The sequence below is a fragment of the Beta vulgaris genome, chromosome 5, assembly GCF_026745355.1.
Source record: "Beta vulgaris subsp. vulgaris cultivar EL10 chromosome 5, EL10.2, whole genome shotgun sequence".
In the NCBI taxonomy this organism is placed as follows: domain Eukaryota; kingdom Viridiplantae; phylum Streptophyta; class Magnoliopsida; order Caryophyllales; family Amaranthaceae; genus Beta; species Beta vulgaris.
Window position 1 is genome coordinate 63,603,565 of NC_079206.1, and position 267,632 is coordinate 63,871,196.

General features: G+C 35.8%; 22 protein-coding genes across 30 annotated transcripts; 11 read left to right on the forward strand and 11 right to left on the reverse strand.

Moving 5' to 3' along the window:
• The first annotated feature begins 34,376 nt into the window (after positions 1–34,376).
• On the forward strand, positions 34,377–38,479 carry LOC125497973 (uncharacterized). Its single transcript, XM_048645714.2, has 4 exons — positions 34,377–35,593; positions 37,010–37,209; positions 37,481–37,542; positions 37,991–38,479. The coding sequence occupies exons 1-4, from the start codon at positions 34,377–34,379 to the stop codon at positions 38,477–38,479; spliced, it is 1,968 nt and encodes a 655-aa protein (XP_048501671.1).
• Positions 38,480–40,931: 2,452 nt separating this feature from the next.
• Positions 40,932–44,557, forward strand: LOC125497972 (uncharacterized). Its single transcript, XM_048645712.2, has 4 exons — positions 40,932–42,171; positions 42,878–43,326; positions 43,812–43,879; positions 43,972–44,557. Exons 1-4 carry the CDS (start codon positions 41,255–41,257, stop codon positions 44,479–44,481), a joined length of 1,944 nt encoding a protein of 647 aa, XP_048501669.1. The 5' UTR covers positions 40,932–41,254; the 3' UTR covers positions 44,482–44,557.
• Positions 44,558–51,817: 7,260 nt separating this feature from the next.
• LOC104894447 (cysteine-rich receptor-like protein kinase 44) lies at positions 51,818–66,774 on the reverse strand. The gene is made up of 8 exons (XM_010680673.3): positions 66,277–66,774; positions 63,231–63,535; positions 62,466–62,594; positions 62,247–62,377; positions 53,903–54,113; positions 53,562–53,799; positions 52,849–52,999; positions 51,818–52,408 (listed from the first exon to the last, which is right to left on the reverse strand). The coding sequence occupies exons 1-8, from the start codon at positions 66,744–66,746 to the stop codon at positions 52,097–52,099; spliced, it is 1,947 nt and encodes a 648-aa protein (XP_010678975.2). The 5' UTR covers positions 66,747–66,774; the 3' UTR covers positions 51,818–52,096.
• An 11,366-nt stretch (positions 66,775–78,140) lies between these two features.
• LOC104895613 (uncharacterized) lies at positions 78,141–79,037 on the reverse strand. The gene has a single exon (XM_010682173.2). The coding sequence runs from the start codon at positions 79,035–79,037 to the stop codon at positions 78,141–78,143; it is 897 nt and encodes a 298-aa protein (XP_010680475.2).
• Positions 79,038–82,435: 3,398 nt separating this feature from the next.
• Positions 82,436–86,842, forward strand: LOC125497385 (uncharacterized). The gene is made up of 5 exons (XM_048644027.2): positions 82,436–83,467; positions 83,973–85,232; positions 85,383–85,654; positions 86,003–86,070; positions 86,146–86,842. Exons 1-5 carry the CDS (start codon positions 82,506–82,508, stop codon positions 86,656–86,658), a joined length of 3,075 nt encoding a protein of 1,024 aa, XP_048499984.2. The 5' UTR covers positions 82,436–82,505; the 3' UTR covers positions 86,659–86,842.
• A 57-nt stretch (positions 86,843–86,899) lies between these two features.
• LOC104894448 (serine carboxypeptidase-like 20) lies at positions 86,900–91,155 on the reverse strand. Its single transcript, XM_010680674.4, has 14 exons — positions 90,754–91,155; positions 89,668–89,813; positions 89,208–89,284; positions 89,000–89,122; positions 88,787–88,889; positions 88,668–88,705; positions 88,492–88,593; positions 88,323–88,403; positions 87,993–88,235; positions 87,781–87,846; positions 87,576–87,697; positions 87,327–87,440; positions 87,187–87,232; positions 86,900–87,086 (listed from the first exon to the last, which is right to left on the reverse strand). Exons 1-14 carry the CDS (start codon positions 90,915–90,917, stop codon positions 87,003–87,005), a joined length of 1,509 nt encoding a protein of 502 aa, XP_010678976.2. The 5' UTR covers positions 90,918–91,155; the 3' UTR covers positions 86,900–87,002.
• Positions 91,156–106,455: 15,300 nt separating this feature from the next.
• Positions 106,456–111,822, forward strand: LOC104894449 (poly(A)-specific ribonuclease PARN-like). Of its 2 annotated transcripts, none has more exons than XM_010680676.4 (8): positions 106,456–106,919; positions 108,531–108,661; positions 109,022–109,216; positions 109,316–109,422; positions 109,614–109,679; positions 109,759–109,873; positions 109,976–110,191; positions 110,717–111,822. In XM_010680676.4, exons 1-8 carry the CDS (start codon positions 106,585–106,587, stop codon positions 111,367–111,369), a joined length of 1,818 nt encoding a protein of 605 aa, XP_010678978.2. In that variant the 5' UTR covers positions 106,456–106,584; the 3' UTR covers positions 111,370–111,822. The 2 variants fall into 2 exon arrangements, with proteins under 2 accessions (XP_010678978.2, XP_010678977.2); XM_010680675.4 differs by having other exon boundaries at positions 106,457–106,919; positions 109,563–109,679.
• A 602-nt stretch (positions 111,823–112,424) lies between these two features.
• Positions 112,425–117,401, forward strand: LOC104894450 (uncharacterized). Of its 2 annotated transcripts, none has more exons than XM_010680677.4 (9): positions 112,425–112,840; positions 114,114–114,263; positions 115,126–115,340; positions 115,449–115,519; positions 115,605–115,767; positions 116,051–116,213; positions 116,345–116,503; positions 116,623–116,711; positions 116,784–117,401. In XM_010680677.4, exons 1-9 carry the CDS (start codon positions 112,531–112,533, stop codon positions 116,877–116,879), a joined length of 1,416 nt encoding a protein of 471 aa, XP_010678979.2. In that variant the 5' UTR covers positions 112,425–112,530; the 3' UTR covers positions 116,880–117,401. The 2 variants fall into 2 exon arrangements, with proteins under 2 accessions (XP_010678979.2, XP_019105296.2); XM_019249751.3 differs by having other exon boundaries at positions 112,661–112,840; positions 114,119–114,263.
• A 1,519-nt stretch (positions 117,402–118,920) lies between these two features.
• On the forward strand, positions 118,921–119,742 carry LOC104894451 (uncharacterized). Its single transcript, XM_010680678.3, has one exon. It carries the CDS (start codon positions 118,996–118,998, stop codon positions 119,488–119,490), a length of 495 nt encoding a protein of 164 aa, XP_010678980.1. The 5' UTR covers positions 118,921–118,995; the 3' UTR covers positions 119,491–119,742.
• A 15,649-nt stretch (positions 119,743–135,391) lies between these two features.
• On the forward strand, positions 135,392–136,457 carry LOC104894453 (calmodulin-like protein 3). Its single transcript, XM_010680679.4, has one exon. The coding sequence runs from the start codon at positions 135,728–135,730 to the stop codon at positions 136,181–136,183; it is 456 nt and encodes a 151-aa protein (XP_010678981.1). The 5' UTR covers positions 135,392–135,727; the 3' UTR covers positions 136,184–136,457.
• Positions 136,458–149,161: 12,704 nt separating this feature from the next.
• Positions 149,162–153,903, reverse strand: LOC104894454 (DEAD-box ATP-dependent RNA helicase 42). 2 transcript variants are annotated; one of them, XM_048644026.2, is made up of 3 exons: positions 153,618–153,903; positions 149,466–153,479; positions 149,162–149,360 (listed from the first exon to the last, which is right to left on the reverse strand). In XM_048644026.2, the coding sequence occupies exon 2, from the start codon at positions 153,475–153,477 to the stop codon at positions 150,049–150,051; it is 3,429 nt and encodes a 1,142-aa protein (XP_048499983.1). In that variant the 5' UTR covers positions 153,478–153,479; positions 153,618–153,903; the 3' UTR covers positions 149,162–149,360; positions 149,466–150,048. The 2 variants fall into 2 exon arrangements, with proteins under 2 accessions (XP_048499983.1, XP_010678984.2); XM_010680682.4 differs by having other exon boundaries at positions 149,466–153,516.
• A 1,617-nt stretch (positions 153,904–155,520) lies between these two features.
• LOC104894455 (protein FAR1-RELATED SEQUENCE 7) lies at positions 155,521–173,400 on the forward strand. 3 transcript variants are annotated; one of them, XM_048644020.1, is made up of 3 exons: positions 155,521–155,730; positions 165,875–166,921; positions 167,209–167,569. In XM_048644020.1, exons 1-3 carry the CDS (start codon positions 155,634–155,636, stop codon positions 167,250–167,252), a joined length of 1,188 nt encoding a protein of 395 aa, XP_048499977.1. In that variant the 5' UTR covers positions 155,521–155,633; the 3' UTR covers positions 167,253–167,569. The 3 variants fall into 3 exon arrangements, with proteins under 3 accessions (XP_048499977.1, XP_048499978.1, XP_048499979.1); XM_048644021.2 differs by lacking the exons at positions 165,875–166,921; positions 167,209–167,569 and adding exons at positions 172,384–172,835; positions 172,967–173,400 and having other exon boundaries at positions 155,559–155,730; XM_048644022.2 differs by lacking the exons at positions 165,875–166,921; positions 167,209–167,569 and adding exons at positions 172,333–172,835; positions 172,967–173,400 and having other exon boundaries at positions 155,630–155,730.
• A 1,707-nt stretch (positions 173,401–175,107) lies between these two features.
• LOC104894456 (hypothetical protein) lies at positions 175,108–176,006 on the reverse strand. The gene is made up of 2 exons (XM_010680687.3): positions 175,812–176,006; positions 175,108–175,710 (listed from the first exon to the last, which is right to left on the reverse strand). The coding sequence occupies exons 1-2, from the start codon at positions 175,817–175,819 to the stop codon at positions 175,164–175,166; spliced, it is 555 nt and encodes a 184-aa protein (XP_010678989.1). The 5' UTR covers positions 175,820–176,006; the 3' UTR covers positions 175,108–175,163.
• Positions 176,007–177,228: 1,222 nt separating this feature from the next.
• Positions 177,229–183,406, forward strand: LOC104894457 (glutamate--tRNA ligase, cytoplasmic). Its single transcript, XM_010680688.4, has 8 exons — positions 177,229–177,433; positions 177,959–178,198; positions 179,121–179,217; positions 179,322–179,475; positions 180,631–181,745; positions 181,906–182,373; positions 182,713–182,927; positions 183,088–183,406. The coding sequence occupies exons 2-8, from the start codon at positions 178,062–178,064 to the stop codon at positions 183,089–183,091; spliced, it is 2,190 nt and encodes a 729-aa protein (XP_010678990.2). The 5' UTR covers positions 177,229–177,433; positions 177,959–178,061; the 3' UTR covers positions 183,092–183,406.
• A 25,417-nt stretch (positions 183,407–208,823) lies between these two features.
• On the forward strand, positions 208,824–216,188 carry LOC104894459 (hypothetical protein). Its single transcript, XM_010680689.4, has 15 exons — positions 208,824–209,250; positions 211,397–211,516; positions 212,137–212,196; positions 212,307–212,408; positions 212,865–212,939; positions 213,028–213,146; positions 213,226–213,327; positions 213,411–213,527; positions 213,792–213,860; positions 214,274–214,340; positions 214,702–214,755; positions 214,844–214,933; positions 215,302–215,364; positions 215,447–215,485; positions 215,819–216,188. The coding sequence occupies exons 1-15, from the start codon at positions 209,233–209,235 to the stop codon at positions 215,933–215,935; spliced, it is 1,212 nt and encodes a 403-aa protein (XP_010678991.2). The 5' UTR covers positions 208,824–209,232; the 3' UTR covers positions 215,936–216,188.
• A 227-nt stretch (positions 216,189–216,415) lies between these two features.
• On the reverse strand, positions 216,416–220,478 carry LOC104894460 (hypothetical protein). Its single transcript, XM_010680690.4, has 13 exons — positions 220,087–220,478; positions 219,934–219,991; positions 219,562–219,617; positions 218,914–219,014; positions 218,689–218,758; positions 218,349–218,418; positions 218,096–218,152; positions 217,944–218,011; positions 217,771–217,851; positions 217,282–217,359; positions 217,023–217,178; positions 216,729–216,881; positions 216,416–216,640 (listed from the first exon to the last, which is right to left on the reverse strand). Exons 1-13 carry the CDS (start codon positions 220,243–220,245, stop codon positions 216,563–216,565), a joined length of 1,185 nt encoding a protein of 394 aa, XP_010678992.2. The 5' UTR covers positions 220,246–220,478; the 3' UTR covers positions 216,416–216,562.
• Positions 220,479–222,014: 1,536 nt separating this feature from the next.
• LOC104894462 (hypothetical protein) lies at positions 222,015–228,488 on the forward strand. Its single transcript, XM_010680691.4, has 9 exons — positions 222,015–222,201; positions 222,819–222,897; positions 223,813–223,892; positions 224,384–224,486; positions 224,581–224,737; positions 225,036–225,164; positions 225,324–225,410; positions 225,742–225,786; positions 227,833–228,488. Exons 1-9 carry the CDS (start codon positions 222,093–222,095, stop codon positions 227,977–227,979), a joined length of 936 nt encoding a protein of 311 aa, XP_010678993.1. The 5' UTR covers positions 222,015–222,092; the 3' UTR covers positions 227,980–228,488.
• An 89-nt stretch (positions 228,489–228,577) lies between these two features.
• Positions 228,578–235,216, reverse strand: LOC104894463 (ubiquitin-like-conjugating enzyme ATG10). Its single transcript, XM_010680695.3, has 7 exons — positions 235,059–235,216; positions 234,725–234,910; positions 233,534–233,584; positions 233,374–233,457; positions 233,153–233,252; positions 232,841–232,938; positions 228,578–229,213 (listed from the first exon to the last, which is right to left on the reverse strand). The coding sequence occupies exons 2-7, from the start codon at positions 234,899–234,901 to the stop codon at positions 229,013–229,015; spliced, it is 711 nt and encodes a 236-aa protein (XP_010678997.1). The 5' UTR covers positions 234,902–234,910; positions 235,059–235,216; the 3' UTR covers positions 228,578–229,012.
• A 1,826-nt stretch (positions 235,217–237,042) lies between these two features.
• On the reverse strand, positions 237,043–240,774 carry LOC104894464 (rhodanese-like domain-containing protein 4A, chloroplastic). 2 transcript variants are annotated; one of them, XR_002040048.3, is made up of 5 exons: positions 240,057–240,774; positions 238,282–238,384; positions 238,034–238,191; positions 237,504–237,556; positions 237,043–237,347 (listed from the first exon to the last, which is right to left on the reverse strand). XR_002040048.3 is itself a non-coding variant. In XM_010680696.3 (4 exons), exons 1-3 carry the CDS (start codon positions 240,686–240,688, stop codon positions 238,054–238,056), a joined length of 873 nt encoding a protein of 290 aa, XP_010678998.2. In that variant the 5' UTR covers positions 240,689–240,773; the 3' UTR covers positions 237,043–237,347; positions 238,034–238,053. The 2 variants fall into 2 exon arrangements, 1 of the variants encoding a protein (XP_010678998.2); XM_010680696.3 differs by lacking the exon at positions 237,504–237,556 and having other exon boundaries at positions 240,057–240,773.
• A 1,228-nt stretch (positions 240,775–242,002) lies between these two features.
• Positions 242,003–246,455, reverse strand: LOC104894465 (TPR repeat-containing protein ZIP4). The gene is made up of 5 exons (XM_010680699.4): positions 245,004–246,455; positions 243,924–244,113; positions 243,808–243,840; positions 243,082–243,702; positions 242,003–242,993 (listed from the first exon to the last, which is right to left on the reverse strand). Exons 1-5 carry the CDS (start codon positions 246,317–246,319, stop codon positions 242,340–242,342), a joined length of 2,814 nt encoding a protein of 937 aa, XP_010679001.2. The 5' UTR covers positions 246,320–246,455; the 3' UTR covers positions 242,003–242,339.
• A 3,775-nt stretch (positions 246,456–250,230) lies between these two features.
• Positions 250,231–255,641, reverse strand: LOC104894466 (FRIGIDA-like protein 3). Of its 3 annotated transcripts, none has more exons than XM_048644017.2 (5): positions 255,235–255,641; positions 254,669–254,717; positions 252,089–253,175; positions 251,389–251,570; positions 250,231–250,912 (listed from the first exon to the last, which is right to left on the reverse strand). In XM_048644017.2, exons 3-5 carry the CDS (start codon positions 253,161–253,163, stop codon positions 250,478–250,480), a joined length of 1,692 nt encoding a protein of 563 aa, XP_048499974.1. In that variant the 5' UTR covers positions 253,164–253,175; positions 254,669–254,717; positions 255,235–255,641; the 3' UTR covers positions 250,231–250,477. The 3 variants fall into 3 exon arrangements, with proteins under 3 accessions (XP_048499974.1, XP_010679002.2, XP_010679003.2); XM_010680700.4 differs by having other exon boundaries at positions 254,669–254,728; XM_010680701.4 differs by lacking the exon at positions 254,669–254,717.
• Positions 255,642–256,231: 590 nt separating this feature from the next.
• LOC104894676 (uncharacterized) lies at positions 256,232–257,592 on the reverse strand. Its single transcript, XM_048644285.1, has 2 exons — positions 257,241–257,592; positions 256,232–257,139 (listed from the first exon to the last, which is right to left on the reverse strand). The coding sequence occupies exons 1-2, from the start codon at positions 257,590–257,592 to the stop codon at positions 256,232–256,234; spliced, it is 1,260 nt and encodes a 419-aa protein (XP_048500242.1).
• Positions 257,593–267,632: the final 10,040 nt, after the last annotated feature.

The window sequence follows — 267,632 nt, forward strand, 5'->3', positions numbered from 1 at the left end:
ATATTGTAAATGTAGAAGAGAGAAAGAATGTAAGTGAATGTAATGTGAAGACTTGTGTTGTACAGAGTGTTATTCCCTTCTATTTATACTAATACAAATATGTAACGTTACTCCTTATTTGAACGTTGCATAACTAACTTCCCTACGAAAATGCCACAACTCCTAGAATCTAGGGAGACCTCTTCTTCAGCTGGTTAACCACTTCCTCCTATTTCTTTGGTGTAACGCTACTTGTTTTGACTTGGTCTTGATCAGTATCCAATGCTCTTTCAACTGAATTTATTCAACTCCCTTCGTCTCTGCTTGCTGTAGCTGCTACCTGACAATCCCTAGCTGGGACAGATGCATAACCTGCAGGTTCAGCTTAGGAAATTTTTAGGACATAACAATTGCCCCTAACTTGTGATGCCAACCTAGGCGTAGCTGAGTTAAAATCGCAAGTTACCAATCAAAAACAAACTGTTAGCAAAAGAATTTAAGATTTAAACAAACTTGTATTTCTTAAAATTTTATCTCTTAATCTGAGGAATTAAAACGTGTGAAGATAACAACTTTTACTCTAGGAGATAAATTCCTTTAATCCGCTGAAAAGATAATTTTCTTGGGAAGAGAAAAATTCATCAGATTAATGATTACTTATCAACAGCTAAAAGATAATTTTTCACGCATCAATAAATTTTTATCCGTTAGCCCAAACTACCGTTGAGCTACCAGTATTTAAAGGACTCCTCCTCTTTTCCTGAACTTCACTTTATTTTCTAGCGACTTCATCTCCTTCTCAGGTAAAGCTTCTTTCTCTTTCTTTCTTCCTCAAGAACTCTGTAGATTTTTTCTTCTTTCTAATGGGTAGAGCATAGATGACGTTGCTTCGTCTGTTACTGAGAGAGATCTTGAGGTGCTTAAAGTTCTGGGGGGCTTCCCTGAAAATGCTCAGATTATCCTCCCTACTCCCACATGCAGGCCCGAAACTGCCCTGAAGATTACATTTGCTATTACGAGCACCCTTTTTACCTAGGATACAATACACCTTTTCCCCCCTCACTAGATCTTTCATGGAAGTCTTGCACCTTTCTCCTGGCCAGCTGATGCCAGCTTTTTGGAAAACCTGCCTAACCTTAGAAGCCCTAACTAAGACATGGCATAATCCTTTCTCTCTAAACGAACTACTGACTGCCTATAGCGTTAGAAAATCGGGCAAGGGTTTCATCACTTTTAGGGCTAAGGCTCCCTTCCCCCCATTAATAGAAGGTACAATTGCTTCAGACTCTATTTGGAAGACTAGGTATTTCTTTGTAGTGAAAGATTCGCTGGGCGAAGCTGGGGGCCCTCTAGTTGGGGGTTGGTCTACAAAGGTACCTAACTGTCCAATTTGTGCTTTGTTTCTAAAAATGAATTAACTAGGTTCTTACCTTGTTTCTCTGCAGGTCTTGGCCCTATTATCTCCCAGATTCCTGAACAAGCTGAGAGGCTACAGGACTTGCTTAATTTCCCTATCGAGGAACGCACCTTCACGCTCCTGCTGAAGTTTTACCTCTGGATTCTAAGGCTTCTTCTCGTACCAATTCAATGTCGACAGGTAATTTTGATTTTTGGTGAAGGTTTTACTTTGCTCACAATTCTTGGATATTAGGCTAACTAGGTTTTCCTCATCCATGCAGCTCCAGCAAGGTCTAGTAATTTGTCTGATGAAGATGCTATGGATAGGCTGAAGAATAGGAAGAGATCAGCAGCCTCTTCTGGGCAGACTCAAGTTGAGAGGGTTCCTCGAAGCACCTTCGCTCATCTACCATCCCAACCACCATTGACATCACGACGGATTCTCCTAGGAATGAAGTCCTCGTGAGCTTTCCTGCGATTTTCTAGCTGAAGAAGGTCTAGAAGGTGGGATCTGGCCTGCAGCTGACAAGCTCGTATTCCCAGCGCACAAAAGAGGTTAAAGGGACAGGACCCTGAGGTCATCCTGAATCATGCTGTTCAGCTTCCCTGCAGGTTAGTAACGTCTTTTGACCTACTTTAGATTAAGAAAATGACTACTGCCTTTATACTTATGATTTTCATTACCTCGCCAGCTTTCCCAGAGCTGCATAGCTGCCAGGGACACTTGCGGACTGTCGCTACTTTCAGGATAAGGTGGCTCGTCTCAAAAGGACAATTTGAGCCACCAAGCTAAGCTAGAGAGGGAGAAACAGTCTCGGTTGGATGCTGAGAGCAAGTTACTGCTGCTGAGCTAAATTAATGGAGAAAGAAAGGCAAAAAAGATGAAAAGATAGCTGAAGCAAGAAAGAAAATCGCGCCTGAACACAGTTGTCAGAGATGCTGAAAAAGAGTTTTAGATGTTCAGGCTGAGGCAAAAATTATTGAAACTGCGAAGCTGGCTACCTGATAAAATTCAAGAAGCTGGACGACAAGGGTATCAACTTTTATATCGACAGGTTCCTCAAGCTGGACTCGATGGCTGCCTTGGAGGCCCTAGCTACTGGTGGGAAGGCAGATGACTCAGAACAATCTACAGCTGGATCTCCTCCACTGCTTAACCAGCCAGAGGGTGCCGCTCCAGCTAGCAAGACGAAACTGTTGGTGATGATGCCAGCGTAGCTTCCTAGTTTCTTTAGTACTTTATCAGCTTTCTTTCTGGAACATTTTAGTTTTAATTAGCTTTGATACTTTTACCATTGCCTACGGGGGCAATGCGTTTTTGTAAGAACATATTTCCTTTTAGTAATTTAATCGTTTGAACTTATGCTTTGGCCTTTTGATCTTAGCTATTGATACTTTGATAAATACTTAAGTTACATGCATGCTTTTTGATCTTAGATATTAGAACAACTATTTACCTGGGGTAAGTGTTGTTCAACTCAGGTTGGGCCCGTTTTCTTGGTGCTACGACCATTCAGCTAAGTTTGGGTGAACTAACCCTTAGCTGCTTGATGCTGGTGCTACGACCTTGTAGCTGAATCTCGAAATTCCAGCTACCCACCTGGGTGCTGCAACCCCTTGCGTTTACCTGCGTATGAAGTGGACTTTAGATGGCTTGCTGCTACGAGCATAAAATACTTAAGTTGTTAGACAAATTAATTGTTGTTTACCTGGTGGACCAATGCTTTCAAAGCAGTGGTTGCCTTTAAGATTCTGGCGTCTTTGGCCCGGTGGTAACCTGGTTGATGCCCCAGGTCAGAAATGATATAGCTTAAGGTGAGAACGTTCCAGCTTCTAGGTACTGCTTTTCCATCTTCAGTAGTTAAGCGATAAGCTCCCTTTCCAACTACTTGATCGATTAGATAGGGGCCTTCCCAGCTGATTCCTAATTTACCCTCATTGACTTCTTGGGTATTCTGAAAAACTTTCCTTAGAACCCAATCTCCTACCTTGAATACTTTAGCTTTGACATTCTTGTTGAAGCTACGAGCCACTATTTGTGTTGTGCAGCCATTCGTATTAATGCACTATCTCTTAACTCTTCGATGGAATCTAGGTCGTAGCTAAGTTCCTTGTCGTTGGCTTCAGGAGTCATCAATCCTATCTAGCTGTAGGGACAGCTACTTCCGCAGGTAGCACCGCCTCGCATCCATACACAAGTGAAAAAGGAGTTCTTCCTGTGGCGCCTCTTGGTGTTGTTCTGTTTGCCCACAGCACCTTAGGTAGCTCTTCTACCCATCTTCCCTTCTTAGCTTTTAGGCGCCTCTTAATGCCATTGATAATTACTTTATTCTGGACTCAGCTTGTCCGTTAGCTTGCGGATATCTAGGTGTGGAAGTTATCAAGCTGATGTTCCATTCGTGACAGAATTGCCTTGTCTTGTCACTTATGAATTGTGATCCGTTATCACAAATGATTTCGCTAGGTACCCCGAATCTGCAGATAATGTTAGTATGCAAAAAGGATATTACTTCTTTATCTCTCACCTGCTGGAATGCCCCAGCTTCGATCCATTTGGAGAAGTGTCCGTGAGTGCTAGCATGAAAACTTTTTGCCCTGGAGCTACAGGTAATTTCCCCACAATGTCCATGCCCCACCTCATGAAAGGCCAGGGTGTTAAGGTGGGGTGCAATATCTCAGCTGGCTGATGTGTCATGCCTGCGTGTTTCTGGCAGCTTTCGCATTTTTGCACATACTTCTTAGCATCAGCACGCATGGTTGGCCAATAATACCCGTATGCTAGGATTTTGTTTGATAAGCTTCTTCCAGCTGCATGAGACCCGCATTCACCTTCATGGAACTCCTTGAGTGTGGGCTCCCACTGGTCTTTCTCCAAGCATCTTTGTAATAGATCGTAGCTGGCGCAAGCTCTTTTGAATAGAGTGCCAGAAATAACATGATATCTTGTGGCTTTCATTCGCAGCTTCCTAGCTTCCAGCTTATCCTCTGGCAAGATGCCCCTCTCACAGAAAACGATGATTGGCTGGGTCCAGCTAGTGCTTCCTGCCTGGCTGTCATCTGATTGCACCATGTTTACCTCTTTGCTGATAGCTGGCTCAGCTAGGTGGGCTATAGGTATTGATTTGAAATCGCATTTTCTGAGTGCTGATCCGAGGTTAGCTAGGGCGTCGGCCTTGTGTATCTGGTCCCTTGGGATCTGTTTTATGCTGAACTCTTCGAATAACTTGGCTTTGTCTTTGGCTAGCTCCAGGTAAGAGGCCATTTTAGAATCTTTAGCTGCGTACTCTCCATTTACCTGGCTTACTATTAGCAACGAATCACTGAAGACACGCAAACTGTTAGCTTTTAAATCATGTGCTAGTATCATACCTGCGATTAAGGCCTCATATTCAGCTTCATTGTGGTAGCTTTAAAATCGCAGCAGATAGCGCGTACTATCATGTCCCCTTGTGGCGACTTTAGCACTATACCTAGACCAGCCCCTCTGAAGTTTGAAGATCCATCCACATACAGCTGCCATGAGCCTGATTTACCTACTTTGTTAAGTGGCGCACTTCTTCCTCAGCGGTAGCTCTAAGTCAGGGCTAAAGTCTGCCACAAAGTCAGCTAGGGCTTGCGATTTTATAGCTGTCCTGGGTAGATACCTAATGTCATGTGCACTCAGGGATATGGCCCATTTGGCCATTCTCCCTGAATGCTCAGGTTTTCGTAATACTGCTTTGATGGGGTAATTAGTCATAACATGAATGGGGTGAGACTCAAAATAGTGCCTCAACTTACGAGATGCCATATATAAAGCTAATCTAACTTTTCAAGTGATGTGTACCTGGTTTCAGCATAAAGGATTTGCTAACGTAATAAACTGGGAGTTGTTGATTTTCGGCTTCCCTGGCTAGTACCGCACTTACCGCTTTGCTGCTAACAGCTAGATACAGCTGGAGAGTCTCTCCTGTGGATGGCTTTGATAATAGGGGAGGTTGAGCCAGGTAGGCCTTCAGATCCTGCAATGCAGCTTCATGCTCATCTGTCCAGTTGAATCCTTTATTCTTTTTTAGCACGTTGTAAAACAAGTGGCACTTGTCGGATGATCTGGATATGAATCTGTTCAGTGCAGCTACCCTTCCTGTCAGCTTCTGGACCTCTTTCAGGTTTCGCGTGACTGGATGTTGATTAGTGCTTGCACTTGGCTGGGATTGGCTTCTATTCCTCGCTGGGTGACTATGTAGCCCAAAAACTTGCCTGCTGGGACACCAAAGGAACACTTGCTAGGATTGAGCTTCATCCCATACTTCTTTAAGACCTCAAAGGTTTCTTGCAGGTGGTCCACATGATCCTCTGCTTTCTTTGTTTTGACCAGCATGTCATCTATATAGACTTCCATCGTGTCCCCCAGCTGCTTCTCGAACATCTTGTTGACTAGCCGCTGGTAGGTGGCACCCGCATTTTTTAGCCCAAAGGGCATTACCTTGTAGCAATAGATGCCTCTTTCAGTCATGAAGGCGGTCTTTTCTTGGTCTGCAGGATCCATTAGTATCTGATTGTAACCTGAGTACATCTAGGAACGTTAGCCTTTCATGGCCAGCTGTAGCGTCCACAATGCATCAATATGTGGCAGCGGGAATGGATCTTTGGGGCACTTATTGAGATCTGTAAAATCGATGCACACCCGCCATTTGCCATTTTTCTTTCCAACAACCACCACGTTAGCTAGCCAGTCGGGTATTTGACTTCTCGGATTTTGCCAGCTTTGAGTAGCTTGTCCACCTCTCTCGTTGACTATCATATTTCTTTCTGGAGCAAACTTCCTTCTTTTCTGCTTCACGGGCTTTGAGTTGGGATCGACGTTTAGCTTATGGGTGATGATGTCAGGCTCAATGCCTACCATATCTTCATGGCTCCACGCAAAACAGCTTACATTTTCTTTAAGAATTCAATGATCCGCTGCTTCTCCTCAGCTGGCAGGGATGCCCCAATCTGCACGGTCTGCTCTGGCTTTGCTGGGTCCAACGCCACTTCATCTACATCTTGATCTGTTGGCTTGGCTGGCGCTGGACCTTGCTGTAATTGCTAGATAGATTCCTTTTTTGCTTTTAGAGATATGCTATAGCATTCCCTAGCCAGCTTGCGATCGCCCCTGATTTCTTGTACTCCCCACTTGGTAGGGAACTTAATAGTCTGGTGATAGGTGGAAGGTACAGCTCGCATTTTGTGGATCCATGGTGTCCCCATTATGATGTTGTATGCTGAGGGACAATCTACCACATTGAACCTGGTTTGGAGGTTGACTCCTTTTGCATAAGTGGGCAATACGATTTCTCCGAGCGTTGTAGCTGGCTCGCCATTGAACCCGAACAGAACGGTTGCTTTCCTGAGGATATCAGCTTCCTGCAGCCCCATGCTTTCTAGAGCACTTTTGAAAATGATATTAGCTGAGCTGCCATTGTCTATCAAGACTCGCTTCATGAGGCAATTGCTGACGGTGAGAGATACGACGAGGCCGTCATGATTATCGGCTTCCTCATCTCCATCTTCTTCGTCGAAGCTGATGGTCATGCTTCTGAGCTTTTTCTCTTCAGCACTCCTCAGCGGGCTAGGTGCAATTTTGGAACCTTCTCGAGCAAATCTCTTGGCTGCAGAGTATGTTAGTCCACATATTTCTGAACCTCCAGAGATAGAATTGATTACCTTATCGTGCAGGGGCTCAGGTGGCGGATGAGGCTGTTGCTGGCTGGGGCCAGCTTTATCTTCTTGCTGCCCCTTCTTCCCCATCAAGTGCTCGAGATAGCCCTTCTTGAGCAGCCATGCCACCTCCTTTTTGAGAGCATTGCATTCTTCTGTTCGATGGCCATGGTCGCCATGGTAGCTACACCACTTGGTGGTGTCCTTCTCGCTGTCTGGTCTGTCGCTTTTGCGAGGCCACCTAACTGTGGTTCCCAGCTTTTCTAGTGCGTTTACTACGCCTCCTGCATCCACGTTAAAACAGTAGGAAGCAATGGAAGGGTAATCGTTGTTAGATGATTTACCTGTGGCCTTGCTGGCTACGTTATTACTTTCGCGCTTCTGATATGGCTGATGGCGCCAATCAGTCTTCTTCTGGTTCTGGGATTTCCGATCGTAGCTAGGCTCGCTCACGTACCTGGATGCCTCGTCCTCCTACACGTATCTCAGCCATAGCTCTGGCCCTGACCTCTTCGAATGTGCCACATGGGTACCTGGTCAATTCATAATACAATCTAGATTTATAGGTTAGTCCTCTCCTGAATCCTCGATAGCTGTGGGAACATCCAGGTTCTTGACAGAGATCATTTCCTTGTTGAATCGATCCAGGTACTGCCTCACAGCTTCATTGGCTTTCTGGGTGATGCGATACAAGTCGCCGGTGTGCTTCTCTAGGACTCTGCTGCTTGCAAACTGCATATAAAACTTGTTAATTAAAGCAGCAAAATTTTGGATGCTACCTGGCTTAAGACTTATCAGCCATTGTAAAGCGGGCCCAGATAGGGTGGCCCGAAGGACTTGCACATGGTGGCTTCTAGCAGATGCTCAGGAATGGACAGAGTCCACATCTTCTGTTTATATTGAGCCACATGGTCATAGGGATCCGCAGCTCCATCATACAGCTTGTGAGGCTGGGTACGTTGATCTTTTTGGGAATCCTGGCTCTTGCGATTTCTTCCACGAAGGGGGATTGGGCGTAGCCATCAGGAGATTCTTCAGCCACAGGGGTAGGTGCTCCAGGCAGCTTCGTCAGCATGCGAAGTATTTTCCTGTTCTGAGATTCTAGGAGCGCCATTTTCTTAGCTGCGGGATCAGCTTCATCTGCTTCATCGTCGGACCTAGCTGCTCCATCTTCACCTTCATGGCCTCGGAATCTTCGAGATCAAGCACCTTAGGAATTACGTTCCGGATACGCTGTTTAGGGTTTTGTTACTTTTGACAGAATCCAATTCTTTTCTGAGGCTGTCAATGGTCTGCTGGGCCTCAGATTGAGTGCGGTGAAGGTCCTCTTGAGCCTTCAGCAAAGCCGCTTTCATTGCTTCAGCAGAATCGTCAGCCATTTCAAAGTTGGGTTGAAGTGTTTCTTTTTTGGGATTTTGATGAGAGTTTAGCTGTAGAGCCCCACGGTGGGCGCCAAACTGTTTATGCCAAATTCTGATCAGGCAGAACTTAGCTGAGGATCTACAGCTAATGGAGATCAGCTACAAACAACAAAAATACTAGCTACGGAATTGAAAGAGAATGCAAAGCAAAGGCAAAGACACCAAGAAATGGTGACGCGGAAAACCCCAGGAAGAGGGTAAAAACCGCGGGTGGAATTGAGTCCACCAATCCACTATTTGAGAAGATTACAACTTATAGCTAGCAGCTAGCAGCTTAGAGCTTGTACTAAATACACTTGAGAATATTGTAAATGTAGAAGAGAGAAAGAATGAAGTGAATGTAATGTGAAGACTTGTGTTTACAGAGTGTTATTCCCTTCTATTTATACTAATACAATATGTAACGTTACTCCTTATTTGAACGTTGCATAACTAACTTCCCTACGAAAATGCCACAACTCCTAGAATCTAGGGAGACCTCTTCTTCAGCTGGTTAACCACTTCCTCCTATTTCTTTGGTGTAACGCTACTTGTTTTGACTTGGTCTTGATCAGTATCCAATGCTCTTTCAACTGAATTTATTCAACTCCCTTCGTCTCTGCTTGCTGTAGCTGCTACCTGACAATCCCTAGCTGGGACAGATGCATAACCTGCAGGTTCAGCTTAGGAAATTTTTAGGACATAACACTAGCGACAAGAAGATGAGAGATTAGAGTTGAACTCTCTTAACAGATAAATTTTTTGCGAGTTAGTGTTTGTTTAGTACCTTTTTTTTCGGATCTTTCACAATGTATGGTTATTTTCCGGATCTTTTGAATGAGGTTGTTTGGCTTTAAAACTCTAGGCTTGTTCCCGGATAAATGGTTAAATTAAGAAGACCATGTTCTTTTGGACTTATTTTTTCAATTTGGTTCAGTTTAGTTCAGTTACCTTTTGCAATTCAGTTTCTCTCAGTTCAGTTTATGTTCAGTTCTCCGATCAGATGCCAGCCACACCATCTTGGCTCCTCCTCCTGGGTGCACTGCCTTCTATTATAAGGCTATGGAGATGGGTTTGAGGTTCCCCCTGACCCAGTTCGAGAAAGATTTACTGAACGCTTATAACTTATGTTTGGGCCAACTGTCTCCGAACTCCTGGGGCGGAATTTTGGCCGTCCAAGTTATTTGCGAAATTATAGGGGTCAAACCGACCGTCAATCTCTGGCGCCACATGTACAAGCTATGTGAGATAATTCAACATTGACTCAGGACATTCAGATCTGACCCAGTATTTTCTTGACAAGGCAGTTAGCATTCCATAATTTCTAGACAGAAACAATTACCATTAAAAATCCTTCCTTTTACGATCTTTTACCATAATAGTTAATACCCCATTTTAAAAGCGTGAATTTTAATGACATACTATTAAAGAGGAGCATAAGGTTGTAAATTAATTAAAACAGTAACTGATTTTTTGTGGGTCATATACTATGTATAATTGTATATAGTGAAATCTCAACCTCTATTAGGTCCCTTGTTACAAAGACTACCATGCATATGTAAATATGTTAGACTCAATTTCCCACAATATGTCTTTATATTCTACTACTGTCATGCAAAGTGTGAAATAAACCGAAGGAGCAAATAAAAAGGAACAACGTATACAATAAGGCCTAAAGTTTACCAAATAAGTGTTGGCCCAGTGGTGATGGGGACTGTCTTTGGTAGGACGGACCCGTGTTCGAATCCCCGCAACACCCTTGGGAGAGGAATGGAACCTAACCACTCCGAACTTGGCCTCGATCCGGATGTAGCCCGAAAGGTGAACCGGGTGCAAACACCAAAAAAAAAAAAAAATAAGGCCTAAAGTTTGAGAATTCTTAATCTTTTAAAGACCTAAAATTTCAAAACTTATGGTTAAGGACCTCAAGTTAGATATTAGGTGTAAAGGTATTAATAAAATTACCCTAGGTCCATAATGATAAAAAAAATTCATATTTTAAGTTCTTAACTATAAGAAAATATAAGCTTTTTTTATTCCATTTTAGTTTTACTCCATTCTTCAACTTTGAAAAAGTTTATGACGACCTTATAAGCCCAAAAATTAATAATTATTTAAAATTAAAAAAATAGTATATATATATATATATATCACTTCTACAAAATGCTTCATTTACGACCAAATATTACGACCACACGCGTTTCTGGTCGTAAATAATGAGCATTTACGACCAGACATGCTAATTGGTCGTAAATAGAATAAATTATGTATGACGAGATCGATGAATTCTGGTCGTAAATGCTTATTTTCTACAACTAGATCCATTTCATAAATAATGCGCATTTACGACCAGATCTAGTAAACTGGTCGTAAATACTAGGGCCCAAATACCGCGTACAATATTTCACTCAAAATTTGAGTAACTGCGTTCACCACTCTTCATTCCTCGTTATTATTCATTCATTTCCCTAATATCATCCTTCAATTCCTCGCTCTTTCCAGATTCATCTTCTCTCTCTTCCAATTCCTCTCCTTTCTCTTCAAATTCGTCTTCTCTCTCTCTTCACACTACTACAAAAAAGGGCAAAGATAACACCCCTAAATTAACTCTTATTTTATCAACTGTTATGTAAAGTCTAAATTTAACGTTTTAACAAAAGAACTGTTATGTTAGCTTGTATAAAAAATATTTCCCTTAACACTTATCTTAAGGTGTGTTATCTTTGCTATGAAATTAGTTTATTGCGTTTTTATTCTATTCTTTTATGGAAATATGGTGAATTTTTATTAATAATAAAAATTCACTTAAAATAATTATGTTGAAAAAAGAAACGTTTTATTTTCAATTAAAACAAACTCTCTACTTTGTAAATCCTTTTTCTTTTATTTTCAATTTGCTGTAACTGAACCAAGTTATGCGTCTGTTCTCTGCACGCTCAACGCTTCTCTCAACTCCGGTTTTCACCTCCGATCTCCACCTCCACCTCTCGCTCTCGGTGGCGGGGCCAGTAAAAATGAACGCAAAAAACACGCTGCCAGACGCGTGAAGGTGAGGAAGAGAGATGAAAGATTTTGAAATAAACACGCTGAAAGGAAGAGAGAAATTGAAAAACGAAACCCTAAGCTCGACTGCGGAGGAACGACGACAGTCGACAGCGCATTCGCATTCGACGGAGACGACGATGACGAGCAGTGAGGAAGAGGAACGAAGTCACGAACTTCGAACTTCGAACGAAGGAGTTAGGTGCGGTGAGGAAGCCACGAAGCGATGGAGTCAGGAGGCGAAGCGACGCTGCCACCCCACTGCCCACATCCATTCGCCGTCACGGACCTCCCGAGACGCCCAGCACTCACTCACTGTCACTCCAGTCAGTCCGTAAGTTTTCTAAACCCTAAGTTTTAGTTTTAGTTTTAGTTTTAATTTTTTAAAAGGAATATTCACATTGTTTGGTTGTGAATTATGATACTTGTGAAATATGAATTTGTGATTATGGATTTATGGTTGTTGATTTGGAATTGGTCATGAACTCATGATTTTGGAAATTGTTAGTTTACAATTTCGAATTTATAATTAGGATATTGTAAATATGAGTTGATTTGTATTGAACTCATTTAGTTCCCAGTGATAGTATACTTATATCAGGGTATTGATTTGTTAGACTACAGATTTGTTTTCAAGCTCATTGTATGCTGTCTTTTGCCATATGAAAATACCTTTGCCTACTACAGTTGACTGCTTAGGATTGATATTGCACACATTTAGGCATCCTCTGGCCTCGCCAATGCTGAAATTCATCTTTGATTGTCGTTGCCAATGCCTTGGTTGCTGCGTCTTACTCTTACGCTCCTTAAGTAATTGGTTGGTGGTGTAAAATTAAATCATTAATTGTGTATTTCAGGTTCTTCTGCCAAGTTCTTCTATTTTCGGAAGTGCACTTGGCATCAGTAAAATAAACTCTCCAATAGGAAGTTAGTTCAGATAATTCCAATATGTTTAATGACATTCAACAATATTCAAGTGAAGAGATACACAGAAAAGCCATTGTCTTAGATCTGACTTTCATTTCATTTTTGATACACAGAAAAGCTTCTTAAATCCAATTGGTATAGGGTGAACATTTGTCCATTCATGCATATTTCCTACAAGCAAATTGTGTGCTGGACCAAGCATCGAGCATGTTATGCTTGCTTTCTTAAGTGGTTGCCTATTTCCCCGACCACCATTCACTTTGTTGTCTTGTGCATCTGAAAACATAACACAATTAATAATTATATCCTGAAGATTTAACATGTTTAGCTTATACTAATGTAAGCTATACTTTGCAGCCTATATTTCAAAGACATCCTCGACCTGAGAAGGAATACCAGTCATTTTCTCTTATATACAGTGATTGGTCTTTAGATTTGGTGAGTTATCTCCATGTATTCCGTGCTTTGTTACTTTTGCTAGAGATAGAAGCAACGTGTTTGCTGGACTTCTTGGGTGGTCCTGAGTATCTAAAACTTTTTGTTTTGACCTCACTTATCAGTCTACCACTGTATTTGACAAATGAACATTTTGACATGCATGTAGAGGACTCGTGATTTTAAGAGATATAAACTCCAATATATAAGAAGAGTGCTTCCTAGGTATTTTGCATCCACAGTTATCTGTAGAGCATTCTTCACATCAATGGTCATTAAGATCCTTCCAGGGTGAAGTCATGGATTGAATAACTTTTAGCTGCATTGTTAACAACTTCTAGATATGTGGTGCTTATTCACTTGATGCGAGTCTTGTTATCCTGTGTCTCTTAACCCTAGGACAAGAAGATGGTATGACTGTCATTTAGAGGTTGCCTGTTTTAGGAGTTGTTTTTCTTAGATGAGGAGGCAGTTATGAGTTTTGACTAGTTGCAACCAAGTGCCTATAGTATCTCATCAGATTTTATAAGCGGCATTTTGCTTAGATGTGGAGGCAGCTAAGTTCTGACTAATGGCAACCAAGTGTCCATGTCTCCTCAGAATTTTATAAGCGTCGTCTTTGATCTGTCTTTCATAATTTTTTTGGAATCCTGAATTCTCTGCATGTTCTATCTACATAAGATTTTATGATGTATTATGCTCCCTGCTCGGAGAGTTGATATAGTGAAACCAGCTCTGTTTGGCTGTTTCATTCCCCAGGGACCACGCCGCAGATCTCTTGTCATAACCTCCAATGTTGAGGCTGAGTTCGGCCTCCTCTTAATACCTCTATATGAGGGAAGAAAAGAAGAATAACAAAGTTGTTGCCTGTTCATTTGCAGATTTGTAAGGATAAAGACGAAGCTGAAGTCTGGTTCACTGGTCAACCGCCTGGTACTTTAGACTGTGAATATTATGTGTGTCGCTACATGCTTGAGACGGTACAGTTGAGACGACTAGTTATTCCTGATAAGGTACTTGAACATTAGTTATAATTTGGCTTTTAAAAATTTCTATATGATTACCAATCTTTAAGACTGTAGATTTGTATCTATATGATATTAGAGAGATGAACAGTATTTTGGATAAATTGGTTGAAAAATACTTTATTATTATTTTATATCTGAATGATCTTGCTACAACTATGATAAATTGATTTGTGCACGATTAATTGTAAAGTTTAATTACTTTTCAAGTTTTTATATATGAATACTTATTTTGTAATTACTTTTATTGTAGTACTATCAAGGTATTGGTCCAACATATTTTCAGGAGAAAATTGATGAACTCAGAGAGTTGTGGATTACATATGTCGGAGATCAACACGAAGCACAAATGATGAATGAGTTTTAACTTTTCGCCTAATTTTTTTAACCTTATTTCACTTTTGGACATACATTATATTTTTGGATTTGGATATTGATATCATGTGGATGTAGCTATAGGATAGATTTGATCTTGTTATGATTTAGATTAATATTATATGTATATATATAGTAGTTTTTTTAGAAGTTTAGATTTATGAATATTAGTTGAATTATTTTGTAATATAAAGAATTTTGAAAGTTTGGAATATCAATTTAATTTATTGTTGTAAGATCTTATGGGTTGAGTATTAATTATACAACAAATACAGGTATTGTATCGTCAATGTCTGTGTGCTGCCTACCGTCAATAATATATGCGCGTGAAATGATAATTTTAGATAATATCATAGATAACAGTTATAGGTAATATATGTTATATATACTATAGGAAAACATAACAGTTATTCAAGATAAGTGTTAAATTTTCCTTCTTTCAATTTGTCATATAAATAGCAAACATAACACTTATTTACAAAATGTGTTATCTAGTGGCATAACCTACATTATAAATGACTGTTATGTTTTCTCTGGCAAACATAACACTTTCATCAGGTGTTATGTTTACTTTACATTACATTGACTTGGATAACACCTCAAAACTGTTATGTAAAGCCTTATTTAACAGTTATCTTTGCCCTTTTTTGTAGTAATCCTATTTCTTCATTTGTTTCCATAATTTTCAATTTGTTAGGGTGAATTGTTTTTTCCCCAAATCAATTTAGGGTTTCCACTTTCGATTGTCTCCAAAATTTAAACCCACAAGATCGAATCTCAAGTTTTTAAACCCAAAATCCGAATTTATATATATAATATATATATTATAATATTATAATATATATATATATATATATATATATATATATATATTATATATATATATATATATATATATATATATATATATATATATATATATAATGCATACTTACATGAGAAATGATAATGATATTTACGCGCTATAATAACTCTTATGAATAAGTGGAAAAAAAAGTGCATTAGAAAAAAAAATTAAAAATTCACACTTTTTTTTTTTGGCTCTAAATTTTTTTAGGTGGGTATAACTCTAATGAACAAGTGTTATAATTCTAATCTAATAGTGTGGTTGAGATTCATTCTCATTTCTCATGTAAGGAGCATTCTAATATGATCTTTCCCCCATATATATATATATACTTTTTCCGTTTTATAATAAGTGAAGCATAAGGATTATATTAGACACAAGATTTAATAAACATCATTTTCAAAAGTCATAGAATACCCTTTTCACTTTAAAGGAGGAGAGAGAAAAGCAAACCGCACAAATTTGTGATGGGTACTCTTGTCATTTTGTCACTATCTTTTTTCCATTTAACGTATGTTTCCCTTATTTTGAAACGTTCTAAAATAGTAAGTATTTCACTTATTATAGAATGGAAGAAGTTTATTGTATCTTGAGAAGTTAGGACAATGATTTAAACATGATTCAATTTGAAGTGTTAGATATAGGGCTGGCAAAAGTTGATCCAACTCGAGAACATGATCCAAAAACAAGAGGGTTTGGGTTGAATTTTTTGACCCTTTTAACTAAATGGTTTGACCTGAACCCGACCTGAAAACTAAATGGGTAAGATTCGTGTTAAAATTTTCAATCTGAAAATAATCCGCATAACCGGTTTAAATTAATTGTAAAGCCATATTCACGAATAGAGAGGGTGTGAGAGAGGGAAAGTGGAAAGAAGAAACTCATAAATTAGTCTAATTCATACAACATCTGTTTTTTTAGTTGACCCGTTCACTTGGTCACACATGCCAATGCACTATTTTAAACATTATACCAAAAGCCACTTATTTAACATAGTGACTTTTTTTTTTTGCATATATATAATAATATTTTTAAAATCTTAAGTTATACTTCCTCCGTTTCATAATAAGTGAAACATAGAGAAAGTGGGGGAGTTATCAAGGAATCTAGAAAGAGAAAGTTGGGACAATAATAAGGTAGAGTGGTGGAAAAAAAATTGTGGTCCCCTCTTACTTTTTGATGGCATATTTGTAATAAAAGTGAATTTTTTTTTACCATTCAAAGCTTGGTTTCCCTTATTGTGACTATTTCACATAATGGAACTGTTTCACTTAGGCTCCGTTTGGTAGGGCGTAAAACATTTTCAGTGTAAAATGATTTTCATGGAAAACACAATTCCAAAATTAGTTTTCCGTTGTTTGGTTCGATGTAAGAAAAATGATGAAATGAAAGGAAAATGAAAGGGAAAGTAAGGAGGTAGTGAGAGGAGTGTACAAGAGAGATAAGGAAAATAGTTTTCCCTTCATTTTGAAAGGAAAATGGTTTTCCATTATTGGGAGAGTAATTTTACCCCAAGGGAAAATGGTTTTACACTCTTTTGCCAACCAAACAATGTAAAACAGAAAATAGAGGAAAACAGTTTTCCGTGAAAACGTTTTACGCCCTACCAAACGGAGCCTTATTGTGAAACAAAGGAAGTATTATACAATTTGTTATTTGTGACTTGAAATCTTATGAAAATGATATACGGTTGGTTTTGAATGCACATATCTCTCAATTTATAAATGATTTTGATGTGATTCAAATGGGAGGTGATAGCTCATTCAAAGAGCTTTCCAATAACAGGTCATATGCCCAATTCCGTTGAAAAACGATAAAGTTATGGTTGTTTTACGAAGAACTGTCGAACTGGAATTTTGCCTGATGGGGTCAGGAGGCATCTGTCTTATCGGGCACCCTTAGCGAACTAATATCGGGCTTACAAATCCTGATCGGGCCTGAGACACCAGCCAGTTTGAATTTGATGACCGCCCGATCAGGTGACGGGGATTTTGATGCGGGAGGCGCAATTTCTTCTAGGGTTTTGTGTGGAGTACATTATAGGGTTTGTTAGGGTGTCTTGTGTTATAAAAGGACCCCCTTGGTAGTCATTATTTGATACACAACTTTTAACCTCTAGAATTCGTAGGAGTCCTTTTATTATTCCATATGTTTTTTTTTTTCATTAGTTTGATACACAACTTTCTCACATTAGTTTATCATAATGAAATTTTCACTTTGTGACATAGTAACCTCTTTTTTTCCACATAGTCAAACTTCACAATCTGTATCTACTCATATTTTATATCTATTTTTTTATATAGTGATATTTTTTTCATAAATCACATGAATGAACATTAGGTCTACACTAATTTAGTGTAGACCAAGTCCATATAAGTTTTTTTCTTATATTAAACATGTCAATTTTAAAAACTGACAAGAGAAAACTCGAAATTAGAATTTTTAGTTTCTATATATATATATTTGTTTTAATTTTAGTCTTAAAAGCTTAATCTGAAACAAAAAACGATATCAAACCGGTCCTTAGATCCTTGTTTCATGGTTAACTCCCTATAATAACATTAGTTGCATATGAGAAAATCTAAAATTTGATGGTTAGTGTAAATTTGAAGAGCTTGTTCTATTCAACTCATTTTTATTTATTTGAACTTATATGAACTTAGGGTGTGTTCACTTTAACTTATTGGCCATGAACTTATCCGAACTGAACTTATTGAACCTGAACTAAACTTATTGGAACTTATTAAACCTAATTGGACCTGATTCAACTTATTGGACCTGATTGAACCTGATTGAAACTTATTGACCTTATTGAAACTTGTTAGACCTTATTGACCATGATTGAAACTTATTAGACCTTATTGGACCTGATTGAAACTTATTTGACCTTATTAGACAAAAAAATTGACCATTAATAACATAAATATTACCCCTAACGTACATACTACCCCTCAAAATTTTTTATGAAGTACTCCTTCTGTTTTTTTATCATTCTCACTTTCCTGTGCACATCTCCCAATGCACTTCTTTGAACTTATATATCTTTCATTATATATTAGTAAAAAATATAACGTGTGAATATTAATAATGTACTAATTGAGACGAATCAAACAAGACCCCACATAACTATAATTTTTTCTTATAAATTGGAAAAAATTGAGAAGATTCTCTCCAAGTATGAATAGTGCCAAGATTCCAAGTGAGAAAGATAAAAAAAACAAAGGGAGTAATAATTATTAAAATTTGTCCTTTAAAAAAATAATTATTATTAATTATCTCTTACAATAATTAATTTAACAAAAAAAATTTACTATTTATATATTTGCCTATACATAACTTTCACCACTAATATATCTAATAGTCTTGTTTTGATTTCATAAAGCACTAGTAAAAAATCAAAAGTTGATTAACATTTATTGCTAACAAGTTAAAATTGGCACATATGAAAATTTCGCACTCATTTTCATTTACTTGAAGGTAGTAGAATGCATTAACTCCTTATTTAAAGACTAATTGCAAAATATTGTAATTATAATAATAATTATTATTATCCTTAATTATTTGACTATGATTATAATATTATTTAATGATAATATAATCAACTAATAGTAATATGAATAATCAAATAATAAACAATAATACAAGTATAATACTATACATTGCGGTACTTTAATAAAAAATTCTAATAATAACATAATCAGCTAATAGTAGTATGAATAATAAGACAAAAGACAATAATACAAATATTTAATAAGATAATAGACACTAATACAAGTATAATACTATATAATTGTGGTACTTTAATTAAAATTCTAATAATAACATAATCAGCTAATATTGATATGAAATTATGAATAATAAAATAATGGACAATAATACAAATGTTTGTTGAACATTGACTATTTGGACCTTATTGGACCTGATTAGACCTGATTGGAACTTATTGGACCTTATTAGACCTGATTGGAACTTATTGCACCTAATTGGACTTTATTAGACCTGATTGAAACTTATTGCCCTGATTGGACCTTCTTGCAACTTATCTGAACTTATTGGACCTGAAACTTAATTTTTTAAATTGAGGAGAATGCACCCTTAAATGAACTTATTTTTTTATGATAGAACGACGCAAAGGCTATACATACATTCGGTGTATGTGGGCGGGCCACAGATATACTAGTTGTATGTGTTACTACTAAAATGTATATTGTTACTAAATATATTACAAACTTACAATATTTCGACGGATAATTTTGTTATTAGTGATTTGTTCTTTATCTTTATTTAAAAAATATGTTTTATGAAATTTTCTTTATTTAGATTTGTATGAATTATCCTTTATTTAAAACTAAAAAAAAAAGAATTGTAATTTTTTCTTCAAAGTATTCATATATTAGCTTCATCTTATTCATCTTTACCATTTTTCTATTATTGATTTCTACTCAATTTTCATGTCGTTTTCAATTATTTAATTTGTTTGTAGAAAAATAATGTTATATATCATCCCTGCCCTGTAATAAAATTCAATTCAAAATATAGTATTTCAATCGTCTATGTAATATGTAAATTCAAGTATCGTTGAATAACAAAATAGGTTCAAACTTCAAACGATTGTAAGTTTGTAATTTTTTTTAGTAACAATATTCATGTTAGTAGTAACATATATCCCGTGTATATGTGGCCCACATACACCCACGGCATGTTTGGTTAGTGGTAATAAATTGTGGTAATGGTAATGTTTTTAAGTGTAAATTTGTGAAGACATACTAATGCTAATATTCATGGTAATGAAACTTGAGTCAAAACATAGTTTTCCTTCATAAATTTCCATTACCATCCAATACCACCTTCCTAAGTGGTAATGGATGGTAATGAAATTTTAGGAAGGAAATAGGTGTTTTCAATGTTTGGTTTATGCACCCAGGCGCACCATGCTCACCGTGCACCCTAAAGAACATATTATTCCTTTAAAAAGAACATTAACTTATTTAAGCAATTTTTTATGGTAAAAAGAAGATGTAGTTCATAATTAAATAGCATGTAGATTGTAGAATCTCCATTCGTAAAAGAATATGGCTCATATTGAAAAAAATATATAATGAAAGAATGCATGGTTTTAAAAGAATATACCAATTTCGAACATTAAATTATTTCTTGTTAAACAAATTCATGTTCTTTTTCAAATTGAGTTATGTTCTTTTTCATATCGAGTTATGTTCTTTTTAATATTAAGTTATATATATATATATATAGTTATATATATATATATAGTTATATATATATATATAGTTATATATATATATATATATATATATATATAATATTATAATATTATATATATATATATATATATATATATATATATATATATATATATATATATGAAAAAATATATCTTTGAAAATAGAACAACATACCTTTTAAATTAGAAAATACCTTTTGAATTAAAAAGAACACACCTTTTGAATTATATAAAATGGTAGGCGGTTTGCTGCTACACAAACTAAGTTCATAATTATTTTATAAAAAAAACTAAGATAATAATGCATTAAATAATAATTAGATATTTTTTTTTGCACTTTACGTGCTATGTGGCTTAATGTGGGATATGAAGATAATTTTTTTTTAAGCTGTCACATACCACATCTCCACAAATGCCGTGAGAAGATATTTTTGGTTTTTTTAATGTAGAATTTTACAGAAATCTCTCCAACAAATTTATTTAACTTAATGCCCATGCGTTTTGTTTCATTAGTTCTGCGTTTTGAGCAGGGAGCATGATGCTCTTGGTGGTCTCGAGACCACCTACAAAATTACGAGGTGTTTTGGGATAAACTAGCATTACCATGGATATTGACATGGGAATGCTTTTACAAATTTGCACTAAAAACCATTACCATTACCACCATTTAACCCATGTTTGGTTGAAGTAAAGGAAAGGAAATGGAAAGGAATCCATTAAAGTAGGGGAATGGATTCAACTTAACCCATTTCATTCCCTTGTTTGGTTCAAGGTGATTATGTAATATAACAAGGGTAATAGTAGAAGGCTAAAAAATCAGCCATGATAAAACATAATATTACTCCACAGCTATTCTTCTGCATTATGCTAGACATAGAGATAGAGCCCTTGGACCAAATCCGATTATGAAAACTTAGAATCTGTCATGATTAATTGTAGAACATAAAAATTAGATTCTCAAATTTAACATAATAATTCGACATGAAAATTAACATAATATTCAGAATAAAAATGTAAAACAAAATTTAACAAATAATTAAAAAAAAATCGACATGAAAATTAACATAATATTCAGAATAAAAATGTAAAACAAAATTTAACAAATAATTAAAAAAAAATCGACATGAAAATTAACATAATATTCAGAATAAAAATGTAAAACAAAATTTAACAAATAATTCAAAAAAACTAGCTCAAATTTCATCAAAATGAACGATTCTAATGTTTCAACATCAATTAAAATTGAAGATTGTAGATATAAACTTACCCAATTGACACAGAGATAGTGAGAGAGAGCGAAAGTTTGGAGTTGCGAGTGTGGAGAGGAGAGAGAGAGAAGAGCGAAAGTTTGGAGTTGCGAGTGTGGAGAGGAGAGAGAGAAGGTCGGCTTTGAATTTTTTAGATTAGGGTTATGTTTCCTGTTTTGTTACTCCAAATAAATGACTGGTAACAAATGAGGGGAATGAGTTAACAAAAGAAACGGATTGGGTTTCCATTCCGGCCCAACCAAACAATGTGAAACGGATTCATTTAACCCAATCCGTTTCTGGGCCTATTTTTTCACCAACCAAACATGGGCTTAGTACCAATAACCAAACGAGCCGCCAGTGTATGTGTATCTAACTATCTATCTCTCGATAGAACTGACCCTATTAGTAATGATGCTACTTCTGTCTCGTTGAAGAGTAGAGTACCGAGTACGCTGAAAATGCGAATACCGATGAACATTAGTAAATCCAACTCAGGAACAAAGATAATAATGATACAGGATATAGTCTGAAAATACTCTCCATTGCCCATTGGCCAAGTTTATCTTAGTTGGTGAATTACCACCATTGGCCAAGTTTGCCGTTCTCTTTCTCCAATACCCATCAACCCATGAGTCTTGAATTCTCTGCATTTTCAACCTCAAAGTGAAAAAAAGATCCGTTATTGTTTAGCTTGTTAGTAACATTTACAGTGGTTGAGTTAAGTGAGATCAAATCAAATGCAGAGTAGTCGTAGGAAAATTAGCTGGTCAAAACTTCCTTTAGAACTGCTCCGATCAATAGCCAAATTCCTTGACAACAACTCTAATGACTTCACCAATTTCCGAGCAGTTTGCAAATCTTGGCGACATTCAACCTCCATTTCTATTCTATTACCCTTTTGCGACTATTCTACACCCTCTTACAACCTCTTTTCCTCCTTTGTCATCCTCCTTCGCTCCGTCGATACGAGCTCTAGCTCCACTCCTTGGATGGTTAGTCTTGTCGAGATCACTAAAGGGAACATCCAACTATGCCACCCTTTTTTTCGTACTAACCTCCCTAATCTTCCTAGTAATCTCGATGTATCTCAAGTTCACTCATCTCTTCTCACGGTGTCCTATCATATTGGGGTTCTCGATGATCATAACTGTTTATCAGCTCTTTCGAGTGTCGACAAAGTGTTAGTGTTTTCGACACGGCCTCTCCCGTGTATAAATGATTGTTTGTTGCTGGTTTTGCATAATGGTAGGTTAGGAGGGTACCCTTGTTTTAAGGTTCTTGATGATGAGCTACATTGGGTGGATGTATCTTATCATGGAGTTGATGATTTTGATGATATTGTCAACTTTAGAGGAGTGATTTATGCTGTTGATTGGGAAGGAAAGCTATATGAAATGGCAACTGATAAAGTTGCTGTGCAGAAAACTCTTGTTTCTGCACCAATTTCCAGTGCTGGTGCATATAAAGGATGGAGGAAACGATTGGTGGGATCTTCGTCAGATCAAAAACTGTACTTAATTGTGAGAGATCAAAAGGATATGCTGAAAATTTACAAGTTATTGAAGCATGGAAAGATATGGATTTGGGCTAATGTTCAGAGTTTCGACGACAATGATCAAGTCCTGTTTTTGTCAAGAGTTTATGGTTTCTTTACAGCTGCTAGAGAGTTTCCTGGTCGAAAACTTCACAACTGTATTGTCTTCTCAGACGATGCTTTCCCTATCTATTCTTTTCGCGGTTGGGTGTACCATACAGATGCCAAAGCTGAAGAAGATATTCAGATTTTCCGGTTAGGAACACATGATGATTGTAGCAATTTCCGGCCCATTTTGTCCAATCCAAACTTTCCTATCATGCTATGGACACCTGCAGCATGGATGTCGGAAGGTTGTACATCTCGATTTCAATCACATTCGGATCGAAGGTAAATACAATGCGTGGTAGTATATATCATTCAACTTACTGATAAGTAAAATCTTCAATTCATGCTATAAAATGTCACTACTTATTTGAGTAAATGTAATACTAGAGATTTTGAGCCAATGAGCTAGAAGTGCTGTCAATTTTGAAGTTACTTCTGATTTTTTTAAGGGATTCTGAGGACGTTGAGATGCAACTAGATCGAGAACCACCTGCAGTCATGTCTCCTCGTAAATCTGCAGGTATTTCTAAGATCATATTATTTCTAAACTTTGCTTACTCAAAATGTAGAACATTTTTTTTTTGAATAGAAATGTAGAACATTTTTGGTACTAAGAATTTGGGAGTAATCTTTTATTGTTTAGCTTTGAATACAGAGACCCTTGTAGATCCTATAGTTCAGACTAAATCGGTTAACCCTCATGAAGTTGTTCAGGTAATATCTTAATTTTTTTGTAAATTGACATGAAAACATCATGGAATGCATGCACACATATGACAATGATGTTCAAATCCAATTGTTTGTAGCCTATTGTAAACAAAGTTACTACTTTGAAGTTTCAAGGAGTGAAAAATCATGAAGTTGTTCAGGTAATATCTTGAATTTATTTTGCAAAATTGGCATGAAAACATACATATGACAATGATGTTTAAATCCAATTGTTTGTAGCCTGTTGTGAAAGAAGTTACAACCTTGAAGCTTCAAGGTGCGAACATTCATGAAGTTATTCAGGTAACATGTTGAATTTAGTTTGTAAATTGGCATGAAAACATTACAAAATCTATGCATTATTCATATGACAACAATGAAGTTTAAATCCAATTGTTTGTAGCCTGGTTTGAACGAAGTTACAGCCTTGAAGTTTCGGGGTGCGAACATTCATGAAGTTATTCAGGTAACATCTTGAATTTAGTTTGTAGATTGGCATGACAACATAATGGAATGTATGCATACATATGACAAGAATGAAGTTTGAATCCAATTGTTTGTAGCCTGGTTTGAACAAAGTTACAACCTTGAAGATTCAAGGCGCGAATATCCAGTCAGAGCATCTTCCTATCTTGGAGAAGGTTTGGATGAAACATGGAGATATTGTTAACGCAAGTAACATACGTAGTTGTGACATTAAATCCGTGGCATTGGCTTCTTTGGCTAAAATGATACTTATTCTTCAAACAAATTCCGGAAACACCTTGACTGATGACCAAGCTCATTACATGGCTTCAACACTGTCCGACCTACAATCCATGCGAATGAAAGTAGACTGGCTGGTTCCTTCTGTGGAGAAGGCTTTGGCACTGCACAAAAGGAAGCCATTAGAAGCAGCTTTGGCGGAGCTTGAGAAGGCGAAAGCTAAGGTTGAAGAGATCAACCGTAAGTTTCTTAAAGAGATGGCTGAGATGAAACAAGGATTTAATCAAGATAAGACGCAACTTGATTCCGAAAGCATGTCAGGAAGTGTATCCATAAATCCAGATACATGTCTTGGAGAAGGATTGTTTTGAGTACTTTGCTAAACTACAGTTATAAAGATGAGGTTTGTGCTATTTTAATTAGTATTGCTATTGGAAGGTTAAGAAAACTAAAAATGTTTTACAAGTTGCAACCTTTGCCCTGTATTTAAGAGTTGCAAACTTGTTGAAATTTCGTGAAAAAATCAATGTGCGTTTTGTTACATCGAGAAATACTTGTTGCTTTATTGTTTGAGTTCGTCTGGTCGGAAATATAATGACTAAGTTAATTTCTTTCGGTGACTAGTTTAATTCATTTAGTGAAAAGATCTACTTTTATATTAAAATTAGACGGTCTATTTTAATAATTTTTGTAATTGTTTTATTAGGTTTTCAAATTAATCGTTTGTGTTTGTTGATTGTTAATATTTGTTTCATAATCTTCAATAATTTATAGATTAGTTCTTTATTCCATAACAACAATCGGCATTGTAATAATGTAGTACCTATATAGGAGAAACCCCCCAAAGTAAATATAGTCAGGTACATTATTTTCATATGAATTTTGCTAAATTTAACTTATGTTAACTTATTAGTTATTACACTTGATTATTTGGACCTAATCAATTATAAAACTATCTTATGTTTACATCTCATTCAATCTAATTAGTAGTGCGACTAAAGTTATTACATCAAGCAGCATGAAACTTCATTTTGTTTAGGTAAAACGGTGAGCAATATTATTAAGAAAAATCAATTTCTGCCAAGACTGAAACTTCTTAGAATAAAATATAACGTACTTTTACTTGAGTTGATAAACTACTTTCGTTCTTTCCACCTTTTAGAAGGAATTCCAAAGTATCAATATGGCTTCTGATTAAAATAAGTGAAATATTTCTCTCAAAAAGCTCTTACATAAAAAAAGAAATGTTTCACTTATTTTAGAGCGGAGGAAGAATTAGATTTGTACAAATGTCTTATGGTGATGAAACAGAAAATCTAAACACACTTCTTGTAAGAGAAAAATCAAACCAAACCTAAGTCGCTGGACCCTGGCTCATTGATGGGTGGTGACTATTCAAATACTGGAAAGAAATCCCTCGAAAGGGCACAGGCAAATGAGTGCGAAAACGTAGATTGAAAAAACACTATAATTATATCTTTATAGGCACTCATAATATTAGTGCTTGTTTGGTTAGATGTAGGGAATGCAAATTCCTTGACAATTTATAGTCCCAAGCAATTATATTTTTCTTGAAATCGCTACATGTCGTTTGATGATTTATGAAAATGAAAATTCATATGGAAATTTTCACTTACCTAGGTACTTCTAAGTAAGTAATTTCCTCCATTTGGAGGAGAGTGAAACTTCTTAGGAATCTTGAGGAAAGTGGAACTTCCTAGGAATTTCCTCCTATTTTTTAGGTGTTCAAAACAACTTAAATGATAAGTTAAAATTTTTACCTTTTCAAAATCAGGTGAATGAAATTTTGAAAAATGTTTTTAAAATTTTGATAACAACTAGTTTTGCCAAAATATTTTGTCAACTTAAGCAACTAATTTTTGCCAAACAGTTAAGCTATGAGAATTTTTATCATACACCTTAGGCAATTTTTTGCTCATGTTCATTAAAACTCCAAATGAACATATCACATACTATCTCTGTTTTTTTTAGTTGACCCGTTTCTCTTGGTCACACATGCCAATGCACTATTTAAAACCTATCTCTAATTATTAATAAGCAAAAATTACAAAAAGTTGATATTATGAAAATATACAATGAGACGATTCTAACAAGATCCCACATGACTATATTTTTTCTTACGTACAAATCACAAAAGATAGTCAAAATTGCACATGTGAATAGTGTCAAAAGTCAAAACGGGTCATCTGAAAAAAGAGGAAGTAATAGGTAAGCTCCAATGAGTAAATGGGCAAAAAAATACACTTGGATGTATCATGCACAATTGCACATGGTATACCCGGGTATATGATGAATGCGCTCTTTAAGCTAATCAATTACCTTATCAGTTTCACCTTTATTTTGCCAGTTTCAGTTAACTTATCAGTTTCACCTTTATTTGCCAGTTTCAGTTTATTTTCAATTACTGGCAAACATAGCCATTGTAATAAAAATAATAATAAGAGAAGGTATTGTGTCAGACCGTTTGACCATAATCTTTGGTCGGACGACTTTTAGTTGGTTTCAAAAAAAATTCCGTTGGTTTCAATTTTTTTCAGTTGGTTTTAATTTTTTTTCAGTTGGTTTTTAATTTTTTTTTCAGTTGGATGTAAGTTACCTGTATGTAACTTACGTTTAAATGCAAGTAACTTACGTCTAAATGAAAGTAAGTTACCTCTAAATGAAAGTAAGTTACCTCTAAATACTCTTAGTTTTATTATTCTTTCATTTAACAATTAAGTAAAATTTTAAAAAAATAAACACTAACCTCTGCTTTCCTCTCACTTTCTCCTTCTTCTTCATTCACACTAGACCGTGAAACTGAGACCGATTTCTCTCTCCTCTACAACAATGGCTGCCACCAGTCGGATCTTTCTCTCTTGAACGTCCACCGTCGACACAACAAGGTGGCGGAGGAAGAAGATGAAGAAGAAGGAGCAACGGCGCGGCGGCGGCGGCGGAGGAAGAAGAAGATGAAGAAGGAGCGGCGCCGTTCTCGCGGCTTCGTCCGACGAAATATATTGGGTCAGACAGTCTGACCCAATACTTTTACTAATAATAATAATAATGATTAATACTATTATTATAATAATTATTATAATAATAATTAATAGTATTATTATAATAATAATTATAATAATAATAATAATAATTATTATTATTATAATAGTAATAATAATAATAATAGTAATAGTAATAACAGTGATAGTAATAATAATGGTAATAGTAATAACAGTAATAACAGTAATAATAATAATAATAATAATAATAATAATAATAGACTAATAATAATAATAGTAGTAATAATAATAATAATAATAATAATAATAATGATAGATTGATAATGGTAATAAATTTAATTTTCAAAATACTGCTTAAATTCACAGTATCCATATAAATTGGATACAAAATCAAGAAACTTGACCTTCAAATTGGTGCTTAAATTGACGATTCCCGTTTAATTTGCCTTGGGATAAAAAAAGGTAGAGTAGGAAAACAAAGAGACTGCTGAGGTATAAATACCAATGCGAATGTCAATAAATCTTATACTCCCACAAAAGATAAATGCATCTGTATATATCTTGAGATTTGGAGAATGCTTAATTCTACTATTACAGTAGTTTCCCTAAAAAAAATTATAGTTGTTGGAAACAGCAGGATAGATACAGTTGCCCAGAATAATGGAGGAAGATATTTGAGAAGAGAGAAATCAAAATCAAGAAGATGATGAACCAGTGAGCACAACACTCATATATATATATATATGAGTAAAACAGCACGTTGAGAATTAAGGAGAAGTGGTTTCTAGAAATTAGGAGCAATTAAAGGCAACAACCAAATACTAAGTCAAACAGAAAGTACTACAGTACTAGGCTTAGAAATAGGAAAGAAAAGGAGATGCAAAGTATTTAATTTGTAAGATGGTTTTCTGGTTTGATCTCCCTCTAAAATTGCTTCAATCAGCTGCTAAATTCTTTAAAGAGGACAACAATGATGATTTACACCATTGTAAAGAGGAGGTGTGCAACAACTGGTGGAGCACATCAACCATGTCTACACTCTTTCCCCAACTAATGGAAACTAGTGATCCTGCTCATAGCCTTGTGTTTTCGTCCTCAGTATTCGGCTTTCGCTTTCGTGCTTCCGCCTCTACTGATACTCCATGGTTTGTTAGTGTTGTCGAGATCACCAAAGGAAACATCCAACTCCTCCATCCTATCCTCGGAACTCCAATCTCCAATGTACCTGATGATAATATCGACTTATCTCAATTTGAGCCTTGTAGGCTTGCCACAGCTTACCATATGAGTATGGCTGATGATATCAACCATGATGATTGCTTCTCCTCTCTTCATAGCTACACTAAAGTGTTGGTGTTCTCCAAGCGATCACTTCCGTGTTTCGACGACTGTTTACTATTGTTTTTAGACAATTGGGGTCATTTGGGTGGATTTCCTCCAATCCATTCTTGGTACAAGTCCAATGAAGAAGAAGATGAAGGAAAAGAGAATGTACCATGGTTTGACATATCTTATAATTCCATTGATATATTTGACGACTTTGTAACTTTTAAGGATTCTGTTCGTGTGTTAGATACACAAGGGACGTTGTACCAAATGTCTTCAATCATATTTGGAGGACTTAGGAAAATGGCTGATAGTCCGATTTGCGAGGTAACAGAGAAGAACAAAAAATGGAGGAAGCGTTTGGTGGCATCAACATCAGGTGAGAAACTGTATTTGGTTTTGAGGGAGAATGCAATGCTTAAAGTCTATGAATTGTCAGGTGAGTCTGAAATGTCATGGAATTGGATTGAGGTTCAGAGTTTTGGGGATGATCATCAAGTTCTATATGTGTCGAGATTGTATTGTTTCTTTGTTTCAGCTAGAGATTTCCCTGACTGTGAACTAGGCAACTGTATCATCTTCTCCCTCGACGCTTTCCCTTATTACTGTTCTAATGATGGTTGGAAGTATCCTGAGCCAGTTGAATCAGAAAAACAAATTCAGATATATAGTCTTTTAGGAAATGATGGTGATACTTTTAGTCCAATTTCATCTTACCCGGGGTTCCCGGACAATGTTTGGTCACCTCCATCATGGGTTTTGCTGGCTGTTGCTACTCCATTTGGATCCCAATTTCACAGGTATGTTATTAACAATGATAGTTACCAATTGCTTCTTCTATATTTTCTGGATGACATTGAAGATAATCCTTGCAGATTTGATATTGTTACCTCACTTGAAAATTTACAAATGCGTTTTCTAATGCTGTCATGCTGGAATCTATTTACTGTGCGTCATGTTTGATATATTGGCTAGAATATAATCATTTTTACAATGGCATCTTTAATTTGTTGGCTTAAACAGAAGCAATTGCTTCGAAACTGTATCGTGATGCTCTGATGAAAATTGATAGAGAAGTAGATACTGAAGCATTAAAGAAGAATATGAGCCTGATTTTGGGATAGAAGCATCCCCTTGGCTTGAAAACTTTGATATTTATATGTTCTTTCTGAAACATTAATCATCTTTTTAAAGAGTGATGAAGCCTTTTGGTGATGTTCAACGGTTCTTGGAGAAGAGTGCTTAAATGGTTGTGTTTGAACTTATTTGTTGTTTGTTTGTGAAGCGGGACTAGAAAGGACGAAGAGATGCAGACTGATGATACCAGCAGTCAAGATGCGGAATCTTCTGTATTTCATGTACGTTCACTGATTTAATCCGAAATTTGCTGAGGTGTGTGAAAAACAGGAGGGCCTTTTAAGATGTTCGAGATTGTGTTTGATAGAGTATTAAACTATTCCTGAGATTCCAACCATCAGCTTCAGCTGATGGTTGGAGTCCCAGGAATAGTTTAATACTGATGGTTGGAGTCCCAGGAATAGTTTAATACTCTATCAGTGTTTCGCACTATTCATGAACTTCTGAAATTAATTTGCTAAACTAAACTGTGATTAACTTAGCACTTTTGCTATCCTTTTTATACAAGGGCCTTAGTTGAGTATGACTGCTATGTTATTTCTTTTGGCAGGGCAACAGAAGTGATAACTCAATAGTGAAATTTGAAGGATTTGATGTAAGGTCTGGTTTACACCCAACACTGCAAATTCTATGGTCTAAACATGGGAACATAGTTGAAAAGAGCATCCTTTGTAATGGTGATATACTTGCTAGAGCATTAGAATCACTAGCGATTGCGATACTCATACTTGAACAGAACTCAGCGCGATCATTAAGTGATAGGGAAGCCGATTATCTGAGCTCTACATTGTCTGACCTGAGATGTATGCAACTTAAAATAGAATGGCTGATTCCGTGTGTTGAAAAGGCTCTGCATCTACACAAATGTAAGTCGTTGTTGGATTCTCTCAACAAGCTTGGCCAGTGCAAGGCCGAAGTAGCAGAGGAGAGATCGAAGCTCGTTGAACAACTTGCTGAACTTGATAAATTGGAGCTACTATTGGAGGAAGATATAGCGAACAAATCAAAGATGATTCCTTTTTCTGGAGAATGGGATTTGGACCAACCGTTACGAGAGGAATAACCTTGCAAATGCTTGCACGAATGGGGTTGAGTTTTAAGTTTACTTTTTAGGAGTCATGATGTGTAGTTGGATTCATTATCTAGATTTGATTTAGTTAAAGTCAAGTTTGTTGCCCACTTAGGTTATGTTTAGTTCACCTGAAATTTTCTGATCTCTAATCTCTGATCTGATCTGAACTGATCTGATTTACAAGATCTTATCTTTTAGATTTTTCTCAATATATAAGATTAAAAGTCATGTGGGGTCTTGTTTGATTCGGTACTTTATTAATATTCAATTATTATAATTTTTACTAATATGTAATGAAAGATATTTAATAGTAATAATGATTTTTAAATATAAGCATGATTTGGTCTAAACTTATTTTTTCTGATCTGATCTGGTCGGATTAGATCTGAAATAAGCAAAAATAAGGTGAACTGAACATAGCCTTAATAATTTTGCTAGTTATGATGATTACGTTATATATTGATTTGGTTGATGTATGTTTAGTTCACCTTATTTTTACTGATTTGATTTGATATGAACTTATTTTTCCTAATCTAATCTGACTGAACTTATTTGATATGATCCAAATTTAATTGATCTGATCTGAATTTTATTTTTTATAGAACATATTATTATTAATATTTTTATTACTTTGTATTTCATTACTAATATTACTATTACTATTATTTTATTACTATGCACAACTTTTAATAATAATAGTAGTAATAGCAACAACAGTAGCAGTAGTAGTAGTAGCAGTAGCAGTAATAGTATATCATAATTAGTTTTGTTTTGAAAAAGAACATATAATATATGAACATACAATTAAAAATAAAAAGAACACATATTTTAGGTAAAAAAACATACTCGTATTGTTCATATTTAAGTCTGTTTATAATAAGAATTCATGTAGTAATGAAAAGAATATATAATGATAATAAAAAAAGAACATATATTGAAAAAGCATATGATATTGAAAGAGCATACGAAATCTATTTAAAGAACACATCCTAAAAATAAAAAATATATGTTTTTTTTTCATATTGATGACATGTTTGGATTTAACTAAACAACATGTTCTTTGTTATATCAATCAATTGTTTTTTTTTAATTATAAATAAACTTATAAGTTGAAATTCTTTGCAGGGGAAATTTATTTGAAGGTGATGCCAACACCATTAGGTTATCCCATGCTATTCATGTTTTATATAAATTAGTAACATATACTTTATATTGTTTTGCCAAAATTGTTAGAAAAATAAAAAAAAAAAATTCCTATTGTCATGTTCTTTACACGAACAACATGAAAAAGAACATTGCGTATCAAAATTATTAATTAGAACAAATATATAAAAAAAACACGTACAAATGCGAAAAAATCATTGTTCTTCTTGAACACAAATAGCTTGAAATAGTGATATAAATAGGTTTGTGTAATTTCTACTCAAGAGGAACAAAAAATTATTCATATCACGAGAAAAATTCAGTGATTTTTTATACAATAAATCAACATATGTGTGTTTGTATAAATGACCAAAATTTAGGGAATTTCCTACATGGCTTTTGCCAAAAATACACTTATTTTTAATTACATTGCAAATAATCTAGTTTAAATTATGACTTTTTAACTACAATGAACCATTTGTATATACTGTTTGTGTGAGTGTGTTTTGGTAGATAACTGACTAATCGATTTTTTCACCAAATACTCCTGACAAATCACGAAATTCACTATATACCCTCAATGTTTCAGATATTCACCATATACCCCCTGAGTTTTCAAAATTGTACACCATCTATCCTTTTTTCTGACGGACATTAAGTCGTCATTGGCTTTATTTACGATATTGCCATTATTAACCCCTAATCCTAAAATCTAAAACATTAATCCCTATAATCTAATATAATTCTAAAATTTAAACGATAACCCACCCCATCCACCTCCCCTCCACCATCCCCCACCCCTCCACTGGCTCAACACCCCACCCCTCCCCCTCCCCTCCACCGGCGCAACACTCCTCCCCCTCCCCCTGCCAGCCCAGCCCCCCCAACTCACCCCTCACTGGTTTACTTCCAGCCACCACAAGCACACACGAAGCACGAGTTTTCACGACTGAATTCGAGTCCCCACCTTAAGTTAATTGACGAATTTTCGCAGCCCCCCTTCGAATTACCACTCCTTGAATTTCCGCAACTCGGCGAGAGATCTAAAGCTTAAGGTTCAAATTGTTGCAGCGCTGTAAAGAAGAAGATAGACGCGTGCGAAGAAGAGAGAGAGAGACGCGGAGCATGGGAGGGGGTAATTCGAAGGGGGAGGGTGGGGGTTACTTCAGCTCGTTGGAAATTTTCGCAGCCGCCGCTGTTGCTTGTGCGTGGGGCTGGCCTGACAAGGAGGGGGGTGGGGGCTGCGACGGGGGGGGGGGGAGGAGGTTTGGGGGGCTGCGGCGATGGAGGGGATGGGAGGGGCGCTGCGCCGGTGGAGGGGAGGGGAGGGGGTGGGTTAGGGTTTAGATTAGATTTTAGGATTGGGGGTTAATAATGGCAATATCATAAATAAAGTTAACGGCGACTTAACGTCCGTCAGAAAAAGGGTAGAAGGTGCACAGTTTTGAAAACTCAGGAATATCTGAAACATTGAGGATATATGATGAATTTCGTGTTTTGTCGTGGGTATTTGATGAAAAACCGCGTTAACTAATTATTAACCGATTTATATTTTATTAAGTAAATTTCCTAATAAGGATATTGAAATGTAAATAATTTATTGTTGCCACTTTTTGGATAAATGATAACTACACTCGACCAACATTAGGATATACTTCCTCCGTTTCTAAATAAGTGCAACACTCCTTGTTTTCACGCTTGCCAATGTATTATTTTAACCATTAGTATCTTCAATTATCAATAAGTAAAAATTATAAAAAATTGATATTAAAAAAATTCACATTTAGACGAATCTAATAAAATCCCACATGACTATGTTTTTCCTAAAACGTAAATCAACAAAGTTAATTAAATTTAAAAACGGAGGAAGTATTAGTCTTAACAAACTAAATTAATAAACTTCCTTCCAAAAAGCTACTATTTGATATCAAACCTCTCCCAAGTCCCAACCAAACTAGCATTGGACTCGAGAATAAAAAGTGGAGTACTGGAGTAGCTTTTGAATCAGAGTTGAGATAGTAGACATGAAGAGAAACAAGAACACGAAAAGTCAGAGTAGAAAGCGTGGTAGAGTAGTAAGCTGGTCAGATCTTCCCACCGAAGTAGTTCAACTGATTCTCGAACTCCTCAGTTCTAAAGTCGACGATGTCCGAAATTTCCGAGCAGTTTGCAAGAATTGGCATCGCTCAACCCAGATTTCCGCCTTTTTACCCCACCATATCAAATCTTCTGTACCCACAAAACTTATCTCCTCCTCCATATTTATCCTTCGCCATCCCAAAACTCCTCAATTCCTCCAATGGATGGTCCTCGCAGTAGAACCCATCAAAGGCACCATTCAATTATTTAACCCCTTCTCTCGAACCCAGCTCTCAACAAATCTTCCCGACTTAACCCAACTTCGGTCTACCCTTTTAGCGACCGAATACCATGTGGTCGCTGACGAGCAACACGACGATCTATTTTCTTCTAACTCGTGCATATATGGCAAAGTAGTGTTGTTCATGAATAGTTATGTTCCTTCTATCCGCAATTGCGATCTTTTGGCGTTATCCGATGGAGGTCAAGTTTTCAAATCATTGCCATTTAATAAGTATCAATCATTCAGACCGGCACATAAAGGAGAGATTGAAGTAGATGATATTATAAGGTATAGGGGAAAAAACTATGCCTTAGATAAGCAAGGGGAACTTTATTCATATAGTAATCAAGATCAAATTATTTTGGTTTGTCCTTTTTCCGTCAATTCAGGACGAAGGAAGCGTCTGGTTGTAATGGTATCAACTTCAGGTGAGAAACTCTATCTGGTTGTGCCGGTAAATGGGGATGTTAAAGGGCCAATTGGGGTAATAAATCTGTATTTTAGATTTTACAAGCTGAAGACTGGGTGTGGGAGATATTCATGGGTTTGGGAAGAGGTGATGAGCTTCGGAGATGATGATCAGGTGATGTTTGTCACTAGAGATTACTGTTTTTTCGTTGCGGCGGCTGAATTTTCAGGATGTCAGCTTAGGAATTGCATTGTGTTCTCAGAGGACGCGTTCCCTGAGTATAATGTAGGTAAAACTGGTTGGGATTCTGGAAATCAAAGTGGAAATAAGGTTGCAGTTTTTTCATTGGATGGAAGAGTTCATTACAGTTTGCCTATGGAATGTTATCCTTGTTTTCCTATGATGTTGTGTTGTCCCTTGCCTTGGTTTTTGCAGTATGCATCATCTACATTGCAATCTGAACCTCTAAGGTATTGAGTTATTATCTATAGAATAAGTCTTGACATGTGTATGTATTTCCAGGTTACCTCCCTATGTACTCTGCCTTTACATATACTATGAACATCAAAATTATAAAACTAAAATCTTATCTCTGAAACAGGTTCATCATTCCTTAAGACTTGCACTTTTTATGTACTAATGATTTATTATGTACAATTGAAATGTTTGTAGATAAGGCTTTGTTTGGTTGGGTGGAAAATACTTTCAATGTCAATGATTTTCCTTACAAGAAAACATAGTCATAGAATTGTTGTTTTTTGTTTGGTTCCGTACAAGAAAAGTTATGTAAGAGAGGCAAGGAAAAATGAAAATGGAGGGCAGAGGATGCGTCATGCGTGGTAAGAAGCAAGTGAAAGAAGAAAGTAATGAATAGACTGGAAATTGTGGCATTGCTTCTTTTAGAAAGGAAAATTGATTTTCATCTTTAAGAGGACTCTTTTCCACCTTCAGGGAAACTTCTTTCCACCATTTGCAAACCAAACAAAGAAAATCTTTATGTAAATATGATTTTCTCCTAACTATACACTCTCTTAGCCTTACCTGCGTGCCACTTCACTTGTAAGACAGATGCAATTTATAGTGGTTGTGATTTTATATATGCTAGTTTTGATGGTTTGTTAGTGATTCTTGGTCTTGTTAATAGGGAATATGGTCATTGTTTTTCTGTTCATCTATATGGCTGTTTTGGGATTTCAATGATCATATGAATGAAATTGTCAAGCAAATATATTTTGCTCATAACATGGCAAATGCTAGTTCTTGCTACATTCTTTTACCACCCTATCATTTGAGTACTCATGAAGAAAATATAATGTGGATTTTGCTACTTCAATACTGAATTCGGCATGCTTTTATTGTCCATAAACGTGTTCGGCCTTGCTTACCTATTTATTGCTAGAATCTAAGGCTTACTTTGCAAGTGTCTTATATAGTTATATGATGTAAGTAGCTTGTATTTTGTGTGTTAGCATGGCTTGTGATTGATTTTGTTGGTTCCTACGAACATCATTCAATCATGTAAAAATGCACAATGGGAATGTCTAATAGATGCACACAGCACACATGTTTGTTGGTTCCTACGAACATCATTCAATCATGTAAAAATGCACAATGGGAATGTCTAATAGATGCACACAGCACACATGTTTGTTCTATCTCATCAAGTTTTTAAAGGAGTCGAAAAAAATGGGTAAAGGTGGTAGAGGATATTTAAAATGTCGAGTAGCACAAAAATTTGGTGGTTTTTCATTTTTAGATAGGATATTCATTTGGTTGTGCAAGAAATGTCTTTTATACAATGTCTCTTGTCAAGAATTTATTTTTCCTTGTGCTAAACTATATGCTTGGGTAGTACTCAACTCTGGACTTAATGTTTGCTGGTGAAGTGAGCCTGAGGAGAATGGAATGATACAATCTGATTCAGATGGCGAAGGTAGTGTGTCTTTGCAAGAGGAGGTATCTCCTGCCTCACGCGGAACTGAACTTGAGGAACAGACCACTGAGATTCCTTCTATCAATACAGCTCTAGCAGTAACTACACAATCTCCTCCTGTCATGAATGACATGGAGCATGTTGCAGAAGAAGGTAAATATCGGAATTGTTTTGGTCCTTCGGATTCTCAGATTATATCCTTTCCCCTTATGTTGTCCTGATAAACACAAGTAGCTACCCCAAATGCTATGGCATCTATCATAGTGGTGGACATGAAAAAGGTTACTTTGTAGTATATATGATACTTCATGTTGAAAATGGGCCTTTTGTTTTCATTCTTGGCGCATTCATGCTTAAGCTTGTTTCCTGTTGGGTGATTTTACACTTCTGAACTTCCCTAATTCTGGGTTGATTTATTGTATAGTATCGGAGACAGAGAGCTTAAGGAATGTCATTCAGATAGATTCCATGGCGCATTTGGCTCAGGTAATAATGGATGCTGGTGCTTGAATTTTCATTTCCCATTCCACAGTAGTACATTACTTCCTATATTAATGCCTAAAACTTTTGAACAACTCACATTTTTGAAGTTCAAGACCAATTAATTCATTTTCCGACATTGTTATTTGTATCTTCATTGATTTATTTGTTGTTCCATCTCTGTGACCACATGCAAAAAAAATGTAGCTTTGAATTACCTACTTATCAGTATAAGATTTCAATCATTCCAATCAAATAGAAAATTTCATGTTGAGCGGAAGTCACTTGTTATGGCATATAGTGATTTCACTAATTACTTTGCTGGCAATGAATGTAAAGGTTGTAGTTTATATGGTTGTGGAAAGAGAGAACTTCACTGCTTAGTTACATAAGGCTAAATATGGAATATCTCAAAATCATTCCAAATTAATCTTAAATTTTATCCCTTTAGCAGCCATCTGTGAAGAAAGTTGTAACCTTCAAGTTTCGAGGAATAGATGTCGAGTCTGAACACCTCCCTGTTCTACAAAAAATTTGGATGGAGCATGGAGATGTTGTCGAAGGAAGTGCAATACGTAGTTGTGACACTATAGCCATGGCATTGTCTTCTTTGGCAAAGATGGTACTTGTACTCAAAACCAACTCTGGAGATACCTTAACAGATGAGCAAGCTCATTATCTTGGTTCGACTTTATCTGATCTTCAATATATGCGCCTAAAAGTGGACTGGTTGACTCCTTTTGTTGAGAAAGTTCTGATGATGCACAAAAGCAAGCAATTGCAAGCTTCATTGGTGGAGCTTAAAGCTAAGGCAGAAGAGATGGAACAGAAGTTTCTTTCAGATATGGCTGAAATGAAGCAACGACTGGATAAGAATATAAGGCTTGTTTCTGAGAGTATAAAAGTTGATCATAGTAAATGCCTTGGTGAGGGGCTGTTCTGAATTCTCACTTTGCAGATTCTATTAGGGCGGCGAATTGTAGTTGTAGGTCGTTTAGTAGAAGAAACTAAACACAACAGATTTTCGACAACTTCTGAATGGTTTTCGTGAAGTGAAGTATTTAGGATCAATCTTTTGTTAGTTTCGTTGCTGATGCTACTGTGAGTTGATGTTTTGTATATCTTCCCTTGTAGTTGATGGTTTGATTTCGACTGATCAAGTGATAGAATTATACTTGCTTCTAAAATCGACGAATATCTTGATTTGTTGCCTGCTTGTTGAAGGAGCTTGAGAAAGAAAATGATGAAAAGAAGCAACCTGTTCAAAGCTGCCAAGATGGTGCATGTCTGAAAGTGCAGTCACAGTACCTAGTGTGGCTGCTCTCTCATCTTTTCTACAAACTTCTGAAATCTCTTGTGGCTCTGCATGAATTATATTGTTCTTTTTTTGAGGTTAGACTTCTTCCCCTAATTGGACTTTGAACCAAACTCCTTTTCCTGTTGCTTAGAGCCTCATCCAAAGATTTGAGGGAGGATGATCTTACACTTTGTAGCTAGAGCTTATATAACCTATATAAACTTGGGTAATGTGGAAAAAATACCAAGCAAGTCCTCTATCACTAGGGTGTTGGAAATTATTAGGTGCTCCAGGAAGCACGTAGAATTATGTATTATTAAGCACTTTTTTTCCTCATATTTTGTCACAAATTTACTCAAAAATGAGCAAAATATGCAAATTTTACAAATATAAAATGTGCAAAAAAATGTAAGACGGAGCACCTCCTAATACTAGGTGCCTTTGGAAGCACTCAGGGGACTTTGGGTAACTTACAAGTTTATTGGACAATAACTATAACTTACAAGCACTGTGGGTAATTTGTTGTGCCAAGTAGGGCATTTGGTAAGTGTAACTCAATCTAATTTTTGGGGAATGATAGCCTGGATACAAGAAGCAAAAGGTGGAAATGTAGTATTGATTAATGTGTGATTTCGTCATAAATTTATAAATGTATATCCTATAAAAAAGTTATTGATCAAATTTATAAATTGAGGTCGCATTTGCATATATAGGAACTGGTAAATATATTAACTCCATTTAACAACTAACCAAACTAGATTCTTTCACCCAAACACGGAACTTAAATATTGACAAAATAGATTGAAAGGAAAAAGGTTAAATTATTATTAACCCTTTAAAATACTCATAGTACATCAAATAAAATCTAATTAAGTAGTACTAACCCCACTAAGTAACTCTAGTTAGCAACAAACTTCATTTAATGGAAAATAAGCTTTATTAAATAGAAATTAGGCAAGTTAAGTAACATTTACAAACTAAACAATAATTCATGGACATTAGTGATAATATGAAAAGTACAAAGATACCAATGAGAAACTTAAAAACCACAAAGGTACCAATGCGAATTTTTTTTACATGAAATAAAACCTACTAACTTTTTCTTTTCGAGGAAAAACCAACAATAATATTATTAAGAAATATCAATGTCCGCCAAGGTTAACACACCTTGCAGAAAATCACCCACAAACACCTGTTCTAGATCTTCAACAGGAACTAGTCTAGTAACAAAGTGAGCAACACAATTGCTCGCCCACTTAACATGAGACATATTAAAAGAAATAAAACCATCACTTAACACACAAATGTCCTCCATCATAAGATCCATGGGAGATCGACCAAACTTCCTTCTCGCAATCGCCATAGCCAAGTTGAGTGCATCTACTTCCAGCTCAATATTGGTGAAGCCCATGCTTTGCGCCCATTGCAAGCCTAACATCCATAAATAAAACCTACTAACTAAGGGTGCATTCTCTTCAACTTATTGGTCCTGAACTTATCTGAACATAACTTATTGAACCTGAACTGAACTTATTGGAACTTATTAAACCTGATTGGATCTGATTCAACTTATTGGACCTGATTGAACCTGATTGGAACTTATTGGACTTGATTGAAAGCTATTGACCTTATTGGACCCGATTGAAACTTATTAGACCTTATTAACTTTTAGCAATTGGAACTTATTGGATCTTATTAAACCTGATTGTAACTTATTGCACCTGATTGGAACTTATTAGACCTGATTGGAGCTTATTGAGCCTTATTAGACCTGATTGGAACTTATTGCCCTGATTGGACCTGATTGCAACTTATCTAACCTTACTAGACCTAAAACTTAATTTTTTAAGTTGGAGAGAACACACCCTAATTAGGTAGGAGATAGGAATAAGAGAATAAGCAAAACTTCCTTATCTCAATGCAATACTTATCTTCCCTAAGTATTATCCTAATAAATATTCAATGTAAAGTTAAATTACTGTCTAACAGTCTAATCAACATTTACAAAGGCCAGAACTTTCTTCTTATCATAATTTCTCCATTTGACCTTTTTTCACTTAATACAAATCTCGATACACAAAATACTGAGATTGAGAGGAAGAAGCTAAAAAAATGGTAAATTCACGCCGGCAACATGTCTCATGGTCGAATCTTCCCAGAAAAATCATCTAGAAGATATCAAATCACCTCAAAACTCGAAAACAAATCCTGAAATTCAACCATATTTGCAGCAACTGGAGAAAACACTCTCTTCCTATCCCTGTAAACATTTTATCCCCTACTCTACCTCTATTCATTCCCATTTCCTCCAATTCTATTAATCTTCCATTTCACAATTCCACCCTCCCTTTAATTCTTCAAGTTAGCTCTATTTATCTGATCACACCTTCTCAACTTTCTCCTGTTTCTTTGAAACCATGGATGATCATGGCGCAAGAATCGAACCCGGGAAAAATCCGACTTTGTCATCCTTTCACAGCAAAACGGGTCAACAATTTCCCACTTTCTCTCGACTTGAATTTGTTCCGAGTTTCTGAGCTTGTTCATGGGTATAATTTCAAGTACTCAGACGATTGTGTTCACAAAGTTTTACTCTGTTCATCAACTTCTTCTTCTGTAGAAATCATGGTGTTGTACTCTCAAGGATTTTTAGGAAAGCTCACTGTAAAAACACCAAAAACCGAAGCTAATAGCGAGGAGCATGATGATGAGAAGGAGTATTGTTGGGAGAAGTTAAAACGACGCCAAAGGGGTGTATCTTGGTGTTTTTATTTGGATGATGTAGTACATTTTAAGGATATGTTTTGTGCAGTAGACAGAAAAGGAAGGCTCTGTGTGCTTAACGTCGAGACAATGGAAGCAACAAGTGTATTGGTGTCGAAACCGATTTGCTGGGGGTATATATCTAACCAAAGGCGAAAGCGGTTGGTGGTGGACTTGGTGTTAGGGGAGCTTTATCTTGTCGTACGAGACTGTGATTGGGTGAAAGTTAGATTCATGGTGTATAAGTTTAATGAACATTGCAAAAGATGGGATGTAATAGAGCATTTAGGAAGTGAGAGATTTATATTTGTAGGTGTTGATCACTGCTTCTTTGCAAGAGTTAAGGATTTTCCTGAGTGTAAGGGGAACTGTATTGTGTTTGCTGCGAACTGTTTTACTCGGCGTAAGGGGTTTGATAACCGTGATGGAAGGTTGTTTGCGTTGTTTGGTGATGCGGATGTCGAAGTTGGAGTGTATCGATTAGGCATAGGGGATAACTTTAGATTGTTATCTTCTGTATATCCTGAAGTTTCGAAATCGATTTGGCCGCCTCCAACATGGTTTTCCTTCAAAGGGTATGCATCTATGCTTTGATGTTCATCTTGTTGTCTTATTAGATTTTCTTACTTGATTTAAGTATACTGGTATTGGTGAATCATTATACTTCTTCCGATTCAAAATAGATGATACATTTTGACTTTTTCACTATTCATGAATGAGGTTTGACCATGCATTATTTACTATTAGGTAAAATCAAATGTTATAATGTAATATGTTGTTGGATTTGTCTTAATGTATATTTTCAGAAAATCAAAATTTTATACTTTACTCTAATACATAATTAAAGATATTAGTAGTCAAAGTAGTGCATTGATAAGCGTTTTAGTCAAAATGTATCATCTATTTTGAAACGGAGGAAGTACTAAAAAGATATGCAAGTGTCATGAGTAGAAAATGCAGATACAAGTGTAATTGAAAGAACATATGTCTGATGAAGTTTGAGAGCATATTGTTAGTAAATCAAGCAAGAAAAGTACTTAAAAAAACATCCCAAGTGATCATGTTGTCATATGCAAGTGAGCATATTTCCTTTCCATTATATTGCATTCACATTTTTTTTCTCTTGAATTTGTTGCTACTCTGTAGTCGGACTTTGCTGAATTCGAGTTTAGATGTTACACTTGATGCATAAAAAGAAAAATGAGACCTGCTGATTGTTTCTTTTGATCAGCTTTGGGAGGAAGTGATTGCTACAATTCTTTTTTCTTTTGATTTATGAAGTGAATGCAACGATAATGAGGAGACAGAATTAGGATCTTCCAGCAAACAAGCTCCTAATGAAGGGAATTCCAGCAGCATTAGACTTCTTTCATCAGATCATGAAGATCAGGGGGTGCTCACTGATTCATCGAGTGAAAGCCTTTCTGCAGAGGATAAAGATGAAGAGATGCTAGTAGAATCGTCTAGTCAACAGTCTTTGAAAGTGAGTGACAACAGTGGAACAGACGATTGTGAGGAGCACGACGAAGAAGAGGCACAAACAAGTTCACCCAATGATCAACCGTGTGATTTTGAATTAAACTTCTATGACATGGTAGAAGCTGCTGCTTCAGAACCTGTTGCTCCGCCAGCAGTGAAGATTAATTCTAGCCCTCTATTGGCAATCGAATATAAAGAACACGAAGTAGGGACTTCTAAGGTTAACAGTCAGAAGGATGCAGGAAGTTCAGGTAAACTAATTCCCTATATATGATTTTCATTCTCTTGGAAAAATACATTGATGAGGGAAACCTAGTTGATCACAGGGATTAGAGGGTTTTGTTTACAATGTCCAGCCCCTGGTTCTTTTATACACCTATAGCTCTATTCCTCTCAACTTCTTTTTCTATAATTTCGATTATATTTGCTGAACTCAACTTAGTTTCTGTTGAACTTAGCTTATGTTTTGCTTAATCGTAATTTTGCTGAACTTAAAACTTATTTTTGGTGAACTTCACTTAGTTCCGCTGAACTTTACTAAAACATATTTTCACAAGTTGAGCCTACATATACCAAAAGAAAATATTTCCTTGAGACTGGACTGAAGTTAAAAAAATCTGATTTTGGGAGAGTTTCATCATTGCTCTTGTGTTGATCATGTCAGATAAAAGATAGATTTATGACCTTTTTTAAATACTTGGATGAGATAATTTGATTCTTCTTTTTTCATATATAGGTCTACATTCCTCAGGAGAGAAAGTTTGTAATGCAAGTTCCACGCCTGTGACTCCTTCGACAATGCCAGTAAGCATGCGTGCTTAGCTTGTTAGTTTCAGACTTTCAGCACATATGATCATTACTACATAATTTACTACTTCTCTCCAATATATATGCAGGCTTGTAAAACCTGTTCATCAACCTTAAACTTTGAAGGGGTAGAGATCAAGTCTGAGCTTTTGCCAACCTTACAGACTATCTGGGCTAAACATGGTAGTTTAATCAGTGAAGATACTATTTGTAGTACGGACATGAGAGCTTGCGCCTTGGAGTCAGTGGCAAAGCTCATGATTACTCTACAAAATACTACAGGAAAGACTTTAACTGATTCCCGAGCTGCAGACATAAAATCGATTTTGTCAGACCTTCAGCGCGTAGGCTTAAAAGTTGACTGGTTAGTTCCGACTGTTGAGAAGGCATTGGAACTCCAAAAATGCAAACCCATGATAGAATCCATTATGCTTCTAGACAAGAAAAAAGCTCAAGTTGACAAAGAGGAAAAGGAGTTTCTGGCTCGTATTGCTAATGTGAGGCAAGAACTAGAAGATAGTATGGCTTGTTTGTCTGCTCGAATTCCTTTCCCGGAGCTAATTGATCTTGATGAATTTCTCGGAGATGGACTGATTTGATGGGTGTTCGTGACTTGTTTTGCAGTTTTTGGCACTTGTTGGGTATTTTAGGGAAAGATAGCACGGTGTTTTATGCTTTGCAATCTGTGAAATCTGTACTGTGTTCTTGTCAATGCGAATGAATGCATTAGTCTCTTTGATGGAGGATATTGTGAATGCACTATCCAAATTGTATTGGGACTGGGGGTGACTGCCTACTTAACTTAATGCGCTGAATGAATTCAGAGTGCTACTAGATTCAGAAACTTATTGCTGGTTTTAAACTTACAATTATGTTAGACTAATTTTCACAGGTTCTTTCAGAAGCATTATGTAGACTTTGGTTAACTTACAAGTTTATTTGACAATAACTTTAACTTACAACTTTACAAGCTATGGATGATTTGTTATGCCAAGTATGATATGCGATGATTAGTTGCGTTGGGTAATTTTTTATGCTCAATCTAATTTTTTTTGAAAATGATAACAGTATATAAGAAGCACAAAGTGAAAATATTGTACAATAACTGAGCATTGGTGACACTGATCTATGCATAATTTCGTCAGAAATTCATAAACTGAATATCCCATTAAAAAGTATTCCATTGCTAGCTAAGGTTGCATTTGCATATATGAAAACTGTTAAATATATACTCCATTTAATAACCAAGTAAGTCAGTTTCTTATCAATTATCACCCAAACACGTAACTCAGATACTCCCTCGGTTTCAAAATATAAGACATTCACGCTTTACGAAAATTTACTTGACCACAAATATCTCTCATAATATAATAAATAAAAGGAAAATTATGCCATTTGATTCGTATTGAAGAATACTATAATAACATTATTTTCTAAATCTTTCTATCAACATAGGCCTCGTTTGGTTCACATGGGAAGTAATTTCCCATGGGAATTTACATTTCATGGGAAATTCTTTCCCTTGTTAATTTCCTAGGAATTAGACAAAATTGATTGGTTGACATCATAGGAAATTGCATTTCCTAGGAAATTACTCACCATGGAGGTGCTTGGTGAGTGATTTTCCATGTTTCATAGGAAATTCTATTTTCCTTGGAATTTGTATTTCCTATGCTTCCACCCATATAATGCATTTCCTAGGAATTTGTATTTCCAAGGGAAATAACTTCCAACCAAATAATACCATATATTGAGAGAAATTAGCGGTCAAAGTTCGACCTCGAACATCATGCGTGCCTTATATTTTCAAACGGAGGGAGTATTCAAGTAAAGAACTTTGTCTACCTGGCCACCATTAATAAACACTTGTTGAGGGTTGTGGTAATGGAATCCAACTCAACATAATAATTATTTTTTAATACTCTATTAGTAGTGGGTTGTCAATCGGATGAGTAGGTGTAGCAATGTCCAATATTCAATGTTAAGTTTAAATTTTTTTTGCATACTGTCAAATCAATATTTAAAATGGCCAGGACTTTCTTCTTCATAATTACCATCATTTACTCCATTTCACCTATTTAACTTAATAAAAACTTCATGAACTGCAAACTTTCTTCTCTGCAACAACTTAACACACACACACAAAATATTGAGACTGAGAGAAGAAGAAGCTAGAAAATAGAAATGATCAAGTCATACAGGAGGCATGTCTCATGGTCCAATCTTCCTGGAGAAATCATCCACAAAATATCTAATCACCTCAAAACTAGAGAAGAACTCCTCAAATTTAAGCATATTTGCAGGAAATGGAGGAAACACTCTCTTCCTATCCCTGTAAACATTCTATCCCTTACCCTGCCTTTTCCCATACCCATTTCCTCCAATTCTGTTACTCTTCCATTTCATACTTCCACTAGTCCTTTAGTTCTTCAAGTAAGCTCCATTTATCTGATCACCCCTTCTAAACTTTTGCCTGTTTCTTCTGTTTCTTGCAAATCATGGATGATCATGGGGCGAGAATCGAACCCCGGAAAAATCCGACTCCATCATCCCCTCACAGCAAAACGGGTCAAGAACATCTTACCTGCTCTTAACTTGAATCAGTTCCGAGTTTCTGAGCTTGCTCATGGGTACAACTTCAAGTATTCAGATTGTGTTCACAAAGTTTTACTCTGCTCATCAACTTCTGCTTCTTCTCTAGAAATCATGGTGTTGTACCGTGAGGGGAGTTTAGGCAAGCTCACTGTAAAAATAACAGAAAGCCAAGAGAATGATGAAAATGAAGATGAAGATGAGGAAAAGAAGTATTGTTGGAAGGGTTTAAGAGTGCGCCAAAGGCGCATATGTTGGTTCCAGTACTTGGATGATGTAGTACACTTTAAGGAAATGGTTTGTGCAGTAGACAGAAAAGGGAAGCTCTATGTGCTGGACGTCGAGACAATGATAGTGGCAAGTGTATTGGTGTCTGACCCGATATGCAGGGGTGACATACCTACCCAAAGGCGGAAGCGATTGGTTGTGGACTCGGTGTCAGGGGAGCTACACCTTGTTGTAAGAGAGCGCGAATGGGTGAAGGCGAGATTCAAGGTGTACAAGTTTAATGAGCATTGCAAAAGATGGGATGTCTTAGAACGTTTGGGGGATGAGAGATTGTTATTTGTAGGTGTTGATCACTGCTTCTTTGCAAGAGCTAAGGATTTTCCTGGGTGTAAGGGGAACTGTATTGTGTTTGCTGCCAACTGTTTTACTCAGTATAGAGGGCTTGATACCCCTGATGGAAGATTATTTGGTGATGAAAATGTGGAAGTTGGAGTGTATCGACTAGGCAAAGGGGATAACTTTAGATTGTTATCTTCTGCATATCCTGAATTTTCGAAATCGATTTGGCCGCCTCCAACATGGTTTTCCCCCAAACGGTATGCATCTATGCTTTGATGTTCATCTTGTTTTCTTGTTAGATTTTCTCACTTAATATAAGTATACTGGTATTTGAGAGGGTTTTTTCGCAACTGATGGAGTTTATATTTTTTACATGTTCTTGATTTTGAGATGTTTCCCACTGTTCTTTGTTAACGCCTAAGACTGCATATTGTTGTCATATAAGGAAAGAACATACGTTTGATGAAGTTTGAGAGCATATTGTTAGTAAATTAAGCAAGAAAAAGTACTCAAAAGAACATCCCAAGTGATCATGTTTATGCAAGTGAGTTAATTAACATGGATAAACCAAAAGGCAAGGAGAATCTATTAATCACATATTCTAAATCGAGTGAACTGAGTTGAAGAGACTGATATTCTTGTTTGCATGTAAACTAATTTAGAATTTGTAATAACAGAAATATAACTAAATTTTGTGTGGTCATTCTATGTGTATACTGTTTACTGTATAGCATGGATTCTTAAGTGGCAGTAGAAGTGTATATCAGATTGGATTTTAAGCAGACATAAAAACTATCTATCTGATCAAATCTTACTCTTAGGACAGTTATGATGAAATGATAATTCTTTCCATTATTGCATTCAGTTTTTCTCTCATGAATTCAGTGCTACTCATCGAACTTTGCTACATCGAGTTTAGATGTTACACTTGATGCATAAAAGGAAAATGAAACCTGCTGATTGTTTCTTTTGATCAGCTTTAGGAGGAAGTGATTGCTACAATTCTTTTTTTGTTTTTGATTTATGAAGTGAATGCAACGACGATGAGGAGACAGAATCAGGATCTTCCAGGGAACAAGCTTCTAATGAAGGGAATTCTAGCAGCACTATATGTCTTTCATCAGATCATGAAGATCAGGGGGTGCTCACTGATTCATCAAGTGAAAGCTCTTCTCCAGAGAACAAAGATGAAGAAATGCTACTAGAATCGTCTAGTCAAAAGTCTTCCAAAGTGAGTGACAACAATGGAACAGACGATTCTGAGGAGGACGATGAAGAGGAGGCAGAGACAAGTTCACCCAATGATCAAACTTGTGATTTTGAAGCAAACTTCTCTGACAAAGTAAGAACTGCTTCTTCAGAACCTGTTACTCCACCAGCAATGAAGAATAATGCTGGCCCTCCATTGGCAATCGAATATAAACAACACGACATGGGGACTTCTAAGGTTAACAGTCAGAAGGATGCAGGAGGCTTTGGTAACTCATTCCCACTCTCTTGACAAAACATAGTGATGAAGGAAACCTAGTTGATCACAGGGATTGGAGGATTTTGTTTACAAAGTCCACTCCCTAGTCTTTTTTACACCTCTGGCTCTATTCTTCTTAACTTCTGCTGAACTTGACTAATATTTGCTGAACTGAACTTATATTCCTTGAACTTAGCTTATGTTTTACTTCTATGTAATTTTGCTGAACTTGAACTTTTTTTCTGTCAACTTCACTTAGCTAGTCTTGCTGAAGTTAACTGATTTTGCTTTACTTTGCTGAAACATATTAGAAGTTGAGAAGAACTGATTTTGATTTTGCTTTACTTTACTTTGCTGAAACATATATACCCAAAAGAAAAACATTTCCTTGGATTGGATTAATTTTTAAAAAATCTGATTCTGGAAGAGTTTTATTATTGCTCTTGTGTTGATCATGTCAGATAAGAAATAGATTTATGACCCTTTTTAAATACTTGGATGATCAGATAATTTTATTTTATTTCATATGCATAGATTTCTCAGCAGAGAAGGTCTGCAATGCAAGTTCCACTCCTGTGACTCCATCAGCAATAGTGCCAGTAAGCATGTGTGCTTGTTAGTTTCAGAATTTCAATACATCTAATCATAACTACATAATTCAGTGTTTGTTTTCTTCAATATGTATGCAGGCTTGTAAGACCTGTTCACCAACCTTGAACTTTGAAGGGGTAGAGATCAAGTCCGAGCTTTTGCCAACCTTACAAACTATTTGGGCTAGACATGGTAGCTTAATTTGTAAAGATACTGTTTGTAGCAAGGACATGCGAGCTTGCGCCTTGGAATCAGTAGCAAAGGTCATGATTACTCTACAAAATACTACAGGAAAGACGTTGACTGATTCCCAAGCTGCAGACATAAAATCGATTTTGTCTGACCTTCAACGTGTAGGCTTGAAAGTCGACTGGTTAGTTCCGACTGTTGAGAAGGCACTGAAACTCCTAAAAAGCAAGCCTATGATAGAATCCATTATGCTTCTAGACAAGAAAAGAGCTCAGGTTGACAAAGAGGAAAAAGAGTTTCTAGCTCGTACCAAGAAAGTGAAGCAAGAACTAGAAGATAGTATGGCTTGTTTGTCTGCTAGAATTCCTTTCCCAGAGCTAATTGATCTTGATGATTGTCTCGGAGATGGACTGCTTTGATGGGTGTTCGCGACTTGTTTTGCAGTTTCTGGCACTCGTTGGGTATTTTTGGGGAAGATAACACGGTGTTTTATGGGATGCAACCTGTGAAATCTGTACTGTTCTTTTGTCAATGTAAATGAATGCATTAGTCGGGGATGGAACTGGGAGCACTATTTTGCCTACTTAATTAAATGTGCTGAATGAATCTGTAGTACTAATAGATTCAGAAAACTATTGTTGGTTTCAAACTTACAATTATGGTAGATGAATTTTCACAGGTATGTAGATTACTAATTTCACCATATAGTGTTAACTATGGTCTGCAATGTTAAATATGCCAAATATAAGAACTGAATTTTAGTAATTCGTCCTAACACTTGGATGAAGGACATGTTCTTCTTTCCAGAATTTGCTAATAACAAAGAGGAATGCGCCTTGCGCTAGAATCATGAGCTTGTTCATTGTATTGTAATTTTGCAGAACACCCTCATAATTAGCAAATTAGATCCTACACCGAGGTGTAGGATGATGAGCATCCTACACCTGACCATGTGGCTGGCTTTTGGCAGTATTTTTGAAAGTGGCCAGTTCTTTCTCTCTCATCACTCACTCATTCACTCTCTTTCTCTCTCATTTATTTGCTGAAACAATTTTTTTAATGTGCAAATGCATATGGTTTGGTGTACAATAATATACGAGTGTACATTTGGGGATTTTCAGTGATCAAAGTAATGACCATTAATGTACATTGTGATTTATTGAATTTCGGTATGGGATTGTAATTGTACATATTGAATTTCATTAGTGAACAAACATCAACACACCAGTGTACAAAGATTAAAAATTACTCACTTGACATATTTCGGTATGGGACTGTAATTGTATATATTGAATTTCATTAGTGAACAAACATCAACACACCTAGTGTACAAAGATTGGAAATTACTCACTTGACATATTTCGGTATGAGACTGTAATTGTACATATTATATTTCATTAGTGAACAAACATCAATACACCCATTGTACAAAGATTGCAAATTACTCACTTGACATCAGCTTGATCTAATGTTATCGTTGTTCACCAAAAAAAAAAAAAAAAGTGTACAAAGATTAAAAGTTACTCACTTGACATATTTCGGTATGGGACTGTAATTGTACATATTGAATTTCATTAGTGAACAAACATCAACACACCCAGTGTACAAAGATTGGAAATTACTCACTTGACATATTTCGGTATGGGACTGTAATTGTACATATTATATTTCATTAGTGAACAAACATCAATACACCCATTGTACAAAGATTGCAAATTACTCACTTGACATCAGCTTCAGGAATTGGATTACTTTCAGCTGGGGGGTTGTCATTGTACATTTTGATTTTGTTAATGAACAACCACGAAGCCAAGAATGTACAAAGAGGTTGAGTGTGGAAAGAGAGAAGTCGTGAACAGTATATGGGGGGGAAATGATGGCGGTTAACATCAAATCAGTTATTAAATGGTGAACAGTTGCACTCAAATTAGTTACTTTTTGACTTTTCGACATGTACACGAGATGTAATGAGAATGTACATTGACTGTCAAATCAATTACTTTTTGCAGGTTGAATGGTGCGTTTCATTCTTCTCGCCTTGCGTTTTGGAGCTGGTGTAGGATGCTCATCCTACACCTTGGTCCAGGATCTACTAATTGCTCATAATTACAGTATGTTACCTATTACATAGCAGATCACCTAACATCAAAACAAAGAATCTTGCCATAATCCAAAAACTATAGTATTTCAGATAACCAAAAGGTTGAAGATGCAAGATCAAATTACCATCTAATTCATGGCAACTTCCCTCCCAAAAGCTGGTCCAATAAGTTCCAATAAGGTTCATATAGTCAATGATCAATAAATTTGAATTAAAATTTTAATTAAAGTACCACTATGGTTATTATATAATATTGGAAAATTTTCAAAAAACTACCTTTTATAACCAACTTTTTTCAAAAAACTACTTTGTAAATTTTTTTTTCAAAAAACTACCTTGCATAACATATTCCTTTCAATATATATATTATCATGTTACGCTTATATTTAATACTAATCAATAAATGACAATCGCACTATGTGTTGCTGCCAATGGTGTAGCGAGAAAATAAGGGCTTGTTCTCTTCGACATAAAACAACTGAATTGAACTGAGCTCAACCGATTACAGCTGAACTGAACTGAATTGAATTGAGCTAAACTGAACCGACTGCAACTGAACTAAACTATTAACCTCCTCTTATAGTCTTCAATCCTTTCAACAATTTTAAAAGCCATTGTAAGAAAGTGTATAGAATTGTGCTAATTACATTATACAAGGACTATACACATACAAGAAAAACACTAAACACATTAGTAATAACCTAGGTTAGTCACGAGGATACAACTCCGTTATCGTTTTAGCACCTGTAAACACACTCGAAAAATTACGTTCTATGTCATCATCTTCAAAATAATTAGTAGTACCAAAGAAATGGGGTGGCTTTGGTTCAGGGAGACTAATTGCTTGACTATTAAGGGCAGCGATAATTGTGCTCATTCTCGGCCTAACAACGGCATCTTCTTGAATGCATAATAGACCAATATTGATGCATTTAGTTACTTCTTCTTTTGAAAAATTATTGCTCAACGTTGTATCTACCAGATCTAATGTTTTCCCCTCCTTCCACAGCCTCCATGCCTATACAACAACCAAAAAGTTAATGATCTTTTAAGATATGTGATAATTTTATATCACAATTTATTACTCCCTCCGTCTATAATATCGTGCTTGTTTCTTTTTTATACGGTCTCCAAGACGTAACTTTGACCTTTAATATCTTCAATTTCGTATTAATAAAAAAATATAAAAAGTTGATATTATGAAACTATACATTGAGACGAATAAAACAAGATTCCACATGAATATGTTTTTTATATATACAAATGAGAATATTCGATCAAAAACTAACTTTAAAGTTTGACCCACCCACCAAAAATATAATGAAGTAGGCACTATCTTATAGGATGGAGGGAGTATTATCTAGAGAGCATAAGAGCATATGAACTACGTAGGTTTTACTTCAAAAACTTTCACTTTTCTATCCTTGTTCCAAAAAATAAAAAACTTCGAAAACTTACACGATGTAGTAGTGCCTCTTCAAGTTGCATTCGCCCGAAAAATCTATTCATTTGCCCACTCACTATCTCAAGTACAATAACTCCAAAACTATAAACGTCGGATTTTACAGAGTAATGACCGGTAATTGCATATTCTGGAGCCATGTAACCGCTGCATTTCATAATAAGAATAAGGGCCTAGTTAGATCATTATATCTTGAAAAAAAAAAACTAAGGCTATGTTCAGTTCACCTTATTTTTGCTTATTTCAGATCTAATCAGATCAGATCAGATCGGATCAGAAAAAATAAGTTCAGATCAGATCAGTTCAGATCATGCTTATATTTAAAAATCATTATATCTTTCATTACATATTAGTAAGAATTATAATAATTGAATATTAATAAAGTACTCATAACATTGAGACGAATCAAACAAGACCCCACATGACTATATTTTTTCTTATACATTGTGAAAAATCTAAAAGATAAGATCTTGTAATCAGATCCGTTCAGATCAGATCAGATCAGATCAGAAAAAATAAGTTCAGATCAGATCAGATCAGATAAGTTCAGATCAGAAAATTTCAGGTGAACTAAACAGTAGAGCTAATGTTCTATATATTTTTGTATGACTACTTCAAAGGTCTTGAAACCCAACTACAAAAAAGATGCATTAATAGTAAAGATTATGATAAAGGTAATACACATAATTTGTTAGTCTAGAGATCTTACTATGTTCCGACAATTCTTCTAGTGTCACCTTGAGTTTGATCTGCTCCGAAAAGTTTTGCAAGGCCAAAATCTGATATCTTAGGATTCATGTCTTCGTCTAGTAATATATTACTTGATTTTAGATCTCGATGAATAATCTTCAGCGGGGAGTCCTCATGGAGATATAATAGCCCTCTTGCAACACCAACTATAATCTTGAACCTTGTGTGCCAATCTAAATATGCTTGCTTTGATTTATCTACAATACCACCATGTATACTACTAAATAAGGTGTATGTTGATATATAGATGAAGAGCTTTAAATTGTGATGTAGAATAGTAATTTCTGTCGAGATATTTACCAAATAAAATTCTGTCAACACTTGAATTGGGAAGAAACTCATAAACAAGTAATTTTTCTTCCAATGCCACACAATATCCCAAGAGCTTGACCAAGTTCTTGTGTCGAAGTTTTGCCACTAAAACAACTTCGGTTTCAAACTCAGCACCACCTTGCCCTGAGTTTTTTGATAGCCTTTTAACAGCTATTTCATGTCCATTATCCAGTAACCCCTAATCACCAAAAATATATATATTGAAATGAGCAATTCAAAATAAGCTAATATTTTAAGCTTTATTATTACAGTTGGTCTTGTAAGAGACCGTCTACTTTTAATTTAAAAGTAGGCGCGACCCGAGCTCAATAATGTATCATCTTTCTTAATATAGTGACTATTTTAATCTATTTAGTGACCATTTTATTCTATTTAGTTACCAGCTTAATTTATTCAGTAATAACATTCTTTAATTCATTTAGTGATTGATTTAATCTATTTAGTGGTGATATGCCATGTTTATATGGCATTCTTGACACTTTTTCACCACTTACTAATGGGATTTGACACAAGTTTTGTTATGTTATTGATCTTTTTCTCTACTATGTTGTAATTAGCTCTTTTAATCATTTGAGCTCATTTGTGTTGGAGAAAGTTCAAGTTAGAAAGTTAGCATGTCGAAGAAACTCTTTGAAGAGTTATCATAGTGAAGCAAGGAAGTGGAATGCGCGCTTCATGAATAGTTTTGGTTTGAGTAAGTCATCAACAAGAAGGGAGGTGAGAAGCTAAGGCCAGGTCTCCGCGGTCGCTGGAGATTTCATTGCGGCCGCGACGAATATATGGCAGAAAAGAGCCGAGAGCTCCTCCGCGACTTCACCGCGCGGACCCCCTCCGCGGTCGCGGTGCTTTCCTCCGCGGTCGCGGAGCCCTGCAACGAATATTCGGCTTTTCGTCTTCCCCTATTTTTCTGATAAAAACATAGTTCGTCTTTTGGTTTTGAGTTTTTCACTGGTTTTTTAGAAGAACTCAAATAAAACTTGTAATCTTTGATATTATGGAGGGCTAATCTTCCATCTTGGTGTATCAATCGAATCACATTATAATCAACTTGTGAGTTCAATTCTTCTTTTAATTTGCTTGAATGTTGATGATTCTTCATGTTCTTCAGTTGATTGTTTTTGTGCTTAAGTTAACTTGATCAATAACTTCTTGCTTATTGCAATCTCTACTATCTAATAATTTGCTTAGATTATCTAGGGTTGTATTTATGCCCAATTATTGACGCTCGTGGATGATGAGTTATAAGAAGAATCATCATATATTTCGCATTCGACCGCTTGTGTGAATGCTAGATTACCCTATTGAAATCTCCCTATTGTTACTAATAATCTAAACGCTTGGACTAGGTTGTTCATTGATAATAGAGAAGTGCTCGCTTAGTCATACCATTACGTTAGGGGAGATTGAATCCTATGATTCACAATAGGCGTTCAAGTAACTTAGTTGTTGGATTGTTCAATGATCAAGGGTTGAATTGGTTGTGAAGATTGATTGCCAAGATCTCGTTTATTATTTGATTTTCCTTGCTTTTGTTTTGTTTGTTTAAATTTTCATTCCTCAAAACCCCCCCCATTGTTACCATAGCACACGTCTAGTCAAGCCAAACTTACCTTCTCCGTGGATTCGAACCTTACTTCCTTATACTACGTTTGTGTAGGGTAGTATTGATTTATTTGTGCGTTAGCCGATACGACTTAGGCCTCGCCAAATTTGGCGCCGTTGCCGGGGAAGGCAACAAGTTTGGGTTGTTATTTGTGTGTTTGTTTACTTTTATTGTTGGTGTGTGAACCCGTCTTATGGTTCACACCCGTGCTTCTCATATTGGATCTTTGTTGTTTGATTCAGAGATCGAAAGGACACTTTATAGCTTGAGAAAGGAGATTCGGGGTCATTTCCGTGAGTTACCTTTCTACATTGGTATTGAGGAAGAAGAGATGCCACCTAGAGCTGATCCGACATTGAGGGAGCTTTCCGCTCCTAATCTGGACCAAGCACCATTGGCCATTCAATATCCAGAGTTTGGGGAGAATGTTACTTTTGAGCTGAAGTCGGGTCTTGTTCATCTACTGCCAAGCTTCCATGGTTTAAATGGGGAAGATCCAATCAAACATCTTGCTGAATTCCATGCTGTTTGTACTAGTATGCACCAAGGGGTGTTACGGAGGATCAAATCAAACTGCGGGCCTTTCCTTTTTCATTGAAGGATAAGGCTAATGATTGGTTCTATCATTTGAGCCCCAACAGTATCAACACATGGAGGGGGATGAAGCAAGCTTTCTTGGAGAAGTTCTTTCCTTCAAGCAAGTTGAATGAGCTTAAGAGGGCCATTAGCAACATTGAGCAAGGTTATGATGAGATCCTTTATGACTACTTAGAGAGGTTTAAGAGGCTCATTGCTTGTTGTCCCTATCATGGTTTTGCCGAGAAAGATCTTGTGTTATACTTAGTTGGTGGGCTCCTTCCTGATGAGAGAAGGATGGTTAATGCTGCTTGTGGGGGTAACATTGATAATAAGACACCACAACAAGCCATGGAGCTCATAAGTGAGTTTGCTGAAAGTTCCCGCACTTATTCTAAGAGAAATACCACTAGGGGAGTTAAAGCGGCAAGTTCTAAATCATCTTTGGAGTCGGAAGTGTCCGACCTTAAGGGCATGTTCCGGCAATTTTTGGTGAGTGGCAATCAACAACAAGTGAAGGCTTGTGGTATTTGTTCCAACAACAATCATCCAACTGATTCTTGTCCGACTTTGCAAGAGGAAACCCGAGAGGTGAATGCCGTGGGATATCAAGGACAAAGGAAGTATGATCCATTCTCAAATTCTTACAATCCCGGATGGAGAGATCATCCGGCCTTGAGTTACAAGCAAGGGAATCCAACTCTTCAAGGAAATCAGAATTTTCAACAAGGTCATAACCCTCCTCCTTACATAGCACCATATCAAGCTCAAGGGAAATCCTCTAGCTCCAACTCAATGTCCACCGAGGATATGATCAAGGCCTTGGCTCAAAATGTGACTACTATGCAGTCCAACATGGTGCAATTTCAACAGAGACAAGGTCTAGCATTCACAATTGGAAACACAAGTGGGTCAAATGTCTAGTGTCGTGAATAAACTTGAGGCCCAAAGTTCGGGGAAGCTACCATCTCAAACCGAGGTGAATCCAAAGAAGAATGTGAGTGCCATGACTTTGAGGAGTGGCAAAGAGTTGGTGGATCTAGAGCCTAGCAAGAGCAAGGTTATGAAGGAGATTGAAACAAAGGAAGAGGAGGTAGAGGTTCTAATCCCAACAAAAGAAGTTGAGAAATTGGTGAGTCCTAGCTCTCACCAAGAGGTAAAATCGTTTCCAAATTTAAACCGGTACCCCCATTTCCCGAAGCATTAAAGGACAATCGTAAGCTTGAATCTTCTAAGGATATTTATGAAACATTTAGTCAATGTGTCGTAAATATTCCTTTGTTAAAATTGATAAAAGATGTGCCTTTGTATGCTAAGTGGTTGAAGGAAATTTGTTCCATCAAAAAGAAGAAAATTTAAAAGGGAAGCAAAAGGTGAAGGTTAGTGAACATGTTTCCGCCGTTTTTCAAAAGAGAATGCCAAAAAAATGCAATGATCCGGGCATGTTCACTATACCTATCACCCTTGGTGACACAAAGATTGATAAGGCTATGCTAGATTTGGGAGCCTCCATTAATGTGCTTCCTTATTCCTTATATGAGTCCGTAGAACTTGGTGAATTGCTTCCTACTAATGTTGTCATACAATTAGCGGATCGGTCCACTTCATTCCTAGAGGTGTATTGAAAGATGTTCTAGTGGAAGTTGATAAGATGATTTTCCTGCTGATTTTTATGTAATTAACATGGAGCATGATAGGCATTCCGCCCCTATTCTTTTAGGGAGGCCGTTCTTGAAAACGGCTAATGCTAGGATCGATTGTGGCACCGGTTCTTTGACCATGCAGTTTGATGGTCAAAACGTTGAGTTTAAAATGCATGATGCCATGGGATGTAACGAGGATCATTCTATCTATTCTATTGATGTGGTTATCCTAGTGTTCATGATGGTTTCGATGTGAAGTAAAATTTTGGTGATTGCATGATGTCGAGCTTTCGACTTTAAACTAAGCGCTTCTCGGGAGGCAACCCGTGTTTTGTATATGTTTCATTTGAAGATGAGTTGTTATGTTTTGTTTTGTGTGTTTTGGTGTTTTGGTTTTTGTAGGAGAACCTTTGAAGCAAAATAAGAGAGCTGAAAGGGGTGGGTTTCATCACCACTCCCTTCGATTTTTTTAAACAAAAGAAGAGAAATTGCCGAGTGCAATTCCGCGACTTCACCGCGGGCGCGGACCCCTTCCGCGGGCGCGGTCATTTTCTCCGCGGTTGCGGAGCCGCGTCCTTCCGCAAGGTAAGTTCTTTTCTTCGCCCTTTTCTCTTCTTTCCTCCTTCCACAATTTTCAACCCCCTCTTTCTCTATTCTCACACCTACTCATCCCCTTTCATCTCCCTTCAATTCCTTCACTCATATTCCTCTCTTTCACTCATTCAATCCTTTTTCCTCACTCATATCATTTCCCACTCAATCATCTTCCTAAATCTCCATTTTTCTTTTCTATTTACAAAATCCATTGAAAACCCTAAAATTTGGGGGGGTTTTGATTCTTGGAGTTGGTGGTTCATTAAGGAGCAAAGGAGTGCACTTGGGGTGTTGTTCGTTCTTGGTTAGTCAATCAATTGCATTGTTCTTCCTGCTTTGAGGTAAACTTGAACTTTTCATACTCTAATTTGAAAGTTACCTTGATTAAGAGTTGTGGTTGGTTGATTATTATTTCTTGTGGTGAGTTGTTGTGATTGGGAGTTGTGGATAATCACTTGTTGTGGTTGTGGTTACTTATTGTGCGAGAACTTGTTGTGGTAAATTTTAAGTTTGGAGTTGGAGGAGTTTCTTGTGTAGTGTGGAAGGAGTTGTATTGTGTGGTTTGCTCTTGTTGCCTTTTGCTTATGGTGGTTACTAGAGGTTCTCGTCTCCCTATTGCTAATTATTTTCATATTTTACACATTGAGGACAATGTGTCCTTCAAGCATGGGGGAGTGAGATGTGGTTGATGTGTATATTTCTTTTATATATAATCAAAAAAAAAAAAAAAAAAAAAAAAAAAAAAAAAAATGATGAAAAGAAATGAAAAAAAATTGAAAGAAAAACAACAAAGAAAAAAAAAAAAAAAAAAAAAAAAAAAAAACATGAGAGATGAAAAAAAAAAATAATGATGAGTGGCTAGGTGAAAACCCAGGAGGGCGCCTAGGCAAAAGGAGAGGACTCGGATGTCACTTATTTCTCGGAGTGGTGGCATATGAAGGGTGTTTGAAGCGGCGTTTGGGTAGGGCACTCATGGTTGAAATAAGGAGGTTGTGGTTTAGATGGTGTTAGGTTAGAAAACCTCTTGTTTTTCATCTTGGAGCCATAAGGGGAGTTGGAGATTGTTTTAAGAGGTAAGCTCTTGGTTTGATGGTGTTATTCCGAACCAAGGCTTTGTTTTGAGGGAGTAGTGTGTGAGTTGAGCTTGGGGGATCTAGGATATGTTAGCTCCCTTGCTCTTGGGTTTGTGTGCAGTTAGCTTGGGTGTGTTGAGGTCATTTCCACACCAAGTTAACTATCCTTGTGGATTATGGAGCGATAAGATGGCTAGAGTTTTGGTGCGTTGAGATTACTTCCGCCCAAACTTTAGCTAGTTGCGATTCATCATTCATTCGCTTTTGATTGGAGTAGTGGTGTTAGGTTTGGATTTTCTGTGAATTTCTCCATGCTTTTCTTGATAGACCTTGGAGATAGAAAGGAGTTAGGATTTTACTCGAGGACGAGTAAAGGTCTAAGCATGGGGGAATTTGATATGCCATGTTTATATGGCATTCTTGACACTTTTTCACCACTTACTAATGGGATTTGACACAAGTTTTGTTATGTTATTGATCTTTTTCTCTACTATGTTGTAATTAGCTCTTTTTAATCATTTGAGCTCATTTGTGTTGGAGAAAGTTCAAGTTAGAAAGTTAGCATGTCGAAGAAACTCTTTGAAGAGTTATCATAGTGAAGCAAGGAAGTGGAATGCGCGCTTCATGAATAGTTTTGGTTTGAGTAAGTCATCAACAAGAAGGGAGGTGAGAAGCTAAGGCCAGGTCTCCGCGGTCGCTGGAGATTTCATTGCGGCCGCGACGAATTATGGCAGAAAAGAGCCGAGAGCTCCTCCGCGACTTCACCGCGGGCGCGGACCCCCTCCGCGGTCGCGGTGCTTTCCTCCGCGGTCGCGGAGCCCTGCAACGAATATTCGGCTTTTCGTCTTCCCCTATTTTTCTGATAAAAACAATAGTTCGTCTTTTGGTTTTGGATCGTTTTTCACTGGTTTTTTAGAGAGAACTCAAATAAAACTTGTAATCTTTGATATTATGGAGGGCTAATCTTCCATCTTGGTGTATCAATCGAATCAACCATTTTAATCAACTTGTGAGTTCAATTCTTCTTTTAATTTGCTTGAATGTTGATGATTCTTCATGTTCTTCATGTTTGATTGTTTTTGTGCTTAAGTTAACTTGATCAATTAACTTCTTGCTTATTGCAATCTCTACTATCTAGATAATTGTCTGCTTTGAGATTATCTAGGGTTGTAGTTTATGCCCAATTATTGCACGCTCGTGGATGATTGAGTATAAGAAGAATCATCATATAATTTCGCATTCGACCGCTTGTGTGAATGCTAGATTACCCTATTGAAATCTCCCTAGTTGTTATCTAATTGCTAAATTGAATCTAGAACGCTTGGACTAGGTTGTTTTGCCATTAAGGGTAGGACTAGAGTGCTCGCTTAGTCATACCATTACGTTAGGGGAGATTGAATCCTATGATTCACAATAGGGCGTTCAAGTAACTTAGTTGTTGGATTGTTCAATGATCAAGGGTTGAATTGGTTGTGAAGATTGATTGCCAAGATCTCGTTTATTATTTGATTTTCCTTGTTTTGTTTTGTTTGTTTAAATTTTCATTCCTCAAAACCCCCCCCCCCATTGTTACCATAGCACACGTCTAGTCAAGCCAAACTTACCTTCTCCGTGGATTCGAACCTTACTTCCTTATACTACGTTTGTGTAGGGTAGTATTGATTTATTTGTGCGTTAGCCGATACGACTTAGGCCTCGCCAAGTGGCTAGTTTAGTTCATTTCGTAAGACCTGTCAGACTACTTTAAAAAATTGTTTGTTCTGATTCGAGATTCAAAGGGAAACAAAGGAAGGAGAAGAGAATGGACGACTAGGATAGTGCAAGATACCTAGAAATAGTGTTAGATTAGTGAGAAATGGAATGGGCTTGTTAGGAGAATGTAGGCTTGGGTTGTCTAATTCTATATTAAAATTAGACCGTCTATTATAATAATTTGTGTTTTTATTAAAGTCAAAGTGGAGCAACTAAACAAAAACATATACGGTCCGCTTGGTAGTTGATCATAAATGGTGGTAATAGGAATGAATTTCTGGGTAAATTTGTGAAAAATATCATTTTCCATTCCCATGGTAATACTAATTTATCCTAAAGTGTCCACTTTCCTTCTTGAATTTTCATTCCCATCCAATACCACCTTGTAGGTGGTAATGAGTGGTAATGAAAATTGTTTCCCCTTGGAGACAAAAACACAAGTTTAGGGGTGAGATTGCTTGTCCATGGAGAAAAAAATGTCTCCCCATGGAGATTTCAAGGATGCTTCCCTAATAAAATTACACTTAAAATTCATTTTCATTACCGCAATTTATTAACGACTACCGGCCGATGGAGTATATATAACTCAGAGTACTTTCTACTATGTTTTTGGGTAGTTTCTCGAGTGTTTTTAGGATTTATATTTGTCAAAGGACCAACTCAACCAAAAGTTTAAGTTGATGGTTGAAGTCTTGGGAATAGTTATATACTCTATCAGATGCTAAATATTCCACTTAGAAAGAAGGGGTGGATGAGATCTAAACTTGTGATCTTTATGTCACGCTAGCTCTGATACCATATTAAAGCACTAACTCAACCAAAATTTTAAGCTAATGGTTGAAGTCCTAAGAATAATATTTATATACTCTATCAATATTATATTCCTGGTTTTTTTGTGATTTACTTCTCTCCTTTTTTTCGTTTTTTAAGCATTTATGTCAATTAATTGGGAGAGGAAATTGTTCCAAAAAAAATTATTTGTCATATTTCCCTTCGTTTTGGCTTATCTTGGTATAGCAATTTTTGGGACAATTTAGTATCTACGAAGTGCATGATATGAATAATATTACCTTGTAGACTTCACCAAATCCACCTTCTCCAAGTTTATTATTTGCTAAAAAGTTGTTTGTTGCTGCTCGAATCGTTTGTAGGTCGAATTGCAAGGAGTCCAGAACGATTTTTCTAATCTCAGACCCTTCCACTGAATGGTTTTTCGATGAACAAATAAAGCTTTTAGAATTATTCAATTTATGCATGTCCTATTTTGATTGAGATTTTTGTGTACTTACAAGTAGAAGATATTTTGGTGAGTTTCCTCCTGCGCATACGAGTCCATACTCCACATAGTAATAAAATTGATATTGCGGCTAATGTTGGCAAACCAACTAAGAGAAAAATGCGCTTCCTCTTAGATTCACCTACATGATTAATACAATGTCATGTTTGAATGTAATTGTTGAGAATAGATTTCAAAGTGAAGGCAAGTAATAATCACCTAGCTTCTAAATTGTGCATAATTAGCTTTTATACAATCTAGGTTCATTTACATGTGGGCCTATATATAAGCTATAAGGTACAATAAATAGGTTTAGACTACTTACTTTGAGTTTTTCACAAGTATTGTACACGATTTAAGTATAACTTTTCATTTATTATATATAATATGAAAAATAATATAGCTAAAATATATTTCGAGCCTGGTCACGAACTTTTCAAATCGAACTTTGCTATGCTTGCTCTAGAAAATTTCGAGCCGAGCTCGAAAAGTTTGCGAGCGAGGCATGCTCATTAACACCCCTCACCCCAAATCACTAATTATATGATAGAGTTATGCGTTCTATGTGCATTACTTTTGCCTATTTTCAAGTATAAATATCTTCTAATTCATATTTCGAAGAATGGAATTGGTGTGGAAATTTTTGAGAGGACAGTTTTGGCTAGCAAAAACTTTCCTCACCCATATATTACGTTAATAGAAACAGTAAAAATTACCAACGTCACACTAATACTATATATAAATTAATAAATATGACTAGATGAGGATAAGATTATACCTTGAAATGGTGCCAACCATGGCAAAGTAGAGTTAGTAGTGTTAGATAAGTGATAGTTATCAAATGTCACATAGCAGACGGGTGACATAAAAATCGCAAACTTTTGTCCTGAGCTTCTATTTATTCCCGTTTCTATACAGTGCTTGCAATCAAACGGTGACAAATCTATTGTACACTGCACCAACGCATAAATAGTATAGAAAGGAGTCACCTGTTCAGATCCTTTAGCAAACCATCTAGGGGAATTCACCATTGCATCCACCTTTAAACGATTAAGAATTGATCCGAGCTTTTCATTGTATGTGCTGCCAAAGGTACGTAGATACATTAACAAACTTGTACGTTTGTTCCTCTCATTTTTGGCATCAATGTTTAAGACTTCAAAATATGATAGATTGTTTGAGATGCATGCATGAACGTTGAGCTGGCCAAAATGAGTAGAGATTTTTAAGTGAGACGGAAAAGATAGGTGGGAAATTTTTTAATAAAAGCGTAACATGTGTCACTTTTGTTATTTGTTTTATGATAATGTAATACTTCTTCTATTTTTTTTTATCTTTTTCACTTGAAATCTTGACATTATTCATATTTAGATAGAATTTTTTCAATTTATAAGTAAGAAATAGTCATGTGGGGTTTCGTTTTTTTATTCGCTCCAATTAGTACTTTTTAAATATCCAATCGTTATAATTTTTATTGATATATATAATGACCGGTTCCACGGGTAAAGATGAAACTTATTGATCCTGAATTTATCTGAACTGAACTTTTTATCGGTCATTGTCAGGTAAAGATGACCGGTGACCGGTTCGACGGGTAAATTTATTGACCTGATTGAAACTTATTAGACCTTATTGGACCTGATTGAAACTTATATATTGGACCTAATTGGAATTTATTTGACCTTATTAGACAAAAAAAATTGATGAGTTATAACATAAATATTACCCCTAACGTACTACCCCTCAAAATTTATTATGAAATAATAATTATTAAAATTTGCCCTTTTAAAAAATAATTATTACTAGTTATCTCTTATGATAAACAATTTAACAAAAAATATATATTTATATACTTGCCTATATACAACTTTCAACACTAATATATCTAATAGTCTTATTAATAGTAATATAAATAATAAAATAATAATAGACAATAATACAAGTATAATAATATACATTGTGGTACTTTAATTCAAACAAATTAATAATAACATAATCAACTAATAGTAATATGAATAATAAAATAATAGACAATAATACAAATATTTAATAAAATAATAGATAATAATACAAGTATAATACGATATAATTATTGTGGTACTTTAATTAAAATAATTCTGATAATAACATAATCAAATAATAGTGATATGAATAATAAAATAATGGACAATCATACAAATGTTTATTGATCATTGACTATTTGGACCTTATTGAAACTTATTGGACCTGATTAGACCTAATTAGAACTTGTTGGACCTTATTAGAGCTGATTGGACTTTATTGCACCTGATTAACACTTATTGGACCTTATTAGACCTGATTGCAACTTGTTGTCCTAATTGGACCTATTGAAACTTAGCTGAACTGAACTTATCTGATTTGAAGTGAACTTATTGGACATGAAACTTAATTTATTAAGGTATTATGAGCGATTTTTCCCTTTTATAATAGATGAACCACCTCTCTCTTTAGGTGAACTTATGTAGAGTCGCAATTATAATATATAAACACAGCTGCCAAAATTTTAGTCGTTATTTAGGAGAGCTTCATAATCTATAATCGTGGGAGTTTGAATTGGACTATCACAAGGACATCTTTGTCATTTTCCATTAATTTAGTGTTAATAATTAGTAAAAGCAAAAGAAATTTGTCATAGTCCAATTTATACTCTTAGGCCTATTCTTTTCAGCAGAAAACAACTGAATTGAACTAAACTAAACTAAACTGAAATAAATAGTGATATGTGAGAGTAAAAGTATTGTCCAGACCTGAGCTGAACTAGATTGAACTTGAATTGAAAATAAGCTGGAGACAACAAGTCCTCACTGTCAGAAGTTAGATGTTAGGACTTCCTTGTCATTTAGTACCCTCGCATCTTTTTTTTATTTATTTACTCATTTTTCACATTTGACTTTTGACACGTTTCGAAACATAAGTTTTGACTCATAATTAATATTTCTAATTATATAATTGAAACAACTATAAAAAAATTATATATTTGAAAAAAGTATATCGAGATGAATTTAACAAGGTTCCACATGATTATGTTTTTTTCATATATAGAGAAGAATTTAAAAGATTTTTGCCAATTGTGAATAGTGTCAAAATTTCAAGTGAGAAAGATAAAAAAAAAAATACAACACGATTACATTGGAGTATATATATACATGCTAAAATTGTCAACAACTACCTAATATATATCACTTTTCATAAACAACTACTTAATATAAAACTTTTTTAATTCAACTACCTAATACAGCTATTCAGTCAATATAACACTACCAAAACCGTTAACTTTTGAATTTTCCGTTAACTTTTCGAAAATCCCCAATTACATGAACCCTAACTTTAACCATTTCAAACCCCATTTTAATAAATCTTAATTTCATCAATTTTCCCCCAAATCCGATTTTTTTTTTTTTGAGGGGCCCCAAATCCCAATTTATAAACCCGTATTTCATTAATTTCCCAAAAATCTCAATTTCTAAACCCTTATTTGTTAAGTAATTAGGGATTTCATTAATTTTCCTTAAGTAGAAATGCTCCACCAAAATTCATGGATGAAAATCTGGGTTTATAAATTGAAATTTGTGGAAAAATTGATGAAATTAAGTTTTATCAAAATGGGGTTTCTTGAAATGATTGAAATTAGTGTTCATGTAATTGGGGATTTTTGAAAAGTTGACGAAAAATTCAAAAGTTAACGGTTTTGGTAGTGTTATGTTGACGGAATAGCTATATTAGGTAGTTGAATTAAAAAAGTTTTATATTAGGTAGTTGTTTATGAAAAGTGATATTTATATATATAAATAAGCGGGCTATACCTGATGTTTGCATGACCAGTATATGGAGACATCCTATAATAAGAAGGTTCCAATTGTAGTATGCCAGAGATGGAGCGGTTGGAATAGCGAATCATGCATACATAGTGCCACCCGATGGCTTCCTTTTGTTCAGGACAGACTTCCAATATCCTTTTAGTAGCATCAAGTAGGCAAGACTTGCAATCCGAATCGTCTTGATCTCCTCGGCAGTAGGTTATAACATGGACATCGTCATAAGTGCTGAAATCTCCTTTGGCTGCGAGCCGGTAATAGCCGTTAAAGTAGTTGACGAAGGAGGATATATTGGATAGGAGGGTGTTTAGGTTCATGGCGAATTCGCTGTTTTTGCTATATTTGCCATTGGTGGTGTTGCAATAAGTATCGACGAACTTTTGATACTCAGCCGTCGATAGATTAAATGATAAGGAAATGATAATTAGAAATGACATTGTAAGCGAGGGCAACTTCATCTTGATTGTAGTAACTTGTAAGATGAACTCAATATGAAATGGGAAGAGTCGAGGACAGGATAATGAGCTCTCGGTATTTATATTTTCTTACTTTAATTTCATAGTCAAGAATCAAGATATGTTAGCGCAACTTCTGAAATAAAGCTTGGGTTAGAAAAATATGGATGATAAACTTCAACGACGAAGACATTTTCCAAAGAGACTTTGCTGACAAAGTTGTCTTTTCATATTGAAATTAAAGGTGGTAATTTGACTCGGTTGTCAATAATTGCATATCAATGTGGTACTCCCTCAGCCATAATTTATATGACTAATATGAGTCACTAGTTAGGAAAAAACTTTGTCTACCCATCGGGTAGACTACCCACCATTGATAAGGACGGTTGAGGATTGTGGTAATGAAATCCAACTCAACATCATTAATATTTTTTTAATCATATATTAGTAGTGGGTTGTATACCCGGTGGGTATGTGTAGTAATGTCGCACTAGTTATTTACTTTTATCAATTTTTTTTGGAAAATGATATACATAGTCCTACAAGGGTTAATGGGCTATGTATGAGGTACTTAAAATGAAAATAAAATATTGAATCAAGCATTTATTACCTTAGTTGATGTGAAAATGTGTCTTAAAATCTTGAATTGTTTCTATTAAAAGAAATGTATTTAATGCTTATATGTAGTCCTAAAAACTACATCTACATATAAGTATATAACATTACCCATTTTAAAAAAAAGTTAATAAAAAGTTTCTAGAAAATGGAAAAGAGAGAAAGGGAAGAAAAACAGGGGAGTGCCAAGAGAGAAGGAGAGATGGAACTTGGAAGAAAAAAGTAAAGAGTAAAACTAAAAATAAAAAGATAGAAAAAAGGAAAAGAAGAGAAATAATTAGAGCTGATGTTAATAGTCATAAAGCTAGTCAACGAAGCTGTCGAAATACTATTCAAAAGCTTCAACATGGAGCGAGGTTGTTGGATTATGCTTTAAAATTTGTCAAATAGTTTTTCTAATAGTTAGGATTAGTTGCTAATAATTACTCCCTTCGTTCCAAAATATAGTTCTCATTTCCATTTTGGGTGTCCCAAAATATAGTTCCCATTTCCATATTTAGTTCCACATTTTTCCGTAATTTGCCTAGAAAAATCGTGTCCCATCATTTAATTGCTTCTTGAATTTTTTTTTTCTTTGTTTATTCAACCAAAATGTTACAATTAATGCCCTTTCACCAATTATCTCCATTATCTCTCCTAAAATCATCTTTTCCCATACAACATTTATTTAAATAAACAAAAAATCTTTACTATCCCAACTTGCATAAATTACCGTGAAAAAAGGAAAATGGGAACTATATTTTGGGACGGAGGAAGTAGTTAGTAAGCGAACAAGTAATGGTCTACCTAATGGTCTATTTAGTGGAATAAAAGTAGTGGGTTAAGTAATGGACATGTTATTAGTAGTGTTTTGTATGCCTATTTAAAAATTGTTTTGTTTAATTATTTACGTATGAAAAATATAAAAATGTAGTCTTTTTAATTTCTCTCCAAGTTTCTCTTTTTTCTCCTTTAAAAATTCTACAGGGCGGGGTGTGGAAATCTAGTGACTAGTGATTTGGGGAAAATTATTTTCGGCAAAGCTGACAGTTACGACCAATGAGATACGTGAGACATTGTTTTACATGTATTCGAATAAGGTTTTCGGTAGAGGTGGACATGGATCGGGCCGGTACGTGGGCTAGCCCGATCTGGCAAGGTTTTGGCCTGACCCGGCCCCACTCAGAGTATTTTGGCTAATTTGTCACTTATCTAACCTTATTCCAAATCCATAACAAACAAGAATATTTATTTTATCTTATCTTATCCACCAATTTTCTATCCTTATTCTACTCTAGTAACCTCATAATCTATATCTTTCGTACCAAACTTCCCATAAGTGAATAATTATAATTTATTTTGGGAAGTACATGTGATAAGAAGCTGCAGTTTCTAAAGCTTAACAAATTAGAGGTATGGTACACCTAAATCAATCTGTTTTACATGGACCTGGTTCACATTAAAAATATTGTGGACCAGGCCCAGGCACGTGCCTCGCTACAAACTAGTCACTCCCAATTTCCAAAATCCGCGATTTTCTCTCTCTTTAATAAGATTCTCTCGCTCTAAAATTTTAACAAAACCAGTTGCTCGGAACAAACATACACTATATCATGTCAAAATACACTATCATGTCAACACTATAACGATCGATTATGATAACTTTGTGTAATACACAAATAAACTACACTATATCATTTTAGAATATATTATATCATATCAAAGCACATTATGTCATGCAACACTATTATGCCAAAAAAAACTCAACAAAACACTATGCCAAAATACTCTATATCATTTTAAAATACACTATATTATTTCAAAATACACTATATCATTTCAAAATACACTATCAAGAAAGAGAAGTTATCATAGAAGAGATAAGTTATCAGGAGATAGAAAGAGACGTGACAGAAATCGAAAGTTGTAATTATTACAACTCACGTGAAATGTATGGATCGGATGCGCACCAAGTTAGTGTGCACCAAGTTCATATTAGTCTTTTTACACCTAAATCTATATAAACACTATAAGTGGAAAATATTTTTTGGAGAGCTCTAAATGGGATTTTTTTTTTTTTAGAGCTCTATATGGGAATAATTTTTTTTGGAGCGCTCTCAATTGAGAATTTTTTGATTTGAACTTACATTTTCGTATTGGTAGGAAATCGTTCCCATATTTTATCAATCTCTATTCTATATGTCAAGAAAGGTAGGACACCAAAAAAATAGAAAAAAAAAAAAAGTAACTACTTACTTTCATTTAAAAATAGAAAAAGTAAAAATAGAAAAGGAAACTACCTAATGAATTAAAAAAGTAAAAAAAGATATAAAAAAAGGCATTACAAAAAGAAAACGGTCAACAATTTAAAACTTCATAATATATTAGATATAATTAACAATTAATTTAATTTTTTCATTCCTGAAAAATTAATTTTCTACATATTTTCGCACGCACCGCATGTATATAAAACTAGTCTTTCTTAAGAAATTTTGTAATGGTAACTACCACTTTACTTAATGTTGAAGGATCTTTAACCATAAATCTGAAAACTGAATCAAAATTATCGTTTCAATTCAAAGGAAAATTAAAGTTTAATTTCTCCCACACCTAACCCCCACCAATGACAAAAATGAGAGAGCTTACCATATTTAATTTTACTCCTTCTGTAATTCTGTTTCTTTTACTTGTTACATTGTGTTTGCACGATTTTCAAGACGTTGTTTAACTCTTAACTAGTTATTAGACCCAGGTTATGCCCCGTGTAAGAAAAAAAAAATTATTTATTAATATAATACTTTATTATAATAACACTAAATACAATTTAGCTTAGTGGTTAAAACTTTGGTATATGTATTTGAGGTCTTGGGATCAAACCTTATACTATGCAATTTCTTAATTTTTTTATTGTACATGGATTACATGAACTAAAACTCTCTAGGGAGAGCGCCACGTGATACAATCTCTTGTTTTCGCACGCCTTTTAATATATTTGTATAGATATCTCCTATTCATTTGAAGTAAAATTATAATATATAATTTTAACATTATAAATCTATACATCGAGATAAATCTAACAAAATCACAAATAATTATATTTTTGCTTATAAAAAAATCAAAAATAATTAATCAAAATTTAGGGGGTGTTTGGTTGAGCTTATTTGGATGGATTGGAATGGATGTCATACTATTAAAAATCATACAAGTGTTTGGTTGAGGTAATTTGGTATGGAACCTCATACTCCTTGGATTCTAATTCCACCCAAACCCCCTGAATCTCATACCTACCAACCCCCCAAAGTTTCTAACTCCATTCCTACAAGTATCAACCCTAAAGTAGAGGAAGAGAAATTTCAACTATCTATTTCTTCTACTCTAGCATTGTTCATGGATTACATGAACTAAAACTCTCTAGGGAGAGCGCCACGTGATACAATCTCTTGTTTTCGCACGCCTTTTAATATATTTGTATAGATATCTCCTATTCATTTGAAGTAAAATTATAATATATAATTTTAACATTATAAATCTATACATCGAGATAAATCTAACAAAATCACAAATAATTATATTTTTGCTTATAAAAAAATCAAAATAATTAATCAAAATTTAGGGGGTGTTTGGTTGAGCTTATTTGGATGGATTGAAATGGATGTCATACTATTAAAAATCATACAAGTGTTTAGTTGAGGTAATTTGGTATGGAACCTCATACTCCTTGGATTCTAATTCCACCCCAAACCCCCTGAATCTCATACCTACCAACCCCCAAAGTTTCTAACTCCATTCCTACAAGTATCAAACCCTAAAGTAGAGGAAGAAAATTTCAACTATCTATTTCTTCTACTCTAGCATTGTTCATGGATTACATGAACTAAAACTCTCTAGGGAGAGCGCCACGTGATACAATCTCTGTTTTCGCACGCCTTTTAATATATTTGTATAGATATCTCCTATTCATTTGAAGTAAAATTATAATATATAATTTTAACATTATAAATCTATACATCGAGATAAATCTAACAAATCACAAATATTATATTTTTGCTTATAAAAAAATCAAAATAATTAATCAAAATTAGGGGGTGTTTGGTTGAGCTTATTTGGATGGATTGGAATGGATGTCATACTATTAAAAATCATACAAGTGTTTGGTTGAGGTAATTTGGTATGGAACCTCATACTCCTTGGATTCTAATTCCACCCCAAACCCCCTGAATCTCATACCTACCAACCCCCCAAAGTTTCTAACTCCATTCCTACAAGTATCAAACCCTAAAGTAGAGGAAGAGAAATTTCAACTATCTATTTCTTCTACTCTAGCATTGTTCATGGATTACATGAACTAAAACTCTCTAGGGAGAGCGCCACGTGATACAATCTCTTGTTTTCGCACGCCTTTTAATATATTTGTATAGATATCTCCTATTCATTTGAAGTAAAATTATAATATATAATTTTAACATTATAAATCTATACATCGAGATAAATCTAACAAAATCACAAATAATTATATTTTTGCTTATAAAAAAATCAAAATAATTAATCAAAATTAGGCCTTGTTTGGTTGTATATAGGAAGTCATACTTCCTAGGAAGTTATTTATTCCATGTATTCGAAATTCCTAGGAAGTGTAAAATTGTGTTTGGTTGATAATGGGAAGTAGAGCTTCCTATACCTAGGGGGACCTAGGTAAGTAACTTCCTCCATTTTGGAGGAAGTAGAACTTCCTAGGAAATGCAAATTCCCATGATTTTGCCAACCAAACAACTTCATATACTTCTACTTCTTAGGAATTTACACTTCCCATAATTTGTTTTGTCAACCAAACAAGACCTTAGGGGGTGTTTGGTTGAGCTTATTTGGATGGATTGGAATGGATGTCATACTATTAAAAATCATACAAGTGTTTGGTTGAGGTAATTTGGTATGGAACCTCATACTCCTTGGATTCTAATTCCACCCCAAACCCCTGAATCTCATACCTACCAACCCCCCAAAGTTTCTAACTCCATTCCTACAAGTATCAAACCCTAAAGTAGAGGAAGAGAAATTTCAACTATCTATTTCTTCTACTCTAGCATTGTTCATCTCCTTCTATGCCGTTTTCTACTTCGACGTCGTTCTTATTCTGCAACTGCCATTATAATGGGTGTTTTCATTTTTTTTCAACTGTAAATAATAGGATTTTTTATTTGTTTTTGAATTTTTTTTTTGGAAAATTTATCTAATTTTCTAGTTAGTGGCATATTGTTCTCTGATGCTTCCTTCCGTGTTGGTTGAATGATGCTGCTTCGTCAAACCTCTTCTTTGTTTATTGCTTTAACCTGATACTGCTTCGTCTTCTACTTTCTTTTCTTTTTTTCTGGGTATTTTTTTCTTTTTCTTTTCTTCTGGGTATTTTTTTTGTTCATTTTCTTTTCTTCTGGGTCTTTTTTTTTCTGGACATTTTTCTTCTTCTTTTCTGGGTATTAGTTCAAGCATGACTATTTTTTTTTCTTATATATGTATGCAAATTACTGTATATTTTTAGTGCTAAATTCATACTTCATAATATTCTTAGAGTTAAAAATAAAAAAATAAAAATTTAAACTAGACTTAGAAACCATTCCAAGATTAGACCAAACACTTTGAATGGACATATGATCCATTACAAGATTGAACCAAACAATTTAGAATGGGTATGGGTATATGAATCCATACCACCCTAGTATGTATCTCCATACCATTCCATTCTAGTTTTATGAACCAAACAGGCCCTTAGAAGTTTGATTTCCTAAAATAGATATGTAGCAGGTAAATTAAATTAGGGATTAGCTACAATGAGTACCATCTTCCAATTGAAATGAATATTATCAATAGCAGAGTGAAATTGAGTAACTAGTGCAGGTAATTGTACACAAACTACTTCTTTTCTCCCCAAAACCCCCAACATACCACAAAACTCTACTCATAATTCATAAAACTAGGCTAAAATATGCAGCCTTCTCGTCGGAAAACAAGCTGCTGGTCAGAACTCCATATCGAACTCCTTCGATTCATCTCTCAACACCTCCAAAACAACAAAAACCCTAAAAACCTACACAATTTCCGATCAACCTGCAAAAAATGGCATCGAGCAACATCAATCTCTGCTCTTTTACCTTACAACATTGGTTCAGAAACATTGTTTTCTTCCTCCATCTTTCTTCTTCACCCTCCTACCTCTGGCCCACCATGGATTTTTACCGCAGTAAAAACCACAAAAGAAAAAATCCAACTTTACCACCCACTTTCAGACCACCCACTTCAAAACATTCCTCAAAATTTCATCTTTGATAACTTTCACCCTCGACGTCTTACAGTAGAGTATCATATGTCTGATTTAAGCCTTAAAAAAGATTGTTCGAGATTACTTTTTTGGCATGATAAAGTTTTGTTCTTTTTTAAGAATCAATGTGTACCATCGATGGTGGATGATTGTTCTTTGTTAGCTTTATTTAGAGGTGGTCAATTAGGTGGTTCACCTCCTGTTAAACCTGAGTATCAATATGGGACAGAGTTACCTTGGTTTGATATATCATATGGTTGTCTTAATAAGTTTGATGATATTTTGAGTTTAAGGGGTGTTATTTATGCTTTAGATAGGGTTGGAAAGTTGTATCGAATGTTTACTAAACAATTTGCAGTGCTTAAGATTATTGTCGATAAGCCGGTTTTCGAGGCGAATAGTGGAAGTATGGGGTGGAGGAAGAGATTGATTGGATCATCATCAACTGGGGAGTTGTTTTTAGTTAGTAGGAGTGAAGGGTTGTTGAGAGTTTATAAATTGTGTAAGAAGAAATTATGGAGTTGGATTAAGGTTGAGAGTTTTGGGGATGATGATAAGGTGTTGTTTGTTTCTAGAGTTTGTGGTTTCTTTGTTTCAGCTGATGAATTCCCTGGTTGTAAAGTTAGTAATTGTATCATCTTCTCTAATGATGCTTTTGTTCCCTATTGTAAAAAAGCTGCTGAATCTGAGTTTATAGAAGAGGAGCTTCAGATATTTCAGTTAGGAGAAAATGGTGAGGGTGTAGGTAATGGGATTACATCTTTTCGAGGCTCTCCTTTCGACGTTTTTACTCCGCCGCCATGGGTTTTGCAGGGTCATACATGTTCCTCCTCATCACATTTTGGAAGGTAATCAATAGTGGATGCTTTAATGCTTCAAACTTATGATATTGGTGATGATGGTTTTTAGAGGTGTGGTTGATTTGGAAAAATTGATTGTGGCTGAATTTCACTGCTTCTCAATCGAAGTTCCAAATTTAAGGAAAATTTGAAATTTGTTTTGTTAGGAAAGGATTATCCCCCTAGCAAACACAACGTAGGAAGATCAATTCATACTTATCTCCTAAAACAGGGTAATTATGCTAGATTGTTGTGATTATTGTCTGTCCTTATGTGCAAAGTGTACTACTATATTCAATGATTCAATGCTATGTGTCTTATCAATTATCATGCAGTTGCGGTGCTTTTCTTAAGGAATTGCATCTTATTATCATTATTGCTGAAATCTAATTAAGGGCTTCAAATTGCTTATCTATATGTTAAAGTTCAAATCATATTGTTAAATTATCTGCCTAGTCATTTGTAATAGTTGAATGGCTTCAGAAAAGAAATGCTTGAGATTAAAACTTCATCTGCATGTATTAGTGACAGTGATCCTAAGGAAGATGAAAAGATGGAGCCTGGTGCGAGCAGTCAAGTTGGTGCATCTTCACAAGAGCATGTCTCCGCTCCCTCATTTGAGCCTAAATCCAAGGAACAAAGCAATGAAATTCCTTCAACCTCCGCAGCTCAAAGGAGAACTACCTCCTCCCTCGCTCGTTCTGATGAGAAACACGTGGAAGGTAACTTATTTTGAGTCTGTTCTTAGAGATTGTTACTTTGCTAATTGCAGCCTTTTTTTCCCTTGCAAGCTTTCTCACTTAATCTTATTCATCCATAACACCAGATGTCTTAGAAAAGAAAGATTCTGCTGCAGAATCTGCACCCGGGGTTCCTTCAGTACTGGTAAGCTTGCTTGTTTTCTCTTCAGAGTTTTATGCAAGCATCACTGAAATATTCTTACAGATCTGCAGTTTCTCTTTCGTATCCAAGAAATAACGTTCCAGCTGTTTTGTTCCTTTTGGTGCTGTTGTAGGCTTCGAAGATTTGTGAGCAAAAAATCAAGTTTCAAGGTCTAGATATCAGGTCCAATCTATTGCCGACATTGCAAACTATCTGGACCAAGCATGGAACCATAGTTGGAGAGGATACTGTGCGCAGCAGAGACATGTTAGCTTGTGCTTTAGAATCGTTGGCAAAGATGATTATCATTCTTCAAAATACTACTGCAAGGACGTTGACTGATTTGTTAGCCAAGGACCTTGAATCCATTCTGTATGACCTTCAATGTGTAAGCTTGAAGGTAGACTGGTTGGTTCCTTGTGTTAAAAACGCTTTGGCATTGCACAAAAGCAAGCCTCATATTGAGTCTATAATGGATATTGACAAGTCAATAGCTCAAGCTGATGAAGAAGAAAGAGAGTTCCTTGCTCGTAGTGCTGAAGTTAAGCAGGAATTACAGGAGCGCAGAGCATCTTTGTTCGCAAAAATTCCTTTTCCGGAGCCAGTAGATCTTGATCGATGCCTGGGTGAGGGACTATTGTGATTTGTAAATACAACCTGCTGTGTTCTGTATTTTCAGAGTTCAGACACTCCTTAGGTATGTTTCAGGAACATGGTAAGTTGTTAGTCTTTACATATGGGCCTATTGCATATTTGTAGGTAACTTGAGAGTTGAAAATTATAGTCTAATGCTGACAACTACTGATTTCAAAAATGTAAAAGTGGAAAATATGATGGTGATAATTATATAGACAATTATAACTTTGCAAAATGTGAGATCAATTTGTAGTCTAAGAGCCTTTTCGACACAAGAAACAAGCCAATCTACTTCGAAATGTATACTTCTCAGGTCGGTAATGTGAAACTCAGATAATCAGATTGGCAATCATTCAACAGCCTGTCTGAGTGATCCTTGCAAATGAGTATCAGTGTATCACAGGTGCGAATGACTAACACCCCTCGAAACATGACCTTTGATCTGTTTTCTAATATTTGGCAGAGCAACAGAAGTGATATTCACTTCCTTGTATCAATTCCTTTAAATTCGAACGACAAATTATCACTAGGTGCATGCCTTGAAGTGAAAAGGCTTGGAGTCAAGTGCAATGTAGTTTAGTACCTCAGTTAAAGAGGTTATATAAGCCTTAGACAGACTGAGTTCTGTTTTTCCAATCTTAAAGTCTCCGAATAAGATTCTGAACGGAAAAAAACCAGTTAGTGAAACTTAAACTTCAAGAAGTGGAAATTATACTTCACTAAAGATTACTGAGCTTGTTTTACCTTCCTTGACTTGATGCTGCATTTCATTCATGATTAGGAGTTCTTATGATTCTCCCTTGAGCTTCAGATGTGCAGGACATTTCAGTGTTTTGTTCCTCGAATTCGGGTACGGAACAACCTTGCCTCTTGGCATCGAATTGCATCTTTTTCTCCTCAAGCTCCCTTCACAATAAAACACTAAAGATGTTCAAATTTGAAGGTATATGGATTAAAAAACACAATGAAACAGTAAACAAGTTCTAATTTGAAGGGTTGTGGATTAACAAAAGGGGCTTAAACTTGATTTTACTCTAATTTATTGTGTGATGGGAACTCAAGAAGAGATATTTATGTTATTGTCATACTAAAGTTATTAGTGTTTGTTCTATTAGACAACAAAGATCGCATTTGTTCTCAATTCGTTTAAATAAGAGTTATACAATTACAACCTGTTTGTTAGTCGTTAATAAATTGCAGTAATGGTAATGAATTTTAAGAGTAATTTTATTAGGGAAGCACCCTTAAAATCTCCATAGGGAGGCATTTTTTCTCTATGGACAAGCAATGTCACCCATAAACTTGTGTTTTTGTATCCAAAGGGGAACAATTTTCATTACCACTCATTACCACCTACAAGGTGGTATTGGATGGGGATGAAAATTCAAGAATAAAAGTGAACACTTTAGGGTAAATTAGCATTACCATGGAAATAGACAATGATATTCTTCACAAATTTACGCACAAATTCATTCCCATTACCACCATTTATAATCAACTATCAAACGAGCTGTTAAGGGATTCTTCTGTTTTTAGTATGATCTCTATCATCAATCTCCATTCCAATCATTAATTTTTTTAAAGGATAGGGACTTTTTTTTTTTTTTTTTGATAATTTAGTTCATTTCATTAAAACTCAAAATAGAGTAAAGGCATACAATGAAGTGTCAAGATTGGCATTTTCATGTATTTTTCTTTCAAGATGTTGTAATCTTGACACTTCATTGTATGCCTTTACTCTATTTTGAGTTTTAATGAAAGGATAGGGACTTTATTTTTGCTGCTTGCTGAGTTCACGGAAAACTTTCGTCATTACTTCTGTCTATATACTGTAAAATGACCTTCGTCAGTCGTAAGGGCAGTTTAAAAGAGTAGGGATTCAATGCCTATGCATTAAAAATATCAATCATCTCTTTGTCTACCCAGCTGGTAATTCACCTATTAGAGATAGACGTTAATAACTAGTGGAGTACACTCAACAGAGTTAATTAATTTTTACTTGTCTATTTCTAGTGGGTAGATGTATCAATCTCTTCCTTACCAATCAAATTTTGCTAGAATCAATTATGATGGCTCCACTTTCTCTCTTTTTTTTTTTTTGGAAATAAAGATACCATTACTATATATTAATAGTTATTACAAAACAACATCCCCGTGGAGTTCAGACACAAAATGGCCTTCATCCAAGGCTCCCTCCGAAGCTCCCTCCGAAATGCTAGTGATCAAGTTTTGTTTGTCAGCTAAGAAAATTTCATTACACATTAGGGGGGGAGGGGAGCTTAAAGTACAGAAAATATTAAACCCATCCGATAATCCTTTAGCCTGCTTTGCCACGCTATCAGCAAGTTTGTTTGATCCCCTTCCCTCAAAAACCAGTTTGACGCCTCTAAGATCTTGGAGCAACTCCCTGCAAGATGTAATCATTTCCGAGGAGATATCATTTAACACTTTATCCTGCAAGATGGTTAGTACTGCGCGAAGGCAATCCGAAGACAAAATAGTCTCCTTCCAGTTTTTCCTTTTAATCCAATTCAAAGCTAGTAGGATGGCATATATTTCTGCTTCCATGGCATTATTTGTTGCAGTTGACATTTTAAATCCCTCAACCCATTCGGCATTATGGTCACGACAAACTCCGCTTAAGGTGGCTTGTTTTGTATTGGCATAAAACGAGGCATCTGTGTTTACTTTGTGGTGGTTTAAAGGTGGTGGTTTCCATGTAGTGGTTTTGGGTGCTTTTCCCACCTTAGGTTGGTTCTGGGTGAAGAACCATTCAGTGGCGGCCCAAGTTGATTTTTTAATGAGGACATCAGATGTCACGTTTGTTTTAGAGAATACCCAAGCATTACGTCTTAGCCAAATATTCCAAGCTGTAAATATAAAAATTGCATTACAGGGAGTGTGAGACTTTGAAGATTGGTCTGAAATTTTGTTTTTAAACCAGGCTTTGAAAGGGATAGCAGGTTGGATGTCCACTTTAGAAAGACTCCACACTTCCCTTGCACGTGGGCACACTCTAAGTATGTGATCCATATTTTCTACAACCCCTGGGCAGAAGGTACAGTAAGGGCTTATGTTTTTAATCCTCCAGTTCAGGTTTTCGTTCGTTGGCATCCTTCCCCACCAAGTTTGCCAAATGAAGAGGATTTGTTTTGGGTGACCCGGGGCCCTCCAAACCCAGTCCCAGCTCACGGCATCCATAGTATTATATCATTTTAGTTATATCATTTTACACATAATTTTAGGTTTATCTACTCCCTGCGTTCTATAATATAGTACTTATTTCTTTCTTTTCATGAAAATTAAGTAGAATGGAGGGAGTAGTAGGATTTTGAAAAAATATACTCCCTCCATCCCAAAATATAGTTCCCATTTTCCTTTTTTCACGGTAATTTATGCAAGTAGAATCTAAGAAAGATAGTAAAGATTTTTGTTTATTTAAATAAATGTTGTATGGGAAAAGATGATTTTAAGAGAGAGAGTGGAGAATGATTGGTGAAAGAGCATTAATTGTAACATTTTGGTTGAATAAATAAAGGAAAAAACAAATTTCAAGAAGAAAATAAATGATGGGACACAGTTTTTCTAGACAAATTACGGAAAAATGTGGAATTAAATATGAAAATGGGAACTATATTTTGGGACACCCAAAATGGAAATGGGAACTATGTTTTGGGACGGAGGGAGTATTTAATAAAGTACTTTTGTCTTGTAACTACTTTTCTATTTTCTTTTTCCTTAAAAAAATCAAAAAGCAATAAGTTTTTCTTGGTATAGTGCAAAACAATAAATAGGAGAAATACATTTTGAAAGAAAGATGCGAATATTTTGGAAAGTTTGTGTAAAAATTGAGGATAATTTAGTCAAACCAAATTGATAAAAAAATGAAATAGACACAATATTCTTGAACACCTAAAATAAAATGTAAGCACTATATTATGAGACGAAGGGATTATATGTACTAAAATCCCGAAATCACTCTTGGAAGATAAAAAAACATGGGAAGTAACACTTCCCACAAATTTTCATGTTCAACAAAAATGAAGTTACCTAACTAAAATCCCTGAGTGGAACTTCTCATATGAAGTATATTTTCCTATGATTAATCAAACAAGATTTTAAAAAATTCCTATGATTAATCAAACAAGATTTTACAATTTTTAGGAAGGGAAAGTCAAAGTTACTTCCATGTTACTTAGTGGTTGTTTGATATATAGGAAATTACGTAAGTTAAAATAAGGGAAATGAAAGTTTTTTGGGAAATTGAAATTCTCACAAAACTTGGGAATTTATTCGCCCACCCATCTCTTTTGGTCATTTAGAATTCTTGTATCAATTTATGGAAGTTGCAAATTCTTTTATGCCAACCAAACATCAAAACCATTTCCTATGAATTACATATTTATACACTGAATGACTGAATGTGGTAATTGAAATTTCATCGTCGTTACTTGGAATTATAATCGGCTCCTACTCTGCAAGCATGATTTAGCTATCTAAAATCTATTTATTTATACTAATATATTAAAAGGCGTGTATGACAACGTATACATGTCACTTGGCACCTCTCTTAATTACTCCATTAGAGTTGTTCAATGTGTACATATATCATGTTAACTAACAAAAGTAAATTGGTTTCCAATAAGATTTGAAATTGTGACATCTTGCTATTACATAGCACAATTATCATCTCAACCAACTTTTAATCATGTTCTGAATGTCCACGTTATTATATTTGTGCCTTTCAAATGTTGAGTTTTCTTTATGTTTGGTTGAATGCAAATGGAAAAAAAATACACATCAAGTTTGAAAATACTACCCAAGAAAACGCCCTGGCCAAAATACTAGTTACCTTGGTTGAAACTCGAACCAAAATGGAGCAATACTTCAAATACAAATTATTAGAATAGTCGGTCTAATTTTAACATAAAATTAGATGAACCTAAGACTGAATTCTAGCAAGCCCATTCCATTTTCACTCTACGCAACACTATCCTAGTCACCCTTCTCTTCTCCTTCCTTTGTATTCTTGATTCTCGAAATACAACAGACAATTTCAAAAAAGATAACTCGGTAGTCTTACCAAACGGATTAAACTAGTCACTAAATGGATTAAACTAGTCACTGAATGGGTTAAAAAATATCATTACTAAATAGATTAAACTGGTCACGAAATAGATTAAACTAGTCCCTAAATAGATTAAACTGATTCCTAAATTGATTAAACTAGTCGATATATTAAAAATGTGATATACTCTCTTTCTAATATTAGACTTGAACTGTATCTAATTTTAAATTAAAAGTAGACAATTTCTTACAAGAGTATATCAAAATGTTAGTGGGTAGACTTGAGTTATTCAAAAACTCGAAAACTCAAAAAGGCTGATCATCAAAAAGGTGTCATGCTCTCTTTCTAATACTCCCTCCGTCCTAAAATATAGTTCCCATTTCCCTTTTTTCACGGTAATCTATGCAAGTAGAATCTAAGAGGGATAGTAAAGATTTTTTTTGTTTATTTAAATAAATGTTGTATGGGAAAAATGATTTTAGGAGAGAGAATGGAGAATAATTGGTGAAAGAGCATTAATTGTAACACTTGGGTTGATTAAACAAAGCAAAAAACAAAATTCAAGAAGCAAATAAATGATGGGACACGGCTTTTCTAGACAAAATTACAGAAAAATGTGGAACTAAATATGAAAATGGGAACTATATTTTGAGACATTCAAAATGAAAATAGAAACTATATTTTGGGACGGAGGGAGTATTAAACTTGAACCGTGTCTAATTTTAAATTAAAAGTAGACGATTTTTATAAGACCAATCAGTATTTCAAAATATTGGTGAGTAGACTCCGTAGAGTTAAGTTATTGACAAACTTGCAAACTCAAAAAGGCTGATCATCAAGTTTTATCAAAAGCAAAATTCCATTAACACCATATCATCAATCCTAACAGTAACAGGTGCCTTTTTTGCCCTTTCCTTAGAAGGCCTTAATATGTGTGCCTATACTTCCTAACTAGAAATTTTTTTATCCACCTATAGAATAGATTCGCCATTAATAAAGATTTGTTGATAGTTGTGGTAATGAAATCCAACTCAACATAATTAATATATATTTTTTACTATACCATATTTAATACAATGCAAATTTAGATGATTGAGTATATCTAGTGGAGAACTAGTCAATAGTATCATTCATCATCAACTTCATTTCCCTTCTCAAAAAAGCTTTGAAAATAACAGAGGATTGAGAAAATGAGCAATAATCGTCAACGGCATAATTTGTGGTCTAATCTTCCAGGTGAAATCATCCAAAAAATCTTCAAACACCTCAAAACTCGACAGCAAATGCTCCGGTTTAAAAGTGTTTGTATCAAATGGAGGAAACACTCTCTTCCTTTCCCTTCAAACATTTTATCCCTTACACTCCCTCTTCCCATTCCCATTCCCTTTCACAATTCCACCAACCCTTTAATTCTCCAAGTAAGTTCCATTTATATGATCACTCCTTATCATTCCTCTGTTTCACCTGTTTCTCTACATCCATGGATGATCATGGCACAGGAATCGAACCCGGGTAAAATCCAACTATGTCATTCCCTCACTGGAATACGAGTCAAGAACTTCCCACTGAGTCTCAACTTGACTCAGTTCCGAGTTTCCAAACTCACTCAAGGGTATAACTTTAAGTTATCTGATAATATCCACAAAATCATTCTGTGTTCATCAACTTCACCTTCTTTTATAGAAGTCATAGTGTTGTATGGTAAGGGAACTTTAGTAAAACTCACTGCACGAATACTCGAAAGCCGAGCTCATGAAGAGGAGGAAGAGGAAGAAGAGGAAGAAGGGTGTAGTTGGAAGAAGTTAAAAGTAAGAAAAAGCAGACAGTTTTGGTTCCACTGCTTAGATGATGTCGTAGAGTATAAGAAAATGGTTTGTGCTATTGATAGAAATGGAAAGTTGTATGTATTAGACACTAAGGCAATGTACGTGGAGCGCGTGCTGGTTAGTGATCCCGTTTGTAAGGGATTGCCTAACTTCAGGCGAAAGCGGCTAGTGGTGGACTGCACATCAGAGGAGTTGTACATGGTGGTGCGTGAGCATATGATGGTTGAAGTAGGATTTACAATCTACAAGTTTAACGTGGAAAGCAAAAGATGGGATGTGGTTAAGTGTTTAGGAAGTGAAAGAGTGTTGTTTGTAGGTGTTGATCATTGTTTCTTTGCGAAAGCTAATGATTTTCCTGGTTGTAAAGGAAATTGTATTGTGTTTGGTGCTAATTGTTTTACTCAGTATCGTGGAAATGATGGCCCTGATAATAGATTGTTTGGTGATGAAGATGTTGAAGTTGGAGTGTACCAATTAGGTCAAGGAAACAACTTCAGCTTATTATCTTTGGTTTCCCCTGAATTTTCTAGAGTGATTTGGCCTCCTCCAAGTTGGTTTTCACCTAAAACGTACGTATGTGTTTATGGTTGCGATGTTTTATTAGACAATGTTTTAAATTTTGTATGAGGCGGACTTACAGTAATTTATCGAGAAGTTGGTGACTTTTCCAAATGTACGTGTTGTTGATTTGTGTAGGGATAAAGTTGATTGCTTTCTGTCTCTAACTAATGCTAAAAACATGCTTTCCTTAAGTGTAATTTTGAGTGAAGATTGTTCATATTTGCTCGTAATGAAGAAATTACAAAAACACGAAGTTGAATGGTTGATAACTTTCATGTTGATAATCCATCTAAATGCTTTGTTGCATATGATTTGGTTGATAAATTTTTAGTGATATGCTTGCACTATCTTTGTGTTGATGAAGATTTAGCGGAGTTACTTACATTTGCTCCCTATTATTGTTTCATAGGGATCAATCTCATATTTGAGCTTAATTAACAGGAAAAAGAAAGGAGACTTTTTCATGAAATGGTTGCTAGAAATCTGAACTTATTTTTCTTTATGTTTATGAAGCAAATGCAATATATCCGAGAAGATCACAGAATCAGGATTCTTCAGCCAACAAGCTTCAGATGAAGAGATCAGTTCCAGCAGCGAAAAAGGTCTTTCTGATGATCATGCAGAAAAGATGGTTACAGACTCATCAGATGAAAGCTCTTCTGATGACAATAAGGATCAAAACAAGATTTCAAGTTCATCAAGTGAGCAGACTTCCGAAGCTCTTCTGATGACGAAAAGGCCTTGCACGAACTCAGCCATCTTACCTTTCGACTTTGGTTCCGAGACTGTCTTCTCTTCCTCAGTTGTTCTAAACCACCCTCCTGTGCCAGGCTGCAGCCCACCCTGGATAGTCAGCTCAGTTGAGAACAGAGGAAAAACCCAACTTTTCCATCCTTTCTTCGGAGAAACTCTCCCAAATGTTCCTGAAAATGTCTTCTTACATCAGTTTCACCCTTGTTACCTTGGTGTTCACTATCATATGACTGCTAAAGTGAATGACAACAACTGCTCAATGTCTCTTTTCTCGCATGACAAAGTGTTGCTATTCGACCTCTCTGAAGACCAATCTTTTTCGTGCATGGTTAAGAAATGCTCGGTGTTGGTTTTGTCTAGAGGAGGTCAATTAACTGGTTATAAATGTGGAGCTAAAGTACCCTATTTTCACTTATCATATGGTCCTGTTGACAAGTTTGATGATATTATCTGTTTCAAAGGGGTCATTTACGCCTTAGATAGTCTCGGAAAGCTCTACCAAATATCTACCAACAATTTTCCAGTACTTCAAATGCTAGTCAATACACCCGTTGTTAAGGCCAACAGTGCAATCAATGGATGGAGGAAGCGCTTGGTTGCATCACCCTGGGATGAACAACTGTACTTGGTTGTTAGGGATGATCTCAAGGATGTGTTAAAGGTTTACAAGTTTTCTAAGTATCGCGAGACATGGAATTGGATCCTAGTTCAAAGTTTTGTGAATGATGATCAGGTGTTGTTTTTGTCTAGAGTTTACGGCTTTTTTGCTCCGGCTAATGAGTTCCGTGATTATTGTCAACTCAGCAACTGCATCTTCTTCTATGATGCTTTCCCTTCATGTTACAATGTAACTAAGCAAGTCAGTGTTCAAGAAGAGATACAGGTTTTCTGGTTAGGAAGAGACAGTCATAACATAAAACCGATTTCATCTTACCCTGGCTTCCCAGCTTTTGATTTCTTTTCTCCCCCAAATTGGATTTGGCAGGATCATACTTCTTCGGACCAGTCGAATCTTCAAAGGTAATCAATAATGGTTGTAACTTGTAAGTTAGTAATCTAATACCCAAGAATCTTAATTTTAGAGATAACTGTAGTTACATGTCTGAGTATGCTGAATGTCCTAAAAGAGCAATGCTTGAACTTGGAATTCATCTGTGTATGTTTGTGTAGGGACACTGAGGAAGATGAAGATATCGAACTTGTTACAAGAAGTGGTGCATCTTCACAAGAGCATGTATCTGCTCTTGCATTTGGACTTAAATCTGAGGAACAAACGAGTGAGGTTCGTTGTACCTCTGCAGCAAAAGTCTCTGCAACTTTAGAAACTGTTGCTCTGCAACATACCATGAAGAATAATTCTGATCCTCCTTCGGCATTTGAACATAAGCAACACAGTTTAGGGACTTCTGAAATGAATAATCACAAGAATGGAGGACGTTTAGGTAACTCACTCCCCAACTTCCTGTGCATGATTCTCATTTTAAATGTTAGAGCTTAGAAATGTTATACTCCCTCCCTTATCTTATAGTGGTTGTTTCTGTTTTCCAACGCGCACAACTTTAACATTTATTATCTTAAAAACTACAAGAAGTTGATATCTTGAAAGTTGAAACATTAACGTTGTATAGTAGTAATATGATGAAGTATGATCGAGATGGCGTGTATGAATAGTGCAAAAGTCAAACTCGAATCTCTATTGGAGGAGAACAGGGGGAGTACATGATAATGTATTTATAACCCTTTTCCAATACTTAGATGACCTATGTAACTTGATTTTTGTGCATATGTAGGTCCAGATTTCTCAGAAGAGAAAGAATGTGGTGCAAGTTATACACCTGTGACTCCAACTATACTGCAGGTAAATATGCTGGTTATTTTCTGTAAATTTGATCATTGCAGCATGTTTCACTTTCTCTTATTAACCTATCTACAGGCTTGTAGAAGTTGCACTTCAGCTGTCGAATTTAACGGGATTGTCATCAAGTCCGAGTTTTTGCCAACTTTACAGGTCATTTGGGATAAACACGGTAGCCTATTTGACGAAGATACTGTCCGTAGCAAGGACATACGAGCTTGCGCTTTGGAGTCACTGGCAAAGCTCAACATCACTCTTCAAAATACTACTGGAAGGACTTTAACTGATTCCCGAGTTGATGAAATCCGATCCATTGTATCAGACCTTCAACGCTTAGGCTTGAGAGTAGATTGGTTGATTCCGGTTGTTAAGAAGGCCGCGACACTCCAAAAAAGCAAGCCATTCATTAAGTCTATAATGGCCTTGGACAAGGAAAAAGCTGAAATTCATAAAAAGGAAAAGGAATTTCTGGCCCTGAGCGCTAAGATAAAGCAAGAACTAGAGGATGAAAGAGACCATTTGTCTGCTATGATTCCTTTTCCAGAAGTAATAGATCTTGATGATTGCTTGGGAAGTGGAATGTACTGCTAGATTGGTGAATTAAGGTCACTTTTGTTACTTTCAGACACTCTTGTAAGTGCAAGTAGTGGAACATTCACTCTCTTTTGTCAATGTATGTATGAATGTTTAGTTTGTTATTATGTAAGAGATTAGTAGAATCAACTTATATCGGAAGACATGTTTCCCAATCTCATTCAATGTTCTGAAGAGTGTAGACGTGGAGGAATGACATACACAATCGAAAATTGATCCGAGTCTAATCTGGCATATATGTACTCAACGAGATCAAATCATATGTATTTCTTTTCAAATGTATCCTACAGAAGTTTATTAGTCAAACGAATAAATTTCCACCCTCATTAAAATCTAATATTTCATATCTTCTGCCCTGCAAGAAACTGGCTGTAAAAGTACAGTGCTTCTCGCGGCTTGTATTCTGGTACCGTGTGTCCTGCCCCCTGTACCAGCAATTCATGTCACAGTGTCAGACTTGTGTTCTAAAGAAATTCATGTTTTAAAGTTCTTGCATACGAATGATATAGAACTTCATGGACCAACCTTTATAGTAAGATAAGTCAAATTCTTCTCATACCCCTGTATAAACCTGCAATTCAGTAAACAGCAGTTATTTTCATGACCATACTATAAAAACGTGCTTAATGTATAGAATATGCCTTCGTTAGTTTAGAACTACAAACCCGGAAACTTGTTCATTGCAAACCCATGGCCGCCACTCATCCAATACTTTGTACCCAATAGATTTTGTCCATGCCTCACTCCCGGTGTATGGAACACACATATCATGGTCTCCGCTGTCATAAGTTACAATGATTCAGAAAATTTTGTAAGAGAACTATATTCACATTATCAGTGAAATCATGCTGTCAGTTTCTTTCTCATTGTTATATAATATCGCGTGAACAAAGATATGAGCTAAGATATATTACCTATATATGAGGGCTTGATAGCCCCTAGAAGTGAGGTTCTTATGGTACTTAATCATGCTTCCAGCGTCATGATTGTATGAAATTCTGCTTGTGCATAATTCCCAGCTACCCACCACACTTTCCTGGGAGCATTATCAGAACCATGAAACTGACAGTTGAAACTTGAGAAACTTTTACACTGAAATGGTAAATAATGTTATATTACCTCTTCAGCATGAATTGCTTTTCTCACTGCCTTCTCATTCAGCCATGCAGTTGCAACTTCATCGTTCTATATTTTTCAAAATTTGCAAATATGCACATTGTAATTATTCTCTAAATAATAGTAGCAAAACGATGGACCAAAGAGATTATCAAATTCAAGTACTACCCAAATATTTCTACTGTAAAAGAAGTATTTGGCATCGAGTGACTTACAATGCAAGGAACACCAACACTATTGGAGATCTCCGGCCAAGTAGGAACAATCCCGTCTCTGACAGGAGCTCTGAGAGGCCAAGCGCGTCCAAATATTCTTTTCCTGACAGGAAGAGGCCGTTCAGTTCCTCCTAAAGTCCTGAAGCTTGATGGTAATTTTAGATTAACAGTGCTCTGCTTGCTTGAGTCAGGGGAATGATAGCATGGCTCTAGAATGTCATATATATTCAGTCCATCAACATCCTGCAGTTGATCAGATTGCACAATGTAAACAAAAAATCCATAATAGAATATTGTAGTATTAATATTTAGATATATGCAGTGAATAACCTCATTAACTTTTGTAAGCAAGCGGTCACAACCATCAGAGGTCGGATTGTAATAGTTTCCTTCACATTCAGTGATTATATCCTGCACAATTACACTTGAATGTGTCATATATATTAATTGCAAAGACGAGAAGTCTCCCATTCCACATAAAGGAAATTTTTTGGTGTACCTGGTATAGTTCATTTGAGATCAAACCCATCCCATGAGCAAAAGGAACGAGTGCGTTTCCATCATAAGTTTCATCTGTAACTCCATTTCCTACCATGTAGCCCTGCATATCAAGACAATAAGATATACTATATGGTTGACAAATCATCTTCTAGAAACAAAATAACAATACTGTACCTTCAAATTGATGACAGGTTTCAAACCAGCATCAAGTCCTGCAAACCTCAAGAATATTACTCTTTGGATGAGATCGTATTTCACAATAATTTTTCTAACAAATCATAGAAAAGAAGTACCTTTCACAACTTCTGAAGCAAGGGTTGGCACATAAATCCCAGCATATGATTCACCCGCAATGAAAAAAGGGTTCGCGACAAACTCTTTATATATATCGAACCACTGCATGTATCATATTGGTAACATCAGGATTTAGTCGGAAACCAGAATCATTGCAATGTCATAAAGGTAAAATAACTTACAATCTTAAATCTAAATATATGATAATGTACCTTAAGCAGGAATGTATGAGCATCAGTAGCAGTCTTGATATCACCAGTACTATAGTCACTTGTGTCCCGTGAGTAAGAATATCCAACTCCTGCTGGAGAATCCAAGTAGATTACGTTGGAAACCTGAACATTTATACAAAGAACATCAAACTAAGTTCATAATAACGATTAAGCGACTAAATCATGGAAACTTGAGGTTGGTTGTGACCTTGGACCAACTGTAAGGATTAATATGCAACTTTGGCAAGCCTCCTTCTGTCTTTGCTGCCTCAAAATTAAAAGGACCTGAGATATACAGTAAACTACTAGTTCAAATAGACATCATTGAACATGAAGTTAACTAAATTCATGAGAGCACAAAGTACTCTATCACATTGAACTGAAAGCATGATACTTTTTATAAATTTAGTCCATCTTTTTTCTAGAGGATCATAGATATTTTGAACACAAAAGTAAACTGGTGATAGATGGCATGGCAGATTGGCAGCAGCTCAAATTGTTAGGGCAACATTTTAGTAGCAATATTTATAACCTTCCTCCGTTCTGAAATAGGTAAAACACTTCTCTCAAAAAGCTCTCGCATAAAAGAGACATGTAACCAAAACCCAAGAGACAGGGATCATCCAGTACACTTTGTAAGGACATATTGATTAGCTTGAAAGACATACCATGCTCATAGACGAAGCCATCGAAACTCGAGCACCCGGGTCCTCCATTAAGCCAAAGAACAACAGGATCCTGAGATGGGTTTCTCTCTGACTCAACAAAGTAATAGAACAACTTCTTCCCATGACTCTCATCAATTGTCACATACCTTCACAATTTTAATAACATGATGATCATGTCAAAAAATCAAATGAATGAATCCCCACAGTAAAAATTACTCCCTCCGTCTTTTTTTATTTGCTACAAGCACTTTTTCACAAAGACCAAGGAGGGAGTGGGGACCATTGACATAAATGGAATTAACAAAAAAGCAAATAGGTAAATTATGGGACCTATGTATTATATATGGAAACATTTACAAAATCAAGAAGGGAGTGATGGCAAATTTGTACTCCCTCTGTTTCAAAATATAAGACATTTACGCTTTACGAAAATTTACTTTGACCACAAATATCTCTCAAATACAATAAGTAAAAATTATAAAAATTATACCGTTGGATTCGTCTTGAAAAATACTATAATAATATTATTTTTTAAAATTTTATATCAACATAAATTGAGAGTAATTAACGGTCAAAGTTCGACCTCAAACATCGTGCGTGCCTTATATTGTGAAACGGAGGGAGTAAATAAAGTAGGGGACCTATGTACTATATATGGAAATATTTGCAAATGTAGCAAATAAATTGAGACACCCCTAAATGACAAAATGTAGCAAATAAAAAAAGACAGAGGGAGTACCATTCACACTCAATGTCAGTAAACTAAATTGATTTGTACAAGTTCAATATGAGATTCTCCAAATTAAAAGAGTACTAATTGAGAATATTCAAACTACCATTCAATTCATAGCCAATATAAACAAACTATAAATACTTTTAAGAAGGCATATTCAAAGTTAACAACTTTGATTTTATATTAAATGACATTTTGTCAAACCTTGATTGATTAATCCTAACATACCAAAAACAGAGCAATTAGCCAAATAAATCATTTCCCACGAAAAGAAGGAAAAATTCCTTCAAAGCAAAAATAAAATGAACAAAGAACACATTAATTATGTTAAGAAAAATAGATTAGAGAAATACCCAGAATAATGCTTAGAAGGAAAAGTGCCAGTAAATCCAGGAAGTTGTGTAACAAGAGAACTTTGAGGGGCAGATTCAGTAAATATAAAACAGAACAAAAACACCACCATTAACATTAATGGTGCTTTGATTAAATTAAGATTAAGTTTGTAAGTCTCATCCATGACTGTTCAGAATCTCTCTAAGCAGAAGAAAGATGGAAAAAAAGGGAGAAAAGTAAGAGTTTTGACCAACTTTTGAAGATGAAATTTTGATGATCATCACATTTATAAGCAAGGGTTGTTCCAAAACGTGTGCATCTTAGTTATGTTTGTTGTTCCTTAGAAGTGAGGGTTGAGGTGAAATCAACGTTTTTTAAATGGATATTTTTGGTTGAGAGTAGTAAAAGATGGAGTAAAAATACATTTAGGAAAGAATGAAGGTGAAAGGTTAGTAGAAAGAATGAAGGAAATTGTGGAATTTGAATTGCCAAGCGTATCTAATTTTACTATATTTGCCGATCCCGATGTTAAAGCTCCATTTCCATCAAGGATATCCGTTTTTTTTTTCTAGGTTTTATAATAAAGATGAGTAGATATTGTTGATTCAACTTATTTTTACTTATATTTCGAAATATTCATAATAACTTTTGAAAAGTTTAATAAAATTCACTAAGTGATGATAAGGACTATTCTTAATAATCCTAAAATAATAAATAGTAGGTTTTAAAATTTCTAACTTTCTACCTTTTTTAACATATAAACTTTTTTTTTACTAAAATAATAGAAATTCCGGTCCGTACCGAACATTTTCGGGTTTGGATCGGAATGGATCGGAAACCCGGAATCGGGAATTTTTGTGGACTGAGGACCGAAATATCCGGTCCGAATCGATTTGTGCACACCCCTAACCACAAGGCATAGGTTAATAGTATCAAAATTGTTACTTCCTCCGCACTTTTCCTACTACAATAATAGGATCTTTAATAGTTGAAGTTGTGTATTGACAAGCGTGACAACTCAATTGGCAATAGAAAAACAAACGGAGGAAGTATCTATATAAGAGGTGTATATATCATTATACAAAAAGTTTTCATTTCAAAATCTAATCACACTAAAAATCTTATAGGATTCCCTTAGCTTTATCTTCAATATATATCCTTATTTATATTTTATCTACAAATAGAATCATGTTGGATTATATTTTATTTTAATGAAATCTTAAAATTGTTAACTTATGCCTTGCGACATACTCCCTCTGTTTTTTTTATCTTTCTCACTTAGAATCTTGACACTATTCATGCATAGAGAGAATCTTCTCAAATGTTCTCAATTTATAAGAAAAAACATAGTCATGTGGGGTCTTGTTTGATTCGTCTCAATTAGTACTTTATTAATATTCAATCGTTATAATTTTTACTAATATATAATAAAAGATATTTAAGTTTTAAAACGTGCATTGGCAAACGTGCAAAGTCAAAGTAGGAATGATAAAAAAAAAACAGAGGGAGTAGGTCATAAAAGTCCTATTTTTAATTGTTACATTTTTATTTTGAGAAATCAAACTAACAACGCCGCCGGTTATTTTGATTTTTTTAATAAGTAAAAATATAGTTATGTGTGGTCTTTCAACCACCTAAAAATTGTGAGTGTGAATATAGCATGATTTGCATTTTAGTCTTTTACGATACTTGATTTCTTTTTAGGTACAAAGGTTTCCTTACGAGGATAATTGATATGACAAACAGTCAAATAATTAAGTATAAAAAACAATAAAAGTTACCAGAAATAGATAAAAAAAGACATTAGTTATACAAGAACATTATAAAACTGAAAATTTAAAAAGAAAAAAAAATGATATATGCAATTCTTAGATGATTAAGTGAACTTCTACATTTTGCGAAAACTAGCCAAAAAAAACAGCCCAAGAAAAAAAAAGTGAACAAGGTAAAAAGTTAAGTGGTTGAGTGAATTTCTCCAATTTGTGGAAATAGAACTTAATTTCTTCCCATAAAGTGTCACTTTCTATATTTGTGTTACCAAATAACTCTACATTTTTCAACAACTTCCCTAAATATTGACCTTTTTATTTCAACTAACTAACCCTCTCTATACCTTGGTGAGGTCAAGGGTGCAAGGATTAGTAAGGTTGACTTTCTGTGTTTTCTTATGACTTCCCGTGAGTTTTCTTATTTGCTTTGATTTTTTTTATTTTCTCCTAACTTTCTAAAACTACTCTCTACTTGTCAACTTTTACTGGTTGAACATTTGTTCTTTTTTTAACTTTTATAATTTTTTGTAAATTTATTGAGAATAATAAGTTAAAATAATGCAAATAATCTCTATTAATATAAGATAAGAGGATATGACTTGGGGTCTACCCTAAAATACAAGTATACCTTCAAATAAGAAATAATGAAACTCATCTTTACCAAAAAATAATGTTAACTTATACGACAAATTATCAAATTTTAAGGCAATTTCTATTTGTTTTCGCTTACTACACATACATATAAGACTAATATACCCTAAATGCATTTATATAAAGCTACAATTTTTCTTGACACTTGATACTCGTGTATTAAATGCATATATGATATATAAATAGTAATCTTAATACAATTACGGTTTAAGACCAAATGCATCAATAGCTTAAGGTAGTGTTTGAAAATTTGTATTTCATTTCAAATAATGGAATTGAAATATGGAATTTAAAGTTTGTATTTCAATTCCTAATCATTGTTTTGTAAAGGGGGTTTGATAGAGGAGAGAGAAATAGAGGTTTAATGAAGTGGAGAGAGAAAAAATATGGGTTTACTAAAGGAGATAGAAATAAATATTAGAAAGAGAATGAGTGAAGTTGGGATATAGATACTCATGGAGTTGAGATATATATGAGGATAGAATTTCAAATGACAAGGTAATAGCTTGAATTTGAAATTCTACTAATATAGGCTTTTGATAAGAATTTGCACAAATTTCATAATTTTAAATTTCATGCCATCCAAACAATAGATTTCATCAAAATCCAAGATTTGAAATGAAATCTTGCTATCCAAACATAACATAATCTGATTTAATAATAGCTAACATTTTAGAATTTCTCTACGCTTTTTTCTTTAGAAAATCGCATCAGAAAGTTTTTTTTGTCCTACTACGAGGAGCTTCCCGCCGCTTTCAGCGAGTGGGCTAATCTTTCGTGGGAGTTTGCATGGTGTACCTCAAAGGGCGTCATCCACCCGAGTTGGATTTTTTTCCGTACCCAAGGTTCAAACCCGAGACCTTGGTTAAAGAATGGGAGACCCTTAACCACTTACTCCAACTTTAATTGGTAAATGCAATTAGAAAGTGGATGTATTGGTTTGATAATGATTGAAGCAAAAGAGAAGGAAAAGTTTTTTTTTGAGGTTGGAAAATATAATTTCATCCTGAATCTATTTGGCTTTGGACTAAAATTAATATTCCCCGAAAATTTTGTGGAAAAGCCAATCATCATAGATTCATAGGGGTTTAAACCGGCGTAAACGTATGAAGCATGGAATATGCACTCGTCCTATAATACGGTCGAACAAGGGATTGATGACGTAAAGTGGTGTGACACTTGTGCATTTAAGGATTTCGTAAAGCATGAAAACTCTCTCATTAGCGGTTAGCCATTAGATTGCACAATTGCACTGCATAAATTGAGAGAGGCACTAGATCATCTTCCCTAGTTTAATTTCCTCCATACAAGGAAATGTGTTGAATTGGTGATGCCAAAAATATTGCATATTTGATTCCGTCATTCACATCACAATATTATTCCAAATTTTAGGTAGCAGCTCCCTTTTTTTTTTTTTGATAATTTCTTTTCCATTTTATTATCATAATCAAGATAAAATGGATGAGGCCTCTACTCAAAATAATGTATTCCCCCACTAGGTGGGCGACATTTTTATAGTGCATTCACACACCCTATAGAGAGGAGTCCCCATCCATATTGAGTTACATACAGATACATCTTCACCTATGCTATGAAGTACTTCTTACACATTGAAACAAACATGGGAACTAGATATCTGGACCAAAGTCTAAAACTTGAGAGGCTACAGACTAGATGTGAACTGAGACGTGCTGCTGAAACACCATTCTACCAATCAGACTAGACAGCCACAAGGCTTGGATTCTCCCTCTGCGAGCTATTGATATATCTTAGACCATTTTTGCAAGCATTCCACTGCCCACCATCTTCCATATTGCTCCATCAGACAGCATCCTCGCTACCACATGACTTTTTGTTGCTCCCATATAATGACTAATTCCAATTTCCAGGTCAATGATAACTCCATTATTCCAAACCATCTGGAGCTACAGCCACGCTATAAATTCCTCCATCCTTGAAAGTCCCTGCTTGGCAAGGGAATCTGCAACATAATTTGCACTTCGACCTTCATGAACAATTTTGATGTTTAATGACTTTTTTCGAGCGTTTCGAATGAAGTTTAGCAACTCCCTTTTACTTTTGTTTTCTTCGGCATAAAATAATTTAACTGAACAGAATTGAACTAAACTGAATTGAGCTGAATTGAACTGAATTAAAATGAATAGGAGGATTGTTAAACATCACCCCACAATTACTTAAAATCGCCACGAAACTATTTTATTGGACTGTTTTACCCTCTCCTTTTTACACGCCCACCACCTCCCACCACCACCACCTCCACCTCCACCACCACCACCTCCACCACCACCTCCCACTACCCGCCATCACCTACTTCCTCCTGCCACCCGCCACCGCCCATCAACACCAACCTAATCTCGAATTTTTTTTGAATCATGGGGAAAACGTCTCGCCTGGACGTTCGCCCCATGGCGAGACGTTTGCCCCATGGTTCAAAAAAAATTCGAGATTTACCTGGCCATGGTTGGCGATGATATGGATTATTATGTTTCTGGAAAATTAATTACGTTTCTGGAAATTTTGATCGAAGAAAGCATCGAAATCGAGGAGGTCAAGATCGTCGATTTGATCGACATCATGGAAGCAATCTTGAAGCCAGTAGTCTCAGAAGAAGGGAGAGGAATGAACAAGGTCCCACCACTGATCGGAGAAATTTTCGATCGTCTGATAGGATTTCATCGGGACGAAGATCGGCGAACTGAATCTGAAATTTGAGGTGAGAGAAAGGCTGCTGGTGGGGGGATGGCAGGAGGTGAGCGGTGGTGGTTCTGGATCTGAAATTTGAGGTGAAAAGGTTACAAATGTAATTGTAATTGTTTTTGTGGCGATTTTAAGTAATTGTGGGGCGAGGATTAGAAGTTCAGAATGAATAGTGATATGTGAGAGTAAAATTATTGTCCAAAGCTGAACTGAACTGAACTAAATTGCACCGGACTGAACTGAATTGAACTGAACTAAATTGAACTGAACTAAATTGAACTGAACTGAAAATAAGTTGGAGATAACAGACCCTTAGTCCATGACTTCATTCAAGTTATTGAATACTACCTCTAGTCTTTATTAGTTTACCTGTATTTCTTTTTAGGACGTTCCTTATAAGTTTACCCATTTTTTCATTTCTATTTTTGAAATGGGACTACTAACTTTCCATCACACATACATTCAACTTTAACCTAAAATAATAGTTTCTCTTTCCTTCTGTGTTCCACAATATTGTTTTTCCTAAAACTTTGTGTAAAAGAAACGGATAAACTAAAAAAAATCAGAGGGAGTATATTCGTGTTATTTCTAAATAATTGTCTATTTGTCTTATTCTTATCTAAAAGTGAAAAATGGAATCTAATATTCATTAACTTTCTCCTTCTGCTTAGAGCCCGATGTATGTAACAAAGTGTTGTGAAAATTTTTGAATAACAGAAGAAGTATTGGTCATTCCAACTTATCTTCTACTTCATAATTTAATCCTTCCATAGTTGTGTAATGATTTATGAATTTTTTCCTTGAATAATGCAAAAGTGGGTTTTAATTCCCAAAATATGCCCAAAAAATTTAAATTCCCTGCGTACCGTCCACGTAGGACGGCACGCGAGAAAATTGTTTTTTTTTTGTTTTAACCCACGGAAACCGCTACTCAAAGTAGCGGTTTAATTTTAAAATAAACCGCTACTCTGAGTAGCGGTTTATAAATATAAACCGCTACTCTGAGTAGCGGTTCATAGATATAAACCGCTACTCTGAGTAGCGGTTCATAGATATAAACCGCTACTCTGAGTAGCGGTTCATAAATATAAACCGCTACTCTGAGTAGCGGTTTACCTGCGGAAAATATGGTAAGCAGATATCAGTTTGCATAGTAAACCGCTACTCGGAGTAGCGGTTTACAAAAAAAAAAAAAAAAAAAAAAAAAATTTTTTTTTTTTTTTATTTTATTTTATAAACCGCTACTCCGAGTAGCGGTTTTACCTAAGTTGAAAAAAAAAAAATTTCTGGGCACTTGCAAACCGCTACTCCGAGTAGCGGTTTTACTAAAAAAAATAAGTCTCGCGTGCCGTCCTACGTGGACGGTACGCAGGGAATTTTAATTTTTTTGGACACATTTTGGGAATTAAAACCCACTTTTGCATTATCCAAGGAAAAAATTCAATGATTTATATATAAAATATCGTCATAAGCTATAAAGAAGAAAAAAATTTATATAATGCCATTAAATTATTTATCTTAAACAAAAGTAATTGAAATTGGTAATGAATTAATGAGTAGCCTGTGTAGTTGATTTAAATGTTAGAACATAAAATGTATTGAACTTTGTGTTACAATGAATTGTAATTGTTTTCACTAATGCTTTTTCCTTGTATTTCCTCCGTTTAGAAATAGTTGCACCATTTTTATTTTGTGCACTATTCACATCTTACACTTAGATTGTCTTTAGTGATTTATCTTTTAGGAAAAACATAGTCATGTGGGGTCTTGTTAGATTAATCTCTATGTAATTTTTTTTTAAAATGAATTTTTTATAATTTTTACTTATTGATATTTAAAGATATTAATGGTTGAAATCATACATCGGCATGCGCGAAAGTTAAAAATTGTGCAACTATTTCTAAACGGATGAAGTATATATATATTTTTGCAATTGAGGAAATATTTAGTAAAACAATAACAAAAACACACAAAACAAAATAAATACTCCTTCCGGTCTTTATTAGTTCACCCCTTTCTTTTACACAGAGTTTTAGGAGAAATAATGTTGTGGGTCATAGAAAGAAAAAGAAAAACTATTATTTTATATTAAAATTAAATGTATCTGTGATGAAAAGTTAGTGGTCTCATTCTAAAAATAGAAACAAAAGAAAGGGTTAAACTAATAAGTGACATCCCAAAAAAGAATACGGGTAAACTAATAAAGACCGGAGGGAGTAAGTTAGAACTAGGCAAAGCGTAATCACAGTTATCACACCCCTAGCATTCTCATCTATAATTCCACGAAAACCTAATGGAATATGTTCTATAAGATGAAGCCTGGTGTGTTGCACCACACCGTATTTTGCCAACCAATTTATTGCTTCGTTGCCTCTCTAAAAATACATGTCAATTGAGTTTATAGCACGTTAACTAAGTTGAGCTTCTCTTTTGAAAAATAAGAGGCCTAAAATACCCACTTAATAGGATATTGAGTCACTAGGAAAGGTGACTCTTCCAAGAATCTCGATCCAAAAATCATATGTGATAAAAGGTCGCGGATAGGGATGGAAATGGATCTGATTCGGGGCGGGTGGAACATCACCCGCATCCACCACCCGCAATTGTTTACTCCACCCGCATCCATCCATCCGTCATCTATCGGGTGAAACGGGTGGGTCAGTGCTAAACAGGTGATGATATTTAGTATATTTTTAAAAGAAATTAGTGACATAATATAAAATAATTATATCAAACACATACAATATAAGTAATTTACACGGGTGATGGATCAGGTGACGGATGAAAAAATTCTCACCCACCACCCACTTTCTATCTATTTAAATTCGGGTTTTCATCCATTTAAAATACCGAGTTAAGCGGGTGATGGATCATCCATCACCCATTTCCATCCTTAGTCACGAAAATTGGTTATGTTGGGAGTTCCAACTCTCGCTTACTCTTTGTTCCTCCGATTATGAAACCAATCCACTCCTTGGACAAACAAGCACTTGCGGAAATATTATTTTTTTGGTGCCAAGCACTTGCCAAATTATCAATTATGGGTATTGCGGGTGCAACTTGTAATAATAATGGATCGAAAATGTGCGGATAAAGTAACAGAGGAGGATGGAGCATGTAGGAACACACAACACAAGAGAAAAACAAGTGGGCAAAGGGAAAAAGCCAATAGTGGACGTTCTAACAAACATGTACACTGGCCATTTGGAAATTTGGATGAACCTGTATGCTAAAGCAACATTGCTCATTGGTAATGGTTTTGTGTCCATTATAAACAAAACTCCAAAGTGATGAACTTCTTTTTTATATAAGGAAAGATAATGTGAATGCAAATTACATTATAATACTAATCTCCATTTATAAATAAATGTAGCAGACTAGCAGTTTGATTTTTCACGCTTGTCAATGCATAAAAACTTTGACAATAAATATCTTTAATTATGTATTTGTAAATGTTATAAAAAAAACTTAATATTATAAAAATATTTATTAAAACGAATCCAACAATATTTTATATGATCATTTTTATTTTTATATATTAGTAAAAAAAATACGGTAAAGAGAGGTGTGTGAATAGGGCTTTAAAGTGTTGTACTAAAAAGAAACTAACACGTGAAAACCATTCTTTATGCTGAAAACTGAAAACTGCAACATAAAATGAGCAAAAAACTTCTTAAATGAGCAAAAATATAAATAAGCAAAAAACATAAGATGAGCAAAAATTTGTAAAATAAGCAAAAGTTTCTTTAAATGAGCAAAACCTAAAATGAGCAAAGAACATAAAATGAAAATAAAATGTAAAATAGGCAGAAGGTTCTTAAAATGAGCAAAAGTTTTCTAAAATGAGCAAAGTTTGTAAAATGAGCAAAAGATTCTCAACTTAAGCCTAGTTTTCAATGAATCCTACCTATTTAATTATTATATGAGAAGATTTCTCGAGTAAGTTTGATACAAATTGTTTTCATTTAGGTCTAGCTAGCTCACTTCATCTTAGCTAGACTGATGAGGAAATTTTAGAATCTAAATTATTTGATTCTCGAAGAAATTTTCATATGTACTTCACTGATCTCTATTATATAAGCCAAGGGAGGAGGTGTGGTGTCCTCTTTTGAAGTGACTAAAATACCCTTAATGATCTAATTAATGGAATGAAAAAATTACAAAAGCAAATCATTTAAAAATTCTCATTCCAACTTGCCATTTAAAACAAGTTTAAAATGGTATATGCATCAAATACTTCAATCAAAAATTAAATGGACAAAATATTTATACCTTATAAAAAAATATGGCATACATAACGTGCATATGAAAAGTCTGAACATTCACTATCTTTGATACCAGTTGGTCTTGTAAGAGACCGTCTACTTTTAATTTAAAAGTAGGCGCGGCCCAAGCCCAATATTAAGAAGAGAATAGATCATATTTCTTAATATAGTGACTACTTTAATCTATTTAGTGACCATTTTAATCTATGTAGTGATCAGTTTAATCTATTCATTAATAACATTCTTTAATTCATTTAGTGACTGATTTAATCCATTTAGTGACTAGCTTAATCCATTTTGTAAGACTGACGAACTATTTTTAAAAAATGTTTGTTCTAATTCGAAATTCAAAGGGAAATAAAAGAGGAGAAGAGAATGGACGACTAGGATGTGCAAGATACCTAAAAATAGTGTTAGGTTAGAGAGAAATTGAATGGGCTTCTTAAGAGAACGTAGGTTTGCATTGTCTAATTTTATATTAAAATTAGACCGTCTATTATAATAATTTGTGCTTTGATACTCTTTAATTCAGTTAAACCAACTCATTATTTTTGTTCTTTCTGTTCAATATTCATTCACAAAAAATTAATGTTAACAATCACTCACAACCTTTTTTATTTTTTTACATTAGCGAATTAATATATCTAAATTCATCTAACTGTTCAAATTTTCATATTTAAGTTTAATCATAAATAAAGTACGAATGGCGTATCTAATAGAATAACAAATTTTGAAATTAACGCACGCATCGCGTGCATATGAAGGCTAGTTTATACATATGAGAAGGGTTTCCAAAGTAAAGTTTAGTACAAAATTATTTTCATTTAGGCCTTGCTAGCTCACTTCGTTTTATCTAAGATTGATGAGGAAATTTTTGTGGGGTGTTGTGAAATCAAAGTTTATGATGATGAGAAAAATATTTATGACAAAAAAGAACTTAATTCTATCGCATTTGTTAGCTAAATGGTTACACAATTAATGATGCGACAATGCGCCTGCTTCACCTTATCATGTGAATTTATCTAATTTTTTTAAAAAAATAAATCTATTTTATAAGTTATTATAACTTATTGAAATTTGTCTTAATGTACTTGAAGCAACAATTAGTTAATAGTCGTATGGCCATTCTCCTTGAAAAATGAGTCATATCAATTGTTACATTAAAATTCCTTTTACAAAAAGGGAAAAGCTATATGCAGCCCTAAGGGTTGTATATAAGAAACTAAAAATGGAAATAAGTTGCATTAATTGATCATTTATTACATTGGTTGATGCAAAATTTTTCCATAAAGTCATAACTTATTTCCATTTTAAGTAGTGTATTTATGTCTTATATGCAACCCTAAGGGCTGCATATAGCATAACCCTTACAAAAAAGACTTTCTATTCTAAAATTGAGAATTAGCTAATACGTAATTTCTTAACATTTCCTTTTCTCTTAAACTTAAATCTTGGAGATCAAGAAATATTATTTAAAATTAAGGAACTTTAGAAGCAAAGATAGACAATAGCAAGATGTAAGACAGTAAGAGGGGATTAGTGTGTTTGTGGTCCATGACTCCACGCTGAGGGCTTGAGAACGCACTTGAATATGAAGTCCATTATCATAGTATAAGCTTTAGTCAGATAGGGGAGTTACCAATCTGTAATGAAGGTATATAACTTTTTGCATTCACATAATAGTGCAAATGTAGCCGGAAGATTATGCAAATTAGATCCTACACTGAGATGTAGGATGAACATTCTACACATTGCCCATTTGGCGGGCTTTTGGTAGTATTTTTGAAAGTGGGTCAGTTCTTTCTCTCTCATCACTTATTCATTCACTCTCTTTCTCTCTCGTTTATTTGTTGAAACAATTTTTTCAATGTACAAATGCATATGGTTTGGTGTACAATAGTAATGACCATCGGTGTACATTGTGATTTATTACATTTCGGTATGGGACTGTAATTGTACATATTGAATTTCATTAGTGAACAAACATCAACACACCAGTGTACAAACATTGGAAATTACTCACTTGACGTACATCAGCTTCAGGTTTTGGGTTACTTTTAACTGAGGGGTTGTCATTGTACATTTTGATTTTGTTAATGAACAACCACGAAGCCAAGAATGTACAAGGAGGTTGAGCGTGGAAAAGAGAGAAGTGATGAACAGTATATGGGGGAAAATGATGGCGGTTGACATCAAATAAGTTATTAAATGGTGAACAGTAACTGTCAAATCAGTTACTTTTTGAATTTTCGACATGTACACTGGATGTAATGGAAATGTACATTGACTGTCAAATCAATTACTTTTTGCATGTTGAATGGTGCGTTTCATTCTTCTTGCCTTGTATTTTGGAGCTGGTGTAGGATGCTCATCCTACACCTCATACCACCATCTACTAATTGGGAAGATTAAGCATTGTGATCCACAATAACCGCGGATATTCTAGCTAAGCATGTTCGACTTAGGCTATGTTTAGTTCACCTGAAATTTTCTGATCTGAACTTATCTGAACTGATCTGATCTGATCTGAACTGATCTGATCTGTTCTGTTCTGATCTGATCTGATTTACAATATCTTATCTTTTAGATTTTTCTCAATATATAAGAAAAAATATAGTCATGTGGGGTCTTGTTTGATTCGTCTCAATGAGTACTTTATTAATATTCAATTATTATAATTTTTACTAATATGTAATGAAATATATTTAATAGTAATAATGAATTTAAATATAAGCATGATCTGATCTGAACTTATTTTTTCTGATCTGATCTGATTAGATCTGAAATAAGCAAAAATAAGATGAACTGAACATAGCCTTAATGATGACAATGCAAATGTAATTAGGTCTTTCCCCTTCCCTCAACAAAAAATGTTCACTTATTATAATAAGGAATAAAAGTTTTTTTTAGGTGAATCAAGTATAGTGAGTTGGGATGGCAATGGGGCGGGTCTGGGTCGGGTCCACCTGGACCCAGACCCATTTATTTTTTACAGACCCAGACCCGCCCCAGACCCGTTGGGTCTAGATTTTTCAGACCCATACCCAGATCCGCTGGGTCCATGGGTCCTTACTGGTTCTTAAATGGGTCCTTCTTAGTTTTAGGTTTTCATAACATTTTTGAATATATGTAATCAAAAAATTTCGCCGTAATATATATAGGTTCTTGTATCCATAGTTGAAGCATTCTCCAAATTTTTTTTAAAGAATTAACTCGTAAAATCACAAAATCACTCAAAAGATTTTAGAATTTAGGTAAAAAAAAAAAAATCTAATATGTAAATGAGTCCATGGGGCGGGTCTGGGTCTAGCATATGTGGACCCGGACCCGACCCATGCTCTTCGGGACCCAGACCCGACACGGACCCATTGGGTCTAAAATTTTTGGACCCAGACCCTTATAAATGGGTCGGGTCCTAGCGGGTCTGGGTCGGGTCTAGGACCCATTGCCATCCCTAATAGTGAGTGCATTCATCATACACCCGAGTGTAGGATAAAAATAATGAGAGCTACAATTGAACAAATGAGCAAAAGATAACATTGAGTGTATCATGCTCATGATACACATGCTCGTAATACACCCAAGTGTATGATAAAAATTGTAAAGTATAATAGTTTGTAATTTACATCAAACATATTAAGCATTTTTCTAAAAGGTACTTTAAATTGCTCCAGTCAACCAACTGATAAACAAAAGAATTACTACTAAGCTTGTTTGGTGTAGTTGGTTGGGAATTTATCTTATAATTTTAAGATCACAAGGTCGAATCCTCCCAACAACTTCGATACTTGACATAGAGATTTCCCTTACCTTCCCCCTATTCTCAAGTGTCTAGCCCGCAAAGCTAGATCAAGAAACTGTGCGGGTTGAGTTCTAGACAAGATCCTTCTCCTTACTATTTAGAAAAAAAAGAGTTACTATTATATTTGTCTATTTATACGCATATAAACAACGTCTCCTTACATAAACAAATAGAAAAAAATAGATTAGTGATGCTTTAATTTTATCTCCTCTAAAGTCAAGGGATGCTTTTTTTCTTTTCTTTTGTGCGCTACTATTTTTTTTGACAACAGGGAATTAAAACTTGCATTAATTAAAATCGAAAATACAACTTAATTCTAATACAACTAAACAGAAGACAAAGCAAAATGAAACTAAAAGAGCTTCATCTGCTCTTACATGCTCTATGATATAAAAACAAACTATTGCATATTCAGACCAACTTAAATTAATTTATTCTTTTTTAACTTACTCAAAACGATTGAGTATGACAGCACATGAATAAACAAAAGGAGATATAATGTTGATCTTAGATTTATTAGTTATCACGTAGGTGACAAAAGATGACCCAATATAACAATCCAACTTGAACCAAACCTACAATAAGCGCATCATGATAACATAAAATAAACATCCCCTTCCATATAAAACAAAATAATGACACTTTTATACGATAAACCCATTCAGTTAAATGGTCTAGGTTAAAATCCAAATTGTCAACATGATAATGATTTGATTTGACCTGATTAATTCCCTTACATAATAAGTTATCTACATATCACAATGATAAATCTAAAATTTGGTTAAAGAAACATTGAATAATCTCTAAGATGGTCTAAGAAACACGAAACATTCATACTTTTTTGTAGTGAATTTGCTCACTTATTATTGTAACAAAAAAATTACTAAAGTAATAATTAAATGGATTATAGGGGCAACCTGCGGGTTATGGTTGAGTTTTGAGACCCGTTTATTAGATGGGTTAATTAGATTTGAAATCAAGAATTTTGTCATGTTCATTATCGACCCGAACACAAACCTCACTCAACCCAATCGGTTCGTCAAACCCTATATGAGACCATTGTTGTAGATCTTTGTACTACCTTCATTTCCATACATGCAACACTGAAAAATTTGCACTATGACATACGAATCTAATCGCATTTCAAAAAATATATATATAATAACAAATGCTATCTATAATATGTTATTGGATTACTCTCAATATCTAATTCCAAAATTTTAATGTTTCATAAGTTTATATGTTTATTTTTTTTATTTTTTTTGAATAGATAAGTTTATATGTTTATTGATCAATAATTAGAGATATTCACAAACTAAAGTAGTGCATTAATTTATGTTCAATATATATGTTGCACATATATTAAGAATATAGCTAGTATTCAGTAACTGCAATAAAGTTGTAGCCTTGTAGAGCTTTCAATTAAGAAATTTTACATGTTATAATTTATAGAGTGTGAGACTGATGTAGAGAAAAGTTGAATTAAGTCTTGGATACCACCCCATAAGATTTTACCAACTAAACTAATTGTTATTCATTGAGACAACCTCCTAGCCCATATAACATTCAGTCTAAATTGGGCCCAAAAGTTGTACCAAATCAAACCGAAACAATATATTGTCAGAAACTGAACTAGTTTGGGTTAAATCCAACTAATCCTAACTAAATGTGAACTTTTTAATTTGAATTCGTACCAATTTTTACCGAATATTATTCATGTTCTTATGATGCATGTATGGATGAAAATAGATCGGGTTTGATGTGAGTGGAGCTTCGCCCGCATCCAACTATCACCCGCATAAGCCATCACCTGCATCCATCCATCCATCATCCAGCATGTGAATGGGTGGGTCGGGCGGTCAGCGAGTGAGGAGATATGTAACAATTTTTACAAAAAAAATGCCATAAGATTCATATTTATCAAAATTTTCAACTAAATTTTTTAATAAAGTAAGTAAATAAACATGTGTAATAATTGATAGTATGGATGATGGGTGGGTGTTAAGCAGGTGATGGATTGGGTGACGGATGAAAAAATCTCACCCGCATCCATCACCCGTTTCACCTACCATCCGCTTTTCATTCGTTTATTTCATGTTTTCATCCACTTAATATATCTGGACTAAGCGGATTATGAATGATCCATCATCCATTTCCAACCCTAGATGAAAGTACTTTCGTACCTCATATTGATATTTTAAAATGCTAATTTCATATCATCGTCAAGTGTTAGTATCGATAATCAATATTTTGAAATGCTTATTTGATATCTTCAATAAGTGTTAGTACTTAGTATCCAAATCGGTCCTAGATTTACCAAGGATATCTTGGCCTAATAGTTATGATTGATGTGTTATGAACGATAAGTCATAAGTTCGAATCCTCGTCCCTTCTTTATACGGTAGCTCATATGGATTAAAAAAAATCCTCGATTTCCCATATGATATTAGTTTTAGCTTATTAGGTTATTAGCCAGAAGACTCATATATGGCTAATGGCCCAAGATCTGATGCCTCATGGTAAGCTAGTCATGACCGACCCATTTCAACCATACAGTTAACCAAGCAGCTTCAATTCAACCCACATGAAAACCAAAAACCAGACAAAGAAGCCATTGTTGTAACACGAGCTTCTCAAAAAACAACGATGCAGAAGCGCTTGCTCTGCACTCAAACTTCAACACATATAGAAAACACCATTAAAAACAGTAATCTCACTAAGAAATGGAGAATCAAACAAGTTAAAAAATCCAATTTCAACCAAAATCTCGAGGAAATAAAGTCCCGCATTTCAAATTCCGATTTTATTGCAATCTCTCTCCAAAAAACTGGGTCCTACTCTTCGCCATGGCAGAAAGTTCTTCCTTTTGATACCCCAGAAATTGCTTATTTGAAATCCAAGCGTTCAGCTGAGAAATTTCAGCTTCTTCAGTTAGCTGTTTGTCCTTTCACTCTTAGGGCTTCTAAGCTTACTGCTTACCCGTAAGTTTTCACCTTTCTTTTTCTTCATTTCTTGCTTGGTTTGATTGAAATTAATGTGGGTTGTTTTTGTTTTTGTGTTTTCAGTTTGTATATGGTTTTTATGGGTTGGATATTTTAATGCTGTTTACTAGTTATTTAGTTTAGTTTGTCAATTTGTTGTTTTTTTGGTGGAATTTTGGCAAGATATTATTGGTCGAATTGGTGTATCGTTGGTTTAGTTTTGGTGTTTTAGTTGTGTTTTGGGAGATGGGTGTTTTTCAATTAGATAAAGGAGAATGATCATGATTGATATATATTGTAATCTTGATGTATAGTATTGACATGTGACATGAATTTTTGAGCAAATTGTTTCAGCAACTTGAAGATGCCATCTTTTACTCTTAAGAAAATTGTATTTTTTTATTTGTATGGACCTAGTGTTATTCATGGGTGTTTGGTAATGCACTTAGGCTTTGTTTGGTTTGACAGATTTTCAATGGAAAATGGTTTCCCAGGAAATTTTGTTTCCTTTGTTTGCTCAAAAGAAAAGTTAGAGAGGAAGGGAAAATCAATAGTGGAGGGAAGAGGGTGGATGTGATAAGAGAAAATGGAAGGTGAATAATAGGAAGCAAAATGTTGCAATTCTTCCTTTAGAAAGAAAAATTAATTCTATCCTCAGAAAACTATCTTTCATCTTTGGGAAAACAATTTTCTACCCTTTGCAATCCGAACAATGGAAAATGGGAAGAACTTCAGTTTCAGGAAAGTGCTTTCTTCCCACAGCTAAACACTCTCTTAAGTGTGGTTTGCCTGCTTTAGCGAGGAGCTTTGGCATGAGAAAATCCTATCAGGCCGTGGTCTTAGCCTCTTAGGGATCGAGCTGTATTGTACTTATGCTGTGTCCTTCACATTGGGGGGACTGGAGAGGAGGTGTATAGTTTACCTCCTGTAGTTTGTACTTGAGCAAAGATTGTTTCTTCCAATGGGCATAGCTTTCCATAAGAGGTGAACTACTTGTCTGTTTAAGGAGCTATTTTATATCATTCACCATGATAGAACTGGAGATTTAGAGTCTGCACGCTGGAGCTTGAGTTGCATACTGTCCAGCCATAGAGAGTAAAAAAATATATCCAGTGCTTGTATGGTAACGGTACGGTGAGAGTGTTGAACATTCCTATGGATGGCGATAGGAGGTTTCAACAGGACAAACCATGGCCGCAAGCTGCAAGTGACTTAGTTGTAATCTTAAGTTATCATTGTTAAGTAAATGGAAAAGTTAAAAAGATGTCATGTCACGCTTTAATGACATTTCTTTCCGAATCGATAATTGTTTTTTCTAGAAGTTTTTCATTTGTGAAAGCTGTTTTCAGATCTCTTGCATTTTTTATTCCATTTACTTTGTGTTTTGAAAATGAATCCTGTGTACACCTTTATTCTTCTAGTTAACAACTCATAGCTCATAAGCTACTGCAGAGATATCAAGTAGCATAGCAATTCTTTGGAGACTGTGTCTTTGAGTAGGAATAGCCATGACAATGAATCATAATTATAGTATACATTATGTGAGTTTGTCTAGTTTTAGTAATAGATTTTCTAAGGTGGTGATTCTCTTTTTACTCTTTTGATATGCAGATATAATTTCCACCTATTTCCGAGGGATGAACTGAAAATTGGGATGCCTTCTTACAGTTTTGCATGTCAAACATCATATTTGACATCCATGGCTCGACTCGGTTTTGATTTTAATTCCTGCATATATGATGGTAATTTCTGGTTAAAGTATGAAGTCATGTGGGAAATGCTTTTCTTTCACTTTTCAGTTGATTACCCTTATCTACCTTTATTTATCTTTTCGCGTCAGAATGGAGGGGAGAAAGATTGTTTCTTTAGGGTTATAACTTATAGGGATCAGATCTTCCATTGAAAATGCTTTGCTTCTCATAAGGTGTTTTGAAAATGGTGTTTATTACTTTATGTGATGACTTGTCCATCATAGCAGAGCCGTTCTGGAACTGCACTCTCATCATTTTCTTTTTCTATCTTCATAGACTGCCCACCTTCCTGAATTTATTGTCTTTTCACAGGAGATTCTTCTCATTATTACATTTTTACTTTTATTGCAGGGATCTCATATATATCCAGAGCTCAAGAATCAAGTATGAAACATCTTACAGGTACAGGTAATTTAGCAGTGCGGGCACGTTCTGTAAAATCTTCATCTACCATATCCGTTGCTGATTCTGTATTTATTGAGAGGATTAAATCACGAGTTAAAACCTGGAGAACTGCTTGCAAAGACTCAAAAGGATCAAATGAAGGTTTGACTAATCTACTTTATGAGGAATTTTTCAGTTGTCTTTATTTATTTATTTCCTCCTTTTCTCCCTTTCTTAGCCGATAACGTGTTTATACTGTAGATGCATTGGTCAGAGCTCTGAGAAAAGTTGTTCTAGGCGAGCATGGATCCAGACCTTGTCTTGATGTGGATGTTTGTAGTGAGCGCCAAGTGCAACTCATCCTTGAGGTTACACATATTCTTTGAACTTTTTAAGTTCTATCTACAAATTTGCTGGCTGTTTGGCTGTTTTGTGCCCGATGTTACTTTGCTGCAATAGCTTTTCTTGAACATTTCCGTTATGTCCTCAAATCATCAGTTTGCTGCAGGTTTTGAAAGAATTTTCTGATGACACTGTCCCTTTATTGATCCCTACAAAGCGTGGGGGCACACAAGGAGTTCGTGCTGTTATGACAAGTTCGAAAGAGGACAAAATTCTTTTTGAGGTAATCCTCCAGATTTTTTTTTTTCTCATTATGGAGACAAGATTTTCATGGAGTTGTAAGTTGTAATTTATATTCGTAGAAAGAACTTCAAGATCTTGAGGAGGAGCAAAGCAAGAATGTTCGCGGATTCCGGGAGGTGATTGATCTCATTTCTGCTTCCCAGAAACCTGTTGTTGCCCACAACACACTTGATGGTGTGTATCTATATGGACTGTTTTGCTTAATGTGCCTCCATTTATAAAGTTTGGTTGTTCACTAAGCTAAGTTAGCTAACCTTTAGCATGCTGCTGATGTAGATTTTACATTCCTTCACTCAAAATTTCTGAGTCCTCTACCTCCACGTATTGACGAGTTCAAGTGCTCTTTGAGCTCATACTTCCCCTATGTCATTGACATGGGCCATCTTATGAAGCACTTCAACCCTAGTGGGAAAATGAACAATATACATGCAGCTTCATCTTTCTTGAGAAGTCGATTCTTTGCACCTGTTGAAATCGATATTCCTCTCAAAGGCAAGGTTCTTTTAATTAGTTCTGTATTTAAATTCAGTATGCATATACCACAACATGCCATGTCATTACCCCCCACTTCCTTAACAAGGATCCATATCAGGGGCTAGAGCCCCCGAGGTTGATAGCCTTTTCCCTACATTTCTATGGAACTGCATCTTAAAGTACCGCCACCTGCCATTCTGACAACACCGCTTGCAGTTTATAAATTAATAACATATACAGAGCACTATAAACCCTATGCCTATGTTACTAAGACTCTTCATTTAACCTCGAGTACCCTTGTCGGATTCTTTGACTCTTCGACTTCAACATGGATACAGACACTTCGACACTTGATTTTGGGATAAAATCATGGAAATTTTTCATATAATAACTTAGTCAACTACTTGGACAAATACCCATGTTCTTAGTACCTCAGTCTGTGTAACATTGCCTTAAACTTGTATGTTCGGTGCCTTGTGATTTATGATTCATCACCTGAAATTAAGGAACAAGTGCTAAGTGTACTTGTTATTGCGAACACAGGTACACCAGAGGAGATGAGTGAAGGGAAGATTCACGGTCAAAACGTTTTACAGATAAGTCAGATTTTTGCGAAACTCTACTCTATAATGAAGCCCGGTCAGCACCACATTAGTGAGGGAAAAGATTTAGCGCTCGACAACTATGCAAACATCTTTGACCCTTGCAGTAGTGTTTCCCTTGAGAACTCTGATGATGATGTCAGGATTTCATCAGGCAACACGAGAAGACTGAGCTGCAATGATATGGTCTTCCTCTGGGGATTCAGGAGTGGCTTGTCAGTTGGAGAGCTCAAAAGTCTCCTCAGTAGATCACATGAAGCTTTCTCTTCAGAGTTTGATGTCCGAGTAGTGGATAAGAGCTGTGTAGTGGTTGCCTTTCAGCAGCCTGAACTTGCCGGAGATTTTGTGAAAGCTATGGGATCTGGGGGAACTTGCCATGAGGGCTTGACAGAATTGACATCCCTGGGTTTGCGAGCAGCAAATTATGAAACTTACAAGTGTGCGTGTAATCTGAGCAGGTGGGACTCTGATTTGGCTGATTCCTTGGACCAAGTTGTAACATCAGCTGATCAGTTTTCTGCTGATAGTCACGGAAAGAGCCCATATGAAATCTGGTGGGATGACGATACCGTCCTCAACCTTGATGACTTCTGACTTCTGACTTCTGACTTCTGAGCATTGGGTGTATAACTAACTGTATATACTTCTCCGTTAACGTTGTGGATCCTACACCAGACAGAGGACCGAGCAACTCATGGAATATTAGCAATCGTCTAGTTGAGGTGGATAGCCCGCGAAGTTCTGCCTTGTAGTAGTCCAACCAGATTAAGGAATCAGTATAGGTTGTAATATCTGTAAGCTACATAGATTCTTCCTGCTTGATACCCCCAAAATATGTTGAAGCTTCTGATTGTAAGTTTTCCAGTCTATTTGCCAAAATTTTGTAGCAACATGTCAAACTCATCTCTTGATCTTGAGAACCAACTTATTTAGGAAGATCTACTGTGCTCCAGATAAGATAATGCTGCTATTAATTCCTGTACAACATCATTGATGAATTCTAGTTTTGAATAATACAATTTTCTAATTTGGTGACTAGTGACACTATCCACTATCTATATACACTTTAAGGTCTGTTTTCCCTAGCTTATTTTCATTTTAGTTCGGTTTAGTTCAGTTTTGGACAATATTTTTACTCTCACATATCACTACTCATTTCATTTCAGTTAAGTTGTTCATTTCAGTTAAGTTGTTTTATGTTGAAGAGAACAAACCTTTAGTCTTTTTTTTCTTTTGAAAAATAAGGCTAGGATCCACCTACATTCAAATATTAGTATCATATATTCCTCTTCATTTGGACACTAGAACTAGTAAAAATATAACATCTCCAAACTTTTCTATTTCTCCTCTTTATACATACCTAATCCTCATTGATCATAAAGAGGATATAAAAATGTGTGTTTCAAGATTATGCTAAATGCACTAACCAACTATGCTACAATACTCATGTTGGTTTTTGTAAGGGAAAAAATCATTTAAAGACAAAATACTACTTCTATTCTTAAAACTTCAAATACACATTGGTAAATAATTCGAGTGTATCGCCCGGTACAAGAAATAGTTTTCCATAAAAATATGATACTTGTGGCTCCACCATACCTTTTCTACTATGTTCAGTAACTGCACACGTGCATATTGGACTATCGGTTTTGGTCAACACTAACACACATAGCCAAGAGTTTCATCTTCTACTCCATTACCAAAACAAACACAAGCTTCAGCACCTCCTCCATAGAAACGAGAGAGAAAGCGAAAATGGCAGGGATTTCAATAGCTCGCATAAACAATAACCCCAATCTTAATTCCAAACACCAACTAATCAGCTCATTCAATCAAAAAAACCAGCTATTCTCGAATTCTCCGTCAATAGTAAAACTCAGAAGCAGAAAAGGCGGTAATTTGGGGTTGAGTGCAGTGTGCGCAACACATACTTGCGACGTAGTAGTCGTCGGAGCTGGTATTATCGGGTTAAGCATTGCCAGAGATCTCCTTCTTCGTTCTAATCTCTCTGTTGCAGTCGTCGATGCCGCTGTTCCTTGCGCCGGTGCTACTGCCACTGGTGCTGGTAATATCTCTTTTCGCTACTAAATATTAATGATACTAGCGAATGTCATCTAGTTTAGTTGGTAAAGATTTCGTAAGAGTTAGGAATTAGGATTGAATCTCGTCTACATCACTGCGCTTAGTTGCTCCAAGAAATATTATATGATCAGATTGTCTGATTTATTTTAGAGCACTTGAAACTTTGATATGATGGCTTGTTTGGCAGATTGTAGTTTATCTTTGAGAAATTATCGAATTGATGCATAAATTGGAGTGATAAAGTTTGAGTTGATCATGCCACAATTAAATCAATCTTTATATCTCGAACGATGTAACTGTATCTTGTTCAACTCTTCTATTTTTATCACAGTGAGTGAAGCTTAGTTTTATCCATTTGCAGCTAAAGTGTTTCTCTAATTAATTGATACAGAAGAAAATGTGCCAGGAATTGACCAAAATGCAAAAGAAACAAAGTTAAATTGGAAAACCTTAGAGTGGCACTCTTCTTCATCCAAATTGGAATCCTCCCCATATCTTTTCATCCATTTTTATTTTAAGATGATGAGTCAATTTATCGAGTCATTAGCACTAGCATTGGTCATTGCCTCGCTGGTGGAAAACAGGCACCGGCAAGTAATGCAGGGAGCCAGGGACACAGAAAAGAATTTCAACAGAAGCACAACTTCTTAATCATAATGTTAAGCAAATTGTTTGAACTTTCAAATGTTTGGATTCTGATCTGGACTTTGGCCTCTAGGAACTTGTGTTTCAATAAATTTTTGAACCTGAACCAGAATTTTGTGAATTTTCAAACCCACATAGCCAACTTTGATTGGATAGGTAAGATCTTAGGCTTTGTTTAAATAACTTGTACTTCCTGCACGATGCTCAAAAGATAGAACAACTAGCTAATAGATAAGGCCGAAACTTTAAAGTGCTCTTTTATTTTTCATATTGACATATTGTAGGTGTACTTTTGAAGTTTTAGTGGCTTTCTTTTGGTACTCTTGGCTGTTTGATATTAGACTTGTGTTCCCAAACTAAAAGCTGTCAGTTAAGGATCAATCAGAAAATTATTTATTCTCTTTCATTCCATATTGCAAGAACTCTGATTTGGTAATCACCTAATTCTTTAGCTTGGCTCTTTTAGAAAAGGATTAAACGCCTTTCTCTTATTGCCATATCCTTTGTCAAAAATAGCAGATCAGCAAAGATGCTTAACATTGTCACTTGTTAGCGTTAAGAATTTAAATTGTATGATTCCACTCTGCAGCTTGACATTTGACCTGTTGCAGGACAGGGCTACATATGGATGGTCAACAAAACACCTGGTACTGGTTCAGGGGATCTTGCATTAAGAAGCCAGAAACTGTGGCAGTTATTGGCAGATAATATACAGGATCAAGGCTCTGATCCCTTGGAAGCATTGGGTTGGAAAAAAACAGGTATTGAGTATATGTATGCCCAGTTGCTGACATTGGCCTAGTTTTAGTGTGCATAAGCAATGTCGAATGTTATTGTTGTTAAAAATGTTCAATAGGTAATATGGTGCCTCACTGCCTTGTGTAAGTTCATCTCGCATTCTGAGCAGTAAGACATTACTAACAGTAGCATAGTGATATACTCCTGCCACAACAAAGTGATTTTCTGAATAGAACTTTACTTCAGTTTGTGTTGGTTTGTCTTGTGTGGTTGAGTCAATTGCCTAGGAGGAGATATGGGAATATGGGTATATGACAGATTGAAATACTATAAGAGAAGGGGGATCAGATGACCTTTTGCACTCTGGAGCATTATTACACAATTACCCCTGACCCCCTATAGAAAATGATACGTACAAGTAGCAGAGTAGTCGATGCCCTGTAGTATATCTCCTCTATGTATCGAAAAAGAGGGTAGGATATTTCTTTAGTTCCATCTTGATTTATAGACAAAAAACTTGGGAATAGTGTTGTTTTATGAATCATGAGCTCTCTTAAGCACCCCATAGGCTTCACAGGCAGTGACTAAATTCATATGTATTCCCTTGTCGCATTGTATGGTATTTCCTTGTGTGTCAGTCAGTAATAAGGCTGCGTGAATCTGATCTCTTGTATCAAGGTGGGAGAGGTATTTAGTGTCATTGTGTTTTCATTTTCAAGCCATGGACTGCACCTAAGTGTCTGTTTGACTTCAAATAATCTAGCTCCGGCATAAATATTGCATGACATCATAAAATATGTTGGCTTCTAATGGTGGTTGCTTGCGTAATGCTTTGGATGAATGGTCGGAGTCGAAATTCTCTTATGTTGATGTCTGTTTTTGTAGGAAGCTTGTTAATTGGTACGACAGAACCACAGTTGGATCAATTAAAGCACATAGTACAGCAATTTTCTGCAGCTGGGATAAGGGCAGAGTACTTGTCAAAGAATGATCTAGCTATTAGGGAACCAGAGCTTGGAACCAACGAGCATAGTGGTGCTGCCTTCTTGCCCGATGATTGCCAATTAGATGCTCATCGTACAGTGGCGTTTATAGAAAAGGTTTTTGCAGGGATCTTCTTAGATCTCGATCAGGATTAATTGGTTGGTGCTGCTTCTTTTAACATCACTAATGTAAATGTTGCCTTATTGGTCATGATTTGTTTCCAGGGTAACAGGCACTTTATATCCCAAGGCAGATATGCGGAGTTCTACAATGATCCAGCTGTATGTTTGATAAGGTCTTTTCATATTGCCAATGTTCCTTATTCCTTCCAGAAGTAGGAGGATATAGATATGGAAATAACATTTATATTGTACATTCAGATCAAATGGAAAAGGAAAGATCGACGGTATCAAAACTCAAAATAACTCATTATATGGCCGAAAGGCCATTATAATTGCAGCAGGTAGTTGGACTGGATCTTTGATGGACAATCTACTTGAGGATTCCGATATTTCGTTACATGTTCCCATTCAACCTCGGAAGGTAAGAATTATTAAAGATTAGATAAAAACAAGAAAGATTAGTGAATAAAGCCAACTAATAAGTACTAAATTGAAATATCAGGAGCACAGTATGACGTATGTTTGGATGCCAAGAATTCTTATGCATTTTGACAGCTTCATTATATTTATAGTGGATTACAAATTTACAAATTATCATTCTGAACCTAAATTGATTCTCAGTTAATTCTACTGGTTTCTCATATAGGCTATCATGTTGATTGTTGATGAATATTAAACTTGTTTTTTCTAATATCTGTTTGCAGGGCTTTCTCCTGTCTGTAGAGAACTTTAATTACCTTAAACTACAGCATGGTCTTATGGAAGCTGGTTATCTTGATCATGAAGAATCTGTCATATCTGAATCAGACGGAGCCTTGTCTATTTCAATGACAGCTACAATCGATGCTTCTGGGAACCTTCTTATTGGTAATCGTTTCACTCGTGAGATTATCTTACACTTCATGTCGTATGCTCATTCTTCTCCTCCCACTCTCTTCACCTTTATGTTGTCTATTGTCACTTTCTCATATTTTCTCCATCTATTGTCCAACAATCAGGAAGCAGCCGACAGTTTGCTGGATTTAACTCTGAATTGAATACACTCATTGTTGATCGCATATGGGAACGTGCCCAGGAGTTTTTCCCTGCTTTAAAAGAATTCTCAATCAAAAACTTGAGTGAAAATATGAATGTCAGAATAGGATTACGCCCTTACAGTAAGTTTGCTACCAGAAAACCAAGATGGCTACATAATGAAATCATCATTTCAAAAATTATGATGTAGTGTGTTTCTGTCAAATCTTTGTACTAATATGCTTGCTTTTTCCTTTTTCAGTGCCTGATGGGAAGCCAGTCATTGGGCCAGTTCCTGGGATGCCCAATCTTTTCCTTGCGAGTGGGCATGAAGGATTAGGACTTACCATGGTAATATCCTGCTTCTTGCCTTTAAATACTTACAGAATTCTCGGATCATTCTGAACAAGTTATGATCTCCAGGCTCTAGGAACAGCTGAAATGGTCACTGACATGGTCTTGGACAACCCTTTACAACTTGATTGTACGCCTTTTGCTGTGGAAGGTCGATGCTGCTAATCAACTGAAACAGTCGATCCTCAAATAAAAATGCAATGTGGTGATTTTGCATTCAGGATAAGTACATAATCGCGTTGATTCAGTTTTAAGTGGTAACGCTCTCACGTCTAATCACGAGATCCGAAGTTCCATATATCTCACATGTTAGGGGAAGAATCATGTTTACATCTCTCTCTTACATTGAAAATTGTTTATGTTTTCGGTTTGGCATTACCACTCACACCTGATGGGCTGGGGAGGTGATGTAACAATGTGATGGTTTGATGTTCGACGACACTTCAGATCTATTAGTCCCTTGATCGTGCTTTAATGCCTATGCTTGTTGGTTGTATACATAAAAACCATGGTCGATGAGGATGAGGATGCTGGTGGTACATCTGCCATTGTAAAAGGGCCTTGTTGCTTACTCATGCTACAAATTTTATGTCAATCATATATTTATACACTATGTCACCTTTGTGTTTGCTAACAATGTGGTTAATTTTTGTTCTTGTGACTTATAAGCAATAATTTTTGTTCTGATGTATCTTCTCTCATTCATTCCTTACTATGCCCTCCTAGTTTTGGACCTCGGATATCATGATCTATGGAGGCACTGTAATTAGTCCACTGACTGCGTAAAAGAACTGTGCCTCTAATGTAATTTTAACGAAATTTTGGTTGTAACTACTATTTTAATTTACTCTTCTCGAATTAAATACCTTTATAAATTTTGTTTCTTGATCAACTACCATTTAATTTTTTATTCCCAAAATAAACTATCTTTTATGGTCGAATATCAAAGGATTATGTAATTGATTGGTAGCAAAAACTAATTTTTATAACATGAAATGTTTTATTTCCTTTTTTCCTATTTGCTCCATTTTGAATGCTAGGTCTTGACTCTTGATTATAGAGTCAAATTTTTATCATAATTTCTTACTACTATATAAGAAAGAAATTAGCGCTTGGGATTTTGTTAGATTCCTTTCAATGTGTAGTTACAATATGTCTTTCAATACGTAATTTTTACGATTACATGATTAAAGATATTAATAATGTTTTAGCAGAAGGATTAAGGAGTAGTGAATAAAAGAAAAACATTCTATCTACGAATTAGTTTTTTCTGCAAATTTTTTGATTATTATGATCACTAATCATTGATATGTTTTATGAATTAAACGATAAAATTGAGTAATGGACTTGGCGAACAAATCATGAATTGCAATTCATAATCATCAATTGAACCAATTCATGATCATGAAATCAATACCTTGCCAAAAGGATAACTATATAATCCTATAATGTAACCACTGAAACTAAATTATAATCCCTTTATCAATCAAGAAATTATTTATCCACCTAATAATTAAAACATTAGGAGTTAAGTTATGCCTTTCATTTGTCTAAATTTTGAAATTGAAAAATTATAAAGGAATTTAGTCAATTTGGATAGTAAGATACTTGACTCTTTACTTAATTATAAAGTAAATTTTATAAACACTCATATCAATTATGAAATGAAAAAAGGTCCAAATTTAAAACGAAAAGTACATCTTTTTTTTTTTACACCAAGCATGGTATTAGATTAAAATATTAGTGAGTTACACCATGAGGAGATAAGTTTGAGGCTAGCAGATGACTAAAGGCCCAACATAAAGCTAGAGTTATCCGTCCAAAATACATTAGAACATAAATTCAAGGCTGTAATTCCTACGCCATAGGATTTACCAATTCCTGCATGTAATCTTGTAAGACGCATTGCGGAGGAGCAGTGTGTGTGATCTTATCCACGTCCATATTCATCCCAAATCTTGCCAGTTTATGAGCCACCATATTGGCAAGTATATCAATTACCCAAATATAATTACTTTTGTATACATTTCAAAGCATGATTATAACACTTTACTATTTTCGATAAATTTCAATACATTTAGATTAAGTTAAAATATATTTTAATACAGTCGTATAAATTTCAAGCTCAAATAAATCCAATTAAAAAATTAACTAAGGTGAAAAAAACGCACTCTCAGGTGTCAAACCTCCTTGCTAACTAGCCGTCTAGCTCTAGCCCCAACCCCAAAGGCTCTCTCCTCATAACTCATCGAGTCATTTCCCTCTTTCCGAAACCCCAACCATGACGATCGCATCTCTTCATCGTCTCTCTACCCACCTCCGCCGCACCACCACCACAATTTCACCCACTTTCTCTCTCCTCACTCGCACCACCACCACCACCACTGCCGCCGCCGCAACTGGCGGCTCAAAGAAAGTCTCGGATCGAATCGTAAAACTCTTCGCAATCGATTTCGAAGGCAAGAAGCGCGAAATCGTCGGTCTTTCAGGACAAACCCTTCTCAAAGCCCTAACTAATCACGGCCTAATTGATCCCGCTTCTCACCGATTAGAGGAGATCGAGGCTTGTTCTGCTGAGTGCGAGGTTCACATTGCGCACGAATGGCTCCAGAAGCTTCCTAAAGCTACCTACGATGAAGAGTATGTGCTTAGGAGGAATCAACGTAACCGTGTTCTTAACCAACATTCTAGGTTGGGGTGTCAGCTTGTGCTGTCTCATGAACATCAAGGTATGGTTGTTGCTCTTCCTGAACCTAAGCCTTGGGATATCCCCTAATTTTGTTTTGTTTTTAGGGGTTTCGAGTTCGGAATTGTGAAACTTTCTTTGTTTTTGTTTTATTAATAATAAGGATTTGATACAATTGTGGTATGATAATTTGGATCATTGTTATGATGCGGACGAGGAAATTGTAATTTGTTGTTGACAAAATGTGAAAGAATTTTGTTGCAAGTTGTGATTTTCACTTGCTAGATGTTGGATTGCTGAACTTTGAAATTTCTAAAGGATGTGTTACATTTGGACAAAGTATGTTGGATTGTTGTGTAATTGATTTCTTGAGATTTTGTGGTGTATTTGTTGATTTTTTTTGCAACTGCTTAGATTTTGAGCTGCAATTTTGGAGGCATTATTGAGTAGTCCCTCCGTCCCCCAATAGATTTCCCATTTCTCCAGTGAAAGTTTGATTATCCTAATGTACACAATCAGACAATTAAACAAGATCTCACATGATTATGTATTTTCTTTTATATTATGAATAGTATCCAAATTAGAAATGGGAAATCTATTAAGGGACAGATGGTGTATTTTCTTTGTAAGAGTGAGGTTCATAGGTGGAGCTTGTAGAAGATTTATCTTGAGGTGAGGTTATTTGATTGGTAAAGTGATGAGAGTTTGGACATCATAATGTTCTGTGTTTGAGGGACATCATAATGTTCTGTGTTTGAGGTTTGTGGGTTCTTTGGGATAGAGCTTGTGTTGATTGAGGCTTGATGGAAGAGATTTTGGGCTCCGGTTGAAATGTGAATTGAGGAGCTGAGGTGGTCTGAACTAATGTTACTTTGAGTTTTTTGAGGTGATCTGAACTAATGGCATTGGAAGTTTTCTGAGTTGAACTAATGACATTCCAGGTTTGCTGAAGTGATATGAACTAATGGTATTTAATGTTCTCTGAAGTGATCTTCTTAGTGAATTGGAAGGGTAAACTGTAAAATATGGGTATGTCCATGGAAGTTCAGTTGCCTTGGAATAAATCCAGAAAATCTCGGACAAAATAAGATGGTACAATGTAGTTTGATGTTGTACTCTAGTTTATTTGGTATTTACACTTCAATGGAGCTACTAGTAATGGGCATGTATTAACTGAATTTTCTTTATTAAATATTTCTGTTTGTGTCATTTGAGCTTGCCGAGGCCTAGAGCCAATGTTTGTAGTCCATAGTGCTTTGAAGCTGACCTTGAACTTCCTGTGTATTTACTCCATGCTTGATAGCTTGTAATCATTGTGATAATGGCAATAAGATAAATTTGTGTAGAACATCTCATGTCAATATCCATGGTAATGCTTGTCCTTCATCAAATACCTCCTTTTCTTGTATGAAATTTTTGTCACCAACCATTACCACTTTAGAGGTAGTGTTGAGGGTAATGGAATTTTGCTAAGTTTAATATGTTCAGGGATGAATTTTCATTACTTTAAGTATTGGCATGATACTTTCTTTGCAAATATTATTTATAAATTCATCACCATTACCACAATTTGTACCAAATGGGCCAATAAGCAAATGAGGGAAGTTGCTATACTTCGTGAATGATAGAACAAAATTGGTGCTCGTAGTCTAGAGGAACAATAAGTTGTGTAATATAGTTGTTTGCTTGGTTGAATGTTGCTGTGGGAAAGATTTGCTCCTCGCACCTTTACCAGAAATATGGAAACCCAATGCACTTGTTTGATTACTGCTATTCAATGAAAGTTATAATCTAGCAGTTTCATGTGTTACTTTTGTGTTAGATATGAGTATTTGATGGGATATCAGTGCTTATAATCTTAGTGTGCATGAGAAGAAATGAAGAAAACCTATGGGTCTCTGAGAGACCCTGTTCTTCTCATAAGGTAGTAGATCATCTTGTTTGATCATTGCCAAGGAAGAATCTGGTCTGTCCATGTAAGCTAACTCACAAGCAACCTACTGAGCAGAGCAGCTTGTCCTTGAGGCCTAATATGTGTCCCACAATTCTGGAGGATTTTATTCTTTTTTGTTTAGAGTTTAATGACAAGTTGAGTGATATTGAATGTTCATAGTAGATACTGAATGTTCATTCAACGTTACTCTATAAGCATTTCTTAACGGCAGGAAGAAACCCTATGGGTCTCTGGGAGACTTTGTCCTGCTCATAAGACAGTAGATCATCCTGCTTGACCATTGTGGAGCACAAAACTGGTTTCCCATGTAAACTGAGTAATGCAGCTTGTACTTGAGACCTAATATGTGTCCACAATACCGGAGATTGTTTGTCGTTTTTCGGTTTGTCGGTTATTGATAAGTTGAGTGATGTTGGGTTCCTCTAAGCTAAAAATAGTTTGCCTTACGTTCAGGAGCGTTGTTGGTAACATCAAATTAGCCTGGACAGCTTATGTGATTAGAGATGCTAACCTTTCTTTGTCGTCTTTTTAGCTCTTCAGTGTTTTATCTCGTAATTAGGATATGGAGCCTAGAGCCTATAAGCATTCCACGAAGCTCTTCAATAGATGTTGAATGTGTACATTCCACGGGCAATTATATGTAACTTTTCTTGAACCACTCCGCTTGAGCATTCCTTGAACTAAGGCAGGAGAAGTTCATCTGGTTGTAGTGGAGTAAAAAGAAGTATATGGACATGAGATGACTGAGGAAGCCTTGTATCAGGAAAAGGACTTGTCTGATTGCTTTTTAGGTACGTAGCTTGTTTGGATGCATCTTTGAAATTAAGGGACTGATGGGATTGGATGATTTGTAGGGTCGAGGGGATAATATCCTTCACTTTTCCGTTTCTACCTCAGCTTCTGAAATAAGGGTATTTCAGCTGCTTCCTCTACAGTCCTCAAAATCAGCCAATTGGGAGAAAGATTTGCATTTATCTATAGCTATATGTGAATCAGAGCTTCTGTGACATATGAGTATATGTGACTGTATTTACTGTGGAAATCTTTCGCGGTGGTGGAACTTCGCATTAGTTGCAATTTCTGCAATCAGAACTTGTCTTGGAGTTGGAAATTAGTATGCGTGATGCTTGTTATCTTGAAACAAGCCATGTTCATTAACAAATGTCAGGTGATATTGAAAGATATTACGAGGAACTGAATTTTTTTCTCTTAGATTTTCACTTGCCTGAAGATAGGACATTGCTATTGCATTTGCCTGAGTTAGTAGTGATTTCCCTTAGTACATCCATTGTCGCATCGGTCAATATCATTGCAACTCTGGATCTCATGCGCTTTTAGGTTACATATTGGATCTTGGTTTCTGGTTTATTTGATGAAAGAGGGGTTGATAAATCTATCCCTAATAGAGAAATGTTATTTGATGATGAGGGGTTGATAATGACTCATAGCTTATATGATCATATAAGTACTATGCAAACAAAGTCCATTTTTAGTTCCAATAATAAGTTCAAATAAGTAGATATAATATCAAATGAGCGTTGATAAGGTGAATGAAATACACAAGTAAGATATAGGCGATCGGACCGCAAGACCTACACTAATTGATTTATCATGGGCTAATTCAAATTCAAGTGGTGGAGGTGGTTTGAAGTTGAGTTCCTAGTTTACCAAGTAAGGCTCGGTCTAGTGGTAAAGATTTGGCCTCATAACTTCAAGGTTATGACATATGGGATCAAGTTCCATTATGGGCTTTTTGGGGTGAGGTTTTCCTTATCACTCTCTCCTTTCAAGGAAACTAACCTGCAAATCTGACTAGTTATACCTATGTGAGGTGCCAGTTCATTAGAGGCATTCATCTTACCAACTAAAAAAATTATGGAGGAACAAAGGACTTATAGTATACTAGTAGTACTTAGAACACACACATTGCAAGGGAATTCCATATTATCTCTATGTTGTCTCCATCCTCCACCTCATTTTCTCTTTTCTTTACGTTGTTTTTCACTAATTATATCCCTTATTAATTTCGGCTCTTTTCTTATTCACACAATATTAGATTAACTTAACGACTCCTTGTTACCTCTCTCCCAATTAATTTCTTTCTCTATCCTATCCAAATATTATTCGTTGCTGCTGGTTTTAGACCCATAACCTAATTGGTTTTCCTTTTGTAAAAGTTACTAGCTTTCTGAGCACCCCCATATTTGGAAACTCATGTTGCCGCAAATTAGATGGTAGACACGAGTCTCGCTCCCATTCAATACAATGAACAAAATAACATTCACAATGAACAAACTAAGCAAAAGAACAACACACGAGACTCGATAAATATGTAAATCAGCAATAAACAACAAGAAAAAAAGATCAGCATAAGAGGAAATATCTGATGAACAACCACTCAACCTAATGAATAAGGAAATATCCGCAATAAACAAACTAAGAATCATAAAGATAAAGGTTAACAAAGGAGAATCGTCGAAATCGATGTTCATTGGAGAATAGTTGATGTACATTAGTTTCACATGTTCATTGAAAAGCACTTGATGTATATTGGTTTCACGCGTTATATGTTTTTTGGGTTGTGTTTTGGCTGGTGTCTATCATTAGAATGGTAGACACTAGTCCGCCATCTACAAATTGTCATATTGCAAGCCAAGCTCAGATGGAGGGAAGAAATATGATTGGACGAGAAAGTTGCTTGCATTTTAGTCTAAGGGATTGATTAAATAGACAAATTATTTCAATTTTTATTGGACGAGAAAGTTGCTTGCATTTTAGTCTAAGGGATTGATTAAATAGACAAATTATCTCAATTTTTCGTTCCCTTTCAGATCTGAATGCTCTCCAATCTAATCCAATTTGAATATATGATTTCCCAAAAGAAGTTTAGTAATTTTATCCAATTTAAAAATCCATCTAAATTACTTATTCAATATTAATTATATTCGTATAATAGTGTAAGAGTGTCACTCGTTGGTTATATGCTCATTTCAAATAGATAGTACATGTTGATATGTATGTGAGGGATAACAATTCATTCCAAATCCGACTCAAGTCCAATTTGAGGCTTGAGCCGACCAAAACTCCAATATAAATTTTAAAATCTGAAAAATTCGATCAGAATCCTGTAGGATATGGAGCCTAGATATAATCCGACAAATCCGTCCCGAATTCGATTACTAATACCACCTTTTCAACTTATAGTCTTAATCTACATTAGAATAGGACCATTATGTTAATATATTGTAAAACAAGTAATATATAGCATAGTTATATGATAAAACACTGATTTCTGTGAATTGTGATCTTAAGTGATAAAATGCGTTCCCGTAAAAAGAGTGATAAAATATTCCGAATTCAACTCAATCAGACTCGAAGTTAGACAAAAAAACCCAAAATAAGTCCAAAAAACAACATCTAACTCTAAATTCGATCAAATTCAAACAAAGTTAGTCGAATATGAAGTTTGTAAGTCTTAACCCAATCTAACCCGTCGCAATTCCTATTATCCCTCCAAACTCCAAAGAATATAAGTATAGCTAATGTGGATAGAGATTATTAGAGCCTACACATTACCTGGGCTATTGTTTGGGCTTTCCTCTGGGAACAACATAAAACAAAATCAGGGTTTGAGTTGATAAATCAAAAAAGCGAGTGCAAAACCCTAATTTCATAAGTTTTGCCTCTATAAAAACCTGAAGTCCTTCAGTAACCCTAATTCATCGTGTTCTTCAAACCTACCTCACCATACTTTCTCTCTCTCTATCTCTATCATCTGCGCAAATTAATTAGTTTCAATTTTTTCAGTAGTAGTACTAAAAATTCTAATATCGAAAAAAGCAAGGTAGCTTCTTGTTTGGATTTCAATCTTTATAATCCACGCACTTTTTCCTCAATCGGAGCCTTGCGAAATCTAAATCTCCAGTATCACTCGCCTGATTTTGATTCTTTTTTACTGATCTTTCAGGCCCTTTTAATGCTGGAACATTTCTAACTAATTTTTTTTAATTTTTCTTCAACTTTTTTTGTTTGTAAGTTTCATCGATTTAGTTAAGCAAACGCACTCTGTCCCTAAACTGTATATGTTCTGTGGCAATTTCTTCGTTTGCGACATTAATGGAATTTTTTTCAGCTTCCAATTTACTCGCCCATGTGTTTATTTTTACAATGATCATATTGGGCACATGGTTGGATTACATTTTCTCTCTCTTCAATAAACGCAAATTTTCTTCTTTTTTTTTCTGCTTTGAATTTTTACATTGTTAATCTTCAGATATAATTGCTTGATTTTAAGCTAATGGGTGCTTAAATTTCCCTTCTTTTATTATTTCTAACATCTGGGGGTAAAATTGGTGAGAATGTGAGGTTGCAAATTGGACAAACTGACCTAAAACTTAATTTGAAAAAAGCATAATTTTTTCTGATAACTATTACTTGTCAGACAATAAGATTTTAACCATCCAATACCTTTAATAAATTTATATAATCAAATGGTAAAAAATTGGATTGGGATGTGATAATCCAATACTCCATTTGGTTCCATTTTTTTATACAGTATTAGAGAAATGTCATTTTTTTTAGGTAACATAAGTCTGTTGATTTCTAGCGGTGATGTCAATATTATTGGGCTACTTCTTGTTTATAAGAAAAATGTCATATGTATTCCTTAGGGTTATATATAATTATTAAATACATTTTTTGAAATAGTATTATTTGAAAAATAAATGGTATAACTCTTGTCAAACAAAAAAAAAATTATTGGTATTAATTATATCATACTTATATAATAAGTTAATCCTTAAAAAAGAGAGGTTTTCTAACTTCTTAACAAGTTTGGTGAGGTACCTTCAGTTTTTTGTACCATCTTAACAAAAAAAGTCTACATATTGTCTAATTAAATTTAAAACCACATGTTAGAAGATGAGTGATGACCATTTAACTCTAATAAACTTTTTAGCCTCATTTTAGGGATTAATAGGTCTTGGTAAATTGGACTCAGAATAACTTTAAAACTAGTATTTGGACTCTGATATTTACCTAGTTGATATTGATTTTCGAACTTGATAGGCATTTTCTTTCATTACCATTAAAATATATCAAGGAAAACTTAACATGTAAAAGATACAAATATAATAATGTGGACGCACAAAATATGATTAAAAGTTGGTTGAGATAGTAATTGTGTCATGTATAATAACAATAGGTCAAGGGTTCAAATCTTGTTACAAGCTAAATACTTCCTCCGTTTCTTTTTACTCGCTACACTTCTCATTTCACGGACTCCTAGATAATTTTTGGAGAAGAGAGAGGTAGAGAGTAAAAAGAAAAGGGACCCATGTGGGAGGAGAGAGATAGAGTCATAGAGAGAGTTTATTGCCCAAAAAAGAAGTGTAGCAAGTAATGTGAAACTTCCCATAATGGAAAGTGTAGCGAGTAAAAAGAAACGGAGGAAGTAGCTAATATCATTTTTTAAAATTGACATAGCTTAAACTATTCATTGTATTTAAAAAGTGGTACGTTCCCTTCTTAATCTTGAACTTGAATAATTGCCGACTTGCCTCATTGAGGTTGAGGTGGTGGAGTAGTGTCATCTGTTATCCCTAAGGTATAGGGATCAAACCTCATAAGACTCATTTGAGTAATTTTTCATATCCCCTCGAGTGAATTCCCTTCATCTTACCAAAAATAAAAGCCTAATTTTAAATTAAAATTAGATGGTTTCTTATTAGACAAACGTTTTCTGCACATAGGTCACAATTTTTTTGCTTCTATCTATATGCTTTTTTTATTTTAGAATAGATGATGCATGGTAGTATTAAATGGCAAAGGACTAAAGCTCCTATAATACACAAAATTTTACATATTATAGATTCGTAGAAGAAACAAGGTTACAATATATACTTCCTTTGTTCTTTCTATATTACAATTATTATTATTTTGGATAGTTTCACATTTATTGCAACAATTCCAATTTTGGTATAAAAAGCAACTTAATTGACAATATTGCCCTTACTTTATATTATTAAAACTATCATTAATTACTCATGTTGCCTTGTGAATTTCTTTTATTTTCTAAAGATGATTTATCTCCTACTCTATTTAATTAAAGATTTACTTTCATGCTAAACTACTCATTTATTCTAAATCCTCAAAAATTGTGTCCAAACACATTGTTGTAATGGAAAAAGAACGGAGGTACAATTAGTTCAACTAAATTTTAATTGGATAGGTTACCTTTATTTTTTATTACTTATGACCTTCAATTTTGGCTGTTATTTGGATTTTTTCGGGTCTATTCATATTTTCTACCCAAACATTCTTAAGAAAGTTGACGTGACTTGTGAAGTGGCGCGGGTGCTTGGCACCATTCGTGTTGCCTTGAAAAACCTCTGAACATCCCATTTGCTCCACTAGTGGAAAAATGAAGAAGGGCTGCGCTAAAAAAAGCATGTAGGGTTGCGCTTTTTGACAGCAGCCCTTTCAGTAGCAGCCCTTCACTTTTTAAGTAGGGCTGCGCTAGAAAAGCGCAACCCTTAAGCTAGAAGGGCTGCGCTAGTTAGGAAAAAGCGTAGCCCTTCTAGCCCAGAAGGGCTGCGCTAGTTAAGAAAAAGCGCAGCCCTTCTGGGCTAGAAGGGCTGCGCTTTTTCCTAACTAGCGCAACCCTTCCTACCAAAAAAAAAAATAATAAAAAAATTTTTTTTTTGTCATTTTTTTACTATAATCTCACATTTTCTGAAATTAAACAGAAGAGAAGAGAAACGAAACGAAAATACTAAACCCAAACATAAAAAGAATTAAACGAAAATGAAAAAAAGGAACAAAAACTAATATACAAAGAGAAGTATACAAGAAGTATACAAGAACATTAATCAAAACAAAGATGAAAATACAAGAAATTATATACCGAGGAGAAGGGGGGCTCGTCGGGAAGAGGATTGTACGATGAGAGAAGCAAGGTGATTTATCATTTTCAAATATACAACACAAGAGAAGTATACAAGAACATTAATCAAAATAAACAAAGAGAAGCATACAAGAATAACATTAATCAAAATAAACAAAGAGAAGTCTACAAGAACATTAATCAAAACAAAGAGAAGTATACAAGAACATTAATCAAAGCATATAAACAAAGAGAAGTATACAAGAACATTATAGATCTGAAAATACAAGAACTACAACCTAATAATGTTTAAATAAATAAAACAAAACCCAAATACATAATTTAAGGGGAAAAAAAATTTTCGGAAAAACTTAAAATGGGTATTTGGAGGCTTAAACGAACTCGGATGGCTTAAAAAGCCTAAACGTCACGGCATAGCCGTGAGTTTGACTCGTTGGCTCGTTCCGCTTCCGAAAAGGTATGACAATAGGCAATCGGACTCCGTCGCCATGTTTAGTGCAAATCATTTCAAGGTTTTTGTCGCAAATGTTTATGGGAGATTTTGAGAGAGAAGAGAGGATGAGAGAGAAGAGAGGATGAGAGAGAAGGAGGAAAGGAATAATGAGGGACGTGGGAGAGGAGAGAGAATGAGGGATAATATATTCGACGAATCCCCGCTCAATATTTCAAAGCCCGCGATTCCAAAATTTCAAATTTTTTCAGGAAGGGCTGCGCTTTTTTAAAAAAGCGCAGCCCTACTAAGCAGAAGGGCTGCGCTTTTTAAAAAAGCGCAGCGCTTAACTTAGTAGGGCTGCGCTTTTACAAAAAGCGCAACCCTTTATGTTTTTTCCCCTAGTGTTCATTTATCGTGAAATCCAAAATTACCTCGCAATGAACGTAAACACATCCATATATTCGTTCCAACCCACATAACTCATTACAATTGACTTCCCATGTCCCTAGGAGGCATCCCGTGGCGTTCGGAGCTCGGACACCGGGAAAGTTCGAAAGCGTGTATAATAACCTTCAATTTTGGTTGTATTTGCGGCATTTTTGGACTTTTCCGGGCCTGTTGATATTTTCTCCTAAAACATTCCTACGAGTGACGACGTGACTTGTAACGTTGCGCGTGTGATTCACACCATTTAAATTGCCTCGAAAAGTCTTTAAACAACGATTTATTCATTTCTCGTGAAATTCAAAATTAGCTCGAAATGAACGTAAATGCATCCATATATTCGTTCCAATCCACATGGCTCATTTCCAATGACTCCCATGCTCATAAAAGGCATCCCGTGGCGTTTGGAGCTTGGGCCTCGAGAAAGTTCGAAAGCGTGTATTATAACATTAAATTTTGGCTGTTTTTAAGACATTTTTTTGACTTCTCCGGGCATGGTCATATTTTCTACCGAAACATTTCTAGGAGTTCCGACGTGACTTGTAATGTTGTGCGGGTCCTTGGCACAATTTGCATTGCCTCGAATAGCCTCTAACACCCATTTGTTCATTTCTTGTGCAACCCAAATTGTCTCGAAATGAACGTAAGCGCATCCACATATTCGTTCAAAGCCACATGATTTCTTTTCTATGACCTACCATGTCCCTAGGAGGAATCCCGTGTGGGAAAGCCCGAAATCGTGTATTATATAACCTCCAATTTTGGTTGTTTTGGGACATTTTTGGACTTTTCTGGACCTGGTCATATTTTCTCCCGAAACGTTCTTAGGAAGGTCGACTTTACTTGTAACGTTGGGCGGGTACTAGGCACCATTTATGTTTCCTCGAAAATCCTCTAAACACGCTCATTTGTTTATTTCATGGAAACGTAAAATTGCTTTGAAATGAACATAAAGGCATCCATATATTCGTTCCAAGTCACATGACTCCTTTTCAATGACTTCCCATGTCCCTAGGAGGCATCTAGTGGCGTTCGGAGCTCAAAGCCCGGGAAATTTCGAAAATGTGTATTATAACCTTAAATTTTGGTTGTTTTTGCGACATTTTTGTACTTTCCGAACCTGATCCCATTTTCTCCTGTAATATTTCTAGGTGTACCGATGTGACTTGTAACGATGGGTGCTTGGCACCATTTGCATTGTCTCGAAAAGCTTCTGAACACCCCATTTCTTCATTTCTCGTTAAACCTAAATTGCCTCGAAATGAACGTAAATGCATTCACATATTCGTTCCAAGGCACATGACTCATTCCCAATGACCTACCATGTCACTATGAGACATCCCGTGACGTTCAAATCTCGAACCCTGGGAAAGTCTTAAAGTGTGTATTATAACCTTTAATTTTGGTTGTTTTTAGGATATTTTTTGGCTTTTTCGAAATTGCGCATATTTTTTTTCCGAAACGTTATTTGGAAGGCCGACGTGACTTGTAACATTGTGCGGCGCTTGACACCATTTCTGTTGTCTCGAGATGCCATTAAACACCACATTTGTTCATTTCTCGTAAAATCTAAAATTGTCTCGAAATGAACGTAAATGCATCTATATATTCGTTCCAAACCACATGACTCCTTTCCAATGACCTCCTATGGCCCTAGGGTACATCCCGTGGTGTTCGGAATTCGGACCACGAGAAAGTCTGGAAGCGTGTGTTATAACCTTCAATTTTGACTGTTTTTTGGGACATTTTTGAACTTCTCCGGGCCTGGTCATATTTTCTCCCGAAACGTTCTTAGGAAGGTTGACGTTACTTGTAATGTTGCACAGGTGGTAGGCACCATTTGTGTTGCCTCGAAAAACCTCTAAACACCCCTATTTGTTCATTTCATGGAAACCTAAAATTGCCTCGAAAAGAACGTAAAGGCATCCATATATTCATTCCAAGCTACATGACTTCTTTCCAATGACTTCCCATGTCCGTAAGAGGCATCCCGTGACGTTCGGAACTCGAAACCCAGAAAACTCCGAAAGCATGTATTATAACCTTAAACTTTGGTTGTTTTTGAGACATTTTTGGAGTTTTTCGACCCTTGTTATATTTTTCTCCCGAAGCGTTCGTAGGATAGCCGACGTGACTGTAACATTGCGTGGGTGCTTGGCACCCTTTGTGTTGGCTCAAAAAGCTTCTTAACACCCCATTTATTCATTTCTCGTGAAACCCAAAATTGTCTCGAAAATGAACATAAACGGATCCCTATATTCGTTCCAAGCCACATGATTCCTTTTCAATGACCTACCATGTCCGTATGAGGCATCCCGTGCCTTTCGGAGCTCGGACCACGGGAAAGTCCGAAAGCGTGTATTATAACCTTCAATTTTGGCTGTTTTTGGGACATTTTTGAGCTCCTCCAGGAGTGGTCATATTTTCTCTCGAACCGTTCATAGGAAAGCCGACGTGACTTGTAACGTTGCAAGGGTGCTTGACACAATTTGCATGCCTCGAAAAACCTCTAAACATCCCATTTGGTCATTTCTTGTGAAATCTAAAACTGCCTCAAAATGAACGTAAAGGTATCCACATATTCGTTCCAAGCCACATAACTCATTACCAATGACCTCCCATGTCCCTAGGAGACATCTCGTGGCGTTCGGAACTCGGACCCCGAGAAAGTTCGAAAGCGTGTATTATAACGTTCAAATTTGATTGTTTTCGGGACATTTTTTACTTTTTCGGGCTTGGTCATATTTTATCCCGAAACATTCCTAGGATTGCCGACGTGACTTGTATCATTGCGCAGGTGCTTGGCACAATTTTCATTGCCTCGAAAAGCCTTCGACACCCATTTGTTCATTTCTCCTGAAACCCAAAATTGGCTCGAAATGAACGAAAAGGCATCCACATATTCATTCCAAGCGACATGACTCCTTTCCAATGATCTCTCATGTCTCTATGAGGCATCCTATGGCGTTCGAAGCTCGGATCCTGGGAAAGTCCGAAAGCGTGTATTATCACTTTCAATTTTGGTTGTTTTTGGGACATTTTTGGAATTCCCTGGGCCTGACCATTTTTTCTCCTGAAACGCTACTAGGAAAGCCCAAATGACTTGTAATGTTGGCTCGAAAAGCCTTTAAACACCCAATTTGTTGATTTCTCGTGAAATGTAAAACTGCGTCGAAATGAACGTAAAGGCATCCACATATTCGCTTTTAGCCTCGTGACACCTTTTCCAAAGACCTTCGATGTGCCTAGAAGGCACGCTACTTGGAAAACGTGTATTACAACTTTCAACTTTGGCTGTTTTTGGGACATTTTGTGACTTTTCCGATCCTGGTCATATTTTCTCCCAAAACATTCCTAGGAGTGCCATCGTGACTTGTAACTCGCACGTGTGCTTGGCATAATTTGCATTGACTTGATAAGCCTCTGAAAACCTCATTTGTTCATTTCTCGTGAAACCTAAAACTGCCTCGTAATGAACGTAAATGCATCCACATATTCGATCCAAGGCACGTGACTGCTTTCCAATGACCTCCCATGCCCCTAGGAGGTATCCGTGGCGTTCGGAGTTCGGGGCCCGGGAAAAGTCCGAAAAACGTGTAATATAACCTTCAATTGCGGCTGTTTTTGGGACATTTTTTTGACTTCTGCGGGCCTCGTCATATTTTCTCCCGAAACGTTCTTAAGAAAGCCGACGTAACTTGTAACGTTGTGCGAGTGCTTTGCACAATTTGCATTGTCTCGAAAAGCATCTGAACACCCAATTTGTTCATTTCTCGTGAAACCCAAAATTGCCTCGAAATGAACGTAAAGGCATCCAACTATTCGTTCCAAGCCACATGACTCCTTTCCAAAGACCTCCCATGTCTCTAGGAGGCATTCCGTGGCGTTCGGAGCCCGAGAAAGTCCAAAAGCGTGTATTGTAACATTTAAATTTTGGCTGTTTTTGCGGCATTTTTGTACTTCTCCAAACCTGGTCCTATTTTATCCCGTAACATTTCTAGGTGTACCGACGTGACTTGTAACGTTGCACGGGTGCTTGGCACCACTTGCATTGTCTCGAAAGGCTTCTTAACACCCAATTTGTTCATTTCTCGTGAAACCCAAAATTGGCTCGAAATGAACGTAATGGTATCTACATATTCGTTCCAAGCCACATGACTCATTTCCACTGACTTCCCATGTCCCTAGCAGGCATCCCGCGACATCCGTAACTCGGGCCCGATTACAGTCCGAAAGCATGTATTATAACCTTCAATTTTGGCTGTTTTTTGGACATGTTTGGCTTTCTCCGGGCCTAACCATATTTTTTCCCGAAACATTCTTTGGAAAGCTGTCGTGACTTGTAACGTTGCGCGGGTGCTTGACATCATTTGTGTTGCTTCGAAAAGTCCCTGAAAACCCCATTTTTCATTTCTCGTGAAACCCTAAATTTTCTCAAAATGACATGAAGTCCTCCACATATTCGTTCCATGCCACATGACTCCTTTCCAATGACCTCATTGGTCCCTAGGAGGCATCCCGTGGTGTTCGGAGCTCTGGCCCCGAAAAAGTACGAAATCGTGTATTATAACCTTCAATATTAGCTGTTTTTGGGACATTTTTGGACTTCTCCAGGCATGGTCATATTTTCTCACGATCGTTCATAGGAAATCTGACGTGACTTGTGATGTTGCGCGGGTATTTCGCACCATTTTCATTGCCTCAAAAAGCCTTTGAACACTGCATTTGTTCATATCTAGTGAAACCCAAAATTGTCTCAAAATGAAAGTAAATGCATCCATATATTCGTTCCAAGTCACTTGATTCCTTTTCAATGTCATCCCATTTCCCTAGAAGGTACCCTGTGCCGTCCGAATCTCGGGCCACAAGGAAGTACGAAAACATGTATTATAACCTTCAATTTGGCTGTTTTTGAGACATTTTTGAACTTCTCCGGGCGTGGTCATATTTTCTCTCGAAACATTCCTAGGAAAGCTGATGTGACTTGTAATATTTGGGCGGGTGCTTGACACACTTGTGTTGCCTCAAAAATTGCCTATGAACACCACATTTGTTCATATTTCGTGAAACCCAAAATTTAGGATTAAAAAACTATTGTTGCATACAAATCTGTTGTTGTTTTTTTTATTAATTACGTGAAAAGTTGTATATACTAGGGCATAGACTATAGAGTTAACTAAGAGATTTTTAGTTGGGATAATATCATTTTGTGACTTAAGATCATTGAGGCAGGAAACTCGCTGGTCTTTCAAAGAAATTTTGTCCTCTCGAGTTTCGAAAACGGGAAACATGATCTTCATGAGAGTTTCCATGCTAAATAGCTTTTTATATTTTTTTTTGACGTTTATTGATTTACACATCTTTACTTCCATTTCTGTAGTTCTGTATTCTTTTTTCATAATGCAAAGCGATGGCCTCGGAATTTATTTTTATTAAGAGGGTTGATTCTTTGGTGGTTTCTTATTGAATTATGTCTTTTTCTAGATGATAATTTAAATTTTTATTGTGGCACTTAAAGCATGATTAAAAGTTAGTTGAGATGATAATTGTGTCATGTACATAATAACAAGATATCAATAGTTCAAATCTTTGTAAGCTAAATTTACTTTTATTAATCGACATGACATGACTTATGTACACATTGGACAATTTTAATGGAGTAACAGAGGTAATACATGACGTGTATACATATCACACACGCTTTTTAATATATTTATATAGATATATTATTAACATTTTACTTCATAAATATAAACACTGCACGCATATAATAAAAAAAAATAGAAAATACATGTTATACGTTTGGCTCACAAAGTCGCGCGACTCACACCCTTTTAGTTCTTCTAAGAGTCCCTTTCTTCAGCTTCTTAAAAATTTGATTTATGACCAATCTCACCTATTAATATATATACTACTATTTTGTATTCTTTATTAGAACCATTGTCAACTTTCTAGACATAATTCCATTATTTCTTTATGTAAACATTCAAGACATTATTAGACAAGGAAAGTTGTACTTACATTTTGACAGACAAAGTCCAAATATGGAGTATTTTACATAATCTATTCTCTCATGATTAGCACAAATAACTAAAAAACATGCAAATAAGACCAAGTATTCCAATAGTAATGGACTCCATGATTTTAGAATAAGCTTACCACGACGAAAAACAACCCCCAATTGAAGTAAATAAATATGCATAATCTAACTAACTACTTTTGTATCTAAACTTATATACCAATGATTTAACGAAATTCTTGCTTTTCTTCCTTGCTTTTCTCTAGCCCCTAATTTTTTCAATTTTCCTTCTTTTCCATCCAACATTTTATTTTTGGGGGATTAATTTCTTTTTGGCCCTCCTCTACATCAATTTGCATATTGCATCATTTGTTCAAAAGGTCTAATTTTTTTTTACCCTCTTCTTGTTTTTTTTTGTCATGAATACTTAATTGTTAATTACGTTTTGAAGCCTACCATATTAAGTTAATTACCTCCTAATTGTTATTGGAGATTCGTAATTAAGATTTATACCATCATTATCATTACAGATAGAGATTACTTACGTCGAAATTTCGTGTTTGTTAATATAAAATGGATCAAGCGGAGCTTAAAAGAGTATTCCAAATGTTTGATCGTAATGGAGATGGTAAGATTACAAAGAAGGAGTTGAATGACTCGTTACAAAACTTGGGAATTTACATCCCAGATAAGGAACTTACTCAAATGATCGAAAAAATCGACGTGAATAAAGATGGGTTTGTTGATATGGAAGAGTTTGGATCATTGTATCAAACAATAATGGATGAAAGGGATGAAGAGGAAGATATGAGGGAAGCTTTTAATGTGTTTGATCAAAATGGAGATGGTTTTATTACAGTTGAAGAATTGAGATCAGTTTTGCAATCATTGGGTTTGAAACAAGGAAGAACAATAGATGATTGTAGGAAAATGATTAGCAAAGTTGATGTTGATGGTGATGGAATGGTTAATTATAAGGAGTTTAAGCAAATGATGAAAGGTGGTGGATTTGCTGCTTTAGGTGCATAGAGGAAATTAACATAAAAAAAAGACGGACGAAGAAATGTATCTCTATTCTATATGGGAAAAAAAGGGGACGCTGAAATTTAAAATCCCTATTATATTCGTTAATAGAGGAGGAAGTATGAGAAGAGATAATAACCCTAGTAAGGTTTGTCATTTGTATGAATTTATGGAACAATGTTTTTTTGTCATTCTTTTAAGACCTAGATTTCCAATGATGAAGTTTTTGTTCACATTGAAGAATTGTAGTAAATGTCTCCATTTTTTGTTTTGTTGATTCTTCTAATTAACTTCTTTAGATAATGTCTTTCTCTTTTCTCGCTTTTTTTTATTAGCTAGGATAAGAGTAGAACGGATACTTTCATAATAATTTAAGGAAACGATAGATTAAATTTATATGAATATGAAGGCACATGAGACATTTGTAACTGAATAGCTTTTTTTTGTCAACAACAAAAAAAAAGAATAGCATCTGTTAATCACTCCCAAATAATTGTAATTTGTTAATGTCATTGATATGTACTCATATACATATTGAAGTCCATATCTTATAGTACTTTCTTTTTTATTTTCTAGAGGTTTGTTTCGGATCATTGCGTCGTCATTGGTAGTATGGGTGCTAACATTTTTACAAGTGATGAATTTTTTTCAATGTATGTATTACACGGAGTAAAATTCCAATGCACAAGGGATGATCCCGAATCATGTACACTCTTGTCGTCAACATTCTTCCACAATTTTATAGGGATGATGCCATTGCAATAATGTTTGGGGCTAACTTCAGATTATACCATATTTAGTAGAGATATTCTCATAGGAATGATAGTTGACACTTCCAAGTGGAAGGATTTTCTAGTTAAGATCTTATATAAATTTTTTGGCTAAGATTTACTTTTGTAGTCCAAATCTGTCAAATATACTGGCTGGGTTTGCTAAGTTTGATGATTGGTTGGTTAAGTAGTTGATCATGCAACCTTGAGAACAAACGAGGTTGATTAAACACCTACTCTTTCACAGCCTTATTTAGCCCTAAAGAGATCATTCAAGCAAGCAAGGGGTCGACGTGCAAAGCACTGGTCATCCAATAGAGAAGTAAGTACTTTTCATGACTGTCCAACCAAAAACCATGTTGTCCAAGCCATTATTATGCAATATATTAGTAGCTCTTGTTACAAATTTGCAACAATAGTTGTTGCAAAAGAATCTATATGTTGCAAGTGCATCTTGATATATACTTTTTCCCTTTTTTTTTTATAGATGTTACATAAAGAAAGTGGAGAGTTTTTAAGAAAGGTAGAAAGAGAAAGTGGAGAACCATCACTTTTTGAATAAAAAAATATTTGTTGAGGAAAAGGTATGGGTATTTTAAAGGAGAAAGTGGAGGACTATCAACTTTTTGTTAGTATTTTAAAAAATTTATGATGAAAAGTGATCCATTTATGGTATGTAACATCTATCATGACATTTTCATTTAAAGGAAATGTAGCATCTATAAAAAAAACAGAGGAAGTAAATCAATTCTCCATAATCTCTTAAATTCTTATTGTCTCAAGTTATGGAAAGGACATAAATTAAAATCGTCCTCTTTCTAAAATTTTCAACTTTTGAGTTTTCCGCACTATCTTTAACTTAAAACCCTAAAAGCCTAACAAAAAAACCTAACAGGCGCTGCACCACCCCTGCAGGCTCGCTGGTCGGCCGCTCGTCCGGTCACCGGCGAGCCTGTCTTGATACTATCGATTAGGTAGAGATTAGAGTCTCTGTTTTTTGTTGTTTTGCGTTGGTTTCTTTTGTGCGTCGGTTTTGTAAATCGGTTTTGTGCGGCCTTCAGCGGTGGTTTTCGTCAGGACTCGGCCCCTTCCTCCTTGTTTGGTCATCGGTATCCCTCTCCCCCTCTTCTTCCTCTTCCTTTTCCCGCCCCTAGTTTTTTTTTTGGCTTGGTTCCCCTTCCCCCGTCCTCTGTTCGGTGGTGTTTTGGCCACCTGAATTTGCTTTCGGGGTTGCCGCCGCCGACGGGTGGATATCCCCTCCCCTTGTTTGTGGTTTCGGTAGTTAACCGTTTTAGTTCTTCCCACTACAAAAAAACACGGGATTTTGCTACAGAAAAATCCGTAGCTAAAATGAAAATTCCGTAGCAAAACCATGCTTGCTACGGAAATTGCTACGGAAGTGTTCTGACGCTAAAAGGCTCGTAGCAAACTCAAATTTGATACGGATATAAATTATCTGTAGCAATTATTGCTACCGATTCTATCCGTAGCAAAGCCCCTCCGTAGCAAATTTTGCTACAGAAATCTAATGATCTGTAGCAAATATCTGCTACAGATATTACTTACGGTAGCAATGTTTGCTACAGATTTCTTGGCATCCATAGCAAATATTTGCTGCAGATGCTATTTTCAGTAACAATGTTTGCTACGGAATGATTGTCATCCGTCACAAATATTTGCTACAGATTATGGTTCATCCGTAGCAAATGTTTGCCACAAACTTTCATAGCAAAAATTTGCTACTGTTTACAAAATCTGTAGCAAAAAAAGGTAGCAAACTTTATATGTAGAATCTGCTGTAATATATGCATGATGATGCATTTCCTTTTCATAAAACTGGTATAGTAACACAATTGCAAGCCACAACCATATAATACTTATCCAATCAATCAAGAGGACCATCAATGCCTTTGCATGGAACAAAAGAGTAGTAGTGCAAAATTTCCTAACAAAGGAGCCAAAATCCGTCACTTACAAAAACCAACTCCAAAAAGACATATTTCAACCTATTTCCATTCTTCACAAAAGCCAACCTCCAACCATATGTAGTTTTAAAAATAAGCATTCACTTAGCTACAAAAAGTTTACCAATAATTCCATACAAAAGTAATGTTTAACAATTACAACCATTGGGATCGAAAAAAGGTGGAGGGAATGGTGTACCGGCAGGGGTGCATCCTGTCACTTGTTGACTCAATATCTGAAATTGTTGTGAAGTAGCTTCATTTGTTCTACTGTTGAATCAATAAGTTTCTTTTGTTGCTGATTTTCTGAAGTAAGTTGAGCAATACGATTTTCCAGATTTATCACATGTTCTGAAGAAGCCTTTTGAGTTTTCTTGCTTGTAGCAGGCTTTACAAAGTATGATTCGGCAGCAGAACCAATACCATACATTCTTCCTTTTGAATCAAACCCACCAACAACTTCAAAATACACCTCTTCCTCAGTTTTTGGCTTATCACTTTCCTTGTTCGCAACTTCCTCCCTTTGTAAATTATCCTACAAATGTATTAAGAACCAAATATTGTTTACATTGACATGCAGCTATACTTATCAAAAGGTGTAGAAATAATAGCCAAAGACAATTTGATTAGAAAGTAAGACTTGTGGCAAGAAGACTTATAACACCAAATTAACATCCAAACACGCAACTATAGTTTATATTTCCACCTTTTAGCAATCACACATTCCAGGTACTACCTACTACTAACTCCATCTAGCCAAAATCCAAAGTATATCAAACTTACTAGCTACATACCAAACACCAATACATAATCTGGAAAACTTAATAGCTACAAACTTACTTTTGTAATGAATGAAATCACATTGTTTTTTTATAACTTCATGCTCAAGTTGTTAAGAAACGAGACAATGGTCAGCAAAATGAAGTTCTTAATCTATTCTCATAATTTTCAATATGCCTAATATATCATAAAGAAAAGGAATAAACTCACCCAAAATTTGGCTGCTCTATCATCAATGAAGGTCCCATTCTTTTTCAGATGACATCTCTTGAAAACATCTGATGGTTTTGGTTTTTGACCGCCCAACTCAGCAATCTTTTGATAAACAATATAATGCACGAGTAAAAATAATGACACAACAACCACTATAAAAACACAAGTATAAGAATTAACTAAATCATTTAGAACTTGCCATTTTTCCCTTCAATTCCTCTGTTGAAACAGAACCTTGGCAATGAAGTGACAAGCCTTTGGCACTATTTTTTTGTTTGCAGAACACTGAGCAGATTTCTTTTTGAATTCTGGTGTATCTCTAAGTTTTTTCAAACCATCTTTCAAGCTTAGAGGACACCACTTAGGCAAATAGTCATCTTTCCTAGCAAGTTTTGACACCACTTCTGAAAATCGTCTTCTGAAAATCTCTAAGCTTTTGAACCCATTCACATAAAACCTTTTTCTTCTCCTTGGTTAATGCATAAGAAGCTCTAGGTATTTTAGATTTCACGGATCCATTATCAACTACCGGCTGAACTTCTAATTTTCGTCGCTTGCAATAGAGTTTCAAATCTTTCCTCGCGTTAGCATCATCTTTTGTTTTCCCCTTCACATCCATAATTGTGTGAAACAAGTTGTCAAAAAAATTCTTCTCAATGTGCATGATATCTAAATTATGGCGTATCAAGAGTTTACTCCAATATGGAAGCTGCCAAAAACAACTTTGCTTAGTCCAATGGTGTTCAACTCCATATCCTTGGTGTCTTGAACAATGACTTATTTCTCCCGTTTTCGGTATCGATGACACGCGCTCCCAAACTTGTTCACCACTCAATCTTTCAATGGGCATTGATCTTTCTTCCCTATCTTTGAAAAAACCACTTTTATTCTTTCTAAAGACATGATCAGCATGAAGATATTGACGATGACAATCAAACCAAGATGGTTTACCACCATGCTTCAATGTGAATGACTTTGTGTTTTCCATACAATATGGGCACGCTAACTTCCCCAGTGCTCCACCCCGATAGCATGCCATATGCTGGAAAGTCGCTAATAGTATGAAGCAAAGAAACCTTCATATTGAAATTTCGTTTCCTTGAAACATCATAAGTCGGCACGCCAACCTCCCACAATTGGATTAGCTCATCAATAAGAGGTTGTAAAAATACATCTATGTTTCCCTTAGGACTCTTTGGACCGGGAATAATTAAGCTTGTAAACATAAAAGGTTTCTTCATACACAATGATGGTGGTAAATTATAAGGAGTTAATATCACCGGCCAACAAGAGTATTGTCTCCCTGACTTACCAAATGGCGAAAAACCATCCGTGCAAAGTCCTAAGCGAACATTCCGTGTCTCAGCAGAGAAAGAAGGAAAAGAAGCATCAAAGTGTTTCCATGCTTCTCTATCTGATGGATGAGACATTACACCATCAGTTTGTTTGTGATCGGCATGCCACCTCATTTTGTCGGCAGTGGACTTGATTGCATAAAGTCTTTGCAACCTTGGGGCGATTGGCAAATAATGCAACACCTTCTTTGGAGAACGTTTCCCATTCGCCCTAACACCTTTAAATCAATCAGATTTGCATTTAAGACATTGAGTGAGATGCTCATTCTCCTTCCAGAAGAGCATACATCCATTAGGACAAACATCTATTATATGGTGTGGAAGTTGAAGTCCTTCTAACAATTTTCGAGTCCTATAAAAAGTCTCAGTCATATGATTGTCATTTGGACATATTTCCTTAATCAAAGATGTGACAATATCAATGGCCCTATGTGGAATATTGTATTCACACTTCAGATTAGTAATTCTTGCAGCCACCGACAACAAAGACATGTTACACCCATCATACAAAGGCTTTTCGGCTGCCTTAAGCATGTCGAAAAACTTCTTTGCTTCGGGATGGGGGTCTTCTTCATTCACATCATTCAATTCTGGTCCAAATGCATCCATCACCATATTGAAATAAATATTACTATCCAAAGAGGTTGTGTCATGAGAAGTTGTGTTTTCAACATAACTTTCGCCATGAGAAGTCCACAAGTAATAATCTGGACAAAATCCGTACTTATACAAGTGAACCTTAACAATTTCTGGATCATGATATGGCACATTTTCGCATTTGTGACAAGGACATTTCAATAAACCATCAATTACCACATTCTCCTGTCTACAAGCTATGTCCACAAATTCATCAACTTTAGTTGTAAAGTACGAACTAATATGTTTTCCCTCAAGTCTTTGGTACATCCATTCTCGACCTTCTCTCCCCACTGCAAATTTAATTATTATTAGATACCCATAAGTAAAGGAACTAGATCAACCTTATCTTTAAGATTCGCTCACAATGAATAAATTTTGTGTATGGACCTTACATTGAGATTCTCACACTTGCAAAAGACTAAGGAAAACCAAATAAAATATTCAGACACTTCTAAAAAAACAAAATTAAACTGAATATAACAATCCAATCAATAACGCGTCAACATAAACCACGACAACAAGACAAATAACCAATGCCTATAACTATAGTTGCAACAAATAGCTTATAGTAACTTCAACATCTAAGCTTGGAAGAATAAAAACAGGGAAACTGACTTGTATACACCAGTACATGAAAATAAAATTCATAACATAATCTATCATTATAAAATCTTATATTGTTAACAAATTTAAGAAAACAAATAAAAGAAGAAAAAGACTCTTACTTTTGTCTGAATCGCCTTCAAAATCACAATTCGTTTTCGGTCTTACCTTGATCTCTCCTTCCCCCCTTCAAAAAATTAGAAACTTCTCTACCTTCATTCACATTTCAAAAGGTATTAATATTTAGAGAATCCTTTAATTGACAATAGTAGCAGCAACATATACTCTAACAACTAAACATGATTAAAAAAAAGCATTATGATAAGCTCTTATTAGAACTAACGAAGATTTATATTATTATATTTGGTATAATAATGAAATTTCAATAAGTAAACATCAATTAGGAAATAGATTCTTGAAGTTTGTAAACATGGTGTATAAAAGAAATAAGGTTGAACAGTAGGAATGCACTAATGTCCACTGGAAAAAATAAACAATACATAACTTATAATGATTAAAGTAAAAAAGTACTATATGAGAAAACAAGAATTGTAACTAACACATTTGTCATTCATCTCTTATATGACGACCAAGTTGAACATTGTAATAATTATAAATAGTTACCAATTACTAATACTATTTCCTATTATACACTAACTCTAAATTAGTTGAAAGAGACAAAAGGATTAACAAATAGCTGGTATATAGTATTATAACACAACTCCAATCTATCATTTTCACCACGTATGAAAGGTATAGTATTAAACTTAATTAAGTACATTAGTTTTTTGGCCTCAGGTATATAAAACATTAATATTTACGCCTAAACAATTTCATGAAACATGTAATGCAGTAACATTTGAACAATCCTCTTGTCATACTGTCATTGGCCGAGGTATCTGAGGGAGTTGTTAGATGGGCTTAACAGATGAAAGTATATTGTGAAGTAGTATATTGTAGTAATATATAATATCTTCTCTCTATACTAACGCTGGTACCAGGAACTAAGTGAATATACTATATATACTCCTAACTTGTGTTCTCAATGGTTGGTACATGAGATAACGAAACACAACCACTATTTATATATACTCTGCACAGCATCAATTTCGTAAATAACAACAGCGACATGGAAGACCAAAAACCTCAACTCATCTTGCGAAATTGACAATTAAAATACCACTAAAATTCTGTAGTAAAAATCAAATTAAGTCACAAATTAGAAAAATTAGACAACAGACATACCTTCGTCAATGTGATTTGTTGAAGACGAATCAAACTTGTCTCTTCAAGTTTCTACAATTTGAAACCCTAACTCGAAATTACCCCAAATCAATAGCCACTTTTCTGAATTTCGCAAGTTAGGTTAGTTAATTACCTTAGATTTCTTCCATAACTATGTTTTTGAGGAACTAATGACTGAAATTGTGGTGAGATAAGAGAAGAAGGGGAAATATGAGACGAGAGAGTGAGAGAAATAAGGGGTGCTCTTTTTCTTTGTTTTATGAGAGAAGTAATACTGCTCTTTCTATCAACATTTGCTTAATTTTATTTATTTAGTATTTATGTGTCATCTATTGATGTTTTAACTTTTTCAAAAAAAAAAAAATTAGACCACGTTTTTTTAAGGTTAGATGTTTTGGATGAGCGGGACTTTTCCGTTCTGAACCGCCAAACCAAATGTTGTCAAATGCTCAAAAAAATTTGGTTGAATGCCATTTTTCTAATTGCATTAATTTGGAGCAAATTTTGCTACGGATAAAGTATATCGGTAGCATAATCTGCTACAGAATAATGTTCCGTAGCAAATTATGCTACGGTAAATAACTCCATAGCAAACTTTGCTACAGACTTTTATTCCGTAGCAAATTTTGCTACACAAATAAGACCTGTAGCAAAAATCCGTAGCAAATATAGGGCATTTTTTGTAGTGTCCCCTCCCCTTGTTTGTGGTTTCGGTAGTTAACCGTTTTAGTTCTTCCCCTCCCCTAATCGTGGTTTTAGTAGTTTAGCGTTCTGACCTTAGTTTGTGTTCTTAGGGTGTAGTGTTGGTCAGTCTGGGCTATCCATGTTGTTGTAGGTTTGATTGTACCGAAGGTTCCCATCCCCGACCCCGCTTCCGTCCTCATGTCTTGTAAGCACAGTAACGTAGTTAGGTTTGTGATAGTTTTGGGCTTCCCCTCCCCCTTTCCCCAATTAGTGTCGGGCTCCCCTACCCCTTTCCACCCTGTCAGTGTCGGGCTTCCCCCTCCCCTCCCCCCCGGTTGGAATTTCCAATTAGTTCAGTCAGGTTTTTTCATGAAAAGTGTGTCCAATCTCCGAATAAAAGGAGTGCGTTGTTATCGAGTTGTTCAAGTTATTATCGGTGGTTGGTTGGGGCCATCGAAAAGTTTAAGTCAGTTAGGTCAAGGTTGGTGGTTCAAAATAGTAACACTTAAGTATGTCGGTTTTTTGCTTTTTGTGCTGAGGGTCAAGGCGACTCACGATGTTCGTGAGCAAGGACGAGGTGATTATAGGCTTTCATGGTTGGGACACGTATTTACCGATTTTGAAAACCGGCGGTGTATTCGAGGGCTCAACTTGTTTGGCTCTCTTTTTAGCTTGGCATTGACCTTCATGGTCTTTGTCTTGAAAACTTCAAATCCGCAGGCGGCACTCCAGTTGCATGTAGGGGTTTACAGCACGCCCAATTATCAGCGTTTCTCTTTCATCAAAGAGAAACCTGACATACTCTCGCTCGAGAGTAGTGAGTCACATTGGACTGTGACTCTTCATATGATCATGAGCTCAGAATCCCAAGTGATGACAGATCATTGGGATTGCTCATCTGGCGAGACGCGACGCTCGTCGTTGGTTGTTCGTCGTCCAAATCGTGATCGTCAATCGCTTCATCAACTACTTCCTTCAGCCATCCGAGTTTGCATCCACCATCGTCAGCACTGACCAGCGACGCACTTTCTACGCGACCTTGTTTTGTTTGTATTTATTTATGTATTAGGTGGAATGTACGAGCTCTTAAGGCTCCTTTAGGTTTATGTATTTGTTTTAGTTTGGATTGTATTAGCATTAGGCTGTACTTTCTCTTTTAATTAATGTACGATTTCCCGATGTCAAAAAAAAAGTTATGGAAAGGTTATGCTCCCTGTGTCTCATATTAATTGTCATGTTTGAGAAACGAAAATAAATAAGATTTTTTTTTTTTTTGATTGGGAAATTAAGTCAGCCCAAGGACTAACCCCTACCAAGGCTACTAGCCTTGTAGGAACTACCAGCACATTGGCTGGTAAAGCATGCTAAGGAAATACCCCAACATAATGTTGGGGGTAAGGATCGAACCCCTGACCTCAAGGATCAGAGGGGAGTGCTCTACCACATGAGCTAGCTCCTCATCCTTTGAAAATAAATAAGATAAAATCATTTATTATGTTTTTTTCCATCTTATAATATTACTTTTGACCAATATAAAAGAGGAACACTCAATGACAAAAAGTTCGCCAATGAACACTGCTTTTGACAATAGTGAAAAACCGTGTGGCTCCCAACTAAGTACCATGGTTACTATGGATTTTTGTTTTCTTTTTTGTTGAGAAAATATCCTTAACTAAATTTTGACATCTTTAGATGTATAATCATATGTTTTTTGATGTTCAACAACAAAATTACGAATATAAAAACATATTCTTTGGATATACAGAACAGTTGATGGATGTAAGAAGCAAAAATCAATATGGATATGTAAATAAAGTTTTTGAATATACAAAATATAATATAAATATACTAACATAATTTTTGGATGTATCAGATATATAAACTTAGTTTTGGGCACAAAATACCTACGGATGTACATAGTTTTAGACGTACAAGAAAACTAATGGATGTAATTCATGTAAGATATAAAATACCATTATAGATGTGCAAATATAGTTTATAGATGTACAAAATAGTATGGAAGAAGATAACAAATTAAAGAATGAGGTTTTTGTAAAAATCAAGTTAACCACAATTAGTATTAAAGGCTTTTTGGTCTTTACGTACATTGTTCAGTGGCGAAGAACGCGTTATCTAGCCTTAGTCAATAGAAATTAAGTTTAGTGAAACATTTAATGTGTATATTGTTTATTATTGAAAATTTGACAACTATATTAAGACATCCAAAAAAAGAAAATTTGACAAATAAAATAGGACAAAAAGAGCACGATACTATTGACATGATGCACCCAATACCCATTATATAAAAGAAATTCCAGTTATGCATAACTAATAACTTAATGCGTTTGCCTACCGATCACGAAAATAAATTATCTCAAGCTCGTTTTAGTGTTTTGCCACAACTTTGAGATCAAGATTTTGCCATTCTACGCTGATCCTATCTTCAACTAATCATATATGCACGCGATGCGTATAAATATAAACAAAAGGTCAATTGCATAATAATAGATATAAAAAATTATTCATAAAGTTCATTGTATATTTTTCTTCTGTTTTTTAAAAGCCAATAAATCAAGAATGATGTAAATATTTTGTTAGTTGAGGATATAATGGTAAGAAAATGGTAAATTTTATCTTATTACTTAAGAGCATCTACAATGGGGAGGGTTTAGCTTGGTCTAGCAAATAGTAAAACTATTTTTACTTGGTTTTGTTGTTGTGGAACTTGACTCTTTGGCTTGGTTGGTCTGGAAATCCAGACCATATGAGCATGGGATGGTGTGCACAAAAAGCATCTATTTTATATAAATCATCTATTTTATATAAAAAATAAACATTGTATATGGTGGGGTTTGGTAAAAGTAGGAGAGAGAGTATATGGTGAGGTTTGGTAAAAGTAGGAGAGAGAAATAGAAAAACTAAGTAAGACCAACCACACCATTGTGACAAAAAAAAGATGAGTTGGTGGGAGTTTTAGTGGGATGTGAGGTGTAAGAAGGAGGAAAGGAGAGAGAGAAAAAAAACTCCAAGACCAAGTAAGACCAATCCACCCCCTTGTAGATGCTCTAAGGGTATTAAAAGAGAGAAAGGCTTGGTAACAAACTGTTTGAGTCCAAAAAAGACTCAAACACTCAAAAAGTTACACAATGGTACCATTATAACCTGGTATTGGTATCACATTGTTATCAGGATTGGTACCAAGCAACCTTACTTTGGTATCAAAATTTTCGGACAATGGTACAATCTAACCTAGCATTGGTACCAAACAACACGCGCGTGAAATTTTCAAGGCTTAAAATGACCAAATTACCCCTGTTTGAGTCCCCTAAGAGACTCGAACTGTTGGTTGCCAAGACAAGCTCATAAAAAGATTTACCATTTTGGTGTCCCCTTCCTCTTCCCTTATATAATAGAAATATATAATAGATCATCCTAAAAAAATTTATAATAGATCATCCTAAAAAAATTTATAATAGATCATCTTCCATTGTGGAAAAATAAGAGAATAAATAAAAGCCAACTTTCAGTTATTTGCGTCAACAAAAGTTATTAATAGAGATGGTTTAATTTTAATATAAAAGTAGACCTAGTCATTAATTGGATTAAACTAGTCACTAAAAGAAAGTAGGCAGTCTCTTACAAGACAAACTCATGTGTCAATAAGAAACCAAACGTGCAACATTTTCTAGATATAATCGACAAGACCAATAGGTATCCTCATGATCTTCGCATAAACCTCGGCGTCTCGCTTTGGAACAATACCAATAGAAGAAAAAAATCTCATTATTCTAGTATAAAGCTCACCACCATTTTGGAAGTAAATTTTAATGCTCTCATAAGTAAATTCATGTCAAGTAATCTTCACAGACGGATACATTTGGTGGAAGTATTCGAGAAGATCTAAAAATGGATGGTGCAATCAAGTCTCAGATTTCTAGTTTTGAATGTGTTTTAAAAGAAAAATTAGCTCCCGAGTTTTAGGAATTCGGACACAAGTTGAGATAGGGTGAACGATCACTTCAGTTCATCCCTACAGGCCGTACCCTAGAACAAAGGCCTAACCTCTCCACCTCTATGCGTTCTTGTTTAGTCGGATCTCCATAAACGACTACGAGAACATCATGCAGAACAAGAGGATGTTGAGTCACGAAAACTAGTGTCTCCTGTGACGGAACCAATTATTAGCTGACATGCGCCAGAACCCAATGCAACGGGAGAGATCTCAAAGATGGCCGTTAGTATCGAATTTAGGGGAGTTATAGGGCCAATCTAACCAAATAAGGCATAATTGGAAGAAAAAAGATTTCGCACCTCGCGACTACTCAAGAATAACCCCACCTCCACTACTCCACCCCACCTATCAATTGAATTTGACAACAAAAACTGAGCTAGGGAAATCACAACTCCAGCAATCGAATCAAGACTTGAATGCAGTTTATCGAAACTCCACTGTTCATAATCTAGAAGCTCTAAAGTGGACTCTCAAACTGCATCACCGTCTGCCTGCCCAGTCTTGAAAAATCTAATCTCTGACATTTTACCAACACCTTGAAGCAGAAGAACTTCAACCTATGTCAGTCACATCACCCAACTCCACTTCTAGAGTCTAATTTTACCCCTAAACATGGTCTGAACGAGATCATTCAGCCAATCATGTATCAACTTCATCAGGCTCTTGATGCTGATCCAACCAAACTCAAAATCAAATACTAACAAGTTGACAAACAGACAAGGTGCAAAGAGGTTGATAATATGAGTTGAAAACTACCAGATTCCGGAATAAACCCTGAACAAAAACTAACCTAGCTAATCACAACATGTTCTTCATACAATGGAACAGAGCTAAAAAGATACTTCGGGGGAGACAAACATTCGCGGTAACCCCTCATATAGGAAGACATGAAGGTGCTTCAGGTTTCCACCCTTAGACCTACAATCAGCAAAGGAACATATGAGCTTTCAACTCGCCCAAATTATCAAGAAAAGCAGTGAATGTCAATGAGACCCCATCACAATTAAAGCAGAATGCAGGTACCCATTGTGATAAATCGCTTTCTGTATAAATTGGTTTTTGGAAGCCTCCAGATGCCGCACAAGCAAGCAAATAGCACAAAGCCACTCCTGACAAAAGGCAATCGTATCCTCCCTCGAGCTCGGAGCAAAGATGGAAAAGAGAAAAAAGAAAAAAAGATCAAAAGCGGCACCGACAACCAGAGATTAAACATAAAAATTCAAATGCACAACTGTTTAGTCAAATTAGTGAACTACAACACATGGCATGAACGAGGACTATCTTGGTAGCTCCATCTGTACATACATATCCTCATGCTCCTAATCTGACACTCATCTCTAGTATATTTTAATTGTCACAGACAAAATTCAGATAACAAGACAAATATATCAGGATTAGAGCATCAAATTTCTTGATGAATCTCATCCTTTCCAGAAAAAGCCATTTACAGAAATGGCCACCAAATTTCATGTAATAGAAATAAGCAAAAGATCAGCAAAGTATATCCGAGCAAAAGGATGGTACACCAGCAGCAACTAATAGTGATTCCAATCTGAAGATGACCAATGCACTACCACAAGGGCCAGTACAAATAGGACTCTGCTTATCAGAGAATAGAATACCTGCCTGGTTGGGCACCACCCGGAAGAGAGGTGGCTTGTGTCGTGATATCCTCCAAAACCCTCTTTAGTTCTGTCTTAGCAGTCTTGACTGAATGCTCTGAACGTCCCTCAATAAACAGATAGAGTTTACGTTCACCTTGACCCGCAATCTTTCCAGGAGGGTAATACTGTCCCCTGGTCGTAATGGCAGCTCCAGTCCAGTCAGATATAGGACCCAAAGTCTCCTTATGAGTCACCTTCCAGCGAGCATTCTGTGGGAAATCATTGATCTCAAGTTCAGCTTCAAAATGTTCAGGCATTGCATCTTGTTGCAGCTTAGCTAAGCTTTGTTGTAACCTCATTGCTGCTGCCATTGCAGTTGCAACGGCTGGATTATCTGCTGAATTAATGGGCAGAATAGAGGCAGGCCCAGTGCCAGTTGCGCCCAGCACTGAGCCAGGAAGCGATGTGGTATCTGACACTTGCCCACCAAGAACAGGGGTTGGTACAGTAACATCTGTCCTCTTACGAACTTCGTCGTCTTCATCCTCTGAATCTGACTTGTCATACTCAAAACCATACTCTTTGGCCTGCGCTTTCTTTGCAGCTTTCCGTGCTTCATCCTCCTGCTCATCAAACTTGTAACCACTTCCACCAAAACCAGTTCCATGGGCTTGTTCAAGTCCCTGTTTCACCTTCGCCAAAAACCCATCAGCAATTGCCTTCAGGTCCTGCGGAACAGGCTGATCTGAGAGTTCCAATGCTTTTGCAAGATCAGGAGCATATTTTTCCTCTTCTTCAGAGATAAAAGTGATAGCATGCCCCTTCCGGCCAGCACGACCTGTCCGGCCAAGACGATGAACATAGTCTTCATAATGGTTAGGAACATCAAAATTAACAACTAGCTCAAGTTCTTTCACATCCAGACCCCTAGAAGCAACACTGGTAGCAATCAACAAGCTGCACACGTTACTCTTAAAATCGGCAAGCGTAGATTCACGATCCCCCTGATCTTTTCCCCCATGAAGAGAAAGGCAGGGGTAACCGCTCTTGAGTAAATCCCGGAACAAGGCATCACATTTATCTTGTGAATGGACAAAGATCAGAATTTTTCCCTTCTCATACCACTCCCCAAGAATTTCCAACAGTCTGAAGAACCTTTCGCTTTCGGGTCTCACTTCAACCATCTGGGTTATGTCTCTGTTGACAACACTCCTCCCACCAACCTGGATTTCCACCGGCTTATTCAGGACTTTCTTTGCCAAAACCTCAACCTGACGAGGAAAGGTGGCAGAGAACAGTACAGTTTGACGATCTGGTCTTATATTCTGGACAATTCTTGTTATCTGAGGTTCAAAACCCATATCAAACATTCTATCAGCTTCATCCATAACCAAAAAAGTAACTCTTCTCAGATTCGTTATCTTTCCGCCACTTGTACAGAGTATATCTATCATTCTACCAGGGGTGCATACAACAATTTCTGCTCCCTTCTTCAGATCCCCTATTTGCTGCCTAGAATCTTGGCCACCATATACAGGAACACATATCAGATTCACTACTTTGGCAAACTTTTTGATGTCATTGTGAATTTGCTGGACCAGCTCTCTTGTAGGAGCCATAATAAGCCCTATTGGACCATCTCCAGGCATCAGAGGTGGCTGGTCTTTTATGTGCCTCAACATAGGCAACACAAAAGCCAAAGTCTTTCCTGAGCCAGTTTTTGCAATACCAATGCAATCTCGACCGCTCATAATCACAGGCAAAGCCTGAGTTTGGATTGGCATTGGCTTCTCAAAGTTCATCTTTCTGATCACCTCCAAAATTTTTGTTGTTAACCCAGTTTGGTGCCAAGTTTTGATTGGTTTTGGCACATCTTTTCCATGAACCTTCAGCTCCAGATCCTTCCTATAAGCAGCAACATCCTCAAGACTCATCCTTGCAATCTCCTTAACTTCCATGTAAAAATTCTTCCTGAAGTCAATATAATCAATCTTTGAGTGATCAACTAAGGCTAATTTCTCAGCTTTAGTCTTTTTCTTTACCCTTTTCACAAACTCATCATCATCTTCATCGTCTGAGTTCACTTCATCATCCTCTAGATCCCCATAATCAGAGTCAGAATCCTCCTCAGGCATTATTCTACCAAGAAACTTCTTTGGGTCTTTTTTAGACACTTGGCCATTACTTTGTTCAATTTTTTTATCCTTGCCATTCAGTTCAGTGCTCTCTGCAGGAAGCACAACATTATTCAACTTCTCAACTTCAGGCAAGACCATCGAGTTCATAAAAGCATCCAGAGGATCAACCTCCTCCTCTTCAGATGCCGCAGCACCACCAACTGGTAATGCATTACCATTCTCAGAATCAATAACCATAGTGTCACCAGTTTCAGCTGATGGTTTAGAATCTTCATCCACGTCCATTTCTGCATCTGAATTTCCATCTAGAGCAGCTTCTTCATCATCGGATTCACCTTCCAGTGTCCAATTCTTACCTGCTTTAGGTTCTTCAGCATTTACCTCCCCTAGCTGCTGTCTTTCCTCTTCTTCCTTTTTCCTCTTTAACTCCTGCCATTCCTGAACTCTCCTCCTCCGTTTTTCCATCTCTTCATCCAATCTCCTCTGTTCCTCCTCCATGTCTTGTTCCTTAGTCTCCACTTTCTCCAGATTTCTGTCAGGCTCATCGTCACTCTTCTTCTTTTGGCTGTCCACACTACCATCCCTGTGTCTATGTGATCGAACCCTTTCTGGGTCTTTTGATTTGCTCCTTTCTCGTTCTCTTTCCTTGTAATCATCATCTCTCCTCCGCCGTTTCCTATCTTTGTCCCTCCTCTCATCACCACTGTCATCACTTGCTACTTCACGACGCTTCCTCTCTCTTTCCCTTTCCCTCTCCTTATCTCTTTCCTCCTTCTCCCGTTCACGTTCACGTTCTCTCCTCTCACGTTCTCTTTCTCTCTCCCTCTCTCTTTCCCTCTCTCTTTCCCTCCTCTCCCTCTCTCGTTCCTTTTCTCTCTCTTTCTCCCTTTGTTCCCTTTCTTTTTCTCGCTCCCTCTCTCTTTCCTCTCGTTCCCTAACCTTTGCCTTCTCCCTCTCCCTCTCCTTATCTCTTTCTTCTTTATCCCCATCCCTATCCTCTCGATCTTTCTTCCGTTCCTTCTCCCTATCTCTATGTTTATCCCTGTGCTTCTCTCTATCTCTTTCCCTTTCCCTATGCTTATCATCAGTACTCCTTTCTCTCTCCGAACGCCTATGAGTATTTTCCCTATCCCTCTCTTTCTCCCTGTCTCTCCTCCTCTCCTTTTCCCCATTCCTTTCCTTTTCTCTTTCCTTATCATGCTCACGCTCACGCCCACGGCTCCGTTTCGACTCCTCCTTTGTCTCAGACTCTTCCCTCCTCGACTTTGATTTCACATCCTCTGCTTCCCCCATAGCTTTTTTCCAATCAGGCAATTTGCAAACAACAAAGTACTGAATAAAATTAAACAAAATTCTTACTCAGATATCTAACAATGAACCAAAAAATTCAATCATTAAACTTACAATCTACAGTAAATTGGTCCTAAACATACCTTCAATTCCTTGGAATCGTCTTCAATTTTCTTTCCTCGAAGAATAACTCAAATTGAAGCTGGAATTACCGAATTCGAAATCCAACTTTTTAGATAGAAAAGGAAACTGGAAAGAAATCTGTAATCGCAGCAAATTCACACTGGGAGAGTTAGGGTTACAAACTTCTTCCGGAAATTCCCTTGTAATCGCAGAGATGATTCTTAGGATTGGGATTTCGAGGGTTAGGGTTACCAACTTCTTCTCTATGTTTCTTTTTTTTATTTATTTCACTATCCCTTCCCTCTTTGTAAACTTGGGAGTTGGCCAGTTGGGACATATATTTTCAAAACAATTTTTTGGTGGTATTCTGGAACACTATGAAAAAAAAAAAAGCATTATAGTATGAGACGGATGGATTTTTTTCGCAAAATGATAATATATTTAATATTATAAAAATATAATAATTATAATAGAAATGTACTCACTCAGTCTTCCAACTCGTATTTGGGTCCGAACGTTACTCCGAGTTGGTACTGTTTTCTGAATTTGACATGTTTATTCCAATTGAAATATATTAAGGAAAACTCAATTAAATGTACAAATATAATAATGTGGACATTGAGTCATATATAATAGCAAGAGGTCATGGGTTCGAATCTTGTTGCAAGCTAATTTTACTTTTGTTAATTGACATGACCACTTGTGTACACATTGAACAATTATACTGGAGTAATAGAGGTGTCATGCACGCCTTTTAATATATTTGTATAGATAATACTAGTATTTGGGTCTGGGTGGTTCCCCGGGTTGATATTGTTTACCGAATTTAATATGTTTTTTTTTTTTCCATTTTCATTAAAATATATTAAGAAAAACTCAATATTTAAAAGGTACAGATATAATAATGTGGATAATTAAAGCATGATTAAAAGTTGGTTAAGATATTAATTGCGTCATGTTTAGTATCAAGAGTGTGAATGATGCGAGCCGAGTTTGAGTTAGTTAAACTCTTTTGTTAGCATCCGAGCCCTGATCACTCGAGTCAAGTTTTGTATAAGTTTTGACTGAGTCGAGTTTTGAACGAGTAGATATCCAGTAATTACTTGCAAATGTCCTGTGTCAAAAAAACAACATCAAGTGGAAGTTATATTAAATTTAAATAGTATTTTGCTATATATGATTGCGTATTCGCGGTTCTCATGTTCTGAAATCGAGTATTTAGTTACTCAACTCGACCCATCAACATCACTGGTCGGGCTCGAGTTCAATTCAACCTTACTCGAGTTGAGCTTTGATCGCGTTAAACTTGATTAGCTTGCAAGTAGAGATGTAAAATGGATCGGGTTCGGGGCGGGTGGAGCATCACCCGCATCCATCACCACCACCCGATCCATCCATCACCCGGAAAAATCACCACCCGAATCCATCCATCCATTTACTTTCGGGTGAACGAATGGATCGGGTTATAATCGGGTGAAATTACCTCAAAATAATGCTAACCATAAAATTTCAGAAAAATAAAGTTTCAACCGACAAAATCATAGATCCACAACCACAATTGAAATTAAGTTCAAAATCACAGTAATTCGCATACAGAAATTAGGAAAATTAGGTTGGGCATTGGGCTTTTAGATTTGGACATTTAGCTGGGCCTTGAGGATTGAACCTAAAAAAATTTTTTTTTAAAATAAACGGGTGATGGGTCGGATTAACGGGTTGGGTGATGGATGAAAATTGTCCACCCGAATCCAATCCATCACCCGCATCCGTTAATCCATCATCCGTTCACCACCCGTTTAAACCGGTTTTTTCACCCGTCCATTAAGACAGACGGGCCGGGTGACTGGGTGGTCCACTGGATATTGCCATCTCTACTTGCAAGTTGAGCTTTGAGCCTTTGACCTCTGTTTTTCTTTTATTCTCCCTACAAAATCAGAAAAATGTCGCTGTTAATAAATTACTCGTAGTTTCGCTCGACTGGGCAGAACTCGTGATGGAACATTTGTAGAATCATCATATCATTATCATATATTCATATGTATCATGTAATCGACACTAAAATTCCAACAACTTCATCAATTTCCCGCACCATATCCTCTCCTCTCTTCTCCCTTCGTTCTTTCTTCAGTCCAAGTAAGTAGCTGCAACTACCGCTTGTATTTTACATTTACATTTTATTAAACTGTAATTTATTTCAACAATTTCAGACAAATATTCTTACTTTTCCGCAAAAAATTAGGTGGGTTTATTCTTTGATATCTGTTGCATTTTGAATTTTCATTGCTAGTCTAAAGAAATTAAATTTTGTTGCTTTTACTTGTTATGTGGGCTATGTTCACTGGTGGGTGTCTTGAAGTTGGCATGAAAGATGATCAAAAGTTTGTTTAACCTAACAATTTAATTTCTTTTTGAGAATACTGATTCTGGGTGATTGAGGAAATTATGGGTTTTGTTGAATGGATAAGAAATTGTTTATAATTTATATCTTACTTGTCTGCTGATTTTAAGTTTCAGTTTCTTAATTGAATGGTTGAAGTAGTGAAATTTGCATTAGGGTTTTTTCTGGGATTATGGGAGCACCAGAAAAGGATCAAATTACAAGCAAACTGTAGGAATATATAAGTACTATAAAGCGGAATTTCATGAATCAAATTCATAAGCACTTAAATCAGGATCACATGCATATACAATTAAGGATCACATACAAGTTTAGAAATAACCTTTGTAGCGTGATTTCCACAAAGCTTGAATAACCCGGATTGAGAATCTCAGATGTGATTCCTCTACTTAGTCCACCAACCCGATCAACACTCCACCAATGCTAGTTGGAAAGGAAGAAAACTTCTTCTTGTTTCTTGGAGTATAACGTGACTTTTGAAGAGAGAGAATAGGAGAGAGAAAATAATAAGAGAATAAACTGATTGTTTCTTTTCTGCCTAACCCAAATATATAAAAGTATTTAGGTCAGATTTCTCTCCTTTTCCTATCTCTTGGCCGGCCACCCTAGGGCCCTCTTGGGCTCTAGGTTTCTTTTGTTGATCCAAGTTTAATGTGTGACCTTGTAGGATCCGTTACATTGGGCTTCGGGTTTATTTATTTACTAATCCGAAGTTCTATAGCTTTCTCTAGCAAGACGTATAGACGACCCAATATAACGAACTTATTATCTCTATAATACGATCCATTATATATTAGTAATTGCATTTAAGTCGAGGACATAAATCCTTCAATCTCCCACTTGTCCGAGACGAGTGTGCAATGTTTTTATTCCTCAAGTCTCTTAATGTCTTAATTTGATAGTATGATCATATTTCTATATCATCCATACTAGCTTTCAAATTATTCCTTGAAATCCGAGTTCAAATTGTCAACAAATGATCATCGAATGATCTCATTTGAGCACGGCCATGCATTTTCAATTTTTCACTCTTCAAGGGGCCAAGACACCTATCCTATCTCATATAGGAGGACTTTTCCAATCTTGTAGTAACCAATACTCCCACTCAACTTTTAGCACAACCTGAATGCTGCCTTTATAGTCCCCTTTTACGGCATGACGTTTGACAGTATCAAAGCTATACTAATCATTGGGCTAAGTAATGTTCTACTCATGTCTCAGGAATCTACTAATATAATTTCGAAGTTATAAAACTTCTAAGTAGGTCAAGTTCGACTATGTATCAACTATACATTCCATATGATTGATTAAACATCTCTATGTTTCCATAGCCCATGAAACGGCGCTATCAATCAATCTTATATGCTAATCCCTTTAATAAGTCATTTATGTCCAGTTTAATGACTTAGATTAGGAACTTTAATATTCTATGAATTCTGTTCACTTATGGTGTTTCATTCATCAAATCACATATTTGACAAAACCATAGAATTCAAGATATATTTTGGACATTTTATTTAATACCAAACCAAAATTAAATAAGACAAAATTTATTATCATAAACATAAATAGCAAAACCATGTCTTTACATTGTAATAAGTTTCTCTAAACCTAGTACAATCTAAAGCCACTCTAACATTTGCTTCAAGCCTATAGCCCTAGCGTGACACTCATGCTTGGGTTGAGGTAGCGGTTTAGTTAGCGGATCAGCCACGTTCTCATCCGTATGAACTTTGCAGATTCTGACATCCTTCCTGTCAACTATCTCTCGAATGAGGTGATACTTCCTCATCACATGCTTGGACTTGTTATGTGACCTTGGCTCTTTTGCTTGCGCAATAGCACCATTGTTGTCACAAAACAACTCAATTCCTTCCAGAACACTAGGTACGATATCCAGCTCTGTCAAGAATTTCTTTATCCAAACTGCTTCCTTAGCTGCTTCAACTGCTGCTAAATATTCTGATTCTGTCGTAGAGTCTGCTACAGTGCTTTGCTTTGAGCTCTTCCAGCTCACTGCTCCTCCATTCAGACGAAAGACATACCCTGACTGAGAGCGGTAGTCATCTCTGTCGGTTTGGAAGCTTGCATCCGTGTAACCTTCAACAACCAACTCACTTTGTCCCCCATATACTAAGAACATGCCTTGTACTTAAGGATGCTCTTAGCTGCAGTCCAGTGTGCTTCTCCTGGATTTGCTTGGAACCTGCTACACATGCTCAAGGCATATGCAACATCAGGTCGAGTACTTATCATGGCATACATAATAGACCCTATAGCCGAAGCATAAGGAATGCTACTCATTCGCTTTAACTCATCAGGCTCAGTCGGGCACTGACTCTTGCTAAGCGATATGCCATGTGACATGGGAACGAAACCTCTCTTCGAGTTTTCCATGTTGAACCTTGTAAGAACCTTATCAATATAAGTTTCTTGACTAGCCCAATCATCCTTCGAGACCTATCTCTATGGATTTTATTCCCAGTATGTACTCAGCTTCTCCAAGGTCCTTCATAGAGAAACAACTTTTAACCATTCCTTGACTGACTCAAGCATTGGTATGTCGTTTCCCATGATTAGTATGTCATCTACATACAGAACCAAGAAGACTAAGCTGCTCCCACTAAACTTCTTGTAAACACAAGACTCTTCTTCGCTTTTGATGAAACCAAATTGTTTGATTGCCTCATCAAACCGAAGATTCCAGCTCCGAGATGCCTGCTTCAATCCATAAATGGATCTCTGAAGCTTGCAAACCCTTTTAGGATTTTCTGGATCTTCAAAACCTTCAGGTTGTGTCATGTACACATCCTCATTCAAGAACCCATTCAAGAATGCGGTTTTGACATCCATCTGCCAAATTTCGTAATCGAAAAATGCAGCAATCGCTAAAAGTATCCGAATTGATTTAAGCATTGCTACTGGAGAAAAGGTCTCATCATAGTCTATACCATGAACTTGTCTGAATCCTTTTGCAACCAGTCTTGCTTTGTAGACATAGACATTTCCATCTTTGTCTGTTTTCAATTTGAACACCCACTTGCATCCAATAGGGTTAACCCCACAGGCAAGTCAACCAGTGTCCAAACTTTATTCTCAGACATGGAGTCTAACTCGGATTTCATGGCCTCAAGCCATTTCTCAGAGTCTGGGCTCGTCAAAGCTTGTTTGTAGGTAGTAGGTTCTGAATTTTCCAAAATCATAATTTCAGAATTTCCAGTCATTAGGAAATCAACCAACCTTTTGTTTGGAATCCTTGGTCTACTGACCTACGCGGGGTCTGAGCATCAAGAGAAACGTTCTCTTCAACAGTTTGAAGATTTTCGCTTGATTCAACTTCGAATGGGACGGTAGGAGGTTCACGCGTTGAATACGTTATCTCCTCAACATGACTTTCGTCTTGTTGGGCCGTCTCTGACATGGTGTGAGCCACGTCCAGTTGTTGCTCATCTCGAATTTCTTCGAGTGTTATTTTACTCCCACTTGTCTTTCTAGAAACAAATTCCTTTTCAAGAAAGACACCATCACGAGCAACAAACACTTTGTTCTCTTGACGGTTATAGAAGTAATAACCCCTTGTCTCTTTTGGATATCCCACAAAGAGACATTTATCTGACTTGGGTGCGAGTTTGTCTGATAGTAACCGCTTTACATAGACCTCGCATCCCCAGATTTTAAGAAAAGACAAGTTTGGAGGTTTTCCATTCCATAACTCATATGGAGTCTTTTCTACAGCCTTTGACGGGCTCCTATTTAGTGTGTGTGCAGCAGTTTCGAGAGCGTATCCCCAAAAAGAAATCGGTAGATCAGCAAGACTCATCATAGATCGAACCATATCTAGTAATGTTCGATTCCTCCTTTCAGATACACCATTTAACTGTGGTGTTCCTGGTGGAGTTAATTGTGAAAGAATTCCACAATCCTTTAGATGATCATCAAACTCTTGGCTCAAATATTCACCACCACGATCGGATCGTAGTGCTTTTATTGTCTTACCAAGTTGATTCTGTACTTCATTTTGGAACTCTTTGAATCTATCAAAAGATTCCGACTTATGTTTCATCAAGTAAATATAGCCATATCTAAATCAAGTGAAGGTGATGAAGTAATTAAACCCTCCCCTTGCCTTTGTGCTCATAGGACCACATACATCTGTATGTATGAGTCCTAAAAGATCGCTGGCCCTTTCACCTTTTCCAGTAAATGGTGATTTTGTCATCTTACCCATTAAGCATGATTCACATACATCAAATGATTCGAAATCAAATGATGGAATTATACCGTCCTTTTGTAACTTGTGAATGCGCTTTTGGTTTATATGACCCATTCGGCAATGCCAAATATAGGTTAGGTTAGAATCATTTGATTTCTTTTTCTTGCTATCTATGTTATAGACTTGTAATGATTTATCAAGCACATATAAACCATTTATCAAATTAGCTCTGGCATAGAACATATTATTGTAAGAAATGGAACAACATTTGTTCTTTATTTCAAAGCAAAAACCTTCAGAATCCAAAACTGAAACCGAAATTATGTTCTTAGTTATTGTAGGAACGAAATAACAATTATTTAATTCTAAAATAAGCCCAGATGGCAAGTGTAGACTATAGCTCCCGACGGCAAGTGCAGCAACTCGTGCTCCATTTCCAACGCGTAGCTCTACCTCGCCTTTTGCCAACTTCCTACTTCTTTTTAGTCCCTGCACATCATTAACTATGTGAGAACCACAACCGGTATCAAATACCCATAAAGAAGTAGAAGTCAAATTGATTTCTATAACATATATACCTGAAGTAGAAGCCCCAGACTTCTTTATTTCCTCCAAGTATATCGGGCAGTTCCTCTTCCAGTGTCCAATCTTGTGACAGTGGAAGCACTTGCTTTCCGCAGCAACCTTGGCTTGGCGGTTGGCTTAGGTTTTTCAGCGACAGTGGCAACTTGCTTGCCTTTGTCCTTCTTTCCTGCCCATTTCTTTTTGAAACCCTTTCCCTTTTGAACCAACAGAACCTCTTTCTTTGGTTCAACCTTAGGGATGTTCCTTTCAGCATTGACCAACAATCCATGCAGCTCTTGCAAAGTCTTTTCAGACTCATTCATATTGTAGGTCATTCTGAACTGATTAAAATAGTCAGGTAGTGAGTGGAGAATGATGTCAGTAGCCAACTCGAGCCTATAAGGGAACCCAAGTCTTTCCATGTTTTCGAAAAGACCCATCATTTCGAACACATGGGGGCCAACAGCTTGACCCGGCTTCAAGTGACATTCAAGGATCTCCCTGTTAGTCTCATACCGCTCAACTCGGGCCTGAGTTTTAAACATGGCCCGCAGCTCTTGCATGATCGTGTAGGCATCCTTGGTTTCGAACCTCTTTTGGAGGTTCGGCTCCATGGCTGCTACCATCAAACAAGTGATTGGTATAGACTTATCACTAGCCTGTTTTGCACGACGTTTTTCAGCGTCAGTTGATTCATCAGTTATTACAGGAAGCGGGGTATCTAAGACGTCCTCTCGACCCTCAAACCTCAGAACGAGTCTTAAGGTCCTTTCCCAATTAAGGAAATTTTCACCATTCAGTCTGTCCTTTTCCAGAAAAGGACGAATGTTGAAACCGGAGTTGTTGTTTGTTATTAGACATGATATCTACAGACAGAAAAATAAGGCAAAGTTCAATTTTATGTTTATAAAGCAACCTAAAACATGTAAAAGGTTTCTAGGTTGACCACCTATTCAAAATTAAAGTCCCCTATGAATAAGTGTTTTACAAGATCCTATCAACATGTAACACTAAGCAGACGGAGGCCTTATCTTAACGTTACATTATCAAGGTAAGTAAACTCTTTTACTAATTATAACATTTATAACTCTTGTTTAGATGGATAAACATCGCATGTTTAACTATCTCTTGCTTCAAAATTCAAAACGCTTTTGATAATTTTGTTAAGGACAACCAAACTAAGTTGTAAAATTCGCAATTTTACCTTATTCCCAAAATTAATGATAACACCCTGCGGAGGCATGACCTATTACTATTAATTAAGGGTTTTATAAGTACTTTATGTTTGGAAAAGCAAACCTTAATATTTACGGGGCCTAAGTTTATTATGTTGTTATGAATTAGTGAACTCTAGCGCATCAATAACCAACATACAATAAACTTATAAGCATTTTAAAAATAATAAAATGCGAAAATAAAATGATCTAGTATGGCCCCTAATCCTAAGAACTAAGCATCAAGGCTCCTTCTTGGACTCTTCATGGATCTCCATCCACTTTTCCATGGGCCTTCTCTTGATGGTCTTCTTTGGATTACATAAGTATCAAAAATAATTTAAATAATAACTAAATTAAATAAATTACAAAAATACTTAACGATACGCAGATCGTATTTAAAATTACAAGAATACATCACGATACGCAGATCGTATTTTCTATCTTAATTTGGGCCATACTAGTCATACATAGCAAATATATCATAATATAAAAGCCACATAATAATATCATATATTATACTTGCCAATCAATTAAAATATCAAATATTCTTAATTAAAGCAAGAAGATAAAATTTTAAGTAATATCTAATCACCTAAAGATTCTATCCCTTAAAACTAGCCTAATTAATTTTAATTAGATTAAAAAATCAGATTATGGATTGAAATTTATGACCAAGTCAATAATTAACATAATTGAAATTTACTTATCTTTCTCAAAATCTGTTTTCAAAATAAAACTTCCAAAAGATAAAATAAAAAAAAAATGCTGCTGCCCAGAATTTTAGGCACGTTTCTTTTAAAAATTTTTTTTTTTTTTTTTTTAAAACTTTGAAAACACGTGAAAACAGCAGCACAAAGCTGCTTTCACGCAAGCCTCACCGAGAAGCTTGCAGCCAAAAAATCCGGCGACCGTTTCAGGCTACCCCATTCAGATGACTCCGCCGACAATTCGCCGGTTTTGGCGACCGTGGGCCGACGCCGGCGGAAGGACCACCAGCGCCAGCCTAAGAACCTCCTAAAACGCAGCGAACAACACTGCTTGCACGTCAAACGTGCGTCGCCTGCCGCCACGTCCTCCCTCCGACGCGACTGCTCGCCGGCAGCCTTGCGTCTCCCTTCCCCGACATTTCGTCGGCAGACCACCGGACTCCGGAGCAGCCACTGCTCCTTATCTTTCCTCCTTCAATTTTTCTGTTTTTAAATCTTTTCTTTTCTTTTCTTGAAGGATATTAAAATTACAACCTCTTGTAAATTTAATTAGGTGATCTTGATAAACATAACTCTTTATGCTTAATACAGAAAATTAAATTTTAAAATCTCTATTTTAATTAATTTTCAGATTATTCATATAATTAATCACTAATTCATATAAAACACCTTTTACATGAATTTCTCTTCATACATAAACGATTTTAAGCATGAAAGTTTTATTAATAACATGAATTTATTTTCGAAATTTAGAATCTAAAATCAGAATTTTATAAATTTCGAAAATTAGGGTTTAGGAGGTGAAAAATTTCGGCTATGAAATATTGAGAAAGAAAGTAACTAAAACTCCTTTTAACAAATTTCAATTAATTATTCAATCCATAATTTAATTCCTCCCCTTAATCAAATTAAAATTAACCATACATAAACTAAACTTTATGACCAAAAATCTATATGCAAGAGGCTAAAACTGATACCACTGTAGGAATATATAAGTACTATAAAGCGGAATTTCATGAATAAATTCATAAGCACTTAAATCAGGATCACATGCATATACAATTAAGGATCACATACAAGTTTAGAAATAACCTTTGTAGCGTGATTTCCACAAAGTTTGAATAACCCGGATTGAGAATCTCAGATGTGATTCCTCTACTTAGTCCACCAACCGGATCAACACTCCACCAATGCTAGTTGAGAGAAAGAAAACTTCTTCTTTTGTTTCTTGGAGTATAACGTGACTTTTGAAGAGAGAGAATAGGAGAGAGAAAATAATAAGAGAATAAAACTGATTGATTTCTTTTCTGCCTAACCCAAATATATAAAAGTATTTAGGTCAGATTTCTCTCCCCTTTTCCTATCTCTTGGCCGGCCACCCTAGGGCCCTCTTGGGCTCTAGGTTTCTTTTGTTGATCCAAGTTTAATATGTGACCTTGTAGGATCCGTTACATTGGGCTTCGGGTTTATTTATTTACTAATCCGAAGTTCTATAGCTTTCTCTAGCAAGACGTATAGACGACCCAATATAACGAACTTATTATCTCTATAATACGATCCATTATATATTAGTAATTGCATTTAAGTCGAGGACATAAATCCTTCACAAACTTTAGTGAACACTTAATAGAGTTCTTCAAATTTGCTCAAGTCTGACTGTCTGAGACTATAGTTTGATTAGCTGTCCAAATCTGAAGATGGCAACACATTCTTAGCTGTAAGAGGCAGACAGTCTTTACTTTTTCGTATCATAAGAAGGCCGTGAGGATTGCATTGGTTCAGGTTTCAGATGTCGAAGTTATTAGATTTCAATGTGTTGATGGATTGGGCACTGTCTTGCTGCTAGATTTCATGGGTTGATGATGGAGACTCTTTATTTTGAACAATTGGAAGTCTTATACTGTGTTTTAGGCCATTGGCGGACCGAGAAGGGTACATGGGGGTACAACTGTACCCCCAGACCCCTTTTTCCACGCTAGCTCCTTTCTCTATTCTCTTTGTCCACGTTTAACTACACTAAAGAGCTCAACTCTCATCCACAGCTTTGCTTTTGCTTCGCAGTTGTACTGGCTGACTACCGTTTGAGTGTAGTCTTGCAAAACTGCAAACTCTTGACACAGTAGCCACTAATCCATAAGTTCCGTTTCATTTTTTTTATTTTCAATTTTCATACTTTGATGCTTAATATGTGTTAGCTTAAATTCTTAAATTATTAGAATATTCAAATGTATACTACTCATTAGTGAGCTACTTATTGAAATTAAAATCAAATGTAGTTGTTAGGGATTTAGCAATTTAGGATAGATTAAATTGTTCAATTTAGGGATATATTGAATTCTTCAATTTAGTCGTGAATGATTTTTTGGTCACTTTATTAAAAAGAGCGTATTCTACAAGTTCCCTATGAAGATATCATTACTCGATTTCCTAAAATGAAGAGTCGTAGGATGTAAGTGTAATTTTTGTTTTAACCTTATTGTGTTTTTCTTTGTTATTTGGGTTTTATGACCACACATATTTTGGATATTTCGGTTGTAGAATTTATCGTTGAACAATTTATAAGAACTTATTTCTCTTAATTTTGTGTTTGTTGTCTGTCCGTACCCCCATATTCAAATTTCTGGGTCCGCCACTGTTTTAGGCAGATGAGGTCTAAAAATATTGTGTTGATCAATGGCCGAGGTTGAAGTTGCTTTGCATGTCATACTGTTGTTGTGTGATTTCCCCCCCCCCCCTATTTATGCAAAAAGCAACCACCTTTCGACATTTGAGGATCGCAATACTCACCTTTGGACGCATGTCCCTTTTGCTTTAATTGTGGTTTAATTGGTTACTATTAGGAGATATTTGTGAATATTGTGATATGTTAATATCTTGTTAATATCTTGTATTTTCGGCTATTATTTGCTGCCTATTATCTTGGAGATAGTTTGATATCTTGTTAGCTACTTTTTAGGAAATCTTCTGTATATGTACCGTGGTTGCGGTTTTGTGGAATAACAAGAATATTTCTCTCCAATTCCTTTCTTCTCTCTTTCTTAACATGGTATCAGATGCATTCTAATTTTACTTAGAATTTTTTTTCCTGGTTCGTTCTCTTCCGCTACTCGTGTTCTTCGAGTTATATATTTTTTTTTTCTTCTGTTTGGTTGTGCTTCTATCATGGTGGATCCTTCAGTTGACCCTCCTCAGCACCCACGTTACGAGCCATTTACTGAGTACTATCTCCACCCGAGCGAAGGTACCGGCGCCGTTATCAGCCCCATCATGCTTACCGGTGACAACTATGAGTCCTGGTCTCGTTCTCTTCGCAATAACCTTCGCGCGAAAAATAAACTGGGCTTTATTGATGGCACTATTCCGGTTCCTGATGCAAAATCTCCCGATCTTCCGCAATGGGGTATTGTTAATTCTATGCTTGTTGCTTGGATTTTTAATACTTTAGATATGTCTGTTCGTTCAACTATGCGTTTTCCTGATAATGTTAAGTCTTTATGGGATGATTTACGTGATAGATACTCACTGGGTAATGGTCCACGAATTCTTGAATTAAAGAATAAAATTCGTGATTGTCGTCAGAATGGTCGTTCAGTTGCTGTTTTTTTTGGTGAATTACGCCAACTACAGGATGAACTTATGAGTTACTGTAAGTTGCCTGTATGTTCTTGTTCTGCTGCTCCAGAATATTTACGTTTGCAGGAGACTGAATATTTGCATCAATTTTGTCTCGGTTTGGATGCAAAGAAGTTTGGAACTCTTGTGTCAGGTTTGTTAATGCAAGATCCTCTTCCGTCTCTTAATGTCGCCTATGCGAAAATTGTTTCGGATGAGCGCAAGCAGTTAGTTTCCGAGAGTAATGACACCTCTCGTCCGGATGCCGTGGGTTTTGCGGCTGTGTCTCGACCATCTCCTTCTGTTTCTGATGAGCCGAGGGTGTGCAGCTACTGTGGTCGACAGGGGCATGTGAAGGATCGTTGTTATCAGTTACATGGTTTCCCGGACAAGCGTGGGGGTCGTGGTAAAAATGTCCGTGGTGGTCGAAGCTCGCGTGGGGGTTCTGTTTTTGCTGGCAGCACTAGTGGGGGTTCCCGTACTGCTTCAGGTTCGGCCGAAGTCACTGAAAGTGATCGTCGGTCTGCTCCGACCCTCACTGATGATCAATGGCAGCAGCTCCTCTCCTCTCTAAAGGGCTCCACTGTTTCTTCCTCCACCGAGAAATTAAGTGGTATGTGTAGTTCTAATGTTTGGCTCCTTGATTCCGGTGCTTCTAATCACATGTCTGGTAATCTTTCTTTGTTTACTAATCTGCGATCTATCTCGTCTCGAGTTGGGTTGCCTAATGGTCAGAGTACTATTGCCACCAAAGAGGGCACTATTGTTTTAAGTGCCAGTTTGACTTTGGAAAATGTTCTTTATGTTCCCGCTCTTCAGTATAGTTTATTATCTGTGTCTCAACTTTTGGACAGACAACAATATTTTATTTTCTTCACTAATAAGTTATGTATCATACAGGACCTCACTTTGAAGAACCTGATTGGAGCGGGAGTGCAGTCTAATGGGGTCTATGTTTTTCAACCGATTTGTGGTCGTTCGTTTCACGCCAACAAAGTCGCCAAGGTTGATGATGCCAGTCTGCTGTGGCATCGGCGTTTAGGTCATCCGTCTCTTAAAGTTCTTTCCTCATTACCTGGGTTAGCTGGTTGTCGTAGTTCTAGTTGTGATTTGGATTGTCCTATTTGTTTTATGGGCAAACAACCTCGTAACTCTTTTCCTATTAGTACTAATAAAGCCAGTGATGTTTTTGACTTGATTCATTGTGATATTTGGGGACCAAATAAAATTTCGACAACCTGTGATGCACGTTATTTTCTTACTATTGTTGATGATTTTTCACGTGCTACGTGGATATTTTTAATGGTGCATAAATCGGAAGTTGCTAATCTTGTTCATACCTTTTACGCCATGGTTAAAACTCAATTTAATAAGAAATTAAAGGTGGTTCGTAGTGACAATGGTCAAGAATTTTTGGGTTTACGTGGTTTCTTTGCTAAGAAAGGTATTTTGCATCAAACTAGTTGTGTGGATACGGCTCAACAAAATGGACGAGTAGAACGTAAGCATCGTCATCTTCTTAATGTGGCGCGTGCATTGCGTTTTCAAGCTCGTTTGCCTAAGTCTTTTTGGGGTGAATGTGTTTTAGCTGCTACTCATCTTATTAACCTCACTCCTACCCCGGTGCTAAATGGAAAAACTCCTTATGAATGCTTGTATGGTGCCCCCCCTTCGTATGCTGATGTTCGTGTATTTGGTTGTCTATGTTATGCTACTAATCGTCCTCGCATCAAGGATAAATTTGATTCAAAATCTCGGCGGTGTATTTTTGTGGGTTACCCTTTTGGTAAGAAAGGATGGCGTTTGTTTGATTTGGTCACTCGCGAATTCTTTGTGAGTCGTGATGTTCAGTTTTTTGAAGAATCGTTCCCCTATTATGATTCTCTTAGTGATGCTCAACGGGTGCAATGGGATGCTTATATGGCTCAACCGCGTATTTGGGATGATGACGTGTGTGATACACCTACGTTAGGTGGTGCCACGGCTGCTGGGCAGCGTGGTGATGATGGTGCTGCCACGGCTGCTGGGCAGCGTGGTGTTGCTAGTGACGTAGCCACTGCTGCTGGGCAGCATGGTAATGGTGGTCCTGGTGTCATTATTGAACCCGTTTCTCCTACGGTGGTACGTGTGGGGGATGTTTTTTGTGATACTACGACTCCTCTCTCCTTACGTGGGAGTTCCTCGCCCAATGATACCGCTATTGGAGGCAGTGAGTCGGAGTTGCTTGGTCGTGGTCGTCGGGCTAAACTTCCTTCTACGAAGCTTCGGGATTTTGTTACTAACACTATTCTTCTCCAAAACATAGACCCTCCTTCCTCGACTGCTACTCCTTCTCCGGTTAGTTCTTCGGGTAAGCCCTTTGATATTGCTTGTTGTGTTGATTATAATAATTTTTCTGTCAAACATCGTTATTTCCTAGCAGCTGTTACCAAAGGGCAAGAGCCTAAGTCTTTTCAGGAAGCTATTTCTCATCCTGGATGGCGTAAGGCAATGAAGGATGAAATCGATGCTCTTGAACGTAATGGCACCTGGACATTGGAAGATTTGCCCCCTGGCAAACGTGCTATTAGTAGTGGATGGGTGTATAAAATAAAATATACATCTACTGGCGAGGTTGAACGTCTTAAAGGGCGTCTTGTTGTTCATGGGAATCGACAGGTAGCCGGTATTGATTATCATGAGACTTTTGCTCCAGTTGCAAAAATGGCTACTGTTCGGACTCTTCTTGCGGTTGCTGCTATTCATAATTGGGAACTTCATCAGATGGATGTTCACAATGCTTTTCTTCATGGTGAGTTGTCTGAGGAGGTTTACATGAAACTTCCCCCTGGCTATTCCTGTTCTTCTCCGGGGAAGGTTTGTCGATTACGAAAATCTTTGTATGGCTTGAAGCAGGCTCCCCGACAATGGTTTGCTAAGTTATCGGCTGCTCTGAAAGCTTACGGTTTTACCCAATCATCTGCTGATTACTCCTTGTTCTGTTATATTCAGGGGGCGGTTTCCCTTCATGTGTTGGTATATGTCGATGATTTGATTATTGCTGGGTCTTCCTCCTCTGTCATTTCTCGTTTCAAAGCTTATTTGCATTCTTGCTTTCACATGAAAGATTTGGGGTTGTTGAAGTATTTCTTGGGTATTGAGGTTGCTCGGAGTCCAAATGGTATTTTTCTTTCTCAACGCAAGTATGCTTTAGATGTGTTAACTGAAGCTGGGATGCTTGGTTGTAAGCCTATTGAGACCCCTATGGAGCAAAACCATCGTCTTGCTCTAGTCCAAGGTGCGCCTATGGATGATCCTGATGCTTATCGACGTCTTGTTGGTCGTCTTGTTTATCTCTCTGTTACTAGGCCTGAGTTGAGTTATGCTGTTCATACCCTCGCTCAGTTCCTTAGTGCTCCGCAACTTGCTCATTGGGATGCTGCTGTCCGTGTGTTACGATATATTAAAGGTAGCCCTGGCCAAGGTCTTCTGTTGCGTTCTAAGAACGTTCTGTCGTTGTCGGCTTTTTGTGATAGTGATTGGGCTGCTTGTCCCCTCACTCGTCGTTCATTGTCCGGTTATTTGGTGTTTTTGGGTTGTTCTCTTGTGTCTTGGAAGACAAAGAAGCAACCTACTGTTTCTAGGTCCTCTGCTGAGGCCGAGTATCGTTCCATGGCAGTTACTACTTGTGAGTTGAAATGGTTAAAATCATTGTTAGCGTCTCTTGGTGTTACTCACTCTTCTGCTATGCGTCTCTTTTGTGATAGCCAGTCTGCTCTTCATATTGCTAAGAATCCGGTATTTCACGATCGTACTAAACACATCGAAGCCGATTGTCATTTTGTTCGCGATGAGTTATTGACTGGTAATCTTTCTACTGCCTATGTACCTACGGGACATCAGTTAGCCGATATTCTTACCAAGGCACTTGGTCGACGACAGTTTGGTTTTCTTCTCCGCAAGTTGGGCATTCGTGATCTACATGCTCCAACTTGAGGGGGCGTATTAGGAGATATTTGTGAATATTGTGATATGTTAATATCTTGTTAATATCTTGTATTTTCGGCTATTATTTGCTGCCTATTATCTTGGAGATAGTTTGATATCTTGTTAGCTACTTTTTAGGAAATCTTCTGTATATGTACCGTGGTTGCGGTTTTGTGGAATAACAAGAATATTTCTCTCCAATTCCTTTCTTCTCTCTTTCTTAACAGTTACATTGTTCTTTTCGTTTGATTAGCGTCACATTCATTGTATAAATGAAGGATTTTGGAATGGAATGTGGTTTTGTCCCTTTCAAAAAGACTCTTTCCACTTCAGTTAATATATGATCTGGTCTTTGGTTTGAGCTATAAATTGTGTGTTTTTGTGCGTGTGTTTTGGGGGGGGGGGGGGGGGGGGGTTCAATAACAAGGTACACGAAACTTGGGCTGTCAGAGCATTGAAATCGTAATTTTTTTGCTACAACTTGATGAAGTTTGATGTTAAAATGCTGGATTGTTTTGCAAAAAGTCACTTATTGCTTCATCAATAGTTCATCTGAGTTAAGCTTAAGAGCTCATTGAGTGGGAGGAAAAGAAATAAATGAGAGTTGGAGCATGTAGCCATGCACTTGTGTAGAGCCTACCTCACACTTGGCATCTTTTGCAGCTTGACTTTGGGGCAGTACTGGTTTAGGTGACAAATGCATGTTTAGTACAAGAAATGTTGAGGCTAGTCTCATAATCTTCTTTTATTTCAGGCTCTTAGCTGCAAGCCGAGTTAGGGCATTAATTATTTCGACAACAAAGATTAAGAACTTGATGTAAGCCATAGATGTCATAGTCCAGATAAACAGAGTATAATTTGCTTCCTATATTGGTTCGGCATTTTGGTGTATGTGGACAAAGAAAATTACTATATTTGCTTTATATGGTGATGGCAGTATGTCTATGGACTATGAAAGTATGAAATGATGCACTTTAAAGTAGGTTATTGTTTACCCCAACTGGACTGTTCTGGTGATATTATCAACCGGCAAGGCAATAACCTCTTGGTGTAGCATGCAGTTCTTTCAACAAAAGCTAGCTGTACATTAAATAGATTTGTTTCTTTTACACCTTTCACTCCCAGAAACAGGATATTGGAGAGGATTGCAAGGGTCCTACTTTTATTTCTTATTTCCAAATGATATGCCTATAACTGACCGGCGAATAACACACTCTCATTTATCTGTTCTGGGAGTTTCTTACTTTTCTTGCCGTTCTTTTGGTGAATAAAGCACTTTGTTTCCTTTCGAGACGAATAAGATGATAGCTTACGGCTAGAAAGTTTTATTTTCCAGATGCTAGTGAAGGTGAAGCATTGAACTTCCTGGTTTTACCTATGTATGGAGAATAAATTTAGTTTGAGACTATTTACCGCTATATCTTGGAAAAAATGGACTTTACAAACATGACTACAAATTTGGATAAAAGATTGCACAAAATTCCTGTCTTTGTTCACTTTGCAGACTAAAAATTGAGCAATTTAGTAGACAATAGGCTTTATACTCTGATAAGAGTGATAACTAATTGCGCAAAATCCTAGAACAGACTTGACTCAAGCATGGGAGAGACAAATCTCTAAGCAATGTGCAGAATCGGGGTTTATTTCTTTCTTTTTCTTTCTGTAAGTAATTATCCTGAATATGTTATCTTTGGTCCATAAAACTTTTAAGTATCCTTTGTATCCTACTGATCAGGGTGAAGGGCTAAAGGAAAGTTTGCTTGCCACCCCTATCCTTGTGCAAATATTGATGCTTTGCTAAAACTTATTAAAGCTAACAGCAGGCATTTTATCTGATGTCTTTTAATCTGTTTCTTTATTACTATTCTAGAACATTTTTAATGCAATATGTTCATGTGTTCTGCTGATTTATAAGGCAGATTTTACCCCTGCCTTTTGGTAACAGAAAGCACTTATGATTTAGAAATTGAAGTTTGAGCGTTCTTAAATCTAGAGAAGTATTGAAAACAGAGAACTTTGGGACCTATTAAAAATGCATCTGAAGCTTTATGTTTATAGAATCCTGATGTTGAGATTTCTGGTACGGTCACAATTTCATCATAATGGCAGTGGGTGACCTACCAAACGGTGATGAGGATGTGGAAATGATGGAGAGATCTAATGGGAAAAAACTTCAAACTATTGAAGCTAATTCTGCGATGGAGCCATATGAGGGAATGGAATTTGAGTCTGAAGAAGCTGCAAAAATATTTTATGATGCATATGCAACTCGTGTAGGGTTCATCATTCGTGTTGATGCATTTCGTCGTTCTATGCGTGATGGAGCTGTTGTTTGGCGTAGACTCGTTTGTAATAAACAGGGTTTCCGCAGAGTGAAACCTAAACAGAATGAAACTAGGAGGTCAAGAGCAGTTACTAGAGAAGGATGTAAAGCTATGATCATGGTAAAGAAACAAAAGTCCGGGAAATGGGTTGTAACCCGTTTAGTGAGGGAACATAGCCATCCATTGGTAAACTCCCCTACCAATAGCCGCCGAAGTGCGCTTCCATCTCATACTGCGGTGTGCTTTCTAATCTCATATAGTCATACTCTCATGAGTTCCACTTTTCTTTGCCATTTCAAGAACCAACATTATTGATTAGTTCGCCAATGATCACAAATGCTTTACCTCTATCATTTGTTTGCTGTCAGGATGAGAAGGATGCAAAAATACGAGAATTGACAGCTGAGTTACAGCGTGAGAGAAGGCGGTCTGCAGTGCTTCAAGAGAAGCTCAACATTGTACTAAAGGATATGGAGGAGCACTCTAATCATCTTGCAAGAAATGTGGAGAACATAATTCAGAAGGTGAAAGATGCTGAACCAAATAATAAATCTTTGTCATATAGTTAACCTTTTTAATGATTATTATCCCATCTAAAGCATTATATAAGAGTACATTTGTAAAGCAATTTGTTATACTCTTTAGACTTTCCAATGAAATTCTATACCTAGAATAGCATAGTTTAGGATATTAGCTTAGAAACTCTGTATCCATGTAAATGTTGAAGATCATTCTCCGTTGATCAAGAATTAGGAGCGAATATCGAGATTCGATGCGATTGGTGGTTAAGATTGTTTTGTGATGTTTCTTCTTTTTACTTCCTCCGTTTCGTTTTAAATGCAACAAATGAGTATTATTTGTGAGATATAGAATATTCATTTGTTGCATCTAAAACGAAACGGAGGAAGTATATGGTGATGATTTTTCTGAGGCAAAATCCACTATTCACAGCGGTAAATACTCCTTGATTTGGTAATTAGTCATTTTTTCTTGCACAAGTTGCAATTCTGGAATTACTCACAAGTTGCACGGTAGAGTTCCTTTACATTTTCCCCTTCTATAGTGCTAGTATAAACTATCTATAAATTGTGTTGCGTGATTCAATATCAAGCATCATAAACTCACCTGATACTTGCCTACAAAAACAATCACTTTCAGTGAAAAACCTGAAAAGAAGTAACCTTTTTTTGCTGAAAGAAATTAAAATTTGACAAAAAGACACTAAACTTATGTGCCATCAAGATCAAATAAATAAAAACTGAACTTGGGAAATGTAAAAAAAAAAAATCTAAACTGTGAACCATGCTAATGAAAACTTAGTGATACTGAATAGAACATCAGGCATCTAAAGCATTGAAAAATAGCACTCCCTTCGTCTTAAAATATAGTTTTTGATTCTATTTTTCACAGGAATTAAGGTAATTTTTTGTTAATTTTTAAATAAATGTTGTATGGGAAAAGATGCTTATGACCCGTATCCGACCCTTATGACCCGTTGGGTTGAATAAACAAAGCAAAAAAAAAATTTCAAGAAGCAAATAAATGATAGAAACTCCATATAGAAACGAGAACTATATTTTGGGACACCTAGAATGGAAATAAAAACTATATTTTGGGATGGAGGGAGTAATTGAAAGTAATTCTTCCTCTTAGGCATCGTTAGAAAGTTCATTTTCATTCATATTATTGATTTTCAGCTTTTACATCAATAAATTTATTCTGTTCCCATAGTTCATAGTTAAGTTTTTTTTTTTTCTGCATTTCATCACTTCAATTTATTCATTCTTGAGCCTAATATTTGTCACATTTTTCTTTTTTCTGCAAGTAAACATCTAGGGATTAGGGAAGGTTATACACCCTGTATATTGTAGACTTGTAATTTTGAAACTCCATTAATACTACAATTAGTGAAGATTAAACATCAAAAATAGTGTTAGCCTAGTGAGTTCTAAAGAATTCCAGAGTCAATAATGATGGACTCTAACAAAGATCACAGTTCATGCTGAAAAAACCCATTTGGGACGACATGATCACAACTCGAAAGGAAAAGTTTCCGGCCACCTAATGACCTTTTGATTTCAATGCGGGACTCCAATGATAATCTGGACAGCAAATGACGCTAGATTGTATACACACATTATGTCCTCAACTGTCACCTAAGAACAGTACAGTATATCTGTACTTGCAGGATCAACATTGGCTATCGGCTCCAAGTTAGAACATGGAACTTGCTAAACATAAACATGTCATATGTCTTCAAAATTTTACATTGACATACGTGAAAAGTGTAAGTGTATAGATTAAAATGAAACCGAGGAAGTAGTATTTAACGCCTTCCTGACTAGTTGTGCAATCCAACCCTACTCATCGAAAGCAGCTGAATTTCCAAACTAGATAACATTTGCAGAACGAAGTTCGAAAATTAAACCAATAATATTCAACCCAACATACTACCATACATCACCAGATCAAATCTACCAACATATACTAAGAAATGATTGACAAAAGATAGCAATTAAAGTTGTTTGAAATTCCTCAAGAACTCGAAATTCAATACATGAAAAATCAATGCAAGAAAGCATAAAGAGCAGTAGAAATATAAACCAAAAGAGCAGAAGTAACAAGAACAACCAAAGCAGCAACAGCATGACCAGAAGATTTACTCCCACAACTCAACAAACCCAACCTAATCTCAATCACATTAATCATCGACAACATTAAAAACAAACATCCCATAACACTTCCAACAGCAGAACCCAACATTCCTACCCTCAAAACTTTACTATTAATATGAGCTCTAAAAACTTCATCAACATCTTTACTGTTTAAAATGTTGATAGCAAGCTTTAATCCTTGCGCAACCAAAGAAGAGAATAGGAAGAAACTAAAGGAGACAACTTCGAAGACCAGGAGTTTTTTCGCAACGTCGATGCCTGCGTCGCAAGAGGTGCGATTCTCGAGGCTGCGTTGGCCGGGTGTGGTTAGAGAAAGACCGACGAATACGGCGATTGTGAAGAGTGAGTTTACGTTTACGAGACCGTCTAAGGCGGTGACATGGACGCTTGTGGTGGTGTAGCTTCGTTCAGTTGGGGGATCTGGGTAGAACTCGGATCTGCAATTTTAGGAGAGAGATTATGTGGGTTAGTCTTAGATTTTGTTAAAAACTTGGAATTAGATGATGAGAGAGATAGAGAGAGAAAGTTGTTTGCTTACCTTTCCATGGTGATTGGTGAAGTTTGAGTTTTGAGGTGAAGTTTGAGTTTTGAGATGAAGTGTTGAAAGGAAAGGAAAGGAAAGGAAAGGAAAGGGTGGGTTGCTTTTTGAAATGAAGGGGTAGAGTGTTGAAAAGGAGGATGGATGGATGGTGCTTGGAAGGGAGAGTGATGGAAGATTTTGTTGGTGAAAGACAGCAATTTGCTCTGTTGTCGTTTGTTATGTAGGCTCTGTTTGGCAATACTATCTAAGACTGATTTGGTCGAGAGTCGAGACTCGACGTTGTTGTGTTAAACTTGATGTCGTGAAATCAATCGTCGTTGTCTTGAATGGTTCGAGACCATTCATTGAACATATATACGCGATTACGTCCTATTTTTCTAAGCTGGAGTCGGAGTTGAGTTGAATTGAACTGAAGTAAAAGTATGAGAGGGAAGTAGCTGCACTGAATTTAGATGAGCTGAAAGATGAGTTGAAAAAACAGGGTCTTACTCCTAACTAAATGAAATCCTACCTCGTTTGTCAACTTATCGAATGAAAGTACTTTCTAGGTAGATTTGTTAGGTACAGTGTTTTGACTTTTAAGTTTGTCAATGTATACTTTTGATCCTTGTTTTTTAAGTACATATCGATAATGAAAACCGTGTAAAGTCGATATTTAGTCAGTATACTAGGTTATTCATTGTCGTTTTCTACTCGTTATAAGAGATAACACATTACTATAAGAAGAGAAATAAAATACCATAGTAGGATTAGGATAGCCTAAGAGATGAAATTTTCTAGCTTGATTGGCCTGTGATTGAAGGAAGTTATACCAAGTTGAGTGAGATCCAACTCTATATTAGTATGATGTTGAAGATCGACCATGGATCTTCGACTATCAATTGATAAAGTTAGTGATGCATGAGCTATCGTCTTTAATACAACAAAATTTTATCATCGGGAAAAATAGTCCTCTTGATGCCTTCTCATTTCCATATAAACGGACCAATAACTCAAAGCCTGCAAGACAAAGACCCACCACCAATACTAAAAGCTTATGACCCAAAGCTCAACTTTGTTACTTTTCCTAATAGAGTCGTGTATAAGGCTTCGTATAAGGGATTTACCAATAATTTGATTAGTCATAATTAAATACGAAAAGCTTCTCGTGTAAAATTAGAAGATTTCGTTGATCCTATGCAAAGGCAATTAGTGAAATTACTTAGTGTATGTTCGCATATCAACAAATAAGTAGATGTCAACTAATTTAGTTGGTAAAGTATTACAAAAAAATCAAATTTTATCTACATCATTAATATGTGAAATTTTCTAGTTTTTACCCACCAAAAAGACATTCTTTCTTTTTCTTAATTTAATTTTTGAGCAAGAAATATGAAACCACTTTTAATAGGGTCCAAAACATTATGCGGCAATAACAAAAATCAAAAACCATCGGACAAAAACCAGTTAACCCTGCTCGTTATATAGCTAGCACAGCCTCAGCATTTACCATTTAGCCTCATCTTGGCAAAAAAAGGGAGAAATTTGAGAGAATCACAGTAGAATAATCGGACTAAAACACTCATTTTTCGAGTAATTTGTCAAGTTCCAAATTCAACCTTCATTTCGTCGATTTTGTGGTAAAGATTCGAGTCTTACACTTTCTATTGTCTTCCATTTTTCTTTTTTTTGGTGATTTTGTTGTTGTTAGGGTTATTTTTTTTGTTTGATTTTGTGGAGTTGATGTTATTTTTTATGGTTTTGGCTATATTGATTCACTTAGGGTTTGTTTAGTTTATTCATCGGTGTTATATCGTTCAATTTTGTTGAATTTGGTTAAATTTCTTTATATTTTCAATGCTTATATTTTCAATCTGTTGTAATTGAAGAAATAAGTATTGTTGACAACTCAAGCTTAAAATCTTCAAATATATGTTTGTTTTTATGAGCTTTAGTTGTAAGATGCATGGAATATAATGATGGATGAAACTAATAAATCGGTTTTTTGATAATTGTTGCTTTTATAATCTTTGTTAGCATAAGAAATCCATAAAATGTGATGTTCAAAACTTCAAATGGTGGCTTTGTAAAAAGTCTATACTTGTTTCTTTTTCTCCATCATTCAGTGAATATTAGATTCATTGAATTTTCTTCTCATATTCCAGGGCCAAAATTCCAGCTGCAATAAGTAGTTAAGCATTCTAATTTGAAGTATATTCAAACTGGTGTTGAAAATTCAATATTTGCTGTAACTTTTCCGTTGAAGAAATGGAGATTAAGCTGTTGTTTGCAGCTGATAATCCGCCGTTATCAGTCATCGCTGCAGCTAAAATTTCTGGGGTTTTGAATTCCTTTGATTCATCTCTTCCATCTGGCTCTGTTCCCCAGTTTGTCTTCTCTGATGGGTAATAATTCTTATCTGATTGTTATGATTTCCTTTGTTTGTTGTTGTTCTTTTAGCTACATAACGAGGAATTAGATCCCCCCCCCAAAAAAAAAAAATAAATAAATAAATTGTGTTTTACTTGATAATGTTGCTTAAATAACGATGTTAAAGTCTAGAAAATGCAACTAACAGGAGCAAAGTTGCAATATTTTCTCAATGTTCAATGTTATGTTATTGTATTAAACAAAAATGAGATAAAATGTATTGGGATTGGGTACAAGGTTATAAAAGAAGGGAATGATGATTAATATTTGTAATTTTATATGGAAGATTTTGTGAGAAAGCTATGGTAATTCACCTCCAATAATGTGTGTTTACTAGTGAATTGGTAACGGGATTCAGTGAGGAAAAATTGTTTACCTGGTAAAAGAGATGCATTACCATAGATACTTATATGAACATTCCGTGCAGATTATGACACAAATTTGTTACCCTCCTTTTGAACTAAGAGACTTGTGACTTTGTATCCAAAGAGCAATCAGTTCAAGAAAAGGCCTTAGTTTGTTTGGGTGCTATCAGTAGTTGACTAATTAGGCCTAAGAGTTGTGGATCTTCATTTAATTGATTTTGCTACAGCAGAGTGTATGAGGAATTTGATAAAACTCATTGCTGTTTGGATGGCTGTGTGAATTTTATATTACTGTTTATCTCCTATCAACCAAAAATCGACTAAGGGTGCGGTGGCGGCAGCTAACATTGGATTGCATATACATGCTCTTTTGTTGTATACCGTATTCTTAGTATGACTGTATACGACTTATCATGGGTTAATGGGATTTATCTCACAATAATACTTGGTTCCTTTTGTTCACTAGCGAATTACCACATAATTTTTGAACTTCACTGTTTCTTACTTTCTTATGTTCTGACAATTACAATAGTTCGAAGCTACGCGGGACTTTCGTTCTTCTACGATATATAGGCAGAGTTGCAAGTAACTTGAATCTTTATGAGAAGGACCCACTTCAGGCTGCACAGGTTTATCTTCCCGTATTCTCTACATATTTTGGTCATGAAGATTTTCAGATTTTGGGTGCTTTAGTCTAAACTTTGTTTTTGATGCAATTTGCATTTCACTACAGATTGATGTATTGTTGGATTATCTACCCGTCCTCGACAAAGGATCGGAGTTTGAAGCGGGTTGCAGTTATCTGGATACCTACTTACTGACTAACACCTTTTTAGTTGGCCATTCTGTGACAATTGCAGACATCTCTTTGTGGGCTTCCCTTGCTGGTATTGATACTAATGTTTAAATAGATGTTTTACAGCGTAATCACGAGAACTTTGAATTTCTGATGTGGGTTTTTTTAATTACCTAAGTGCGATGCAATTTTCATATTTGGTCTTATTGTATAGTTAGGGTTTTGTGTATCATGTGGAGGACAGTTCACCTAGATTCATATTTGTTAGAGATTCCAAAGAGCATGTTTTGGACATTCTTCTATGCATTAGACGATCTGGGTAAATGTAGTTAGGTAGATGCTTTTTGATCATAATGCTTCCCTTCTGCTGTTGTGCATATATCTTAAATTGTTCTCAATTTGGTATGTTAGGTTGGAAATCTTAGCAGCAGAGGTCAAGAAGGAATATCTTATTTGCTTAAGCTTAATTATAGTAGTATTTATTCCCCACTGCTCATTAGGTGGCTTTAGTGTATGTCGGCTCAGGTGGTTGTATGTGCAGCCTTAACCTTTCACTGAAATGTAATATCTGGCACCTTCTTCGCAGTAGATTAGAAGTAGAGGCAAGTAATTGAGAAGTTTGACTTGTTCCATTATGTGAGTAGAAATTTCCCCAACTTCTTTGTGCACCATTTGTGGACATGGAATATTCTGGTGATAAGGTCTTGCGGATAACAAATCTTGAGTTTGACTGATAAAGGAGCAAATGATGTTTCCAGGGACCCATGCGTATCCATGTTTATCTTTTGTTGAGGGTGTAAAATGAATTCTTGAATTACAGTATCTACATATCTGCATTGTTTCCCTAGTGTATCAGCCTGTGATAAGGTAGAATTTTAGATTTTTTGCTGCATCCAGTGTAGGATGGATGGAAGTCATAAGTTACATCTCGAAAATTTAGATAGGTCTTCTTTGATCTTTAGACAGGAAGGCACCTTATTTGCACAGGTTTTTTCTATAGTTTTTTAAAAGTGTGGTATGTGCTATGATTTGTCCCTTTGTTAACTTGATTATTGGGTGCTTCAGTTAGTATCTTGCACAATTAGATAGTCTGTTGATTCTTGGATTTATTGCCGGAGATTTTTTTGTAGGAGCTGAAGATTTGCGCTTTTATATATGAGTTCTTATTTTGTACAATTTTGAAACATTTCATGTTTTGAAGTTGTTGAAATTACTATGTCATTTTTGATGAGTTCTTTTTTTTCAGGTACTGGCCAAAGGTGGGAGAGTTTGAGAAAGTCCAACAAGAAATACCAAAACTTGGTGCGTTGGTACAACTCTTTAAGCTCTGAATTCAGTGCTTTGAATGAGGTCTTGCAAGCACATGTTGGGAAGAAGGGCCTAGGGAAACCAGTGACTGGGAAATCGATAGACCAAGAGTCTAGAAATGAATCAAAGAGCTCCGGTAATGACATCAATGAAAAGGCTAAAGCGCCTAGCCGACCTAAAGTAGAGCTTCCGGGTGCTGAAGTTGGGAAAGTTTGTGTAAGGTTTGCTCCGGAACCTAGTGGGTATCTTCACATTGGGCACTCAAAAGCAGCTTTGCTGAATAAGTATTTTGCTGAAACGTATAAAGGTCGGCTGATTGTGCGCTTCGATGACACAAATCCAGCCAAGGAGAGTAATGAGTTTGTTGAGAACCTTCTTAAGGATATTGAGACTTTAGGCATTGTTTATGATGCTGTTACATATACTTCTGATTATTTTCCTCAGTTGATGGAAATGGCTGAGAATTTAATCCACCAGGGTAAGGCATATGTTGATGATACACCACGTGAGCAAATGCAGAAAGAAAGAATGGAGGGGATTGAATCAAAATGCAGAAATAATAGTGTGGAGAAGAACCTAGAATTGTGGAAGGAAATGATTGCAGGATCTGATAGGGGTTTAATGTGCTGCATCAGAGGCAAGCTGGATATGCAGGATCCAAACAAATCATTGCGAGACCCTGTTTACTACAGATGCAATCCGATGCCTCATCATCGGATAGGGTCCAAGTATAAGGTGTATCCGACCTATGACTTTGCCTGTCCATTTGTAGATTCCATAGAAGGTATCTCACATGCTCTTAGGTCTAGTGAATACCATGATCGAAATGCCCAATATTTCAGGATTCAACAGGATATGGGACTAAGAAAAGTTATGATATATGAATTTAGCCGACTAAATATGGTATATACTCTTCTTAGCAAGCGCAAGCTTCTCTGGTTTGTCCAAAACGGAAAGGTGGATGGCTGGGATGATCCTCGTTTTCCCACCGTGCAAGGCATTGTCCGTAGAGGGCTGAAGATTGAGGCTTTAATCCAGTTCATACTTGAGCAGGTGTGATGGCTGACTTCATTTTCTTTTTTGACAGGACAGTGACTTTGCCTTTCTTATCAGCTAAAATAGATCATGATCTTGAATTAGTAGCTTAGAAAATATCTCAAGTCTTGGCTTTATTTTGGTTCTTGCATACTTTAATTAATTTTCTTTGCTGCAGGGTGCTTCCAAAAATCTCAATCTCATGGAATGGGATAAGCTTTGGACCATAAACAAAAAGATTATTGATCCTGTGTGTGCTAGACATACAGCAGTAATTGAGGAGCGCCGTGTTTTGGTGACTCTGACTGATGGCCCGGACCACCCGTTTACTCGTATCATACCCCGCCATAAAAAGTATGAAGGTGCTGGAGAGAAGTGCACAACGTACACTAAGAACATATGGATTGATTATGCTGATGCAGAGGCCATCTCCGCCAATGAAGAAGTAACTTTTATGGACTGGGGGAATGCCATTATCAAAGAGATCAAGAAGGACGATGCTGGAAATGTTGTGCAGTTAATAGGGGTTCTAAATTTGGAAGGATCAGTCAAGACCACCAAGTTAAAGCTGACCTGGTTGCCTGAGATAGATGAGTTAGTCAAACTTCAACTCATGGAGTTCGATTATCTGATTTCCAAAAAGAAGGTATATTTTTCACAGCGGTCTCCCATCTAAGACCATCTGCATTTGGTTAGACTAGGTATTACTTACACCAAAAAAAAAAAAAAAAATAATTCAAATTTAAGCAAAATGCACAAGAATTTGCCCCTTTCGTCTAATATGAGGTTACCTTTTATGTATGTTGCTCAAAATAATTAGTGTTTTGTCTAACAAAAGAATTGTGCATTTTTTGTCTTCTGACATCCTCTTAAGGCAAGATAGCTGCTATTATAATAATAGTAAAAATAAAAGTAATAAAATGAATATAATATGAGTAATATAAGGTGTTTGTCTAATCAACTTTCTTGTTTTTACTCGAGTTAGGTGGAAGAGGATGAGGATTTCCTTGATGTGCTGAACCCTGTCACAAAGAAGGAGACTTTGGCAATTGGAGATGCAAACATGCGAAATCTGAAACATGGAGAAGTTATTCAGTTAGAGAGGAAGGGCTACTTCAGGTGTGATGTTCCCTTTGTGAGACGTTCTAAGCCGATTGTCCTCTTTGCTATCCCAGATGGGAGGCAAGAAAGCGTCATGAGGTATAAATTACTTGAAATTTAGTCGCCTTTAAGATTTCGAATCTTACAGTATATCGCCACACAAGAATTCTGGTAGTATAAAAATATGCAAACTAATGATATGAAACAATCATAATTGGCAATCTATAAATCCTATTCATGACTATAATGTGTAATGTAGGTGATTTATTGAGGACATTGAGGTACAAATAAGCAAGGTCATTCGCTTGCATTTATGACTTGAAGAATTGATGCAAAGGATAGTTTACTTATTCATGGAGATTTAGCTGCACGATTCTGCTTATGATCGACCTTAATTGAAAACCAGAGTATTGATCCGATGAACTTAATCTTGTCGCAGGCACCTGTAATTTAACTTGACATTTTGATTTCTAGTTCTAGGTACATGGTGGTGTTGAGGTCTCTTTGTTTTCTTTCCAGAATTTTTGCCAAAAATGTCATGTAACTCCAGCACGCAATCAGTTTTGGTTCCTGTTTTATTTTGTGCCTTTGGTGAACTGTAGAGACACCGTCACACAACATGAGCTTCCAAGTTTCCCATCTTGCATTGTTTCATTATGAACTAGTATTTGGGCTCGGATGTTGTCCGGGTTGGTATTGTGTTTTTGAACCTGATATGCATTTTTTTCCAATCTCACTTAAATATATATTAAGGAAAACTCAAACATTTAAAAGATACAAATATAATAATGTGGACACTTAAAGCATAATTAAAAGTTGGTTGAGATGGTAATTGTGTCATGTTTGTCATGTTATAATAGCAAGAGGTCACAGGTTCAATTGCTTCTCATCATTTATCTTTATACATCATTTATCTTTATAGAACTCATTTAAGTAATTTCTCATCCCCCTTTCCTCAAGTGAGTTTCTTTCATCTTAATAAAAAAAGGCCTAATTTTAAATTTAAATTGAATGGTCTCTTATAAGATCGACTCTTTCTACACATAGGTTACAATTTTTTTGTCCTATACTCTTTGCTTTCTTTGTCTCCATCAACATCTTACTTATTTTAGAATAGATGATTTATGGTAGTATTAAATGGTAAAGCACTAAAGCTCTTATAATATACAAAAGTTTACATATTATAGATTCGTCATGAGACGAGGTTACAATATACTTCCTCCGTTCTTTTTATATTACAATGATTACTATTTTTGGTAGTTTTATATCTATTACAACAATTCCAATTTTGGTATAAAAAACAACATTAATTGACAATATTGCCATTACTTTATCTGATTAAAACCATCATTACTCACTTTGTCTTATAAAATTGCTTTTATTTTCTAAGGATGATTTCTCTCCTACTCTGTTACTTTCATGTTACATTACTCATTTGTTCCACATCCTTAGTGTCCAAACACATTGTTGTAATAGAAAAAGAACAGAGGTAGTATTAGTTCGGCTAAATTTTAACCGGATTGGGTCACCTTTAGTTTTTTAGGACATTTTTGGACTTCTCCGTGCCTGATCATATTTTCTCCTCAATCATTCCTAGGAAAGTCGACGTGACTTGTGACATTGCGCGTGTGCTTGACACCATTTGTGTTGCCTCGAAAAGCTTTTAAACACCCTATTTATTCATTTCTCGTGAAACCTCAAACTGTCTCGAAATCAACGTAAAGACATCCACATATTCGTTCCAAGCCACATGACTCATTTCTCATGACCTCTCATTCCCATAAGAGGCATCCCGCGGAGTTCGTAAATCATGTATTATAACCTTCAATTTTGGCTATTTTTGAGACATTTTTGGACTTCTCCGGACCTGGTCATACTTTCTTTGAAACATTCCTAGGAGTGCCAACGTGACTTGTAAAGTTAAGCAGGTGCTTAGAACAATTTGTGCTACCTCGAAAAGCCTCTAAACACCCCATTTGTTCATTTCTCGTGATACCTAAAATGGTCTTGAAATGAACATAAATGCATCCATATATTCGTTCCAAGCCACATGACTCCTTTTCGATGACCTACCATGGCCCTAGGTGGCATCCCGTGGCGTTCGGAACTCGAGCCCTGAGAAAGTCCGAAAGCGTGTATTATAACCTTCAATTTTAGCTGTTATTTTCTCCCGAAACATTCCTAGGAGTGCCGACGTGACTTGTAACGTTGCGCGTGACCTTGACACCATTTGCATTGCCTCGAAAAGCCTCTGAACACTTCATCTGTTCATTTCTCGTGAAACCTAAAAGTGTCTCTAAATGAACGTAAAGGCGTCCACATATTCGTTCCAAGCCACATGATTCCTTTCCAATGACCTCAAATGTCCCAAGGAGGCATGCCGTGGCATTTGGAGATCGGACCCGAGAAAGTCCGAAAGCGTGCATTATAACCTTCAAATTTGGCTATTTTTGGGACATTTTTGGACTTTTCCGGGCCTGGTCTTATTTTCTCCCGAAACGTTCATAGGAAGGCCAACGTTACTTGTAACGTTGCGCGGGTGCTTGGCACCATTTGTGTTGCCTCGAAAATCCTCTAAACACCCCATTTGTTCATTTCTCGTGATACCTAAAAGTGTCTCGAAATGAACATAAATGCATCCATATATTCGTTCCAAGCCACATGCCTCCTTTCCATTGACCACCGATACCCCTAGGAGGCATCCCGTGGCGTTTGGTGCTCGGACCCAGGAAAAGTCCGAAAGCGTGCATTATAAGCTTCAATTTTGGCTGTTTGTGAAACATTCTTGGACTTTTTCGAGTTTGGTCTTATTTTCTCCCGAAACGTTCCTAAGAAGGCTAACGTGACTTATAACGTTGCGCGGGGTGCTTGGAACCATTTGTGTTGCCTCGAAAAGCCTCTAAACACCTACATTTGCTCATTTCTCGTGAAACCTAAAATTGTCTTGAAATGAACATAAATGCGTCCAATATATTCGTTTCAAGCCATATGACTCCTTTCCGATGACCTACCATGACCCTAGGTGGCATATCGTGGCGTTCGGAGCTCGGACCCAGAGGAAGTCCGAAAGCGTGTATTATAACCTTCAAATTTGGCTGTTTTGGGACATTTTTGTACTTTTCCGGGCCTGGTCTTATTTTCTCCCGAAATGTTCCTATGAAGGTTGACATGACTTGTAATGTTGCGCGGGTGCTTGACACCATCTGTGTTGCCTCGAAAAGCCTCTAATTGTTCATTTCTCGTGAAACCTAAAATTGCCTCGAAATGAACGTGAATGTATCCATATATTCGTTCCAAGCAACATGACTCATTTCCAATGACCTCCCATGGCCTTGGAGGCATTCCGTTACATTCGGAGCTCGGACTTTGAGAAAGTCCGAAAGCGTGTATTATAACCTTCAATTTTGGTTGTTTTTGGGACGTTTTTGGACTTTTTCGGGCCTGGTCATATGTTCTCCCGAAACATTTCTAATAGTGCCGACGTTACTTGTAACAGTGCGCGGGTGCTTGGCACAATGTGCATTGCCTCGAAAAGCCTCTGAACACTCCATTTGTTCATTTCTCGTGAAACCTAAAAGTGTCTCTAAATGAACGTAAAGGCGTCCACATATTCGTTCCAAGCCACATGATCCTTTCCAATAACCTCACATGCCCCTAGGAGGCATCCCATGGCTTTTGGAGCTCGAACCCCGGAAAAGTCCGAAAGCGTGCATTATAACCTTCAATTTTGGTTGTTTTTGCGACATTTTAGGACTTTTTCGGGACTGGTCATATTTTCTCCCGAAATATTTTTATGAGTACCGACGTGACTTGTAACGTTGCACGGGTGCTTGGCACCATTTGCATTGCCTCGAAAAGCTTCTGAAGACCCGATTTTTTCATTTCTCGTGAAACCCAAAATTGCCTTGAAATGAACGTAAAGGCATCCACATATTCGTTCACGCCACATGACTCCTTTCCAATGACCTCCCATGTCTCTATGAGGCATCATGTGGCGTCTGTAGCTCGGACCCAGGAAGATTCCGAAAACGTGTATTTATAACCTTTAACTTTGGCTGTTTTTTGGACATGTTTGGACTTCTCCGTTCCAGGTCATATTTTATTCCGGAATGTTCCTAGGAAAGCCGACGTGGCTTGTAACATTGCGCGGGTGCTTGGCACCATTTGTGTTGTCTCAAAAAGCCTCTGAACACCTCATTTGTTCAATTCTCGTAAAACCCAAAATTGTCTCGAAATGAACATAAAGGCATCCACATATTCGTTCCAAGCCACATGTCTCTTTTTCAATGACCTCTCATGTCCCTAGGTGGCATCCTGTGGCGTTCAGTGATCGAGCCTTGAAAAGTCCGAAAGGATGTATCATATAACCTTCAATTTTGGCTGTTTTTGGAACATTTTTGGACTTTTTCGGGCCTGGTCATATTTTCTCCCGAAACGTTCCTAGGAAAGGCGACGTGACTTGTAACATTGCGCGGGTACTTGGCACCATTTACCTTGTCTCAAAAAGCCTCTGAACACCGCATTTGTTCATTTCTCGTGAAACCCAAAATTGCCTCAAAATGAACGTAAATGCATCCATATATTCGTTCTAAGCCACTTGACTCCTATCCAATGACATCCATCCTTATCAGATGACACCCCATGTTCCTAGAAGGCACCCTGTGCCGGCTGAATCTCGGGCCACGGGAAAGTATGAAAGCATGTATTATAACCTTCAATTTTGGCTGTTTTTGGGGTATTTTTGGAGTTATCCAGCAATTCGATCATATTTTTCTACTTGAAACATTCCTAGGAAAGCCGATGTGACTTATAACATTGTGTGGGTGCTTGGTACATTTGTGTTGCCTCGAAAAAGTCTCTAAATACCCCATTTGTTCGTTTCTCGTAAAATCCAAAATTTAGGGTTAAATAACTATTGTTGCATAGAAATCTGTTGTAGTTTTGTTTATTACCGACAAAAGATTATATAATAGGGCATAGACTATTGAGTTAGCTAAGAGATTTTTAGTTGGGAAAATATCAATTTGTGATTGAAAATCATTGAGGCAGGAAACTCGCTGGTTCTTCAATGATATTTTGTCCTCTTGAGTTTCGAAAATGGAAAACAAAATCTTCATGAGAGGATCCATCCTAAATAAATTTTTAGATTTTTTTAATGTTTATTGATTTACACATCCTTACTTCCACTTATGTAATTCTATAAGTGAGGTTTTCTTTTTTCATAATGTAAAGCGATGGCCTCTGGATTTATTTTACCAAGAGGGTTGATTCTCTGGTGGCTTCTTATTGTATTATGTCTTTTCCTAGATGGTAATTTAATTTTTATTGTGGACACTTAAAGCATAATTAAAAGTTGATTGAGATGGTAATTATGTCATGTTATAATAGCAAGAGGTCACGGGTTCAAATCTTGTTACAAGTTAATTTTTACTTCTGTTAATCGACATGACTTATATACACATTGGACAATTCTAGAGGTAACACATGACGTATATACATTGTACACACGCTTTTTAATATATTTGTATAGATCATAGATGTTCTTTAGCCATTCATATTACTTTAAATTTAATTATACTTCTATTAAACTAATATAATATGACACTCTCCCTATAGAATTCACTGTGGCCAGGCCATCACAAAAAAAACAAAATTTGATTGTCACGCACTCACGCTATCCTCCCTTTGAAAATTTGTCACATTACCTCAACTTATAATTGAGTGTGACATTTTTCTTTATATAATTATTTAAGGAGATGAGAGAAATAAAGATAGATGAAAATGAAATCCCCATGTGCTAGGAGCTAGGGCGTAGGAGAGAACAGTTATTTAGAACATGAGAAGAAGACCCCTATGTGCTAGGAGTTGGTAGAGATAAAAAGAATATATTGTTAATTTAAGAAATGATGCAAGTAATATGCAAATCCTATTTTTTAAAAAATGATGCAAGAATATAAAAAATAAGAAAGTATATAATTGTGATATAAGATAGCAAATGATATTAATCAATATTGATTGCATCGATGAGATAGTACTAGCGCCCGAGTTAGCGAAGCGCTGTAGTAGGGCCGAAGCCCTATGTGATAAAATACTGAGCCAAGGACGCTCCGCCTTATCTATAGAAGCAGTCAACTGAGACCTATCACGTTATATAGATAGAAAGCCTTATGATGGGAAACTATCACGTTAGGTTTGGAGAGAGATGAGACCGGTTATATAATAAAGAGAGCAGATGCAAGCTTTTTCGTTCAATAGCCGGCCAAATGACTACAGGATCATCGGTCTACTCTACCTCAATTCACCATTTCGAACCTTATACAGAAGGGTTTTCCGTACAGCTCCTTCTACCTATACCACAGTTGAGTCTACCAAGTACTACTTAGCATAGTGGAAAATGATGCTCCTTATGACCTATAGGTCATGGTTTAAAATTCATTTAGGAGCTCTTAACTAGGGTTTGATTGTTAAGCTAGATTGGCTAACTTGTTAGAAGTATTAATACAATAGGGTTTCATATATATATCTTATAAAAAGAGAAGAAAAAAAAAATGTTTCTTTATAAAAAGAATTAGTGTACTCACAAGTTATGATGGATAATTCTTATTGAGTTTCTTTTCACTTCTAGATATTCATTTTTACAAACTTTCGGTTGATTTTCTTTTATTACAATTACGAAACAGATAACATCATGCGTACATGATTATCAAGCGTGGAAGAATTAGTGTTCGCTTTAAAGTTTTTCCTACTTTTGTTTCTTTTATGAAAGGCCACTAGGTTAATCATCTAGATTTGCAAGCTTGCAACAAGTGACAATATCTTAAATATATCAATATACAAACGTAATTTATAATATATACAACCAATAGTAAAAATTAAAGGTAAGAAAACACTCGGTATCTTTGGTACCTAAAACCAATATGCAGTGTTGGCCGTGCTTTATTCAACTTTTTCGATTTGGTCCCTATGATAGCCCACTCTTCATCAAAACCCTGTTCTTTTACACTTATTTTCAGTTCAGTTCAGTTCAATCCACTTACTCTTAATTCATTTCATTTCGATTCAGCTCAATTTCTCTCAGTCCAAAAAAAACGAAGCCTAATCAGAGGAATACACTTATACAAGACTGCAAATCTGCAATATTTGCAATCGTTTTAAAGCTCCTTTTAAAGCTTGTTCCCTTTTTCCCTATAATAAAGATAAAAAAAACAAAGTTAAGGTCTTGAGGCACTCAAACTTGTGCCTCTAGCTAACAGACCATTCCAGAATAAGAGTAAGCTAAGTACATCAATAACAACCATGATATACTGCATCAGGAAATACATTTCCCAGTACAAGACTACAAGAGTAAAGCAAAACATCGACTTTCCGATGGCCTTGCTGGCAAAAACATCCAGCTCCTTAGCTCAAGCATCATGTGCTGCTGCTTTTTACGCATACCGAAGTGTTTAATTTGTTTATTACCACCGAGAATCGAGATGTCCTGGGTGCAAATTAAGGAGTCTTTCAAGTCTTCATCCTCATTTCATCTCTTTGAATCTGCGTACAAGTGCCGGTCAAGTAACGACGTTATGTGGTGAACCAGCGTATGCAAAAATTACTTAACATATCCACAGATAAAGGGGGTGAGATTGCAGGCAACATTCCAACAAAGCGGTAACAAAACATGAGGAGAAAAAAAAACACCGATAAGAAACCTGGGATAAAGAGAACAACAAATAACAACGAACCATAGAATAGTGGCACTACCTAGTGCAATATGCCAGAAATTGCACATTTAAAGCTAAAACAATGAAATGGACAGGACACAGCAACCTACCCATGTACTGATGCACAACGAAGAAACACCAACCATCCAGACCACCAACGGGTCTAACTACTGCGCACCAGAAAGTAGGATGCCATCCGAACCACCAATGGATCTAACTACTGCACACCAGAAAGTAGGATGCATTTCCCATACCAAACTTGACTTCAGACATTGGCATTAATATAGAAAGTCTAGGTTAAGGCTGGAATTCGATAACAAACTAAGGGAAATGGGCACAACTTAACAGCTGAATTTTATTAAAACTATTATTATTAGGAAAGACAACCAGGCGGACAACTTTAATCGCCCTAACAGGTGATATACAAACGCTTCGAGATTGCAAAATCAATGAAACAAAAGAGCACAACATTAACCTCGTGCTAGTATCGACCCAACCTTAGCCCTAGTTCTGAAAATAGACTGACTAACAGGTGGCGGAAACAAAGCTACAAAAAATATGCTCTCCTGAGTCAGAAATAAAGCAATCCCAAAGCGACCCCAAAACCCTCATGTAAACTGGAAAAACAAAAGAAATCAACAGAGAGCCTAATACATATGAAATAAACCATAAATTTTCTAAAAAAAACTACGATGAAGATGGACATAGCAATCAGCACCCACATCAACTAATATCTTCCCATCTTCCAGCAATGACACAATCAATTGGACAATTGCTGTAGATCCAGGAGCCACCCAAAAATATCGAAATCACGGGCTGGACAGTGGATAGGGATCCAATTGAGGACCAGAAACACACCCGACTGAGGACAATAAAGGCTTATGTATTTCATCTAAAACCACGATATTTGACTAGGTATCATACCATTAAACGTGGATTTGACGTATATGAGAGTTGAGAGAACTCAGGAAGGCAGCTTACCAGGTGGTCAAAACTTATGACCAGGGCATTATCATGTTCTCTTGCATCTGTCAACAAACCTCATCGAATAATTTTCAGTGCAAAAAGAATAAAAACGGAACATTGGTCCGGATGGAGCAAATAGTCAATCTTCTCCTATTTACAGCCACAAATGGTGTTCAAGACAAAGCAAAAGGCATAAGATAATCTAATTAGACAATAAACTAAAAAATATAAAAGAAATCACTAAGAATATTTGAAGAAACTCCAGCAACCAGCCAGACCTAGCTGTTCTTCGCTTGTATTATATTTTAAAACCCTAGTAGACGTGATAGATTTAAATAGCATCAGCACACGAGCTTCAGCACACGAATCATGCTGATCATGAGTTTGAAGAAACCCTACATTTACAACATACATTCCAAGTGACAAGTAGCTACAGACTGTTGTTTCTGGTGATACAGGTTTGTTAACCACCTGTGCAGATTTAATTTAGCAACTCCGTTAATATAGGGGATACTCGTATATAGCAGCTAGTTTAGTCGGTCAAGTCTCAGACTCTCAGGGATTAGTAACAAACCCAAATTGATAATTCTCAATGCAAAAATAATTAAAAACCCTAAAATTGGAGCACTTTTGCAAACAACAGAACAAAATCAAACTTCCCTATTTCAACCAAAAAAATGGTGTTAAAAAAAAGGCAAGAGGGAATATGTAATCTAAGTATAATAAACAAAAAAAAGAATATCAAAACAATCAACCGACTATAAGAAGAAACTCCAGCAGAACAGCCAGACATAGCTGCTTTTCAATCGAAAGCCCTAGTTAATGTGATATATTTGAGTAAATCAGGCCATGATAACATAATTACCGAATAAAATAAAAAACAACAGTATAAGCTACCTAAATTCATCTTCTGCGCATGTATAACGTCAATGAGTCTAAGCAACAGCCTGTAACTACAAGTCTCCAAGGGACAACTACAAGTAGCTATAGAATGTTGGTTCTGGCGATACGTGTTTGATTAACACCTAAATTAGTTGGGTTCAGGAAAGCGGATCTAATTAAGCAACTCATCGTTCTGGCAAAATAGAGGCCAGTCACAGATACAAACCAGTTTAGTTGGTCTTCTCACAGCCAATGAGTGTTACCTGCTGACTAGACTTGAAACCTCACCTTGCATTTAATCAGTGCCTATGAAACAAAAATAAGTACAGAAGCCCATCACTGGCATCTTTCTAGTTCAAATTCTTTTGACAGCAAGACTAACCCACCACAGCTCCCTCCCCAGCTGTGGTTTACAAATTATAAAGGTCATTACATACACGGCCTGCTCTCTAATGTCTTCCACCTTTTTCAGTCGAAAATTTTCCAATATCCAAGCCGATGTAAACTAGTTCGCTGAACCTTTGAAAAACGGTGAACCTCCATCTGAAAAGGGAAAAATTTACAAGTATAGTATACTTTCGGCTATTTTAACAGAATTAGTTGCCAAATTGTGTTCTCGTACCTATTCTCGTACTGTGAATTACGTAATACTGATCCAAGCCCTGATTGCAATCATAAGAGAGGAAGAAATCATGAGAAGCCTATTCTTCCCTAATCAACGTTGCTATTAGGCACTAGGCAGTAGCATTTGCTTTCTTGAAAGGCAACTCCTACCCATTCATGTTTTTGATACTTCCTTATTATGAGGCCCCAAAATTGTTTTTCAAGTATCTTCTGAAAACACTTTCTACTCCCCAAGATACCCCAATATTCATTTTAATGGAACTACCAGAAGTTACCCCTCATATATGTTATATCCGCAATATTTGTTCCTAACCCTAGGATGAAAATAGTACATGTCAAAGGGAGCACATACTTATCTTAACTAACCCCCTTTCTTTGTTTACATTATCACTCAAATTAAATTAACTGCATGACAAATCGTACAGATCATCAACCAAAGACAACAATATACCCAGCACTTAATAAAGCATGGTTTATGTCATGCACAAGGGTGATTGTGAAGAGAAGATTTATGATGTGAGTTTGGTCATTTTGTTTCTTTATAAAACATTAACATCAAAGAAAACCCTCTAACTTACAAGTATCTCACAGTAACCAACATCATTATGCCATTAGTCATAACCATCCTTGAACCAATTATGGTATCATTCACAAATTGTAATACAATTATCCCTTATCTCCCCAAAGCGGACAAAAAACGCATAAAATCTCAATCAAGAGTAGGGGATGGCAATCCGAGCAGACTATGACAAAAATAGTCCGACCCCGAGCAGACTACGACAAAAAGATTTTTCCATTGAAGAAATGATTGTTAAAAATTATAGTATCTGACTGCTTGTAGGGTAGGGGTCGGATTATGCATAATCCGGTCCAAATCCAGCTCGTTGTTATCCCTAACAAGAGTGTATGTATAGTAAAGGAATCGGTTAGAGATTTGGGTCCAAATCTTTTGCAATGAAGATGTCGTAATATCATACATGTGATGGTAAAGGGAAAAACACAGAGCGGTTCCCATTAGAGGTTGTACCGTTGTAACAAAAATGCAGTGCTTTTATAAGAGTAAGCGGGCAGTTTGCAACTTTTCATAGTTGGAATATTTCAAAAGAACATAGAAAAGGGCTAGGTAAAGGAACTAGGTTGGGCTTTCCACCTCTAGTGAGTGCGTCAAAGGATATGCTTTTAAGGATGGATGACATCTTGAGATTTAGCTATCGTGATCAATCTAATGCCTGGCAAAGAGTTATGCGAGGAACACTTCAATTTGTGGCCTTTGAGATAAAGAGGTTAGCTCACAAGCAAACACTTCCAAGTTCCAATCTAGAGTTCCCAATTTGCACTATGACAAAAGGTTCATGAACGTAATCACTAATTAATTTTGTTACATTAGCCCACAAGTATACCACTTGTAGGTAACAATTCGCCTTTTTTGGATCACGTTTGCATAGAATTAACTTAGCAAATTAGGCAACTCCTCGGTCCACCCCCGTACTTGGATCACTTTTTTGCTCCTCTAGTTTCCTACAATGCAGTGGGAACCCTCACCTTCTTGAATGGGAGGGGAAGTACAGCTTACACGAGAGCATACACTTCCAGGTTCCAATTGAGATGATGAGTTCCACAATCTCCAATTAGAAAAGCACAAATTTTGGTTAAGGGTCAGCATTACGTGTCCTCCATCCTTGACAAATTCCTCTTCCCCTTGTTTGATCTTTTTTCTCCTATAGTCTTTAAAATGTAGTGGCAACAATCACCTTTTCAATGTAGAAACAGGTGACTACACATCTGAATATTAGGGAACAGCAGGTCAACGACGAAATGGTGAATGTGATGTTAAAAGTAGTTTTATAAGGAAGTTCTTTGATTATAATTTGAAGGTATGTAACAAAGAGGTTTACAGAAGTACATGGAAAAGAAAGGCTACACTTCTGAGGTACATTAACTCGGTTGACAAACAATAAAATCGACCTGCAGAAGAATGGAGCTCAAGAACAAGTTGGAGAAGGTGGTTCAAAGGGAGAAGCAAACTTATACAACCAGAAGAAGGTCAAATGTAGATAGTCGGATATAGTAGTTTCAAGATCCTTAACAAGATAAGGAGGATCATTGTATTAAAATAAATAGAGCTAGTGACTCCAACAAAAAAAATCGAATTGTGTTTAAGCTGTTGGCATAAGACCTGAAGAAGTAAATGGTAATAGAGGCTGTGGTTCATAATTTAGCTTCGGCATATTTCTTATGCATGGGTGATCAGCAACTGAACTGCACGTAAAAGTATGAAGCTCAAGAGAAGGTGATTCCCAGGGACAAGGCAAAGTTAGCACCCAAAGATGAAGTGAAACGAATAATAGTCGGAGACTTCTCCCAAATCCTTCACAAAGTATGGCAAGGAACAGGCATGAGCACAATTAAAATCAAGTAGATGTTTTAACTCCAGAAAAATTCTCACTATGCTGAGCCATTGGCATAGAATCGAAGAATATATTGCAGAAAGGCTATGGTTACGGGTTTAGACTAGAAAATTTTCTCATCAAATAAGTGATGAGCAAGGGAATTGGCATATGGAAGTATTGACTCATGAAAACAAGTTGGATAAGGTGGTTTTTAAGGAGAAACAAGGTGAGACACCAGTAGATGAGGTTAATTATTCAACAATGAGAAAATATACTTGTTCCTATATTCTCTACAAAGAAAAAAACACGGATAAGAATGAGAATTGCATTCAGCAGATATAGGGACTCCAGATAGTTCTCACAAGGCTGTAGCTATTGGTATAGAATTCTAAAGAGGTAGTAGTGTGGGTATTATTTAAGGTTTAGAACGAATCAACAAACGTCTTACTAGATGGGTCAGCAATCGGAGAGGTCATTTTAGATGAAGGAGATAAACATGGGATAATATGTTGAGCACTTGAGCCTAGACATATATAAATAGCTGCATTCATTTTAAAAATGTGATTTAAGAGAATATGATAGATCATGCCTTTGGGGAATCTCAACTTGAAGAAAGCATGACCAATTATATATATCAGGGACATGGACTGTAAAAGATCAGTTTACTTACCAGGGGGTATTAGCTGGTCATGTATGAAGGTGTTTCGCTAACCAGTAAAGGGAGGTGCTTTCGTACACCATTTTACTGTCCTGGCATGTTTTACTAAAAGGGGAACAAATATTGGATGTAGGTCTTGCGGCAAACAAGGTAGTGGATAAGGCTCATCAATCAAGATTAGAGATAGATTTGAGCAACACCACAAAAATATATAAAATCAAAACAATATGTAGTACTTGAGAGAAATGGGTTTGGTGGGTCTATTCATTCCTAAGCGGTTGTGGTTAGCGAACCATTCAACCAGGCCCAACTTAGGGAGTTTTTTCTTTATCACAAAAGTTACCTCCCTGCATTCTTGTCACTGCAATGGTTAATGTGATTTTTTAAGATATTAAGCTTGTTCCTTTCACCTTTAGAAAAATAAGTTTATGGAGACATAAACTCGATAAAAGCTTTCAAATTGATTTCACAACTAACATAAGTTCATATTATGTTTACCGAGTTGAAATAAGTTGCAATGATGGATATGTCCAGATGAGGTTTAAAAAGGAGAAATAAGACGAAAAGAACATAGCCTAAAAGAGAATTGTTGGTGGGAGCAATTAAGGGAATTAAAGCCGGGCGACAAGAGATCCACATGCTATTTTGCGATAAGTTGAGTATAATTTCCTTAACCTAAAAATTGACATTGAATTTCAAGATAATCATCAAAAAGTTTTGAACCTCTGGAATTCTAGAACACAATTTGACTCTACCTAAACCTTTTGTAATTGGTGCTTCTTTTGTAGGTTCAACCAGCCTGGATAAACATATTCTAATTTTGATTCACTACCAAATATGGAAAGAAAAGTCCGGAAAAAGGATCCATCATTCTCCAAGTATAGCTTAGTAGTGGAACATGTCAACTTTAGGGTTCGTCTTCGTCCAATTATCTCCTTCTCTATATAATTCCAAAAAAAAAAGGTCGCAAATAAGGCTATAAAATTAATGAGAGAATATTTTTCTAAGCAATGGTTGGTGCTGAAAGGAAGAACTATCTTGTCAAGTGCGACATGGATAGTTGGAACTTGGAAGTAGTATGTGTAGGACTGCGGGACTTAGGTCCTATATAGTAGCTCTAGCAAAAAACTAGCCGTAAGTTTCAAGAACTATCATCCCAAGTAGGATATGGCTTTTTAGTTGGAAGTAGTAGGTGTAGGATGGAGAGATTTGGATCCAAAGATGGAGTTATAAAGGAAAAATAGTCATAATCAAATTTCCATGGATAAGCATGTATCACCCTTGTTGTAACCAGCATATACCCTACTTGTTTTGGGACTTTTGGCACAACCCATATTTGTTGCCTTAATATTTTCTGCCTGAAGTCCAATTTTATGTTTTTTTTAAAAAGGTCATTTATTAGGTTGTAGGAGCATGCAGACAAGAAGAATCCTTCTTGCGGCCATTTTCGCACTTCATGAAGCTCTTGTGCTTCTTTCCATGTAAGCAATCTATAAATATTCACTTAAAGAGGCTTCCAATCATGACTCGGAGAAAGAAAAGCTTATTCCTACATTTAAGGCTAGGTTCTCCCATTTGTTTTGGTGAAAGATTCTAGCATACGGATAGGTAATAAGTCAAGGTCAGTATCATTAGGTCTCATTTATGCTTTTACTCGAGCTTGCCATTTTCCATTTAGAAAGCTAAGGTTTCTCATAAGAGCTTGCATATGGATACTAGTACAAGTGATATGCTTTGAAGGTATGTATAGTTGAGACAAAAGTAAATCCCAATCACATGTCTTTCTACAATGTCAGGTGACACATCAACTTTAGTTCAAGTTGTCATGGACAGACTCACATTTAGCCCTATCTCATTTTGTACTCGTTGCCAATTTACACATTTTTGTAACACGTACACAACGCTTGTATGCCAACTGTAGGGTGTCTATGGCGACATTGGAAATCAAGATCTCTGCAGGAAATACCTAACTACGGCAACTTGCTATTGCATAGGGTAACTTTTGTGGGGGTTTTGAGAGTTGCTGTTTATTGGAGATTTGAGGGGATTGAGTTACTTTTCTAGTGCGTACATACAATGACACATAAACACATGCCAACACCCACAATCATAACATATATTCGTTCTAATTGGGTGGGGGGGGGGATTTAAATTATAAAAAAATAGCACTCCAGCATCAAAAGAGACTGTCAAGATAAACACAATGCTGACACTACTTATGCGCAACTGAAGATTGAAGATGACTAAAGACCACAACTGCAGATAAAGGATGAAACCTACTCTATTAAGCAGATGCACAACATAAGAATGGACATATTTGCACTTTGATAGTAATGAACCAAATTTAGCAAAAACACAATTACCCTCCTTACCTGCATGCACAAGTCAGTCCACGGTGGACACACATGGTATGCCATGTGCATCTTCACAATTGCATTAATCTGAATAACAAGGGAGAAAACTGGCCATCAACATTACATATAAAGAAGGTGAATAATGCAACTTATAATGTCACAATTTAGTAGCAAATTAATAGTGCTGGAATCTATCTAATCGAAAAGAACAAATCTCCCTAAAACATATATCAAAATACACATAAGATTGATGAACAGACGTTATTTACATTTACATTCATGTATGTTCAAATGAAGCAGCATTTTCATTGCTAAAAGCATAATACAACTCTTGGTAACAACAATTGGCAGCCTAATGAGTAATGCCCAAGCATAAGGAACCTTTGTACAATAGATAATGGAAAGCAGATCATTGCATGTTTAGTGTGAATTTGATACCGCCAAAATATTTGCATGCATGAAATCAAACAGCCTATGAACATTAGATGAAATAATTAATGTTAAAAGTATGGTGGAGTACCCAAAAGATCCCTGAATCCCTGTAGGGAATGATTTCTAGGTTTCTGGTGAGTATAACTGTGGCTTAACGAGGAAGAAATCAAATGCCATGAGACAATCTGGTTGATGATGTAATGAACTTATATGAAGCCATTGAAGTGTGCAAGCAAGATAGTAGGTATAGCCATCTGATGCTACTCCTCTTAAGCATATGTTCAGAAACTAATTACAATTGCCTTAATGCCACGAACCTAGTGAATTACATAATTTGTCTTGTAATGATCTATAAATACTAAATCAAATGAGATAAAACATCACACGTCCACTTATTAATATATACCTTGTTCGAATTGACATATCTGCTTCTTAATGCTACTAGAAACCATTCTCCTCATACAAGTTCCCGTTTTCTACTACCTTCTACTATAATAGCCACTCAACAAACCCCAACCATGATTCACGAATTAAAAAGATTGACCCTCATGTATTATGGACAATAATAGAGGGAAATTGGACATAAATGTTAGTGAAAATTTCCAAAAGATATTGAAATAAAAGGATCTTATAACCAAATCAAAGGAAAGGGCATATTCGCTCAACAAAAGGAGGAGTAATTCAATTTGATAAGGAAACAAATCCATATAAGAGAACCAATTGTTGATGAAATGGTCAATGAGATGCATGCCACAATATGACAATAGTAAGAAAAAGAATGAATATCTATACACTAACAGGAAGTTGTCAAACCTTGGTATGATTAATGTATAATAAGAGTATAGCAAGGAGTATTTCCAAATCGAGTTCATATTCAGCTATGTGATGTGTTGTCAAATATGGTAGTAAAAATAGAGCTGCCTCCATCATTAGATTATATGACAATGAGAGAGGGCACGCATGTACACAGTCATGAAATTTCTTGCATGAATGCCAACAAGCTAAGCGTGCTCTCTCTCATCGTCAAACAATATATAGATGAAATTATGAATGTCAAAACCTGAAAAAGATAAATGATAATCAGCTACGAGAAACACAACTAAAAGTGACAAATAAATTACAAACGAGATGCTAAGACCTGTAGAGCATAGACTCTAGGATCTCAAAATTTCTGTCTTGAATAAAAGCAACCAAAGACATGTGCAACCACAAGAAGTGACAGATTTTCCAAAAAAATAAAAATTACTTTACAATTTAAAGCTTAAAAATATAATGAGATTGAAGACTCTGAATTACTACAAACAAGACTTTGTGTTACTACAAAAAAAAACTATTTCCTAAATGTTTTTAGATTTGACTTTATGTATATTTTCAGCTTTCATAATGTCAAACTGATTGGTTGTTAAAGATAAGAGTGGTCAAAATTGGCAAATATAGTCAAAATGATCAAAGTAGTAAAAAGAGGAAGAGATAATTTAGCAAAGGATAAAACAAAAGGGCACAGATTTCTTCTCAAGTGACCGTGACAACTTTTCTTTTGTATTCTACATAGGTGATAACTTATGGACAAATATTACAAGGTGTGACTTTGAAAAAAAGCAAATGGGAATTGTATTACAAAACGTTTTTGGTGGATCGGGTTAACAATAATTTATTGTGCACCCAAACTAATTTTATCACACAAAAACTAACTATATTAGAAAAATAAATGACTATATCATATGATAATTGACTATATCAGAAATTTGACTATATCATACAAAAAACTGACTATATAAAAGATGATTATACCATACAAAAAATGACAATATCAAACGAAAACTAAATATATCATAAAGTTAAGTATATCATATGAAAACTGACTATATAAACGATGATTATATCATACAAAAATTGACTACATCAAACAAAAACCCGCTATATCAAATAAAAACTAACTCTATCAAATGATTTTCGGTGCACAATAAGTTATTGTGATTTGTGAACCCGATCCATTCAAGTTTTTTTTTAATTGTATTGAGGGATGAACTATGAAGGGAGTATATCCAAACTGATATCGTCCGATAGAAGTAGATATTCTTCAGCAACTTTGTATACTTAACATGGCCAAGTAGCAATAGATTAAAGATTCATCATTAGTTTATGCTACACTATCACATGCATAGTTTTAATCTAATAAAGCACCAGAAGATTCATATTCCAACCAAACACAATAATTCTTGTAACATTCACCATATTGATAAAGAAATCCCAGAATCAAGCCCCAATTAACCATGAACAAAACACAATAACTAATCATAAATAAATTCGAAGCAAACAACATCTACTAATAAATAAAAAAATCCACATGAATAGTTTGATCCAATTTCTAAGTTGTAACAAACCAACATCAGAACCCATATAATAATCCCAAATATTAAAAAATTCAACGTATATTATACTAATGCAACCAGCATATAATTAGTAACATTAAGAAAATCATAAAGAGGAACATACCAGAAACCCTAAATTTCTTGTTGAAAACAAACTTGCTTCATGAAATACAGTAACTGTCAAATAAAAAAGACGACCAAAAACCCAATAAATCAAATAGTACTACATAAATTCCAAAAAAAGGAAAGGAAAACAAAAGAACCCTAATGCACAAAAATCATCAATAATCAGCATAAACCCAGAAAAAAAAAATACTGAAAATCCAATCCAACACATCTGTATGAAATTTTTGGATCATAAACAGCTAAAAATTCATATACCCAGAAAAAAAAATTGATAACTACGAATTTCCCTTATATTATATACTTCAAAAAGATTTAAACTTTAAGCACACATGCACAGTATCACACAACAAAAATCAAACGATTTTTGGAGAAAATAACTAGAAATTAAAGCTTCAAAATTTATAAAATTTGTTAAAAAAATGCACCTTCTTCTTCGCAGCACCTCATAACTGTAGTTTGAGGAGAGAGAAAATTGCAAATTTGCGCTACTTTCTTGGGAAAAGACCCTGATATTTCCCACATTTTGTAGGGTTTAGAATTCGAAAGGACAAAAACAAAAAAAAGGAAAAATAAAAATTACAACTAGTACAAAAATGAGGAAAATTCTAGAGCAGTAATATTGACGAACAGCTCAGATGGGACCCACAAAGGAGAAACATGAGGATATGATTGGTCCACGTTTAGAGAGGATCGAATGATATGAAGCCACGTAAGAAGGTGTACGAGAAGAAACGTACACTTTGTTGCACAGAAGAAGATAAGGTAAGTAGAAATGACATAAAATGAAGAAAAGTACCATTAAGGTAAAAACGAGATAATTGGATAAAGATGATGATAAGATGGTGGTGAAATTTTTGGTTTTGCACTTTTAATCAGCAGTAATTAGTACAGTAGTACTACTAGATTGGAGTGGTAATAATAGTACAACGACCAAATTATTAGATCTGTTGAAAATCTTTGATTATTTTTAGTAATTAAGACAAGATATAAAATGTACTCCCTCCGTCCCATAATATAGTGCTTGTTTCTTTTTTCACGGTCTCCAAAACGTAACTTTGACCTTTAATATCTTCAATTCCTTATTGATAAAAAATATAAAAAGTTGATATTATGAAAATACACATTGAGACGAATCTAACAAGATCCTACATGAATATGTTTTTTTGTATATACAAATGAGAATATTCGGTCAAAGATTTTAAAGTTTGACCACCAAAAATGAAATAGGCACTATATTATGGGACGGAGGGAGTACTATAGTTTCATGTGCAATGCATGATCCTATGAGGGTTTGTGACTTTGTGTGGAATCTTCTTTGTTTATTTTTTATAGTACTTGAATTTTGGATGTTGATATTTTTAGTGGAAATAATAATAATTATGGTAATAAAAATTGGAAAAAAGGTACAATTTTTTTATTTATTTTTTGTTTTGAAATGTAAAGTAAGGTACAATTGTTTGTTTTTAATTTGAGTAATAGAATAACGAAGACTTTGATTAATATAGTATTTAAGTTTTTGATCTAAAGGTACAACATCTTCTTTTTGTTTTTGTTGTTTGTGACTGAGTTGTCAACTTGTCAAGTGGGTAATTGGCTTTTTTGAGATAGTGGTGAGGGAATAGTTTGGTTAACCCATTGAATTTTAGTTTTGACATTGGTTGTTAGTAAGTGGTGGGGGTGGTAGTGTGCTTGTTTTGGAAATGTTGTTCATCTCTTTAAGAGTTTATAATGGTTTCCTCTCCTAAGCTAAACCACATGGCTTTCGTATGTGAAAGTCCATTTTTTTTATCTCGACAGTTTATAAAGAAATGAATCTGTTGGAAAATTGAAACTAGAACAAATGTCTATTTCTAGATTGACAATTGGTGTGTCAATTAAAGCCTTATTGAAATGTTAAATCTTCAAATCACGTTTATGGCTAATCTAAATCTTATTGTTAGTAATTAAGGCAATGTAATTTTTCTCTCCTTAATGACCTAGTCTCATCGCATGTCGTCCAACTAGTCTTGGTAATTCTTGTTCCGAGCTATCCCACCCCAGATGTTCCTTGTTAAGGGCTTACTACTATGGCTTCACATGCCCTCTAATTTGTTAAAATTGGAATTCATATTCTATATGACCTAAAATTCAACATGTAGTACCTCAAGATAATATTGTACAATGTTTAACGTGTCTTCGTCCATACCTTCAGGCACTATAATTGTACGTTTTGTTACAATTTGTGTAGTATTTGGAAGTAACACAATTAAACTGTCTTTGAAAGAATATGCTTAATTTAAATCATATTTACTACAAAGCCTGACAAGTATGTTTGGAATGGACTACTCGAACTATGATGGATTTTTCCTTTACTACATCTTCACTTCCTTGTTGCAAGTTCCCTACTTCCATTGCAGTTAGCAGTCAGCCTCCTTCCTCCGGTTGCTTCAAGCTAACCTTTGATGGTTCAATTATTTGCTCCTCACCCACTGTCGGTGTGGCCATTCGCAACTCTGCTGGCCTTTTTTTGGCCGCACAAGCTTATCAATTTGGTCAAACCTCAGTTATGGTTGTTGAAGACCATGGGCTAATAAATGTACTTATTCTTGTCATTTATCAACATATTCAAAATCTATATATCGAAAGAGATAATTAAGTAGTTATAAATTCTACAAGGGCATTGCACTTGCACTTGGACCATATCCAAGCCCTCGTTGATGACATTCGACAATGGTTTTGTCAATCTAGATTCTACACCATTAAACATATTTTTAGGAAGCTAATCAAATAGCGAATCTTCTGTCAAAAAAAGGTGACAACAGTTATGTTGTCTCGATTGACGTGGATGTTTCAAAATAACCTTCGTCACATAAATTTGTTCTTCTTGATTCGTTTAGAAGTTTCACTTGATAGGACGGTGTCCTTACTTTCGTCGTGTACCCAAAAAAGTGCTTTACTCTCCTCTAACAAATTCAAAAAATATATTTAGGTTGTGTTCTGTGATGGTGATTTTATTCTAAGTGCTTGATTTCAAATCCATAAATTGAAAAGATTATTGAATTCAATTTTCAAATATCTTGTTTGGAAAAAATTAAAAATTTTGAATCTACAATTTCAAAATTCATCTTTTGTTAAACCTTTTGAAATTCATTTCTAAAATTACAAATAGAAAATATTTTACAACAAAAATATTAATAAAAAAACTCCATTTTTAGTTTTTGATCCTCATATAGCATTTCCCATTAATTTTGAAGCACAAAGCTGTGAATTTTTCACTTGTATATACCAAACCACAACAAACACCAAATCACTTTCAATTAGTAAAATTCCTCTTGAAACAACCTTTTTCCAACCAAATTTTTGTGCGTAATGATCAATTGCAAAGTTAAATAGAAAATAAAGGATTATAAAAAATACATTCGAATTATTATAAAAAATAATTTTCAAAAAGGTTCTTGAATGGGAGGTAGTTGTGTTATGGCTGACCCTGACATTTGAAGAAAATCATTAGCAAAACCCAGTAAGTGTAGCAGAGAGAAATAGTGGCTATGGAGGAGGAGAGAGTGTAGCTAGTCATGGTTATGGAGCAAGAGAGATAGTGAGTTAGCTTTAATGGTGAGAGAAAGAGTTTGGAAGAATAGTTGGGTAGTTTAAAATAACTTGAAAATTATGTCATTTTGAATTCTTTATTTTATGGGCTTCCTTAATAGTTCTTGAATTAGGGCTAAATTAAAATTTTCAAATTCTTGCTCATCCAAACAATGGAATTGATCAAATTTCATAGTTTGAAATGTAATGCTTGTATTCAAACAAGCCATTAAGGTTTTTTTTACATAGGCTGAATATGAGCAAAAGTTTGTAAAATGAGCAAAAACTTCGTAAAATGAGCGAAAATTTAATGAGCAAAAAAGTCGATTTTTAGTTTTCAACTTAAAGTCAGTTTTCAGTGGATCCTCTCTCTCTCTCTATATATATATAGAGAGAGAATCCACTGCTGAAAACTGACTTTAAGCTCTTACTAATTCATAAAATCACTTTCGATGGAACAAACACCAAACACCAGTTGATAGATTTTATGATAGGATCCACAACAAACACTAAATCACTTTCGATGGAAAAATACAAAAAAAATATAAGCTCATACTCGCTCTATTTTCCTAAATTATACTCATCACTTGCAATTTGCACTATCTCAAAGGTGCAACCACGTCCACTAATAGTGCCCATGTATGATGCAATTTTCGGCCTATGACAATTACCCTCACAAATCATTATAATAATATAATGTGGTATGGTCTCATAGAAGGTATGTGCATGATCTGTTTAGCAACACATTTTCAAATAATATCAAAGGATCAACTCAACCAAAATTTTAAATTTATGAATGATGCCTTAGGAACAGTTTTATACTATATCACTCCCCCTCACGCAAGAGCCCTTTGGGCTTGAAGTATGGATGCAACACCATGTCTTCCTCCACTGAGAAAGGAGGGGTGGATGAGATTCGAACCCGTGACATTTTTATCACGCTGGCTTTGATATCATGTCATATGACCAACTAAACCCAAAAGCTTAAACTTATGATTAAGACACTAGGAATAGTTTTATACTCTATAGGCCTTGTTTGGTTGACAAAATAAATCATGGAAAGTGCAAATTCCTAGGAAGTAGAAGTATATGAAGTTGTTGGGTTGGCAAAATTATGGGAATTTGCACTTCTTAGGAAGTTCTACTTCCTCCAAAATGGAGGAAGTTACTTACCTAGGTCCCCCTAGGTAAGTAGAGCTTCCCATAGGAAGTTCTACTTCCCATTATCAACCAAACACAATTTTACACTTCCTAGGAATTTCAAATACATGGAAAAAATAACTTCCTGAGAAGTATGACTTCCTATATACAACCAAACAAGGCCTAAATACGTACCTATCTTGCACTTCCTTTATTTTGATGGATTTCTTACTTTTTCCCACAACGTGGCTGATAAAATACTTCATCATGAATATCGCAACAGTTTAGAATTTTAGACTTCCTAATGCATAACTTTTTTATTTTATATATAGAAACACATATAGTCCTATACTTCTATTAGTAAAAATTGTAAAATTTGAAGTCCACACTTTATTGAAAGTATATATTGAGACAAAATTAATAAAATTCCGTATGATTTATATTTTATCTTGCATTTAAATCACAATAGGTGGTCAAATGTGTGAATAGTATATATATATTTTTCTCACTCTCAGTAGGTTTCATTCTTTATATTAATAATCCACTACTATCTCTGTTTCTTTGTAATCCATACAGTTTGACTTTCACGTTTGCCACACAAAGTTTTAACCATTATAATATCTTTAATCATAAAAAAGTAAAAATTATAAAAAGTTTATATTAAAAAACTTTATGTTAAGACAACTCTAATAAATTCATATGAGTGACATGACTATATTTTTCCTTATATACATATCACAAACGATAATCATATGGTCTTCTCTTTTGTAAGAAGGAATGGAAATAGAATCGCTCATAAGCTTGCGAGAATGAGTGATCGCTGTAGGGAAATGAGAGTTTGGTTGGAGGACTATCCTCCCGAAATTAGTAATGGTGTACTCTTTGACATTTCCAACATGACTTGATAAATTGCTATTTTCTCGTCCAAATAAAATTATGTGAATAATACCAAAATAATGTATAAATTAATAAAAAGTGTAGGTAGTATCTATACTAATATATTAAAAGGCGTGCGCAAACTAGGAACGATGCCACGTGGCGCTCTCCCTAGGAAGTTTTAGTTCATGTAATCCATGTACAATAAAAAAAATTAGAAATTGCATGGTATAGGTTTTGATCCCGTGACCTCAAGTTCAAGTTGTAATTAGTGATATCATATCAAAGTACAATATTAATAAATGAAAATTTTCTTACCCGGGGCATAGCCCGGGCCTAATAACTAGTTTCTTATAAATAAAATGAACGAGGGGAGATGTATGTGCACTTGTGCAGGGTACTAGGGGTCATGAGGGGCCTACTGATCTACTCTCAGTTACAGTTACAAATGCAAACATACATCATCCTCACCCTAGGGTACCAGAACAAGTAATGGGTTCATTTCTAAAGATGGAAACCAAGGCCCACCAATGGGTTCATTTCTGAAGATGGAAACCAAGGCCCATCGGGTTACAACTTACAAGCATAATTTGTTATACATATACCAAAACTCTTTTTTAACCGATAAGAAGAAGTGTTCCTACTTGATAAAATATTCACGCAGTTAATCAGATCGACCCAGTTACGCATACAAGACCATTTGAAGGGGGAAGAAAGGTAAGGGAATCTCGAGTGGGGTTTGATCCCACAACCTAAAACTTTTGAAATATATAAAACATACCACTAAATATAAATACTATTTGATGTCTTATAGGTTAGGCCTACATAAGCTTATGAGCTATAAACTAACTGAATTGAAATGAACATATTCTGGATTGCAAACAGAAACTGAATTGAAATGAAATTGACTAAACTGACTGAATTGAACTGGATTGTATTATACTCTAATGAACTGAAGATAAGTACAAAAGAACCGAACCTAAATATATATTAGACCAATAATATTATAAACTTGTATGTACGTTCTTTGAGGAATCAACTAATACTTTATGAACTTATTTGTTTATCTTTTTTTAGGGCACCTTTTTGTCCATTTAATTTATGTTGTTAAGACTTAAAGAGCAAATTACCCCTACAATATTTACCGACAAGAACATGTAGGCTCCGTTTGGTAGGGCGTAAAACATTTTCAGTGGAAAATGATTTTCATGGAAAACAATTTACAATGAAAAACACAATTTCAAAATTAATTTTCCGTTTGGTTCCACGTAAGAAAAATGATAAAGTGAAAGGGAAAATAAGGAGGTAGTGAGAGGAGTGTACAAGAGAGATAAGGAAAACAATTTTCTCTTCATTTTAAAGGGAAAAAGGTTTTCCATTATTGGGAGAGTATAATTTTACCCTGTAAGCCCACCCCAAGATGAGTGCTCTCCTATTCCGACTTCCCCAAAGCCGCCTATAGCATAGCCGAGGCAGCAACGGGTTCTCTGCCCCTACGGTGTGGGGGTAGAGCGACAGAAGTTTTGAAAAGAGAAGGTCACAGCGAGACAAGCCGTTTTGGCTTTACACTCTTTAGGCAATCAGATAATGAAAAGCTGAAAATAGAGAAAAATAGTTTATAAGAAGCTAAAAATGGAAATAAGTTGCATTAATTGATCATTTATTACATCGGTTGATGCAAAAAAATTTCATAAATTCACAACTTATTTTCATTTTAAATAATATATTTATATCTTATATGTAACCCTAAAGACTGTATATAGCATAACCCTTTAAAAAAAAAACGTTTTACACTCTAATACTCTATCAAAAGTGGCGTAACATTATTCACACCAAGAGACACCGAACACCACACAACAAGTTCAAGTAAATTAGCACTAATGATGCCAACTTGTGACAAAAGTCACTCCAAAAACCCACAGATTTTAGTTTTATTCCTTCAAAAAGAAAAGAATACCCAGAGATTTAGGCTTTTTTGCTTTTTGACCACCATTATCATACAGATACTCAAGTGTCTCTTCCATGCTGCAACACTGATGGATGGAAATGGTGAACAGATAGCAATGAGTACGGAGCACGAAGAAGTGCATTTACATCAATAACACAACATTAACATAAACAACACCTAAAACAAAGGGGTCCCACTTTCTTCCTTCCTTAAAACTTTCCCTTCCTAAATTTCCTTCCTTTTTTAGACTTTAATCAATGCTTATTGTTAAGAAACCTAATTTTCTGGCCACCTTCCACTTCTTTAAACTCCCATTTACTGCTTTATTTATCAACAATCAATAACACCCATTTCTTACAAAAGATGAAGTCCTCCAAATTTGTAAGTTTTTCTTTTTTTTGTGTGTATGTTTTTTTTACTTGCATTTACATGATCATCATCTAAGTTTTTTTTTTTTTTAAAGAAATGAAATTTTAGCTCTATTTTCAGCTAGATGATGCAAATAAACTTAGCTAGTACAGTATTATGCTTACTCTTTATCGTTTATGTATAGATTTTAGTCACATGGGATAATTTGATTGTGGATTTTGGATACCTTTTTTTGTTCTGTAATAGGGGTATATTTTTCTTTATAAAGATAGGAAGTGAACTGTGAGAATTAAAGTACATGTGTCTATCATCTGTTTTTGGGTTTTGTTTGATATGAAGTTTGGATGAAATGGGAAAATAATTGATGGCACAAGAAATAGATATAGTACTTCTATAGTTCTATAGAGTTGCATTTTGAGAGTGAGAAAAATGGGAGTGAACAAAGATATCCAATATTAGTAGCAAGATTGAAGTACACAAATTATTGTGGTCAATCATTGTTCTATTCACCTTGGGGAAATAGGTTTCATGAAAGATAATAGGGATTCCCCAGTAAGTATAAGGGCCAATAAGTTCCGATAAGGGCTAATAGGTTTAGATAAACTTAGGTAAGTTAGTCGTGCGGATAAAGGTTTTCAGGTGAATAGAATGAACCCTAATTTAAAACTTAAAGAACTTAAGACAGATGAGAAAGATAAATAGATTTCTAGTGTTCATACTAGTAGCTGGATGGTAATGGAGGAATCGCTAATTTACTATGTTTACTTCCTGATACGGAGGTCTTTGAATTGTTGAAAGAAGGAAAAATTAGGTTTTGAACTTTTTATTGTTTGATATTATTTGCTGGATGGAAGTGGAGGAATCACTATTTTCAGTAATATATGTAAATCTTGAGACGGATGCGAAGAGAAAAACGGGTTATGAATTGTCCAATATCAACAGATAGATGAAAATAGAAAGTGACTATGTTTAGCTACTAATATGAAGTATAATGGCATATTATGTTATTTTGCTATATCTTTGGTTCTATGAAAAATGAGGGTTACCAGAATTCTCTCATCAGTGAGATTCTGAAACTGGGAATTATCAATCTGAATTGCAGATCATTGCTGACCTAAATTAGGACTGACAGTGAATTTGGCAAATTAAATAGGTGTAAGTATGAACCTTTTTACCAGTATCATATAATAAATGGATATTGGGTCAATAAGGTCATTGTAATTTATGGTTTAACATAATATGCAGTTCATCATATCATGATTTTCGTTAACAATTCAACATTATTTGATACATTAGACTTAGGGTTGTTCACATCAACTTATCTTAACTTATTTGACTTTTCTATATAAAATAAGTTAAGATACGTTCAGAGATTCAGATGATTTTAGATAAATTCAAACAAAATAAATTCATACAGGTTTAGACGAAATCAGTTTCTTTCAGACAAAAGTTCAACAAAAGGAGTTAAGATAAAATAAGTTTGGATAGGTTCAAGTAAGTTCATATAAGTTTACACAATCAGTTGAATTGAATAGATTCTATATAAGTTTACACAAATGAGTTGAACTGAATAGATTCTTGGCTTTCTGCATTCCATGAGCATAAGCGATCCACGTGTCAAGCAACACCTGGACAGACAGATTTTATAAATGTATTAGATGTAAATTTTGTTTCTTGTTAGTTTACATAAGCAGAGGGCCGGTAATGCTACACAAATACATATTATAGCTGATTAATTGATATGGTTTAGTGGAGTATAATGCAAATGCAATACAACCAACAATGAAGATCTTGTAGGTATATAGTTTTGCTTTCCTGTCACAAGGTGCATCTTCTTGAGCCAGAAAGTGTTTTGATATTAATTAGAGTGGCTTATGCAAAGAAAGCACTATTTGTTTTTCTATGTTTCCAGGACACCTTACCCCTAGTTCTAAAATATTTCAACAATGGATTGTTGTGGTTTGTTTCTGTGATGAATGGTATTATCGTGACAACAGGAAATAGTCACTTCCAGAATTTTGCTAGCTGCTGACAGTCCATAATATTTAGTTATGCTGATCAGTGATCACGCTGCTGTTATGGGTGGCTTTGTCGATAGAAATCTATTTATCCAGCTATCTATTACATCTGGTCTTTTGTTTTATATTTCGTCTACCAGGTGACTTCCATTGGTCCTAAGAGACGCAGATCCTTTTCTTGCAAGTCCATTCCTACTCTAGCTTTGCTCTGCGCTGCTGTCTTCATTGGTAGTGCATTTGTTGTAACAGATTATAATCAGGTACATTCTATTGTTTGATTTGCTCATAATTTGGAATTAGATGTAGGATAGTGTCCACGTTAATGTGGCATGCATATCTTGCATCCCAGAATGCTTATGTACGCACTTTCTGTTGTGTTAGCACATAAGGTAGTGGCATTGACAATGAGATCTAGATTATGAGAAAGTTTGACTAATTTGAAGAAATAAGAGATCCTTGGAATTGCTGACTCTATCTTACAGTTTTTCTTTTATAGTTGATTTATCACCACTGAGAGTTACTATTTAACCTTCTAAAGTTTGCTGGCCACCTTGACTATTTCAAGAGGAGTGCTAAAGTAAACATTTTTTGAGAACATGTAATACATCTTAGAGGGTGACTTTTAAGAAATAGATTTGAGCAAGGAAAAGGCTGAGAAAGTTAAGTACAATGAAGTAATAACCACTATTACAGTTGACAGAAAGGTGGTTACATGTTGCGAGACCTACTAAAAATTCAAATTGTTTGTTTTATGATTTTTTTTGCAACATTCTAGCTGGTAACATGTGACCAGTGAAATATTACTCATGATATGGCCCGTTACGCTTTCCATTGCTCTTTATGTTTCCTTCTTTTGCTTAGATGAGTTCTTTTTCTGCAGAGACTCTCGCCACGGGACATGCTAAATAATTTTCTGAGAACCAGACCTAAGAAGTGCGAGGTTTGTATACAATTATTGGGTTCAATCATGTTCTTGTGCTTTCGTACTTCTAATGATGTTCCATGGTGTAACATGTCCTGCTTCCTTTTATTGCACTCTCTTTCTTTCAGGGACAATGCAGACCTATTGGAACCGAGGGACTGCCTAAGGGTATTATTTCGAGCACTTCTGACTTACAAATGCGACCACTGTGGGGTACACCTGCTAAGAAGGTTAGCACATGTCATATTATGTTGCCGAGTACTCTAGTGCCTGCCCATTAAATTTGTCCATCCTCACAAATTGAGGTGAAACTGAAACTAATTGACCGGTATTTGTAATATGATGAAACTTTCCCCAATTGACTCGTATGTATAGTTTTAGCTGACACTGACAATGTCAAATTTAATTAATATTCAAATTTATGATTAGTACAACCTACTGGACAGTGAACAGAAAGAAAAACATATGTTTCAATGAGTAGAAGACAAAACATGTGCAAGATCCCTAGTGTGGTTTTGATTGATGAATATTGTGAACTTGCATGTATTTCAATAGTCTTTACATTGAGAATAATTCCTTTACATGTTCACTACCGTTCTTTCATAAAGTTAAATGTTCTTTATTCTTTTGTCATTTGAAATGAGTTTCTCAGCTTTCTTACTTCTATCCTTTTCCGTATCACTCAGAAATCAAATATGAACTTGTTGGCCATAGCTGTTGGTTTGAAGCAGAAGGGAAGCGTGGATAAAATCGTGAAGAAGGTAAGAAGACACTTTAATATTCTTCTATGTGATAACTTCATTCTTTTTCAGCTGCTTGACTAAAATATATATTCTTATCCTCTTGCAGTTTATACGGTACAATTTTGCCGTGATGCTTTTCCATTATGATAGTAATGTGGATGACTGGAGAGACTTAGAGTGGAGTACCAATGCATTGCACATTGTTGCTGCCCATCAAACTAAATGGTATTTACATGGGACGGATCTTACATAATGTCTACAGCATTTCTGGCAACAGATGTTATCCTCATCATCTTTTCTTCAGGTGGTTTGCAAAGCGTTTCTTACATCCTGATATCGTGTCTCAATATTCTTATATTTTCCTCTGGGATGAAGACCTTGGAGTTGAAAATTTCAATGTTCAACGGTAATGTAGACTTCTAAAGTTTTGTCATTTCCTTTAAGATAGGCCCTGGATTTGCTTCTTACTCCCTGCTATTCATCTTGCAGCTATTTAAATGTCATTAAGAAAGAAAGGCTAGAGATATCACAGCCTGCACTTGATCCAGATAGATCGGAGGTCCACCATATACTTACAGCTAGACAAAAGGGTGTGCTTGTGCACAGGTTGCCCATCTATTTCAAAAATTCTAATGCAGCTTTTGACTGTGCCATCATAGTTATGAATTGTGAATACTTTTGCTTTCTTTTGTAAGATCAAAGAATTACAAGTAAAATTTTGCAGTTTTACTTCATTTGATGATTTGATTCCATATTTGAAGTCTGCAACTTTTTAGTGTTTGTCTTTTCTGCTTAGTAGTGATAAAACAAGTTTCTTGAGTAAAGTTCTTACTCCAGTAGATATGGGCTAATATCTTAATTTACTTGCAGGAGTATCAACAAGGTCCTTCCTGGTGGAAGAAAGTGTGATACAAATAGTACAGAACCTCCTTGCACAGGGTAAAAGACTCAGAGTTTTCCATCTTCTCTTGTCCTTCTTCCTTGCACACGTATCTTTTCTTTCTTGAAATTCTATGGTTTGATGATCCCTTGAGTTTTACTTGTCTATACACGGCTTCGGATGCGTTTGCTTCACCTGATTTTACTCATCTGAACTTACCGAACTGAACTTAACAGAACATAACGTTGTTGAATTCATTGGCCTTGAACTTAACTTTTTTGAACTTATTAGAACTTATTGTAGTCGTGAATCTAACTCTGGTAGCCCTTATTGGCCTCGAACTTAACATATCTCAACTTTTCAGCCTTGAACTTAATCAATTTGTACTTACTTTTCCCAAAAAATAAGTGAAAAGAAGGTGAGGAGAACAGAACCTTAGTCTAGAACTGAATAATAATGATATATTACACAGGTGGGTGGAGATGATGGCTCCAGTTTTCTCAAGAGCTGCATGGCGCTGCGCATGGTATATGATTCAGGTGCACTTTCATCGCTGCAATATTAGAATATTTAAGTAGGCATAAAGACATTCTGTTAATATGTACTTTGCATGTTGGCTCAAACAACATGTTGTCCAGTAATTTTACGGTATGGCAGTCAAGAGATATTAGACAAGCCGTCCTTTCTCTATTTTTGTTCACAACTAGGAAATTTTGGATCCAACTCGGATATTGTAGGGATTACCATATATAACATAAAATTTCTCCGCCAATTCCTTCTAGTCGAGCCTCCCGATCTATCATTATACCTCGAGAGGTAGAAAGAATTGCAATCCCCATTCCACCTAAAATTCTAGGAATTCGTTGATAGTTGGAAACTCACGTTTCTTTTGTTTTGCAGAATGACTTGGTTCATGCATGGGGTGTGGACTTCCAGCTTGGTTACTGTGTTCAGGCAAATCTTCTGAAACAAGTCTAATTTTTTCCCTTCATTGCCTAAATTAACTGGAATCTGATTTCTGATACCTGTCATGTTTTTTTAGGGAGATAGAACCAGAAAAATTGGCATTGTTGACTCTGACTATGTTATTCACTATGGCCTTCCTACACTGGGGGGCACAGCAAAGAACAAGGTAAATCCGACATAATTACCTGATAAGAAATGCCTTGGTTTACTATCCTAAGATGCTCTCCGTATTGTATTTCTGCAGTATGCCTAAGCCCTAAGTTGACTACTTACTTTTGGCCAGTCTTACTGTTTCAATATCATATGTGTCTTGATTTTCCCAATACCTATAGACTATATGGGAATGACATCCACCCTTCTTTCACCCCCAACCAAATAGCAGGAATTAAAAAATAAAAATGCTCCATATAATTTCTTTTTGAAAAAAAAGTTCAGTATCAGATATAACTTCTTCTATGTGCTTTTTTTTGTGTGGTAATATTTGTGCATCTACATGTAGTAACAGAGCTTTACTCTTGATAATAATTAATGCAGACTGATACTGAGGTAACAAGCCACGCAGCTGAAAAAGCTTCTTCATCGGACTCATTGCAACAGGTACCTACTTAAACACCTAGTATATTCTCCTGAAACAGTGGAAGAAGTTATAATTTGTTTTCCATCTATGTTAAATTTGTAGGAAACTTCAACCACCAATAAACCTGATGCAAGAAATGCAGTAAGTCCTGATACTCTATGAACCTTCTTTCTTCTAAATCTCATTCTACAAGCACCAGCTCTTTCATATATCTTCTCAGCAATCTCAAAAGAATCCTGTGCTTCAAGTAGTCGTTTTCTTTCTGGTTGATTTTTTGTTTAAGTTGATCATTTTGGGAGAAGTGGTGGTAGTTAAGTAGTAAATATTCCGTGACTTTCCATATGACGTTATCCATTAGGACAAAAACGTCGAAGGATATTTCCTTAATCTGTCTGATGGAATTTTTTTGTTTAGATAATTTCTGGAATGGATAGAGCTTGTGAGGTAATTTCACTAAAAATCATTCTTCTGCAGGTGCGTAAACAATCATTAACAGATTTAGAGAGATTCAAGAATAGATGGAGAAATGCAGTAAAAAATGACGATAGTTGGACCGATCCATTTCAGCAACCTATGAAGCAGAATAGCTAATATATTTACTTGATCACAAATATCTTATTCTTTCCCATTGAATTATTTGAAGATTTTGCAAAAGAGGTGATGCACCAGGAAGCTGAGCTACTGCAGGATATATGTCAGATAAGCAGATGGAGGTTTTGCCATGAACATAGTGTATTTTTGAGCTTACCTATACAAATATAGGATGTGTAAAGTTGTAATACCATTCATACTTTGTAATGAATCCAAATTGATTACCAATATATGAGCTAGTTTTTTTTGGATCCGTTGTTTGGAGTTCTTTCTTTTTATTCTTGTTTAGGAAAGTGATATGTTCTATTTTATGATTTTTTTTCCATGGAAACAGTCAGCATCAAGAAGGAAGCACAGTAGCAAACAACCCGAGGCACGTCTCATTCTTGCATTATATTGCAGTCTCACCTGCTTTTATTTTCTGATAGTTTCCCAGCTAAAAAGCAGAAAGAAAATAAATGCAGACCATTTGAATGGGTCGAGACAACAAGCTAAACCATCAATTCATTTGATATTTCAATGAGCAGTTTAAATTTCTGCTTGTCATAGATGTTTCGAAAAAGATACCAGCAATAATAAGTCTGAACTGCAAGTATTGCTTGTTAAAAGTTTAATACAATGCAAATACTAACGTCTCCGTTTAAGCAGCCCAGATATGATTTCTCCAAGTTCTTCACCACTATCCTCCTGTACATGGTGCCCTGCCTGAAATATAGGGGAAAAAATGTTCTTATCACATTTTTCAAGTTCATGACCACAGATACAAGCATGTCAGATAAGGAAGAATCGCTACCATGGGAAGTTCAACCAATTTATGATTCGACTCTTTGCAGAAATCTTCTACACCATCATAGTTTAGCCAGCGATCCCTTTGGCCCCAACAAACAGTTGTGCGGATTTTCCAGTTTTCATTCATGAGCATTTTCCTTGTCTCCTCAACATAAGGCTGTCATATACAACACAACACCATATGAGCTTACAGAAATCTCACTCTGTTTTTCCTCTTATTTTTCCTTTTTAAGATTTAATTTTTATAATTTTTTTGGAGTTGTTTGTAATAGAGAAAATAAGGATGAGCAATGTTGACCTTTAATTGCTTTTTCATAGCTCTGCTAACTGCATTTAGTGCAAACCCAGAGGAACCTGATGTTAGATAAGGCCTTCTATAAACCATAGCATCATCTTCCTTCATTTTGTATGGACCAGAGCTAGTCAATGTTTTGTCACTTGCTCTGAGAGGATCCTTGATGAGAAGAAAAGCAATAGAAGTTGATTATTTTGGAACTTGCCAGATAAGTTGAAATTCAAAGAAAGTGGCACAAAAGAAAGCGAGCTTCGTTCTGTACCTGAGAAAATATCTCACCCAGCAAAAAGTTACTGAAGATGGACAACGATGATGGCAAGTTGGCATGCTTAGCTGTTATCTATAGTAAAACAAAAAAAAAGAAGTAAAATAGCAAGCATGAATCTTGAACACATCGCTGAATTGATAAAATCCTGTTTAATTAGGCTATGTTCTCTCATCTAACTTTCACTTATTTCAAGAAAAATAAGTTCGGATAAGTTTAGTTCAGAGCTAATGAGTTGAGAGAAGTTCAATGCTAACAAGTCTTGATAAGTTAAGTTCAAGGCGAATAAGGGCTAATCAAGTTCAATTCACAACTAAGTTCTAGAAAATTCAAGATAAGTTAAACATGTGAAGAAAGCACACTCTTAACCAAGCTTCTCAGTTAGAATTTGGAAACCAACAATACTCTCTCAGAAGTTAAGTTGGACATTAGTGAAAATCAAATGGATCAGAAAATAAAGAGGTTATTGACTTCTGAAAAACGTACGGGTGGATTGAGTAGGATGAGATCATTGACTTTATCCTGATGATCAAAAGCATATTTCACAGCCACCGGTGAGAAGTATCCCTGCAGCAAGAGAATGTTCATAATGTGCCATTCCATAAGTTTCTATCATAAATAATTTAAGAAATCCATTTTTTCATAGAGGGAATGAGTACCTGTACAACAAGTGAAACCTTATTGGGAACCAGATCATTAATCAGTGTTTTCAAGGATGCAACATATTCTGTAAGAACACCTTCAGTTAGCAATATAAGATTCATGAAACTTTTTTTCTTCTTACCCACCAATCAAGGTAGAATGAAATCACCTTCCATTGTGTAGTCGAAACCATATTTAGGTTGCGGCTTTTCTGAAAATCCAAATCCTGCAAGGGAGTGGGCCACATAGAATATTACTCCCCTTCATCTCTAACTTAAGAAAAGAAGTCCATTAAATCGGTAACAGATGGCATTAGCACAGGATAGAAAATTGTTGAAAGTGTTCTTTGAATTGCTTTTACAAGACAAGCAACAAAATTGATACGATCTTGAGTAAATGATGTAAGATAGAAAAAAGATTACCTAACCAATCAAAAGCAATGACATGATAGTTCTTGGAAAGTATGGGAATAACTTTGCGATAAGAGTAAGCCTGTTAGAATCATGCACCTGATTAAATATGGTTATTTGAAACAATGAAAAATATATTGTGTTTCAATTTGAGAGATCGTTCTAGCATGACACCTAAATCAAGTTCAGCTATTATAATTGTAAAGTAACTTAAAAATCAAGGTATTAGCAAGGATGAACATGAAACAATTGCCATGATTCAACAATACGATATATATATACATTACGATACTTGAGGAAGGGACAGGAAATTAAATAATGGGTATCAAGCTAATTGGCATAAGACATATACCTGTGATGGAAAACCATGAATTAGCATGACTGAGGGATTATCAGGATTTCCACTTTCAACACAAAACCATCTATTGTACAAAATGATACGTACGGGTAAACCCTGCAATTAATCACTCTTCAATTCCTGTATAAGGTAAAGCTAGGCCACTAAAACACCAATTTTATTGAAGTGGCCATTTATGTGATATACATTAGTAATAGAAGATTAATAAGAGGAAATCACCTAAAAATGTCATCAGAGGATTGAGAACTGCTTCCCATTGCCAACCCAAATATTGGATCTTTTGCCTTCTCTCCTGAGCCGCCAACAACATACGCTTTCACCTGTATAATTTTGGTAAAAAAGAACATTTATCTAGGTTAAGTTAGACTATTTGATGAGGATGAAAGTTAGATCATAGACAAGCCAGCTAAAACTGATGCAAAGCATGATTTGTGAAGTACGCACACATACCCTAAATATAAGTTCACTAAAGCAAGACATGCAAAGTTGGAAATTAAAGTAGATAAACAAGAGTACAAGATAACTTCAAATTCCGGTGAAATGCGGACATAGCTCTTGTTATAAATGCAATACAGCAAAAAGTTCACTATTCACATATGTGTTCCAGCACCATACAAGCTGAATCACATGGAGTCAATTGATATACTCTCTCCGTCTCTAAATAATAGGCTACATATATTCGGGGCCAGATTAATGTAATTGATCTAAGTTCTACCTCAACACCATATCAATCATTTTAACTGCATTCTGATTTCCCTACATGACTGAGCTTTTGTAAAAAATAAAAAATGAAAACAAATCAAATGCACCAGGACTTAAGAACAACTAGGTCTTCTTAAGGAGTGAAAAGAAAAGAAAAAATCTGACCATTTTTCCTTGCTTGAACCATTCATCAGCAGGGCTTGATCCATCTGAATACTTTCCTGCCAAAATATATGTGATAGATATCAAGCCATATAAAAAATTGAGGAACTAACACTTGTATCTTTCAAAGCTTAATGTGATCTCACCATGATTAATGATGCAAAGCAATAAACTTTGAGGGTCTGGTGAAACTAAAACTAGTCAAGATCATAACTTTAACCTAAAAATTACTCTTATGCAAAATTCCCATATGATCATAAGGCATACGTATATTATAAGATTAAACTAGTGAATTACATGTGTATGATACATGAATAAATATAAGATTCATCATTAATAAGAAAAACCCAGATTATATTTATACTTTAAATTTACCTCCACTGAAAGAGAAGCCATCACCAGCAGAAACAGGAGCATCCAACAGGTAAAAATCCTGCAAAACAAAAGAAAAATTTAAAATTATCAAAAACCCATAAACCATTAAAACAGAAAAATTGTAAACTAATGTGATTAATACAAAATAATCACCTCTTCTTGGCTACAATTCAATTTCAATGATTTTTTTCTTTTGGGTACAAAATTCTTGGATTTGGGTAATTTAGCAAGAGATTTAGTAGAAAATTGTGGAGAAAAATCAAAATGTTGAGATTTGAGGAAAGAGGTGACATTTGCAGATTGAAGAGACATGATAAGTACTGAAGAAGTACTATTTGTGATGTCTGAGACAAAGAAGGAGAAGAAGAGATGAAGTGACCGTTGATAAAATGCAGTAAGAAATTCATGGCCCTCATAAATCAAATAATATTAGTGTATGAAGGAATTTTTCGAAAATATAGATAGAATCTGTTAGGTTCCTAGACCCGCCACCGCGCATTTTTTCTCCTCTGCTCTTCCTCGCCATAAAAATCATACTGTTATTGTTCTTGAAAGAGATGTTACACCCACTTGTCGTTTATATGTTTTGAAATTGCAAACCAAACTAGTTCTCGTCACGAGCGATATGTCCCGGGTTATTTACCAACGTGCATTTGGAGTTTTCGAAAATAAAATTAGTATCTTGTCTTTAAATGATTCATACCCTCACAAAGACCAACATGAGTATTGTAGTGTGGTTCCCCTAAAAAAAAAAGTATTATAGTGTAGTTGGTTAGTTCATTAGCATATCAAATGAGAGGTCATGAGTTCGAGTTTTAAAACAAATATTTTTATTGCTTAATGTCTCATTTGATTGTGTAAGGGAGGGGAGAGTACATGTGGCAGCACCGTATTATACAACATGAGTGCATTTGATTGTCTTGGATTTTAGATATATATATATATATAGATATAGATATATTTTCCAAAGATAGAGCAACGTATTATAAATTAATCAATAGTTGATACGCCCGAGCAATGTTATTGGTGGTTAGGGATGATCACTTGGTAAAGATTGAGATCTTTTACAAACATTTTTCTTTATTTTATGAGTAATTAAAGACTATTATATATGATGTGGCAAAATCATTTAGTATTTGTTTAGACTTTGTTTACACAAAAAGTGATAGAGTTAAGTGGTAAAAGTGATGAATTCGAAATATGCCTCACTTGAGATAGTGAATAGTCTTCTCGAGCTTGGGGAATTTTCCATATGTTAGTGATATTTACATTAAGTTTCTCAAGGTTATATATCATCACGAGCGATATAGAAATGAATCGAGTAATCTGTTCTTTTATCCAAGAAAAGGTATATATAGTTTGCATGGTCCAATCATTGATTTCGAAAATTTCGATGTCTTGGTATGATTATTGGGTGGCTGGAAACGTCTATATTAAATGCCATTTATAGCTCGTTTCATATTTTTTTCAAACTTGTACTTACCTTCCTTTATATCTACGCTTTATTTCCTTGGTCTTCCCCCTTAAGCGCTTGCTAAACCCCCTTAAAACATCAATCCTTCCACCAATCTGAATTTTGATAGACAAACTTTCACATATATCATTATTGACATTATGCATCAATCATTGAATGAACATCATTATGATCCAACCAAAATTTACCTCCGTAAGCCCATTGATATCGCCCATGACCCTATAATGCTCTCAATAGTCTTAAATAGTCTCCTATATGACCCCTCTAAGATGGATCTCATAAGTATATTTTTCGAGTTACGAAGAGTCCCAAAACGTGTATTATAATTCTTAAATTTAGCTATTTTAAATTGTTGATAGACTTTTCTCAATTATGTCATACTTTTTTAGACCTCAAAAATTGCGAGAAACATTAAGACGATACTCATGTAAGTAAGACCCTCTATATTACCTTAAAATGCATTTTACAACTAACACCTATATCAAACTAAATTTCTAAGTAGTAGAACTTTACAATTTACCATAATAAATCCGTGGCGTTACTCGGGATAAAAACAAATTTGGTTTACAAATCAGTGAAATACAATCCAAAAGAAATTTCTTTCGGGTCGGATCCTACCCGATAGAATATCGTTGAAGTAGTGTCGTTTCTTCAGCTGAAAATACAGAGAGAAAGAGACGTGAAAATGGTGTTTCAGAATATGAAGCTTCCTTTCACAACCCACTCCTTCTTTCGAACTGCTTATCACTCTACTCTTTTCTTCTTCCCTAACCACAAAACTTCGTCTTCTTCAGGTACTTTCTCTTGTGTTTTTCTCTCTTTTTATATCATATTCATCAATTTCTTATATTTTTCAATTCATTCCACATGTAAAATTGAATTTAATCTAATTTCCTGTTTGAACATAGTATGGAGTTCATTTATTTTCAAAAAGTATTTGTGGGTTTCTCAATTTTATAACAGAGATGATTAAAAATTGAAACTTTATAGTCATAAGAATCTGGGTTTTGCTAATTGGGTCATAATTTTTGGACAGCATTTAGCTGCATGTTCTCTATATTTCATATTTCTTGTTTAAACATGTATGTAATCTCATGTATTATTCAAAAAATAATTGTGGGTTTCTCAAATTTATGACGCAGCTAGATAAAAATTGGAACTTTATAGCCATGAGAATCTGGGTTTTGCTAATTGGTCATTTTGTTATAACACCAATTAGCTGCATTTGTTTTTGAGAAATTTGTTTAGTCCAAATTAGCTTCAGTTTAGTTGTTAAATGCTTGCTGCAAATGTTGTCAATTCCTGCTTTGTTTGTATCATTAATTGACAACTATGTTTTTCTGTTGTTCATGGAGCTGAAGTTAAATCTTTTGTCTTTCGGTCTTATTTGGGTTATGTAAATTGACGACAGCGAAGTGGTTTAGAGGTGATCAGCATTGCTCCTTCAGAAGATTTTCTGTAAAGTCAGCCAAGTTCCCTCTATCAAAGAAGTAAGCTTTTGGGGACATAATCTTTTACTGGTCTGCAATAGTAATGTAGTTATTGTAGTAATTGGGTTGATTGCACTTCTTCCTTTGGTTAGATGCTACCAATATGAACTGAGTTTTTGATATGGTTGATATTTTCTTGTGATATAAACTATCTAAGAACCGAATCTCAAAAGAATGTCTAAGCACAAATAATATGGATACTGGTGATTTGAACCCATATTAAGTGCTGAAATTAATTGTACAGTTTTGGTGTCTCAATTTGGTGATATTTATATGTTAGAATTGTTTAGTTGGTGTGGCTTTTTTTTTAGCACGAGAACGTATATGGGAGGGGTTCACTAATGTGATATTGTTAGAATAGAAGGGAATGGCTCCTAGGGTGCTAATTTTGATAATAAAATTCTGGTAGTAGTTGTAAAAACATAGTGATATGTTCATGTAGTTGAGGACTTGAGGTTCATATAGAGCTGGAACATAATTTGCAAGCCAGAATAGCCTACCATGTGGCAAGGAGCCTTCCAGATGTTTGTTCTTGTGTAGGTGAAAATTGAAAAGTATGGAAGTCCACAAGACTGAAGGATATGAACTTCCCGTTTTAATTGGCGGTCAGATGTGCCCTATATGCTGGGATTGTTTGGCATCATCATTTTCCTATAAACCATGGATTCACCTACATTTGTGTCTTTGACTCTTCTATGTTGCTTAAACTTCTTTACAAGTTTTGCAAGTTTGGTGCGCTATTCCCTGCGATAATACTTTTAGAAAGTTGCGTATTTACATTATTCTAATTTCTAGTAACTTGATATTGTTGCTTCTGCATAGATCACTTATAGCTTGTTCACTTCATGCATAGATCAGTAGAGGTACTTTTCTCTCTTGTTGTCCCTCATTGTGATTTGAAATTGACTATCTCAGAAAAAAGAGACTTGATGAGGTATGCTTGGAGAGGTTTCAACAATATAGCCGAACCTTCATACAATCATGGATAATACAAGGTAAGAACTGTCTCAAGAATGATTGCATGCTTTAACATACATTGAATCAGGAGTCTCAGTGGGGATCAAAACAGCAGATCAAGACCTCCTATCTTCTATTAATGAAAACGTCTTTGGTAGAAACTTTGATTCTGGCTGGACCTAGGTTTTCCTTCTCTTTTGAATTAGTCAGGGAAATTTGCATCTCTATAGAGAATATATCTGAACATACTGATTCAATATGGAATATTTCTAGTTTCTAAGTGTATATATCTGACACAGTTTACAGAAAAATACCCTTGGAAACTTGCTATATAAATAATTAGCTTTTTGGTCATTTCTCCATTGCAAAGCATTTTAAAATTGATGGTTAATTGGTTAATTAATATGTGCACTGTAATGGATATGGATGTGAATTGAATACTGTTTGACTGGCTCATGATGTATACTTTTTTAAGGTTTTGGAGTTCTAATAGTTAAAACTCATTTCTTTTGTCTTCTTCTTGATGCAGGAAAAGTGTATGTGAACGGTAAGGTGGTAAATAAAGCTGGGACACCTGTCTCAGATGAAGCTGTTGTGGAGATCAACGCTGAAGTTCCAAAATATGTATGTAGGTGATTACTCTGAGAGACACCCTGTTGCACTTGATATTGCAACTTACCTGCACAATATAAGGCAAAACTACTTATATGCTGACATCTGCTTTAGAGCAGGATACAAGTTGGAGGCTGCTATTGAGCAACTAGGAGTTGATGTTACAGATAAAATTGCTCTTGATTCAGGGTTGTCAACTGGAGGATTTACTGATTGCCTGCTCCAGCATGGCGCTGCTTTTGTATATGGAGTTGATGTAGGCTATGGGCAGGTATCCATGTAACTCTTGAACTTGCTGTAGATCTTGAAAAACAAACCGTACCAAGCATAAGATATTACAGCAGTCTGTAGTCGGGACTGAAATAACATTAGCATGATAGTATTGCATTTGATTGGTGGCTATTAGTAAAAGGAGAATGCAATCAAGTTGGCTACTACATCTGCTTCATATTTGCTAAGACTTTGTGATCATATAAAAATATAATGCTGAGGATTTGCGTTACCTTCATTTACCGTTATATTTGCTGTCTCCTTTTCAATTAGAATTAACCTGTTAAAATATTCACCAGGTGGCAGATAAAATTCGCCGAGATGAACGAGTCTCTGTTATAGAGCGAACAAATTTAAGATATCTTCCTGGGCTTCCGCAAAAAGTTGATCTGGTGACTTTAGATCTGTCCTTCATCTCCATACTCATGGTATGTAGAAGTTGTAGTTATAACTACTTTTTCAAATGTTTTTGACACTTTACTGCTGATGCATGATTGCATTGAAGCTGATGTATCAAATTATCAATAGATGATGGGCTTATATTTTGGCAAAATGATCTGTTTAGTCTCGTCATTGTATTAATATAGGTGATGCCTGCTGTGGTCAAGGTGATGAAGGAGCAATCCACATTAATTACCCTTGTAAAGCCTCAGTTTGAAGCAAAGAGATCCCAGGTGACAGATTCTTTTGCTGCTTCTTAATTCTTATCCTCAAACTTGTTTACCCTTTACTTGCAAGTCCTACTCTTTGACATGATAAACATGTTAGAGTGCCATTTCCATCTCAAGAACTCCTAATAGACAAGGAAAGTTTGAGCTTAAGCTAATTTTGATTAAGTGTAACAGTCATGTAGTCATGTACCATCTGCAAATGTGTGTACGACCTTGCTATGGGGTATGGTGGTGGTAGTGATAGTTGTTTCAATTAATACATAGCAACATTTTTCTTCTTTTAGTTGGAGATGCTAGAGGTGAGCTGACTTCTCTATTTCATTTCTTGTTGCAGGTAGGTAGTGGTGGTATAGTTAGAGATCCAGAGGTCCATAAAGAGGTAATTACTGCTTGTTTTTATGAAGTTAGTGTGTTTATTTCTCCACTCTCCCCTCCCCTTTTACCTCCTATAATCTTTTGTACACTTCTAATTTTGGCCTTAATTATCTTCTTTGAGTTACTCTTAATGTTTTAAGCCTAAGGGAGATTGGAAACGTATTGATTCTTTTCAATAGTCTTCACCTTATCTCTTGCTCGTTCTCTCACAAAAGTTTGGGATAAAAATTAGAGAAATGCATGAGTCTTATGATCGAGCTTTTGCTTGGCATCAAATCATTGGCAATAGATACCACTTTGATTGTTTGCATATTTGTTGTCAACAGATCCTATTTGTTTGGTAGGCAATAATAAATGGTAGCAATATCAATAATTTTATAGGTGATTCTTTTGAAGAGAATCTCATGTCAATGTACATGACAAGGCTTGTCCAACTCCAAATGTTTTTCTTTATATATTTTTATTACCATCCATTACCACTGCTACTTTACAAGTTGTATTAAGTAGTAACGGAAATTTTTGAAAATGTTTATGGGAATGTGCTATGAATCGAGATGATTCTTAGCTACTCTGACTACAACGATAGAATCTACGGGTTTTTCACCAGATACCCTCGAGCTTTCAAAAAATTCACCAGGTACCCCCCATGTGTTCTAAATTTACTAGGTATTATGTACCCCCGAATTTTACAATAATACCTCAAAATGCCCTTAATGACTAATGACGTTAACCGTCATTGGTTATTAAGCTTAATTTAAAAAAAACCCTAATTAACCTATTAACCCCTAACCCTAATTCCCTAATCCTAACCTTACCACCTGACCCCATCCCACTCTAAAGCCTAACCACCCAACCCCCACCACCTCCCCTTCCCCCACGCAGCCCCACCCAACGACGACAGCACCACTAACCCAGCCTAACCATCCAACAGCGGCAGCCCCCCACGCCCGCAACCCCCCTCCCCCACCACCAAGTCGAATTCCCCCCACCCCCCCCCCTCCGCAACCCCTCCTCCCGCAACCCCCTCCCCCACTTTGATTTCTTCGATCAGTGTCACATCCATAGTTTCTCTCTCCTGAAGCTTCTTCTCCACAACATCAACATCAACCTCTAACCCTAAATATCGAATCGTTTTTTGAATCAACTTAAACGATGCATTAGGGTTTTTTGAGGTATTATTATAAAACTCGGGGGTATGAATTTTGAAACATGGGGGGTACTTAAATTTCTTGAAAACTTGGGGGTATATGGTGAAAAAATTGTAGAATCTACTATTTAGTGAATTATGAAGAATATTAAGAATAATTATGAAGAATTTAGGGAAAAACTACTAACATATGATTGTATTGATGAAAATGACAATTAATATCACCTAGTACGACCTAGCCAATGTTCAAGACGTTGGTGCTCTTTCGAGAAACAATTTCCTCTACTTTTTATCAATTTCCAACACACTTTCACTCTCCCTAATAAACCCTACATATAGTTCTCCTCTAATGAACTACCTATCTTATTCTTCAAGCTACAAGCAAAGTTAACAATAAACTACTAACTAAAGTCCCCCTCTCCATAATATTGATTCATAGTAGAACGAAGTTCCATTATCATAGGCATTGGCATATTCCTCTAATATATATTATTATGCTATATTAATTGCCAGTACTATCATCTGTTACGACTACCATACCTTTATGCCCCCCACTCATAATGAAATCAAATGTAATTTGCAAGGAGAATCCCCTACTCGTTGCCATGGCAACAAAAACTCATCCTCAAACATGTGATTTGCGTCACAATTTTCCTTTCCCACTAAAATACTACATCTAAAGTGGTAATGGAAATTGGTGTAAGAAAACGTATGTTTGAGGATGAATTCTCATTACCTTAAACTTGATTTTTCCTTGCAGAACTACATTGAATTGCATTACATTATTGATGTATATAATCAATAATCACCTACCAAACAGGCCATTAGTCAAAAGATATTTTAGCTACTTTTGTTGATGTGCAAGGCTGCAAGTGAGTTTGGTTAACTGGCTCCATGCTGCAGGTTCTAGAGAAGATAACAAACGGGGTGCAAAGTTTCGGGTTTCAAAGCAAAGGATGGATTGAGTCCCCTCTAAAGGGCGCTGAGGGTAATATAGAGTTCTTGGTTTGGTTTGAGCGAACAGCTGAGGAAGCCGTATCTGTTGTATAAGTTAGTGACATTTTCCTGGGCTCTTCATGGGAGAAACACACGAAGTATCAGAGCAAGCTATCATGTTAACAAAGGACAAAGAGTTGAGAAAATGAACGTCTCCTTGGCCAAAAGGACTGCAATGGTGTTGCCGACTTGCCGTTAATCCACTAGGACTTTACACCGAATGGATGATGATTTACTGTCTATATTAAGCTTCGATGCAATACCAGAAGTCGGTATTTTGATGATTTATATCCTGATTATAGCCAAAGCCAAACCGTAGCTGTAAGGCCAATAGTGACTGCTTAATATTCTTATACATGATGTTTAGGTATGCCTTTCCAGAACATGTTATGATTCCCACTATATTATTCCTTCCATTTTAAAAATTTAGGTCGTCATATGACATTTTGGGGGATAGTTGATGTAAATGTACTGTTTCATATTGTCTCAACGGAAACTTTGATGGGAAATCTTCTAGTACATGTATAACTTTGCAGTAGTCAATAATAATGATTAAACTCCAATTATAGCCTAGTACTTTCTTGAGGAAGAAGTTAGATTACTTCGATCGTGTATGCCTACCCCTATATAAGAAAAAAACATAGTCATACAATTCGTCTAGAAGTATAATACATCTATTTTTCATAAATTCTATTGATACGTAATTAAGATATTAATGATTACATGAATACATTGGAGACTTTGAAAGTCAACTAATATAAAACAGATGAAGTATATAACATGGAGGGAAACTATGTTGCTTCACCAAATATACCTCTACTCGGTTATAGAGAGGTGGTGTGCAAAGATTTGATTCACAACTAAAGCTCTTTAAGATAATCGATGACCAGCCAACAATAATATTCTAACCTAACAATCTCTTTTCGCTATCTGAGGTTCAGATGAAAGCCAATTCATGAACAGAACAGGGCAGGTTGGAGAGAGATGTAAGAATGTTGCACCAAAAACAAAATCAAACTCTAGCACCTCAAGTGTCACGCCGTTTCTCCGAGGGTGCGGGGTGGGCAGACGTAGGGAATGTGACGAACTACATCTGATATAGAGCTGCCATCTGAAGAGGCATCCTAAGACCAACAACCTGGCTAACAACTGAGAGCCATGATATCAAATACCATTCTGCTGTAACTTTATCTCCAGAAACAGAAGTGTCACTCAAGAGTAACTTCATCAATTCGCTTGTTCCACATGGATGCAGTGTGTACCATGGTCTATTCAAATAAGGGTGCTCCTGCATTTTTTTAAGCTAACAAACGTTAGTACAACTCAGTCAAAACTATCTAAATTTCTTCTTGCATAACTGGGATTTCTTGTCTTTGATATCTACAACCAGGTGATAAGCAGATAAGGACAGAAGTTCAGAACACAAATATGTCATTGGTCCATTTCAACATTCTTTCTATACACATCATGAATATGAATGTACAGTAAACTTGGGGTTCATAGGTAAAAATAATGACAATAGAAATTCTGCCCCCTATAGCTGCTATTCAATCCATTTCATAACGCTATCGGGTCACCTTACAGTCATGTTTAGGTTGTCACCCTCAAATCCAGGTTGACGTTTGAGCACGTCACCGTTCATTTAGATTTCCAGTTGACATCTACAGCCTCAAATCTAGGCTGACTTCTAAAAATGCCGCCTTACATTCAAGTTTAGATTGACATCTACATGTGTCACCCTCGAACTCGGGTTGACGCCCCATACACATCCTCCTCCTACCTCCAAACCAAGGTTGATGTCCATAAACGTTGCAAAGGTTTCTTTCTGTCAACTGCTATACTAGGATTGTATCCATCCCATTATTAATTCAAAATTTCATTGTGTAAACTTTATATTCGCTCCTATTCATTCAGACTCAAAATTTGTGTATACAGTACTTCATTCTTGTATTCTAGCACTTACCCACCTATATCTATGTTCATTACAAAATTAAGCTTCCATCCCATGCTAAGCTTCCATATGATGGACTTTCTCCAGCACCTAAGTGAATTCCACCATGGACAAGCAAAAGAATAACTCCCAAATTAAGTTACATAATTATTCTTTCCCAACAACACAAATAATATATATATACATATATACATACATATATACATGCATATATACATATATATCTTGTGTCTTAACAGAAAAAGAATCCAAGCATGGACAAGCCAGGAATAATTGCCAAGTTGGTAATCCTTATTCCAAATTGAAAACTTATATAAATTTATATGAAGTACGGTTCCTTGGTCCAAGGCTCCAAGCCACTCCTGCAACCAAACCAACCAAAACCTTTGAATCCTTTCCAACTGGTAAATTGATTTTCTGCTGGTCAATTAATCTAAAGCTTTCTACTTTTGTCTCTCTTAACTTTCATTTATCATCTGTTCTATTTGAGTCCTAAATAGAAATCATGGGCGCATACAAGCTAGAAGACAATCCCGATATTTATATTTCTGCTTATATTGACAATAGGTTTATATATAGAATGGTTTATGCCAATGACGAGTCAAACACCGGTCTTATCCGTGATATAGACCTCAGGAAAGATACATTGACCATATATGGAACTGAGATACAAGAATCTATATTGCAAAAGTTGCATGACTCTCTTATTTTGAGAAAAAGAACAGGAAACATTTATGTTAACTGTAATGGAGCATGCTATATTGCTCCAATAGGCAAGGGTGTTTATCGGCCTATTGATAATGTAATCTTCGATTGGTCTCCCTTTGGAGTGATGGTACCAAACTCCATCAATGATTCCTTAGGAAAACAGCTACAACAGAAGGAACAAAAATTAGTGGCGACAAGTACCCAACTTTCTTTGGCTAATCGCGAGGCCTCAATAAACAAGGCTAGTCTGGAAGCCTCAAAGCAAGAGATAAAGGAGCTCAAGGAACAATTTCTGACTTGTCAGAAGGACAGAGAAAACATGGAAATAGAATTACAAAAGGCACGCAGTCAACTTTCTCTTAAGGAATTTGAGTTAGAAACTATAAAGATCGAGTTTGAGTCGTCCAAAGAAGAGGTAAAGGAGTCCAAAGATCAAATTTTTGCTTGTCACAAGGATAAACAAAGCATAGAAATAGCTTTGCAAATGGTACAAGACCAACTTTCCTTCACTATGTCCGAATTACAATACGCAAAATCCATGTTGGAGACTTCCGAGGAAAGGTCAATAGAGCTGGAGGAACAACTTTCAACCAGTGGAAAGGAAAGTGAAGATATGAAAGCAAAGCTTCAAAAAATGCAGGATGAACTATCTTCAGTTAAATCTACATTACAGTTCACTGATGTGGAGCTAGAATTGTCGAACAAAAACAAAAAAGTGCTCGAGTGTCAACTTTCCTCTTGTAGGAAGGAAAATCAAGATATTATCACAGAATTACAGAGGGTACAGAATGAAATTTCTTGTGGATATCCTGAGTTGCAGTCAACAAAGAGCCAATCGACGTCTTCCCATAGTATGATAAAAAAACTTGAAGAGCAACTTTCAACTTGTAAAAACATACAAGATCAACAATCTTTGATCATAAATGATTTGCAGTCCATCAAGATGCTGTTGGAGTTGACCGAGAAGGAGGTAGAGTGGGAGGATCAATCTTTAAGTGAGTGCTATATAATTAAAGCAGTCCAAATTGTTGATGGATAATTGTCATTGATATCATAAAATGAATGTTAATCATTGTTAATGTGGGTCAGTGAGTGCCTTCTTCAGTTATATCTTAGTAGAAACTAGAAAGTAATGCATATATTTACTCTTCACTGAGTACCTCGAACAAGATATTAATGTATAACAAATGAAAACACAAATTACATAATCGTAGTTCTTATTGGTCATTTAATTGACATATAATTCAGAAATAAGTATATATGCAGTTGTTTCGTGGACAAAAGCACACGAAGTGCAACTTCATAAAACTAACCTATTGTCCTTTAGGTAGTGGAATTTCCTATGGGAACTAAGAAAAAATTCATGCATTCAGCCAAACAAATTATAATTCTTCTTGGGAAATGAAAATCTCAGGGAATTACAACTTTCAGGGAAGCGATACTTCATATGCGCAACCAAACCAGGTAGCTGTTATCGTCCCTCCTTTATAGTTATACTTACTGTGGGCATATAATTTTGCAAAATTTAGTGACCTATCAAGCTTCCAAGAAAAGAGGACACGGGAGATATGGGATACATACTACCTTCATTTGAGGTCAAAGGGCAAGTGTGAATTAATGATGAATTACAGTGTGATTGAAGCATCCTGAAGAGATTTTTACTTTGCTCGGAATTCAATAATAGTGGTTACTATGACTTTGAATAACCAGCCTTCGAGCATTTGGACTACTAAAAGGTGGAAATTTGGTCGACGTGGATGAGCATCAAGGTGGAAACTATGCTTGCAAACAGTTGAGTATTTTGAAGGGTCAACACGACTTTTTCAGCTCTCACACATTATAAGTTGTCATATGCTTTGTTCTTGACATGATACATGGTATGGGTGAATCCTCTTCCTATTGGATCTATACATCTCTTAGCAAATGAACTACTAGATGACAATAAAGTTATTTCTAATGCAATAGTGAAGCTCACATCTATTGGGTTATTTAAAGATGGAGAAGAATCCTCAGCATAACCTAATGTTTAATCTCATGCTTACTGGAGCCTGAAACTATAGAGAACTAAACTGGTGCTATAGCATAAATCATATTGATTTAACATATAAATAATGCAGTAGGGAATACCATTTACTCGTTCACCAAGGTTTTCTGTCATAGCCAGAGTATTTAACAAATACGTCAATTACACAACATCTTAAGTACAACACCAAAAACTGAACAAAAGAAAATCAATGTGACTTGGGAATAAGTTACCTGCTGCGTTATGAATGTCCACTTTGAATCAGTAAGCACCTGAACAGAGCTGGGTGGAAGATCTTTTTCAATTTGATCCAACATTAACGACTGTCCATCTGCAATTAAGAAACCATAAACTTAAAATGAACAATTATACAGCATGCAATGTCCATCCTTTTCACTATCAACTGGACAAAGACACATATGTCACCACAAATGAAAATTTATTTTCACCATCTGTCGAACACTGTTTAGAAGCTAGAAGTAAATTATAACTCAAGTATGGTACAATCTATAGACACGTAGTATGATAACATAATGGGCACATACCAGAACTATAACCACGGAAAAATAACATTGGAATCCTGTAAGAGCTGCTGTACACAGCATGGAAGTCATAGTAATGCACTTCCTGAGCAGCTTGCTTAACCTGGAGAACAGAAGCAAACAAAAAATGTCTGTTATTAAGAACACTGTATTTCTATCACTTAAAACCTTATGTCTCTTGCTTCGAGACTCGAAGTCATAGAACACTAGTAAATAACTCATACCAGCGTTGCAGGATCAATACGCTCTTCGTTTTCCAAGCAATTAGGCTCTTCCATTACTGCATGACCAGCTTCCTCGTCATGTATCTGCATGGAAAATCAACTAAACAACAATCAGTCATAAGCACATAAAGAAGATTTCCCTGCATTTATAAGAACAGACCTTGTCAGACCTCAAAACGCACATCTTCTCCAGTGACAGATATCCATCTACCTGCAAAGAAATAGCTTAACTTAAACCACCTGTGGACAAAGAAGCACAGAAAAGTTCGGACACATTATTATATAACAACAGCTCAAACAAGGAACAGTGACCAACAATATTACTTTCCCCATTACAAGATAACTTTAAACCTAGTATAAATCAAGAGAAATTCCGTAAAGAACAGTGACATCAGGAACACAACACTTATTCTAAATCCATGATTCTATTAATGTGGTACTATTACTAATATGGTAGGAAAGTCATGAACAAAAATTATGGAGATATGTCATATGTGTGCCTCACTTTGAAATACTTCATAGTTAATATATTAAAGGTGTGTTCTCTTCACCTCATCGATTCTTAACTTTTCTTATTTTTTCTAAACTTCTCTTCACTTTTTTAACTTTCCTTGACTTTTAGTATTTTTTTATTAACTTTTTCTTATTTTTCTGAAAATAAGCAAAGATAAGGTGAAGATAACAAATTCAATTTTTTTTTTTAAAATGCGGCGTATGTTATTCAGACTTGGGTATTTGTGTCGGACCCTGGTATTAGTCCAAGCATCCGACTCGTGTATTTCATGAAAAAGTTCCATGACTTTAGCCCAATATGAAATGTCCAAGTGTCCATACCCATGTCAAAATGTCGAGAATGCAACAAGAATATCCAACATAAAATATAGAGTCCTCACTAAAATAAAATACTCAAGAGTCAAGACTCAGGACTTAGAGAGCAACACATAATGAAGAAAATCAAAAGCAGAAAATTCTACTATGCTCAGTTTGCATAATGTGAACTAATAATCCTATTTGCAATTACCAGTGATGACTGATGAACCAAAAAAAGCAAGAATTCTCAATAACAAAACAATTCCCAAATAAATAATACTTCAAAACAAGATAAAGACACCATAATACTCCCTCATGTCTTTATTAGTTTACCCGTCTCTTTTGTACAAAGTTAGGAGAAACAACGTTATGGAATATAGAAGAAAGATAAACTATTATTGTATGTTAAAAGTTAAATATATATATGATGGAAAGTTAGTGATCCATTTTTAAAATAGAAATAAAAGAAATGGGTAAATACGGGTAAATTAATAAAGCGCGGAGGTAGTAATAATCAATAAATGTAAACCAAGCGTATTACTTCGTGGGAAGTGAAGAGAGGTGGATTTAGACAAGAAACCCAAGACCAAAGAGGTAAATCATGATTATGTGTATGACAAATTCTCTTCCATTTCTCAGAAAAAGCATGAGCTCCTTCACGAAATTCATCAGCTGATATTGTACCATCCCACTTTGATAAATCTTTTTCTGAAAGCATTATCAGAGCCTGATGTTCGATTAAACCCAGAAAAAAAGACATGAAATTGAGTATGATCAGAAAGTAGAATTTTTTTTTTGATTTGATGAGTTTATTACAATAGAATTATGAAGATAAAGATGAAGATGGTGAAAAATGGTAAATGCATAACTGATACCTGAGTTAGTTTTGAACCTTTCGCCGGAGAAATTGGATTGGACCCAGAGACGTTGCTTTTACAAGAAGACCAGAAATTCCTAATTTCTCCAATAACGTTGAATTTTTTCAGTTTATTTTTTAATAAATGAAGTAAGTTTTATTGAAAAATAAAGAAAAATTAAAGAGTTTTTTCCTTGAATGCAAAAGTGAATTTTAATTTTCAAAATATGCCCAAAAAATAAAAATTCCCTGCGTACCGTCCACGTAGGATGGCACGCGAGAATTTTTTTTTTTAAACTTAAGTTGAAGTAGCGGTTTACAGGTGCCAAGAATTTTTTTTTCTTCAACTTAAGGAAAACCGCTACTTGAAGTTGCGGTTTTCAAAAAAAAAAAAAAAGTTGTGGTGTAAACCGCTAGTTCAAGTAGCAGTTCATTAATCAAGTTGTATTGCAACATTTTGCCCAGGTGAACTGCTACTAGAGATAGCGGTTTATTTTAATCTGAGTAGCGGTTTTCGTGGGATAAAACAAAAAAAAAAACAGTTTCTCGCTGTAAGTCCTACGTGGACGGTACGCAGGAAATTTTTATTTTTTTGGGCATATTTTGGGAATTAAAACCCACTTTTGCATTATCCAAGGAAAAAATTCAAAATTAAATGTTGACTTTGAAATTATCAAATACAATGATGCTGTAAGTTAGTTTACTCTTTTTTTTGCACACAGTTTAAGGAGAAATAATATTGTGAGATGTAAAAAAAAAAAAAATTATTATTTTATATTAAGGGAAAAGCTATATGCAGCCCTAAGGGCTTTATATAAGAAGTTAAAAATGGAAATAAGTTGCATTAATTGATCATTTATTACATCGGTTGATGCAAATTTTTTCCATAAATTCACAACTTATTTCCATTTTAAGTAGTGTATTTATGTCTTATATGCAACCCTAAGGGCTGCAATAGCATAACCCTTATATTAAAGTTGAATATATGTGATGAAAAGTTAATGGTTTCATTCCAAAAATAGAAACAAAAGAAATGGGTAAACTAATAAGGGACATCCCAAAAATGAATATGAGTAAACTAATAAAGACTGGCGGGAGTATATGAAATTAGGGTAATGCTATATGTAGCCCTAAGAGCTATATATAAGTATTAAATACATTTCTTTAAATGGAAACAGTTTAAGAATTCAAGACACATTTTCACATCAACTGAGGTAATAAATGCTTGATTCAATATTTTATTTCCATTTTAAGCACCTTATATATATGTATATCATTTTCCATGAAATTAAGAAGGTTGTATGTGAAAGGACAAATGTAGCAATTGTATAAAAAATTTCTTGAACTTATTACACCTGATCATGTTTCAAGAGCACTAAAGAACCCTACTTCTTTTAGTCAAGCTAGTATCATCTTATATTTTCAGTCGGTTGGACCTGATTAGATCTAATTGACCTTATCAAATCTAAAAACATTTGTTTAAAGTGAAGAGAACGCACCTTATATGTTCATTCCAAGAGGAATTAAGTAAAGCTTGTTAATGAGAAACTAACCATTTAAGAAACGAGATGTTGAAATAGTTCGACGTTACATAACTACAGATACCTAACAATGACCAAAGCCATAACTTGCCAGTTGCCACTAGCAACTGGTTAGGCTTTTCCCTATTCCCCAATCAAAATAATCAAGAGAAGGGACGATGCAAAACTTTTAGAACCGAGTCTTCTAGCGAATCTCAACCTTATTTTTCGTGTAATATCATGGAGTATATATATTTTGGGACTATGGGATTTTCATTAGCAAATAGAGGTACACTTTTGAACATTATTATGTATAATATTTGAGCATTTTTCTGCCAAAACATGCACTATACGCTGATCCCGGAGATTGTTTTTACAAATCTCTGGTCAAGAACTCAAGGGCATCTTACCAAACTACCAAGATCATTTTGATAAAAAATCTTGAAGCATCTAAGAAAAAAGTTTGTTAAAGAATCCCACTACTAGGTCCAAGATGATCATTTAGATAAGTGGTCATCCAACTTTGTACAATGCTTTAGAATTAGATACGATATCGCATACAATAGAAGCTCCTCAGTATAGTTACTATAGTATACAATATTACATAGCATTCCTTGTTTTTCCCATAAAAAACTGAGATAAAACAATCAAAATCAAGCAGCTATTCATAGAATGGGAAACAATGGCTTTGCTCAGGATTCGCCCACGTACACTCAGCCATACTCCAACAATCGCAATTGAGGTATCACTCTCAAAGCCCTACTCCAGTTTCAGCAAGTAAGGATCACCTAATAAACATTCAAGTCAGTTTGATATAACCGTGCTAATGCCAGACTTCTAAGAACAGCCAGCAATTATATCGTACAATTTTACCAACTGCATGGACTATATTAAAACATGAAAAAGTGGATGATTAGTACTTCTATGAAATATCTATCAGTCACCTGAAAATGTAAATCTGCAGGTCTTGAGAGGAAAGCCATGCCAAGATAATTGGCTGAAAGTAAAATGCAAGAGAAAAGAAGACAGACTTCACAAAAGGTTTTGGCAACTCTAACTCTCCAAATTGACTTTGGCACAACCATATCGAGCAAATATGACACGTTAAAAGGACAATAGCCGGGCATGATCCTTTTACTATGAAAACAAATGTGGAAAAACCTAGCGTGCCCATATATGGAGTCAATAGACTTCGGCCTATCAAGTTTATAAATTTCTAGCAATTACACTCATTAAAAGCCAGAATATACGGTGACATCTAGATGTGCCTTTTATAACAGATATGCATTCCGTGAGTTAGAGCCTCACAAGCTATGATGTCAAAAAATGTAGGTTTTTTCCATCGACCTTTATGTACATATGCACATTTATGCACATCTCAAGTGTTTTCGCTACTTCATCACAGGGGTAAATAATGCATATACAGAATTAGCATGCATCAGGCTCCATGAAAAAATATAGAATGTTGGTCTACCAAAAATTTGTCCTCCCGTGTCACTTATCAGAAGTGGCGGCTTGAACTTGATCTGTATCAGGTTGATTGGCAGCACCATTGCTTTCACGTTGTGATTTCTTGACCTTTTTTTTAGCATACACGTGTACAGATGGTGGAAAATATTCCTGTTGAATCTCCTGCAAGTCAAAGCAATCCTAGGTCATGAGATACTATTTATATAGGACGACAATGAAATGCAAGATTGATCTGACTAGTGAAGAAGGTACCCTCCAGCCGTTTTTGCCACTGATACCACCCTTGATTGCAAAAGCTTCTTTGAAGCCATTCTTCACTAATAATTCTGCCACTTTGATTGAATTACCATCAAAACTACCTTACAACCAGAGAAAGCACATTAAAGTGAAGGAAACCAAACAATCAAAAGGAGAATAAAGAAGAAAAGAAATACTAAATAGGAATTGGAAGTAAATCAAATGGGTTCACATTCCAGTACAACAGAAGATGACATGAGCTCTAAACGTGCAACATGAACCAGGCATATGAAAACTGCTGCAAGAAATCATTTTTCGTTGTGCTTACCAAATTCATAAAAACAGAGCACATTTTTTAGAAAAATCCACTTTCATGAAGAGCTCTCTTTTCATGAACTGTTTCCACTTTCAATCAGATAGAGAATGCAGCCTGATATGGGAACTGAGTCAGTGATATTTGGTTTCGGACATTTCCATGTCATGTGAAACTTCAGCTTGTGAGACATAGTTTGATATTTATCATTTACAGGACAGATAAACAGTATACAGAACGACGGAATGGCCAACATAGAGAGAGTCATTCAGGTCTATGGCATATCTAAAAGCGAGCAGAAATATAAACCCAATTGTCAATGGAGTTGAATTACATGGATATGCAGGGATAAAAATTCTTCATTAACTCAAATCCTCTCTAAAAAATCGCAACAGTAAATTTATCCATGAATTTTATTGCTTCCCAAGACCATTGATTCTGGTCAAGGGGAAAAATGAGGAATGTATGTGATCATTTGAGGGCATAGAGATGACTGAGGAATATTCCAGGTCTTAGAAGATTAGAGTAAAGCTGCTACCAACAGTTTCAGAAGTCACTCCCATACTCATCCCAGTCTGCATTTCCAAGTTCCTAACCTATTATCTCCTTTGCTCGAACTCTATTACCAATTCCGTCCACTTTCTCAAACTTCCCTTCATTCATTAAAAGTCTATTTTGAAACTTTTGCATCATTATGGTGGAAAGAAATTGTAACAAATTTTGCAGAACAATCTAAGTGCATCAAGCATGCCCATCTTCATGTTTCACAAAACTCGAAAACATAGCAGTTATATATCATAATCCAATATGTATCTTCCAATATACTAAGAAAATTTATGAAATCTAAGTCATTTAAGGTGTAACAACTAGTATTAAATTACTAATGGGCCGTTTGGTTGGTGGTAATAATAAGATCATGTCAATATCCAAGGTAATGAGAATCCATCCCCAAAACTTGTGACTTCATAAAATTTCATTATCATCTACAATTTTAGAGGTGGTATTGAGCATAAATGAAAATCTGTGAAGAAAATCACGTCTGAGGATAGAATTTCCATTACCATGGTAATGACCAGTGTCACTCTAACCCCTTCATTTACCTCAAAAATGGGGCATTGTGTCGTGTCACGTCATGTCCGATACGACACTTTACTTGGATACTTCATCTTAAACTATAACTTGAGTTTTTTCAACAAAATAGCCCCGTATCCGAGTAGACACTCAATCCATGTCGGAGTAACATAGGTAATGACTAATGACTAGGAGATTTTCCTTACAAATTACATAAATTTCATTACCATTACCGCCATTTAGTACCACCTACCAAGTCAATGATAAGGGTCTTTCTCCCACAGTTGGGTTCCAAAATCTAGCACAGAGCTTAATTTAAGTAATCTAATACAGTTATACTAATAATTCAAAGATGATACTACAATAATACAAAATTTAAAAAGAGATCATGAAAACAAACACTCACTTGTCCACAATGCAAAGACTAATGTTGTTAGGATCTTTAAAACTTTCCAACACTTTTCTCAAAAACTCATCTTCATCACTTCGATTAAAAGGAACTTGAACCACATTCTTGCTAAACATCCTCAAATTAGGTGAACCAAGATACCCTTTACTCTTCTCATCCCTTATATCCAACAATTGAACACAATTATCATCACGCAATTTGCGAAAAGCAGTAAGAGCAGATACATACTTGTATTTTTGCAAGTATTCTTCAGCTAAAGGAAGAATTATGAGCCAAATGAAAGTAACCCCAGCAACAAAATATGGGTATTTGTTAAAAAAATCATCGATTGAAACTAGAATTGATTCAAGGTTAATTCTGGTAGAAACTTGCTCAGATGAGTCTGCAATTTCGGATGCAAAAGAAGAAGATGAAGGGAGAAAACAACCCAGTAAAATGGGAAGAGAGAGATGGGGTTTTAGGGAGGTTTTTGAGGAGAGAGAATGTAAAAAGGTTGAAATTTGATGTTTATGGGAGTTAGAGGATGAAAGAATTGGAATTTGGAGTGAATTTGGAGTGGGTTTAGGTATAGATTTGTGGGGTTTGAAGATTGGAGTTGAGGAAGATAGAAAGAGGGAAAGAGACTCCATTGAAGGTAGTCTGTGTGAGAGAGAAGAAGGGAAGATGACTAAGAAATTGTATGTGGATTGTGGAGTGAAGATGGCTAAAGATAGGGTGATAGTAGTATCTTCTTGCAATTTGCAACATGTCATAGGACATTAAGGCTATATTTAGTTCACCTGAAATTTTCTAATCTGAACTTATCTGATCTGATCTGAACTTATTTTTTCTGATCTGATTTGAATTGATCTGATTACAATATCTTATCTTTTAGATTTTTCTCAATATATAAGAAAAAATATAGTCATGTGGGGTCTTATTTGATTCGTCTCAATGAGTACTTTATTAATATTCAAGTATTATAATTTTTACTAATATGTAATGAAAGATATAATGATTTTTAAATATAAGAATGATCTGAACTGATCTGATCTGAACTTATTTTTTCTGATCTGATCTGATTAGATCTGAAATAAGCAAAAATAAGGTGAACTGAATATAGCCTAAGCCCCAATAAACCCCTCATTTTACGTGTAACTTTAGCAGTCAGCTAATATTGGAAAACTAAAGGGTACTTTATGGTTAGTATCATGATTTTGAAGATTTCGGACCCTCTATCGTTTTAATCGTATATTTTAAAGGTAAGGGCTCACAACAGTGAAAAGGGAAAATTTATGGAATGAATTTTAATGAGAAAAAAATATAGAAAATTTTAAAAAGAAGATATATGAGTCATTGGTTTTTTATTCAATGGTTGTTATTGCTCAAACTCTACATTATATAGTTTTTGTAGAACTCTAGAGGATACAAACACGATTTTGATTTAAAGTGGGGGGTTTTCTCCGATATGGTCCATTTCTTAGATTAACAGTTTTAAACGCAGAAAGGGAGGATTAAAAGGTATTTTAAGAGGTGATTTGTGAATATAGGCAGTATTAGACATTAATTATTTTTTCGAGCTTAGATATGATCATTTTAAGATAAGATTCCTTAGAGCATGAGCAATAGGGTGAGTTTTGATTGGTCTTGCAAAAAGTAAAGTTAGCTTTACTTAGTTTTACTATTGGGGCAATTGATCCTTCGAGTTGGTGGGTCTGGAATGCTATACCAACTATACCTTGGATGGCGTAATAGCAACGAACGAGGTAATGCCATGTATATCAATATTGCTTTATTGTTGTTTTTTTACAAGAATGTTTTTTTTTGTTTTGAAGTAAATTTAAAAAAATATGTTGGAGAATTATTACAACAATAACGGCCCATATAAATCCTGTTGTTGACGAGGCATGGACAGAACACAGAACTAGATGTTACACAGCCTTACCTCGAAGGCTCGAACTAATAAGGCTGAAAGTTCCTTGCCATAAGGGTGCTTTGGATATTGAACCTGTTTTCGACTTTTCTCACCTGACCATACTACACATTGTAAAAAAAACAGGACTGTGTGCAGAAAATGCATTTCTTCTATGTACATCGTTCAATTCAATTAGTTTGTTTATGCAATTCTCATGTCATGCCAATCATTTTCCACAGGTTTCGTTAATGGCAAGCAAACAAGCACTACAGTAACATATATTCACATTTCCAGCTTCTGGTGTTTTTTCTTCTATTACCTGTATTCTACCTTTCGCATTTGTACAGAGTATCATGTCATTTTTTTTGCTCTTTGTCATTCACCAATTAAAGCTTGCGCCTCCTTTCATCATCCTCTTGAAGTTTCTTTTCAAACCCAGCAATGTAGTCTTCCATACATGCCTTATAAGTTTCCATTCCTGGGACCTTCTTCGCAAGTTCCAACCCCAAACTCATCCATTTTTTTGCCCCATCGACCTGACCAAGCCTCACAGGGACTGCTGCTCTATTCCAAGATGTGGTAGCAAGCCATTTTCCCTCGGCAACAGGGTACTCGCCGTCTCTGAGTCCCACCATTATTCGATGTGCCTGTTTGTATAGATTGTACACCACCTCATCATCAGCATCACCCTTGTAAACCACAGCTACAGTAATCAGCCGTCTTATAACAAGAGCCACGTCGTTATAATCTGGTAGAGGTGAAGCAAGTAGAGCAGAGAGGCAAGAATTCAGAGCATATGTTGCTACTTCAGCATTTAGTTGGGAACCTTGTGAGGCAGTTAAGCCAATCTGAAGAAGATTCTTTGGATTGCAGATGGTTGAATTCACATAGTTGTTCACAAGGAGCTGCTGCGATCTTGAATTTTTACTCCTTCCATATAAGTCATATGCGTTCAATGTGTATATAATATGGAGTTTGGGATCAAGCATGCCGTCTTGACAGTCTGCGTGATTTTTCGCAGTTGATGCTGCTTCTACCAACTGGCAGCATATTGCATGCTAGTTTAGTGGGATTAAACATAGGATATAGTAAAAGCTAACTTAATTTAAAAGGAGACAAGAATCATACCTTTCCAACTCTATCCAACCGTTCTATGGCTTTCTTCACCTGTGCATCTGATAGTGCAACCTTTGTTTGCTTCTCAGTGGCTATCATGGCTGAAACAGCCAGGACAACTGATTTGCAAGCCATCATATTGTGTCCTTCTGCTTCCCCGTCAAACTTGACATTATAAAAATCAGCTGCCAAACTCAAAAATTCTGCACATAATTCGTAGTTTTTCTCCACTGCTGCTCGTGTCCCTATATTCCATGCATTTGCTGCAATCCAATTTCGTTCTCGTCTCCCAAGCTCTCCTTTCCCAAAGAAATTATCAGGTCCTAGCTCAGTTATCCTAGCTTGAGCTTTCTGCATATATTTCAGGACTTCAAGCTCTTGACCAGATTCTTGAATAAGGATTACAAGAATGGTGCGGAGCACAACTACTTCAGCAACTGGCATTGATTTCCCTGACGTGTAGAAGTTAAGAAGCTCATACAAAGAGGCAATAGCAACTGGAAGTGCACGACATGCAACAGCTTCATGTGCTGATAGCGAAAGAAAAGCTGTAGTGAAGTCAGTGCAGGTCATCATTGCTTTCATCTGAGTTATGGCAGCAGCATGATCGTTCTTTTGCAGATATATCTTGAACTGTTCAAATTAGAAGAGAAACCATTACAGTGCGGGCATGAAGGAATTAATGAGAGATTTGGATTCTTTGCCAACATAAGAAAAATCAATTGATACTTATGATACCTTTAGGAATGCACAGGCTATATTCGGCTCTAGCTGCAAAAAAGCAAGAATGCACAAGTATCATTGATATATTCAGTCTTCTCTTTGTTTTAGCAGATGAACATGAGATATAATACCTTCTCAGCCTCATCAATGTATTCCTTAGCTTGATCAAGCTGGGAGAGACCTAGGTGGCATAGACACAGAACTCTGTAACCCTTTGCTCGTAGAATTCTGTTCTCTATGCCACTAGGTACATAAAGCATAGCCTTTTCAAATAACCCTGCACTTATCACATAATCCTTTGACCGAAAATGAGCTGCAGCACTGGTCAGTAAATTCAACTTGATTAGAAGGATGGAATTTCGAAAGCGCCAGTCTTCATAATATACACAAATGTAGAAAGATTAACACATTGATTAGAATTCAGAAAATTCAGTGCTACCATTCTTACATGGTATGCCATCTAAATACATGCACAGTTTAGGATTCAACCAAATAAGCCGCTGATCAAATTTCATAGATTTATATTCCTAGTTGATGCTGTTTCTTGGAATGCTCTTCTTGCCACACTATTGTTTGCACTACGTCATACTTCAGTCATTATCATAGCAAATCTCAAAGTCCTTCAGCAACCAGATTCTTGATATTGATATCATGACAACAGCAAAACACGTAGAAGACAGTGTTGCATGATTTGTTAGTAACAACCCCTGCACTAACTCTCGTAGTTATAGAACTAGATTTATATTCTATTAATGATTCCTTAAGCTCTCATTCGAAGCAACAATAATCTTCCACATTTAGGACTTAACACCATGAAAGAATTCAATTAGGTCTTGTAACTTCAAGTACATCTACTTCCAGGATCTGAAATCTCCTGGTAACTAGAAGAACAATAGTCCAGAATATCTAGCCAAAATTTTAAAAAGTCCCCACGCCAAGTCGCCAACCTAAGGACTCAAGTGCTGATATTCACAGCCAAGAAGAGTTTCAGTTAAGTATCACAAAGGCCAAACATTGATTACCATAGGGGAAGCGGTGCCCACAAGAATGAATCACTAGTTTCAGATATTCCATTGTAAACCCCTAGTTCTACTACTCGAACGAAGGCAATCACTATGTATAAGTTCCCAACTATGATACTAAGCATAACAAACAACTACTAAATCACAAGAACATAAACTAGTTTATTTATAGCAGTTTTGAAGCCTCACCAATTCCACAGGACAGCATGTAAAGCAGTTCTCTCCTTAGCAGCTTCCTCTCCAGCAAATAATTCCACCACCCTCTCATCACTCACTAACTCCTCCGCCATTATCTCTCTAATCCTTAACCCTTCTCCGCCCCCACCACCACCGCCACCACCCTCCCCTATCACCCTATAAATCACTCTTACAGCTGCACAAGCACTAACCTGACACCTCGTTAACAACCCCATAAAAACACTCTTTACCGTCTCAACAGCCGCCACACCAACCGCCTTAAAATACGCCTCCACTGCTGAAACCCATATACCCTCAGGTACCCCCTTATTTACAACCATATCCCTCAACTCTTTCTCTGCCTCACTAAACCTTCCTAACCCCAACCATGCCTTCATTGCTAAAACACTCAAACTCGGGTGCTGATCACCACTCTTCACACCACCATGCTCTCTTAAAACCCTCACACATTTCACCACACTCTCAAACTCCTCCCTCTGCAAATGCAAAGCAGCTATAAAACGCAGCGTTTTGTCCCTCAAACTCTTTAAACTCATCGTTTCATCCATCTTCTTCACCACTCTAAGCCCTCTCTCACACAACTCCAATCCCTCGTTCATCAACTTCAACGCTTCCATTCCTTCACAATGTTCACTTTTCATCAACATATTTTTCCCAAACGCCAAATACTGCTCCGCAAGAACCCTAAAATTCTCCGCTGTTTCAAATAAAAACTTCTTCGAACGATTCAACAGCGTAATCGAAACGTTTCGATCCGAAACCTCCCACGCAGTTCTCGACCTCGCTACATTAATATCTAACAGCAATTTTCTCTCTCCTAGGTCAGAAATCGACTCAATTTCAACCTTCGCAACAAGATCCGTCGCTTTCTCATAACAATCATTCGCGAATTCAAAATTCCTCATCTCATGCCAAATCAAACCAGTCTTATAATAAAACGACGCCGCCTTCATCGCCGGAGAAGGAACTCCGGCGACATCTCCGGCGATTGCGAGCATGTCGGCTGCCGAATGACGAAGCTCCACGTGTCCTTTGACGCCGGAGTTTGTGAGATCGACGCAGGAGTTCCAGAGACGGTAACTGAGCTTCCATAGCTGAAGCTTGACTGAGTTTGAGAAGGAGGAAGGAGCGAGTTGACTCAGTTGAGTTATGCATTGGCGAAGATGAGGAGAGAGAGTGGAAGGTGAAGGAGATGATTTGGGGGAGAGATGCTCGGATTGTTTGACGATGGATTCGATTTGTTGAAGAGTATGAGAGATTGAGTCTTGTTTGCGAATATCTGGAGAGCTTATCTCTGCTATCCTCATTTTTTTTTATGTTGAGGAGTTTTTTTTTTGCCGGGAAATTTTGAGGGGGTTTTATGAGAGATGAGGAGGAAGAAGATCGAGAGGTTTTGGAGGGAAAAGAGCTGTTAATTAGAAGTACGACTATTCATTCTCCTAAAAGAAATTTGGATAGATTCGATTCACAATAACTTATTATACACCGAAAATTTTATAATATAAATAAAAATACAAATCGCTACGGTTTATATTATTAACGCCTTAACGGTAAGGAGGGAAGAGGGGATCCTTCTTGCAAGACATCTCATGTGATTGGAGGTGATACCAAATTGTCAATGTTATTGGACTAGATTCTAATAACAACTTATTTGAGGAGTAATTTTTACTTTTTAGTAAAAGAAAAGAAAAAGTGGAGAATATCAAAAATTATACTAATTTTTTAAAGTGAAAGTATTGGGTCAGACCGTCTGACCCAATACATATTGTCAGACGGGCTGCCCAGTACGGTACAATTTTAAGAGATGTGTGCAGTGAAGCAGAGGTGAGGGGAGGATAGAGAAAATGATGTTATAACCCATCATTTGTAGTTCTTGCGTTGTCTCCCACATCCTCTTGACATCAATGCCGAAACCATTGATTTGAACACTTTGTATTTGATCAACTGTTTCTTCAAACATTCGATCCCACGCATTGATCAAGCTTCGTTTTGCTGCCTCGTATGTTCTTCAGAAGACGAGATATTATGATCTGTGAGTGTGAGTGTGTAAGTCAGTTTCTTCGTCTTCGAAGCGATCTTCCATGGCGGAAATTGAAGGTTGAAATTGGAAGTTTGAAGGAGGAGAAAGAAAGTTCGTGGGAAAGAATATGAGTTTGGAGTATAGTTATTTGGTGAGAGAAAGTTACTTTCATTCTTTACTACTTTCCCTTCCCCTCACCAAATAACTGTTGCCTGCCACAATTTTGTTAAGCTGGCAGAAGAGGAATGAAGAAGAAGGAGAAAGTGAGAGAAAGCAGAATGAAGAAGAAGGAGAAAGTAAGAGAAAGCAGAGGTTAGTGTTTTGTTTTCTTTCAGTTGGACTTTGTTTTCTTTCAGTTGGACTTTGTTTTCTTTCAGTTGGACTATGTTTTCTTTCAGTTGGACTTTGTTTTCTTTCAGTTGGACTTTGTTTTCTTTCAGTTGGACTACCTGAAAAAAAATGAAGACTACCTGAAAAAGAATGAAGACTACCTGAAAAAAAAAATGAAGACTACCTGAAAAAGAATAAAGACCAACTGAAACCCAAAGTAAGGCTAACTGAAGTACAAAAACCAACTGAAAAAAAAAAGACTAACTGAAAACAACATGAAGACTACCTGAAAAAAAATGAAGACTACCTGAAAAAAAATTAAGACTAACTGAAAAAAAATTGGAACCACCTGAAAGTCGTCCGACCAAAGATTATGGTCGGACGAGTCCGACACAATACGTTCTCTTTTTTAAAAATGTAAGATGAAATTCCTTTTAAGGGGAAAATTGAGGATCCCTCTTTGTAAGGGGTGAGACTCGATCCCATAATGACATTTGAAAAATCCTTTGGACTCTTATTTTAGATTCAGGTGAAGATCTGAAGCAGTTTGAGCATGTCCAAATTAGTCATGCGTTTCAAGAGGCTAATGTTGTTGCGGATTGGATGGCTCATCGAGATCAAACGACAGCTAACCTTACTTATTGGCCAGATGATTATGATTGGGTGGCCTAAATCTTGGGATCCACCTTAGTTGTTTCTTTCAGTCTTAAAAAAATCTAGTTGTGTTGTTATGTAAAAATCGCTAAAAGAATAGTGACTTTCCCTTGCGATTCAAAAGAATCACCCAACTGAGTTTCATCATCAGGAGGCCTACTCGAAGCCTTGTAAATGACCTTAAAATGATTGATGATCATTTGTTCGATTTCTTGTTGATTATCGACCACCCAATTGCCTCCGTTGTCTCGCAACATATATATTTGATTTTTGTGTTTCCACTGTCAAATACGTCTGAATAACAAAGAAGAATGCAATTCGCCAAGGCGGGTGTTAAGATCCTTAGTTCTTTGTTTCCAATAGAAATAAGCAAGTGAACTTTCTTGATTAAATCCTTATGTTGACACAAGACACCTATTCCTTGATGCAAACACCAAGCTTCAATTTGGTAGGGCCGGAACTTCGAAGCCGGTGGAAGATTAGTTTGAAGCAGGAAGGGCGCATGATCCGAAATAGTAATTGTCGGATAATCGTGCATGGAAATCATCAATCCAAGCTGGGGAAGCATAAGCTCTGTCAAGTCGTTCCATGATAAGATCGTGATATTCCTTGTTATTAGTCCAAGTATAACGTGGACAATGGAAATATTGTAAATTGAGAGAGAGCTTCCAAGTGAGAATATCTTACCAACCCCTACTGATATTAGCACCTCCTAATTTGTCTTCATATCGATCAACTTGGTTAACATTGCCTATAATAACATAGTTGTCATAATTCTGAAGAAGAGTATACAGCTCATTCCAAATGATATGGCAATGTTGATGACGCGATTCTCCATACAAGAACAAAATATACCAAACTTTTCAATACTAGCTCATATTTTACAGAACACACAATGGCTAGATTGACAAACTATATTGACATCGAAGGATCCCCAACAAAAAACCGCTAAACCCCCTCTTGCATCCTGGGAATCAACACCACAAACAAAACGAAGACCAGTAGGCTAAAGTAAACTTTCTACATAAGCAACACTACTTTTTGTTTCTTGGAGGAACAAAAAAGATGGATGAAACTTAATAACAAGCCAGCGCAAATATGAAATTGTCAGGTTTATCGCTGAAGTTTAAACCCCGAAAATTCCAAAATAGTATTTTCATGGATCCTCTGAAGGTTGTTCAGGTTCACAAAAGTTTCAAGTGAATTTGCTTTCGATTTTCAACCCAAAATTTGAAGGCCTAAACCCACATTCAGTGTTGACCATAGGAGTACTAATTAGCAGAGAGTTTTGTCTTTGAGCAGAACAAATTCTAACAGCAGCTTGCACGGACCTCTGGGCCCAAGCCCCAAGACCAAGAGTGCCAAACAAACTTCTTTGCGTACTGTTGTTTCTAATATCATTTGGGCCTAAAGAATTTCGAGAAGAGAAGACCATCTGAACGATTATGAGAGGACAAAAAAACGAAGAATGTTGTGGATTTTCGTTATTTTTCATTGTTATTATTAATTTTCTTTAGTTAAAGTACTTCAATTCTTCTACGTTTGATGATTTGAACTTTTCTTATTTTTATAGTATTTGTAAGATTTGAAAAAAAAAATTGCATAATAAAATAATTCATTCTATTTGGTTTTGGTTTGGTTTGGTGGTTTGATATGAATATTGGTTTGGATCTGGACTTGAGATGTGAAAATCGATTTGTTTTGGTTTGGTTTAGTCTGATTTTGCCCTAAAATAGAATCGAAAATCGAACTTCCCCACCATACGTCATAACTTTGACACTCCCCCTTAGAGTAAATTAACTTTCTCAACTGTGGACCTAACTTAGATACCATGTGAAATATGGACCTCTGCATAAGCCAACACAATGAGAAAGAGTCCACTTCCCAAGACTAAGAAGGTTCCACCTTAAAACCTTATGGCTATAAGCAGAGTAATCCTTTTGCTTTATAAAATGAACTCATCACTCTTCTTTTACCAATTCTTTTATCAATGTGAGACTCACATGCGTGATACATTATACGCTAATACATTATACGCTATACATTGCTTTAACAAGTTGTTTCCACTAAGCACTCTTTATTTTCACATGAGACTAACCATGCATATCCACTAAGCACTTTATTTATTCACAAATTTACCATCATCAGTTTCAGCGGAGTCAAGTACTCGCCAAATCATAGCTAACAAACATGCGCAAACATTACAAAGAAATGTACAACAGAAAACACAGTCGATCCATATATTAGAGGATTAAAAAGTCTGATTATAAATTTATAATACATAAAAACTGAAAAGAGGCTAGAACATTAAACTTTTTTTTTCTCCGCCTTCCATTATCTCAGTTTTTTCCCACCTAATACTAAGATTAACCGTACAACACCTGACATCTTAGAAAAGGGTTAAAAACTAAGCAGTTAAAATCAGAAGTTCATGAAGATCACCAATTAGCATCAGTACTAACTAGTGAAGATAAGGAGGGGCCTGGTACTGGTAACCATTGCCGTAGTAATTACCGTGACCAGGAGGGAAGCCATAAGCAGGGGCACCCAAGACAGGGGGACAGTGATTGTCAGTAGGTCCAGCAGTGTAAACGTACGGTCTGTTGTCGAAAACATACTGGGGAGGGTACCTGTCAGTCAGCCTAGCAGCATAGGGGGAAGCGTTGGGAGCAATGTTAGTGATGCGGGGACCATAACCCACATTTGTAGCACGGGGCCTCTTGGATTGAGGTTTAGTAACTTCAGTTCCTCGTTTCTTATCTGCTTTTGCCTTCTCAAGCTGGAGTACACGTTTTGCCAGAGTGTCCACGGAGAAGTGTCCTTCGAGCTTATGTTCTTCCACGCATTTTATAACAGCTTTCAGAGCACTGAGCTCTCGTTCATTAACCTCATTGCTCTGAAACATGATACAACTCGTCAAGAACAAGGTAGAAAATGAAGTGAATGTTGAGTTAGTTGGATGTTGCAGTAAAAGATTGTACAACTATCTAGTTCCGCTACCATATACTATACATGTCTTAACAGCCAAGTTCGGATAACTTGCAGCTTCTCACCTGTCTGTGTCTGCAGGAGTAGCGACAAGTGCATGTGCAACACAGAAAAGAAGGGCATATGCAAATATATCCACAGAGAATCTAAAACTAATACGCATTACAAATTGCTAAGTTCATGCCATCACATGCTTAGTCTATCAATGTAGTAGGTCTATAAATTGAGGCAAATTTACAAAATAATTACGTCCATATAATTTTTATCTAACAATTGTCTCACCAGAGTGACTTTTTTTGGGCCGCATATGAAGAGTATTACAGTAAAAAGGAAGAACACTACAGTAACTAGACAGAATATTAACAAGGAGAAATTAGAAGAAACCTGTGCATTGGGAGATGAAGGGGATACATTTCCAGGTTTAGCTGGAGGAAGAACCTTTTTAGCTTCCTTTATATAGGATTGGAGCAGAGGCACGGGTGAAAACTGCTCTGTCAGCTCAAATTGGATGGCCAAATTCACAGCGTCGATTTGTCTGCCACTACTTATCAGCACTTCAATTACACCTGAAAATTCCAACTAGAAGTCAAAAGTAGAAACAAAATACAAGACTTAGGCGATTACTGTTGACAGGCAGAGTAAACCACATTTAGAAAAAGAAATAAACAAAATAGAAATGGAAGGAAGTAGAAGAAAAGACAATTAGATTATGAAGCAACTATAAAGGTAAAATTGCTTTAGTCGATGAGAAAAATGACACGACTATGATGGCTATTATAATATAGAAGTGATTCCAAGAGTTAAAAAATATTAGAATACATTATTAAAAAGCTCAAAGCGAGTGAATCTCTAGAGTAGTTAGGTTAGCATTAAATTCTAATTCTCAGCTTGGGATGTCCACAATTAAATATTTCAGCCAGACCACAAATGCACATTGCTGTTTCGGGAGAACAGCAGGATAAAAACAAGGGAAGGAAAACGTGTCAATGACAAAAACCCAGTAGTTCAACCATTCTGGAAACCCTTCCCTACTTCATTTATCTCCTTCCAAGACTTAAGCTCATACATAATAAACAACACTGACCTGGCATCTTGTAAGATAACCCTAGTGAGCGGCAGAGATCAGCAGCTTGGCGACGACGTGACACCAAAGGTACTAGTTTGGTTAGTTCTTCCGTGTTGAAATCAGATGCAATAGAGAAAGTTGCCAGAAGCTGTAAAAATGCATGAGCCTCCAAGGAGTTTCCACTGCCAGCTTCCATGTCAAGTCCATTGAGCTTTGGCTTCCATGCTTCTGCAATAGCTTTTGCTCGTGCCTTGACATCTGCAGAGATTATTTCAGAAACAGAGGCTGCATCCAGACCCATAAACAAAATGCTAAGACACTCCATCAGCATGATGCAGGTTCGGCGGAGACCCAGAAGACTGGAATCCTTTTTGGCATCCAAGTTTGTCATATCACCGCGGTAGAAGTTTTTCAGCGAATCAAGAACCAAACAAGCAGGATCAGCTGCAGCATTTAAAGCCTGTGGAATTTCTTCCTTCATTGATGCAAGGTTCTTGCGGTTGTCGGATATGAAATTATGAAGACCCTCTGCGTCCATCTCTTCACATAATTTGACAAGCTCCGGGTAAGACGCCACCTCCCCATTTCCATTATCAGCTGACTGCACTTCTGAACTTCCATCTTCAACTGTTCCACTTGTGTAATCAGAAGTAATCTCAGATATCATAGAATTAGTTGGTGTCTCCTCCATGGTTCCACTTTGGCTCTCACTGTTGTCTACAGAATATTCTTCACATGACACCCTTCGGTGCTTCTCTCTAGCAATCGCAATGGCAAAAACAGCAGCATCCCTCTTCTCCTGAAGCTTCTCTAAAGAAGCCTGCTCCTTGGCCACAACAGCTGCTTTACGCTTCTCTATCATCTCCTGTGCTTCTACTGTCTTGCTTTCATATTCCTTCTCCTGGTCTTCCAGTTCATGGAAGCGCCTCTTTAGAGACTTCTCCAAACCATGGAAATGGGCCTCCAGCTCTTTCCATTTCAGATTTAAGCTAACAGCTCGGTGACTTTCAAGCTCGGCAAACGCTTTCTGAAGTTGTTGTATCTTAGAGGTCGCAGAGTCTATGAGCACACCAACGGATTGAGTATCTTCCATTGGACAGGATACCTGGCAAAAGAAAAGCATCAGTAAGCAAGATTAGAGATGACGGACACAAATTTGGCAAGCACTAACTTTCTATGCAGCAGGAAAACCAGAAATAATATCCTAACTACAGATTTAACAGTTATGGACTGCCTGCTTCCAGCATCAATACTACCAAACATAAACACGCAAAAAGATATAAGGTACAAGTACAATAGCTTTCAAGAAGACAAATTATATGTAAGCATTTCATGCAAGATGTTTTGTAGCATTTGGTAAGTAGACAATTTTGGGAATATGTATTACACTTTTGCTCAATCATGTGGTTGATGTATGCAGAATCCTGTAAAATTTTATTGATAGCAGATAGCCAGATACAACAAGAGAAAGTGCGAAAGCTTTAGCAAAATGAATAACTAGCCAAGATACTTATCAGGAAAATAGACGAGATGACTGTCCGAATCCAATAAAAACAAGAAACCACCAAAAAAATCTTCATCAGAACCAAAAACACTGTATCCCCTACAATTAAGCTCAGAACAATATCAAAGTATGATACTCAAACACTTCAATTTACCTCAAAGTACCCGTGTCCCGACATTCCAGTATCATGGACACTTTTGACACTCTAATTTGGGCAATAACTGTGGAAATTTTTCGTCATAAAATAGCTGAATTGGACACTAGGCAAGTACTCAAACATAGCTTTTAAAATACGTGTCAATTCATTAAAGTCTACTACAGCATATGCACCCCAAACATGCAGAACCAGAAAGAAATTGATTCAGACACATTAAGGCATATTCAAAAAAAAGATTGTCAATTCCATATGTTCCAATATTTCACTAAAATAAACACAAGCCAAATGAGCATGGGGAAAAGGCAAGGCTGATGCATCACAAAGTATCAGATTCTTTGTCAAACTCCAACTACAAAAATATAAGCATTTATAAAATTCTGAGTCCTTCACCCTCTCAAAATCACAAAACCAAACATGACAAATGTAAGAAGCGACGTGTAGACAAAAAGTAAGGTCAGAAAAAACGAGCGCAGATACCGACAGAAACAGAAACTTATGAGAATAGGTGTATTTGTGGAAAAATGAGGTAAATCTGGATTCAAGAAACAGCCTATTCATTAAACCTCCAGCCCGCCAAATAAAAAAAGGTTGATAACAGGGGGTTATGTCCATAAATCTTCAAAACAAACCAAATATCCATAAGTATGATTACAACACCAACGCTCTTCGGCCAAATTCACAAAATAGAACATTTAATGGAAACTATCAAACACCACTTCCACTTTAAATTCTAAAATCATAATCTCATTAGTGCGTGCAACATGTAGCTGAAGTAACTAATCCTCACACCCAAAAGTAAACAGAAATAAGAAACCCTTGCAAAGATAATTACAAGTAAACTAGGTACAAATCAATATATAAACACATAAAATGAAATCTAGGAAGCTCACAAATGAAGGCTATAATATGGTAAATGAAACAAGGAAAAGAAGCTTACTAGTTACTACAATATCAGCAGCTTGAACTTCTTCAGGCACCAATTAGATCTACGGTAAACCTAGAAAGATTGAATATACATAAAGCAAACTAAACCACCGAGACTCAAACATTTCTCAGTAAAATAAGCTCAGACGACGAAAAATCACCAAAAATTACAGAAACTAAAGCAAACAAAAAGGAAACAATCAATTTTCCAGATCTAGAACTCCATAGCAAAAAGCAAAAAGCTACACCAAGCTCAAACAATAAATTCTCAAAAAAGCGACAACAATTACAAACATAAACATCAAATTAATTCACCTCTTCAACAATTTCCAGCTAAATTAGCTAAAAAAATTCACATAAATTCAACAACAACAAAAAAAATAGCAACAAACTGTAGCAAGCTCAAGCAAATTCAATTCCTCGAAAAGCGACATCAAATACAACAATAAAACACAAATTCGTCCACTAATTCATCATTTTCTAGCAAAATAACATCAAAATTTCATGATCTAACAAAAAAAATCAAAAGATCAAATAAAGCGGTAAAATAAAAAAAAACGATAGAGAGAGAAAACATACCAAATCGAAGAGTGAAAAAGAGAGAATAACATCAGGAAATTTGTGTGTGGATATTTGTCAGTCCATACTCCATAGTGATATGCACCTGTATAGTAGAGACTAGAGTAGAGAGAGTGCGCAATCCCTAGAGAGAGAAAGTAAAAGAAGAGAGAGAAAGAAAGAGGAAAGTGTGAGAGAGAAAACAGCGAAAGCTTTATCTCATTACTCAAACAACTTTTCTTTCTCTCTCCTCCAGTTGCCTACCTTCCGACACAGGAATTTTGCTTTTTTGCCAGTCTAGCAAGAAATAAAGGATAAAATTTTGTGGTTTGTAGTACTGAAATTAGCATAAAAGAAGAAAAATCAAATATCACGATTCACGGGGTTTCGAGAAATTCCGTTGTTTTTTTTGTTTACAGTTCCTCGTATTACGGTAGACATTCTTTCTCTAGGTCAGACTTTAGAGTCGTGTTGTCTTAATTAGGGAAGGAATGGAAACTGAAAAACAAGATTTTGTGTATTTTTTTGCCGCCGCGTTACTTTGAATAAAACCTAATTATTGTCAACATTTGTTCTCTGTGCACATTTGAAACCGAATCATATTTTTGCCTCATAATTAAGATTAGGATTGAGGTGTAATGAGCGATAAGTTATAGGTTTGAATCTTCCTTCTTCTTTTTGTGCTTTTGATAACATGTAATTATATGTTCTTAAGCACATTTTTTACACATTTGTAAATAAACAAATGTTAAAATGTAAGTGAAAGTGACTAATTTTATAGTGACTTTGCGTTTAGAATTACTAACAGTTGCGGATCCAGGAATTTATGAATAGTTGGTCACTACCGCCTAGGTTGCACAGAGACGGATACGTGTACGGGTACGGATACGCATATCCTACAAGATAATTCATGAATTTAAAGAAAACTACCTCGAATAAAATCAATTTATAGTTCATATTACAATAAAATAGTACCTAAAAGTAGTACTTATTACAACCAAATAGTACTTAGAAAATATTACAATTGTTCTCGACGAGTTTTCATATTTTGATATCGATTTATAATATCATCCTTGCTAACCTTCAAAAACATTTCTTTCTCCACATAAGTAATGAAGCAATCATTCAACATTCGATCTCCCATGCTATTACGCAATTTATCTTTCACTTGCGTCATACTTGAAAATACTCTTTCTACACTTGCAGTTGCAACGGGAAGAACCAACACCAATTTCAAAAGCAAATAGACCCGATCATGAGTTTCGGACTTTCCTGTCTCAACAAGTTTCATTGAAAGCTCGTGAAGACTCTTTAAATTCCAAAATCTCTCATCTCCTCTAACATCAACAATGAAATTTTCAAGTGACCAATCAAAAAATATCATTTCGGTACTTGAAAACTCATTGGGATCAAACTTGGCAAGTTGAATCAATTTTCTTTTGTCAAAGGAAGAAAATCGGTTAGTAGGATTAAAACAAGACATACACACAAGTAGTTCCTTACTTATCTCCGGAAACCGATTCTCAAGTTCTTGCAATTGAAGGTCAATGACACTTAAGAAAACTTCAACTCGAAAATGATGAAGATTTGTAACTTGTGGGCTCTTACCTCTAAACATCCTTCTCCCCGGAACATGATATCTCTCCTTCATGTTTGGAATCTCGATGTCATATTTAGCCATAAAAGAAGTGACTTTTTCCATATGAAAATCCCATCCTTTATCTCTCATCTTTTGTAGATTGATCTTGGTTACATCAACCATGGCCATAGCATTTACAATGTCTTGATCACGTTTTTGCAAAGCCACATTCAATGCATTTGTGATTCCAAATATAGAAACCATCAAGTGTGCCACAAACACAAAATCAAATGACATCAACAAGTGTGTAAGAGCTTGTGCTTTATTTGAATCAATTGCATCAAAAACTTCACCAATTTTATCGAGTGACTCAAGAATTGAAGGATACAAATCAAGCACATTCAAAATTGTTTTAAAGTGGGACCCCAACGAGTGTCACAAGGTCTACCTAAGCCACGTTCTTGATTTAAACCCGTTCTCGATTCAAGTTCACCTAAGGATAGTGTTTCCACAACTCGTTGAGCTTGTTTCTCTCGAAGAAATTCTTTCCTTTTAGGTGAACCACCCACAAAATTCAAGAGAGGTGCAAGTACATCAACAAAAAGCCAACCACAATCTGAATTCTTTTTAGCAAGTGCAACTTGTGTCAACTGAAGTTGATGTGCAAAACAATGCACAAAGTACGCTTGAGGACATTCCTCTAATATCAAAGCTTTGAGTCCATTGATTGAACCTTGCATATTGCTTGCCCCATCATAACCTTGCCCTCGAACTTGTGAGAAAGTCAAAGAGTACTCCATGAGTAATGACTCAATACCACTTTTAAGAGTTAAAGAAGTAGTATTGGGAACATGCACAACACCAAGAAAACGCTCACATACTTCTCCCTTTTTATTAACATATCTCAAGCAAAGAGCCATTTGTTCCTTATCAGAAACATCGGCGGACTCATCAACAAGAATAGCAAAAAAAAACCATTCAGATCTTCAAGTATTGCTTTCGTTGTCTCTTTTGCACAATCATTAATGATATCTTTTTGGACAAATGGAGAAGTGAGTTGATAATTGTCAGGTTCCAATTTGAAAACAACTTTAGAATACTCAGGATCGTGTTGTGAAAGAAGAGTAAGTAATGAAATAAAATTACCTCTACTCAATGAACTTTCTTTTTTATCATGACCACGAAAAGACAATCCTTTGAGTAAAAGCCACCTGATAGTTTCAACAGAAGCTTCTAATCGTGTTCGATAAGCACTCATGGTTGCTTTTGTTTGTTTTGATAAACCAGTAATAATGCTACTCTTTTGGTTCTTGAAAAGTTCTATAGCAATCATAGCATTACTATGAACACTCTTATGACTACCAACATGCTTTTTTATTATATCCAATCTATTCCAATACTTAAAACCATTGCTAGTAAAAGCATCTCTTCCAACTGAATTGTCCTCCTTGAATAAATAGCAAGCAAAACAAAATGCAGCATCCTTTTCAACACTATACTCTAGCCAAGGCCAAGTGTCAAACCAATCCACATTAAATCGACGATTTTTTGGCCCGATAAGTGTTTGAGGAAACACAAAATTTTTAGGTTGGCAAGGTTTTCTATCAAGATATGTTCTTCTTACTATGCTTTCATCATCAGGATGAAAATCACTCATCTTTCTCCTTTTTCCAGGATCTTGTGGAAGATTAGCAATTTCAAATTCGCTCAATCTGGGTATAAGATGGGTTCTGGAATTATGTGATGGAGAAGAATGTTGTTTACTTTGTTGATGAGGAGAATTTTGTTCATTTAATTGAGATGGAGGAGGAAGATTTTGTTCATTTTCTTGAGGTGGTGAAAGATTTGGAGGAGGAGAAGGTGGAGGAGGTGGAGGAGGAGAAGGTGGAGGTGGATTTTGAGTTGACGTTATTTTAACAAAAAAAAACTTGAAATATCCTTCGTTTTTTTCCTTTTCATTCTGAAAAATTAAATTAATACTTTATGAGATTAAATAAGTCGATTGAAAAGGCCAACACAATACAATCAAGCACATAATACATGATACATCATTCAAAAATGATTTCTAAAACATTCTAATTCCTAACCTTAGTAACATAATTCCTAAATCACAAATTCACAACACAACCATTTGTCGATTTCGCATCCTAATCTAAATTCTAAATCAACAACACAATCGTAATGAAATCCAATTGACAAAAATACACAGATACACAATCATTTGTCAATTTCGCATCCTATATAACTCCTAAATCACAGCACAATCGTAATGAAATCCAATTGACAAAAATACATAAATACACAATCATTTGTCAATTTGGCATCCTAATCTAATTCCCAAATCACAACACAATCGTAATGAAATCCTAAATCCTAATGAAATCAAATTGACAAAAATACACAAATACACAACAATTTTCAGCAACAACTTACAACCCAACAATGATTCAATGAAGTTATGAAGAATAATTGAAAAAGCGATTAAGCAAAGATTAAAAAGGTTGAATTAGAAGAATACCTGAAGTTTGCCACCCCTGCCGCCCCTGCCGCCCGCTATGATAGTGAAGAAGTGAAGTCTTGAAGAAGTGACTGTTCTTTGAGACACCACAAAACCCTAACAAAATCAGATTCTTTGAGACAACAAAACCCTAACAAAATCAAATCAAACAACACAAAATCTACTTATTGAACAAAACCCTAAAAAAATCAAACAAATAACAAACTCATCGGCACCGGCGAGGAGGCGACAGTGTGACTCAACTAACCGCTGCTACTGTGCGACTCGACTAAACTGCGTTGTGTACTTGTGTCAGTGTGTGTCGTCAAACTCACCGGCAATACCTAGTTCCGGTTGTGGCGTCGGCGAGTCGCTCGCTGCTACTTAAGACTTAGGGTTTTCGAAGTATGGGTTAGTGAGCGTGTGAGAAAACGTCTAAATTGATTTTTTTTTTCCAAAAAGAATAGTTGGTCACGTGACCAACAATGACCAACAGAAATCCGCCACTGATTACTAACAAGTTTCATTATTGATTTTATAAAAAAAATTATATGGAGTTGGGGCCTGTTCTCCCCAGCTTATTTTCAGTTCAGTTCAGTTCAGTTCAGCTCTAATAAGTTCAGTTCAGTTCAGTTCAGCTCCAATAAGTTCAGTTCAGTTCAGTTCAGCTCCAATAAGTTCAGTTCAGTTCAGATCAGTTCAGTTCAGTTCAGCTCAGCTCTATTCTTTTATAACCATTTTGTTAAATATTATTATTATTATGTTGGTATAATTTATTTTACTAATTACTATTATTATTATTTAATATATATCATTACTATTAAGTATTATTATTATTATTATTATTATTATTATTATTATTATTGTTGTTTCTATATATTTTTTTTATTGTAGCTTTACTAATTATTATTAGGAGGAACATGGTTTAGGTCAAAGCACAAATAAACCCACTTTTTTTAGCCCATAAACCAATCAAATCGCGTCAAGACGGTTTATGATGTAATTTTCGCGGTCCAACCCAATCATTATTTTTATTACTAAATATTTTTAAATTATTAAATCTAATTATGAAAATAGTAATATTAATTTACTTCTTAGATATTATTGTTATTATATATCATCGTCAAGTATTAATATATTAATACAAATAATATAAAATAATTATTATTAATTATCATTACTATCATTAATTATTATTATTATTATTATTAATTTATGATTATTAATATTATTTATTTATAACTGTCATTTAAAAATATTCAAAATACTACTATTATTATTATTCATTATTATTACTTATCATTATAATTATTATTTAATATTCATATTATTATTGTTTAAAATATTATTTATATATTTATTACATTCAATTTATTTCAATGTAATATAATTCAATTCAATTTAATTCAATTCAATTCAGTTCAGTTCAATTCAGTTCAGTTCAGTTCAGTTCAGTTCAGTTCAGTTCAGTTCAGCTCTGATAAGTTCAGTTCAGTTCAGTTCAGCTCTGATAAGTTCAGTTCAGTTCAGCTCCGATAAGTTCAGTTCAGTTCAGTTCAGCTTTGATAAGTTCAGTTCAGTTCAGTTCAGCTGTTTTATGCCGAAGAGAACAGGCCCTTGGTCCGCAATCCCTCCCCTTCTTTGTGCTTTTGATAACACGTAATTATATGCTGTTAAGCACATTTGTTTACACATTTGTATGACTAACTCATTTTCTTCACCACCAAAAACACTCCAAAATCTCAAGCTACATGATCAAGCTCTTTAAGAGCTTCCGTTATCTTATGTCGGAGTAAGGTATTCACAAAATATTTCTGACTTTCAATAACTGATATCATTTCAATGTCACCTTTTAATTCATGTTTTGCCATGAATTGAAGTGAGTCTTCAACTCATGCTCTCGACTCATCCAAGACCCAGCTTTAAGTGCATACACCGATCAGTCCCGTTTCTAAGATTTTGGAGACCCAAGGGCGAGCCTACATATCATTGCCCTGATTAACTCTAAGTTTTTTGAATATTTTATTTTTCGGTCTAGACCAAAAAAATGAACAATTTTTTGGTCCGAAAATGTTTGAAGTTTGATTTTCGGTCCAGACCAGGAAAAAAATTTCTTATCATCATCACTCAATGACTGCATAACATCTTCAGGACTTTGCAAATTTGGAAACGCTTTCAAATCAGACCTAAAGAATCCGATAATCATCATGTGCAGCACGACCAAATTTTGGCTCATTTATAAAGGTCGTGACCCATATTTATATACTCTAAACATCTTAAAACCACTAGGATTAAGATCAATTAGAGCAAGAACCGGAATCTTTAAACTGACAGACATTTTTTTAACAAAATGACGACACTATTCGATAGGCATGGGGCATGGCCATGCCAGTAACAAGAATACAAGGAAATTTATGCAATTTATAGGATATTAACTCAAGAAATATACTTTTCTTTTCTACCACAAGAATAAATAATGGTTAGTTTTGATAGGGTGGAATTCAATGGATTTTATGGTACTAAAACCAATGGCTGATCCATCCACCAATCTACAGCCATCCTCCTCAAAGTGTCCATCTAAGGAGAATATGTCACCATGCACAATTTTGATATTTCCAAAATAATAACTGTGTGATTGTGCTTTGATTGTGATACCTAAAGACAATCTAGTGCAACCATAGTAGCAACATAAATCTTCATTTGGCTCTCTGAGTAGCTTCTTTCCTCCATAACAAATCTGAGATGAAGTTTTGATTTAGAGAAGAAAGAAGCTAATAGATGATGTTTTAGTGAAGCTGATGAAGATGCTGTTTAGTGAAGCTCAAAACTCTAATTATCTAATGAAGTTTGAGAAAAGGTAGCTGATGATGGTGTTTCATGTTTGAGAGAGAAAAATTCAAATAATCATGATGGCCAAATAAAATAACATTAAATATAATAAAAAAATAATTGTAGCTCCATGATGAAAGTAACCAAGGTTGAGCGGTGTAGATTCTTCTGAGTACGTCAGCTTCCATATCAACGGCAGTAAATAGCTTTAAATAAATTAACGGTTGAAATGAAGTTTTGAGTGATTGAGGTTTATTTTATTTTTTTTTGATAAGTGAGCTGAGGTATTTAGTGATAATTTTATGCTATTATTATATTGTTTTATGACACAATAAGTGCGTCATAATTAGGATTAGGAGGCAAGATTATTTTATAGGACAGTTCACCAAGTGAACTAGTGAAGTAAAAATAACCCTTCTCTTACCTTTTTTTTTTACCGATGAACTAGTTCTCAAAATAGCCTTACACAATTTTAAAGTACCATATATGAGGGAATAAACATGGACAAACTCATTTTGTTTGTCGGGGTGGGTACGGATGAGAAGCTAAGCCCACGAAAAGGACTGGACATGCATTCCTATGCCCATCAAGCATATAAATTAGGTTAGGCCTAACCCAAACCCATTAATGAGCATATCTAAATGAGGATGGACGGATGAGGTCTTTTCACCTGTATCGCTGCCTTATAGGCTCTTCTCATCCTTACGGTAGGTCTAAAGCCCATTTTTGTTTCCTCAAATACAATTATAGAATTATTTCTGCCCCACCATCCACTTGGGAATTTACCTCACCAAATTTTGACCAACTTATTTTGATAAGTTCGATCAATTCAACAATATTAATTTCAATTATTAGAAATTTTGTTAAGGTTTTTGCAAAAAATGAGCTCAACATAATAAATATAAGTTCGATTCAACAAAAACTAATTCAATATACTCCGCCCCAAATCTGCCCAATGATGCCAGTTTACTGATCAATTTGTTTTAAACATAACCCTTAAAACACAATTACGTAATCCTCTCTCAAAACAAGACTACATATTCTCTCTATTTCCTTTTTCTCAAATAACCCTCTTTTCAATCCTTCTTCTCAAAGCTGCAAATTAGTAAGTATTTCTAGTATATTATTAAATTACTTAGATTTTGTATTTGTTTTGGTTATTCTATTACTTTATTACTTGGTGCTCTAAAAGAATTTTATTTTATAAGTTAAAAATATTATTTCTGTTTAAGAGACCCTTTTAAAATAGTAACTCATTTTTTATTATAAATTACAATAAGACAATTCTATATGAGATTTTGTAAAAATTGTAATTTAGATATGTAGAAGTTTCACAATGATATTTACTATTCCCTCCGTGCCGTAATATAATGCTTGTTTCTTTTTTACACGGTATCCAAGACGTAACTTTGACCTTTAATATCTTCAATTCCGTATTGATAAAAAAAAATATAAAAAGTTGATATTATGAAACTACATATTGAGACGAATCTAACAAGATCCTACATGAATATGTTTTTTTTATATATCCAAATGAGAAAATTCGGTCAAAAATTTTAAAGTTTAACCCACCAAAAATAAAGTAGGCACTATATTATGGAACGGATGGATCACTATTAAATAAAGTGATGATCAAGCACCTTTAGAATTTGTCTGGAATCTGTGCAATCATTCACTCTGAATCTCCATATGCTTAACATCATCACAGTCTGCAGCAGTGTACTGTACACACTTGTGACTTGACACTACACAGCATTTACCAACATCCCACATTTCCACTAACGTTATTGCCAATAGTTGAGTCAATGGGCTATGAGCCTGTAACAAAGTCTTAAAGGCCGGTGAGTGGACCTGTTCCTAATGAGTTTAGAGTTGCTAAAATTTCTTGATTGGGCCTGTTCCTCATTTTGTTAATGGGATGAGGTTTAAATACAACAAGTTATGCTTATAAGTAATAATCCTGGGATTTGTGGTATACCTCTCAAGCCATGCAAGTCTTTTTTTTTTTTTTTGAAAGACCCGGCATGAAATCTTAGGCTCTATTCTTTTGAACTTGTTTTCAATTCAGTTCAGTTCAATTTAATTTTATTTAATTAATTAGTTCCGTTCAATTTAATTCAGTTCAGTTACCCTTTGCATTTTAGTTTCTCTCAGTTCAATTTAGTTCTATTTAGTTTAGTTTAGTTTAGTTCATATCAGTTCAAATTCTCTTAGTTCAAAAGAATGGGGGCCTTTATTAGTTGATGTATGATCTTATGGGTTTATCTATCTACAATTTCCTTTTTGTTAATTTCAAACTTACGAGAATGTTTCATATTATTTACATTATATTCATAATTCTAGTTTGTGTAATTACTCCATCCCTGAATATATAATATGCCAATATTTCGCATTCATTTCAGTGTATTGAGACTTGATACAAAAGTAGCATAGACTACTCATTGTGACACTGTCGGTCCTTTTGGTATTTGGTTATTAATGGTAGTAATACAAATGAATTTGTATGTAAATTTGTGAAGAAAATAGTAGATATGATCATATGAAGAACAATGGAAGGAAGAGTCTTTATAGATAAATTTGAAGCTTTTAATCCCCTTGGTAATTTGAACATTTGAGAAGATCGTTCATAAGACAAATCATCGTCAAGTTGTTTGTAGATTTTCGCTAAAATTTTTGCAACTGGATTATAATTGGAGAATAAAATGGAAAATATGTTTCATAATTGAATTAGAAAAGAAGTGGGAGAGTTGAATAAGTATGGAAATTGCCAAAACTTGAAAAAGAAGTGGATTGAAGAAGGATGTAGATTCAACACTATTTTCGACAATCAGCAGTCCGGTGGTGTCTTTTAAATTTTTTATGAACTTTTTCTTTTCTCTCTTTAGCCTTTTTATTAACCCGGGCTTTGTATTTTGGGCCCTGGGCACATGCTTCTCTCACCCGTTCCCAAATAAGGCCCTGGTAATGAAAATTGCTTCTCCTTGGAGAAAAAACATAAGCTTATGGGTGAGATTACTTCCCCATGGTGAAAAAACACAAACTTGGGAGGTGAATTGTCTTCCCATGGAGATTTTAGGGTGTTTTTGATGTAACATTAAACTAAAATTCATTCCCATTACCATCATCTATTAACGGCTACCGAATGGGTTGTATGTGTCATTTGTTATAGTAGATTGTACATTTCCATTAATACCATTATAATGATGCTAATTCTGGTAATCATATTCATTTTCACATTTTAGTACATCTCCACCGCATGTATGATGATTCTTATATTAATTTTTACATTTTGGTGTATTGTTATAAAAAATACTAATCACCTAATTTTTAAAATATAAATAAAATAGAGGATCCTAACAGATCGCAACCTTTCGTTGGTCAATCGATTTTGGGTTAACAAACTAGATACTTTGGGGGCCGGGAAAGAAGGGTAAAAGGATCCTTCCTCCAAAATACTCATAGTGAGGATTAAACATCCAACCTTAAAATTGGTAGGTTCAATCATTCCACCAAGCCAAATTAAACTTTGTGCAACCTGAACCAATTGTTGGAGATAGAGTCTTATATAATAGTGAAAGTATACAATCCAAACTTCCAAAACTATCTAAATGAGTTAATGTGAATGTGGTTGTTTAACACAATAAGGTGCCCAAATAGGCAAAAAGTGTATATATTATATAACAATAAAAATCTATAGTTTACAAGGTAACTGTAGCTATTAAGGGGGCGTTTGGTATAATCAATGGAAACGGAATGAAAATGATTTGGATAAGGAGGGGAAATGAAAACAATAATGGTTACCTATAATAGTTGTTTAGTATCATAGTGGAATGGAAATAGTTGAGAGGTTTATAATTGATGAAGGAAATGTAATTTGTTTCCACTAGTTTGATAAGGGTAACAAATGGGGGGATTACGTTTCCCTCCAGAAACGATATTTGTTACTTAACACTCATACCAAACAATTAGAAATGAGAACGCTTAGTTGAATCATTACCTACATCAAAGTTCTCTATACAAACATCCTCTAAGTACATAACTTTTACATTAGAAGAATAACCAACACCTATTATTCTACTACAATACTATTAACAACTACTATTACAACAATTGATTAGAAAATAAGGCCACTAGACTTTCTAACATTGCTCATATTCTACAACCCCTCTTATGAGCAAGTAACTAGTTCTTGTCTCGGGCGATACGTCTCGCAGGTCTCGATTATTTATCAATGTGCATTTGAAGTTTCCAAAAATATAAATAGTATCTTGTCTTTAGATGATTTTTTCCCTCACAAACATTAACATGAGTATTGCATTAGCCTATCAAATGAAAGGTCACATGTTCAAGTCTTAAAACAAACATTTTTATTGCTTAATGTCTCATTTGATTGCGTAGAAGAGGAAAGAGTACAACCACGTGACATCTATGGGATAATTAAGAAAATTCCTCAAAATGCACATGATTATAATCGATTTCTCAGACCACAAAGACCGAAGATGGGAGCTAAAGTGCTAAACCATTGCTCCACACCTCAGTTCTATTTCTTATTATAAGTCATGCAACAATCCTATTTTAAAGACACAAAATGTCCTACTTAAAAGATTTTTCCTATTAATTTTTGGGTTAGGAAAGTCCCAATTTCATGGGCCATAAAGATTGGATAATTTGCTCATCTCTAAGACTATATTATCATCCCAAAAAAAAGAAAATAAAAAAATGCGAAAAAAAAGAATAAAGAATATCATTTTTAAAATTGAGCAAAAAAACTCATCTAAATGTCTAATCCAATATCTGCTCTATTTATCTGGATTTTCGGATACTTGATCTAAAATAATCAAATTCGATATCAATCATGATTTACGTGATTCGAAAAATCAAATATCGGATTTAGCACACCTGTAATTCTAATTCATTTCTCATCAATCAGAATTTTTTTTGACTGTACTCCAATATATTATTTATTAGAAAAGATAATTGGTTCGAAAATCAACCCATGCTAAGTTGAGGTTAGCTATAAGGCTAAACAGCTCAAAAATAAATACCCCAAAATATTATTGGGATGAAAATTCAAACCCTGAGCAATATCCTAAAATTCGAAATGGTACTGCACTGAGGTCTCTCTTGCAAGGAAAGGGGAAAATTGGGGATCCCTCCTTACCAGGGGTGAAACTCAACCCCGTGACCTCTGCGATCGGAGGTGATGCCAATACCACTCGATTATCACATGTTGCGCGACTATACTCTAATATGATTATGGCTATGTTCAGTTCACCTTATTTTTGCTTATTTCAGATCTAATCAGATCAGATCAGATCAGATCAGATCAGATCAGAAAAAATAAGTTCAGATCAGATCAGATCAGACCAGATCAGATCAGTTCAGATCAGTTCAGATCATATCATGCTTATATTTAAAAACTCATTATTATTAAATATCTTTCACTACATATTAATAAAAATTATAATAATTGAATATTAATAAAGTACTCATTGAGACGAATCAAACAAGACC

Excerpts from the sequence above, each read along its gene's own strand:
- LOC125497385 (XM_048644027.2), top strand. The coding sequence starts at position 82,506 with ATGATCACTCCTTATCATTCCTCTGTTTCACCTGTTTCTCTACATCCA. Across the intron at positions 83,468-83,972 it reads AGTTGGTTTTCACCTAAAAC|CAAATGCAATATATCCGAGA; the intron begins GTACGTATGTGT and ends ATGTTTATGAAG. Across the intron at positions 85,233-85,382 it reads GACCAGTCGAATCTTCAAAG|GGACACTGAGGAAGATGAAG; the intron begins GTAATCAATAAT and ends ATGTTTGTGTAG.
- LOC104894447 (XM_010680673.3), bottom strand. The coding sequence starts at position 66,746 with ATGAAGTTGCCCTCGCTTACAATGTCATTTCTAATTATCATTTCCTTA. Across the intron at positions 63,536-66,276 it reads ACTGGTCATGCAAACATCAG|CACATACAATGAAAAGCTCG; the intron begins GTATAGCCCGCT and ends TACCTTTGGCAG. Across the intron at positions 52,409-52,848 it reads AAGAGGCACTACTACATCGT|GCATGGAGGCTGTGGAAGGA; the intron begins GTAAGTTTTCGA and ends GTTGTTGTATAG.
- LOC104894450 (XM_010680677.4), top strand. The coding sequence starts at position 112,531 with ATGGCAGGGATTTCAATAGCTCGCATAAACAATAACCCCAATCTTAAT. Across the intron at positions 114,264-115,125 it reads ATTGGGTTGGAAAAAAACAG|GAAGCTTGTTAATTGGTACG; the intron begins GTATTGAGTATA and ends CTGTTTTTGTAG. Across the intron at positions 115,768-116,050 it reads TTCCCATTCAACCTCGGAAG|GGCTTTCTCCTGTCTGTAGA; the intron begins GTAAGAATTATT and ends ATCTGTTTGCAG.
- LOC125497973 (XM_048645714.2), top strand. The coding sequence starts at position 34,377 with ATGAAGAGAAACAAGAACACGAAAAGTCAGAGTAGAAAGCGTGGTAGA. Across the intron at positions 37,210-37,480 it reads GGAGCATGTTGCAGAAGAAG|TATCGGAGACAGAGAGCTTA; the intron begins GTAAATATCGGA and ends TTTATTGTATAG. Across the intron at positions 37,543-37,990 it reads CCATGGCGCATTTGGCTCAG|CCATCTGTGAAGAAAGTTGT; the intron begins GTAATAATGGAT and ends TCCCTTTAGCAG.
- LOC104895613 (XM_010682173.2), bottom strand. The coding sequence starts at position 79,037 with ATGGATCACATACTTAGAGTGTGCCCACGTGCAAGGGAAGTGTGGAGT.
- LOC104894464 (XM_010680696.3), bottom strand. The coding sequence starts at position 240,688 with ATGGAGTCTCTTTCCCTCTTTCTATCTTCCTCAACTCCAATCTTCAAA. Across the intron at positions 238,385-240,056 it reads AGTCTTTGCATTGTGGACAA|TTTTGATGGTAATTCAATCA; the intron begins GTGAGTGTTTGT and ends GTTGTAAGGTAG. Across the intron at positions 238,192-238,281 it reads GTGGCAAAAACGGCTGGAGG|GAGATTCAACAGGAATATTT; the intron begins GTACCTTCTTCA and ends TTTGACTTGCAG.
- LOC104894466 (XM_010680701.4), bottom strand. The coding sequence starts at position 253,163 with ATGGAAGATACTCAATCCGTTGGTGTGCTCATAGACTCTGCGACCTCT. Across the intron at positions 251,571-252,088 it reads GTTATCTTACAAGATGCCAG|GTGTAATTGAAGTGCTGATA; the intron begins GTCAGTGTTGTT and ends TGGAATTTTCAG. Across the intron at positions 250,913-251,388 it reads CTTCATCTCCCAATGCACAG|AGCAATGAGGTTAATGAACG; the intron begins GTTTCTTCTAAT and ends ATCATGTTTCAG.
- LOC104894465 (XM_010680699.4), bottom strand. The coding sequence starts at position 246,319 with ATGAGGATAGCAGAGATAAGCTCTCCAGATATTCGCAAACAAGACTCA. Across the intron at positions 244,114-245,003 it reads CATGCTGTCCTGTGGAATTG|TGCTGCAGCTCATTTTCGGT; the intron begins GTGAGGCTTCAA and ends TTTACTGACCAG. Across the intron at positions 243,841-243,923 it reads ACATTGATGAGGCTGAGAAG|CTAGAGCCGAATATAGCCTG; the intron begins GTATTATATCTC and ends GCTTTTTTGCAG.
- LOC104894463 (XM_010680695.3), bottom strand. The coding sequence starts at position 234,901 with ATGCTTTCAGAAAAAGATTTATCAAAGTGGGATGGTACAATATCAGCT. Across the intron at positions 233,458-233,533 it reads GCGTTTTGAGGTCTGACAAG|ATACATGACGAGGAAGCTGG; the intron begins GTCTGTTCTTAT and ends TTTTCCATGCAG. Across the intron at positions 233,253-233,373 it reads GTATTGATCCTGCAACGCTG|GTTAAGCAAGCTGCTCAGGA; the intron begins GTATGAGTTATT and ends TCTGTTCTCCAG.
- LOC104894455 (XM_048644020.1), top strand. The coding sequence starts at position 155,634 with ATGTATCATGTAATCGACACTAAAATTCCAACAACTTCATCAATTTCC. Across the intron at positions 155,731-165,874 it reads TCGTTCTTTCTTCAGTCCAA|TTGACCCTCCTCAGCACCCA; the intron begins GTAAGTAGCTGC and ends TGGATCCTTCAG. Across the intron at positions 166,922-167,208 it reads CTCCACCGAGAAATTAAGTG|GACCTCACTTTGAAGAACCT; the intron begins GTATGTGTAGTT and ends TGTATCATACAG.
- LOC104894449 (XM_010680675.4), top strand. The coding sequence starts at position 106,585 with ATGCAGAAGCGCTTGCTCTGCACTCAAACTTCAACACATATAGAAAAC. Across the intron at positions 109,680-109,758 it reads AGGACAAAATTCTTTTTGAG|AAAGAACTTCAAGATCTTGA; the intron begins GTAATCCTCCAG and ends TTATATTCGTAG. Across the intron at positions 110,192-110,716 it reads AATCGATATTCCTCTCAAAG|GTACACCAGAGGAGATGAGT; the intron begins GCAAGGTTCTTT and ends TTGCGAACACAG.
- LOC104894448 (XM_010680674.4), bottom strand. The coding sequence starts at position 90,917 with ATGGATGAGACTTACAAACTTAATCTTAATTTAATCAAAGCACCATTA. Across the intron at positions 89,814-90,753 it reads CCTTCTAAGCATTATTCTGG|GTATGTGACAATTGATGAGA; the intron begins GTATTTCTCTAA and ends AAAATTGTGAAG. Across the intron at positions 88,706-88,786 it reads TGCTTCAGAAGTTGTGAAAG|GACTTGATGCTGGTTTGAAA; the intron begins GTACTTCTTTTC and ends TGAGGTTTGCAG.
- LOC104894451 (XM_010680678.3), top strand. The coding sequence starts at position 118,996 with ATGACGATCGCATCTCTTCATCGTCTCTCTACCCACCTCCGCCGCACC.
- LOC104894460 (XM_010680690.4), bottom strand. The coding sequence starts at position 220,245 with ATGTCTCTTCAATCTGCAAATGTCACCTCTTTCCTCAAATCTCAACAT. Across the intron at positions 218,153-218,348 it reads CATTGCTTTTGATTGGTTAG|GATTTGGATTTTCAGAAAAG; the intron begins GTAATCTTTTTT and ends ACTCCCTTGCAG. Across the intron at positions 216,641-216,728 it reads AATTGGTTGAACTTCCCATG|GCAGGGCACCATGTACAGGA; the intron begins GTAGCGATTCTT and ends CCTATATTTCAG.
- LOC104894459 (XM_010680689.4), top strand. Across the intron at positions 212,409-212,864 it reads GGGGTACACCTGCTAAGAAG|AAATCAAATATGAACTTGTT; the intron begins GTTAGCACATGT and ends CGTATCACTCAG. Across the intron at positions 213,328-213,410 it reads GAAAATTTCAATGTTCAACG|CTATTTAAATGTCATTAAGA; the intron begins GTAATGTAGACT and ends TTCATCTTGCAG.
- LOC104894453 (XM_010680679.4), top strand. The coding sequence starts at position 135,728 with ATGGATCAAGCGGAGCTTAAAAGAGTATTCCAAATGTTTGATCGTAAT.
- LOC125497972 (XM_048645712.2), top strand. The coding sequence starts at position 41,255 with ATGATCATGGCGCAAGAATCGAACCCGGGAAAAATCCGACTTTGTCAT. Across the intron at positions 43,327-43,811 it reads GAAGGATGCAGGAAGTTCAG|GTCTACATTCCTCAGGAGAG; the intron begins GTAAACTAATTC and ends TTTCATATATAG. Across the intron at positions 43,880-43,971 it reads TGACTCCTTCGACAATGCCA|GCTTGTAAAACCTGTTCATC; the intron begins GTAAGCATGCGT and ends ATATATATGCAG.
- LOC104894462 (XM_010680691.4), top strand. The coding sequence starts at position 222,093 with ATGGTGTTTCAGAATATGAAGCTTCCTTTCACAACCCACTCCTTCTTT. Across the intron at positions 222,898-223,812 it reads AAGTTCCCTCTATCAAAGAA|AAAAAAGAGACTTGATGAGG; the intron begins GTAAGCTTTTGG and ends TGACTATCTCAG. Across the intron at positions 225,411-225,741 it reads TTGAAGCAAAGAGATCCCAG|GTAGGTAGTGGTGGTATAGT; the intron begins GTGACAGATTCT and ends TTCTTGTTGCAG.
- LOC104894457 (XM_010680688.4), top strand. The coding sequence starts at position 178,062 with ATGGAGATTAAGCTGTTGTTTGCAGCTGATAATCCGCCGTTATCAGTC. Across the intron at positions 179,218-179,321 it reads ACCCACTTCAGGCTGCACAG|ATTGATGTATTGTTGGATTA; the intron begins GTTTATCTTCCC and ends ATTTCACTACAG. Across the intron at positions 182,374-182,712 it reads ATCTGATTTCCAAAAAGAAG|GTGGAAGAGGATGAGGATTT; the intron begins GTATATTTTTCA and ends TACTCGAGTTAG.
- LOC104894454 (XM_048644026.2), bottom strand. The coding sequence starts at position 153,477 with ATGGGGGAAGCAGAGGATGTGAAATCAAAGTCGAGGAGGGAAGAGTCT.
- LOC104894676 (XM_048644285.1), bottom strand. The coding sequence starts at position 257,592 with ATGGAGTACTCTTTGACTTTCTCACAAGTTCGAGGGCAAGGTTATGAT. Across the intron at positions 257,140-257,240 it reads AAATCAAGAACGTGGCTTAG|TTTTTGATGCAATTGATTCA; the intron begins GTAGACCTTGTG and ends AAATTGGTGAAG.